This window comes from Squalius cephalus (assembly GCF_949319135.1).
Source record: "Squalius cephalus genome assembly, chromosome: 5".
NCBI classification, from domain to species: Eukaryota; Metazoa; Chordata; class Actinopteri; order Cypriniformes; family Leuciscidae; genus Squalius; species Squalius cephalus.
In genome coordinates this window covers 9,049,302-9,257,412 of record NC_137126.1, presented here as the reverse complement: position 1 = coordinate 9,257,412, position 208,111 = coordinate 9,049,302, and the positions used below count along the sequence as shown (strand labels likewise).

The 208,111-nt window shown below is 37.0% G+C and overlaps 7 protein-coding genes across 17 annotated transcripts; 4 read left to right on the top strand and 3 right to left on the bottom strand.

Annotated features, from left to right (window-relative positions):
- The first annotated feature begins 3,304 nt into the window (after positions 1-3,304).
- pou2f3 (POU class 2 homeobox 3) lies at positions 3,305-19,721 on the top strand. 3 transcript variants are annotated; one of them, XM_079871732.1, is made up of 15 exons: positions 3,305-3,384; positions 4,422-4,482; positions 4,870-4,926; positions 6,875-6,909; positions 7,418-7,519; positions 9,482-9,496; positions 9,734-9,839; positions 9,947-10,035; positions 12,204-12,377; positions 13,856-13,997; positions 14,125-14,258; positions 15,658-15,822; positions 17,028-17,070; positions 17,183-17,297; positions 18,744-19,719. In XM_079871732.1, exons 3-15 carry the CDS (start codon positions 4,878-4,880, stop codon positions 18,781-18,783), a joined length of 1,209 nt encoding a protein of 402 aa, XP_079727858.1. In that variant the 5' UTR covers positions 3,305-3,384; positions 4,422-4,482; positions 4,870-4,877; the 3' UTR covers positions 18,784-19,719. The 3 variants fall into 3 exon arrangements, with proteins under 3 accessions (XP_079727858.1, XP_079727859.1, XP_079727857.1); XM_079871731.1 differs by lacking the exon at positions 3,305-3,384 and having other exon boundaries at positions 4,361-4,482; XM_079871733.1 differs by lacking the exons at positions 3,305-3,384; positions 9,482-9,496 and having other exon boundaries at positions 4,179-4,482; positions 18,744-19,721.
- A 2,525-nt stretch (positions 19,722-22,246) lies between these two features.
- Positions 22,247-27,187, top strand: upk2 (uroplakin 2). The gene is made up of 5 exons (XM_079872538.1): positions 22,247-22,352; positions 22,486-22,635; positions 22,715-22,799; positions 26,603-26,661; positions 26,838-27,187. Exons 1-5 carry the CDS (start codon positions 22,301-22,303, stop codon positions 26,969-26,971), a joined length of 480 nt encoding a protein of 159 aa, XP_079728664.1. The 5' UTR covers positions 22,247-22,300; the 3' UTR covers positions 26,972-27,187.
- Positions 27,188-27,632: 445 nt separating this feature from the next.
- foxr1 (forkhead box R1) lies at positions 27,633-31,516 on the top strand. The gene is made up of 6 exons (XM_079873077.1): positions 27,633-27,884; positions 27,970-28,089; positions 29,215-29,444; positions 29,528-29,796; positions 31,061-31,293; positions 31,364-31,516. Exons 1-6 carry the CDS (start codon positions 27,764-27,766, stop codon positions 31,390-31,392), a joined length of 1,002 nt encoding a protein of 333 aa, XP_079729203.1. The 5' UTR covers positions 27,633-27,763; the 3' UTR covers positions 31,393-31,516.
- Positions 31,517-37,205: 5,689 nt separating this feature from the next.
- cenatac (centrosomal AT-AC splicing factor) lies at positions 37,206-44,617 on the top strand. Of its 3 annotated transcripts, none has more exons than XM_079872792.1 (11): positions 37,206-37,401; positions 38,538-38,701; positions 38,778-38,876; positions 39,009-39,075; positions 39,162-39,224; positions 39,440-39,501; positions 41,819-41,924; positions 42,020-42,050; positions 42,629-42,712; positions 43,711-43,843; positions 43,925-44,617. In XM_079872792.1, exons 1-11 carry the CDS (start codon positions 37,285-37,287, stop codon positions 44,028-44,030), a joined length of 1,032 nt encoding a protein of 343 aa, XP_079728918.1. In that variant the 5' UTR covers positions 37,206-37,284; the 3' UTR covers positions 44,031-44,617. The 3 variants fall into 3 exon arrangements, with proteins under 3 accessions (XP_079728918.1, XP_079728917.1, XP_079728916.1); XM_079872791.1 differs by having other exon boundaries at positions 41,810-41,924; XM_079872790.1 differs by having other exon boundaries at positions 41,807-41,924.
- arhgef12b (Rho guanine nucleotide exchange factor (GEF) 12b) lies at positions 44,207-122,056 on the bottom strand. 5 transcript variants are annotated; one of them, XM_079872788.1, is made up of 39 exons: positions 120,592-122,056; positions 88,982-89,002; positions 86,275-86,369; positions 78,634-78,732; positions 78,223-78,272; positions 76,836-76,893; positions 76,513-76,706; positions 74,766-74,885; positions 72,855-72,983; positions 72,642-72,767; positions 72,473-72,565; positions 69,684-69,794; positions 69,405-69,497; positions 69,276-69,318; positions 68,088-68,220; positions 67,837-67,974; positions 66,328-66,360; positions 65,149-65,266; positions 64,951-65,056; positions 63,850-64,056; positions 62,469-62,613; positions 61,291-61,326; positions 60,379-60,533; positions 58,092-58,238; positions 57,912-57,997; positions 57,395-57,520; positions 57,146-57,260; positions 55,864-55,964; positions 55,708-55,785; positions 55,514-55,589; positions 53,242-53,409; positions 53,001-53,088; positions 51,799-51,876; positions 51,627-51,721; positions 50,041-50,328; positions 48,684-48,926; positions 47,207-47,433; positions 45,851-45,926; positions 44,207-45,736 (listed from the first exon to the last, which is right to left on the bottom strand). In XM_079872788.1, the coding sequence occupies exons 1-39, from the start codon at positions 120,621-120,623 to the stop codon at positions 45,726-45,728; spliced, it is 4,338 nt and encodes a 1,445-aa protein (XP_079728914.1). In that variant the 5' UTR covers positions 120,624-122,056; the 3' UTR covers positions 44,207-45,725. The 5 variants fall into 5 exon arrangements, with proteins under 5 accessions (XP_079728914.1, XP_079728911.1, XP_079728915.1 ...); XM_079872785.1 differs by having other exon boundaries at positions 44,207-45,693; XM_079872789.1 differs by having other exon boundaries at positions 60,379-60,530.
- Positions 122,057-122,509: 453 nt separating this feature from the next.
- tlcd5b (TLC domain containing 5b) lies at positions 122,510-133,186 on the bottom strand. Of its 2 annotated transcripts, none has more exons than XM_079872214.1 (3): positions 133,032-133,186; positions 128,715-128,917; positions 122,510-126,414 (listed from the first exon to the last, which is right to left on the bottom strand). In XM_079872214.1, exons 1-3 carry the CDS (start codon positions 133,046-133,048, stop codon positions 125,882-125,884), a joined length of 753 nt encoding a protein of 250 aa, XP_079728340.1. In that variant the 5' UTR covers positions 133,049-133,186; the 3' UTR covers positions 122,510-125,881. The 2 variants fall into 2 exon arrangements, with proteins under 2 accessions (XP_079728340.1, XP_079728341.1); XM_079872215.1 differs by lacking the exon at positions 133,032-133,186 and adding an exon at positions 129,948-130,169.
- A 5,493-nt stretch (positions 133,187-138,679) lies between these two features.
- On the bottom strand, positions 138,680-195,183 carry mcama (melanoma cell adhesion molecule a). Of its 2 annotated transcripts, none has more exons than XM_079871095.1 (16): positions 195,055-195,183; positions 154,559-154,683; positions 152,785-153,010; positions 152,605-152,675; positions 152,421-152,508; positions 149,894-150,073; positions 148,251-148,378; positions 146,843-146,990; positions 145,686-145,801; positions 145,432-145,573; positions 142,678-142,808; positions 142,448-142,589; positions 141,720-141,758; positions 140,688-140,817; positions 138,934-139,063; positions 138,680-138,826 (listed from the first exon to the last, which is right to left on the bottom strand). In XM_079871095.1, exons 1-16 carry the CDS (start codon positions 195,134-195,136, stop codon positions 138,806-138,808), a joined length of 1,899 nt encoding a protein of 632 aa, XP_079727221.1. In that variant the 5' UTR covers positions 195,137-195,183; the 3' UTR covers positions 138,680-138,805. The 2 variants fall into 2 exon arrangements, with proteins under 2 accessions (XP_079727221.1, XP_079727222.1); XM_079871096.1 differs by having other exon boundaries at positions 138,934-139,048.
- Between the last annotated feature and the right edge of the window lie 12,928 nt (positions 195,184-208,111).

Genomic DNA, 208,111 nt, shown 5'->3' with positions numbered 1-208,111 from the left:
ATCATTAAATATTCTAGCGCAATATATTTTAAACAAGTATTATCATTATGGTACTACATGTAAATAATCACAGAAGAAAGAATACTAAAGACAATCATTTAACAAAATCTGACATTTATTGATGAAATATAATCCCTAGTAAGGATTTGGCAGTATTGGGAAAAGCAATTAAAAAGGCCTGCTCACTGTTTCTGACAACTCACAACATCTTCTGAAGATTATGATGATGCAATTTTTCACACATAATGAAGTCCAGTTGGTTCATGTGGTAATTTGGTGTCAGTGATTCTCATTATCCTGAAATGTTCATGAACTAAACATTAAACTTTGTTAGTCAGTTTCCAACTATTAGTAATGCAACAGTTACTTATTTTAAGCAGTTGTATCAACAGAGAAATTACTGTCAAAATGTTATGAGATTAAAATGCTCTCTCTAAGTATCGTGTCAAAAACCTACTGAAACATAGAAAGTAAATGTGTTTCTTAGCTTGTGAAATTGACAAATTAAACTAAAATGACTGATGCACAAAGTTTGTCACTGTAAAAAATCCTTCAGTGTGGTCTTTTTTGTTGTTAGACACTCTATTTATCATAGAGTGATAAAACATAGAACAAGTTAAGATTACAAAAAAGTCAACTTTTAAGTGATTTGATATGCACAACATATTTTTAAACTGTGAGAACTAATGTCAAGTTTTGTGCGGGTAGAACTGATTCTCAGTTCTGCAAAACCGTTTGAAGCAGAACAGTTCCACCTTTTTTAAACTACCTCTATGACTGTTGCAGCTTGATTTGACTTGATTTGATGATTCATATTTATAAATAATATAATATTCTATTATTTAATATGGAATGTATTTATGAAATGTAAATATTATAATACAGTAATTACCTGTAGGGTAACAGTTTGTATTTGCATTTTATAAAGATATAAAGGATAAGCACTTTGAACCTCACATTGTTGAATCTATTACTGAGCATGAGTAGCATCGTGGCTCGGGGCAATACTTGCACTTGAATTGTTTAATTTTGTGTGTTTTGGTCAAAACATGGGGAATTATGAAGATGTGTACATTGGTTGTCCTTTACAATTAAAGGATAAACATCTTTTTAGTGTTTTGAGTTTGTTTTATTTTAAAATGTCACCATTAGTGTGAATAGGTCTTTTTGGTTTTCTGCACCAGACCCACCGCCAGTTCAGTTCCTCATTCTTCGATCATTTCCTACCGAGCAATCCAAGGTGTTAGACATTGCAGTTGCTGGTCGCGAAGCGGCGCATGTGTGCTGTCTGAATTGCATCAATGTAACCGATCAGTTACGGATGAATCTATTGAGTTTTGCACACTGCAAGTGGAACAAGGAGTCACAGTGGGATAATGTTCCTGCATGGGTTGGCTGACCATATTCAAAAAGAGATATTTGCCTTGGATTTACCCACAGACTTGGATGCTTTGATTGACTTGGCGATCAGACTAGATGCTTAATTGCAACGTTGTGATTAACGTGCTCTGCAGAGCTTTGTACCTGAGAGGGAGGCTCGCTCTTCGCTATCTCCAATGCTACGGTCAGCCCCGCTTTCGATCCGGAAAGGACATTGGGATTATGTCTACTGTGGAGCTGCGGGCCACATCGCAGCGCAGTGTCCAGCAAAAGCCAGCCCGTAAGTAGTTTCGAGGTTACTGAGGGGTGGCATTACTTTTGAGAAATCCTCCTTATCCGTACTCTCCTCCCAGTCAGACTTCAATGGGTTGCTTCTCATCACAACTATCAAGCGCTTCCATCCGTCGCTCATTCCACCGGGCCGGTGAGTCTCATCACTTCAGGCAACCACATAAAAGAGATCTATTTCATGTTAATTAACTCTCCCTTGCTCCATCAGTCCTTGGACATCCCTGGCTTACCCTTCTTAACCCACACATCAACTGGCGTCAGAGCAATGTCTTGTCTTGGAGCGATCATTGTCATGCCTCTTGTTTGGTGTCTGTGTGATCTTCTGTCTTGTTCTGTGTTACAGGATGAATCTGCGGACCTGTCTAATATGCCGGAGGAGTACCTTGACCTGAAGGAAGTGTTCAGAAAGTCTCAAGCTGCTTCTCTCCCTCCTCATCGTCCCTATGACTGTGCTATAGACTTGTTACCAGGTTCGTCTCCGCCTAAAGGCAGGTTATATTCACTTTCTGCTCCAGAAAGGGAGGCGATGGAGAAATATATTTCTGATTCTCTGGCAGCCAAACTCATCCGTCCTTCCTCTTCTCCTCTTCATGGAGAAGAAAGATGGTTCCCTGCACCCTTGTATTTACTATCAAGGTTTGAACAGCATCACGGTTAAGAATACCTATCCTTTGCCGTTGATGTCTTCGGCCTTCGAGTTTCGTCAGTGGAGATAATTCACAACACGGCTTGTTTATGCATGACTATAGTGTGAACTGATCTCCCATGAGCTCATCTCACGTTCTCTTTGGGGAGTGAATACGATAACACTGCCACCACGCCAGTGTGTAGAGGAGGCAATGAATCGCTGACACAAGATAATAGTTTAGTCAACCCTTTAATGGTGACCACATACCCAACAACAAGCTGTAGCACACACTCATACTCCGCCCTTGTCAGCGGCTCCACGTTCAATGTCAAGAACCATTTCATGTCACACTCCACATACTGGAGGAAAGTAGAACTGAATTTTTTTTTATTGTTTTAGTTATGATTATATTATTATGATTATATTATTATGAGGATTTTGCTGTGTACTCATAAAATGTAACCTGCATTATGTGTTTTTCTTTATTATATAATTTATTAAAATTGTCTTGATCTTATTTAACTATAAACACACACTAAGAAACGTGATATTTAACACATGAGTTTTGTTGTGGTCTTGGATCATACCAGCACCCAAAAGACAACATATGCTGGCCCACCAGCACACCCGCTTCCCATGCTGAGAACCAGAATACCCGTAACCAGCATCCCATGCTGGTCCCAGTGTGCAAAACATACCTTAATATGCTGGAGACCAGCAATGCTGGATTTTTCAGCAGGGTTTGTTATTATTTTTACCTCTTTTGTTATAATGATCTAGAATTCTCAACCATGCACCACTGTCAAATCAACCATACGTAAAAATCATGCAATTATGTCTCCTCAATTGACAGACTTAATGCTGCCCTCTTGTGTAAGTTTTCTGTGTTTATCAGTCTGGATGTGTGACAGTAAAACTCATCTTTACATGGTAAAGTTACAACTTATTAACGCAACGGGGTCAGTCAATGTAATGTAGAGGTGGGTCTTACTTTACCAGTCAAAGTGTAAATATGCACAAACACAAGCTACGGCATCCGTGATCAACAAAACGCAGTTGTGCATTATAACCGATGTTACTCCCTGGTGAGTTTATTTTTTCAGTCTTTATCTACTACATTAATGTTTATCGGGGTGACGCAAACGATTTGAACCGGTTCGAAAGAACTGGTTCGCGCTGTAAATAAATCGAGATTAATCAGAGTAGGCAGTAGTAAACCCCATGCACACCATGAATTAATGAGAAACTTAGTGGGTGACATGATGTCAGAATTTTGGCTGTGGAAAACACCCAAAGAGATTTCCACAGAACTCTGGCTAAAGAAACAATTTCTTCATCTCTGTTGTGGAATGAACTGTAGCCAAACACCCGGCCAGTGTTAAGTTTATAAAATGTGATTTGGAATCATATTGTTTGAAAAGATTTCTATTTTGAATAAATGCTGTTCTTTTAAACTTTTTATTAACCAATGAATCCTGAAAAAAAGTATCACAGGTTCCAAAAAAAACAAAAACAATTAAGCAGTACAAGTATCAAATCAGCATATTGGAATGATTTCTGAAGGATCATGTGAAACTGAAGACTGGAGTAATGATGCTGAAAATTCAGCTTTACATCACAGAAATAAATAATATTTTAAAGTATATAATAAAGTATGTAAAAAAAAAAAAAAAAGATGAGCATAAGATACTTCTTTCAAAAACATAAAAAATAGTAATTTTTCCAAACTTTTGACCTGTATACTGTATATATATATCCTATATAACTCATTCAGTCAAACCCATTCTCTTATAAAGCCTAGTAAAAGAAGCATCATAATTCCAGCCTTTATGCATAGTGTTACATCTGAATAAATAGAGCTATGCCATGTTCAATCAAAGACGAGGCACACTTTAAGTTTGCCAGTGTACATAGACACAGGCAGAGTTGCACGCACGCTCTTATTCTCAAGCTTTTCGAAGTTTGCTGTCTGCCTATTGTTGTTTTATGCAAAAAGTCAGAGTCTGGATAGGACACACCAGGGCCTTATGCAAATGACGTGTCTATCGGCTGGTGTGGGATACTGGAGAGGTGAATGCTCTTCTACTAACCCACTTTGCTAAATGTGTTTCTCTGAGAAAAGCACCACAGAAGCAGGGATTTAATCTACAGAGCCTGGGTCCGTAGATCTTTGCTTTTATAAGGTAAGTGTAGATGTACTTCTCAAAGTTTTTATAGAAATGCTTTATTTCCCAGATTCCTGCTTACTTCTCAAGCGGAGACCGTTTTGTGGAATCATATTGTTTTGCATTGTACCTGTACACAGCTCTAGATATTGACACATTTAAATGTTTTTGACTAGAAGAGATTAGGGTGGAGAGACAGAGTGATTGTGGTGAATGGTGAATGGGGATACCCTTGCTCTTATGAATATTACAACAAGCCCTTTACATAAAGGAGACCATTTGAAAGCTGGACACATTAGAATAAACCTCAAGATCATTTTACTGGCTGGGCCCGGGGATGAATTGCCTCAGTGTCTGCATAAAGTTGTGATCCTGTAGGAAAATCAGCTGTATTTATCATTACAGATATTAAGATGAGCACAGAGGCTGTTGAACAGACAGAATCTCAGCATGAACCAGCTGGTAAGGAGCCTTCTCTCACTCTCTGGAATACTGTCAATTGCCTTGAAATGGAACAATTACCTCTTAACTAATGTATGGTGACATTTGAATGGAAATAACATGGAAATATAAGTCAATAAATTATACGGCAATTATATTTTTTTTTTAAAGTTGTAAAATAACAATTTGTGGCACGAAAATATTATAAGTGAGGTTTACGATATTTAAAAACTATAAAATATGACATAAATGTACATTTGAAAAATATTCTGTGCTACATGATTACCAAACATATTTGATTATTTTCTTAAATATTTCAAATAATTTCACTGCTTTTATGTCCAAATGTGATTTTGTTTTGGGTATTTTCTTACAAATTGTCTATTTCCAGTTATTAAGCCTGTATTATCTGTGGTTAAATGTGTTAAATGTTAAATGGTTAAACACAGTGTTTGTGATTCACCTTTACGTTCTCTTGAAATGAGGATCATAATTTCACGAACTGCCATCGGGCTTCTTTACAATAACCGTTTGTGGTTATGACCAAAAGTTTAACTCTTTGTGTTGATGGGACACTGGTCACGCTCTCAGGCAAGTTTGTACAAATGGCTTTGTGCCAACCTTAGAAGTCATTTTTGTTCAGTGCATTTATTTCTATGCATTTACTTATTTACTTTTTATTTGTCACCCCATAAATTGGGATTGTACTTAAAAAAGGCATTCTTATGTATTGTTGAATACCGAGTACAGAGTGCATAAGGCGTCTAGGTGTGTGATGCATGCAGGCTGATGGATGTGAAGTCTACCAGGATGTATGTGGCGGTTTGTTTGCAGTGAAGCGCTCATAGCCTCAGGCACTACTGAATCTTGGTCTGGTTACAATGACTTCTGTACGGAACCATCTCTCCCAAATGAGGAACCTGAGAGAAATGAGAATTCAGAGAGAGCAGTGTGTTGTCCCTCATTGTTAAATATAAATTTCATTTATGTTCCATCACCTCTGTGGTGTGAAATGTTTGGATATGGATTAGGGTTCAGGTTAGACCTATCAGATGTCCCATCAGGTCATGTGATACCTACAAATATTTGGATTGTACAAAAGAAATGTTGTTCATGTTTACAAACACCTTTATATGAGCCTACATGAAAACTAGTGAAAGTATATCTAAATCAATTTTTTTCCACTGTTTTGTAGTAAGGACGTTTTATTGTTTTGGACTTGTATGAATTGCTATTAAGTATCATCACAGTTTATGTGCAAACACGTATGACTGGATGACTTTAACCATTCTGACTTTAAAATCAGGGATTTTAACGAAGTATAATGCAATCAAAATGGAGGAAATGGGCCATGGCAGGTTTTATAATCATAATTGTGTGTGTGTGTGTTTGTGTGTGTGTGTGTGTGTGTGTGTGTGTGTGTGTGTGTGTGTGTGTGTGTGTGTGTGTGTGTGTGTGTGTGTGTGTGTGTGTGTGTGTGTGTGTGTGTGAACGAGGGGGGGAGGGGGGTGGATAAGAGATGCACCTGGAGGTCTGTAAGTATTCAAATGTGAAGGCCTCTAAAAGTTGCCATGGAAACTCATTTGCATGATCTGATGATTTCCATACTGGAAGTTTGGCTCAGGAGAAGGCTATATTTCCATATTGTGGAGTGAGTTAGTGCCGTTCTAACCACGGCCTCATAGAGATAGATTTGAATTTCAAATGAAGAGAGATTACCTGGTATTGACAACCTTTGAACTGCTGACTAACCCTCCTCACTCAGTTTAATGGAACATTTGGGAGTTTGTTTTTATGGTCCATTATAAGTCTTAATATGAAAACCCCTTGAAATAAATAATGATACAAGTTTAAATGAAAACTCAAATGTTTTGTAACATTATCTGGATCCCTCAGCTGGGAGACAGTCTGAATGTTTATGCATAACTTTACTTTAATGCTAAGTGTGATTATCTTTTTTGTTTTCCAGACATTGAACAAAATGGCATTGACTTCAGCAGACAAGTAAGTACAAACTTTGCTTTACTTAATATTCATCATGTGAAAACGTACTGTTTTGGTATTCGGAGCAGCGCATTGCTCCTCTCATGAGGTGAAACTCTTTGGGAGTTCAAGTGGAAACGGATTGAAAGATTACAAAAGTTTTCTAGTGTTACACTACGTGAGACATATGAGTCATTATGAATAAGCTTCATTAGTCTTTTAGATAAGCCTGTCATATGATCTAGTGGTGAGGACAGAGAAAACTTTCGTGCACAGGAACTAGCTTCAGGCTTCTATGGGCATTTGCATACTGCGCCTGCGGGAAGGGAAGGAATGTTTGTTAAAGGCCCTCTGCAGAACGAGTCCTGCAGCCTTACTGGTCTCTGAGTACACACAAAGAGTGCATGTATACACACACAAACACACATGCCTGAGGCCAAAGCACAACAGTACATATCTTGAATTTGTTCATTAACAACAAATTCTAACAAATTTGGGTTATCTAACAAATTACTTGTTTCACTTACAGATAAAGACTGAGAACCTGAACGATTCGCCTCATTCTGGTTCGTCACACAAGACATGCCACTTAACTCAGGGATCACCGGTGCCTGGTGGCCAGCTTACTGGGGTACGTCTTTATCAACACAGTCAATGAGAACTCATGCACACACACACACACACACACTTATGTTTTGTATTAAGAAAATTAAGCCTATTTAGATCATTAGGTATTTTGGCATTGTTACTTTTTTAATAACAAAATAAAAATTCTGTCATCATTTACTCACCCTCAAGTTGTTCCAAAAATGCTGAACACAAAAGAAGATATTTTGAAGACTATGGGTAACCAAATAGTTGATGGGCCCCATTGACTTCCACAGTATAGAAAAGAAATACTATGGAAGTCAATGGGGTACATCAACTGTTTGGTTACTGACATTCTTCAAAATATCTTCTTTTGTGTTCAGCAGTTTTGGAACAACTTGAGGGTGAGTAAATGATGACAGAATTTTCATTTTGCGGTGAACCATCTTTTTAAGCACCAATTAAGCATTGATTTCAGTCCCAATTCTCATAACTGCAAAAAAATGTCATTACTGTAAGGTGAGAAAATTGTATATATTAAATATTTATTTTATTATTCAAGTATTTATGGGGAAAAAACTAGCACATTAAATAGATATTATTTATTTTATTATTTAAAGGCACAATATGTAACTTTTTTGCTTTAAAAACAGCAAAAATCACTATATCTATGTTATATTTTTTTTTTAGTTGTGTACTTACATTATCCCGACTGTTTCCAACAACTTTCAAACCAGGAGAAATTTGTAATTTAATTCGAAGACACGTCCCGTTTCTTTATTTCCGTTTTGTCGCCGTCAATGGCGTCATATCCGCGTTGTCCCTGGTTTCCGCTCGTACTGCCATAGCAACCAGAGCCCTCCGATAGTAACCAAAGCGACTGACGTGGACAACTGTGTAGTTCGCAATGTCTGTTTGCACACTGTTGTTGTTTCGTTCAAACATTATGGACCATGGCAAGCAGACTTTGGATAAAAAAGGAGACCTAAAACGAGAATCAATATCAGCGCGGTGTTTCCTAGATGCCTAGAGCTCCCATAGACAGTATATAAACGAGAGCTCCACGTCCGAGACTTCGACCGCTCCTACATGTACTTTATTAAACAAGTGAGCACATTTACATAAAACTAATAAATTGTATATAGTTCAACAATGATAAAATGCTAGAATATGATCTGTATGTTATTCTAATGTTGATCTAGCTTACTGCTAGTCTCATACAGACAAACTAACACATAAATTTCAACACATTCAAATGCAGTTTAGTGTGATAGTGTAATGTTAGACCAAGTGAAACAGCGCTGCGTTACCTCACAAGTTTAATTTGTCTAATAAACTGACCTGTGAGTTGTAATTCTGCACTTGCGTGTAGTTCGGTAGAATGAAATGTCCATATTCCTTTTATATCCGCGGGACTCGCGTCGCGTGTGGAGCTGATAGCTGTCTCTTAGCAATCCCGAACTGCTTCATATCACAGTCATGATAAAAGCATCGATGTATTCAGTCATCCATAAACATTATTAGATCGGTCGGCTTGACGTTGACGACAAGATCCATAATTCTTAGCAAATGTTGCGTCATCAAACTACGCCTTTGTTATTGTAAAGAGGTTAGCGACCCCTAGCGGCGAAAAATTCCATACTGTACGTTTAAGTATTTATAAATCACGGAAGCATTTGTTAAATGCCTTTAATTTATAATGACTTATTATAACAAGTTTTTATGTAATACAGTAAAAGATAATGTAACTAGAATCGCCACTGAAAATAATGTAAATAAAAAAAGGGAAAAGCATTATGGTAATGACATTTTTGAGAAAACTCTGCTTAACGGGATAGTTCACCCAAACATAAATTCTGTCATCATTTACTCACCCCTCAAGTTGTTCCAAACCTGTATGAGTTTCTTTTTTCTGTTGAACATAAAAGAAGATATTTTGAAGAATGTGTGTAACCAAACAATTGATGGTAGAAGTTTTTTTTTTTTTTTTTATAACCTCATACAGGTTTGGAACAACTGGGTGAGTAAATGATTTTCATTTTCAGGTGAACTATCCCTTTAACTGTCTTAAAAATGATTTCTTAATTCAAAATATCTTAATAGACTTTAAGCAAAATATTTTTCTTATTTTTTTCATTCTTGGATGCAATGTGACCTGAAAATGTTTTGTGTGATTTAATGCTGGAAAGTTCACACAAAGTGTAATTGTGGTGAAAGATAAGGCATGCATGTAATGGCTGGTGATTGGTGTTTTCAGGAGCTGCCCTCCCTGCACTCTCTGCCCCAGCTCGTCCTGATGCCTGGATCTCATCTGTCCTCTCCCTCATCATTTCTCCTCTCACAGGCCCAATCAGGACACCAAGGTCAGTGAATGTACTGGATCATATTAGGGATGATGTCGCTCACTGAGAAAGATATTTTTGTTTGACTTAACTACAGTACATACATGTTTAAATGCTGTTTCCTCCAGCACTGCTGCAGCCCAATCTGCTTTCCTTGCCATCCCAGTCCCAGACAGGACTCTTACCACACCAGCCAGGTCTCGCACTCACTCCTCAGGTACATCAGAGCCTAATGTTGGATTATTTCTTGAAATAAATAAATAATTAATTTAAAAATGTTAAAAACAAACAAACACCAGAGACACTTTACAATAAGGTTTCATTTGTTAACAGTAGTTAACATGAACAAACAAAGAACAATACTTTTACAGCATTTATTAATCTGAACAAACAAAGAACAATACTTTTACAGCATTTATTAATCTTAGTTAATGTTATTCTCAATATTTTTTTAAGATCAAAAGTTGTATCTGTTAACATTAGTTAATGAACTGTGACCTCACATGAACTTGAACATTTTTATTAACATTAAGAAAGGTTTATAAATTCAGTAAAAACATATTGCTCAATGTTAAATTATGCTAGTTAAAGCGCTAGTTCACCCAGAAATGAAAATTCTCTCATTAATTACTCTTCCTCATGTCGTTCCAAACCAGTAAGTCTTTTGTTCAACTGCAGAACACAAATGAAGATCTTTTTGATGAAATCTGAGATCTTTCTGTCACTCCATTGACTGTCTATGTAACTACCACTTTCAAGCCCCAGAAAGGTAGTAAAGACAGTAGTAATTAATCACCGACGTGCATTCAGGCAACAGCGTCTGCTCTCGCGTCAACATAACGCGTGCATCGTGGTCCTCTCAGGAACTCTCTTTGGAGATTAATATTTTGTAAATAAAATTGTAAATTATGTTTGTTTTTGTTTATTTGCGCAAACAAAGCACTCTCGCTGCTTCATACAATTGAGGTTAAACCACTGGAGTCACATGGATTACTTTAAAGATGTCTTTACTACCTTTCTGGGGCTTGAAAGTGGTAGTTACATAGACAGTCAATGGAGTGACAGAAAGCTCTCAGCTTTCATCAAAAAGATCTTCATTTGTGTTCCGAGGATGAATGAAAGTCTTATGGGTTTGGAACAACACGAGGGTGAGTAATTAATGACAGAATTATAATTTTTGGGTGAACCCTGTAATGCATTATCTAACATTAACAGATGAGAACTTGAAAATTGTTGAAATTGTGTAACCAAAACACTTGTTTATTCTTCACTGTTACTATTTTACCTTTATTAAATAAGTCATCAACACTATGAAAGAACACAAATGAAAGTATGGGAATTATATAGTGACCAAGAAATGGTCAAAACTATTTTTCACCCTATCTTTCCATTTTTTTTCACCCTTTGTCTTGTTTATAGCTTTGCTCCCTTTTTCCATTTTTATTTTCAGAAGAAACATACATTTGGGCAAATGCCTCTAAACCTTTGATTATATATATTCATCGGTTCATATATTAGTTATTATATTCATCTACCATGATATTTAAACCTATTAACTTTTACTCCCCTCATCATAGACGTAAAAATGCACATCCAAACTTAAATAGTTGTAATTCATGAATACTTTGGAATACAGAGCTAAGGTCTCTTCTCAAGGTCTCTTTTTTAAAGAAGACAGGCAGCAGATTATTTATATATTTTACAAAACAATTTGGACTCTAAAATTGCTAGAAAACCAAAGCCATGTGTCTAACCAAGTTTTTGTTTCCCAATTTGAAGTTGATGTGATAAAATTGAGGTTCCTGGAACCATTTTAAATACATTTCTATCACAATGTCACTTCTATCACAAAACAATGGCCAAATATGGAACCTTGATTCTCGGACCTTTCCAACGATATGTTTTTTATCAAGTTTAGAAAAAGATTTGATAATGCAGTAAATTTTTAAACCACTAGGGGGAGGATCCTGCTAAAAGGTTTTAAAGTTTCCATGCTAACGCAATGTCCAATTTCAAAACAGTTTTCACAGGATGATTTTTTTTAAGCTTTCAAATGATAATTTATGATGATTTCTAAAAAATGTGATAAAAAAAAAAAAAGAAAGAAAAAAAAGCATGGCAAGTGTTCCACAACCAGGACACTGACATTTAACAGTGGCACTGTAAGGTCTTTCAATGAATTTCCATCATAGTAGTGAGAAAAACATGGTATTGCCATATTGACATAGACTATTACTGTAATGCATAATACCAAGGTACTTTTTTAAGGGCATGAGAAAAGGAAAACACTAAAACACATCAAAACAATAATACAAATAGCATGTAAGCAAACAAAGGTGATAACAACTGATTACCTAGACTCTAATAGCTTTATTTTCTCCTAAGGCAATGGGCAGGACAGGGCTGGCTGGCTCCTCTATGGATGGACACCTGGACATGTCTCACTTACAGGTCCCTAAACATGTGGGACCACCACAAGATGAGCCTAATGACCTGGAGGAGCTGGAGCAGTTTGCTAAAGCCTTCAAACAAAGACGAATCAAACTAGGCTTTACTCAGGTAAGACTTTGTGCCTGGTTTTATAACTGTTTTAGATGTATATTTTATGGTATTGAACAGACTATATGTAACCGGTCCTACTCGACCCCCTCCGAGGGGTCTCCGGCGTGGGAGGCGGGTGCTCTAAAAAGGCTAAAGACAGCAGCCTCTAGCATCAGTCGCTAGTGTGCCTCTTGAGATCAGGGGAGTTAGGTTTACAAGCACAGCTCTTACTGGCCTACAACAGTTACACTTACTCTCCTAAACCTCACTAACATCCGAGTCACCGCACCAATTGTAACCGATCCTACTCGACCTGCTCCGAGCGGGATTCGAACAGGGGTCTCTGGCGTGAGAGGTCGCCACGCTAATAAGGATGCTAAAGACAGAAGCCGCTAGTGTCAGTCGCTAGTGCGCCTCTTAAGGCCAGGGGAGTGAGGTTTACACGCACAGCTCTTACTGGCCTACGACAGTTACTCTCACTCTCCTAAACCTCACTAACATCCGGGTCACGGCACCAATTTGAACCAGTCCTACTCAACCTGCTCCGAGCGGGATTCGAACAGGGGTCTCCGGCGTGGGAGATGGCCGCGCTAACAGTCTCTAATATACCTTATAAATATCATCAGCTTCCGTTGAGTTCTGAAAATTCTTTACACAGTAGCCTATCAGAATATCTCTTCTCCTGTCTCTGAAAATGTCTTGGAGACACTCATTTTAAGTGGTGTTTAGTCAACTGGGTGACTAGGGCACATAACCGGCAATAAATGAATCATACTATTTCAAAGCAGAAGTGCTTCATGAAGCTCAGTGCAAGTAGTCCATCCCAGAAAGCGAGAGACACAGATTGTGTTTGAAGCCGCTAAATTCTCATCAGATTGCATAATTAATAAAAAAAGAATAGAAACAACAATTCTATCTGAAGACATATTAAGTAAACGTGTAAATATATCAATATTTCTCCCTAATGGACATTGTTTAGTGGTCACAAATAAATGGGAGTGAACATGATTGAATACGTACAGATATTCTATTCAAAATATCAATAACTACCAATTGATATTGTATAATTTTGCAATCCTGACAGAAATGAGGATATTGCCGTCATTGTAACCAGGTTTTATCATAAACAGTGGTCAAATATTGAAGATATTCTGATTCAGTTTCTCAAGCACAAATAAGAATGCTTTGTGTTTTACATGCCAGTGAATAAACAAGCATACTTAGTCAATATTTATGTATTTTTGACTAATGAAATGCACATATATTGTGACAAGTGTCGTTTTTTTTATTATTAGTAGTAGTAGTAGTATTTTATTATTGCAATTTTGTTTATTTCTTTCCCTGTCATTTCAATTGTCTTTTCAATTTAACTTCATGTGGGTATATCCACTGAAATTTAAATGGAAAAGGAGCCCATTTTAAATAGGCTACTCAATGTTGCCCGACCCTTTGTGGATGTCATCCAGTTCTCAAACTCTCCTGTGATGTGTTTGCAGGGTGACGTGGGTCTAGCCATGGGAAAGCTGTATGGAAATGACTTCAGTCAGACAACCATCTCACGCTTCGAGGCTCTCAATCTTAGCTTCAAAAACATGTGCAAGCTCAAGCCCTTGCTAGAGAAGTGGCTGAGTGATGCAGGTATGTGCTGCTACTGCCCTCTAGTGGACAGAACTTAAAAATGTTTCTGTAAGCATCATTTGACATTTGTTTTGCGGACTGTACTCAAATACCTGCAATATTAAACCTTCCCTTCACATCACCTCAGAGAACTCGCCATCCGACACCATGACCAACCCCACCACCCTACCACCCCTTTTGGAGGGTTACGGAAGGAAGAGGAAAAAGAGAACAAGCATTGAAACTAACATCAAGCTCACACTTGAGAAACGCTTTTTAGATGTGAGTTTGCCGTTTTTACTCCTTTTTTTGATGCTTCAGGCCCTCATATGAACATAATTTGAAAGAATTTCTCATTGTAGGGAGCATGACAGAAGAATGATAAAAATGTTTGGTCCATACAGAGTTTGCCATACAGAGTACAACAGTTTACGATAAGGTCTAACCCTAACTAACAATGAGCAACACATTTGTTATAGAGATTGTTCATATTTTTAAACATTAGTTTATAAAAATACAACTGTTTATTGTTAGTTCATGTTTTCTCATGTCCATTAAATATTATTAACAGATATTAAGAATAATAGTTTTAGAAGTCTTATGCTCACAAAGGCTGCATTTATTTGAAAAATACAGTAAAAACGGTAATATTGTGAAATATTATTCCAATTTTAAGCAACTATTTTCTATTTTAATATATTTTAAAATGTAATTTTTTCCTGTGATGGCAAAGCTGAACATTACTCCAGTATTTAGTGTCACATGATCCTTCAGAAATCATTCTTAAATGCTGATTTGCTGTTATTATTGGTGCTCAGTTATTAATAATGGTTCTTATAATTGTCAATGTTGCTGGTGATATTTAAGTGGAAACCATGACACATTTTTTTAAGGATTCTTTAATAAATAAGAAGCTCAAAAGAACAGCATTTTTTTTAAATAGAAAGCTTTTGTATCAGTATAAATGTCTTTACTGCCACTTTTGATCAAATGAATGTGTCCTTGCTGAATAAAAGTTTTTTTTCTTCAAACTTTTGAATGATAGTGCGTCACGGTTCCGACACTATAATATGAAGCACAACAGTTTTCAACATTGATGATAACAAAAATGTTTCTTGAGCAACAAATCAGCATATGAGAATGATTTCTGAAGGATCATGTGACACTAAAGTAATGATGCTGAAAATTCAGATTTGTCATCACAGGAATAAATTACATAAATATATTCAAATAAACAACAGCTCTTTAATTGTAATGATATTTTACTGTATTTGTGATCAAATAAATGCAGCCTCAGTGAGCATAAGAGACAAAAACATCTTAATTATTCCAAACATTTAGTGTAAATGTTGAAATTAACTTTTACTAAGATTAATAAATATATTCTTAGTTCACGTTTACTAATATAGTCAACTAATGTTAACAAATTGAACCTTATTTCAAAGTGTTTCAATTCATTTATCATTTAAAGTAATACAGTATCATTTTGTTGCATTTGTAATCTGCCACAAGTTAATTTAGTCAACTGTGTGCTGCATTAGCATGTGGAGGTTTAATCCTAAACTGCTCCTTTCTAACGTAGGGTAACAGGTCCTTTTCAGCTATGACAAAATGCATCAGTTTTCTTTCAGTGCCGCCTGCAGGCTGTGATATATAAACACACTTTATTCCCTATATCTAGAACCCAAAACCCAACTCTGAAGAGATTACGCTCATCTCAGAGCAGCTAGCCATGGAGAAGGAAGTAGTGCGGGTTTGGTTCTGCAACCGGCGGCAGAAAGAGAAGAGGATATACTGCCCCATTTCCAATTCACCCATGAAGTCTCACAACTACAACCCTCGTCTGGTGAGTCTGAGAAATCATTATTGATTGAGATGGGGGGTCTTTCTTTTTCCTCTAGTAATGATTAATCTAGACCTGAGGAAATTATTAACAGTCCAGTTAAGCTCCCTCTGAAATTTTGCAAAATGGTAGTGAACATGATTCATAATGCTCGTGGCATGCTTTTTTAGACACACCCAGTCATAAAAGTACAACCTGAATGGTGACCATCAAGTTTTATTACTAATAATCTCTGGTTCGACATGGATTGAGCCACATAGGGCAGATGTTGTTTTGAATAGAAGAAAAAGAAGTTTCTTCTGTTCTATTCTATTCTATTCTATTCTATTACTGTCATGGATATGTTAGTTTCTTTGTGTTTTGGTTTGGTTCTGTCCCTGTTTGCTTGTGTTCCCGATCCTTGTTCGTTTCTATGGTTACTGTTTATGTTACGCACCTGTCTCTACTTCTGTTGATTAGCCTCCTTGTGTATTTAAGCCCTGAGTTTTCTTTAGTCCCTTGTCTTAGTGTTATGTCATAGTGTGTAGTGCTTGTAACAAATAACAATTTTATAATATTCAATACAATTATATAATATATAATATGTTATATTATATTATACCTGTCCATGGTTTGGGGTCAGTACGATTGTTTAAAAGAAATGAATACTTTTATTCAGTAAGGATGCATCAAATTGATTTCTTAAAATGTAACATTATATGTCTAATCATTCTAATTCTCTAATTCTTTTTAACTTTCTATTCATCAAAGAATCCTGAAAGATATGTATCATGGTTTTCACAAAATATTAAGCAGCAAAACCATTTTTAACTGTGAAAATAATAAGAAAGAATAATAGTTGAATGTTACATGATTTCTGAAGGATCATGTGACACTGAAGTAAAGGCTGCTGAAAATTCACCTTTGTCACCTTAAATGCAGAAAATCATCGAAAATATTAAACAACCGTAAGGTTGACCCCAGACTTTTGAACGGTCGTGTATTTTTTAAATTTCTACATAAAGAACAAATGGGACAAATGGATAGACACATTATGCTATAATAAACTTCAAATTAATAATTCATTATGTTGGCATGTTTATAACTTTATCATCCTCCCCAAACTGTGTGTGTTTTAGAGGGTTTGTGATTAAAGGGATATATGTGTTTCCTTAAAAGAAATGTTCTCCACGTTGTTTCCCACTAATTTGATTCATTTCCTGTTTCAGCCTTCAACTTCACGCTCATTCAGTCCCCTCGCCTCTGGAGGTGGTAAGTAAAGAGCTGGTGGGATGACAAACCCCACTATTGCCATTGTAGGAAAATGTATTTATAATTTATAACCTTATGTGTTTTCTGATGTTACAACACATTTTTCTTGCAGTGTCATCAAGCTCCTCCCCCAACAGCCCCAGTCGAGGCTCTTCCCCCAACGCTCTGTCCACCACATCCAGTCCACTGACGGCACAGGGGGTCAACCAGACGTTCAACACCACAGGGTATAACCGCATCAAATACCTTCCCTTAAGTTACTTCACACATGCAGCCATCTTATGTGTAAAGAGACCATATGATGCTATTTTAAAAGGTCATTGTTTTGTTTATTGGGAATAGTAGAAAAAGTTAACATGCTTTAATGTAAAAAAAAAAAATGTATTGCCGAACCTCTATTCCCCGTCTATCGGAAAGGCTCTAATTGAATTCGTTTCTTCAAAGCCCCTCCTTCTGAAAAGCCCAGAGTGCTCTGATTGGCCAGCTGACCCAGTGCATTGTGTTTGGCCAAACACCTGAAGCGTGTGTCTGAAATGTAACGCCCCTTACCATAATAGCAAGCTTCAGCTTCTAATGCACACATTGTACGATTTTGGGCTGTCCCAGATGAAACATGACCAAGCGTGGCGATTTCTGTGGTAGTGGCTCCTAAACGGTGGTCCTACGTCGAACAGTGAAAGAGGTTCAAAGACGGCTGTTGTCACGCTCTTGTGACCAAAGATAGCTTGCGATAATTTTCTGACAGTGTCAGAAATTTTGCATGATCATCTCACACAACAGTGTGTTTGCTGCTACGACCAACGTCTACTGACTAGCTAATAAAAACGCAACATGAAATGGTGCATTGATCAACGTGATATGACGCTAAAACATAAAACTACTAACCTCCATTTGCAAAATAGCCATGCCAAATGGCCTCTTTTCCCTAGCTATGACACGTCCATATTCTCCTCTTTCGCTTCCTTTTTTTCAGTGCTCATAAAAGTGCTCATTCAGTGCTCTATTTGTTTACCACTAGCATATGCTGATGACTTTTTATTCTTCTGCGCTAACTTGCGTTGTAGCCTACAATTCAATAGGTGTCATCACCGCAATCAGCACCAGGCAATCAAACCAAGTGTGAAATCGCCCTAAAAATGTGGATGATCAAACAGATTGATCAGAACCAACTTTGTAAGCATGACTTGTGTGTAACCAATGTTGTACTCTCCCAAGTTCAGGAAGCTGCCGTACATTAAATGCACATTACACAAGCTTAATTTTGGGTTGTACTACTCAGGAACGGTTACCACTGATTCCTAATTTCATACATTTTTGGAAGGCCTAATGAAAGGGGTTTGCTTTCATATAGAAACACACAGCATCTCGACAACACTACAATTTACTGAAGCCTTTCTTTCTTTACATTTGCATTATGCTAATATTTCAAATTTATGTCATGCGTTTACGTAAATAATATCTGGACTTTGATCGAGGCATTTTAGGCAAGTCTGGATCAATGTTCTCTTTTAGAATAAATCCCTTTTGTAGGAGAATATGAGCTTTTTGCAGATCTTATACATGCACAAACAGATACATTACACACTAAAGGAAAAGGAAAACATTAAAAAGCATCATATGGCCTCTTTAATTATTAAAGAACCAGTCAAACTGACATATGATGAATTTTACAGATCCTGGTATCGCTGGAACACCACGTCATACCACCACTGAGCACCTCTCAAGAGCTCCAGTACATCCGGAGGCAACAGCTTCACTTCATAACTTACCAGATGAGAGAGATCTCTGTGAAAGAAAGGAAATATTCATTCTGTAATGTTTACAACCTGCACTAAACGTGGAGGCAGAACACAGAGAACCACTACTCTGCTTCTCATGGTCTAATGTTCAAAATGCTTGTGAATAGAGCTTCACTGCTAATTACTGAAGGGAAAAAAGCACTAATATTCAATGGCACATTGTTTAGATATGCAAACTTGCTGCAAAGAGCATGACAAACATGTTCGCCATTTTCAGGAGAGCTTTTAATGTGCGTGAAACCTTATTTCACTTTCTGTGCAAAATCTCTGTGCCAATTTTGTTGGAGATGAAGGTTCAAATCTGGCTATATGTGTATTGATAACGATGAATAAACTGCACAAAACAAAACACAACTTTTAAAAAAACACTGATATTTGTATACCTTGTTTACATATTGCTTTATCAGAAATTTGTGTCACTGTTGTGTAATTAAATGCTGAACACTGACAATTTCATTGACAATTTTAGACGTTAGGTCAAGACTGGAACTGCTGGCTCTGATATGTGCAGTTATTTTGAGACAACATTTAGTTGATTGGTCAGCACATTTTACAGTTCTTAATATATTTCGGCATGCACCTAGTTTTGTGTTTCTGAATTTTTCTAAGGATTTCTGGCAGGGAAAACATTTTATATGCCTGGTGTGGAATATAAGCATTTCACACTATTTCTTTTTTATGCAGCATTGTCCAAAGCATTTGAAGTGCCTCGAGTTTCACATTTTAGATTCACTGTATGATTAATAATATTATCTAGATATTGTTTGGTTGTTCTTTGCTTTTTTAAAATTTGTATAACACTGTTGTATATTTCAATTTCACTGTTTGACTGTTATTAAAATTTGCTCGTACATATGGCTCTTTTTTATATACTATTCAACACATGCATTTGGGGCATATAATTATGTCATAATTAGAAGTCAAAATGATGAGATAACCTACTAAGTATAATTATGAGATAAACAGCAATCAAACCAACAATAGGGCAACAACATGCAAGTGCTGTGACTAGTCTCAGTTTATCTAGCACAGTTAGCAAGGTTTATATATATAGAGAGAGAGAGAGAGAGAGAGAATGGTAAGTATTAATGGGTCAAGTGTTGGGTCAAACTCAGCAGCTTGGGTTGAATTAAGGCAGGTCATTCCACCAGCAGGGAACAGTCAAAGTAAAATTCCTTCGCCGTTCACGTACAGAACGATGCAAAAGGCAACCAGTGCAATTTTGTCTCATCAAAGACCACTCAGCATTCTGGATCAGTTGCAGAGGTTTGACAGTCCATGCTGGAAGGGTTGCCAAGAGAGAATCACAATAGTCCAGTCTGGATAGAACAAGAGCTTGGACAATGAGTTGTGTAACATGCTCCGATAGGAAGAGCCTGATCCTCCTAATGTTGTATAAAGCAAATCTGCAGGACCGGGTTGTTAGCAATGTGGTCTGTGAAGTTTAACTGATCATGAATCACAACTCCAAGGTTCTTGGTTGTCCTGGATGGAGTTATGGTTGATGAACCTAGCTGAATGGAGAAGTTGTAATGAAGTGTTGGGTTGGCCTGGACCTCAAGCAGTTCTGTCTTCGCAAGGTTGAGCTGAAGGTGGTGGTCCTTCATCTTGCAAGAAATGTCTGTCAGGCAGGCCAAGATCCGAACAGCTACCGTCGGATCATCTGGCTGGCATGAGAGGTAGAGTTCAGCGTATGATCAGCGTAGCAGTGATAGGACAAACATGTTTGTCAATGACAGATCCTAGTGATGACAAGTAGATGGAGAAGAGAAGTGGTCCAAGCACTGAGCCCTGAGGCACCCTAGTAGCTATAGATGTTGCGACTTAGACACCTCACCCTTCCATGACACCCTGAAAGACCTACCTGAGAACATTGGAGTGTGGTTCCTGGGATGCCCTTCGTCATGAGGATTGACAGGAGGATCTGGTGGTTAACTGTGTCAAAAGTTGCAGACAGATCCAGCAAGATGAGTATTGAGGGTTTGGAAGCTGCTCTTGCCAGTCTCAGAGCTTCAATAACTGAGAGCAGGGCTGTCTCAGTTGAGTGGCCGCTTTTGAGTCCAGACTGGTTGTTGTCCAGGAGATTGTTTTGTGGAATGTAGAGACTTGGTAGAACACAATTCATTCAAGTGTTTTAGCAATGAATGGAAGAAGGGATACCAGTCTGTAATTTTCTAAAAGAGCTGGGTTTAGAGTGGGTTTCTTAAGCAGTGGGGTTATCCGAGCCTGCTTAAATGCTGTGGGAAAGGTACCAGAGTGGGGAGAGGTGTTGATGATGTGAGTAAGTGCGGGTACAACTGAGGAAGAAATGGCTTGAAGGAGATGAGTTGGGATAGGATCAAGCAGACAGTAGGGTGATTGGAAAGGAAGAGTTTGGAGACTTCTGCCTCTAAGAGAGAAGGTGGGGAGAATGTGTTTGCTTTTAAGATGTTTTTGAAATTATGTTGATGAAATTATAACATAAAAAGTCTAAATTATGAGATAAAAAGTTATTAAATCTTTTTTTATCATAATTGAATGATTTTTGCCATAATTTTTTAACAAAACAAAAGTCAATGACTTCACCTGGGTTTCCCAAAGAACGGAGTGCTACTAAACAATGATCCTCCTTAGGTCCCTGAACCGCCGGCTCCGCCATGGTCCCCTGAACTATCCGCGCCGCTTCCAGAGGACGCCCACCCTTCCACCCCATAGAAGTGTTACGGCGCGAGGACAAGATACGGGTATCTTTTTTTTTTTTTTTTATTAAAATAATTCATAACAATGGAAAAATCATTTATAATAAATACTGCAATATTCCATAAAAAATAAGAATTATCCATTTTGATTTCATGGTGACTTTAAATGACAGAACGACAGATGATAAAGTATAACTTTAGACTTATAAGCATAACGGCAATAGAGAGATTAAAATGTTCTTAAGAATCAATATTGATTTCACAAGAAGCCATGCTTGCAATAGTAATAAAGAAATATTTTGGTCTGTTTGTTCCACAAAGCTATCGTATGACTTCAGAAGGTGATATGGAATATAGTGCATTGGTTGTATGGACCACTTTTATGGTACTTTTGAAGCTTGAAGATTCATCATTTTGTGTTCCACATAACAAACAAAGTCATACGGGTTTGGAAAAACATGACAATGAATATTAGTCATTGTCCCTAAACTAGTCAATATAATAAAGGATTTATGGTGTCAGTTAGAACATGCCTTCCAGATTGAAGGCCTCCCTAAGGTGTATCGAAGGGAAGGGCTGTTATTTTATACACACCTGGACAGACCTGTTCTCTGTGGTTACTGATTGGCTCAATCATACTGTTCAGTCCTGCTTGTCTGGTTTTCAGCCATACTGTTATCCTTTTATTTCCCATCCCACAGTTTTATCCAGAGCATTGTGAGTCGTGCACACACCTGAACTCTACAGGACAATATGCTGGCTGTGGTCTTCATCCTGGGGGCGTTGTGTCCTCTAAACTTTGCAGGTAAAAATAATAACTTTTTATAGCTTCACATTACCACTACAAACTATTGTTCCTCAATATTTGTTGCCAGTAAGTGTTTAAATACATTTAGTAAGTGTTTATTCAAAGGCTTTGATTATTATTTGCTTTTTAGAAATCCCTATTAAAGTGCTGAATCCTGAAACAGACGGGGTGCTGGCGGGCATATTCCCAAATTCTTTTCTACTGAAACTGCCTGACTGCTCTACTTATGGAAACAAGTCCGCTGAACTGCTGTACATAGAACTGCCCAGCACTGAAAACAGTATGCATCACTTTCATTCAGAATTTGGTTTACATGACATTGCCTGAAGAGTAAGCATTATGACTTGTGTGTCTTGCAGAAACAGAGTCTTTCAAGGTGCCAGCTTGTCCTGTCAGTCTGCCAGGGTACCTTCTGAAAGGCCTAAAAAGTGGAACAACTTACAAGTATGTGTGTGTGTGTGTGTGTACAGGCTTGGCTGATATATATAAGCTTTTGCTTTAAATCTAATAATGTCAGCAGGCTTGTGTGCTTCAACAAATCATTTTTACAGTAAATAGTAAAATGTTATAAAACCCCAAACTATAAAAATTATTTGATGGTTTAACTTAAAGAAACCTGGTTGCTTCATTAATACTAAAATTCAAGTTAATACAAAGAGATTTGTTTACAGTTTTTTACAATCGCTATGACAGATTTTTCAATACATTTAACAAATTTCCTAAACTCTTAACGCACCAACACACCTAAAACACACAACTGGCAAAACGGTTAATTTCATGCTCAAAATCACACATTATAAACTAAACTGCAAAACTAATTTTCAAAATACAATAATACACTAACACAATACACCATGTCTACCAAAACATTAACACATGTTCTCTTCCAACAGGAACATTTAGTCAATCATAGCACAATGTCATAAAAAACACTAACATCAGATGGAATTACAGAAACTGCATTATTTTATATGTGTCAGGTCTGCCCTTATACAACAGACATATTATTCTATAGATATATTATACTATATCTATTATATCTATAGATATTGTATTGATCATAGATTGTGTTTTGCACTGCAGTTTCTTTTGAAGTCTCTCTACATTTTTGTTTTGTTTGTAATGTAAATGCATTTTGTTGTTGTTTTTTTGCAGCAGAAATTCAATACAACAAAATAAATGACCCTTCTTAGAGTAGCTTTATGGAATGTATGGTTTATGAAAAAAAGATGACAGAGACAGAATTACTGCTGTAACGGCTTTATTTGCAACAGGACATTTATAGCTGCCATTTACAGTATTACTGTATGTGAAAATACAAAATATACAAACAGAAAAGGCCATCTTCTAATCTGCCCGGTCTTCTGCATTTGTCCACATGTTCTCATCCACATCACACCTGATATCTTCCCTGGCAAGGCATCTTGGGAAGAATCTTTTACAGTAACATGCCTTATCCACCCCTGGCAGTGTTCAGCTGTGATGTCTTGTATGCAGCATCTTTTGCATACAGGAGGGACATTTGGTCCTGTGGACTATGGTCAAAAACCTTTCATCTCCAGGCTGAGAAAACTCCTCAATGGGGTTGAGGAAAGGGGAGTAGGAAAATGGACATCATCCTCTGATGGGCGTCAAACCAGGCTGTGACTATAGACGGGAATGGTGGAATGCCACATTGTCCCATATTTGCATAACTTCAATCAGCTGTTGCTCACTAGCAATGGAATAATGTGAAAATACAAAATATACGAACAGAAAAAGCACCAGAAGAATAAAAAAAAAAAAAAAAAAAAAAGATCTTCTAATTATTTGCATAATTCAATCAGTTGTTTCTCAGTAAGAATAGAATAAAATACAGGGGATATATTTGTGTTTCAGTTCACAATATAAGCAGCTGTTTACCTTGACTTTAGCCTGTACGGTTAGGTTTAGAACATGGTGTTATCTGTTCTGACATACAGTGTTAAAGCATTGGTAAATTTGGCAGTAAAAATCCATTGTTTTGTTCTTGTTTGAGCTTGTGTGTAAAAGAAGTTCAAGCATTTTAAATTTGTGTTAATTGTATGCATTTTGTGTTAAAGCAACAAGAAATGTGTTAATAGTATAGCTTACACAGCCGGATGTAGTGCTAACTGTGTTAAGAGTTTTGGAAAATTGTTAAATGTATTGAAAAATCTGTCATAGCAATCGTAAAAAACTGTAATAAACAGAAACTCAAAATATTATGTTACCTGAAAAAACAGAGATTCTAATGATTTGACCAAAAACCTCCACACGTAATAACCTAGAATACTGTCTAACACTTGATGGCTGCTCTGTCAAGTCTTCGTCGTCGGTTAGGAACCTGGGTGTGCTCTTTGATACCAATCTTTCATTTGAAAGCCACGTTTCTAGCATCTGTAAAACTGCATTCTTCCATCTTAAAAATATATCTAAATTACGACATATGCTCTCAATGACAAATGCGGAACAATTAGTTCATGCGTTCATGACCTCAAGGCTAGATTATTGTAATGCTCTTATGGGTGACTGCCCTGCACGCTTAATAAACAAACTACAGCTGGTCCGAAACACAGCAGCTCGAGTTCTTACTAGAAGCAGGAAGTATGACCATATTTGCCCAGTCCTGTCAACACCGCATTGGCTCCTTATTAAACATCAATTTTAAAATATTGCTTACAAAGCACTAAATGGCTCCCCAGTACTTGAGCGAGCTCTTAACGCATTATAGTCCTATATATATATTTATAGACGTCTATTGTGATCTCAAAATTCTGACCAGTTAATAATACCTAGAATATCAAAATCGACTGCTGGCGGTAGATCCTTTTCCTATTTAGCACCAAAACTTTGGAACAGTCTTCCTAACATTGTCTGGGAAGCAGACACACTCTGTCAGTTTAAATCGAGAGTAAAAACACATCTCTTTAACCTAGCATATAAATAACACATTATCAACTTCTATAATTCAATGTTAGGCTGCATAAACTAGGTCAGCCGGAAACCGGGAACACTTCCCATAAATCCTGATGTACTCATTACATTTTAAGAAGAATGGCGTCTGTTTATTCTGAGGTTTACCGTAGTCCGCCAAATCCAGGCCGTATCCAGATCTGATGAAGGACCTGCGTCTGGACACGATGACAACGCAGCCCTGAATTGTCAACTAATCTCTCCCCTGTAAATGCCTCCTTCCTTCCCTTTACCTCTGTACAGATAAAACATTGTCAAAATTATTCCAGTTCGCATGGATACGCAGAAGCGACTAATTCTGTATTATGCAGGCCAGACAAGTAATTTGGTGAGGTCACTTTTTTAAAAAAGACTACTCGCCTACCCACATATATATTCAAACGCACATACCTATAGACTAAACACATAATATGCATGCACGCACAGATTCAAGTTTTTGAAGTTTTTGAACACGGAGATAAAGTTTTTCTAAATTTTTCAAAACTGGCACCTTGGAACCTATTTCAAAGTTTGCGTTCTTGAACCACCAAACACTGTTGTCGTGCTGTTCCAAATGAACGGCCAGAACACATTAAAAGTTTTCTGTTTTCAGTTAAAACAGTGTCGTGTTAGCGGTCCCTAAGTTAATAACTAATGATCTTTGCGACGGAAGTGAATCAATCAAAAACTAACTTTAGCTGGACAATAACTTTATTCTAGAGCTGCTGTAAAGCCAAAACAATCTCTGTTACTTTAATTTTCTATTATCACTGTAAAGCCGCTTTAAAACAATCTATATTAACAATATAAATGAATGTGACTTTTTGATTTGACAAAAGAAAAAAAATGGGAAACCATGATTTTTTTTACAGTTGAATGAAATCCATTAGAGATCCTCACTAGTGTCTAAGGTCTCTCTCTCTCTCTCTCTCTCTCTCTCTCTCTGTATGTGTGTGTGGTTCAGGTACACTTTTGTGGACAATATGTCCTCACAAATATGGCAATATCTGGAATTCTTGTCCTTGTGGGGAAATTTTCTGGTCCCCATGAGGAAAGCAGCTTAGAAATCATACTAAGTGAAGTTTTTTGAAAATGTAAAAATGCAGAAAGTTTTCTGTGATTGGTAGGTTTATGAGTAGGGTTAGCGTAAAGGGATAGAAAGAATATACAGTTTGTACACTATACAAATCATTATGCTTTGGAATTTCCCCATAAAACATGAAAACCCAACGTGTATCTGTGTATGACCATCACACAGCAAATCAAATCTCATTATAAATGTCTTCATCTTTCAGCATGACGTACAAAATTGATAATGAGACCAGCACAGTCTTGACTGAAACAACTACCACCGGTAATAGACTTTCTGTGATTTTAAATAAGCTGCTTGTAATAAATTATACATGTACCAATTTTATCATGATATACAGTATCTTTTATCATATCAAAAAATGTAAAGAATAAATCCCCAGCTTGTATTGTGAGATGACTATGTAATCAGGTCTGTTTGTTTTCTTGTCTTTTTTCCAGTCATTGATTATCAAGAGATAAACAGTGGTCTCCCCGCGCGCAGTGGAGCCATGGTGGTCATCACCGTCATTCTGTCTTTGGCTATGGTGGCCCTCGTGGCCGGACTCATTATTAGTGTGTTCTTTTCAGGCTGAGCTCAATGTGATTCACTTCAGTAACACTTCATGAAATCTATTTAACTTCAAAAATAATTCAAACGCATTTTCGATACCTTTAGAAAATGTCAGTCTATATTAAGTAACAGTATACCTATTGTGTTGGATGTAAAAAGGGAATTACACAAAAGTACTATATTTATCAATCATTTCAAACTGAATGGTTTATTGCTTTTCAAATAAATGTTGATCCTTAAATACATGGTTTTATGTCTGTATCTTTTTTTAGGACCTTCTCAAGAGAGGTGTATTTTTCAGAAATATTAGGTTAGCACAAGTTGACACGTTTTATAGGCATGTTTCTGGTTTTAAATAGGCCTAGCTCATTATCACTTATGTTGTGGAATTTTATAGGCCTAATAGTATTTCAAATAATGGCATTCCACTCAAACCAGTGTCAATAAATACAGCGGGGAATGTTGTCACAAAACGTGAACATGTGTTAAGCTGAATGAACTGTGGGTAGGCTAATCTCTTCCTGGTCAACAAACCCAGTGCGGAAATGTTTAACACCGTTTTTGTAGTCAAAATGTATAAAAGACGAAGTGACGAACTGATTTTAGAATGACAATTGGCCCCAGTGATCAATGAAACTCTTTGTTGAACACTCTTGAGTCCTAATAAGCTTAATGATTCCCACCTGTTATAATGAACGATATCGCCACAGTTGAAGTCTTAATTGATACAACGACACATTTATTTGAATAAAAAAGATACTAGGCTTTATTTACACACGTTTTGCTGCATGGCTGTTCTAAAATAATCGACAAAATGTATTTACAGCTTCAATCCAAAAGCAGAATTCTCGACCTTCATTTAACCAGCGGATTACATGACTGGGACATGAACGAAGAAATAAAGTTGACGACGACGACTGATCAGTTTTACCACGGTAATATAATTTCTGTAAGTAATTCACTCGAGTCTGCGAAACAGGGCCGTTTGTTGAGTATCACTGAAGTGTCGTGGTTTGGCAGATGACAAGCGGACTGACCAGTATCTGGCGCAGTGGCACTACGCCAGAATCTCCAGAAGATCATTACCAGTAACACCAGTAGCAGCTCACAGGAGTTTCCAGCTCCCGCTCAGCGCCAGAGGTGTGTGTTCATCCGTCACATCCCCTATAATATAATCTCCTACCACACCATTTATAGGAACAAAAAACAGATCTCCCAGTCTATTAGAGGTTTTTCACAGAGGTTTATTTTATTTATTTAGAATGACATTTCAAGTTTATGTAGGCTATTTATTTAAAATGTATTTTCAAGTTTATTTTATTAAATGTCTTTTCAAGTTTATTTTATTAAATGTCATTTCAAGTTTATTTTTATAATATTTAATTTCATTTTGTGTTTTTTTTTTTATTTCATTTCAAGTTTATTAATTTATTTTAAAATATATTTTATCTATTTATTTCATATTTTAAGTTTATGTATTTATTTAAAATGTCATTTCAAGTTTATTTTATTAAATTTATTTTCATGTTTATTTTTATAATATTTATCCAAATATTATCTGGAAATTAGCCTTCTTGCTTTGACAGTTGGCAGTTTTTCCACCGCCCAATGCAATGGCAATATATTATTTCATTTAAACAAGTAGGATTACTGCTAAATAGTACACCGTTAAGACTCTAAAGCCTGGGCCGGTTGCATAAACCACTTGGACTAATCTTACAAGGAAGTTAGTCATCAATTTTTTCTTTAAAACTGCCTTTAAGTCATAAGTTACATTAAAATGTACATGGGCCTAATTTGATACCGAAAAGTATACTAACCATCCCTTGACTAAGTACTAGTGGGTCATACTAGATCTTAAGACACTGTCTTAACATAATGGCTAAGTTTATGCAACTGGCCCCAGGTTTCACATACAGGGTTTAAGCTAAACCAGTGGCATTTAAGTAGCTTTTATAAATGTACCTTAGAAAACACATTGGTGTGCATCTTGAGACAAAACAATGGCACTGACATATTTTAAGAAATGTCAGTGCGGATTGCTTTAAATTACAGGGGTACAAATTCCAGATTATCCTGTAGAATAGTGTTTGATTCTCTGAAAATACTTAATTGAGGCTCTTTGGATTGGTTCCAAATTATGAAAGACATTCTGATAAGAATCTTGTGTACATTCCTTTGAAGGTTTTTTTTTTTAAATCTTCAACTTTCTTCAAAAGTCTTGTCACTGTGCCCTTCAAACATAATTGTTTCCGTCTTTTAAAGAGCCCGAAATACAACCTAATCTGTGGTTGATGGTGAATCCCAGTTTAGCCTGCCCCATAAAATACCCTAGTAATTACCCAAAAGCCCCAACACCCCCAAAACTAACAGCGCTGTCAACGACGCCAAGAACCACCACACCTCAGGAGAAAAGTGTGCGTCGAGTGATCCTGCCTGATGAGACCTGCCTGAATGAGTCAATACACGACACCTCCCTCTCCAGCGAGTATCAGGTATGAGTAAAACAGCATTACACGCTTTGTTTGCTACATTAATATACTGTCATGCAAACCTGACCGTTTCCACCTTGTCCCAGTTGACCGATGAAGATGACGCTTCCTCTGTAGACGTGCCTGTTTGTCGTAAGGTGAAGGGTGCTCGGAAGGGGAGGACTCCTAAAGCGCCCCCTCGCAAACTGGGTCTGACTCAGAACAGAAGGCTTCAGAGAGCACTGCAGGACAGCCTGAACCTGAAGAGTGGCGGATGGCCTCGGCCTCCTGTGAACTACTGCATCCTCATCGCCATGGCTCTCAGCAGCAGCCGACACGGCAGTCTCAACGTACAGCAGATCTATAACTTCACCAGGTCCCAATGCTCTTTTATACAAGGATAGGGTTAAGGATTTGAACCAACTCCAAAAGTATATAGATGATGCATAACATCTATATCGGTGTTGGTTATATCGGCCACCCAATCAGTATCGGTTGATATTTTTCCATTTTTAAAATTATCTTTATCGCCCCGATAGGAAAATTAGGCTGACATCTTAAAGTCGCTACACTGTAAAAAATTTGCTGTAGTTTTGCAGCTGTTTGCCAGTAACTTACTGTAGATTTAAATGTATGTTATTTACTGGCAACAGTTTGTTCAAAGTTAAATGAACATTAAACATTAACAAGTCTTTGTCTTTAAAGAATAAAATTATAAAATAACAATCTAATGCAAAGCATTCTGGGAACCAGAAATCTTCATCAACCTTTTTCTGTTTTTTTCCTTCAGATTTTGGTTCCCAGAATGCTTTGCATGAAGATGTTATTTTAGTTTTATTCTGTAAAGATAAAGACTTGTTAATGTTTAATGTTCATTTAATTTTGAACAAATTGTTGCCAGTAAACAACATCAATTTAAATCTACAGTAAGTTACTGGCAAGTAGCTGCCAGTAATACTGTAATTTCTACAGATTTTTCTAACAGTGTAGGTAATGGATTATTTCCTTCAGCCGAGACGTGCTGTTCGCCATTATGGTTTTGATGCACTTGGAAAAATGATTGTGCAGTGCAAGTCTGTCTACAAAAAAAAATGTAATGGGATATTGTAGTTGTGTGCTTGGGTCATGGCTTTTAAAGGTTGTATCAGTGATTTCAGGCCCCCCAAAAAATCATCACATTTAAATTGCATCTATTTAATAAAAGCTTTAATAGATTTAATAAAAGCTGTTCACTGAACTTTCTATTCGTCAAAGAATGCTGGAAAAAGTATCACCATTTCCACAAATGTTGTCGACGTAATAAGAAATGTTTTTCAAATCAGCATATGATTTCCGAAGGATCATATGACAAAGTAAATTACATTTTAAAATGTATTCAAATAGAAAACAGTTGTTAGAATTTATAATATTTCAAGAATTCTTTCAAAAACAAAAGAAATTGTTTCCAAACTTTTGACAGATACTAGTGGGTGTGTGTGTATATTTATTTATAGATATAGATATAGATATAGATATAGATATAGAGATAGATATATAGATAGATATATAGATATAGATATATATAATTTGTTCACCCCTTCATTTGTTTTATTTACTTTTTCCTGTGATTCTCATCCCGTTTTCTTTTACTGTCTTTCTAGAGAGCACTTCCCCTTTTTCATCACGGCTCCGGACGGGTGGAAAAACACAATCCGACATAATCTGTGTTTCAGCAACAGTTTTAAAAAGACCCCGCAGCAGGTGTCTGGAGATGGCAAGAGGAAGTCGTGTCTGTGGCATCTCACGCTGGACGGCCGGCAGAGACTGAGAGACGAGATCCACACACTCACAGGAGATTCCTTCAGAATGCTGAAGAGGAGCATGAACTATCCAGGTGAGGGTCGAGCGCTGAAACAAGCAGCATTCTGTTGATCTGATCTCACTCTTAATGTTGTCTATCACAGATATGATTCAAGCGTTGTTAGAGCTGTAATTCTACTTTGACTCCTGAAAAATGACATCATCAGGGTGGACAGCAAGACCTGCTATGATTTATTCTTCTTTATGAACTTGCGAATGTCATCAGCTTTTCTTTCTTTAATTTAGTTATTTATGTAATTGTTTTGTTTTTGTGTGCCTTTTTCCTCAAATTACTCATTGTGGCTTATTAAATAAACAAATGCATGTTATGTTTCTTTATTTCCTTAGCTGAAAAAAGGAATTACTTAACACGAAAAGAACTACTAATTGTAGCTTAAAAGAACAGTTCTTTCTCAAACTGTTTAAACTTTGATAATAAATGTTTCTTGTGCACAAAATCAGCATATTGTGATTTCTGAAGGATCATGTGCAACTTTACAATCACAGTAATGACAAGTTAAACTTTTCAAAAAGAAATGTTTGTTGTTAATTCTATTTCAGAATACTATTATATTTCTGATCAGAATGTAGCATTGAGCATATCTACTTCGATGTTTGCTGCTTGTATTTATTATGTTTATCAGTGATTATGTCTGTTTGTTTGTTTTAAGAGGTTTAATAAGGGTTAAAAAAAAAGTTTATTTTTACACCGCAACCACAAGAGGGCGATGCTGCATATTTGACAACACAAAACGTCACTGTGTTTGTGAAAACATCATGCAATCCTTATGTATTGGATCGAAAAGTGCCATCTGGATGCATTGGACACAGATTTTACAGTGTATGAACTGAAGCAGGTGTTACAAGGGGTGAAACATTCATCTCCAGAAAAAGACGAAATATGTTATGAAATGATAAAACATCTTCAAGATGTATGTCTGAACTTTATTTTTAGAGTTTTTTTTTTTAATAAGATTTGGGAGTTGGGAAAACTCCCTACTGCTTGGAAACAAGGTGTGATAATTCCATTTGCAAAGCCTGGAAAGGACCACTCAATAGCATCAAATTATAGACCAATAGCTTTAACATCTAATTTATGCAGTGATTGAAAGAATGATAATAACCAGATTAAACTATGTAATAGAAAGGAAAATCCTATTATGCTCATATCAGAGTGGCTTTAGAAAAGGCCGTAATACAATGGATTCAATAATTAGAAAGGCAATAGTGAATAAAGAGGTGTTAGTAGGGGGTTTTCTTTGATGTGGAAAAGGCCTGTGATATGCTTTGGAAAGGGACTTTTAATCAAATTAAATAAGATGGAAATTAAAGGAAAAATGTATAATTGGATAATGGACTTTTTGATTAATAGAACTATACAAGTAAAGGTTGGAACAAGTTACTCTAGGACTTATTCAATAGATAACGGGACCCCACAAGGAAATGTGTGTAGCCCAGTATTATTTAATGTAATGACAAATTACATAATTTACATTGATCGGACAAGGAATAGGTAAATCTTTATATGCGGATGATGGTGCCTTATGGAAAAGGGGAAGAAATGTAGTGTATGTGGAAAGTATATGCAGAAAGCAGTTAATGAAGTGGAAAAATGGGTAAATAAGTGGAGTGTTAGACTGTGAGTAGAAAAAGGTAAAGTGACATGCTTCTCAAAAAAGAAGAAATCTCCAAATATCAAAATAGGCCTACAGCTTTATGGTCAAATGTTAGAACAGGTTTCAGAAATTAGGTTCCTTCGAGTATGGATGGATTCAAAACTAACTTTTGCATCACATAAAGAAAGCAACAGATAGATTTAAAAAGGGAATCAATATTTTAAGATGTTTGGCAGGGGTGGATTGAGGTGCAAACAGACAGGTGTAAGACTGAAAATACTGGTTGAGGCCCTGGTCTGAGACAAAGGGCTAATTACCATTTGACCTCCCCCATACGACCTCACTTCCGCAAACTACTAAGAACTCACACAAGAATATGGTTTAATGTGAATGTTTATCATTGACTGTTATGTTTTTGGTGTCATTTGAAATGTCTCAAAGTGAGTGGTACAGATATCTCATATCCAGATAGATAAAATAAAAGGTAATAAGGTTTTAAGAGTTTATGGATAACTGACTTACAAAGGAAGGTGGTCTCTCAAGCAAATGGTCACCCACCCCCATGAAGGTGCGACCACTGCATGCAAATTTCTTTTGTTAGCACATGTTTCCATGTGAAAGAGGTCTGACTATTTAATGAGATGCAGCAGAGAGTTCGGGGCCTTTTTCTGTACTTCAGATCGGTCCGTTAGGCTGAGAGATATAGATCTCTCAGCCTCACGTATTTCTTAATGTTGGGTTTGCATCTTCTCTCTATTCCAGAGCATTTGATGTTTTGTATCGATTATCTTTGAATTGATTATGGAATTGGCATGATACATTTACCTGACATAATAAATTGTTCCATTCGATTATTCTAACTGACTTTGATATTATTTTCATTGAAGAGTTAAACGGAATAGTCAAACATTCACCCATGATTACTGATCCACAGATATCATTAAAACCCTTTCATTTATGGAGTCAGATGAATTAACGAGAGAATACATAACTAAATGTATTGTAAATTTAACCAACCAATACTCTGCATGAGTGAGGACAGAGCACGTGATAACCTTCCCCGTGTATTGGCGGACCGGCAGATTGGACCAATATATCGAAAAGAGTATACTGTGCAACGATAAAACCAATGATAGATTACGGCAGCATAGTATATAGTTCGGCGTCAGTATCTCTGTTAAAGAAAATGAGTGGTATTCAGTCTCTAAGCACTAAGAATAGGAAGTGGGGCTTTTAGAATATCGCCAGTCTCAGCGATGCAGGTGGAAATGGCGGAGTTGAGTTAAAGATGGCATACTGGTGTTCTATAAGGGGGCATGTTGAAACCATAGACTGTAAAAAATAAAACCCATCCAGTCAAAGAAGTATTAAAAAAATGTTGGGACCATGAATATGTAAATTAAAGTAGTTTTGGATGGAATGCTGAGACAGATTCCAAGAAGTTAGGAGAGTCATTCCACGAAACCGGTACGATTTGGACTTACACATTTTTGGATTTTTTACTTACAGTATATGTATTACTTTTCTGAACACCCCACAACATTAATTACATATTTAACTTCCATAAAAACATATTTTCCCACCTCAGGCATCAAATCCCTATTATTATTGGTAATTATTTTAAGATATGGGCACTATTAGTCTTCAACCCCGTTATGGACACTATGGGAGCTCTCTGAATATGATTATAAAATATATTTGTAATGAAATCAACATTTTCCTATTAATCATATGTCCCTCACACTAATTCAGTCATTGTAAATGTAAAATTTACATATAATTTTACACTTATGCATATACTAAAGCCTGAAATTGGCACTTTTTGTGACAGCAACCTCATCATTTTTGATCAAAGATGTGGCTTAACTTCAGAATTTGAACTAAAATCAGTATTCTTATGATTGCTCTGAACATTTCTGACTAAGTTCAACAAAAAATAAATGACTTATTCATAAACTTAAAAAAATAATTATTAAAAATGTAGGTGTGACAGGGTTGAAGATGGTAACGGGGTTGAAGAGACAAATACAGCTTAACATATACATAGTTGTTTTTTACTCAAATTCACTGTAAGATTTTCTATGAGCACTGTATTTCATTATGTAACCAAGAAAAACAACAGATATAAATTGCAATTGCAACTCAGTTTTATTAACCCGACTGCAGGAAAAACAACTAACTTAGTATACATTAGAACATTATAAACTGACTAAATAGGTCATCAAAATAAAACATATTACTTGTGTGTGCTTTTTTGATGTGTTTGTGTGTGTGTGCGAGCGAACGTGTTTTTGTGTGTTTTTTTGCATGTGCGCGCGCTTCGTGGCAAAAAAGTAACGGGGTTGAGTGTGACGGGGTTGTGATTTTTTGCTTGAAAATGGCCACTGCTCTACATGTAGTGAATAACAGGAGAGCACATGGCATTCATGGTATTAAGAAATCATGTATATTGTTGAAATAACAAAGATCATTTTCACACAAGTAATAGAATTCTATCTTTATTTGATGTAACAGGGTTGAGTCATTGAGCTTGACAATCACAATTCTAAATAAGTTATAGTTATAAAAGAAGGTGGTGACTTGCCTGTGTCTACACACAATGTTGTTCAGAAGACTTCTATGATGTTAATTCCTGTTATTGATGTCACATAAAGATCTGTTCATTAGTTTTATGGGGGAGAATGGTTTGTGTAACAGGGTTGAGGGATTACTGAGGGACGGAACTAAATAATGTGATTTTAATGAATAATCATGAATTTACTTTAAATTAAAAAAACATTACCAGCAAAAAAGGACAGATAGGTATTCATGGGAATGGCAAAGTGTATGGACTTTTTTCTAATTATATTATTCATATTCCAAGTACACTTTCATAGAAGGCCGTGAGGGACATGACAAAATAGGTGGTGTCAACTGAAAAAACAAGATCATTTCTAATATAAAGATAATATGTATGTCATTATTTTTAAACTTTATTAAAGGAGACATTTCAATTGATACAAAAAGCTTTTAAGAATAGATTTTGGTGACCCAATAGGTAAAATACACTTAAAAAGGTCAGAGGGACTCAAATCATACCGGTTTCGTGGAATGACTCAGGAATTGATGACATAAAAATAAGCTCAACAGTAGTAATACCTATAATACCCCCTTGGCCAGGGTTCCTCAAACTCGCTGTCCTGCAGAGTTTAGCTCCAACACTGATCAAACACACCTGAGCAAGCTAATCAATGTCTTCAGGATCACTAGAAACTCACAGCTAGGTGTGTTTGATCAGGGTTGGAGCTAAACTGTGCAGGACAGTGGCCCTCCAGACCGAGTTTGAGGAACCCTGCCCTTGGCTGTTCCAAATGCCAATATAGATCTTAAGTTGCACATTAAAATAAATGAAAAGGAAAGATGTATGCCAAAAGAAAATAATAGTGGATAAATATTTGAAACAAAATTATGTTAATAGTATTCAAATCTATATTGATGCGTCAAAAAATCCAGATTCTGGTTTTACAGCAGCAGCTATATTTATTATTATTTTTTAAATATAGCATTGTTAAGAGATTATCAAATCACGTATCTGTATTCCCAACAGAAATGATGGCTATGCAGTGCGGAAAAAATCCATCCATTAAATGTAGTAGTATATTCAGACTCATATTCAGCATTAAACAGTTTAAATAGTGGGAAATCAGATTCAAGACAGGATATTTTATGTGAAATGTTACAGAATTTATATAGAATTAATCAAACAGGAGTAAGAGTAGAATTTTTGGACAAGTCAGCATTGGGAAGAGAGGAGGTTGTTATAGAAATCCCATTAAGTAAAGCAGAAGTAAAATGTATTATTAAAACAGTAATTGGAAATATGTAGCAAGAAGAATGGAATAAAGAGTCAAAAGGGAGACACCTATTCAGCATTCAACCTAAAGTGGGGATTGATAGAAGGGTATATGGAAACAGAAGAGAAGATAGGCCCACTATTATGACCAGGCTCCATGTAGGACACACTAACCTTCATTATTCACTGCATATTATAGGAAAGTGTGAGACAGACTGCTGCATTCATTGTGGAAAATCAGAAACAGTTGAACATGTTATTTTACACTGTGAGGCATATACAAGAGAAAGAAATCAGCATGTTGAAAAATTAAGAGATTTGGAAATCAATGTCATTACAGTTCAGAATATATTTCAGAATGCACAGAAACAGTTAAGTGTAGGCTACGATAATCTTCTAAAATATTTAAGAGATACAGATTTGATTAGAAGGATATGCGAGGCTTCACTCTCCATCCCAGTAGGTGGCGGAAATGCACCTCAAGATGGTTTGCCAACCGCCAAAACACAAAACAAGAAGAAAACATCATGCTAGCGAATGCTTGCAGTGGCTAAAGAAACAAACCTAAAGCAGTCAAATGGGTGCATTTTATTGCTCGATCTGCGGAAAAACTGATTTTTCTGGAAAAGGACACATTCATGGGAAAAGCCACCAGAGTAAACTTAAAGTGATTCTTGTCAAATTCATGGATAAGGTAAGTGTGCTAACTAAACAACTAAGTTAGCTGACGATACTGCTTCAGTGGCTCCAAATACGATTTAGGCACGCAAGTCACAATCAGATAATGTTTGAATTTGATTGTATTAAATAACAAAACATCCAAAAAGAGTGAGCCATTTTTGAATTTCATTTTAATCAAGCCAAAGCGATTTTAGTGGCTGTATGAAAGTCAGTTCAGTTCATCAGCATCAATGAATGGGTCTGCAGACAACCACAAAATGTCTTCTTAAAAAATAATATACTACTTTTTTCCTTTTGCAGTGTATGGTAGCTGCTAGCTTGTTTCCGCCAAGGAAATAATAATTTATTATTATTTTAATAATTAAAATAAAGGTAACTTAATTGCGAATTTTTAATATCACAATTCTGAAACTAAAGTCATGTATAAACTCGCAAATGCGTGAAAAGTCATAATTAGTTATAACTCGTAGTTAATTGCAAAAACTAAAGTCAGCTATTCTGACTGAATTGTGAGATACAAACTCGGAATTACGAATAATAATAAAAAAACTCAATTGTTAGAAAGTGACAGTTACCTTTTTATTGTTCATTTATATCTGACAGTTCTCTGTTTCTGAGAAAAAAGTCATGATTGTGAGAGAAAAAGTGAAAATTGAATTACCTTTAAGTTTTAATTCCGTGGAGGAAACAAGAGCAGCGCCACGACAGCGAGGCTGTGAGAGATAGACATACCGTGTTTTCAATGGCATCCTCTGTAAAAAGCTGTGTAAAGCTACTAGATCAGTTTTAACTTTCCACAGCTCATGTTTGGAGTTTTTTTGTCTACTGAAATTTCTTGCAAATATAGTTTTATAATAATACAATATATTCCAAATAATACAGTGTTTCGCAAGCAGAACAATCCAAAAACACATTAAATAACATTACAACCCACTGAAGAGATACTGTACGTGTACGTCTATCCCTCACAGCCTCGCTTTCATTCCCTTTGAAAATCAAAGATGGCGCTGCTGTGAATAAGGTCTATACAGCAATGACAACAAGTAGTCTATGCCTTAAGTGTCGAAGTACTATTTGGAGTCACTACCTGAAATAAACGAGCTCATCTCTGCGTCTGCACATATGTAACACTCCCATATGTTATTACAGGTCAAAGAAGCACGGAGGACCATCAAAAATCCTCAGGTGGAGAAATACAGTCCCCTTCATGACGTTAAGTTCTGGTGTTACTGCTGCGCGCTGGAGGTGCAGAAACACGTGACTGACAGTAACATCACTGTGCTGTATGGAGGACTGCTGGAGCACATGAGCACGTAAGATCACGCACGAAAACATTTGAGATACGCATGGAGAGCTTGCAGTGAATTCACAGAGCGCTTTTCATTTCAGCCCAGAGCACAGGAAAAACACACACAAGTTCTGGTGGGACAATAAAGCAGATCTCAAACTACGAGACAAGTTTATCATAACAGAAGAGGAAACTGAGAGGTAGCTTTCTTGCTTGTTTGTGTTTTGGAAATGGCTGTGATCATGTTAGCATTTAGAACATAAGTATACTGATACCGTAAAAGTTTTTCAGATGTTCTGCTGAGAAATAAACGAAGAATGCCTTTATTGTAGATTCAAGTCTGAGGTTTCCAAGGCTCTTGAACAGTTTGAGGAAAAAGAGGATGTGTTTATTAAACAGGTAAAGACATTTTATACAGGTTCTTTGTGTTGTTAATGGTTAGTTGAACCACATCTAAGTTTTTTCTTCTCTTCTTTCGTCCTCAGCAAGCTGCAGTGATCCGATCTCAGGAGCAGCACAGACTGGAGGTCCTTCGGTCATTATCAGAGGTTTGTTTTCCTGGGATGCTCCAAGCGTATCCATATCTCAGTACTCGTCTGTTCTGTTTGTGTAATGAAAATATTAACTTTGACTTTTTCAAACCCCAGTGTTAATAATCATTTTTAAAAACAGCATGCATTTGTCAAAGTAATTCCTTTGTTGGGAAAATGATGTTAAAGAGACAATGGACCATTACTATTGACTTTTCCTGAATCAAACTTAGCCGGATCCAGAACTGCTACAACGTGCTGAACTGGACCATTACAGCAATAAACCAACAGCCAGGTAAAATATTATGACCAGTGTTATTCTGAAACATGAGGGATGCACCAATACTCATTTACCAAAATGCTCCAATACCTCCAATATCCATTCCAATACACTTGAGTTCAAAAGTTAAAGGAGAACTCCGGTCAATTTTAACATTGAACTCATTTTTTTTGTACATTTGGAGTGCTGTCAATACAGAGAACAACGACAAAAATCGGTGTTGCCTACACCGAGTTATTCTATTTTTAAAATTTGCACCCTGTTGACTTCAATGGGGCAAGTACTAAACCTGCTTTTAGCCTCTTAACATCCTTGATGTGTCATTACAAGTGCACAGAAAATGTGAGTGATTCCTTCAGAGTGAACACGAGTGAGTCTGACTGCAGTAGATGTGAAAGAAATGTATAAAAATGATGTTATTTAAGCCAGCGCAAATACCTTTGTTTACATCCTGTTTTTCGGTTGAAGTCCAAAGTAGTCGATTGCAGAGTTCACACGCATAGGTTTAATACCTATGATCACGCGCGTGAACTCGGCAATCGACTACTTTGGACTTCAACCGAAAAACAGGATGTAAACAAAGGTATTTGCGCTGGCTTAAATAACATCATTTTTATACATTTCTTTCACATCTACTGCAGTCAGATTCACTCGTGTTCACTCTGAAGGAATCACTCACATGACCTGTGCACTTGTAATGACACATCAAGGATGTTAAGAGGCTAAAAGCAGGTTTAGTACTTGCCCCATTGAAGTCAACAGGGTGCAAATTTTAAAAATGGAATAACTCTGTGTAGGCAACACCGATTTTTGTCGTTGTTCTCTGTATTGACAGCACTCCAAATGTACAAAAAAATGAGCTCAATGTTAAAATTGACCGGAGTTCTCCTTTAAAGGGCAATTTTTTTTTTTTTTTTTATAAATGAATACTTTTATTCAGCATGGATGCATTGAAGTCATTTATAATGTTACAAAAGATGTCTGTTGCGAGTAAATACTTTCTATTAATCAAATGTTGAAAAAGTTTCTAACATATTAATACAATTTAAACAATTGTACTGTTTAATATTTTTATAATTAAAAAGAAATGTTTCTTGAGCAGCAAATCAGCAAATTAGAATGATTTCTGAAGGATCATGTAACACTGAAGACTGTATTGAAGAGTAATAATGCTTAAGAGGATTAAATTACATTTTAAAAATATATTTGAATAGAACAGTTATTTTAAATTCTAATAATACTTCATGATATTACTGATTTTACTGTATTTTCGATTAGAAAAAAGCAGTCTTGGTCTATTGAAGCTTGTTTCTGCCACTAAAAAATAAAAAAGATATTTGGTATTTATATATAAAGGTATTTGTGAAAATTATTATTTATTTTTTTCTCTCAGAATTGCATGATATAAACTTGCAATTGCGTGTTATAAAGTCAAAATTGTGACATATAAACTCGCAATTGTAAGAAAATGTCAGAATTATGATTCCCTCAGAATTGGACTTATAACTTGCAATTGCGAGTTTATATCTCACAATACAGAGAAAGGAAATCTTTAAAAAAAAATGTTTTATTCTGCTGTAGAAACAAGCCTCCTTCCATTGGTGACCATAAGAGACTTTCAGAAACATTCAAAAAAATCATATGACCCCAAACTCTTGATAGGTATTGTATACAGTATGTTAGGTGTGATGCAGTTTATGCAGAGATTGTGAAACAGGAATTGTGAAACGGATAACTCAAGGGAAGGGGAGTATAACGGATTACATTGGTTGTACGTAAGATTATATTCAACTTTATTGTCATTGTACTGAGTAGAGTACAAAGCAAATGGTTTAAAATGTACTTATGATGCTTCTGTCTTTAGGGGTAGTTGTCTGTATGTGTGTTACTAGATGTAGCGTTACTAGAAATACTGCTGCAGATTGATTGGTGCATCTATAATCTTTATACATTATATTCAATAGTAGTCAAAAGTTTGGACGTGTAAAATTGGTTTTGTAGACAAAATATACATTAACCTATATATATTTAGTTTTTCTTTTTCATGGATTTAATTTTCTTTAAATTTAAATATGGGAATTATGTAGTGTTGAAAAATGTTATTTAATAGTTTTGATGACTGTACTATTATAATAAAATGTGGAAAATGATGATGATAATAATAAATAATAAGTGTCCAAACTTTTGACTAACACCAGTTAAAAGTTAGTGTAATATGCATTTTTCAGCATTGACAAATAGAAATTGCTGGCTTAGTGTCATGTGATGATCAGAATGGGAGTTTGTAATGCCTAAAGCATGAGTTTTGATGTTTGACAAGAAGTTCCCACAGTCGATCTTATGAAATGGAGGCACAGCCCGGGCCGAGCCACGAGGATCTCGCCTCACACTGTCATCGGAGTGAGCCAGAATTTGGCTTAACTTTCATTGGTTACCAGGTATTTTTGTCTTACACTATATACATGCAACAATTATTGATTAGATTAATAAACGATGTCAGACATCACCTTTGGTTTGCTGTCTGTATTTGCAGAACTCGTCCAGCAGTGGAAATGTTCATACTGGTGAGTAAAGCGGCAACCTGTCACTCACATGATATCACAGCAGTAGCAAACCACGACCATCCAATCAATTCTCCCTATGGACAAAATCAAGTCCCGCCCTACATTTTTTCTAGTTTGAGAAGCTGTTTCACTCTGTCAAGTCACATTTATTTACAATACACATTGTTTCAAAGCAGCTTTACAGAGATAACAGGAAAATAATGCAAAAAAGTTTGTTTCCAGAAGAAAGGGCAGTTCTCCTCTGGCCAATGAACGAACAGTGTATGATTGTGATTCAGGCAGCATTATAGAGGTCATAAGTCAGATTGGTTTGGAACAATCACAATAGGGAAGAAAAGACTATTGCAACATCTTTTTTATGCCGACTTTAAATGATTGGATTCAAATCAATCGTTTTAACCTTTATTATAGTAATGTACCAACAGACAGGGTTCCCTGTATTGTTTGCAGAATTAGTTCAGAATAATTTGTGAAAAATTGACGTACTGTACCTTATATACATATCCAAATGAATCAATATCAAAGCCATTCAAGATCAGAATTGAATCGAATCACAATTGTGCTGTTTTGACTTGTAGGTGCTGTTCCGCCGTGGCTATTGGAGGAGCCAGATGAAGGGCCGCAGGAAATGGGCCCCTCAATTCAGGAGTTTCTCAAACACAGTATGTACTTCACTTTCATGGTGTTGCTTGTTGTTTTTGGTGGGGTTTATATTAAAGAGAAGATCTCTGTGCAAAACACTTCTTTCTTTCGCCAATGTAATACTTAAAGGGATAGTTTACTCAAACATGAAAATTAGCCCATGATTTACTCACCCTCAAGTCATCCTAGGTGTATATGACATTCTTCTATCAGACCAATAGCTCTTCCAAGCTTTTTAATGGCTTATATAACTGCTTTTATCATTTTTCTTACACAAATACATCGGTTCGCATCAGAAGGCCTTTATTAACCCCCCGGTGATGTGTTCATTTCTTTGAATGTGTTTTTTTTGTGTGTGCTATGAACATGTATTATAATTAAAACTAGGGCTGTCAAGCGATTCTTTTTTTTTTATCTAAGTACATGTACATGAATCTAATTAATTGAATCAAATTTGGCTGAGAAATTACCACCAAAAGATAGTCATTGTGTTAAATGAGAAAAGCATTACAAAAAAAGCAGCTTAAGAAAGAAATATGTTATTTGATTCAACATAGAATACATAAACTTTTAGGCTACAAGGGCCATGATTATTTTCAGAAGCTGCATCTGAATTAGTATTTAGATATATTTACAGACCAATACAGGGGCATTTTTGCCTCAATATCTTGCATTTTAGGGGCATTCTAACGGTGTTCTAGAAGTTATCACACAGTTGTTAGCCTGCTTCATGTCCATCACCAATCAACTGTATGAAATGTAATTTTAATTGCGTCATTTTTCATAACTAATTAATGCGTTATATCGACAGCCCTATTTAAACATTCTTCCACAGTCATCGTCTTCCTTCTATGGTTATCCTTATTTATTGCACTTTTTTTTCATTGTTTATCTTACTCTTTATATAGTTAGCACAGTCTAAGTAGTTAACCAGGTTTCTGTTCAAATGCAAGTTGTATTCTGTATATACTGTTACTGTGTATGTTATGAATAAGGAATCTTAAATGTTGAATCACAGAGGAGCAAGAGAAGCTCAAGAAGCTTCCGCCCAACCGTGTGGGGGCAAACTTTGACCACAGCTCACACACTGACGCCAACTGGCTGCCATCTTTTGGACGCGTGTGGAACAGTGGCAGGCGCTGGCAGTCTAGGTGAGCGCTAACTTCAGCACAGATAACAGGCTCATTTCATTCTTCTCGTCGTTCTTACTGACACTTCCCCCCTCCCCTCAGGAATCAGTTCAGGGAAGAAGAGGCAAACACTAGGGGGAAGAGGAAGTGGAAAGATGATGGGAAAGCAACAAAGAAGCAAAAAGGCCCCAGTAATGGAGAGTTATGAAATGGATACACCAATTACACTGGCTCCGGGAGGACAGTATGTGAAAAATGGCGTATATATTGCTTCTCTCATATTGAGAATAACTGCAAAGGCAGTAACATGCTTCAATTGGACACCAATTATGGTTTGTTTCAGGTTGTCGTTATGAAGAATTTGTACGAGAAATGAACAGCACCATTTGTGTTTCCAGTTTATTGAATATATTTCTGCTACAGATGTTGTGTAATTTCCTTTTTTGGTCATAAATCCAAAACAAAATATCCTTCCCACTCTCCTCAAAAGGTAAATGTGATAAAATGAAGACACAATGTGCAATATCTTCTTTCCATTTGGAACAATACATCAGTTCAGTCAAATTTAATAGAATCTCATCTATTAGAGCTATTTCATGTTCTCAACGGAAAGCCAAGACCATATTAATGTTCAATAATATAATAAAATACCTCAAACGTCTAGACAGAATAATAAAAATACAGATTACATTAATATTAAAGGATACCTTGCAGTCTTTTATTTTTCTTCTTTTTTTAGTAGTTTCTGTTAAAATAATACATGACTGAACGCTTTAGAATGCAAAAGAAGAAGAGGGGGAAAAAAAAAACGAGTCTCTGTAAGAGATGCAGTGTTGGTCATAATTGTACAATACATTACATTTAAAATGGACCATTAAGGGTCTTCATCAAGTTCCTGCGTTGAAGCTTCTTTCTATTTAACTTCATTCTCAAAACCAAGAAAATCCGAAAGATGGGTCGGGCCAAGCTGCCGGAAATGTGTCGCGTCAGCCCGACCCGACGACATTACGAAAGGTCCGGTTTTCCCGTGGCCGCGAGCCAGAGAAAACGCTTTCAGTAGCTTCATTAAATAGCATGTGGTTTATTAAGAGAGGAGGAATGAGAGACACCACCACAATCGTCAGCCCATCCTCAGACTCATTTCCATACTAGTATCATTTGCCTTCATCGTCAGTCAGCAAACATTGCCCGTTCCCCTTTGAGACGTCTCATTTTAGGCTCACGTGACGGCTAGTGTTACAGGACTTCAATCAGAAGTTTTCAACGCCACTCACTGCTGATGGTTTCTACGTCACATATACCACATGCCAGATGGAAACAGAAGTCAGGCATTCGGTTTATGTGAATATCTGTCTGAACTAATCACACTGTCATCGTTATTAAGCACATATGCTAGTGAGGAGCTACCCAAGTAAAAGATCATGTGACCATTCAAGTTGTACTTTGATTGAATGAGTCAATATTACCCAATGAAACTTCATGAAAAAATGTCATGCAACCTAGGGGCATTTTGTAGATCCACGCTTACATTTACACTCAAATCTTGTGGTTTTCTTTTCCATCCAATGTTGTTCATCAGGACAGCATGGTTTTGACGATGATGGAGGGTTGCTAAAGGAACGAATTGTCTTCTGTCCTCAAAGATGGTCGAATGAGAGGTGATGAAACTTCCTTGCATGGCAATCGTTCTCAAAGTACCATGACGTGCGCTTGTCTCTGCTGGTGTGCAGCGATTTGGAGCGAGTGATTGGGGTCGTCCTGTTGCGTGAGTGTGAACAGAATCTCCAGATCTCCTGATCATTCTGTCTCGTGCATGAGCATTGTTTCAAGAGGAGCAGGGCTGGAGCAGCCCAGTGTCTCTGTATCTCCTCCTGTCTCAATAAACAGAAAGAGCTCCACTTCACTAACTTTTATCTGAAAGAAGGATAAAAAAGAAACAAGAGAACTATGAAATGAAAGCTCTTTTAGGGCATTTATAATGACAGCACAACACCGAACCACCGGCAGGAAGGACAGAAGCTGCACTACCTTTGTTTTCCTCTGTGTCAGTAGCTGTTTCCTCTGATAGCCTTTGGCATAGCTGGTTATACTTGATTTCTGTATCCTGAAAAAAACAAAAACAGAATTGAATATTTCTTCAAATTTGTGACCTGAGCCAAACAGGCATGTACCTGTTTTATTATTATGGTTTACTTTTTAATTACTAAAAATCATTTGCCAACATGCAGTGGCCCCATAAAATATTTGGACACTTCAGTCAGACTTTAAAATGTATGAATCTCCTAGCATTAAAGCAGGGGTTTTCAAACTGTCCCCAATACAATGAACCCCTCAGTCATAAAATATAAAGACAGCCATTTATTCTTAGGAATACCGACCAAATTATATATTGCAAGCAAAATGGTATAAGAAAAGTTTCTATCAAAAATTAAACTTTTGGCTTTTTTTGAATAATAGTTTTCTTTGCCAATTTTTTAGGGGATATTATAAAAAAAAATTCAATTAAATTGAAATGTATTTGTTTAGTACGGAGCCCCTGAGGGGACCTTTGCAAAAAAAAATAAAAAAAAATAATACGGACTATCGCGTGCGCACAAGAAACTTTCGTGTGCGCACGAGAAACTTTCGCGTGCACACGCGTTACAATTTCCGGTTTGGTTATAGTGTCATTACTACAAATGTGGGAAAAAGGATGAGATGAGAGTGTGCTTGGAGCATGCCTCCAGAGATTTGTCTTATTATAGGGAGTTTGCATTTGAGATTGTTTGTGGACTGTGCTTTACTGTAAGAAAAAAAAGCATGGATTTCACTTAAATGAATATCAGGTCCCACATCATGGATTACATAATCAGAGAGTAGCCTATTTCTTTTCGTTTTGATTGTTTCGTTTAAAGACATTTCAAACTTTCTTCAGATGTATTTCTCATGTATGTGAGGCACACTGAGTTTCGGTAAATTTATGATGAGATGCGCTCCAGTTCACGTGCAATGCAAGTGACCGCGGCGCGCCTCCATGATTATATTGTCTGCTATATATTTGCTTCTCATTTATTAAATACTGGCAATTGGTTGATGAAAAATTGATTAAAATTAAGATACAATTTATACAAAACGAAATTCACTTTAAACAAAGGCTTTCTCTAGCGGTTTTTTTCTTAACCGCTAGAGGGCCACAAGTTACAAAGTGTACCTTTAAAATACAGTATAATTGTCCCTGAAAAGTAAACTTACTTTTGAGAAAATATCTAGCAGATGCCACTTGGTTCTGGCATGTTATATAATACAAATTGATACATTTTAAGTGAGACGCATGTCTCAAAATACTTCTTGGTCATTGTGTATGTGTATATTCATGACCGGTTTTCTTGGTGGGCAGCATGTCACCTTCAGGTGCTGCAGGTTGGCCTGTAGTAGACGTATGTGGGTCATGATCTGTCTGTTGAGGTTAGGTCCTCCGCTGCTCTGAGAGGAGGAAGAGAGGAGCTTCTTCAAGTCAATGCCCGAGTCTCCCCCGGCCGCTGGCTCCCCGCTGTTGCCCTGCACGTCATCATCTGTGCTGCTCTCACCTGAGCCTCCATACACCTCCAGCACCATGTAACTGCCTGCAGAGACTGGCAGAGAATGAAACCAGTGGTTACAGGTTATGTCAACGGAAAATGTAAATGTAGTGCAAAAAGTAGGCTGCTTCCAAACATGCATACTTGCCTACTTGCAGAGTTAGTGTAAACAGTACAGTACTTTCCAAAGAATAAACAAGCATGCAAAACATATGCAAAGTGCATACATTTGGATTTGTGCCAAATGACGGTGGTACATGAGGCCAAGATTACATTTACATTTATGCATTTGGCAGACGCTTTTATCCAAAGCGACTTACATTGCATTTCAAGGTACACACACATTATGTGTGTAGCTGCACATTTCCCACAAGCTGTTAGTGTCTGCTGGTAGTTTCACTTTAAATAAATGTGTTTATAATAAATAAACTAAAATACAGTTTAGTATACACTAAAATACTTAATTATAATATTTGTAAACATTTTTTTTATTTCTAAATGTAATAATACAATTTGACACACATACAGTAGATGCAACTTATGTGTTTTTTTTCCCCTCAATATATAATGTAAATGTCATTTTGACCTGGTGCAACTTACTTTCTGTAATATATGGTTTGGGTGAAGAGAGAAGCATGTCTGATTTCACAGTATTCATAAAATTGTAGGCAAAAAAGTACCCAGACAACCTACTACTACTGCAGAGGTTCTGAAGTGTGCATACAACATACTTTTCAATCCCATGAGGCCACAGGAGAGGATTTGTGAATGGCAGGGAAACTGCTGACGCAGGTAGGTCACATGACAATGACAATTTCGTCCACCCGGGTTACATTCAAACTAAACACATTCTAACTATATATAAATTTTACATGGTTGCAAAGTAATTACTTACTTGAAAGAAGTACTATTTTGAGCACTTGTTTCACTGATCAATTTAACAGTAGTCTTGGTCTTTATACTGACACCTATTGGTGTGGATGAAACATCACATAAACTAACTCCACTATTTATGACCAGTTAATAATTGTTAATTCTATAACTAAGCATGTTTGGTCTTAATTCTTGTGGAAAATCATTTTTCTATAATGACTGTTGAACTTTATAATTGATGGTTGTCCCACACAATCAATGTTCTACATATCTGTGCTAGTTTCATGTCTCTTGATTTACTCTGTAGTCTTGTCCATTTACTTTTCAATGTGTTACGTAGCCATGTAATAAGCAGGATAATGTGCGGTCAGCTGTGCATTATCATAAAATAATAAAGGCCCCTCCTCATGAAAAACTGGACAAATACACACCACAATCCTCAGACGTCTCAAAGAAGCCCGTGTCTCCGGAGGGCAGTTCCTGTGCGTTCTCCCCTCTGTTCTCACCCCTCTCTGAGCCGTTCTCAACAGTGGACCCGATCGCAGCGCTGTTCTCCGGCCCCCGCTGCGAACCCGTCCTCGCCACGTGTTCCCGTTGCTCTCCTCTCTCGGGGTCTCTGTCTGTGTCCTCCTGACTGGACATGTGGTTGATCAGGAGCTGCCTCAGTGTCGCCACTAAAGAACACAGAAATGAGATGAGAAATCGACAGATAAATAGGGCTGCAACTACCAATTAGTTTGAAAATCGATTCACCAATAGTTTGTTTTTTACAATTAATCTATTGATTATTTTCTAAATAGTCACTTAATCCTTTAGTTAACTCTTTCCCTGGCATTGACAGAATTTTCCATCATTTATGAGAAGCTTCCCTGCCACTGATGGAATTTTCCGGCTTTCCGTATTTTCACTGTTATATGGTAGGGGGCGCTATTACACATCTTCTGAAAGAGTACAGAATCTCCGGATCAAAACGCAGGCAAAGAAGCAGCAGAAACAACCGATAGCATATGTAAGCAGATGCATATGTAAAATAACGTGATCATCAGCATTAAACAGCATATAAATCAAAACTGCTTAACATTACCAAATGAAATGTCGACCCAGGATGAGCTATAGGACTGAGCGTTGATGGACTCAATCTATGTTTTGATCATCGTTCTGAATCCGATCCGGACGTAATCTTTGAGAAAAATTTTGCTTTTTTTAAAAGAAATTTACCCACATTCAAGTGCTGACAAAAAAGAATGCATGAAGCTAGAATAAAGTTGTTGTTTTCTTTTAAAGCAGAGGCTCTGTTCTCTCTTTTGCATGTTGAGATATTCATACAACAAAATATTCTGGGGGCCATGAAAGTTTTGTGAAAATGATCAAAAATGCTGGCGGTGGCTGGAAACTTTTTTTAAAACCACTGCCAGGGAAAGAGTTAAACAACCACCAACGACGACTTTAAATGCCTCGCATCTCGCACCCAACTCCGGAGGTTCTTTGGATGAACGCAATTCAAACTAAACCCATAATTATACAGTTTAGTGTGGCTCTCACAATGTAAGACTTGGCAGGCAACTAGTTGTCCAGTGAGGTTCCTTTCATTCAGCACGGGTGTGTCAAATCAATCTGTTTTCCTAATCGACGTCAACGATTACACTGACGTGTTGTAACAGCTCTACACACTTACAGGGTTACACTTAATCCCAGAAGTTGATTTGCTGGATTTAAGTTGTCCCTATCCAAATGAAGTTTTCAGTTACGTGAGAGGGATGGCTCGTGGCAGTCGAGTCTTCTACTCACGTGTTCTGAGAGCTTCATCAGCTCTGAGTGGCTGGAGCTCAAAGGCCTCGGCCTCGTCCTCATCTATGGCGATGCCCTGTCTCGAGCGCTGCTTCAGTAATGTCAGTCGATCGGTCATATCAGCCACCACAAACTCTTCATCATCTTCAGCCTGACCCGGTACTGAATTTTCTTCCTCTTCATCCTCCTCATCAGATTTGGTCTCAAACGGGTTGGTACTAGATGGCGGGGTTGACATGACCTCAGTGGACATGACTTCAGTAGACATGACCTCAGTGTCATCTTTTTCTAAGGAAAATATACAACAAAATTGAAGAAAACAATTCTGAAACATATTTACAAGGCTCCTAGACACTCATATTCATGAGTATTAGGGGGCTTTCAAACTGGCAGTTTAGTTCGAAAAGTAGCATGGTTCGCGTGAAAAATTGGTAACCTGAAAGCTATAATGTGGACCCGGGAGTGCACCACGGTACCAAACCGAGTACCACGGAGTGAGTGTGCAGTGTAAATCGCGCATATTGAGTGAATCAGAGCGGCAAATGAATGGCTCACAATCGGCTGTCTCCTCAAAAGAGTCCATCTGCAAGCCTTCATGTAGACTACAGCTGCACGATTAATCGTTAAAAGATCGCAATCGCAATTCAAACACCTGCAACACAATCATATTCCTAAATGACAACGATTCGGCCATGTCTATTAAACCTTTGACAAAATCATACCGGAACATTAACGTTTGGATATAAACACTAATGCCTAAGGAAGCAATCAAAATAGAGCAAATCACTTTTTGAAAGTAACTTGGCGCTTCAAATAGCGATTACATCATTACGCAACTAGGTGGCAAGTCAACAAGTGACTGTTAAAAACTGTATTTGTCATTGAATCATTCATTCAAAAGATTTGTTCAGAAATGCTGATTCATCCAGTAATGAAACAAATGAAGTACTTATGAGTGAATCATTCATTCAAACCAATATTTTTTTTAAATAGACTGCAGCAATTAATATTTAGTCAGAACCTTTAGTAAATTACATGTTATTTTGTTAAGTTGTCTGTTTAGAATCCTGGGAGAATCGCGATCTCTGTTTGAAACAAAAAGTTTCGTTCACTCTGCTGCACATAATGGCACCAAATTAATAAAATTAAAAAAACTATATTGACCTGCGTTCTGCTTTCCATCATTTGGTTCAAAAGAATCAAGTGAGTGTGAAACCAGTCCAACACCCCCTACCAATGGGAACAATTGCACTCAGATTCAGACTGCAGCAAATGTACCCAGTGTGAAAGACAAATGGATACTGGATGTGCTGCCAATTGCCATATTTGAACTACCACTTTATTGCTCATCTTCTACTGTAGTATCCATTTCATATTTACTTGCATTACACATATTAAAAATCTGTCACTAGTTGCAGTACAACAGTGAGAGGGTCTCTTCCTGTTTAAGTGAGCAATGCAGACCAGACTTTATGCTCATACTTTAATGAATTACTGAAGCAAATGAATGCCAGACAGTTAAATGCACTGCACAACATCCTGAGTTGAATTAAATGAAATAACAAACAAACGAAAAAAATGTTTACCTGGAGACTGAATGCTCCCTAAAGAAATGGGCTCAGCGTCTTTGTTTAGTTTCTGAACACCAGAGTTGATCAACTCGACCTCTTCACGCTCCACGCTGCAAAACATGTCATGTTATCACATTAACTTACTGCCTATAAAATTATATAAATGATGTAGAAACCTTAAACTTACTCAGTCTGAAGTAATGGAATGATGTTGTGTAGTTTGGTCTTCATGCAGTCTGCTCTTTGTGTGATCAAACACTGCCACCTAGTGTTTGGAAGATCAAACAATCGAAACAGGTAGGGGTCATGAGCTGCATTTTTAAAATGTTATGTTCTCTGAGGTCCACTTATATTGTTATCAAGATTTTTACATCCTAACTGATAAGCAATAAACTGTTTTCTATCCTGGTTTTGACCCTCTCTTTGAAACAGCTCACTGCTATGATTGGGTAATATTTTTGCATATTGAAATAAGTACGTACTTGGAGTTACTATAGTTATAATTGACAATGGATGACTTACGGTGTTTCGTGTAAACAGAACTATGAACGAATGTACCATTTTTTGTCGCACTGTGGTCCTTAGCTATTCACCCTTTTCGATAAAATGAAAACTGTTTTTCCACAAATTGGCACTTCAAAATGTTTCGTGATCCTCAGAGGTATCTCTATCGTTTTGCTGCTGGAGTAATCCTGTGTTTGCGTGGGTCTCGTGTTTACTACTACATGACATGTGTAAAATGGTGGGCGGGGCTAAATAGACAATCATGTAGAAGTAGGCATTGATTTTCTTCTGCAAAGGTGGTCTTTCGTCACACTATGAGGAGTTACAATGAGACAAAATCCGAAACAAGTCGTTATCTGAGCTTGGTTTCAATAAAAGCTATTTTTTGACTAACAAGGAAGTTTTGAGTTCTGAAACTTACAGGATATTTTTATAGTACATTTTTACATTTTACCTCTTGTAATTTCTGACCCATTTAATGTAAACTAAAATGTTTAAAAATCATTTTTGGTAACTCAAATAAGGCAGAAAAAAATATTAGTTGGAAAAACTTAAATTACAGATGTTGTCTTGGCAACTAACTGAAATAAATTAATTTACAAAAATTAAAGCTATATAGAAATATTTAAAAAACTAGAAAAAACAAAAGCACACAACAAAATTCCCTAAACTAAAATGAAAACTGAATATATAAAAATAAAAGCTAAATATTAATAAATACTATATGTAATTGTGAATTGTAAATAACACAAACATTCGTCCACTGTTATAGAGGCTAAACATACTGAGGTGAATTTTGTTCACTTAAACTGAATAACAAACACTTAACGGTCACTCTAAAAGGGCAGACAAAAAGGAATTATAGGTAAAAAGATCAGTACTCACGTCTTCTGCTCAGATACAGTCTGGGCCATCAGCTCATAGATCTGGGCTCCATTATCAGACATCGACAGTACAAAGAATGACCTGTTGTCTGTAATACATTCAGACATGTAATTTCAACCTACCCTTGAATCTGCTTTTATTTTAATCTAGAAGCCATTAAACACCTTGATTATGGAAGACATGATTTTTGAGGTATTGTTCAAAAGTATGATCTGATACATGTCCATTAACAATGTCTTACCGGTGGCGACCGAGCGCACCATCACAGTGCTGAGTTTGATGATGGGGCTGAAGATGTGTTTGGTCTCAGCGGTGCCCGCCAGATTCTTACTGTGGCATTTTAAGATCAGCTTCTCATCTTGCCTCTGAAGTAGCACCAATATATCTTCCAGCAGCAATGTGTACAGCTCTGCACACACACATACCATATGTAATCATTTCACAATAATATTACATTAAAGTGGCCCCATTATGATTTTTCGGACACTACTTTCATGTAGTGTGTTAGATAGCTGTTTGTGTATGTAACAGGGTTAGTACAGATTCTGTAAAATGAAATTCCAGGACTTTCAAGGACTACAATCAGCACTTATCAAACAATATCGTTATTATTTTTATTTGAGTTTTTTTTTACTCAAATTACATGTTATCTGATGTTTCACTTCATAGAGATCAATCCACTGACCAGCGCTGTCAGGCATGGGAAATCCCCCTCCTGATAGGATACTATCATGCTCACAGCCATGCAAAACAGCTTTGTATCTCAGATGGGCTGCTGTGTTAATTTTGCATAAAAGATAATTATTTTTTCATAAAAATTCAAGCACTTTTCCAGTACCTCTTCAAAAATATGGCTGTTTTCAAGGATTTTCCAGGACTTAATTTCAAAAAGTCAAAGTACTTCAAGCACTTTAATCGCCTTGTACGAACCCACATTTTCAAAGATCAAAGTGCACAATAAAATAGTTATTGTTTCGCAAAAGAAAGATTCTGAACTGCCTGAAACGCATTATCAGTAATTCCAGTCTGCACAAACCTACATAGGTTTGTAACAAATTTGCATAATTCCAGCCTATGGTTTTCATTGACTGTCTGCGAACAACGTCTACTTTGACCTTCAACTTACGCTTACGCTACTGGTAGTTCCTATTGTGCTGTGTTAGACCCTACTCTGAGGTAGGAGCTAACTTAGTTCCCCCAAAAAGTGTTCCTATACGTTCCTGCGGTGCAAACATACAAAGAAAGCGGGCACTTCCACTCAGGGCCGTTTCTAGCCTTTTTGGTACCCTAGGCAAGATTCCTATTGAGCCCCCCCATTGTAATTTGGCATTAACAGTTTTACTCACTTAAAAGGACTTTGTTGCACTATGCTGGAGTAAAGTTAATAAATGATCGTTCTCTCCCATAGGATTTTGTGAAACTATGTTGGGTGGACCTCTGTCCCTCTTGGGGGTTTCGGGGGCATGAAAATTTTGTACATTTTAAGGTTAATGCATTAATCTGGTGCACTTTGAGAGCTAAAAATTAAGAGGTTCAACCCATGAACTGTGCACATTGAACAAAGAAAAACCATTGACTTGTACCTGGACACTAAAGAGGGCTCAAACATCTTATTAGTTATGATATAGAGTCTCAGTCTACATTACATTATCACTGGTGTTTATGATTTATATAAGAATTCCTATGACGTAAAATCCATATAGCCAATAATATGTACTGTATAAATTAAAATGAATATTTCAAAAGTATATTTTACATTACACTATAGTATAGGAAAATTACAATACTTTTGTCCTAATTTCTTCACTTGCAAGAAATAAACCCTTGAGCTTTTATTTTGGAGAAAACACCAGATCACCATGCTGATCGCATGAGCAAAGTGCGCACTTCTCTTTAAATCACGCAGCACAAACAGAATGCCTATATAGGCTACTTAATTAAAGTCTTGTGCTGTTTTATAAAGGCACAAAGCCATATCACGATTTCGATTTTAGTTCGTTGACAAAATATAACGCTAGAGACCTTTATGTTAGGCTATAAATTTTACATCTCACGTGTTGGGAAAAGGGAGAAGAGCGAGTTCGGCTAAAGGCGGATTCGAACTCGGGTCGAACGCATCAAAAGCTACTTTCAAGCACCTCACGCCTTACGACCTATGCCACTGTAGATATTTAGTGGTGGGCGTCTTTTTGCCAAAAAGACAGGCACTTAGTGCAAATATACGCTCCATTATCGGAAATGTAAAAAAAGAAGGATTTATCTTACACTCGCTTGGGCGAGAAAAAAATCTCTTGGTGTGGTGGGGGCTCTCACTGGCTCTCATAATTTAGGTTTTCAAGACCATTTTTCTCTACAGAATTAAAGGCTATTTACGCTACTGCACCTTTAAGAGATCTTTATGTAAATGACCATCTGATAATGGTATAAAACCATATTTTCCATGATATCACTCGTAGAAAACATTTCTAATTTGAGTTTGGTCAAGGGTGAATTCTGTGACAAGCCACACCTACCAATAGTTTTATCTTTGTTGACCTTCCAGGATAGTGGTCCCTCATGCACCATCTTCCTCTTAGTCAAGTCCAAGTTCTAGATAGAGAGTAAAATCGTCATTTTGTTGATAGCGAGTGATAATTTGTTATACAGCTCCTGTTTTTTTGTTGTGTTGATAAAAATGGATTTCAATTGGATAAATATGAGGTCTCACCTTGAACTCCGCTATCATGGGGTTCTCGCTCTGTTTCAGTGAGGACAGGTCCAGTCGTCTCTGGTAGTCCTCCAACCTCTGGGGACAGCAGATGATCAGGGATCAGTTCAAAATGGTCTGATCTGAGGTCAGGCACCCACTGTGTTATTTACTCACCTGTTTGTTCTCGGCTTCTTTCACCTCCTGATTGACGTGAGTGAGAATCTTTCGACAGCATTCGCCAGCCCGTTTCACTTTACTTTTCTCCTCAGGGTCCTCTGTAATATGTGAGAATGTCTTGCAATGTGATTTGCTTTACACCATCCAAAATTTACATTTCATGACAACTTAGTTTGTATTAATTACTGGCGAACTGGCTGTTATTTTGAGCTGTAGCAGAAATGCAGTTAATGTGATAGCACTACATCATTCTGCTGCTGATGTTACACAGATGCAGGATGTGTGAAACAGGGCTCATATGTGAACGCTCTAAACAAAAACAGACCTCGCCACATCTGAGTCTCAGACACAAACACAGTGGCAATATAGCAACATTTATTTTTGCTAATGAAATGGACATAAAATGGTAAAGCATTTTTAGATTTTTGTCAGATTAGAAGATATTTTACTATTTAAAATATTATCATTATATGTATTTTTGCTGATGAAAAGTACATAACACACTAGATAATATTTGTCAGATTTGCAGACATCTTAGTACTTAAAATATTATTATTAATTAAAAGATGTATTTTTCCTAATGAAAAGGACATAACATGGTAAAGAATACTTGTCAGATTTGCAGATACCTTCATATTTATGATAGTAATATTAATTATAACATTATGTATTTAGTAAACACTTTACAATAAGGTCAAATTTGTTATCATTAGTTAATACATTAACAATGAGCAATACATTTTACAGTATTAGATATTAATATCGGTTAATGTTAGTTAATAAAATACAGTCATTCATTGTTTGTTATTTCACAATGCAAGAAATACAACTTTCTATTTCAATAATGTATTAGTAAATGAAAACTAAGATGAATAAATATAAAATATTAGTAAACTAAGATTAATAAATGCTGTAGAAGTTCAATCTTAGTCCATAAGTAGTTAACTAATGTTAAACTAATGAAACCTTATTGTAAAGAGTTACCATGTATTTTCGATAATAAGAACATAACATGTTAAAGAATATGTGTCCGATTTGCAGATATATCTTACTGTTTAAGATATTAATATTAATTTAATTTGTATTTTTTTCTAATGAAAGAACATAACATGGTAAAGATTATTTGTCAGATTTGCAGATATCTTAATATTTAAGATAGTAGTAAGTTTAATATTATGTAGTTTTGCTAATGAAAAGGACATAACATGGTAAATAATATTTGTTGGATTTGCAGATATTTTAATATTTAACATATTATTATTAAAAGAGGCTGCTGTACCTGTGTATTTGGCAATGTTCTCTAGCAGAAGGGGATACTTTGTGAGTCTCTGAGTCTCCACAGGAATAATGTCCTTTAACTGCAGCCTGCGACAATTACGGTTACTCTCCGCCTCCTGCAATACAAACACTTCAACATGAAAATGACATTTACCATCTGGCAACAGCCAGATATGAAACACACAGAACCAAAAGCAAGTACAGTTACCAACAATTATGAAAGCAACCACTGGACTAGTAAGCCATTGACCTGAATGAAGGAGTTGAAGCGTTGGTCTTTCTTCTGTTTGCTCTTGATGAGTTCCAGGGCGAAAGGCTGATTACTGCAGTACGTGCCCGCAGCTCTCTTGATCTTCGCCTCTTCTTCCCCACTGAACTGTGGGTGAAGGCACAAGCTAATGTGAAATTTCCTCCTTGGAAAATCTAATGGTAACTGGTTTAAGATGGTTCCTAGCTGGCCAAAGCTACTCATTCATGGTCGAATTGGTCGTTAACTTGATCAAGTTGGTTTAGTTGGTTAGATCAGCCACTTTGAAACAGCAACAAACCAGCAACCATTTTCAAAAAACCAGCTTTGCTGCCTTTGACTAGTACAACCTGGTTTTGCACTGCACACTCACTCTCATCGCCCATATTCAAGGTAAATCATCACCACAGTTCCAGTGCAACCGAACTACAGGTAGCCGGGTCCGCATGACACTTCACTTTTCATGCAACTGTGCCCCGTTTCAAACTGATACCTGCCACTGTATCTCTTCCTTTCTTACCCAGGAAAGCAGATCGTCTCCTAATAAGTCAATGAGCGCCGTCTCATTCTTCTTCCGAACAGCGGCCATTTGTTCCGTTAGAGACACTGAAGTGAGAAAACAAGCAAGACAGTGTTTAGAAGGCATGCTTTTTCAAGGGTTTTGAAGGATTTAACAGGTCTATGAAGTTATGAGATTTACTGTGCAGCTGAACGATCTCCTCAAGGTTGCTGAAGATGCTTTTGATGTCTGCAGAAGGCAGGATGGAGTCTCTGATCAGCGGCTGGTAAAACAAATTCTCCAGAACCTTCATCATTCGAACGTGTGCTCTCTCAGTGTAGAACAACTCTGTGAAAGCAATGACGTAGAGGAGAAAAGCGGTCACACATGGTTTGCACTGGTAAATTGCCCCTGAGCAAGTAAAAAAGCTTCTCATACTGAATGTATGCTTATACACTGTTGGGAGTAATCAGAATACTTTTTCCTGGGATTATGTAAGGAAATACATTTTCAGTGTCTATTTACACCAGTGCAAACAGCCCGCCTTGTTGGCAGAGGCTATTTACACTGACTCCGCCCACCTTATCTGATTGAGCCAGACAAAATTACAAAAGAAAACAGGAGCAGTGGCGTGGAGAGTAAAGGCCCGTTCACACCAAGGACGATAACTATAAAGATAACGATAAAGATATAATTCTAAAAATCGTTCTCCATTTTAAAGAATAACAGAGTTCACACCACAACTTTAACGATAAAGATATGAGGAACGATATCGTTGGGATCACTTTCAGAACGATTTTTTTCCAGCTGTCGAACGATAAAACACTGACAGCCAATCAGAATCCACTAATTTAAAATGCATTTAAAATGGATCTGGATCATCCGGGCGCGCGCGTGCTTAGAATAAAAAGACCGTTATCGGTCGTTGGTGTGGACGCATATATAGTTATCTTTATCGTTATCTTTATAGTTATCGTGCTTGGTGTGAACGGGCCTTAAGGCATTACTTTCCCATTGTTTTGTTTTGTTTTGTTTTATAAAAAATAATAAAATATTCGAAAAGTGGAAATAAAGTGCCTAACAGGGAATAAAAACAGTGGGAATATAGTGTTTAATGGGTATGGGAGGGCTTTAGGGATATAAGGACATATCAGCATACATTTATGATTTTAATAAATATAATCATATATACAGAATAAGTTGTTATTATTGCATACTGTTTTATAACATTCTACAATACAATATGAATCTATGCCACTATTTGCCCTACCACCATTATTTTTTTACTAGAACTAAAAGAAAGAAAATAGTAATGTAACAATACAATGAAATAAAAATAAACTATGTAAAAATATATTCATAATCTTACTTGTGTTACATATACAGTTTTAATTAATAATGGTAGAATCATTAACATCCAATAACGAACAGTGTTTCAATCAAAAATAAAAAGTAATAATAGGATGAAACTAAATGGAAAGAGATCCACATTACATAACAGAAGGTGACTTATGTCTTGAACTGTATAACTGTAATTTATCTGATATTTAATAAAAACAAAGTGTTCATCATTCGTCCTTATCATATAGCTTCATTTAAATGTATGAAAAGTAATTAAAAATCAGTGATTACTTTAGGAAGCAACTTCCCCAACACTGCTCATACAGTACACCACTAGCCTGGGAAAACCCAGACAACTTCCGGCAAATTTAGATTTGCTCTACAAGTAGTCTGGCAAAGACCTCATTCAAGCCCATTTCTAATCCGTCGAAATCGCGGCACCAATCAGAAACATTGGGGCGGGCTTTACACAATGACGATCGCTCTGATTGGTTTTAGGTCCGTTGGTGAAGCGCACATTATTATATTCAAATTGCAAACACGTGAGGACAGTCTCCATGAAAAGACCCACTGGCAGATGAACGTGCTACTACATTTCTCTCCAAAACGGTAGGAAATTAAATTAGATTTAATAGAGGATTTTAAGTGTGACAAGATGATTGACAGGGAAGTTTAAGTGACAGGATGCACGTGACAGATCCGTCCGATAAAGATGACGAAGTAGTATGTCCCAAAGCTTGCCTACTTTTTTGCTACACATTCAAAAATAAAAACATTTTCTTCACAAAAAAAGTACTTTTATGGCGTAGTGTAACTTAGGCGAATTGGGACACAGAATAGCTTTACACGATGACAATCGCTCTGGGGTGCGTTTCCCGAAAGCATCGTTGGCCAACTATGGTCGCAAGTTCCGTCGTTACCAATAGAGTTCAATGGATATTGCGATGAACTTGCGACCATAGTTGGCTAACGATGCTTTCGGGAAACGCACCCCTGATTGGTTTTAGGTCTGAGGCATTTGAGCGACGTCCGTTGGTGACGCCCCTTTGGAAATGAGTTATTAATGAAGCTTTGCCAGACCATAACTCAGTTACTACTGAGAATGGTCTGGTTTTAACCAGGCTAGTACACCACACTTGTCGCTCACCGTTGATGACTTCTTGTCTCTTGATTTCCTGAGAGTTAAGTGTGGACAGGACGTCTCTGCTCACCAGCGTCTGCCAGTTAGAAGGCTCCAGCTCCACCTCAACACACTGATCATCCTCACTCTGCACTTCTCCAGAGCCCAGCGGATCCATCCTGCTGTACAAACACAATGACAAAACATGTTCATCAAATGCATGTCTAATCAATTCAATGAATACAACTTTAACAAATGAATCATTTATTAAAATGTTAACAATAATAGGCTTTCCCCCCAAAATCTATTTAATTTTTTCCTACATCCTGTTTATCTGATGTAATTCTACTGGATTCTGTGTTTTATGATTCATTGCCAATTCATCATTCAAAGAAATGTATACATTTTTAAAAATTTAATTAATCCTTTTAAATATAATCAAATGAAAATATAACAAACAATTCCTTTACAACAAACATTGCATTTTTTTGTCAAATAAAGTGCTCTTTTTTACTAAATGAAAACATTTTTGAAGCAGGGCTGGGGCCGAGAGCTTTGGACACTTTACATTGATGTTTATTATGCTTATATGCCGCAGTCGGCCACTGCCACTCCTTTCGTTTCTTTATTTTATGATTAAAGTTACGTTTAATGTTCGCCTCCTTCTTCCCTGAACTTGAACTTTGTTACAATTACTTAAATTCACATTATTTTATTTCATTCTAATGAAATAGCAGCAAGTGCTGAATTACAACTCAGAAAAAAAAAAAACACTAGTGGTCTCACAATTTTGTGTGTTTTATTTACATATTATACATGTGAATAGTCAGTTTGTTGGCCATATTGTTCATGTTATTGTTATTAATGGCCAAGAGATGATATCAGCATCGACCACTGAAAAACCCACACTGGTCGACCACAAAAGCAAAGAGCACTTACCTCCGGTCAGGCCTGGGGGTGCCGGTGTCCTGCGTCCTGTAAGGAAAATCACATTCCAATTACCCTACAATAGTAACAATCCCAACATACCAAAACCGCATGTCGTCAGCATTCCCTTTCTCTCCTCAGGAGCCCCAGTCATGAGGCACAAGCTTAATTCTCTGTGTCTGTCCCAATAAGATCATTTACAGAGGAGAGCACCACAGAGCAATGCTTTGTTCAAACGTTACATGTGCATCGTCACAACGGAGACATAAGGAACAAAAATAGCTGTGAGGCCTGTAAACAGCTTGATTATAAGACCACGACTGCTCGGCTTTTAACGAAAATCCAAATTCAATGCAAATAAATGTTTTGGAGTGATAATTCTGCAAAGCACAGGGATGTATATTTAAGGGTTATATACACTATTATTCAAAAATTTGGGGTTGGTAAGATGTTTTTGAAAAAAAGTCTCTACGTTCACTAAGGCTACATATATTTTATCAAAAATCAAAACAGTAATTTCATGAAATAATATTAAAATTTTTAATTATTTCTGTTTTAATACATTTTAAAAGGTAATTTATTCCTGTGATGTCAAATCTGGATTTTCAGCATCATTACTCCAGTCTTCAGTGTCATTCTAATACGCTGATATGGTGCTTAAGAAACATTTCTTGTTATTATCAGTGTTGAAAACAGTTGTGCTGACCAATATTTTTGTGGAAACTGTGGAAACTTTTTTGAGGATTCTTTGATGAATAGAGAGTTCAAAATAACAGCAAGTCTTTTGTAACATTATTAATGTCTTTACAGACACTTTTGATCAATTTAATGTGTCCTTACTAAATAAAAGTAATAATTTATTTAAAAAAATTAAATAAATAAATAAAACTGACGGTAGTGTTTTGAACGGTAGTGTTGTTCAGAACCAAAGCTGTTTCAGTTTTTGTAGTCTAAAAAATATTTAAATGTGGAAATTCAGTCAGTATGAAATACCAGATGTTTCCTCTTTTGCAAATTATATTCAGCTTCACACGCTTCACGTTGAGGAGGACACACTTTAACTGAGGAGGACATACAAGATACTGACTGAGCAAATGGAACACGGATGAAATTTGATCAATTTGAATTGTGTTTAGTTTAAAAAAACATATTTTATTAAAATGAGCCTGCATGGTGATCGTTTGACTCACTTGTCGGTCTCAGCATCCTCTTCCTGTAGATGTTCCAGTGTGCAGGGGCTGAAGTCAAAGTGAGTGTTTGAAGAGGAGGAGTCCTGCGAATCTCCTGGGGTGGAACCCTCTCCCATTCTGACCAGTGCAGAAGAGGGAAGTCCACCTAATCCACAGTCAGAGAGACGCACAATGTGTCAGAAAAAGAAATCCTCATGAAATCAGTGCTAAATTGAAGATGATCCACTTCAGAGATTCTACTAACAATTAGTAAGTTTGCAACTCCATGTTAACTAGCAGTCATTAGAGTATTAGTAGACTGTCTGTGTGATATCTGCTGACACTTTATTGTGATGCTCCCACAAAAGACATTCTACTGACTATAAGTATCTTTGCAACTAGATGTCAACGTATTCTACTAACCCAAACTCTAACACCTAACCCTAACTGTCTGCTACAGTTGACATGTAGTTGCAAAGTTACTTATAGATAGCAGAATGTCTAAAGTGGACCACTGAAAGGAGCTTCTTAAAGACAGACGTCTTATAATTTTGTCAAATTACGCAGACAATGAAAGGCACACACAGGAAAAATTCTTCTTTATAAATGTGGGCACAATTTGACAATTTAAGAAGAACAGGCCAATTATTTTCTGAAAAGGGTTAGTCAGCAGATCTGAGCCGTGACCCTGATAACCCAGGAGAGCTCAGACAAAGAAAACAAAGGAAAACATCTAAATACAAACCTGGGGCTGTATTACATAAACATCCTAACTAAGAATCCTATCCTATCTGTTAAGTAATCATAGGAACTTCACTTAGTAACTTTTTCAAATCTTAAATTAGGAATTAAGATAGGATGTTTCTGTAATACAGCTTCTGGAGAAAAAGTGGAAATACTGAAGAAAGGACAGGAAGAGAAACCATTCAGGGCAGATAATGAAAGGGACGAGAACAGTAGAGAGAGAAAATAGAAGAGACAAAAATTGACATCAAGGTCCTATTAGTTAATGCACAGAATTTATTAATCTTTGGTAACAAAGATGGCTCACATAAATAAAACGTTCAACCGTTCATTGTTAGCTGCCAGGGGTCCATTAAATAACATTAACAGGTGCAACTTTTGATTTGAATGATGTATTAGTACAGCATGCTTTAAAAGTATTTTTGTTACTGTAGCTCAAGTTAACTAATGTTAATAAATGGAACCTTATTGTAAAGTGTTACCAAGAAAATAAATATGGTTGATTTTCAGTGGGCAGCTTTTCTCAGCCGATACTTACATTTGCATGATCAGCTTGGTTATTAGTTTAGCATATCATGTAATTGATTTGACTTTCTTTGATTTAAATCTGATAGTGGACCAAAGACACTTGACAGCAATGATTCGAGAAGCGCCTCACCAGTTTCAGACTCTCGGATGATGCCGTCTGTGCCCTGTGCTGCTGGAGCGCTGTAAGGAGGTGACGTGACCAGGGCAGTGCTGCCATCTGAGCCCTCACTGGACTGACTGCCCCGTATGGGAAGAGACGACCCGTCTGTCTGCTCTCCAGTGCCCAGCGGCAGCTGAGGCTTTGTCAGACGCTGCCTCGGCTCCAGAGCCTTGCTGACTGCAGCGCGAGAGACAGAGAGAGAACAAAATCAGTGTCAGTGCTCGACGATAAGGACAGCTGACAGAATTGTCATAAGTGGATGTAGAGTTGAGACAAAATATATATAATAAGGAGAAATATATTTAATTCAGTGAAGAATATGCAGTCTTTTTTACTTTTAATCACCCTATTTAATTTCTGTAGTATTTCTTACCTGAATACTACTGTTAGTCCTACCTGAAAAACTTATTTATTCTATTTGTTCTATTGTATTTCTTTTTACTTGCTTGTGATTTGTTCATTACTGACTGTTTATTCGTCTTGTGTTTAAACTTTATAATAGTTGTGCTAGGAATTTTTGCTACAGTATCGAAAATGGAACTGAGAATTGTGAAATTTCACAGGTATCAAAAATGTTTGTGTTGTACCAACAACAAACAAAAACTATACAGCAGTAGTAAAATAATCCAATCCTAAATGGTAAGTGCCTCTTCAAGTCTCTTCAAATAGGTAGTTGCCTTTAAAATCGGGAAGTTATGTAAACCCACAATAACTTCACAAGGAACTGAATTATACCACACACAAATTTCACCATAACAAAAACTGAAACAAATATTTTTTTTTCTGGGAAATGATGATAGAATCTATTTATTTATGTAGCCCTTTTAAGTTCACTTATAATATTCAAGTTCAAGATGTACACTAATATTGCATTTCTGGAGTAACAAAATGAATGGTTAATTTAAAATATATCAACACTGTGTCAAAAGTCTGTGTCAATTAGAGCAGAAATAACAGAGGAAATATCTTAGTCAAAATGGGAGGCTTGCAAATATTTGTGTTGGACAATGGTGGGTCAAAAAGTTTGAGAACCACTGGTGTGACCATTCATTAAATTAACCATCAACTTACGTGATGAAGCATCAATCTTGCTCGGCCGTCTCTGAGGAAAAACGTTAGGAAACCTTGTTTTCTTTGATTTCTCCTCACTTCCATCTTTCTCAGGCTTTATACTTTTCTGATTAAGGAGCAAAGAGACGCTGGTTTAGTTTATTTGGTTTCATGGAGTCATTTGGAGATCAAGTGATGATTTTTGCTGAGAGATTGTACCTTTATCTTAGGGAAAAGATTCATTAGCTTGGGCTTGTGCTCCAGCCCTCGAGTAGACTCCTTCCCTTTTACACCGAGCTGCTTCATATATGACAGTATGACAAACTGCATGGTGCTACTGCGAGAGAGAATAACAGAATGAGAGAAATTTAAAGGGATAGTTCACCCACAAAAATGAAATTTCTCTCATGTCGTTCCAAATCTGTAAGACTTTTGTTCTTCTACAGAACGCAAATGAAGACATTTTTAAATCTAAGAGAGTCCACGCAACTAAAGCCTAAATTCAATATCTGTTCATCATATCAAGTGAATGTGTCTCTTCAGAAAACTGCTCAAATCATTTGGATTCGTTTTACAATCTCTTTATTAACTTTTTTAAGCTATGGAACTACATGGGGTGAGTAAATGAGGACAGATTTTTCATTTTTGGGTGAACTAAATTCATGTTACGTTATTATACCTGTATAAATACCCAGGTGTCAGATCATTCAGCCAAAACTCACTAGCTAATGTTGTTGATCTAATCAATCCTTTGACTTAAACATTGTAGTTTAAAACTGACTGTGTCATTTCCAGCAGGGGGAGCAAGTGCTTGGTTCAGTCCATGTTGAAATACTTTACAGTGCGCAGAAAATTATTCTGACAGCTAGGACCCCAGCCGAAGAACTTACAAAGCTGTTCTCACAAACACTTACAAGCCAAACAGATGACTTGTACAATGCGTAACTGCAGTCAGTGCCAGAGCAGAAATAGCCCTCACAAGCTCCTGTCAGAGGCTTCATGAGGCTCCAGTCTCTTGTGAGCCATCTGGGCGGACACACAACGCCTCAGTCCCTGCTGCTGCCACCCATATGTGCTCCTGACCGATCATATGCTGCAACTACACACCACTCAAAAGATTGCAGCTAAAACTGGTGGGAAGGAAACTACAGAGCTAGTGTGTTTTGTAGCTAGTTTTGCCTTTAAAAGCTTATTAATACCTTTTAATACTTGAAGTTTTCAGTATACTGCTTTATGAAATAATGTAAAACTGTACTGTTTTTTTACTAAGTACTGATACTTTTAGTGTGAGGTTGGATTTAGATTCAGCCTATGAGTCTGGACAGTCATTCGGGGGTTAATTCAGGGTGATGTAATATGTCGTTCATGGAAGAGAGAGGACATGAGAATTCCCCTTACCACTTATCTTCCTCTGTGGCCTGCGACGTCAGTCTGAAACAAAACATAAGTTGCATTTATTGAAGTGTGAAAGAGACAACTCTCAGTTTTACATCTCATTTGAATAGTATCTTGTGTAAAAATTATTCACCCATTTTGGTTTAAATCTAAAGATATTATAACAATTACTTTAATGTCAATGCTATCATTTTAGTCTAGGTTTAATCTTAGCCAATCTTTGGGTCAAATGGGATCCTGTTGTGTCCAATATAAGAGTAAATAATGACCAACAACGACTATGCCATATGTGAAGCCTTCTTAAAATAATCTACCATTCCAAAAATTTGGTCAAAATGACATCACTATTCATTTAGGAAGTGAACTCAGATAAGATAAATAAATGCTTATTTTTTTAACTTTATCTTTATTTTTGTTATATTTATCAATCAGGAACAGGCTTAAAATGTCAACCCAGTTGCGATGATTTTGTAAACCATGCCAAAAAACCAGCATAATACCAGAATGAATTTCTCTTGTTCTAATAAGTTCCTTGAAGTGTCAAGAACTATCTGACTAATGACATATACAGTTCTGCTAAGTTTACATATTGAACTGCTACAAAAGCAAATAAATAAATAAATAAAATTTGAAAATAAAATAGGTCAAGCCCGTTTTTCCAACATTGTCGGCAGAATATTGGAAGTTAGATTCAGAGTGGTTCAGCAGAGTTGTGTGGATTCATTGATGAATCACAATGTAACACGAGTTGCATGGTGATGCTCCAGAGCAATGTCTTTGAATATCTGGCGAGAAATTTAATCATAAATGCTTCCCACAAACAACTGAAAAGTTGATATGTAAAGAAGAATGATCAGATGTTATTTTTCAACAAGACAATGCTACAGCCCAAATTGTTTAGCCACCAAGAAGTGGCCTGAGAACAAGTCCATTAGGCTCATGTTTTGGCCTGGTCAAAAAGTCCAGATTTAAACCCTATAGTGAATATTTGGTCTCACATTAAACTCAAACAAATCGGGAGATTTTTTTAACTAATCATGAACTGCTTGAAGCCATTAACAATAAGAGGAACAACCTTGGCTCTTTTTCCTGTAAAAAGCCGTCTACAAATTTACCCACATGGCTTTCACATTTAAAGAAAACAAAGGGGAAGTCTATTCTGTGCTAAGTTACTTTATAAATGTATAAAATGAAGAGGAAGAGCTGTGGCAGAATAAGCAAATAAGTTGTAGGTCATCAGCATAACAATGGTAGCTGAGACTATGACAGCAGAATATATGACCATGGGGTAACAAGTAAATATTGAAAAGAAGAGGACCAATAATAGAGCCCTGTGGGACATCCTGAGTGAGAGTAGTGAGAGTCTCATATATTTATATATATGAGAAAAGGGGTATGTAAATGATGGTGATCTGTAGTGTGTGTGACCACCAACCTCCAGACACAGAGACAATAAATAAAAAAGGACAAGTATATTCACATACATATGTCAGCAATGATATGTGCACTTACAGTACATCCTCTATCTTGGAGATGATGTGCTCTGCACAGGATCGTTCTTTTTCTGGAGCCACGCGGTCTCTCATCCTCTCCGTATCCAGGCGGGCTAGTTCCGCTTCAGCCAGCGTCAGACCCATACTGCGCTTTTGCCTGAAACATACAATTAATACATGAGAGAACATAATGGAGGAGAAGGTTTCCACTGACACTTGTGCTGATACAATGGAGTCGTAGAGTGTGTGGATTAGATGAGTGCATTTTACCTGAAGTCTTCTAGGTTCTTCTGAATGTCAGGTAGAAGTGTGTCCTGCAACTGCTGCACGTACTGTCGGTGGACATCCTCTGAGATGGGCTCTGGCCTCTTCCGTTCTGCATTAATTGAGTGTGCAGTCCGCTCTATATTCACGCAAATGCATAAATAATTCAAATGAGATGGGTGACTTTAAAAAAAATAAAAGATACACAATATATCAGCATCATATTGGTAATGCGACACATTTTTTTTAATCTGACGATTTTTTTCATTTATCAATAAACCATCCAATACCAGTCAATAAATATCCAATATCGGCCGACAATGATGAAAAATACAATCAAACAAACAAAAAATCAATGGATATCAGCTGATAAATAATATGGTTTAGATACATATTGAACATACTGGATTTAATGCCTATTTTAAGATTTTAATTACTTTCAATATCTAGCACTAACCTATGCAGAAAGATTCACTTGCAGCTTTATTTTTTTTTTTTTTTTTTAAAAGATATGCAATCTAATGGTAACACTTTACAATAAGGTCTCACTTGTTAACATTAATGTATTAACTAACATGAACTAACAATGAACAATACATTTGTTACAGTATTTATTAATCTTTTTAAAAAATCCAGCTGTTCATTGTTTGTTCATATTAGTTCACAGTGCATCAACTAATGTTAACAAATACAACTTTTGATTTTATTATTAGTAAATGTTGAACTAAGATGAACTAAGATTAATAGATACTATAGAAGTTTATGTTAACTAATGAAACCTTATTGTAATGTGTTACCGTTATAATATTGGTCATTTATAGGTGATCAGTCATAACAGGAAAATAATCATTGACTTATCAGTATCAAGCAGAACATCAGTTCATCCCTATGATAGAGGAATGTATTGGTAACATCCTAGATTAATTACAGATATCAACATAACATCTGAATTAGCAATGCCCCACTTAGTCAGACAAACCCCATGTTTAATATGATTTATCCAAGTAGGAACTATTACTGGATCAACTTTCTTGTTGGTTCTAAAACATTTCAATGAAACAATGAGATTTTAAGTTGAAGGTCGGGGTTTGCACAACATTTTTATCAGCCTATCATTTCATAACTATCATTTCCACGAATGCTAAAACAAAGTGATTAAACAATGTGTTTAGATTTTTAGAGGTTTGAACTAACCCAGATCAGTGATGATGGATTCAGGTACTGTTACTTTCAAGCTCTGTTTAAAAACAAAATACAGCTTAGTCAGAGATCACATCATCTATGACAAGCTAAAGAATCAGAGCCTGTTGTAAGGTCCCTCACAGCTGTTTTGTCTATGAAGAAGGTATCCATGAGGATTCGTCGTGTCTCTTTGGAGCTGGTCTGTTTGTAAAGTTCAGCATAGAGGTAGCACAGCTGTGAAGTTAGAAGGGAGATGAGAGGCGCTTTAGTGATGTGACTCATCTGATCTGAGACCAAACTATAAGCATGCAAGAGAGATTCATGGAACATGGAAAGTCCTTTATAAACATTTTGTTAGATGCCTGGAAATTCCAGGTTTGTGTGAGAGGGTTTGTGGGTAAGAGGGGTGATCGATCTCACCAGAGGCGCAGGGTCAAACTGAGAGACCACATGATGGATAAAAGCTGCCAGGTGAGCAGGCCGAGATTTCAGGAGGTCTATGCTCTGAAAACAGCTACACTGGCCATTTATCTAGAGACAGAGAGAGAGTTATTTACAGTACAAGGCAAGCACAAATTCTTATATCATTAAACTTTATGATTTAATGGCAAACTTAAATGTGGTATTGTGAATGTAACTGTGTAAAGGTTTTTGCTATTTACCATGAATAAATGCTATTCCAAAGTCTAGTGAGCTTCCTCATTATAAAGTGTCTACATAGTCTGTTATCTTCTAAGGCAACATCTATCCTGAAAGGAAGCCTCATTAACAGCGTTGCCTGAAAAGTGGGGACAACTGGACCTTTTTTTTGGGGGGGGGGGGGGGGGGGGATTGGGGGTCCGGTGGAGCGACACAACAGTTGAGAAAATGTACTCAGTGACATGATAAGTTATTTGATGTATCAACACATAATGGGAGTGAAGTAGAAGTCAAGTCAAGTCATCTTCATTTATTTAGCGCTTTTAACAATGTAGATTGATAATAGGAAATTAAAGTAACAGAGATTGTTTTGGCTTTATAGCAGCTCTAGAATAAAGTTATTGTCCAGCTAAAGTTAGTTTTGATAGATTGACTTCTGTCGCAACGATCATTAGTTGCTAACACGACACCGTTTAAATAACTCTTAAGTTCTTTCTGCGCAAACTTCAAAAACGCGAACCCGTGAGGACGCTGATGGCGTGCACATGCGTATTACAAGTTCAGTCTATAGGTATGCGCGTTTGTATATATACTGTACGTGCAGGTAGTCCTTCCCTACAAACCAACCCTCAACAAACTACTTGTCTGGCCTTAAAATTTATAATACAGAATTTTTATTGCTTCCACGTAGACCGGAATTATCCCGACAACGCTTTATCTGTAGAGGGATAAAGGGAGAAGTGTGAGATCAAAAGACTATAGCCTATATATCCCAAAACAGTTGACTCATATTACTATGAATGGGAGAAACTGCAATGCGCAATATGGTGGAATAAGTTCCAAACATCATGTCACAGCTTCGGTTCTCATAGAAACTGGTAGTGTCCCGAGACTAGCGCTTAGCACTGCACATGTGCATTGGGTAGACCAACTTGAAATATGACATTTTTTTCTAAAGCTACCTGTATTTGCGCATAAAGTAAAATTTTCCAAACAAAATAGAAATGCAGGTGATTGGGAATTTTGCGTGAGGTCAAAAGATTTCCCAGTGCAGATTTCGCAACAGGTTCAAGTTGGTAACACTGATTCGAAGCGTTGACCAACAGAAAGCAAAGGCTATGCTCACACTATCAGTCCAAACCCAATTATTTGTTTATTTGATTTGTGTGTGGCAATCGTTTGTTTTTTCCGGAATATCTGCTGCACTGGGTTTTTATGACAATGTTGCGTTGGTATGTCTATGGCAAAAAAAAAAAAACAGCGACATGGAGGGATTTACAATACAGTTGTTGTCTTAAAACGTGAAAACGTGTAGCCGTAGCGCTTGACTACTGTGTGTGGGTTTGTTCCATGCTGCCTTCTCCATCTGTCTCAAAATTCAAAAAGGTGTGTAGACCAGGATTTCAAACCACATTATGAACTTAGCTTCAAATGGATTTGTAAAAATGTTATTGTCATTTGATGTGACTTTCTAAATATGATCGAATTCCAATCAGATAAGCACAAAAATCGGATTTGGACAGAAGGATTAAGTGACTTCATGCATTAGTACACTATTGCCAATAGACAATGGAATAAACATACCAAGTACTGCTTAGTACAGCCTTCATATCAGAAGCTCACCTATGATGCCTAAAAATGCTATGTAGGGGCCCTGATATACTTCAAGCGAAATTGAACGAACTGATGTGACATATTATAGAACAAAATCAAGCCATCATTTTGGAGTTTGTTTCGAAAGTTCGAAACAGCTTGCCAAAGCAAACTACGGAAAAGTTCACTGCAGCTGGTAAAAACATTCGTACTACAATTGGTCCATAGATAATAAGTAGATGTGCTCTGTGGCTCTTCCTTTTTCATTTCATTCCTTCTATTCAGTCCATCGAGGTCAGGTGTGAGTAAAAGCATGAACATATTGGAGAGTTTCTTTATAGTAGAAATTGAAGTTGAAAATCTAATTGAAAGTCTTTTCATGTTTAACTCTTTCCCCGCCATTGACGGAATTTTCTGGCAATCAATGTTTTCACTTATACGATAGGGGGGCGCTATTACTCATCTTCTGAAAGAGTACAGAATCTCCAGATGCAAAAATAAGCGAACCAGAAACAAGCGAAAAAAGCTTTGCTTATACATACGTAAGATGGCGCAATCATCAAATATTCAACACCATATAAATCAAAACTGCATAACGTTACTGAATGAAATGTCGACCCAGCAAGAGGTATAGGACTGTGAAGCTTTGGGGGTGTTGATGAACTCAGTCTACTCGTTCTATGTTTTAATCATCCTTCTTCTCTGAGAAAATCAATAATACCAGAAAGGCGAGGACAGTGCTCAGCATATATTTACATATTCACCAAAACACCACTCCCAACAGACTGTTCGCTAACATTTTACAGCTGAAAAGGAGTAAAACTTCTTTTTACTCCTAAACGAAGAAGAAACAAGAACTACGGCATGAGTATATCGGGGCCTTAGTCACTAGTGTTTGGTGGAGAGCCCACAAGTACAAAATTACAAATTGACAGAAATAAACATACAGAGTACAACCAAGCCACAGTCACTCCTACCTGTTCCTGCTCTGTGTCAAAGTCTTCGTCCTCAGCACCAATAATGTGTGCAACCGGACGAGAGGAGGGGCTCCCCATATTCGACTGAGAATCCTAAATGAGAAACGCACAATTTTTGCACAGCTCTGAGAAACTACATATAACTCCAAGAGGTCAAGAGGTCACTCACAAGATCAGGTGTGTCTTCGGCGTCCGGTGAAGGACAGGAGTTGAGGCTGTCTCGGGGTGTGGTCTTTGGGCTGTGGCAGGGGGTCTCTCTTTGGCATGGGCTCTCCGGGAAAGGACTAGGAGTGACCTGCAAGGAGCAATTGAGAGCAAATGTCAATTACATAGAGGAACCACAGATCTTCATTCAAGTAATGTGTTCGGGAGGTGTACTGACAGGGGTCGTGATATTGTTGGTCCACAATGGCTCTGTTCCAGCATCACCCTGCCAGGAAGGGGGTCGATCCAAATCTCCCCCTCCATCCTCCAGCTCTCCTTCACCTGGCCTTGGAGATATTGAGCCATCCTACAATATACACAAACTCTCATTATGATTGTAACATCATGACGTTTTGTTAGAACGTGAAGTGTAAGTTCCACACCACTAATGGTACTGAATAGCATCGAACAAAATAATGACTGTAACTGAAGGCATTATTTTATTTTGCCAAGTTTTCATGTAAAAAGTTCATGTAAAAGTTTGTGTAACTTTTCTCAGAATAGTTTTACATCCAGATTACAAGAAAAATAAGTAAAACAGAAATACTGAGCAAGAAAATCACTGTATGTTTGTAAACACTGGCATTTCATTTGGTCTCACCAACCTTGCAGAAATCATACGCACATATAACGCGTCATCATAACCAGACAGTGCGCCAAAACGCGATAAAAAGTGGCTTTTTCATGTTATTCAGTTTTTGTCCTAACCAGTCGTGACAGCAATGCATCAGCTTAACAGTCAGCGATAAACAGGAAAATAATGATTCTATTTTTTAATGGTTTCTATGGCGTTTCGTTACTGATAATTTGCTTTGAGATAATATTGAAAAGGTTACATTTTTCAGTAATTTTATGATGTACTTATCAATCAGCAGTGTGCTTGCAGAGAGAGACTCTTGCTCATGCTCTTCTGATTGGCTGAGATTTGTAATTGAGTTTGCAGCATCTTGTAGCTGTGTCGTATCTGGCATGGACAGACAAATTGATTTTCATTGTAATCTTATCGCATCTGGTTAATGCATGGTGTAAGACTACATCAGTGTTATTTTAGTATCATTGATGCTATGATTATATTGATATACTAGTTTGTGTTAATAGTTGGAATTACATTTCATTTTAGTTAAAGTTTTAGTAATTTTGTTGGATGTTTTAATCATTATTTTTAAAATATGATTGTCTATATAGTTTTTTATTGTTTTAGTTTAGTTATTTCAGTACTTCACTTAAAGTCACCATGAAACCAAATTTGGCCATTTTATTTTCTTTTTTTTTTTAAATATTGCAGTTCTAAATTATTTTTCTGTGCACATCATTATTTATTTATTTTTAAATTCATGTGCCCTCATAATCTTTCAAAATAACTTCCCCTCCCTCTTGCAACGACATTTTTTTCTCTTTTCTGTTGAAATGTTTTTCGGTGCGAGGTCAGGACAATCTGTCTCTCACATTACATCACAGCAATAGCAAACCACAACGATCAAATTATCCAATCAATTCCCTGTGGACAAAATATTTTTTTCCTTTTTAAGAAGCCGTTTCACTTGAATATGAAACGCAATAGGGAAACAATAGGGAGCACTTCTGTTTCATGCCGGCTTAAAACTAAACAAAAATGAGAAATGTTGCCTTGGCAACTAGCTGAAATAAAATAAGAACATTTATTTTTATTTTCAGTTAATGTTTATTTTATTAAAAAACATTTTTTTATGAATTTGGTTTTAGTTAATGATACATAATCTGGACAACATTAAATGTTCAATTGAAGCTGAACCAGAGATTTTCCATTGTGACTTTTTGTCACACATTCCACGTGTTTTACTGATGAATAAAATTTCAGGTTACTTATTTTTACATTTAGGGGAAAAAAGTGATTGTGTTAATCTCATGAAGAAAAGTCTCGGCCATATTTCACCTCACACGAAAAAAAAATATGATTCATCATACATGTAATGTCCAGACACAATCATTTTTAATATTAAATTAACATCTACATATCTTTTTAAAATCAAGAATTTCTCTGAATCAGAGGAAGGGAGCATGTGTGTGTGTGTGTGTGTGGGTGTGTGTGTGCATGTATATGAGTCTGTACCTGTCCAGTCCCAGTGGGCTTGCTGAGCTGCTCCTGGTGCTGTGGAATGTGCTTCTTGGCGTCCTGGTTTTCCTTCAGTAGTTTAGGTGTAGGGTTCCTGCTGTACTCCTCCGTCATGGCCTGTAATTTATCAAACATCACAGCAGCTCTGATCATTCACACATCTCTTGTTAGAGAGGATGTGAGAATGAAGACAGACTCTGTCACAACATCACATGGTTGATAAACGTACACTTATGTGTATGAGCTCAATGACAGTCCTAACCACACATGAGTCAGTCTATAATAATAGCTTCAGTTCTGCAAATTAAGACATTACTTTCCCATGGTTCAAATGTGTGCTACATAGGTCTACAAATATTAACAGGTTGCAGAACGGACACTGCGTGTGTTAAAGGAGAACTCCGGTCAATTTTAACATTGAGCTCATTTTTTTGTAAATTTGGAGTGCTGTCAATACAGAGAACAACGACAAAAATCGGTGTTGCCTACACCGTGTTATCCTCTTTTTAAAATTTGCACCCTGTTGACTTCAATGGGGCAATATTTAAACCTGCTTTTAGCCTCTTAACATCCTTGATGTGTCATTACAAGTGCACAGGTCATGTGAGTGATTCCTTCAGAGTGAACACGAGTGAATCTGACTGCAGTAGATGTGAAAGAAATGGATAAAAATGATGTTATTTAAGCCAGCGCAAATACCTGTATTTACATCCTGTTTTCGGATGAAGTCCAAAGTAGTCGATTGTCGAGTTCACGCGCGTGATCATAGGTAACTAAACCTATGCTTAAATAACATCATTTTTCTAATTATATTCTACATTCTACTAACTATAAGTAACTTTGCAACTACATGTCAACGAACTCTCATTAGAGTATTAGTAGGCTTTGTGCTTAATATCTGCTAAGACTTTAATTTGATGATCCACCAACAGACATTCAACTGACTTTGCAACTACTTCAACTTATTCTACTAACCCTAACCTAACAGTCGACTAACAGTCTACTAATACACACTAATGAGAGTTATATGCCATGTAGATGCAAAGATTCTTAAGTTAGTATAATGTCTAAAGTGGACCACCAAAAGTAACCAGATGTAAAACACTTTAAAATGTATCATCTTATGCTCACCAAGATTGCATTTATTTGAGCAAAAACACTGTTAAATATTATTACAATATTATTTTTATTAGTGTAATTTTAAAGTGTAATTTATTTCTGTGATGGCAAAGCTGAATTTAAGTGTCCCATAACAGAAATCATTCTAATAAATTAAAAATAAAATCTAATAAAAAGATGTGCCATTTATATTTTTTGTGCAAACAGTGATAAAAAAAAAATTCAGTATTTGATGAATATAAAGTTTAAGTAGAAATATTTTGTAACATTACAAGTGTCAAGTGTTTTCTGATGCTTTTGATCAATTTAAAGTGTTCTTGCTGAAAAAAAGTAAATCTGATATCAAACTTTCTAAATGTAGTGTATCCTTTAAACGGTTATGAGGAAATACTCAATCTAGCAACCCAGAAATTATTTTTGTGTAGAGCCACAGCTCTGTTATCTGTCCGAAACACTCTCTGTATGAAAGCATGTGACTGCTGTTGTATTTTTGCTGCTGTGATGCCTCAAACACACAATGAGTTACTGTAGTAAAAGGCTTACAGTTCTATGATAGAAAAAGAACGAGGGCTGATGGAGATCAAGGCTGTTTTTCGGTGATCTGAGGACAAGACTGAGTTCTTACCCATACAGGCAGAGGGGTGGGCTTGCGCTCCGAGGGGCTGGGGGAAGAAGAGGAGCGGTCTGGACCGATGGGCCCCGGGGAGTGAGGGGAAGTGAGCGAGAAGAGAGACCCCTCCTCCACCTCGCCGTCTGAGAGGGGGATCTGAGGCAGGCCTGGCGGTCTCCCCAGCACGGTTAGGGCCACATAGGAGCCCGCTGTAAACAAACACACACACACACAAAAAGGTTATCTGTACAGAGAAACCAAAAACTGCACAGAATTGTTTACTTTAAATGTGAATAACTTCAGTAAAATGATTAAAGTGAAAGTCACAGGCTACTTACATTTTATTAGCTTTACAACTTCTACATGATTTGAATGTGTAACTAATGTCCCATTGACCTGCATGAAAAAAGCCACACACACAAAACTGATTAAATTCATAATGATACTCAACATTAAGAGCAATATTGCCAGTAACTTTGTCTATTTCTGCACCAGCAACAAAAATAGTGCCAAAAATGCTTTTTATTTAGCTTGTTTATGAGTTTTGCACGACCAAACTACATTTCCCATTATTCTCTGTGACAGCATGATAATTATATATATACACACAGATAAAGCATAAATTACAAACCAAACATAACATCCTTTAGATACACCAATGCTCCACTAAAGCTTCCTGTCTTTGTTGGGTAGTGGAAATGAGAAGAAATATAAAAAGGCCCAATGTGTCTATTTTATTCTGACAGAACTGATGTGAAGGTACACAACTTTTCAAAAGTAAGACTTTTTTAAACAAATAATATATTTAATCAACAGGGACGCATTAAATTGATCAAAAGTGACAGTAAAGTCATTTATAATGTAACGAAAGATTAAAAAAATCCTGAAAAATGTTGTTTTCATCATGGATAATAATAAGAGTTTCTTGAGCACCGAATCAGCATATTAGAATGATTTCTGAGGGGTAATAATGCTGAAAACTCATCTTTGTCATCACATGAATAAATTACATTTTAAAATATGTTCAAACAGGTATATTAATTTGTAATAGTATTTTACAATAATACTGTTTTTACTATATTTTTGATCAAATAAATGCAGCCTTGGTGAGCACGAGAGACTACTTCACTGAGCCCAAACTTTTGAAAGGTAGCTCATGTCACATCATATTTATGACATGTTAAGATTTCCGAACTCTTAAGTATGACCAGAGAAATATATACATCTATTCTTCTTTATTCCGCCAGCAGGAGGCAGAACACGGCACCCGAGGCATCCTGCCGACATCAGGTGAGCCCGTCTGGAGAGCTTTTTTGTATCGTAACCTCAGGGCTTAAAGATTTGTACTCGATTCATTCCTTTTATAACTGCTTTGATTTTGTGCTTATTTTCTATGCAAAGCACTTTGAATTGCCATAGTGTGAAATATTAATTCTCCTCTATGTAAAGCATTTTGAATAACGGTTTTCATTTTCCTTGCTTTTATTTTGTGATTATTTTTATTCCTTTCTATGTAAAGCACTTTGAATTGCCACAGACAGTGTATGAAATGTGCTATATAAATAAACTTGCCTTGCCTTGCCTGAAGACACAAGCCCAAATAACAGTTTCTGGGGTTGGTCATACAGACTACGCTCATTTTTAACTGAATCTCAAGAAGTTATATTCAAATCTACTAATAAATCTGAACTTCATCACAGTGGAGTCCCCGATGGTCATCATCACCTTTATGATCCGGTCGCCTGTCTGAACACCAGCTCGCATAGCAGCTCCATCTACATGCAAAAGAAGAGAAAGAGAGATCATGCAGTCAGCTGGAATGAAAAATATAAGTTCCTTGATCTGAAACCGTTATTGTGCCATAATATCGCCACAGTACAGTGTAAGAACGATCACAAGTAGCTTGAATACACATTTCCACTGCCTCGCTATAGTTACTGGTAAAAGCAACTATGTATTTAGCACTGTCAGTGTCATAATTATACCGTACTGTGTAACACAACTGGATAATTATCTAAGGCTGGGTAGTTAAAAGAGACAAGTGTGTGTTTAAGTCACTCATGAAACTGCTCTGCATGTGCATGCTATGGAGGGCAAAACAAGGACAATGAACAACACGGTTTGTGTCTTTCTTACCCTCTTTTACAAGCTGTACAAACACAGGGTTATCGCCGCTCACTGTCAGCCCAAAGCCATTCTCATCTTTCTGGATGATGACACAACGTTGCACAAGCCCTAAGAGACAAACAGACAGAAAGATAGGGGGATAAAGGAATGGAAAGATATGGAGGGTGCAGGAGAAAGGATGAGGACTTGGTAAGTAGCACTCAAGGAGCTGTATAAAGAAGAGTGTGTTATTCCTGGTCACATACAGTATAGTGGTTGTGTATGTAAAACCAGACCAAACAGTTGAGAGACTGTAGGTGAACGCACCGAAAATGATTTCTTAAAAGGCCTTGAGCATGCCAGATGCACTCAGTCATAAAAGAGCTTTAGAAACGACAAACAACAAAAACCTGTTTCTTTTCCGGCATGCCAGGGACTTCATAGGAAGTCTATGTGAGAAAATGACTTGTAAACGCAAACATACACTTACTGTTCAAAAGTTTGGAATCGCTATTTTTTTATTATTATTATTATTAAATTAATTATTTAATTCAGCAATTATGCATTCATTTGATCAAAAGTGACAAGACATTTATATTACAAAAAAAAAAACCTGTTTAAATAAATGCTGTTCTTCTGTTCTTTCTATTCATCAAAGAATACCCCAAAAGTATAATGGTTTCAAAAAGAAACAGAATAACTGTTTTCAATGTTTCTTGAGCACCAAATCAGCATATTACAATTGCATTTTAAAATCTATTAAAATAGAGTACAGCTTTTTTAAACTGTAATACTATTTCACAATATTACTGTTTCACAAATAAATGCAGCCTTTGTGAGCACAAGAGACTTCTGTTAAAAACATTGTACTGACCCCAAACTTTTGAACAGTATGTGTGAATGTGTGGAAAATATGCTCAAGGAGAAATAGGAAAGATTTTAGATATCAAAGTCAAAATGAAACAAGAGTCTGCAACCCATTTTACTTTTGTATTTCCAAGAGAAGCAAAATATTCAACAAGAAAAAAAGTCATTATTTTCAATTAATATTAATAGAATATACCAGAGGGTTATTGCATTACGATGAAAGATTACAAAAAAAAAGTCTTAAGTATAATGTGCACTGATAAATCAATTTTCATTAAGATCAGGAAGGTGTATTAATAAAGTAAATGGGGTCAATTTTGATTTCAAACTGGCATAACCTTACAATACTATGAAAATTATATACTGTATTATATACTTTTTGTACAGATCATAAATTAAGACCCACTGAAGTGCAAAAAATGCAAGTTTATAATAATGAGATAAAAACTATAAGCACTTACAGATACATAATTATGAAATAAATCATAATACAGCAAGAAAGAGTTGTGAACATACAAATCACTTGTGCACCAACTACACAAATTAAGATTTATTCAGCCCAGATACTTATTTATTTTTTGTTTAAATTTGAATATTTCAGTGTTTAAGCATATTGTTATTCCGGATCTGCCAATGCAAATGTATAGTAGCCTACAGAAACTACAGAATGATTTATGCCTTAGAGGACTGGTGTCTTTTAAAAGTTTTTACATGGCCACTGCTTTTGTGAAGAGTGGAAGTGTAAAAAAAACACGTCAGATAACAAGTATCTCACCAGACTGGATCAGCCTGCAATGTGTTTACATGAAGCGTTTGGTGTAGCTCATAAGCCATTCATGTGTGATGGCTACAAAGCGGATTTATGCTAACACAAAAACACACATGCACTCGCAAACACTCGGGCTGAGTGTAGCCATTGTATTGGACTTGATAAACCTATGCACTCCAAATTTGTGACAACCACACTCAATAAAACAGGACTAGATGACCCGCCTTTGGAATTGTATTGCTTTATGGATGTGACATCTGTCCTAGATGCGTCTTTCAATCCACTTGGAAGTTGTTAGAAAGATTACTCCTTGTTCTCATGCATTATTATGCATGTCTTTTGTTTTATTGGTTGTATTATATGTGCAATTTGTATTCATGTATACATTTTGTATAATTATTATTACATTAAATTTAAATATAAATTTTGTCTTAACACAAAAATTTCTAACATTTTTGTGTACATGTAATCTGAGTTGGTTATACAATTGTTATCCTAAATTTTGAGGAAAAGTAAACTGACGCATGAAAACATTCGCACAGGTTTTATGTGCAAAAATAAGCATGTATGCGTGGTTAGTAGACAAGACCCCCATGTGAGAAAACTAGTAAGTTGATTGTCAAAATACTGTATGGAAATGATGTGCTTCTTTTAAATTAAATTCTTAATGAACAACTTGAGCTGGGTGCACTTGGTCAACTAACCACAAAGAATTGGCTAAATAAAAATTTTCAAGCATCTGTTCATTCATTCTGTTCACTTAGATCAAGCAGATGGCTATGAAGTAAGATTAAAAGAAAATTAAAGGCATGAACTCACTATATAATAGATAAATAAAACAGCCAACGTGTAACAGAGAGAGACCGTTGCAAAAAGGCTAAGGTGTTTGAGGAAAAGGCACAGCACGTTACCTCAATAATGCAAAAGGACCAAGATTGTTGACGATTAAACAGGTCTTTGAGTAAATCCAAATCCACCAATTTATAGCCCGACACCAAGACATGCTAAAGGATTGTTGCAGGTTGAGTCTGATAGGCCGGCGGGCACAAAAGGGAAAGAATGAGGCGCTCTCACACACACACACACACCACAGCAAAACTTCAGAGCAGCGGCAGTGACCCAGTGACTCTTACCGCAAGACTCTGGCCTTCCGTCGGCTACTACACTCTGAACAGGCAGTTCTGACAGCAGAAAACATGCGGCACACACACACACAAACAGCAGAAAACAGCAAGAGAAACAATACGATTATGCAACAAAAATCTCATTAAAATAAGAAAAAGTAACTGAAATCTGTGGAGTTCAGCCAAATTTATCACATTTGAGTTTTTAAACTGCAAATAAGGGGGGAAAGGGTAAAAAAACGAAGTAATAAAAAAGCAAAATTTTTAAATGAAATTTGTATAATAAATAATAATTAAATAATAATACAAGAATACATCTACATTTTTCTTATTCCAAGTATCACTTCAGTTTTTTAAAATAAGTCACACTTTTACCAGATTTGAGACAGTTTATCCAAAAAAGTATATTTCAGATAAATGCTGTTCATTTGAAATTCATTCATCAAATATTCCTGAGAAAAAAAAAAAAAAGAAGAAGGTCACAACTGCTTTCAACATTGTTAACAATATATATTCCTTATTTAGCATATTAGAATGGCTTCTGAAGAAGCCCCAAACTTCTGAAGGGTAGTGTATAAATTGTATTGACTTATACATTTTGTATTAATTTGTATTAACACAATCCATATTTCCATCAGGACATTTTGAGTCGGTTGTAAATTTATGGATACACTTTATTTTAAGGTGTCTTTGATACAGTGTACCTTCACCGATTTTTAACACGCTTTGTATGGTTACAATGTCGTAGTTTGTTTACTCGTTCTCCATGTTACGTGGACTGAGAAATTCACATTTATTTTGACAGCTCCAGGGCTTTTGTGAAAACTACAGATTATACTTCCACATTTTTGTATCCCTGTCCACGGACAGTAGTCGGATCGACAGAGGGTTATTAGCAGAAAATATTATGGTAAGGGGTAGGTTTATCACTGAAAACAGCATCGTACTGTGTTTACTCTTTAAACAGAATTATGGTAAAAACGGAACACCATGGCAACAGCTTTCTTACTGATTCAGGACAATGTTTTGCTTCGGGTGGTTGTCCGGAACTGACAGTTTTCCCTTCTGTTTGGCCTAAAACTGTGTTTGTGGTAATCCAGTTTGAAATGCTGACTGAGTTTGAAATTTTCATTTTGAAAATCTCTAAATATTTATGATTCTTTGCAGCCTTTAGCAACCGAATACAATGTGCTAGATCCTTCACTGGAAACCGAAAGTAACTCACTCCCTCTAAACGTTTACTCTTCAGATTCTTGCACCCCGGAAGGATACAAGTTAGCACCATTACGACTAATTGTTTGCTAAGAAGTATTTCCTACTAAAGCAAGGCAGTATTTGAGGCAGTAAGCGTATCCATAGCAGACTGGTGAGAATGGCCTTGGACAACAACAAGCCCAGTGCATTATGGGTGTTGAAGTTTTCCTACCTATTTGGCAAATGGGAAGACAACAGCTTTTTCTCTCGGTTTTATCTATCAGGTATCAGCCTTTCTACGGTATAGGCAGCCGAGTTTTATTGAAAGCTCATTTCGCCAGTGGTGAAGTAGCCCTTTAAATACTGAGTAATATTAAATAATAACACTAATTAACTGTAGGGTTAAGAATAGGGTTTGGTTTAGGGTTAGTTAATTATGCATAATTTACTATTATTACTACAGTTAGAACATGTATAACAAGAACACTAAGTGTTACATGCATTTTAACCTAAATTTTGAAGAAAAAAAAAACAATGTAAACTTATTGAAGGTTTAATGCACAAAAATAAAGGTGTAGGTTAAATAATGGTTGTCAAACAGTCAGTTTATCCATGACCAACAGACAATGCTTCCATTTCCTCCCGAATCATTTATAAAACGATGACTCAAACCCATCTCAGACACACCCTGCATATCCTCCTTGATGACTCAGCTAGATCCCTTACTAAAATAAACTGTCATCATGAAATGAGATTTCCCTCTCCGATGGCCGCACAGCTGTGCGTCTCTGCAGCAGGAAGAGCGAGAGGGATTACAGGCCTGTGACAACATCCGGAACTTGTGATGAGATGGGCCTCCTACATAATGGCATAACCAGGCTGCTAAAACGATATCAAGTCCAAAGCTCTGGGAATGAAAGAGTTAAACTTCCATGCTGCATGGCAACATGGGCTCTGATGTGCTTGATTTGATCACTTCAGTCATGTCTAGTTAATCCCAAGAAAGATTATAAATGAGTCAGGACTTCAAATCCAGGTTTGAAACACAGATGTGTGAGGAGCAGAGAAAAGTATACAAAGAGCAAATTTTCAATGGTACGTGATGTTAATAAAGAAATTATACATTCCCACTGATCTCTTCCAATCGAGTGTGAACATGCGCATTTTGCATTTGTCCAATAAGGCATTTTTTTTATTGCTCACTTTTGGTTCATGTGTCTGGAACCAGCATTTGATAACACTGTATGCTGAGTAAAAGTAACATTTAACTCCATGAGGGTAAACTGAGTGAAAAGAAGTAGTGAAATGACAACCAACTGTTGACAAAATGAGAATGTTTAAAATGGTTTAGTCAAAAATGAAAAGTGTGTCTCATTTGCACTTAAACATTTAATTTCACATATTTCTGATTTCATACCTACAATAGATTTGAAAGGTTTGTGGATCTGTGGTGAAGGAGAAGATTTTTTGTGAATTTATTTTTAGGCTTGACATACTCAGTTCTCATTCATTTTCAATGTATGGAAAAGTGCTGTGTAAACATTTGGCCGTTTGTGACCACCTCAGTCAAAATAAAACGTCGCTGCAACCGCACCACACACACAATTTGAGAAAAGTGTCAATTATATAATGATTTTTCAAGAAGGGTATTTGTTAAAAATGTCATGTTGGCCAAAACTGACACAACTGGGTCGAGTTCCATACGCATTTAAAACGTTAGAAAATTGTAGCAAATATTTAACGTTACCTTTACGTTATGTTTCCAGTGTAATTTTTTCATTGTTATATTTTCATTTATACACCAGAGTTGAAAAGTTTGGGGTTGGTAAGGATTTTTAATGTTTTTGAAAGTCCCTCATGATGGCTGTATTCATTTGATACAGTAAAAACAGTAATATTGTAAAACTTTTTTTTTTCAATTTAAAATAGCTGTTTTCTATTTTAATACATTTTCATATGTTATTTTCCTGTGATGGAAAACGCTGAATTTTCGGCAGCCAATAGGGGCCATTCACACGAGTTTGCGTGGTTAAAAAACAAAAACAGGCCAGAGAAGCGGAAAAAAACGTAACATATACAGTAGAGATGCATTTTTTCAAAGTTGAACTTGAGCACCACGTTTTTAGAAAGCTGTCATGCACAAGACCTGCAGAAGTTGCGAGACGTGAGCGCAACAGTCAAACAGGTCTGTCTAGCGCTTTTACATCGAAAAACAATGGAAAAGTAGTGCAGTGGAATAGAAAAACCCCTTACTCCAGTTTTCAGTGTCACATGATCCTTCAGAAATCTTTCTAATATCAAGGCTCCAGGTTGACATTTGAGAGCAGTGGCACCAGTGACAGAAAGGTGGGATATTCATATAGAATGCAGACAAGTATTTAATGTAGTAAAGAAGTAGTAGAACATAATTACAGTATTTTATAGTTTTTGTGCATTTGTATTTGCAAATTGCATTTTGGCTACCTTTTTTCATAACAAATACCACAGAACAATAAAATACTGTAATTATGTTCTACTACTTCTTTACTACATTAAATACTTGTCTGCATTCTATATGAATATCCCACCTTTCTGCCACAACACCACAGTTATAGTGAGTGTACAATAAATCCATGGTAAATGTTGGAGATTTGTGGATCGAAAAGCCTTCTAACTGGATCACTGTTTTTTAGCAGCAGTTTTGTTGAGAAAGTCAGCGCTGTTTTATCAAACTATTTTAAAATCACAAGACATTTGTGCTTTGTATCGAAAAACTTCGAACGTTCTCACCGAATCTTCTCGCTGTCTTTTGGGCCGAGCTGATCAATGGTCCGCGTGGCGCAGTTCAAACGAGTAGTGCTGTTCGTTCCGCTTTTGGTGCATTTGTCATCGAATGTTATGAGAAACAGAATACCAACGCTTACCAGTTAGGCAAATTGGTAGTGGCATCAGTGTGACCTCTAACAAAATTCAGTCGCAGCAACAGTAAAAAAGTTCGCAAAATACGGGCATTTAGACGCAGTCTAGAGCCCTGAATATGCTGATTTGGTGCTCAATAAACATTTCTTATTACTATCAATGTTAAAAACAGTTGCTGTTTAATGGTTTTTAACTGATACATTTTTCAGAATAGAAACAGCATTTATATAAGAAAATCTTACAGACCCCAAACTTTTGAACGGTAGTGCATGTTGCAGATAAAACCAATAATATAATGTTTAAATGACAGGTTTTATTGTTTATGGGTAAGTGTTGCACTGAGTCACATTACTCAGCGGTGGCCAAAAGTCAAAGTCAGTGTTAAACCTTTAAACAAGGTGCTACTCCAGCATTTAAATGATGATTGAGGTCCCTGTGGTCCCTCTGATGTCACAGCTTGACATGTTCCTGCTGTAATTATCTTTATACAGACTGAGGCAGTCCAGCAGCACAAGTTGGGTCTGCATTCAATCTCTCAAACAATAAATCTACAGACATGCAAGTTCAATGCTCTTTAGAGCAATGTGCACTATATCTGCACAATATCCAAGCTGTCACAACCCAGATATATGCATTTCATTACAAATAACCTGATTAACTTGGTCAGTTACTGTTAGCTTTCAAACTAAATAACTTGAAAACACTGAAACCTCTTGTTTTGCACCACAAAATATTCTTGAAATGAAGAAAACGAGAGAGCGAGACAGTTATGCATTATTTAGATGTCTTTCAAGAGGACACAAACAGGCGGGTTCTTACCTGTGGGGTCAAACTCATGCGAGGGGGGGACTGATGCCTTGTCGCTTTTGGGCTTTTTGTCTGGGGGATGGTCCTTGCTGAGAATACTTCCTGTCCTGTGCGCACACACACACAAAAACGGGAAAAAGGGTCACCATCACCGCCACATCATGCTATTCTTATCCAGCAGCACACAAAAACTAGACAGGAAATTTGGATCCACTTACAAAAGGTCACACTCATGCCCCATGTCCAAAAACAGGCCCAGAGAGAGCAGACAAAACATTTCTGACCAACACAATGCAAACCACTGTTCACTGTGAATTCACCAATTACAAAAGAGCTATCATGTTGATGGGTTGCGTAGTCATCCATTAAGTGAATTCTGAGTTTAGCTTTAATATGGTACTTTAAAGGGGATACATTTATAGATGGCACTTCCCAGAATGGTTTTTAGCATATTGTCCGGGTAAATTGAGAAAATAAATTTGTACTTTGCATTTATTTTATTTCAAAATATTTTTTTGTCTCTATGACTGCAATTATTTAGCTGTTTTGCACACTTGTAACAAACAGCAAAGCTAATCGTATTCCATGTAAGTCTCCATCTTCCCACCGGTCACAAAAAATGAAAGACACATTGTGATTTTTTTCCTATTATTTTTGTTTTGATGTTACTTTAATTTACGAAGCCCCTAAAGCAGGAGTGCCAAATCCTGTTCCTAGACATTTACCTACCAGCAGAGTTCAGATCCAACCCTGATCCAACACACCTGTCTGTAATTATCACGTGCTCCTGAAGATCTTAATTAGTTGGTTTAGTTGTGTTTGATCAGGGCTTGAGCTGAACTTTGCAGGAAGGTAAATCTTCAAAAAATGACGTAAATTTGTTAGCGTTCTCTCGCACATGTTTTGCGCTCCACGAGAAACTTTGCATTCACTCACAAAATGTTTGCGTTCCCCCCAGAAACTTTTTGAGTTCTTTGCGAGTGAACGCAAAGTTTCTCATGGGAACGCAAACGTTTTGCGAGAAAACGCACATAAAAATATTTTTTTTCCTCCCCCACAAAGTCCCTTGAGGGGCTCCATATTAATTAAACCGTTTTTTTTTTTTTAAAGAAATTAATACTTTTATTCTTCAACAAGAACACATTCATCTAAAGTTTTTAATGTTACAGAAGACTTGCATTTCAAATATGCTGCTCTTTTGAACTTTCTATACATCAAAGAATGCTAAAAAAAATATGTAAGAATAGAAAAGTTATTTTAAATAGTAATTCAAAATATTACTGTTTTACTCTATTGTTGAACAAATAAATGCAGCCCTGGTGAGCATAAGAGACTTTTTATAAAAACATTTTAAAAATCGTACCGTCCCCAAACTTAGTGTAAAAAAAATGATTAGATACAAATTATGATACATTTTCCTCAAAAAAAAAAAAAAAAAAAAAGTGGTTGAAGACGATCAGGGGCCAGTTGCATAAACGTAGCCACTATAGTGATTGAAAATAAAAATAAATGTTCTTTGGTTCTTTATTAGCATTGGTGGTTCCATGAAAAAACTTTATAATTCATAGAACCTTTCCATTGCACAAAAATCTTTATAGTGGAAAAAGGTTCTTCAGATAATTAAAATGCTCTTTACATGAAGAATTTTTATTTTATTTTATGAACTGTTGACTGAAAGATTGTTTGGGGAACCAGTAAAAAAGTTCTTCTATATCATTGCTTCAACAACTCTCTTTTGGAACCTTTTTTAAAAGTGTAGTTAAGACTTTCTTAAAGGGATAGTTAAGTCAAAAATGAAAATTATGTCATCATTTACTCTCATGTTGTTCCAAACCTGTATAAGTTTCTTTCTTCTGTTGAACACAAAAGAAGATATTTTGAAAAATGTCGATAACCAGACAGTTGACGTGAGCCGTTGACTTTCACAGTATTTTGTCAACTGTCTGGTTACCAACATCCTTAAAAATATCTTCTTTTGTGTTCAACAGAAGAAACTCATACAGGTTTGGAACAACATGAGGGTGAGTAAGTAATGACAAAATTTTCATTTTTGACTTAACTATCCCTTTAAGAATTAGTTTGGCCAACTAGCAGTTAACTAAGAGGTAATCAGTCGTACTTTTCTAATTCAAATTGGACCGATCTACCTTTTTATGTAACTGACTTTAAAAAGTTAGGACCAGCCTTAAAGTAAAAAAATTTAGAATACTAATTTTTAAGACTAGTCTAAGCAGTTTATGCAACCGGCCACAGATTATGATTCTTATGATTCTTGATTTTATATATGTTGTAATTCCTACAAGTTAGTGAGTTTTGCAATTTTTTAATTTGCATTTGATGAGTGTACGCTTTGGATCCTGCTCACAAGCAAATAAGTAAGCTAAAATGAACAGCTGGGTTTGTATTAACTAACATTAGCAGAGATGAATAAATACTGTAACAAATGTATTGTTCATTGTTAGTTCATGTTGCATTAACTAATGTTAACAAATGAGACCGCCTGAAAGTGTTACCGCCTGAGTTAATGCTGTGAATCTGAGCGTTTTATTTCCATACTGTGTCACTGTGTTCATATCAGCGGCAGCATCAGTGTTGTGTCTACCCTCAACCTGCCCATATCGCTGTCTGCAGAAAACCGGCATTAGCTGTCTGTCTTCTCTCTGGGACTATGAGGGCGTTTCTCTAGGAAAGAGCAACAGGAAGGAGGAACGGCACTCACCTGGTCGCTTTTTTGGGAAACCTGGAAGACAAAGAACGTATATTTAAAAACAAAAAAGGCTAATAGAAGTTTAACAATGGCAATTTGTTTTTCAAAAGTGGTACAACTACCATTCCAAAGGTCGGTGAGATTTATTTAACGTCAGTAAGACCGGTTAGACTTTTTTTAATGAAACAAAAGTCTCCAAGGCTGCATTTATTTAATCAAAAATACAGTAAAAACAGTAGCATTGTTTAAAATAACGGTTTTCCATTTTAATATATTTTTAAATCCAATTTATTCCTGTGATGGTAAAGCTGAATTTTCAGTATCATTACTCCAGTCTTCAGTGACGTGATCCTTCAGAAATCATTCTAATATGCTGATTTAGCAAAACATTTCTTATTATTATCAATGTTGAAAACAGTTGTGCTGTAAAAATAAATAAATCAGGATTTCTTTAGATGAATAGAAAATAGAAATTTGAAATAGAAATCTTTTGTAACAATGTAAATGTATTCGGCACTTTTGATCAATTGAATGCATCATTGCTGAACACAAGAAAAAGAAAAATCTTAATGACCCCAAACTTTTAAAAGGTAGTGTACATGTGTGGTATAAACATTCAAATTATTTTAGAATAACATTAAACATAAAATTACTAATTTCAAACTAGCCCATGTTGAAAGAGCCCACCACCCAAATCTCTACAATATTTATACACGTTAATATAAAAGTTGATTTTAAATCATTCATTTAGTAAAGAATAAGCTAAATTATATTATGCAATCACCTAGACGGCACATACCTCCCTTCTTTGACACACCCTCTCACGATGCCACAATATATGTATATCTAGGTCATTTTATTAATATATTATAAATGATCAAGTAAAAGTAAGAGGTGAGCAAAATAACCATGCTATCTACATCATGGTATGGAAAGTGTATATAACAAATAGCTATTCCAGCAGGAAATTCAACCCAGAGATATTTTATATAGGCCTACTACATTACCAATTACTATTTACTGATATTCTAGTGAGTTATAATCTAGTAGCACAGATAAACAGTATAGTGGAATCTCTACAGGTTGACATACTGCCTCAGCAAACACCACTAATGACCGTTTCCAGACATATCCAAACAAGCCCACAGAGGCCATGCATTATTATTTTTCTGTGTTGTTTGCTTGGGATCATTACATCATTATTTTTGCAGTTCTGTCTCAATTTTCTCTCCTTTATGTCACCATTATGTTGTAACTGCCTATATACTGTGTGCACTGCTATTGGTGGTGTTGCATAATGAATTTATGTTTGACTTTCCATCACCCTAAACTTTCCCCTGCCGGTTGTGCAGCCCATAATCTGTTTGTGTGTCTTGCAAATGGATTCATGTGCTCTACAAGGATAAGATTCAGCTGTAAGTATTCCCTTCGGTTCCCGACCTTGTAAAGGTGAAAATGTGTCTGTTGTTAAGTAAATGGTCTTAAGTAAATGCCCCCTAAAGTATCCAAACAAATAGAAAGTCTCATTCAACAACAATTCATTGACTAGTTGATTTCAAAAGTATGTAGTTTTGTACTACACTTCAAGCAGTCTGAACATGTTAAGCTGGTGTGACCTGGTTTTTCCAGCAGGGATTTCTGCCCTTGACCACAGAGCGGAAAAGACATTGGTTGTGTACAGTAAGGCTTTCATCTAACACAAGTTTGCATGTTTCCACAGACATCAGATCCTCCATTCTCATGAGTCACATGTATTTTTGAATTTGTGCGTCATCCTTTAACATGGCAGAGTACTGAGATAGATCACAGAGATAAACTCTGCAGCCGAACACGCAAGAGCCGCCGTATCTCATCAGCGAGCGGACCTCACTTTGGGAAGGAGCCTCTTTACAGAAATAGCTCAGACATCTTGTCCTCCCTCCCTCTCAGCTCCTTCCGCGGGTGTTTTTTGTTTTTGCTGCTGTTCCTTCCCCTCCACAATGGAGCTCCGCACGGGAACAATAGCCTTCACGTCAGAGCCGGCCCACTACACAGCAGCCCTGTGGGCCTGATTCCCGGAAACAGAAAGGGCTTCTGGCAGGGTCCCCTGTTTCCTGAATGTGTGAATGAGGGAGGGAGGGGGAAGGGGGCGTTTGGGGTGGCTAAGAGTGAAGGCAGGGGGCAGGACTGGGCCAAAATAAAAATTCGCAGGGCTTTGCTCCCTCACGCTTCCTACTTCTCTCTCTTTTCCAAGGCGCAGCGCTCTCCTTCTCTGGAAAACTGTCTTTAAGCTTTCAGTGGTCAAAAAACAAAATCGCAGCTTAAAAATTCTCAAGCGCTGCCGATCCAGGCCACAACAATCAAAGCGGAGATAAACTGAGAACATCAATCCTCAAGGAAATCAAGGATAGTTTTTTTCCCCTTAATGCTAAGTGAAATTGAAAAAAAAAAAAAAATGGACTCGAGAGAAAAGAGTTCGGAAATCTGATTCACTCTGGCCTCTTTTTTCGAAAAAAAGAGGGGAAAAACTGTAATTATCTTGTGAGCTTTTGTGGAAACAGGAAAAGCCTCATAATCCAGTTCACAAGAGATTAGAGAGAGGAAAAGAGAATTAATGTCATGGTACTTTGGTTACTTTTCTTACTGAGCTGTCTGAGTGAATCAAACCAACTATTTTGTTAACCTGATTCACCATTTCATTATAAAAAGAACCGATCCAAAAAGTGTTTGGGCATAGCTGGTTATAAGAAAAATAAGACTTGATTGATGAAAAATGGTTTACTTGGTAATCTCTTTCAGTATTATTTTTTTACTTGCACTCCAGCAAAAAAAAAAAAACTCTGCCTTAGACCATATGACAAAATACTATTAAAGGGGGGGGTGAAATGCTCATTTTCACTCAATCTCCTGTTAATCTTGAGTACCTATAGAGTAATATTGCATCCTTCATATCTCCAAAAAGTCTTTTGTTTTATTATATTAATCAAAGAAAGATAGGGTGTACCGAGTCTTTCCGGAAAAAACCGAGCGGCTGGGGGCGGGCCGTGTGGGCGAAGCTTAGCTGTGCTAACGCACCGAGCAAGTGACAACACACAGAGACATTATTTGTTCAACAGTTACTCACCGTCCGGTTCCAACGCACGACCGCGAACCTTTATCATTGCGACTGCTCGATCCTTAAGCATTAGACGATCTGGGCTTTGTTTATAAAACAATCATCGTCGAAATGCAGGGAACAAACAGCTACACAACTCCGTTTATGCTCAGGAAAACAAACTCCATCCACGGGTTCCTTAACGCTGGGTTCTTTGGGAATCTGTGCAGGGTTGTCTTGCCCTGGCAACCAAAAACACACTTCTTTGGTGACATTGACTTCCCAAAAGCCGGGCAGGGCGCTTTGATGGCGAACTGCTTTCACTCTCTTGCTCTGGTCTACGAGTGCGCGCGCGGCCGCGATCTTACCGGAGAAGTGCCCTTAGGACCCATATAAGGAAATTCCGCCCTATCTTACGTAAGACAGAGCCATACTCGAAAAAAACTTTCCGAAACTTGTGACAAACCGGAAGGAGTATTTTTGGAACAAAAATACTCCTTCAAACGTACAACTTAGTTTTTGAAACTTTGTCCATGTTTAGCATGGGAATCCAACTCTTTACCAGTGTAAAAAACTCAGTATGCATGAAATAGCATTTCACCCCCCCTTTAAAAATGATGTTTGTTGGTATCGACAAACAACAGACTCAACAGCAGGGCTGAGTCCACTGAAGAGATTTCTACAGAGCCATGAATGTCGCAGGTCTGTGTGCACAGTCTGTGTGCAGAAGCTGACATCACAGAGACAAATGTCATAATAGACACCAATTGTCATTGACATAATAATTCAATGACAATTATCAGTGAATAACAACTTAAATTTGGTCTTTTCCTCACACAAAGTTATCAAATCACTTAAAGACACAAAGTAACGACAAATTATTTCTTATGTATGTTAACATACAGTACAATTCACCAGTTGTTGATTGGATGGAGGCTGATCTAAATGAGAGTTTGAAGACAATTGTAAGAAAGGTTTGTGATAAGAATTGGAGAAGTCCGGCATACGTTGCCAGGGAGAAGTCTGTCATTTCGCCGGAAAAATAAAAGAGGAAACATTACTATCAGTTCATGCATTCGAACCCATGAACTTGGTGTGGATAGTGCCATTGTTTGAACAACTGGAATGCTGAACACATGAAAGGATGAATTGTTCGCAATAAAATCATAAATATGCATTTAGGAAATAGGGTCAGTTTCCAACTTTAAGTTCTGGAATATACAGGCCAACTATTTTAATGGTGCTTTTTTCTGTTTTTGGAAGGCAGTCAACTTTCAGTGTATGGAAAAGAGCAGCTTGGTCAAGACACAAGAGTCAATAAATTATGACAAAGTTCATTTTTGTGTTAACTATACCCGTCACACAGTTCAGTGCAAGTTACCCCTGTCATAAAACCATTTCAGATTGACTAAAACTACATGGATTTTATCAAAACATCAATCAATTAAACTATTACTGATGTCATTTCAGTCAAACAAGAGATGGTTCCCAGGCCACGTCTCTCAAAGACAACATTAGCATGCTGATTTACAAGCAGCAGTGTTAATGACTCTACAATAGCAGCAGATCTGTAATATGATGCCATTGTAACAGAGGGAATAATGATTATGCTAAGCTGCTCAGAGAACATTTAGCACCTCATTTCCTGCATTTGATGGCCAACAGCAGCCTGGATTAAAGAGCCATTTGTGGGGTTTTGGTAGTATTTGAAATGATTTGAGCGTCTTTGCCTCACTGAGCTGTTAAGCTTATTAGTGCGAGAATGGACTTTAACCAAACACGATGTATGCATTTGTCCATTTGTTTATTGTCTCCGTTGTTTCCATCCATTTTGTGTGTAACACTTATCTTGAATCCTATTGGCTGGCAAGTCTTAAAATATGTATGATCACAGCAGAACATGCCTCAAGCCTGACAGTAACAGCGGCCACACCTTCTGTCCTATTGCCCCCTTTCACTCTCTCTTCAAGTGCTTGAAGGATGGGGTCTCATCTCCAGCGCAACCTCTCCTTCTGCCCCAATAAACCCGATGAGAGCGACAGAACGAGTGTGCTCGGGGACGCACATTTCTTCACGCTAGACTGTCTCTTCACGTTTTATTATGATTAGGATGGGCTGGTGGGGGCAGGAGAGAGGGTGAGAGGAACATACATTCGTTGAAACTTGAGGGAATCCTGTTCTCTCAATTCCCCAGAAGATCCAAACACAGTGCAGTACAGTACAAACGTGAACCTACATTATACACACAGGGGAAAAAAACAATCCCAGCAACACAAACAGAGCTGCCATGATCAGGAAATGTGGTGCTGATGATGAATTGTCAGACTTCTACTATTAATAATAAATTGTTAATATTTTTATGAGTATAATTTAATCGATCATCATTATGATGAACACATATCGTTTCCTAAATCCCAAGAATTGATCATTTGTCTATGCTGTCTTCAGCTGATGATTAGTTGTAGCACGCCTCCCATCCAATAATCGCAGGCTTTATGCTTTGTTAATTTAAAAACCATTAAAAAAAAAATCTCATGTAGAAGTTTTTTTTTTTTCAGAACAGTCTTAATAATAATAATAATAATAATAATAATAATAATAATAATAATAATATAAATATGAAAAAAATTAAGCATTTTTTAACTGAAGTTTTGGGACAAATTTTGTACGGTCAATTATTGGCTACATACATCATTAATCAAACAAATTTATTTATTGCTTATTAATTTGCAAGATTGTCTATATCAGGGGTTTTTCAAACATTTTAAATGCCAAGGCACCCTAAAAAAATCCCCTTTTTGAGGCCCCTTTATTAGGCTTTAATATATAATATAATATAATATAATATAATATAATATAATATAATATATGAAAAAAATGAAGCATTTAGCTAAATATGTTCAAGAAACATAAATATGCAAATTCTTTTTTTTTCCTAAACATCCCTAAACCTACACACAAACCTATTTAAACTGACATTTTTAACTGAGGTATTTTGAGTTTGCACACTACACCTGTGGTGGGTGTGTAACTGTAAATTAGCTTTGTTACCGTGCTGTGCACATACATCATCTGTTATTTCCACCACTTAAACAAGCCACTCTTCATTAAAACATGTTGATGTTTTATTTCACGATTATGCATTTGCGTTGCCTCTCGCATTGATTTGGTCCACAACCATTACAATAATCCTGATTTGCCTCACATCATTCTCTTTAGGAAACCTGTAAACCGTCGTCACCGGTTCTAACACTATAGCGACACTAACTCTATAGCGGTTGACCAGAACACTGCAATTATTTCTCATTTACTAGGTTACAATCAAATGACTTTCACCACACATTTCGTGTCTGTCCTCTGCGCGCCATTTTATTATTTCTGTGCGGTTACAAGCTCCATTATGACTGGCTGACTTCTCCACAATTGAAAATGTAGGATCTGGAAGCAAAAACCAACTGTGATTGTTGTTTAATATGTCCGCTTCCTGTCTTTAGAGGGTGGAGCTTGACCAAAATCCTGCAGAGTGGATGAGACTCTATGAAAATAATTAAAAGTCTATGCAGAACTATTCAATCATTAAATGAAAGTGATTCCAAAATAGTTTGTTTAGCTTAAACACGAAAAACTCTCGTTCTCTTTTGATTCTGCTCTGAAGAAGCTCAGATGATATAGAATTTCATAAACGTACAATGGGCAAGAGAACGTCTAATAGGAATGATACTGACTGTTTGTGAATGCAGATATGCGTTCACGACAGATGTTTGAGAACTGAACTGTGATTAAAGGGAGACTCCAGTGCTTTTTTCTGTCTAGTTCCTTTGTTGCCATTGTCAACAACACATGCAAATGCTACGGTCTGTGACTAAAACACGTCCAAAGAAACAGACTTTAAACAATAGCAAAGATATTTTAAATAAACACAATGGACAGCCCATAGAGGGTGAAGCTGAGATAATACATTTCAAGAAACCTTAAAGGAATCTCTAACTGCAGAAAACTAATGTTCATCCATTATGACAGTGTGAAGGCAGACACGAGTGTGAAGCTGAATATGGAGCAGCACTTCAACATTCTCAAGGTTTAAACAAGCAGAATGAGAATAAATCAAACACTACAAACTTAATCACAGAGCATAATAATTCAATTAAAGTTTCAAAAAGTCTAGTTCTTAGCAACTTAGCAACCATCAAAGTTCCCAAAATAACTTCCACAGATTCAATCTGCTGTATAGCTAATTAGCTATCAAATCAAATATCTGAGGAAATACTTATATTTCGTACAAATAAGTACATTTCGGTTATTTTCATTTCATATTTTCAAAAGACGCAAAATAACTCACTTTGGCACTTGTGCAGCGTTTTCTGTGCCGCGCACACATCCAAGGCATGTGAACAAAAATAAGCCGCTCATATAGTGCGCCAATACTGAATTGAGTTATCTTTCGCGTCTTATTGTTCTTGAATGGACAATTTCACACAAAATGATGTCAAAATATCCTCATAAGAGTCAGTTTTGTCTTAAGTGAACGTAAACAAGTGGGAAAGAAAACGCATACAGCATATTGGATCTGTGCATTCGGTCTTAATGACAGCAGCCTAATGAACCTGTTGCCGTCTGTCTTTTATGTTAATCAATGAATCAACTTTAATAAGGATTAATCTACATTGTATGTATAAAAAGAAAACTATGCAGTGTTATTTTACATTTGATTAAATTTCTGTTCCTGAACTTTGTTCAGTTGTATTTATTTGTGCTACTGCTAATTTGTTTATTTGTTCTTATTTTATTACTGACTGTTTACTTTTCTTTAATGATGCAATGTATGAAATACGGATGCAATGAAATCAAAATTCTGGATGAACTTGGCTGAAAACTGAAACTTTCTTAATTATTAATTTCGGATATTAATATTTCACTTTTTAATGAAATTAAATAATTTTATGGAATATTAACTTAAAAAATACAAGCCAATAAAATAAAATAACACTTTTATTTAAAGTAACCGAAAAGGACAGAAAAGAGAGAATGTATTAAAATAATATAAAATATCAATAAATTATTCTTAATTCAGTTATATGCAACAATACAGATTATACAGATAATTTTTTTGACCAATTATCAAAATTTGATTGTTTATACATAAGTGATCACCCAGATTTAGACCTAACTATATTGTATTTATTTATATAAAGCGTTAGGTAGCAAATTTGCTTTATGTATTTCCCCGGCGTCGTAATCAGGCACATTTAAATGTCAGGAAACACGATTCCTGGCTGCATGTCAATACTTGATTTTGTAATTTAAACTAATAATGGTTCGTTTTATTCGCATTTTCTCAGTTTCCCCCATTAAATCCAGTCACGCAGCAGCTCTTTTGCCACTGAGTCCGGATGAGAGGGCTCTGTCTGGCGGGAAAATGATGTTAATGCATACCCTCTATAGACATCGTTGACGCTTTTCACTGAGTGCTTACACAGATAGAAAAGGGAGCATTTGAAAGCAAGCATCTATCAACGGATCCCTAATATATCCGCTGTAAGACGCTTGCTTTCAAATGCTCTCGTGTGTATCTGTGTCTATTTACAACATGTTTTTGAAGCGTTGATCATTGTAACCAATCACAGACAAATATTTTGAGCACGTGAACCAATCAGAGACGTATGTTGAGTGCGTGAACACAATGGCCAATCAGAGGTGTTTAAGAATCAGGTCAACAGTGCTCAAAATACTAGAGGGAAATGCTGGTATCATCACATTTTTTAAATGTCAGTACCGAAGTCGGTACTTTTGGCAACACTAATTCAAAGTTGTGCATTTTCGAAATCAACCTGCGAATGGCTTCACATTGAATGGCCTGCGATTGACTCCGCATATACTAAACTGCGAACAGCGTTTTAAAGGGACACTATGCAAGTCTGAGTGTTTTTTCTCTACGAGCTCCCCCTAGTGTCTGGTAGTATAATGCTTTCAAACACTCTGTCGTAAAAACGAACTGTTGTCCCTCCCCCCTCGCCACGAGCAACCCAGCTGATCAGCTGTCAACCTAGCTGAGCAGAGGAACCGGCTATTTCAAAACCAGTTATGTTTATTTATTGTGTTGTCATGCATACTAGTATTTTTACCGGGAACGAACGATATGAACGAGGCGAACTACTGCTTTCGTGTTTGTTTGTTTGTTTGTTTTTGGGAGAGTGGGCATGAGCATAAAAAAATATATATATATATCGGAGGCTAATATTTGTCTAAAGTTATATTAGCAAGGTCTATAAGTTCATCTGGTAGAATGATGGTTTACCTTTGCTTGTCTAAGAAAACATCAGAACGTTTTTTCTAGCTCGATCATGATATGTGCAACATTTTGCGCGTCTGATATTGCCTACTATCAGACGCGTTGACTTAGTGACATAAAATAAAAGTGTAAGTTACACAAATAAAACCGACAGAGGAACGGCCAAACAACTACAGAAATCAAACGTGTTTGCTATGACAATGCTAACATCAAAGTTATAGTATCTAGCGTACTAGTAAGCCCCTAACAGACAGCGATCATAATAAAAACCTTTACAGACAATAGCAAACATCCTGAGGTCGCAATTACTTGAAATTTAAATATTAAACACAGTTTATTCCAAAGATACTTAACTTACAAGTGCAACAGCAGGATCAGCATCCGTTTTGCAGGCTTCTGTTTCTCTCAGTTCTCACCATTCTGAAAAAGCCGGTCCGATATATTTACTCGAGTCTGACTTCTTGCTCGGTCAGTCTCCCGTTTCCTCTTTCGTTGGTCCTCCGACAAAGATTTCCTAGCTTTCTGCTTCTTTTTTACAGGCTCAGCCTCAGCCATAACTCAATCTATCGTTGCCCTTTGCTTATAGCTAGCCCGCCGGTGCTTGAATAGGGGCGTGTACGTGTGCAGTGCCGTCAAGCAATTCGTTACATCGCGAGACCTGATATCACGCGATACTTCCTGACACCGACCCGCGTCCCAAAGTTGCAAGTGAGTTTTTTCCGCTCTCGGGCACCAGGGGGGTGCGAAACCACCACCATTCAACCCGAAATAAGTAATATAACCATTCCACTGACTCCGAAGCTGTTCAGTTAAGGTTAAAAAGTTACCTAGAGCACCTTTAATGCATTTTAACATTTAAAAAAATGCACAAGTCTAATGGCAGGTCAGGGGTCAAAGGTCAAATAATCTGCTGGAACACAAGCCGAGGCAACAGCTGATTCCCCAGCAGCTGAACTGAGCTGCCCATCGGCTGCATAGCAGTGCAGTCCCAGACATGAGATTCTGCCTCCAGACAACAGCATTTCTACTCAGATCACGAACCCACTTCACTCACGATTCCTCACTTTAATCATTTAAAAAACGAGTGCAAAAATGGCTCCAGGGCTCTAAAACAAACATGATTTACACTTCAGAAGCTACAGTCTGGTCACAGCGGTGTGAGAGAGATTGATGAGGTTGTGTGAGTGTAGAAAGCTCAGTGTTCATGACAGATGCGGCAGTTTCCTCAGGTCAATCCCTTCGAGCCTCGATCAATTCTACAATTGACAGTGTAAATGCACGAAACACGCTTGACATGAGTCAAGACTTGCTCTGTGTGCCACTCTGCATGTCAGCCCCAGGCTACTGTTAGTCATTGAAAACTAATGGCATTAACGTATACCAAGACGATATCATCATGTCATTTAAATCATTACTGGCAGGTATATAATTGAGGCCAGACGTAATAATAGTCAAAGAAATGTGTCTAGAAGCTGGTTGTTCAGCTTTTTACAACTGAAAAGCATCAGTGTTCATTGGAGCATTTTTTAAATATGCAGAAACGATCACGCAACTACCTGTAGCAGAGTAAAAAAATATATATATTTTGGGCTTAACTAATCTATTTATCTATTGTTAAACAATGCTTTTGATGTTATTTGATATAAATTAATATTAGAGGTGTAACGGTTTTAAATTTCTCACGGTTTGGTTTTTATCACAGTTTTAGGGTCACGATTTCTTTACGGTTCGACATATGCTATGTCCAGGGAAAAAAGTAAAATAAAAATGAAGAAAATAAGAAATAAATCAAACTACAAGCAACAGCACAAATAAATGCAACAGAGCAAAGATATAAACTCCTTTTCAGGTGATTTTGGCATCTAACAGTAATTTTCAGGTACGGAAATTTAATCAAATCAAATGTAAAATAGAATTACATATAATCCTCACTGTATAAATTAAACAAAGACTAATCATTATGAAAGGTGCAAAAGGTGATTCTCTACAGAATTTTGTTTTTGTTATGCTGGTTGAAAGTCTATCCTGATAGCAATCACTATGTTAAGCGGTCTTAATGTATTTTTCATATCGTGTGTGGATGCATAGGACCATAAAATGTTTGTTCAATCATTGCATTCAGTCCAAATAAAATGATACCACTGTTCCCTGTCAGTCAAAATGTGTTTGCATTCCGTGAGATTCGACTGTGTTGCCGATATGTCCTGAAATACAGTGCATTCTTTCCTTTATGTCAACAGGTCAATACTTACATATGTAAACAATCGCTTCTTACAGGGAGGGCGGGATCGTATGCTTTCAATGCTAGCAGGCTAAAGTTAGCATTTCCCAGAACACCTATTGCACCTTTAAAGCTACAAAACCTATCCAGTCAAGAGCAGTGAGTGATTTCCTTGTCTTGTGTCGTTTAATAGACAGCGGGAATATTAGGCTGCTGTCACTAAGACAATGCACGGATCCAAAATACTGATTCTGGTACAGATGCGTTGTCTTTCTCGATTGTTTACGTTCACTTAAGACGTAACCTACTATGTTTTCTAGCATACTCGCCAAGATGGGCATGTTGACAATTTTTGTGTGAATTTGTCCGTTCAAGCACAAGACTTGGAAGAGAACTCAATATCAGAAGCGGCTTCCGTTTGCATGCTTCAGATGAGAGGACACACAAATCAGCGTGTGCGCGAGAGTTCTCTTTCTTGTCTTCTTGCGCTTGAAGGTTTAAATTGGCAAGGCTTAAATGAGTTTAATTTAAACACAGATAGCAACGTTGTGTTTGTTTTTGTGTTTTTTTTTTTTTTTTTTAAACATCGTTGTTGTAACGTATTGGAAAGCCAGAATGCATATTTACACACCTAATAAATATGCACTTGCTCTAAAATGGATTTAAAAGGAACCTTGTTGCTAAGTTTTGAATCTAAGCGGAAAAAAAGAAAATGTTTCAGTAAACAAAAAAAGAAAAAAAAAAGCTTACTTCTGTGTTTTATTAAATGTCCCAAAAAAAAAAAAAAAAAAAGATTTGTTTATATGCACGCTAAAACTTCTGTGAACATTTTCTAAAGACAGACAAATTGTTGATTCAGTGTTTTAAACCATGCCATTAAAACAGTACAAAATAATACTTTGAATTAGATTATATATATTTTTTATTTTTCATTTTAATTTTAGTTTCAAACATACCATTTATTTTCTATTGGCATTTCTAATTTTCTTGTTTAAAGTTTTCCTCTAACACTGATGTGCAAAATAGAAAAACTATTCATTCTTTTTAATGGTTTTAGTTAAAAATAACACCGTTGTCAGTTTTCAATATAATAGCTGAGCCCCAATCCTTCTTGTTCACAACTGTTTATGATGTAAATGATATTTCAATTACACTAAGCTGATACAATGATGAAATAAGGGAGAAAGAGAAAGACGAGAAAGAGACAGTGCTCCCATCTTTACTGGCTTCATCACAACGGTGTTGCTGTCAGTGTCTGTTGTTTGGCAGCAGTGTGTGAGATTCCCCACATCATCTCACAGATCAATATTTCAAGCATGCTCCAATTACACCAGCTCAATTATATCTGCCTCAAACCTACTGAACCAGACGGTTCATTTAACCAAATGGACAAGCCAACAATTGAGCGTCCAGCAGGGAAATAATTTGATACCAGTAACCAAAAGGACAAATAGCTCAATATAACGTTTAGAGCCAATCCAAAGAACAGTATATAGCCAGAACTCCAAATCAACTCTACAATACACACATTAATTCCTGAAAAATTAATACCTCAGAAGAGACAACTCTATTCAAATGTTACTGTTAATGGCCATTCCCACAAAACATGCCCAGAACATATCCAGGCCAACATAATCAAAAGAGAGAAATGAGAAATGATGCTTTGCTTAAAGAAAAATCAAGCAAATTGTAATGTGCAGTAAGCAATTTTTGAGAAACGCTGAAAGTGGATCGGACCGAGTGACACAACACACTTGTAGCCAATCAGCAGCAGGGGGTGTTTACACTCATGATTGGGGAGGAGAGAGAGTGAGCAAGAAGGAGATTTAAAGAAAGACTGTAGAAAGAGAGATTATGAGAGATGCTCACAGCTAGCACAACTCAACAGAGACTTCACTGGAGAGCACTCAGATTCATGGTAAATACTAAAAAGAATATAATCCTTTACTAGCTACATCAGATGGCTGTTTTTTTTTTTTTTTTGTCTCTTTTAGTGTAGAGATGAGCATGACATGTTTCCCTGGCAATGTCAGCATAAGAACTGTGTTTTGTGAGTTGTAGGATAAAACAGATTTTGGTAGTAGTCATAGAAGTATGCATGTTTTATTACTGTGTGTACCTGCGTCTTGCTGCGATATGACCAGTCGAACAAAGAATGAACAAGGGCTCCAGTTTCCCACAGTGGTAAATTTAATCTTTACAGTTGTTATTTTGGTTAGTGGCGGGGCGATTTAAATGCAAAAGCTGTGAGGTTTGGACTTGTCATTCAATGAATAGAAAAAAAAGATGACCTTTGTAACCATTTAAAGCAGCCATACCAGTTTTGATGTCAGAATTTTCAACTGTTTCAACTTACACACTGAGAAGCCAGTAGTTAAATACTCCAAAAGTCTCTGGGAGTGTCCAGGACACCGCTCTATTTATAGCAGCTTGATTACGAAAAAGAAAATAAAGGCACAACAACAATACTCTCACGTCTTGAATGCCAAAAATACCAGACAATTCCTGAGGGGTGATTCAAGCGCTGGCCTTTCACAGCCTGGTGCTTGAGTCATATGGTTTTATCTACTCAAGTCTAACACTGATAAATCACCCTTTTACCATTAGTTAGAGAAAATTAGTATGGCACATCTCCTAATAAATAAACTAATCCTAAAACACATCCTTGACTTCTCAAAACAGCTCCCACTAGCTCTGCTCCAAATCCTAGTGAGCTGTAGGTAGACAGCAAATAAAGCACCACAAGTTGTTCCAAACAGTAGGCAGCAAACATATGCTGACTTAAGTAACTTTATTTTGTCCAAGACTAAGTTCTAAAGCAGAATCACTTATCTTTCACAGAGAAGGCCATCCAAGAATGCATTGCAAAAAGTAGTGAAAACAAGAAATATTCCAAGAGAGCAAGCCAAGAGAAATGTAGACTTTAATTTCATGCAATACTAAGAATCAATATTCCCTTATTTTGTGTCTGCTGTCTTTATGCTTGGAGGCAGCAAAAAGCAAAGCAGCTGACTAAGTTTTAGGATCTCAGGGAATGTAAGACCTTAAAAAATGTAGTCATCCCCGTCTCATAAATCACTACAGCTTCCTCCAAAACAAAAATGCCTTTGAAAACTTTCAGCAACCAATAAAACAACTCGATTTGAGTGGAAGAAAATTTAAGTATGGATGGATAAAAGAGGGAACGATTTGAGCACAGGAGGAAAGAATGCTTTCAAGACAAGATAAGCACTGCAGCAGGAATGAGACTGTGAACAACGAGAGCTATGCTGAATACCAAAATCTCCCAGTTCACGTCTCGGCTATGAAGTAGTTTCCAGGCAACTCCCGGGTCTGTCAGTAGCCTCTGCCTAGTTGATGGATTTCAGTAGCGCAGGCATGTCCCCAGTGTTGTAACACCGGGGGAGGTTGGCTTGTGCACTTTGTTGGGAGAACAAAAACAAAAGGCTGGGCTCAGCAGTTGCTTTTGTCACCGGTTACTTAGTACACTGAAATTTTAACAGGCCCTACAGCTGGGGCCTATTCAGGTATAACAACGTACCACTCACTCTCTCTGCTATCTGCCATGTATGATGACAAGGATCACATGTCCCCTTGATTATATGACATTTTGTGAACATAAAGGGAAGTAATTTTACCCACAGCCACAAGTCTGATCACTACTTGGATTACATATTGCTTAGAAATAGCTTTGACATGATTTTAATATAACTAGTAATGCAAATAAAATAAAAAATACTGTATGTTCCTGGATGAAGATCTTTGCCAAACAACAACCCTAATCACAAAACCTCCTGGAGGACCATTATCCTGCAGAGATTTGGTCCAATACTTATTTAACACACCTAAACCAGCTATTCAAAGTCTTTAGGATTACTATAAATCCAGGAAAGTGATTTTAGGCAGGTTGGAGGTGAACTGTTCAGGACACCTTTCAAGACACAGTTGCCTGGCTGCTTCAGTAGCAGGATTGGACACACCTGCCCTGATATCATAGAATATTTTGTGCAGTTTATACGAATGTTGTTTAAATACCTAACCCTAGCCCTAAGCCTAAGAACAAAGAATCTGTTTGATTTTAAATTCCCCAACTGCCCCCAATAAATAGAGTTCAATCACTCAGCATTTGATCCCATTTTGCAATTTTCATCCCGTTTGCTAGAGCTGAACATCTACAGTGAACATAGTTCAGAGTGTAGTTCCTAAATAAAAGTCTCACAGGTCCTAAATCTATCATTCAAGGATCTTTATCACATTCCAAAAGTAATTCAACGCTATATTGAATTTCAGAAGGAGAAAACTCATAATGTTGCTTTTTGTACTCTGCCATGAAACAGTGAATTTATGCTTTTAAATGCACTTTTAAACTCACATCCCATGAACATGAAACCGCGAAAGCTGCTCAGACCGAGAGCAGAGATTCATAATGCATTATGATGTACAGGCAGATGTTGAATGCCTGTCTGAATCCCTGAGTCATGGGAGAGAGTCCTACAGATACGGAAAAGGCAGACATGCCATGGTTCTGTGGCTGGGTTTGGTAATGGTCTGTTGGAGCAGGAAGCAGACGGGCACGGACACTGTGTGGAACGTGGCAGGGTGGAGTTGCCAAGCCCTTCTTATCTCCCTTTCAGAAGCAGATGTTGCCAGCTGTGTGGAGCAGAGATACTGATCGGGGTGCGCCTCATGTTAAGATTCGCTCCACTGGACTGGAGACTGGAGAGGTGGGGGAAGAAAGCGGGATGCAGGAATACAGATTTACAGGCCAAACCACAGGTACTGACAGCAGAGATAGCCTACTTCAAAGATTTTTCCCTCTTTGACAATTCATTCACCCAAACTAAAGCATGTCCAAATTGTGTTTCTTAGGGGCTGTTTACATGAGACAGACTTTTAACTAAAAAATACAGCACTTTTAGTCGTTTTTGTGAATCTGTGTGAATGGGGATTGTTTTGACAAAGCTGTCACCTGTAAACGAAAAACGCAAAGCAATGTAATGTCATGTAAACATACCCTTAAAAAGTTCAACATGAACCTGGTGTTGATTCAGGACCAATCAAATTAAAATGGGCATGCTTGAATATGATATAAATCATATTTAAGACAATTCTCATCTAAGTGAGATTTTTGAGTGGCACTTTAGGTCACTCTTTGAGATTTTTTGGAAAGATGTGTTCTCAACTCTGTATTTGACAACTGAACCACTAGTCTTGTGTAGCCAGAATCGATGAATTATTCATTCAAGAACGGAGCCGCGAATTTCATATACTTTTGAAGATCCAGCGCTTAGTTGATCCTGGTAAGCGCTCATTGTCACAGTTGTAAACACGTCACAACTGCATTCTTCTTCCATGAGGGAGTTTGGTGTCACGGCATTTGTTTCCAGACGGACTGTGGAATGCAACACAACAATCTCACGGACATTCTGTAGAATTCAGATCGTGACTTCAAAACTCCTGAAGTGTTTCCAGATAAGTGTGTCATATGCATCAGATGTTCAGCCAACGGTCCGTGGAACATTGTCTGAGGCTGAGACTACTGAACCACCAACACTAAGGTACACAAAAATGCAACACATTAAACCGACTCTTAAGTCCATGACGTGTTTTCATTCACGTCAAATGAAATATGAAATCTACCTCTGAACTAAGTCCATTAAAATGCTTCACATTTCTAAGGTAATTACCTGCATGATGTACAACACACAATGGTTTTAGAATGCAACACCTGCTGTCAACACGATCAGGTGCACCTAAAATTATATGTATGTCACAAAAGCACAACATTTTTCTGTCTGTGAAACCATGAACCGTCTATCATGTAATGTCTGTATGTAGCAGCAATGTGAACTTATTACAGTGACAACCTGTCTGGAGAAACCTGAAGGGGATTGAACCAGCAACCTTCTGGTAACCTGCCTGATTGATTGATGGCATGGTGGACAGTGTTACTAACAGTAACATTAACATCTGTGTTGACAACACCTTGTCCACCGGTGAAGTATGCAGCTTCCCCAACAACATGCCCTGGTCATACAAATGACCCTTAAAGCTACACTGTGTGATAATTTCCCCCATCTAGCGGTGAAATTGTATATGACTACCCAGTGAATATTAGTTTCTGTTCCTTTCAATTTCGAGGGTGTTTTAACTCCTACGGTGGCCGTATTATTCCAAGATTAACATGGCTTCCAGTTCGACTTCGTCCAATTGCGCCTTTAAAACTACTCATCACCTGTGATCCGTCGCAGCACAGATTTATGTTACAAGGTAAACAATACTTTTTCACCATTGACGTGAGGAAAAGTAACGCAAGTTATACTAGAGGTCGTTCTGGCGTTATGCACAACCATGCTATGGTTAGACAAGCAACTATAAAACTTCGAATTTACACAAATAGGCTGGATTACCTGTCGAGAAGAAAGCAGGCAACTTCGGCGTCCGTTTTAAATCTTTGCTCCTCATGAGCTCTTTCCATCTGGGAAAAGTTACTCCAATATTGACTTTGGTCTTGCTGATTTGCCTGTCGCGTTGACGTTTTAATTCTCTTTTTCGCTTCCTTGGCGACTCTGCTACATGTCCTCGAAAATAGGCGTGATCCTCCATCAGCTATCTTTCAAATCTGCCGGCAGTCGTGAGCAATCTCCCCCTCGCATTCGTCTCTGTGTCACTGAGTGTAAAGCGCGAAAGGCGAAGCTTGAATTTACAGGTATGTCCCTCTTTGGCTAATGTAGTTTCAAGATGGAGGGGCAACATGGCGACCGGCATTCGAACCCCTCACCCGTATGTACTTTCAATGGCAGATTATAAACTTACGAGAATACTTTATTACTTGAAAGAAGTAAATATACATTAATGAGCACATATATTTTTGAAAGAACTATGTTTTTTGCTAAGAATCAACTAAAAAAATTACACAGTGTAGCTTTAAAGAAGGGGGATAGGGAGGGGATGAATGCATATACAGAAAATTTAAACCGAAGTTGAGAAAGAGCAGGGACTCCTAAAGGAGAAAGGTGGAGTGCAGTTGCAGGACAATAAGGTGGAGGACAGTTTTGGTGGGAGTAACAGAGGAGAATATGGAGATGGCCAACAAGCAGAACCAGTTCTTTAATAGGATGGATTCAATGTCCTCTGTGGTTCACCATCCAACCACCCATGGCCACTAGCTCCCCGAGACCTCACAGCTCTAAATACCTTTTGCCTCCATTCCCTCTGAGCCTTCAGCTAGTAAGAAACAGCCAGTCTCACTCACAAACCTGCACCTGTCACACTTTCACACCTCAACAGGCACCGGCAATCCTGACAACTCAGTTCAAGCTGAACGTCACAGCAGACCAGGTTCAGAGGGAACTGAGAGGCACCTGTTAACATTAGTCCCTTCCTGGATAGAGTCCTTGTACTCAACATAAAAACAACATATTGGGTCCAGACACCAAAGCACCCCACTGTTAACAACAGCTAACGTCACTGAACTCTAACATTATGACAGTAGAGAAGTACAGTCAGGCATATCTGGTCGACCCCTGTTTGGCTTGACGATTCTATCTACAGCTTCTTTAATAACTCTGCGATTGTGGGGTATGCGTAGTAAGGGAGTGAGGCAGGAGTGAGAGTATAGATTACTAGTTAACAGCTTGCAAAAACCAAGGAGCTGGTTCACTTCAAGTGGAAAACGGACCAACTGCCCCTCTATTGTCTGATGTAACAGGCCGCTTAAAACTCATTTTACCTCAAAATCAAAAGTAAAAAAAATAAGAAACTAGGCTATATTTTGCTTCGAGAAAGGACCATTTTAGGACCATGTGTTCACCAGAGATCTTCAACTCTTAGGTAACAAGAAAACTGAGGTTTTGGCCTCAACTATTAAATTACAGCTAAAACGGCATAATGCAGTCAGTCAGTGTAATGACTCATTTTGGCTTCATAGTGGCATTTTGAGGCTCTAAAGTCTCTTGGCTTTGGTTTGCACTTTGGTCTGATACAACATGTATGACCTTTGCCAATCCGTAAATCCTCTGGCTCAGAGGCTGATGCTTCTAACGAAAAAAAGTGGCAATTTAAATCTCATTTCTCGTAAGCTCAATTTTCTGTCATTTTTTTTACACACACTGTTGTCTATGCTTTGACAAGACTGATGTAACTAAACTTTCACACGTTTGGCATGCTGAGGGAAAACCACAAATGAGACAAAGTTGAAGCATGACAGGCAAAGATGATGCAACGAAATATCATCGAAAATAAATATGCAAAGAGAACAAATAAAGATAATGCTTGAGTGTATGTATAAAAAAAAAATATATATAAGTTTTTGCAGTGATGTTTTTCCTTCCCAACCCTCACTATAAAGCACAAAGACCAAGTGTAGCTGATCACAGATCAGCAGTAAACTTCAACAATCACCTCATCCCGAGGACTGTAGTATGTCAGCAGGTTGTCGAGCTGTATAGATGGCAGTCAGCATGGCAAAAGGTTGGATCTGAGGAGGTCAATTTCTTTCCTAACAGCTCGTCTGGCAAAGGAGAATGGGAAAGCTGCAGCAACATTACTTGCAGTTTCCAAGGTGACGCAGCTGGGAGAGTCAAAGGGCCTGTCACGTGTGTGTAGCACGAGGACTCTGTGTGCTGTTCTGGCCCCAATATCTCCAGCCTCCAAAAGCAGACTGGCTCCCACAGCCACTTCCTACTTTTTCAACACGGGTCTATAACCCCGTCCCTGTCTCTCTCGTTCACTCTCTCTCCCCAGCCACACTTCCTGTGGGAACTGTAGGCAGCGAAGCCATTTAAGAGCTCAACATCCTACAGTCCTTTCTATTTAAACAGGCCTACTACTTTAGTTATGAAACTCATGTTAATTACACTGAGATTAGGGATGCAAGATATATCAGTCACCATATCGATATCGGACGATAAATGGTACTTTTTAATTAGTGGTCGACCGATATTGTTTTTTTGATGGCCGATGCGGATATCTTAGAGAGCAGGGTGGCCGAATGGCCTATATATATATATAAATACATATTAGAGGCAAAAGCCTCTAAGTGCCATCTGAAATTTTCTTCTAGAATGATCATTTTTATCAAGCTCGTATATTTAAGTTCAATAATTCCAAATTACCTATTAATTGTCATTTAAGTGAAATTACTGAACTTGAATATACAAGCTTTATAAAAATGATCATTCTAGAAGAAAATTTCAGATGGCACTTAGAGGCTTTTGCATCTGAACTCTTCATATATATATATATATATATATATATATATATATATATACATACATACATACATACATACATACACACACACCCTTTATATTTATTTTAATCAATATTTAATCAATTATAAAATTAGAAAACAAATCCTTAGAATAAACATGCTTATACTTTAGATGGCAACTTCTTGAGTATTCAAGCTCCGCCCCTCCTCTTCTACTTCTGTACCATGATTCAGAGTAAGAGTGAGAGATTGAGAGTGAGATTTCTCTAATTCTCCCAGTTCTTTCTAACAGCCCATGTTTACTCAATCGTACTTTGTACTTTCAAAAGCTTTTTATTCTTAATTAAAAAATGAAAAATAAAAAGCATTTGTGAGTGAACTCTTGTCTTGCAGTGTCTGGCTCACTGGGGTGTCGGCCACGATTAGTACAGGTTTCTATCTACTCAGCAAGCTGAGACATGTCAGACACACTAAGAAGGGGTATTTAATTAAATGGGCCAAAATTACCATGTGGAACTGCTCATACATTACTCATCCTTTCTCATGTCATTTGTATTTACTGAAGGTGAAATATTCAAGAATGTAGGTCTACATTTATGTGGTCATACACAGTCCCAGCTGGGGTACTCATTACTTACAGGTAGTGCTATCTCCTCCAATACACTGATGTAACAGCTATATTCAGAATACCATACTATAAATATTTCTGCAGTATATTGTGCACAGCGGTGCCGTACAGAATTCTGTATTTTCAGCAATACAATTTAGTATCCCACAATTCAATGCACTCAGATTAACCTATCATAAACTGACTCATTATTTGATAAACATTTCAAAACAAAAAAATTATTAAAAAGACAAATAACACTTTTTGTTTCCAAGATGAAAACTGGTAGCATACTACTGTTCATTGCATAACGCATACTGTTTCATATATGATTTGCATTTCCTTTTAATTACTTTATTCAATTTCTGTTATAGAAATAGTTACTTAGCTGAAAAGCACTGTTAGTACATCTTCCTGAAAACCTAAAGCACTGTTTATTTAGTTTGTATTTTTGTTCTGTTGTATTTTTTGTCAGTTTTGTTTGTAATTTAGTTTCTTTGTTCTTAATTGTATTGCTGACTCTTTACTTGTCTTCTGTAACTGTTTTGAGGACTTTTACTTTCATTAATTAACCTAGTATTAGTTTTTGCTAGTGAAAATGAAAATTACTGTGTGAGAAAAAAAAAGTTTACAGAGTGTAGTGTCAGTACTACAGTACATTAAACTACTAATATATATATATATATATATATATAAAATGTTGAATATATTAAATGTATAATAATGCAATGGGGGGATATTTGTGGGTCCTGATAATGTTAAATGTCTTATGTCAACAGTAAAAAGTGGTCTACATTATTTTAAATACATCTAGTCAGAGACAGAGTGCAAGCATATTCGTCTTAAAAAAAAATCTGTATTTTCAGCTTCAGAATCATGAATATTTTTAGTCTGGTGTCATCGTTGACCTGTGCATTGGGTTATCAGCCCCAAGTCACTATGTAAACATTTTCCCATATGTCTTGGAGTATCGCAATAATATCGTATCGTGAGTTCAATATCGTGATATCGAATCATGACATGAGGCTATCGTTACACCTCTAGTTTTTGCTGAAGTAATGATAATTGTGAAATTTCACTGACATTTAAAATTACTCGTATCATATCAACAGAATAAGACTTTGATCATATCACCCACCAATAATCATGTTAAATAATTGTGATTTCAATATTGAGCAAAATAATCATGATTATGATTTTTGCCATAATTGAGCAGCCCTAATGTCAATCACAGTGCTATTTGCCTACCACGTGTTTGAGTTGACCAATGAAATTGGCAGAGTTTGCACTTAACTGGTAAGCACTAAGCAGTGAGCAGTGTATACTAGTTTTCCATACTGAATAACACAGCCAAAGTTGGGTCCCATTTATAAAAATGACATTAAGGTTTCTGATTGGCTATTGCATAAATGGCTGTAACCTTAGATCATTGCAAATAAAAGCTTGAATAAATGTGGAAGAATAGATAAGATCAAAAACAGCAAGCAAGAGCTCTATAACTCATGTCTGTGGTGCCTGAACAAGAAAAATGAAAAAGATGATCTCATGGTATTTAAAAATTACGGCAATTTTCAGCACATCTGTTTTTTCAAGAATTTCTCAATCTCTCACAGACAAACACAAACACGCTCGCACACATTTTTTTGCACAGCCAATGAGAGCGGCACATAAAATGCTGACAAGGGCTGCTGACCATCAGCTGACCAAACAGAGCAAAGCCTGCCTTCCACCAACAAAACCAGCATAGCTGGGAAAATCTGAGCAGTTCGCCCTGCTCCACACATCTTCTCCATTCACTGCAATTTTTAATCCATAAAACTAGAAAATAATTGAGCCCTCCTTAGGATGAACCAGTTTCAGATCACAATACACTCCCTGTAATCTGTCAAACCAATCTGTTTGGTTGGAAGATGTCACATGAACAGGTCTAAAACTTGAAACTGATTTGTCAGACACTAAGTACCAGCAGACTTGCAAGATTAGTTTCAATGTGACTTTATATGGAGCAAGCACCTGTCATCATAGCAGGATGTTCCTGATGGTATCTTTCCCACAATCCTATGTCATGTGCTGAGGGTCTGATCTTTCACAATCATAGCTAAACATGGCTCCCCTCCAATTTATTTTTCCAAAATGTTGTATTGGTCACAACTTAGACTTATCATCTGATAAAGATCAGAACAGACAGTCAAAAGCTAAAATACTGGGTCAAATTCAGGTTTGTGAGGATCATAATCATGTAGGTCTTGTACAAGAATGTCATGTGACAATATTATTTTAATTATATATATATATATATATATATATATATATATATATATATATATAGGCTATATATATATATACACACACACTCACCTAAAGGATTATTAGGAACACCTGTTCAATTTCTCATCAATGCAATTATCTAATCAACCAATCACATGGCAGTTGCTTCAATGCATTTAGGGGTGTGGTCCTGGTCAAGACAATCTCCTGAACTCCAAACTGAATGTCAGAATGGGAAAGAAAGGTGATTTAAGCAATTTTGAGCGTGGCATGGTTGTTGGTGCCAGACGGGCCGGTCTGAGTATTTCACAATCTGCTCAGTTACTGGGATTTTCACGCACAACCATTTCTAGGGTTTACAAAGAATGGTGTGAAAAGGGAAAAACATCCAGTATGCGGCAGTCCTGTGGGCGAAAATGCCTTGTTGATGCTAGAGGTCAGAGGAGAATGGGCCGACTGATTCAAGCTGATAGAAGAGCAACTTTGACTGAAATAACCACTCGTTACAACCGAGGTATGCAGCAAAGCATTTGTGAAGCCACAACACGCACAACCTTGAGGCGGATGGGCTACAACAGCAGAAGACCCCACCGGGTACCACTCATCTCCACTACAAATAGGAAAAAGAGGCTACAATTTGCACGAGCTCACCAAAATTGGACAGTTGAAGACTGGAAAAATGTTGCCTGGTCTGATGAGTCTCGATTTCTGTTGAGACATTCAGATGGTAGAGTCAGAATTTGGCGTAAACAGAATGAGAACATGGATCCATCATGCCTTGTTACCACTGTGCAGGCTGGTGGTGGTGGTGTAATGGTGTGGTGGATGTTTTCTTGGCACACTTTAGGCCCCTTAGTGCCAATTGGGCATCGTTTAAATGCCACGGCCTACCTGAGCATTGTTTCTGACCATGTCCATCCCTTTATGACCACCATGTACCCATCCTCTGATGGCTACTTCCAGCAGGATAATGCACCATGTCACAAAGCTCGAATCATTTCAAATTGGTTTCTTGAACATGACAATGAGTTCACTGTACTAAAATGGCCCCCACAGTCACCAGATCTCAACCCAATAGAGCATCTTTGGGATGTGGTGGAACGGGAGCTTCGTGCCCTGGATGTGCATCCCACAAATCTCCATCAACTGCAAGATGCTATCCTATCAATATGGGCCAACATTTCTAAAGAATGCTTTCAGCACCTTGTTGAATCAATGCCACGTAGAATTAAGGCAGTTCTGAAGGCGAAAGGGGGTCAAACACAGTATTAGTATGGTGTTCCTAATAATCATTTAGGTGAGTGTATAATATATATATATATATAACTACTATTAAATCTATTCTCAAATTAATTTCTAAAAAATTAAATTAAATTTGAATAAAAACATCTGATTTTTTAGTGTGCAAATGTATGCAAACAATTAAAGTTAATTTAAATGCAAATAATGTTGTTTATTTGTGGGAAAAAAAGGGGTTATCAAGCAAAAGTATTGTTAATTGGGTTTAGCTAAAACCTCTTTTCCGGATTAAACAACAGCCCACTGTATAAAGGGTTAGTTCACCCAAAAATTACTCCCATCTCATGTCGTTCCAACCCCATAAGACTTTCGTTCATCCTCAAAACACAAATGAAGATCTTTTCGATTAAATCGCTAAACAACAATTATTTGTGCTATTCTCTGTATAACTAAAGATGTCATTTAATGGCTGTGTGGAGGTGGCCTATGATTTACTGTTGTTTTTTAATAATGAAATGCAGTGGGCTGCGGATGTTTACAGTGCTTGCAGGTTGACACTTCTAACTTGATTAATGTAGCAGTTTTATTGGCCTGTTCAGACCAGAAGTTAATCATAAATGAATGAATCCAATATTTATATTGCCACAAGGAGCATATTAAACAGCCTCAACATTCTAAGGCAATTAAAAGCTAAATCTCCCTCTTGGCCTTATTTATGGTAAAAGTAATGCCAATATTCTGAACAAAAAAAATAGTAATAATGGGTCTCATTCACTAAGCATGAGTATGCCGTAAGAACGATTTTAAGAACAAATCACGATTCACCAAAAATGTTATTCTAATTCTAAATTTACGAAAAAAATATAGGAACAACTGAAACCACGCGTACGCAAAAAGCACTTACTCTGTACGGCCTTATAATCGTGTTAAGTTATATTTCATCCTAAAATTACTATAATTACATTGAAGTATGTTGCATTAATTGTATTATATCATCCATATATAACCTTATCTAATAAAATTATTAAATATTACAATTTAATTTCATCTTAAATACATTCCATCATACCAAGTTAAAGTGGCGTTAAACCTTCATCTGCGAGGTTTCTCTGAACAACACAGGTATACGGGTATGTACAGCTGGCTAATGAGAGGTCTGTAATCTGGGTCTGTATAAAAAGGGGTTTATTGTGAGAACTGGTGAGAACGGCACACTTGCTCAAGGATTGGGCGAGAGCGCGTCTGCAAACAGCGGCAAGTTTGACGAGAGTGACGAAAGGCTGTGCAGAAAGCCCTTATATGGAGATGGTTTGTGGGTGTTTTATGCAAATGACTAACCTTGTGCACGTGACCGCTCATTTAGAATACTCCAAATTCACCAAAGTCAGAACGACGTTAAGAACAAAATCGTGTGCGTACGAACGTGTTGTGAATTAGGCGGAGATTTTTCGTGAGAAGTTCTCCTGTGCGTACAAATACAAAATAATCTACGCAATTATTAGTAATGAGACTCATTGTCTCTTTATTAAAAGACAAAATTGTTTATAGATATAGATTATATAACTAAATTACTTTACATATACAGCTTTACCTTTATTAGCATTTTCTTTAAACAATTTATACACATACTGTACATAAAAACAACACTCCGCCAGCCTATATGCCATTTAAAACTGCCAATGCCTATATGGTTCTCTTATCTGAATCCATGTTCATGTGACAAATAAAGTAACAAAGCAACTCAATTTCTTCCCATGATGCACTGCTGGTGGCTGGCAGCTCTGTCAGGAAGAGCTTGTGGCCTGGCCCAGTTGACAGACATTGTTTATTAGTGATGTCACCACTTCCCGAGAGGGCCTCGGGGGTTAAAAAAAAAAAAAAAAAAAGACCACAGATCAGCGAAATGCTGTGACAAAGAGCAAGCTGCACGATACAGCCTTCAGCAAACATTCAATGCAATGATTCTTGCCACATGAAGTCAGATAAGAACACAACATTTTTTTGGTGTCTATTTAGTTGATCTTAGTTAGATATATCATTTCAACTATAACTATCTGGGAGCCTGAGGTTATGAGGACTCAAGCTCATCATGTTTGCTTTGCAATGTTTCATATATTATTTAGTTGATGTTACAACTAATTTTATAATTTTACAAGTTCTAATGTCCCCATCAAACAAGCATACTGTACGAAGCGTCGTTATGCTAGCCTAATGTCACACATAATTGGCTGTCCAAAACCTGAAAAATTCTGTCTTCATAGCCAGTAAACATATGTAAGACCATACCAAGGCACAAGGAAAATGCTTTTTTTCTAATAATAATAAAAAAATAATTGTTTAAAAAGGAAAATTGAAAAGTTTTCTCTTTTTTTCACGATTTCTAGTGAGAAATAAGTATTGTAGTCTTGGATATGACTAACTTCTTTACATTAATTTGTTCTAGATCATTAGACATGCAGTTACGGTTCCTGAACCTAGTTTCCTTATTAGGTGTTTTCGCACAAAAACACCACCTGTGAAGTCATCAAGGCGGTGGCCTTATGTTTCGGACACAGCTGTTGTGTTACTATGAAACCCAACAGATACATAACTGGAGTTGCTTTCTCACATCTGCACTATTTTTAAAAACACAAAAAGCTTTTGTGAAGCCTTGAGATTAAAGTGGTGTGTGGTGACGTACAAAAGCTTTCCAGAAGAAGAAGGCTTCTGACTCACTCGCTACTGCCAGACAGTTATTCAGACAAATGATGAGAGGTGAGCGGAGCTTTGCTTTGGTGAGACGTCTTCAAAGAGCCTGGAGAAACTAGAATACAGCCGGACGAATAATTCTCCACTAAAAATGCCAACATGCCCTCTGAACTCACTGCCAAATCTCCAGCCGCCCAGCGAAGAAAAACAGTCTACAAATGCAGCAAATAAAAGCCATTGAGACAACATCCAACTGTCTGTCCATTATGTATAGGTTTGGTCATCGTGTTATACAACGTAATATATACACATTCATGTGTATTTACAATACAGTTAAAACAGTAATAGTATGAAATATCTTAAAATGGTTTTCTATTAGTATATTTTACATTTATTTATATTCCTGTGATGCAAAGCTGAATTTTCAGCATCCATTTATCCAGTCCTTAGTGTCACATGATCCTTCAGAAATCATAGTAATATGCTGATTTTGTGCTTAAGTAACATTTCTTATGTTGAAAACAGATCATCACAAACAAAAACAACATAATGGAGTTTTGTAGAAAAACATTTAGCATCCTAGATTAGGGCTGGGTATCACGTGAATTTTTAATGATTCCGATTCCGCTAATCGATTCCAATTCTTATTGAATCCTATTCTTATCGATTCCTAATTTCGATTCCAATAAGGTGCTATGCTAAGCATAAAGCTTTTATAATAAAACAGATCAACATCAATTTATGTAATACTACTTAAATTATTTTATTAATATATATATATATTTATATATATATATATTTTTTTTTAGGACTCCACTATAAGGAAATAACAAAAAACATTGATCATTGAATAATTCGATAATGCAATTGAAACCACACCCCCATTGTAAAAGACTCAATTTGTGAATCTGAACTTGTGTAACCAGTTCAATTTACAATACTACAGAAAATATAATACAAAGTTTCAGTGGCAACAAATGTTGCGTAAAGGTTCACCCAAAAATGTTTAATTCTGTCATTAATTACTCACCCTCATGTCGTTTCAAACCCGCAAGACTTTTGTTCATCTTCGGAACACAAATGAAGATCTTTTTATGTCCCTCTATTGACAGCTACGCAACTACCACAAATCTAATATGTAAAACTAATCCATATGAATTGGAGTGGTTTAGTCCATGTTTCTCTGAAGAGATACGATGGCTTTATATGATGAAAATATTGAATTTCACATATTAACATGTTAATTAAATGTTCATTGATTAATGTTTATATTAGGCCTGTCAAACGATTAATCGCGATTAATCGCATCCAAAATAAAAGTTTGTGTTTACATAATATATGTGTGTGTATGGAGTATAATTATTTTTTTATATATAAATACACACACATGCATATATATTTAAGAAAAATGTGTTATTTATATGTAAAATATGTATATATAATATAAATGATATATAATATAAATATATATGCACAGTATATACATGCAAATATTTCTTAAATATATACATGCATGTGTGTGTATTTATATATAGAAAATAATTATACACCGTACACACACATATTATGTAAAAACAAACTTTTATTTTGGATGCGATTAATCGTTTGACAGCCCTAGATTATATGTGAATATAAAAGTCTGAATTCAATCTGTTCGTAATATTAAGCGATCATGTCTCTTCAGAAAATTTGGACTAAACCGCTCAATTCATATGATTAGTTTTACAATCTATTTATGAACTTTTTGAAGCGTCAAAGTGGTAGTTGTGCAGTCTGTCAATAGAGGAACAGAAAGCGGAAGATTTCATCAAAAAAATCTTCATTTGTGTTACGAAGATGAATGAAACCTAACTAACAGTAAACTGACCCTTTAAAGGAAGCTTTTTTTTTTCTTAACACATGCAACACAGACGCTTATCTGACCTCTCCTTTTCAAAATAAATACGTCTCAAATATGCAATAATGCAAATGTCGATCTGTGAAATCCTGATAGTAGATGGTAATGTTTACTGAAAGCAGGTGCCCTGTTCTTGCCTTTGAGGAAACTACCTGTTTTTCCTGATGACTATCATAGAACATCACCTTACAAAAGCAGCTAGACCGTGCTGTGCACTACATCTGTACTCATGCAATTTGCAAGATGGATATAATTTATAAAAAAGCATAGGTGTCAAAACACAGATATCACACAACATGCACCAAGGCACAACTCCGCACACAGATAAGATGACAACACATTAGCACTTAGCATCTTCTGAGTTTTGTTCTCTGAAATGTGTTCGACTGGTCGAGCACGAGCAAGCACAGGTAACAACTCAAAAGGTGTAAAACCACAACAAGAGACACATCGAGTCTTAAGAGCAGCATTAGCAGAACACAGTGAGATGACAGCACATCTAAAGTGCTTCCTGTCACAAGCCGTGGGCTCGCAGGTATAGTGATGGGTCGATCATGAACAATTCTTTCATTTTCATTCCTCTCACATGGCAAGGAACGACTCGAACCAGAGTCAAAAGGTGAATTAGGCCAAATCAATTCTGTTTCTTGTACTAGCATGCATCTGTCATGTGACAAAAGAACGAGTGACTCGGACCAGAAGACCCCGAATTAATCATTTCTGTATATCATAATTTCTCATTTTTCGGGATATGATCAAAGTTTGCAGAAAAGAATCTGGCTATTGAAAATGTAACATTTAATTTAGTTCTGCTCAAATGAACGAAATTACTTGAATACAGATGTGTTCATCTTACTGATCGAGATTCAAAGATCCAATTCAGATCTTTCCATCACTCACAGTTCTCTGGGTCATTCTGAGTGACTAGTGCACTACCAAAACAATACACAAACACACAAACCACACACTGTCACAATAAATTAGTGGTTCCAAAGTGGTTTTGCTTAGAAAGTTTATCTGGAAAAAAAAATCAAGTAAATTTGAGCTGCAAGGTCATAAGGTCACCAGTTTTCTTATCAACTTGACAATTTTGAGAGAAACAGGTTTGACTGCACGTCTCACACATCCGGGAGAACAACTTCAACCAAAAACTGGATCATCACACTTGTGACAATGTTACCCATCATGCTCTTTAAGATCGGTTTTAGATCTTAAAGAGATCTTAAACACTGAACATTGACTTAGGTTTGGGTTTTGTATGGGGATACTTATTCAGATTTTATACTAACTCGCCTTACATAAAAAGTACCATGGCAGTACCAGGGTGGGGTACGTTGAGGTGTATTGATATTAAATGATTAGCATATTCATGTGATGGTATTTATAGTACTCAAAGGTATTTAGAAGAATACCATGGTAGTACCATGGTACCAAAAATAGTACATTTCTGTGTATACTTGAGCTCTTTAAAGAGATAGTTCCCCCCAAAATAAAAAACAATTAATCATTTACAAACCAACATATTGTTCCAAACCTGAATGAGTTTCTTCTGTTGAACACAAAAGAAGATATTTTGAACAATGTTGGTAACCAGACAGTTGAAGGCACCCATTAGCTTCATAGTATTTTTTTTTTTTTCTACTATGGAAGTCAATGGATGCCGTCAACTGTCTGGTTCCAGCATTCTTCAAAATATTGTTTTGTGTTCAACAGAAGGAGGAAACTCATGCAGGTTTGGAGAAACTTGAGGGTGAGTAAGTAATGACAAAATGTTCATTTTTGGGTTAACTATCCCTTTAAAACAACACCCAAGGTACAGTTACACCATGGTAATTTGCTAATAAACCATGGTAGCTAATGACAATTATATGAATACCAAAGTTTGTACATAGTATCCCGAGAGTATATATAAGAATACCATGGTATTACTAAGGTAAACATCCAAACACTTGTAATTTATTCTGTAGCCTATTCCCACAAGTAGCTACATTTTGTTGAAGGCTGCCAGATTCATCTCAACATCAACAATACAGTGTTTTGGATATGTATAAACAGTGTCATAAACCTATGACAGGTCACTATCATTATCATAAACACAATCATGTAAATATTATGTCATCATTTACCTCTCAGCAAGCGTGGACTGTGTGCCGCTCATTGGGCTTTCCTTTCTTGATTTTCTTCAGCTCTTATCCAATTAGCATTTTACCATGGTAAAACACCTTTGTATTCGAAAGAAAAATAATAAACAAAAACATCAACAACAGCCGAGTGGCACTTTTGAATTCTGACAGTTCCGTCTTGATGTTTTCGGGAATGTCTCCTCTTGAATGGAAGAGAGATACAAGCTTATGTTTTATATTTCCACGGTTTGACTGTGTTGGTTTTACTATGCTGTGTCATCTGACTGTAGCTCTACGGATATCAAAGAGTTAGTGAAGGAAATCGATGCTAAAAGCAAACACAGATGATCAATGGAGGAAAACTCTTTCTGTCTGTCTGAGACGCTTCATCATTTTCCCAGCCAAAATGCCACCACACAGCCCGACAGGCTTCCCCCTCGCCTCTGTCTGGATACAGTCGCCTTTGTCAATCCCAAACCACGACTGGAAGTAAACTCAGATAAACAATCTTTTGTTAAAATGTTGCCTTACGAATGAAAGAGACTGTCCGGTCGCATTTCACGTCAGTCCAAAAGCTCTTGGCTCGTTTTACAGTCCCAATTGTTACTTCGTACGTCTCGGCGGTTTTCTATCATTTCCAACACGACATACTTCCAAATCGGCATTCCTAAACAGAACCGAATCCCATAAGCGAATTTTCTCTACTGTAAAAAGACGCAAGTTTGTAGTAGGCTATTGCCACTGTAAAGTTAGTCTGTAAACTAAATATACATCCTTTTTAGGCCCCTTACACGCTGAATGGACTTTTTCTCCATAAGAATGTATGTATCCTTCCTGTCCACTCCAACGTGTGGAAATCTGGGGAAATTCACTCAAACGATGGGTTAAAACAGCCACACGGTTCAGCCTTTCATCGTAATTCCTCTCCTGCCTAGTCCAACTTCCAGAATTCCCACATTTTCCACTACAAAATCGGGAGAAAACTTTACAAATCGTTTGATGTTTGTGCTAGGAGCAGCGGTATAGTTCCCAGTTCAGGAATTCTGCTCAAAGAAGCTTCGTTTCAAAGCGGCAATAAAATACAATCCACACTTGACGGATGTGCTACACATATTTTCCTCTCGCGAACGGATTCCCTCTTTTCCCGGAATAATTTGTTTGGAAACTTTGGTTTAGTCGGGTCCTTCCCTTCTTGTCTCCATGTTTTCCAAAATTCAGTAGTTTTTAGCCGTTCTTTTTCCACCAGAATCTGTGCACCAAGAATTCAGTCTCTATACAAACGCAAATGAAGAAAACACACGCATATGTTGTCACATGTGTCAGTTTCGCGCTGTACGAAGATTAAAAACGATTAAGAAAAAAATCACAAAAATCCAGATAATTCCTGACTTTCAGTAAAATCACATCCCGGATTCCTACGCCTGCTGCGAGCCTGCGACGCTTCACCTCCTTTTGCGTATCCTTCCGCAAACAGCAACATCGCCTCCCAAGTGTTGTAGACTAGCCTACTAGTTGTTGTCAGTGGCAAATTAAGAACATTACTCACTCACTTAAACCAATAAATCAAGTTAGATGGTTTACAGATTAGCCAGAAACGGCAAAGAATAAACAAAGTCACTATGTTAATGAAACATTCGAAAGAAGCATATCCATGGTTAAATTAATGCAGAAATCAATTAAGCATGTGTAACTTATACATTCATATTCATCATATAATTGTATTGTAATATTCAACAACAACAACAACAACAACAACAACAACAACAACAACAACAAAAAAGAACCTGGCTTTTATTCATTGTCATGTTGTGTTAAATAAATAGGCCTAGAGCTGATGTGTAAGTTATAATCTATAAAATACCAAATAAGGAGAAAATAAAACAGAAATAATTCATGTGGAATGAAAGACACTGATACAATAGAGCTGTGATTTATTGGTCAATAGTGATAAGGAGCATATTTCAATCTTTTGCGCCACCTAGCGGTTCATACGTTTTAAACAATGAATGGATATCTGTGAACATTTATCAATGAATTCCAGTGTTTCTGATCCCACAGTAACATTTAGCAATAATCTGTAAATAATTTAGCTCATGTGTGAACAGGGATACTGATATTGGCAGGGTTTTCTCATCTGTCACAAAAAAATCTAAATAAAACTATAATAAATAAAACAACTGGGGGGAAATGCAGTTGTGAAATCTTTATTGTGAAAGTTGTAGGTTGTAGTTGAGAGGCTTTATTTATGTGGACTCATACGTACTAAAAATCTAGGCCTACATGTTACGTTCAAAACAGGCCTCTTGCATTATCAATATAGTTTGCCATTTTTAACATTTCAAGATTCTTCTGTGGTTTGGATACAGTGGCCTATCTTATTGTCTCTTGTTTAGTGTCTATATAAAAGAGAGAAATACCAGTCCAAACAGATCACAGAACAGATTCAATGACCATAACTCATTACTTTAGCTTTAAGAATATATGAATCCTAAACAAAGTTGGTTGTTTTGCAGTGTGACAAGAAACCATTTGAAAATCCACAAGACCAAGAGGTTAGTGGTGAATTTGAGTTGTGTCATTAAACCTGTAAAACCGATTACTATCTGGGAAGAGAATGTGGAGCGGGTTTACTTCCACAAGCTTCACAGAAGAGCAGACATGTTTGAGAAGAAGGTGGGGGCAAAACTGTGTGAGCGCGTCCGAAAATCACACATTTGGAGCAGTATTGGCTCTTTCTGTCTATTGAGGAAATACAGTATCAGTTTTTTGCAGTAACAGGCAATGATGTTGCACAAGAAAACCTTCTCTCATTCACAGGCTCAATAGCAATAGCAGATGTGAAACATGAGTGCACTCCCATTGTCATTGTACTTTTCTGTTTGATTGCACATTCATGTTAATGTGTAGTTGTGTTTTTGAGCACTTTGGTTTAGAGTTCGTAACACAGTTCATTAAAATTCACATTTTAACTTTATTTTTAAAGTTGTTTTCTAGACCTTGGAATGTCATTAATATGCATAAAATATGAATATGTCATGGAAAAGTAATCAAAATAAAATAAAAAATAAGAAATGAATAAAATAGCCTATATGAATACGTTACGGAAAATGGAAATGAATAAAATCGTAATATGTCACAGAAAAGTCATGAAATTCTGAAGTCTGATATGTCGTGCAAAAGTTGTGAAAATGAATTAAAATCTTAAAGGTTGTATCAGCGATTTCAGGCCCAAACATAAATGATCACATTCATCTAATCTTTCCTAACGATCCGCTAGCTGCCCGCCCCATAAGCATGCCGTCAAAAAAACGCGTCTCTAGGCAACCTAGGCTCTGAGATCTGCACACAAAAACAATTGGTTTCACCAACCACTCAAAACCAAAACAAATAGTGTTTCAACCAATCACCGACAGGGGTGGGTGTTGTGAGGTTTTGCGCTCGTGTTCTCCGACTTCGCGTGCAGCCGTGCACGAGCGCAAAACCTCACAACACCCACCCCTGTCGGTGATTGGTACACTATTTATTTTGGTTTTGAGTGGTTGGTGAAACCAATTGTTTTTGTGTTTAGATTAGATGAATGTGATAATTTATGTTTGGGCCTGAAATCGCTGATACAACCTTTAATATGTCAAGGAAAATAGTAATATGTAGCTAATATGCAATGGAAATTAATAAAATCTTAATATGTCATGAAAAAGTTATTAAAATTAAATGTCTTGCAAAAGTTGAGGAAATAAATAAAGTCTTAATATGTCAAGGAAATTTATAATGTATTAATATTTTATGGAAAAGTCATGAAAATTTACATTTTAATATGTCATGCAAAAGTTTTGGAAATTAATTAATATCTTAATATGTCAGAAAATTCATGAAAATTTATACAATCTTAATTAACAAGAAAAAGTCATGAAAAATATTATCTTAAAGGGGGGGTGAAATGCTCATTTTCACTCAATCTCCTGTTAATCTTGAGTACCTATAGAGTAATATTGCATCCTTCATATCTCCAAAAAGTCTTTTGTTTTATTAAATTTTTAACAGAAAGATAGGCTGTACCGAGTCTTTCCGGAAAAAAACGAGCGGCTGGGGGCGGGCCCTGTGGGCGAAGCTTAGCTGTGCTAACGCGCCAAGCTAGTGACAACACACAGAGACATTTGTTCAACAAACAGTTTTACTCACCGTCCGGTTCCAACGCACGACCGCGAACCTTTATCATTGTGACTGCTCGATCCTTAAGCATTAGACGATCTGCAAATCCGTAGATCTGGGCTTTGTTTATAAAACAATCATCGTCGAAATGCAGGGAACAACAGTCTTACACAACTCCGTTTATGCTCAGAAAAACAAACTCCATCCACTGGTGCCTTAACGCCGGGTTCTTTGGGAATCTGTGCAGGGTTGTCTTGCCCTGGCAACCAAAAACACACTTCTTTGGTGACATTGACTTCCCAAAAGCCGGGCAGGGCGCTTTGATGGCGAACTGCTTTCACTCTCTTGCTCTGGTCTACGAGTGCGCGCGCGGCCGCGATCTTACCGGAGAAGTGCCCTTAGGACCCATATAAGGAAATTCCGCCCTATCTTACGTAAGACAGAGCCATACTCGAAAAAAACTTTCCGAAACTTGTGACAACCCGGAAGGAGTATTTTTGGAACAAAAATACTCCTTCAAACGTACAACTTAGTTTTTGAAACTTTGTCCATGTTTAGCATGGGAATCCAACTCTTTACCAGTGTAAAAAACTCAGTATGCATGAAATAGCATTTCACCCCCCCCCCCCCCCTTTAATATATCATGGAAAAGTTGTGGAAATGAATATAATCCTAATGTCATGAAAAAAACAAAAAAAAAACAATTTGGGAAAGTCAGGAATTGGAAATAGCCTTAATTAATATACATTTTGATATGTTTTAAATATTTCAACTTTTATGTAAATGTATCCAGTAAATTATAGAAATTAATTAGTGAAAAGGTGTAGAAACCATGTTAAGTTAAAGCGATAGATTACCCCAAAATTGTAATTCTGTCATCATTTACTCACCCTCAAGTTGTTCCAAACCTGTATGAATTTCTTCACAAAAGAAGATTTCCATAGTATTTATTTTTTTTATTTTTTTCATACAATGGAAGTCAATGGGGTCCATCAACTATTTGGTTACCCATATTCTTAAAAATATCTTCCTTTGTGTTTAGTAGAAGAAAGATATTCATACAGGTTTGGAGGGTAAACAATGTAAATGATGACAGAATCCTTCTACATATATCAGCAGATATGCCATTTGTTCACAGAATGGCCTATTTCACTTTAACAGCGTGTCCATTAGAATCATCCAGCTTGTACCGTTCCTTCCATCGCCTGTATTTGGTGCGAGTTTTCCTGCAGGCAAAACGTGCAATGTCCACCATGAAGATCCAGGAGAGAGTGTAAATAGCCACCCCACAAACTTTCACTATAAACAGTGGCTTTGGAGAGGTTAATTCACAGTACAGCATTCTGCTCCCAACCCCGATCCTCACAGAGGCAAACAGAAGAATGAAGAGCAGATCCACCACATCTCCAGCTAAACTGTCGTAGCGGCCCATGCGCTTGAGGAACCAGCGGGCCTGCAGGAGCGGGTTGGTGATCTCACTGCCGAAGAGGACAGCGCAGGTCTCGATGCCCGACACGCCGAGTCCCAGCGCCAGCAGGATTCCAAAGATGCTCATGGTGTGGTGGGCCAACATCACCGGACCCTCGGTGCGGAAATGCACACACCAAGCCATGTCGAAGAAGAAGTATCCCAAGCTGAGAACAAGAGCCAGGATCTGGAGAGATGTGTTTTCAGTGCCTGGAAACAAGAGGAGAGTCAGAAGTCACATCTAATTCATTCTTAAAGGCTTGACAGACAGTTATAATTGACACAATGTGGAATAATGATCTGACTGTGTGGATCAGCAATGGTGCTGGGTGCTGCATTCATAGGATTGAGTATATATATATATATATATATATATATATATATATATATATATATATATATATATATATATATATATATATTATTCATTGTCTAAAGCACAGGTGTCAAACTCAGTTCCTGGAGGGCCACAGCCCTACATATGCTGCGTTCCAGTCCACTTTTAGACACGCACTTGCGAACTTCCCTAAGCACTTCCCCTCGGGGGAATCCCTGCCGCCATTTTGAAGTGCGTTCCACTTCGTGAAGTGGACGAGGGAAGTTTATATGGACAGACCCTCGTTCCCTCGATTTTGACCGAGGGAGCGAGTCCGCTTCAAATGTACACTTAAGGCACCTATATGTCCCACAATGCAATACGATTGTGACGTCACCGCATATCTCGTCTAATCACCACCACACAGACAAATCTATGATATATTAATTATAATTTTTTTAAATTTAAAACAACCCAAACACACCTATAAACATTTGGATACTGCATTAAACAAATTCTTAAAGGGAAAAAAATTTAAATAATAAATCAACTCCACAGCTGATTCCAAGTGATGAAGGGCTTAGGACGTTCCAGTTCAGCCCATTGCAGTTTCCGCCAGTAGTGGGCACTCGCAATGACGTACATCCGAGTGAACGAGACGAAGGGAAGTTAGCGAGTGAAGGGCATGACAATTTTGGACTGGAACGCAGCAATAGTTTAGTTCCAACCCTGCTTCAACACACACACACCTGCAGTTTTCAAATAAGCCTGAAGGACTTGATTAGCTGATCAGGTGTGTTTAATTAGGGTTGAAGCTAAACTCTGCAGTGCTGTGGCCCTCCAGGAACTGAGTTTGACACCCCTGGTCTAAAGGTTCAATAAACTGTTCCAAAAGATTCAATACATTGTTCCAAAAGTTGTGGAAATTTTAATTAAATTTTAATTTTAATTTGTTATGAAAAAGTTGTGGAAATTAATAAAAATGTAATATATCATTGGAAAATTTGTGGAAATTAAGTAAAATGTTCCGATTTAAAAAACAATTTTTTCATTATTTCATAAGTCATGCTTTACAGGGTCATTTAAAGGGGTGGTATAATGCCCTTTTCACAAGATGTAAAATAAATCTCTGATGTCCCCAGCTCAAAATACCCCACAGATATTTTATATAGCATGTTAAAATTGACAATTTTTAAGGGTGAGCAAAAAACGCACTGTTTTGTGTCTGTTCCTTTAAATGCAAATGAGCTGCTGCTCCCGGGACAGAGGGCGGAGCTACAACAGCTTGCACTCACACAGACATGCACTGAAAATTTCAAAAACGTTTAGCCTTTTATGTTCAAACTGGATTCAGACAATGATGGAGAGACTCAAGAAGAAGTGACAACATGTAGAAGCAAGCATCAGGACATTTTTGAATGGTTAGTTGATGAATTTATGTAGCTTATGTGTAGTTCATGATAATCTATAAATCGTGTTCCCGGGGGTGGGGTTTATGTAAATTCTAGGGTTGGTGATGTCACTAACCCGGGAGGAATGTGTAGTCTCTACCAGCTGTGTGTTGTAGTCCTTAAAAAGCAATTTCTTTAAAAGAAAATCTCTCCCTTTGCTTTTAACTTTGAGCATTGTAACTTTGCAGATGTTGTTTATGCTCAAACAGCAACATTACACACTAACTAAAGTTAAAAAAGTGAAATCATAATCAACCACCCCTTTAAATAATATAATATAATATAATATATTATAATATAATATAATATAATATAATATAATATAATATAATATAATATAATATAATATAACGTGACCTAACCCTTAACCCTAAACATAACCACTGGTAACACTCTTGAAACTTTTAACCCAATACTATATGAGTCATGCTTTAGGGTTCAAATCTGCAAGAAATAAAAACTAAACCTATTTATTTTGTTACCACATGTCTTGTGGTGAACAAATAATCTGTGCAAGTTAAAGAAAAAGAAAATGTCTTTGTAATCTTTAGTTAAGATCTGAACATTTGCTTCCCCTCAGGAAGGACGTTCCTTTTCTGATGATGTCAGTTTGACTTATCCTCCTATCATCAGTCTGCTGCAATCAAGCCCTCTATTTTTTCTCATTCAATATTTCATTTCATTTGGAAATACGTCACAATACTGAAGCAAAAAAGGTTTCAAAACAAGACAGGACAATTTACCTGGGTGTGTGAAAGGCCACGGCCCAGCAATGAAGCCAATGTAGGCAGTCACACAGATGCTCAGGATGCCATGGATCAAAGTTACCAGCCTGCAGTTCCACTCATAATCTCCAACACTGTTCAAGTGACACAGCAACACGTACAGAAAGAACCAGCCAATCAGGCTGCAGCTAGTCTCAATAATCAACCAGGCCATCTCTGCACTGGAGAGACAAAATAGATACAAAGATTGATAAGATATTCAGCAAATATTAGAAATTCCTGTCTGCATAGGGTTTATTATAGTGAACTAAAACTTTGTTACTTGAAATAAAATAAACCTCAACTGAAAAAAATTAACTAACAACGAGTTGTCAAGACAGCTTTATTTGATGTAGGCTACTATAACTATAGCTATAGCTAAAACTGAAATAGAAATTAATAAATAGAAGTATATATTTTTAATGTATATTATAATATATATTAGGCCTATATACATTAATATATATATACTTTATAAAAGAAAAAATAAAATGACAAAACCTATCAAAAACAACAACAACAAAAAAAACTCAAATTAAACTGAAAACTGCAAATATGAAAATAAAAACTAATTAAAAATATTAATAAGAATTATAATAGTATCTCATCTGGCATCCAATCAAGACACTTCCTTTCAGAAAATGTTTTCTCTATTTTTGAATTTGACAGTGTTTTACACCTTAAATATGACAAAATAGATAGAAATATTACAAAATGTTTAGCGAATATATTTGAAATGCCTGTCTGCATTACGGTTTATAGTTATAGTTATAACCATAAAAATACATTTCTGTGAAATAATATAAAAAATTAACTGAAATAAAATATATAAAAAAATATATATTTTATTCAATAGTTGCCAAGGCAGCATTCCTCATTTCCATTTAGTTTAACTTGATATACTAAAATAACTAAAACAATTTATTGAAATAAAAATGAATAAACAATTTATACATATTAAAAATGATAAAAACACACAACAAAATTAATAAAACTTTAATTCACATTTAAATAAGAACAAAATATTAAAAGAATTATTATAATAGAATTTCAGTGGTACTTAAAAACTGGTCTGCACACAACCAAGACACTTTCTTTAAGAATTAGTTTTCTCTATTTTTTAATTTAATTAAAAAGTTATTTAAAAAAAAAAAGACTAATGAATAACTAAATTGAGTGACAACTGCTCAAATGCATTTTGCATGTACAAACCTCAGATACAACTCAAGCGCATGAACCTAAACATCCTGGTAAATCCATGAGAGCAGCTCCAGGACTCTCCTCAACCCGCTGCATTCTCAATGCATTGGGACGTCCAACCTCAAGTGACATGTCCGACAGAAAAATCCCTCCTCTCCCGAGAGTGGTGTGACACGGCAGACACAATCAGAGTGTAAAACTACAACGCTTCTGTTCGCTCTCTTCCTCTTCTCCATGCGGCCTCAAGCGGCTGAGCCTCTTATGAGATTAGACTCTTTACTCCCAATATACACAGGGATAAATTCCAAACTACATGGAGCCATTCATCTGCCCATACAATGACCTAACAGTGGGGTGATGATTTGTGCCCTCGTAAACTTCCAACTTTAATTTCATTCAACCTGTACTGTAGTTACAAGCGATTTGGGCCAATGAGGGAAGTATTGTGCAACGTTTTAATGCCAGGTGTTTGGATGATGTCAATTAAAAGACACAGGATTAGTTTGAGAGTCACAGTATGAACCAATGAGACTGCTAGTCTTTTCTTTCCTTATTGTGACGCCTTTATATGAGTGAAACAGCTTCTCGAACAAGAAAAAATAGGGCAGAACTTGATTTTGTCCATCTGGAATTGATTGGATTGTTGTGATTTGCTATTGTTGTGATGTCATGTGAGTGACAGGTTGTCCCGCCCTCATGCCAGTAAACACATCATCAGAGAAGAGAAGAGATGTTGCTGCAAAAGTTATTTTGATTAAAAATTATGCGGGCACATGAATTAAAAAATAATGATGTGGCTGCACTGATAAATCATTTATAATAAATACTGCAATATTCCATTAAAGGTGCTCTAAGATATGTCACTCGTTTTTTAGGCCGAAACATTTTTTGTCACATACAGCAAACATCTCCTCACTATCCGCTAGCTGCCTGTCCCCTGAACACACTGTAAAAAAAACACGGTCTCTGTAGACACCCCAGGCTCCACTAACGGCAACAAAAACAAACTGGCCCAGCCTGGACCACGAAACATAAAACAGTGTTCCAGCCAATAACCGACAAGAATGATTTGGGGGTGGGGGTGGGCGGGTTAGTGTGCATGCACATGAAGGGGGGTGTGGGGAGTGGAGGAGAGAGAAGCATGAAGAGGGAAGTTAGCTAGAGGAGAGATGTCCTAGACAACGACTAACGTTAGATATGAATTTTGATATGGCCGACACACGACCAAAGAGACAATGTTCCGATGAACAAATAGCAAAGAAGAGGGAAAAAGAAGGAGGAACGCGCAAAGTCCCGAATTTACATCATTAAAAGCATGGAAGGGAGGGGGAGGGGACGGGATGAGGAGGAGGGAGGGTCGAGCTAGCCCCCGTTTTGTTTGACAATACTTTGAATGTCAACAAGAAGTGATGTCACTCAACATCGCTTAGAGCACCTTTAAGAAACAAGAAATGTCGATTTTGATTTCATGGTAACTTTAACACACTTTGACAGACTTCTATCCATAATCAGAACACACGTTTCCATCATCCTCCTCCCTCTACCCTTGAAGAATGTCCTGAGGATGCGGACGGGTATCTGAGTCCCAGCATTAACTCACATCCAGCTTAGCTATAATCTGAGACAGAGCAAGGTTATTACCTCCCAACAGAGACCTGGAGGAAATAACCTACAATTCTGAAACGCACATACGTTTCGGTTGTATAATGTAAATACAAACATCAGAATGCTGTCACTTTTCAAGTTCATCCAAGAAGTTTTATAACGATTTATAAAAAAAGAAATACGTGTGCACTGACTATGTTATGTTAGCAGTGTTCTGTTCTCATACATGGACACTAATTAAGTATCTGCAGTGTTCAGAGAGACATAAATGCTATAATGATAATAAAAATATTAAACTCACAATTGTAAACATATGGATAAAGATTGTTCTCTGCTGCTCTCATGCACATATACCACATTTATTTAAAGGGATAGTTCACTTTGAAATTAAATTTTGGTATGTTTTAGCTTACCTCAAGGGCATCCAAGATGTAGGTGTCTTTTTTTCCGCAGTAGTTTCAATTTTGATATTTTTAGGTCAAACCGTTCTTGTCTGTCAGTCATTTCATGCAGGTCTATGGTCACTCTCTCAAAGAGCATGCACAAAGTCCAAATTAAAACAATTCCCCATCGTCCAAATTAAACAATTCCCCATCGTAAGTACACATTGATGGCCTAAGACACGAAACGAGCGGTTTGTCCAAATTAAAACAATTCCCCATCGTCCAAATTAAACAATTCCCCATCGTAAGTACACATTGATGGCCTAAGACACGAAACGAGCGGTTTGTGTGAGAAAACGAACAGTATTTATATCGTTTTTACCTCTTATAACACAACCACGTCCAAGTGATCTGAGGGCGCGGGCGGGTATAGATATATACACTAGATGTCGCTTGGCTACGGTTTCGTTCCAATGAACTGCAGTAGCCAAGGCGACGTCTAGTGTATATATCTATACCCGCCCGCGCCCTCAGATCATTTGGACGCGGCTGTGTTCAAGAGGTAACAACGATATAAATACTGTTCGTTTTCTCACACAAACCGCTCGTTTCGTGTCTTAGGCCATCAATGTGTACTTACGATGGGGAATTGTTTAATTTGGACGATGGGGAATTGTTTAATTTGGACGATGGGGAATTGTTTTAATTTGGACTGTGTGCATGCTCTTTGAGACAGTGACCATAGACCTGCATGAAATGACTGACAGACAAGAACGGTTTGACCTAAAAATATCAAAATTGAAACTACTTCGGAAAAAAAGACACCTACATCTTGGATGCCCTTGAGGTAAGCTAAAACATACCAAAATTTTATTTCAAAGTGAACTATCCCTTTAAGCAAATGTGATAAAACGTGATAAAATATTATAGAATTCAGAAACCCTTTTTATTAGCGACACCAGTGGCCGTTATGTGAACTGCAGCCAGCAACGTGCTGCTCGCATTCAAGAACAAGAGGTTGAACGTGATTCAAGGTCCCGATATTCTCACATGGAAGTTCTTTTTTTCGTTCTCCGCTTAGTTAGAAGTTAAAAGAAGTTGGAAATACCTTTGCAACTGTATCATATTCCTCACGCCATCCACGCTGGCAGACGTCTGCACTGCTCGCGCGCTTTCCTCTCAATAACAAAGTAATCACGCAACAAAAATGACAGCTGTGAGAAAGCATAGCAATGTGGATATGTTTGCACCAGCACTGCAATTAACCGGCATCAAGTCGACGGACGAGGTAATTAAAATTACACTGCAGATAATTTGATTGTAGGCTAAAGTAGGCTTATTGGCCTATTTGAGAATATAGGCCTACTGTATGTGAGACTGAGTTTGTATTCAGTAATTAATCCCTTTTATTTGCTTGACAAATTGACTACAGAATTTACAGGAAAGAATGGATCTTTCGCCTGAATAATCATTTATTTGATGTGTCATTGAACTGGAGAGAGGCTCTCGGGAGCGCGCGTTTGATTTTCCCGGCAAAAACGACCCGAGTTTTTCACATAAAAGTCAGTCTGGCTTTCATAGGCAACCTAGGACGTCGGGAAAGGTCTCATTCTCTAAGTTTCGTTACAAGCAGTTCACACATTGGCAACTGAAAAGTGATACATTACAGTTTTTATATAGCCCCGTTAAACTCTTGAACATTTTAAAGATGTAATTTGGCATGCTCTCGGATATTTTGACTTCTGACTTGGTGGTTGGTTGGTTGGTCATCAATTTTATTTTGTTGTTGGTTTTTCTATTGCCAGTTTCACTTTCCTTCATGTAAGTCTTTTGAACGCTTTTTTATTTATTTATCTTTTTAATGCGCGAAACAATATTCAGACAGGTAGGCTAGACAAATAACAATGAGAAACAAAATTAAACAGAAGAGGAAAATGTAGTAAATAGAAGTATGTAGAAATGCAATAGTAAATTGAAAATATAAACAAGTTTTGAGAATTAAAACAGGAAGAGTTTTAAAAATATTTCAAACAACTCTAATGCCTGCAGACAATTAGACAATTTGATGAATGGTAACTGCCCTTTTACTAAAACCAGCCCCTTAATCATCATGGAAGTTACATAGTTTGTGATGTTTTGTTCAGTAGCCCAAGCAAGCAAAAACACTGGATTTTATTAATTCTGTGATGTTTTGTAGTGTTGAACCCCTTTAAATAGTAAATAATTCTTTAAATTACAACAAAGGTATATATATATATATATATATATTAATTTAGAGTTTAAAAGGACAGCATAACAGAAATGACCCAAATGCACAAAGGTCTCCATAATGTTCGACAAATGAATCCTGATTCAGGACAGCTTGAGCCCTGTGTGTGATTTAAGTAAACTGTAGAGGGCAGCCTTCCTCTATATTTCGTTCATACTTTCCCAATTGAAACCTGTATAAGTCTGGAAGATAAATTAGGTTGAATTACACTTCTTTGTTTTGGTGATGTCTTTCAGACAATTCTGATTACTGTTATAAGCAAGTTTTTTTTTTTTTTATCATTTCATTATAACAATTATGTGTCTGGAGGTTTTCAGTCTTATTCAGCACTACAGAATTAAACTCGAAATAACACAGTAAGTGAGGCTGAATGACATATGCAAACGTGCCCTTAGTAATCTCAATAACAGATATCATGGAAACTGTGATTTAAATAAAACCTGCCTGATATTTTCGAATGCTTCACTTTAGCAGACAGAGACTCTTCTTCGGTTGTATTCAGATCTGCTAGAGCAAAGACCTGCATCTAAAATGATGTATCAAAATTGAAGGTTTCCAAGAAGCTGGAGACAAACATTGAATGTAACATATCTTTATTTGTATTTTTTGGGGCCAAAATTTATTTAAAAAAAAATGCAAGCATCAAACCACAAGTACTTAATTTACATCCATAAGTGAAATCAAAACATAAAACATTGCGGAACTGTTTGCGAACAATCTACAACGAGAATGATAGTTTGCGCTATTACAACATAATTTGCTCACAAGGACAGGCAGGAAAAAGGTGCCAGTGTAGTATGCAGAGGTTCGACAGTGTTCTGACAGTCTCAAATGACTCACACTTATATTTAGAGAGTGTAAATATTATTAAAATGCAACATTTGCACAAATATATAAAAAAAGATGCCTGTGTTTCTGTTACATCAATAAATGCAAAGCTTTTTTAAATGAGCAAAATAACAAAAATGGACAACATCAGCCTACTTTTTTGATGGTATTTAACTATAACATTGAGGCCAAAAGAATGCATGAGCACAGCTATAATCAAATATGAATTGTCCAAGTGTGGTTTAGAATGGCAACAACAGTCCTGAAGATATTAGGTTCAGCTTCCTCGAACACTGATGTAGATAACATGTGTGTCATGTCCTTTTTAAACAAATGTAAAAGCCAAAGCCATCATGTCAGCCACATTCAACAATATGAAACAAGAAAAAGTCTGTACATTAGAACAAATCACGTTGACGACTGAAGGATAGTAACAAAAGTCTAAAACAAAATTATTTAAGGATCCAAAAGTTTTCAGGCTAAACCATACAGCGTCTTTTTATAAAACGTATAATTATTCATGGCATTTACGAAAACAACAAAATTTCCCCCCTCACCGAATACAGAGACATGCGCAAAACGAACAAGACAACACAAAGGTTTCAGTGTAACTAACATTGATGTGAAATGAAGACACATTTCCGCAGGCACTGCAGTTGAGGCAAAAACAGAGGGAGCTGCAATTCCCCTCAGCAGTCGAAACACAAAGAGCTACAATTTCCTTCCCTACGACTATTTACAAACAGTAAATGAGTTCTGCAGTAGTTTGAGCTGGACCGTACACACACTATTAAGTGTCAGCTCTGTTTTATTGGCTGAATCCTGGTCATGTTTATCCATTTCCTCGGTTTACTGCCAAGTTGAACGGGGTTTCTTAATATTGTGAAGGGCTGTGTGTACACATCTGTTATCCTCAATGACTTTACGTGGGTTTTTAAGTAACAGCCTTTGAAATGGAATTTGCATTATTTATTTGGTCCATTGGGATTTACTGGAATATCAGAAGACATGACAAAATTGTCTGTACTGTACATAGAAAACAAAATCAACTTTCACCATATGAAAATCAACTGTTTTTTTGTTTTTTGTTTTCAAAGTATGCTTTCTGCGGCATCGCGCAAGGATTGCAAAACTAAATCTTTTCTGAACAGAGCTTAGAAAAGCACAAGTGGAACGAATTGGGTCACAAATAGGATCAATAAAACATATTTATAATATATACATTTTTGTGGTCTAAAAACAAGATGTCCACACTGCAGTCTGTATCGCGCTGATGAACTGAATTAAATTCAATGGGTAGTGGACGCAAACCAGGTTAAAGGGATAGTTCACCCAAAAATGAAAATTCTGTCATCATTTACTCTCCCTCAAGTTGTTTCAAACCTGTATGAATTTCTTTTTTCTGCTGAACACAAAAGATATTTTGAAAAATGTCTGTAATCAAACAGTTGATGGACCCCATTGACTTCCATAGTATTTTTTTTTTCCTACTATGGAAGTCAATGGGGTCCATCAACTGTATGGTTACCGACATTTTTCAAAATATCTTCTTTTGTGTTTAGCAGAAAAAAGAAATTCATACAGGTTTGAAACAACTTGAGGGAGAGTAAATGATGACAGAATTTTCATTTTTGGGTGAACTATCCCTTTAAGGTTAGGGTGTAGGGCAGGTTTAGTGGTTAGTACACTCTAAAAAATGATGGGTTGTTTCAACCCATGTTTGGGTCAAATATGGACCAACCAACCATTGGTTCAAAGTCCCCCTGTAGTCAATCATTGTATCCCTTAAAACTCATATTCACCAAAATGACATATTTAAGCGTTTTAATGACATATTTAAGAGGTCCACTGGTTGATGATCACATGTTGACGTGATTGGTTACAAGGTAGTTTGTGACGTCAGAAACGAAGCGATTTCAAACCACGTTTTTGAGACTGTCTTTGGTTCACTGCAGTTTTAAAGAGAAAATGAATTTGCACCTGGTTTGTCTTAAAAACACCACATAGATATATAAACAATATTAAAACCTTGATTTTCACCACAGGGGGACTTTTAAACCCATCTGTTGAGTTGAAACAACCCATCATTTTTTTAGAGTGTATTTGTTGTAGTGTTGTGTAAGCAATCAGCACTGTGATTGACATCAGCAATTAAATCTTGACATCACTGTGACTGACATCACTAATGGGATCTATAATCGGCTGCATGGTGGAGTTTTGTGCTGAACTGGTTTGGGAGAAAAAAATCAGGCGTCCACTACATAATGGATTTAATCCAGTACGTCATCGCGCTACAGGCTCCAGCGATGGCAGTCTCTCTAAAAAAGACATTGTGTCTCATTCGTTAAACAAGCAGAATGAATTTAGTCTGTAAAAGCATTTTTACATTCAAATCAATGTCACAATTTGCATGGTTTTGTCACATGGTCTGTCTACATTCAACTTGTCTACATACTGTCAAATCCACTTGTCCTGTGGTTGAAACTATCGCAAGGAGTACGTCAGCACTAGAACGGGCCAACCGTTTACTGACGGCGACTCTAAAGCCTCGTTCAGACCATCAGTCCAAATCTGTTTTTTGTGCAAATCCGATTGAAATACGACCAGATTTAGCAAGTGTGAACGGCAAAAAATCACATGAAATGCGATCTTTGCAAATCCGTTTCGAGCCACTTTCAAATGTGGTTTGAGATCCTATTCAAATCGCATTTCTGGAAATCCGTTTCAGTCCGACCGCTCCGGGGTGCGTTTTCCGTACAATTATATAACTCGCTACTTAACTACCGTAGTACGATGCATCGTTGAAGAAGTCAACTAGCTAGTCACGACTGTTTCCCAAAACTGTATTGTCGCAAATTGGTCGTTCAACCACGTTGATTTATGTTGTCACGCACGTGGTGGAATAATAACTACTTTTAATGAATCTGTTTGAGATCGAATTAATGGCAGATGTTTTGCTATAAATTACGGACATGGCATTTGAGGACTATTTCTAATTTTTCTCAGTTATTTTGCTTTATTTCCAGATTCAATCATAGGCTTGTTCTTACGTAATAGAGCAATTACATTTTGTAAATAAGACAACATCTGTATTGCAAACCCTTGCAGTTGTAGTAGTTTTTGGCGTATGCCTACCAACGCAACATCATTGCCATAAAAACAATGCAGATATTCCGGAAAACAAAAGAGCGGCATGGAACACACTAATCGGATCAGGGGTGCGTTTCCCAAAACAAACTATGGTCGCTAGTTCCGTCATTACCAATAGAGTTCAATGGTAATTGCGATCATAGTTGGCCAACGATGCTTTTGGGAAACTCACCCCTGAACAGTTGCGATTCAAAATGTGGACAGTCAATAATTTTAGATCAGATTCCAATCGGATACACGAATAATCAGATTTGGACTGACAGTGTGAACGTAGACAAAGCGTTACATCCTGTGTAGACAGCATCAATGTAGACAGTTTTTTTCAATCAGTTTGCTCTGTAATTCATTTTGCTTGTTTTTCATGGAAAAGGTCCACTGTCTTGAATTGGTCGTTGGTTGAAGAAAAACATTGAAGAACAGTAGAAAACAGAGAACAATCTTCCTTTATGGATCAGCTCGCTTACGTCCCATTTATCCAAGCATGAATACTGCTGCTCACACACGAGATAGAAAAGTACAGTCCACTTTATCCACAAAAGGTGGCTGCTCCACAAGACGGCCTCCAGCTCTTAAGACTTGATGTTGGGTCAGCAGGGAGTAACAGATTCCATCTTTAGTCTACGACAATCCTCCGTTTATGAGCTAAGGATGTTGTTCTTTATTTCAGGAAAAAGCACCATATAATATAGTTAAAGGGATGTTCCTGATGGCCATCTCATCTTGATAATTGTACTTTGAATAAGAGTTAAGTATACATGGTTACCTGGTCATTGAGAGGTTTCTTTTCCCCATTGACGCCCTTCAGTAGGACAGACTCCTCCGTCTTTTTTGCCTTCATCTCTACGACGATGTCATCTTTGCTCGTCTTCTCCTTGGTGCTGTAGGCATTAATGCTGTAGAGATTACACACCAATAACACACCGATACACAAGACTGCACCATTTGGCTGCACAGATGTTTTACTGTACTCAAATGAAATCATAATCACTTCATCAAAAGACTTCATCAAATTACCCCAACAAAAAGTTATGTGGTCCCATAGTGAAGTCATGTTATTAAAATCTAATGGTTCCTGCTTTAATTTTTGAAAGGTTTTGTATGAATTTCATTCCTAAAATAGTAACATTTGATATGGTTCTATACACTAAGTTAGTAAATGCATTAGTAATAATAATACTTCTCCATCTTGGTTCATGTTAATTTCTATGTACACTAGCATTCAAAAGTTTGTCAGTAAGATTTGTTTTGGGGTTTTGAAAGAAATTAATACTTTTATTCAGGAAGGACGCATTGAATTGATAAAAAGTGACAGTTATACATGTTTAATGTTACAAAAGATTTCTGTTTCACATAAATGCTGTTCTTTCCATCAAAAAATCCTGAAAATATGTGCAATGTTTTCAACATTAATAATACTATGAATTGTTTATTGAGCAGCAAATCAGCTTATTAGAATGATTTCTGAAGGGTCATATGACCCTGAAGACTGAAGTACTGACAGTTTTGTCATCAGTGGAATTAATTAGGCCTATATTTTAAAAGATATAAAATAGAAGACAGTTATTTTAAATTGTATTATTATTATTTCAGACTATGTTTTGTACAGTATTTTTGATCAAATAAAAGCGGCCTTGGTGAATATAAGAGACTTTTTTCATAAAATTAAAAAAATTGCCGCAACAAACTTTTAAAAGGTAGTTTATACTAACACATATTGAATAGTTGAAGTTGGATAAATTAACATTAATGTAATATGAACGAACATGAATTAACAATGAACACATATATTTATAAATTACCATTAACCTAGATTAATAAATGCTGTAAAAACATTTAGTTCATGACACCTAAAACCTAATTAAACTATATTATTCAGTGTTTTCAGGAAACAGTAATAGAGATGCCCAAACTTTTAACTGGTAGTTCATGTGTCATATACCATAAAGTTCACATGGTGGTACTGCAGGATACTTGTAAAAAAATACCATGGCATCTTTAGATGCAAAAAACTTGATAATACCATATCAACTTGTAGCCTAATAATGCAAGGTTTTTTAGACCCCCAAATATGACCATCCTAATGCAGGACCACTATTGTTAATATGGAGCTATGTATTGTCATGTGTAAAGACCCAATTTTTACAGTAAAAATGTTATTATTATAAATATGAGTAAAATATTATTTTGAAAATATTTGTATTTATTACATTACATTATTATGTTTTTGTTTACATACTATAGTACCGTACTGTTCGATTTATTCATTATTTATTTATTTGGATTAATATTCTTTTTTTATTATTATTTATTTTAAAATGCTTTAATTATTTGAATCAAAGTATTAATTTATTTGATTTAATGATAATTTGTATTATTATTTATTTATTTTAAAATACAGTTTTTCTCTAAACTTATCTACAGACCCTCTCGCACTCGAATGCAGCCAGTTTGAAAACCCTTGTACAAATGTATATGAATAAGCTGGATAGAATGGAAAAATAAATAAATATTACATACATTTCTTGTTTGCCTGAGCGTCCACAGGGTAACTTGCCCTTTTTATACAGGAAGTAGAAGACGCTGCCCAGGATGGCCAACAACAGGATGCTCACAATAATCACCACAATAATCACTCCACTATTATCAACTGCAAAGAGAACAAGAGACGTCAACATTAGCATGACTGGCTGACATATAATAACCAATGAATTATTACCCTTTCAACAAGACTAATTAAGACTAGATTAATTCATGCTGAAATGCAATAAATGTGCTTTTGGGCAAAATACAAAAGTGAAATCCCATACCAGATCATGAAAAGAACACTGAAGGGCACGTTACACTGCACTTTTTAACAATGGCTGGAACATTTGGATTCAAAACGTGTGCCACATGACAAGGACGCATGTCCTTGTAAATGAGACGAGTTTGGTATATGAAACATATAATTAAAGTGTTTTAGTAAAATGGAATAAGAGACTCATATTCCTCAGAGTCAAATAAAGAAAATTAAGGAGCGCCATTTAGAGGAAGCGTCATCAAATGCTATAAATAAACACTGAGAGACGACAAACAATTGTCTGGGAATGGATTTTATGAGTTAAATCTACTCAATAAAACAGCAGGCTGCCACCACTATGTTCACCATAATAATTTAACAGTCTCAGTTGCAGCCCAGCACTTCAAAACATTTGTTAATATATTCACATAGAACTAATTATACATTCATCTTGGAAAACATTCAGCTCTAGATCTGCCCCTGCTATCTGAAGTAATGTCTGCTTCAATTTTTGCTGGCTTTTATTTTTTTTTTTGCACTATGACTTTTCTTCACACAGAATTTTAAATATGCCCACAGGCCGACACGAAGAGCCAAGCTAACCGAGCTGCTGTGGAGGCTTCACCATATAAAATCTATGAATTATTCAAGTACATAAGATGATCTTTCATTGTTTGGTTGGGATGGATTTTGTAGGGATTAAATGGACTGAGTGTTGATTTAAAACTTATGATCTGTTATGAACAGAAGATGAAAAAAATAAATGTTACCTGAAGTTTTTCTAGCCGTTGGAGTCTGGGAGAATGGAACTGGGCGAAAACAAGGAACAACATTAACATTTTTGATTCCAAACTGCCAGTATTGCCAGTCAAATCAAACAAGCGACAGTAAAGACATTTATTATGTTACATATGTTTTTCTCAGCATATTAGGATTTCTGAAGGGTGATGTGACACTGAAGACTGGAGTAATGATGCTGAAAATTATATATATATATTAAAATAGAAAACAGTTATTTTAAATTGTAATAATATTTCACAATAATACTGTTTTTACTGTATTTTTTATCAAATAAATGCAGCCTTGAAGAACAGAAGAGTTCTCACTGACCCCAAATTTTTGAACGGTAGTGTATGTACAATTTGATCCCCAATAAATTATATTAATCTAAATAGATACCCAAATATTAAATTAAATAATTTTATTAATTTTATACATTTAATTTCTAATAATAAATCATATTTAAAAAAACAAAACAATAAAATTAATAATGTATGTATAAAATTGTACACAGTAATCGTATGTATAGATATTACATCTACCTATGTTAAAATAAATATTACATGTATAACTATACAATACATGTAGTCAATTATATTTAAATACATTGAATGTATATTCAAAAATACTATATTTAACAAAATTGATCATTTTCTTCATCATATATAGTGATTATGTTTCCTGATTTTCAGTGTAAACAAGGAAAATGGACTCTTACTGCTCCTGATGTTGTAGGTCTTGGTCTCTATTCCAAAGTCATTTGTTGAATTGCAGATAGCAACAATGTCAGTGGTAACTTTAAGCATCACAACACTGAGGACTTGCTCCTCCATCTCTCTTTTAACAACCTCACGCCAGCTCTGAGAATACACACACACATACAAGACAAAAGCGTCAACCCAAGCGCTGTGTAACACGAGCAGAGGACTGAGAGGAAATCTGTGTTACCTGGCTGCCAGTGATGCTCCAGGTGATGACGGGTCGAGGGTAACCTCTCACCTCACAGCTCAAATTTAACCACCCCCCGACCTTTTCTGTCAGCTCAATCTCCCTCTCCGCATCCTTCATCTGAGGTGCACCTAGAGGAACAGATCCAGTAACAACTTTAGAAATATACTGCTACTAAATGTACAGCTCTTTTCAGCAGTTTATTATGTTCAATTATATATTTTACATTGTAAAATGCAGTCCTGTTAAAGGGATAGTTCACTTTGAAATTAAATTTTGGTATGTTTTAGCTTACCTGAAGGGCATCCAAGATGTACAGTAGGTGTCTTTTTTTCCGCAGTAGTTTCAATTTTGATATTTTTAGGTCAAACCGTTCTTGTCTGTCAGTCATGTAATGCAGGTCTGTGGTCACTGTCTCAAAGAGCATGCACAGAGTCCAAATTAAAACAATTCCCCATCGTCCAAATTAAACAATTCCCCATCGTAAGTACACATTGATGGCTTAAGGCACGAAACGAGCGGTTTGTGTGAGAAAACGAACAGTATTTATATCGTTTTTACCTCTTACAACACAACCACGTCCAAGTGATCTGAGGGCGCGAGCGCATCCTGCTGTGTGTCGTGTGCGCAGACTGGTGCATAGATATATATATACACTAGAGGTCGCCTTGGCTACGGCAGTTCATTGGAACGAATGTCTTTAATGCGACATCTAGTGTGTATATATATCTATGCACCAGTCTGCGTACATGTCACACAGCAGGAAGCGCGCGCCCTCAGATCACTTGGACGTGGTTGTGTTATAAGAGGTAAAAACGATATAAATACTGTTCGTTTTCTCACACAAACCGCTCGTTTCGTGTCTTAAGCCATCAATGTGTACTTACGATGGGGAATTGTTTAATTTGGACGATGGGGAATTGTTTTAATTTGGACTCTGTGCATGCTCTTTGAGACAGTGACCATAGACCTGCATGATATGACTGTCAGACAAGAACGGTTTGACCTAAAAATATCAAAATTGAAACTACTGCGGAAAAAAAGACACCTACATCTTGGATGCCCTTCTGGTAAGCTAAAACATACCAAAATTTAATTTCAAAGTGAACTATCCCTTTAAGTTCCTGTCTCTATGAAGCCCCTCCAACTGAAAAGTGCAATGTGCTCTCATTGGTCAGCTAGACCAGTGTGTTGTGATTGGTCAACCGCTTCCAGCGTGTTTCGGAAATGTCACGCCCTTACCATAACTGTGAGTTTCAAGTATTTTTTTTCAGTCTATGGTTTCAACACACTACTAATGCAACTCAACCAGGCCTCGCCAGTTTTTTGCGGATGCCTTGGGCTATCAGGGTTGGGTTAAGGGATGAGGCGAGGACTCAAGGTGCAGAAATAATGGGCCTTTTATTTAATTGTAAAATTCAAGAGAAACTACCCCGTAGGGGGTAAATTTGACTGACAGCAGGGCTGGGCTGGAAACAGCAAGACAAGGCTTTGCAGGGCTAGACACGATCACAAGCCATGTGCGCAAACAAAACAAGGCACGAACACGCAGCCAATGAGAGCACTCCCCGACTGTGTATCTGCACAAAACAGGACAACATGAAAGCACACGGCCGATGAAACACATGAGCCACGTGCTACACAGAACAAAACACACACATGGACAGAAGAGTGTACGGCCAGACGCTGGAGAGTGAGCAAATGCTTATTCCGTGCGCTTACCCACTTACAACAGAAGACAAATACATGGAGCATGAACGTCCGGACCCTGACGCAGAACCGAAACCTAACTAGACCGAAGTGCCAGGATCCGAACACCACGCTCCGCGTACAAAAACTCACGTGGACAGAAGAGCGCACGGCCCGAGCGAACTCGAAACCGCACACTCACCATGACAAGACAAGACAATAAGAGTGTCTGAGTTCTGTTACCAAACCAAGAATAAACAGACCGACGTGAAAAACCCTCAAATGGGCGGGAATTATTTAAATGAAGAATATTATGCAGTGTACGATCCTGTAAGAAAACTCAAAACTACAATGGAGGCGTTTCAGGGAGTTCAGAAACAATTTGAAATCAACCCAAACAAACACACGCCTCTCTTCATTGCTCCGCCTCCAAAGCTCACCCTCCAATCCTAACTGTCCTGCTCCAAGTCGGTCTCGAACCCTGATCGCTGGCAAGCGAGGCGAGTGCACTAACAAACAGTAAACGCCGCATTCTCTAGCAGTCATCAGTCTGCACAACTCTCACTAGATGGCCTCTGTTACACACGCAATGCAAGAGTGGATGTCTTTATCGTAGCAGAAGTGCAACAAAATAAGGCTTCATGAAAATGGATCGTGATGATGAACGAACGACAAGAAAGCACAAAAAAGTTACATACATACACAAGAGAAAATACAAACAAGAGTTCATGTTAGATGTCAAAAGCACAGCAGCTCGAGACAAACCTTTTTTTCTAATATTAACACGGGTCCTAAAGCTCGTTCCTGATCATATCCCTTCAGTTTCCAGTGATATTCTTATGAGCTTTTCTCTTTTGTAATGTCTCTCAGCCATCTCTCTTTCTACAGTCTTCCTTCAAATCTCCCTCTTGCTCGTTCTCTCTCCTCCACTGTAATATGCCCCCTAATGCTGATTGGCTACACGTTTGTTGTTGTGTCTGGTTGTGTTGGTCCAACCAACTTTCAAACAGCATTTTTCAAATATCACCTACTCCACCTTTAAATACTTGATGAGCTCTTCCTTACCCTGTACGATGATATGGATAGAACCGCTGGTCAGCAGGCCTGGAAGAGACGGTACAGTCACTTCACAGTCATACTGTCCAGCTGTGTCAAATGTGGCGTCCTGCAGCTGCATTATGTGTCCTCTTCCGACCTCAATCCCTTCCTACACACAAACAAATGCACGCAAACAAATTTAGCGAGGAACAGGTGGGGTGAAAAGAAGCTCTAAACAGAATGTGGAAGACTAAATGAATGTGTCCACACTGCAGTGTTACCTTAAACCACACAGTAGTGGTCTCTAAAGACGACAGGGCATTGCAGGTCGCTGTCAGACTCTCTCCTTTCAGCATGACCTCGGAGTCTTTGGGCATCACCACAGCTGGATCCAGATCTGCACACACACACACACACACACACACACAGAGGCAAACACATAAACCTAGGCATTTGTGACTGTACCCGTGGCAGCAAATGAAGCGTTTGTTGAGTACCATCTGTAAACGGTCAATAATTGACTGAAAGGAATTATATCAGCTTCATTTAATGAGGGTTAGTAAGTGTTGACAGAATACATTTTTATTCATATTGCACCAGAAAAACATAATTGCTTTATTATTATTTATTTATTTATTTTTGAATATTATATATGCATTTTACAATATAGAAATTTTATTAAAAATTTCAATAAAGAGAGTAACTTTTCCTTTTTCAACAAAAGTTCACCGCTAATGCATTTGGCTCCTTTACATTAAATAATAAAAAAAATCCTAATTTGTTATTCACTTTAGACTAAAGCATCTGCAAAATTAATAAATGTATGGTAATATTTTTTTTTTATTATTGAAAGAATTCTCTTATTCTCACAAGGGCTGCATATTTGATCAAAAATACAGTAAAATAGTAATGTTGTGGAATATTATTACAATTTAAAATAACTGTTTTCTATTTGAATATATTTTGAAAAGTAATTTATTCCTGTGAAGGGAAATATGAATTTTTATGACCAATCACTCCAGTCTTTAGTGTAATTTCTGTTTATTGTTGATTTGATGCTCAAGAAACATTTATTATTATTATTATTATTATTGAAAAGCGTCAATTATTATTGCTTGATATTTTTGTGGAAACTATTATTATTATTTTTTTTAGGATTCTTTGATAAATAGCAAGTTCAAAAGAACAATATTTATTTGAAATATATAGTTTTTGTAACAATGTACAAATCTGCCATGTTTGATAAATGTAATGCATCCTTGCTGAATAAAAGTATTAATTTCTTTAAAAAAAAAAAAACTTTTGAACAGAATAGTAAATTTTATTCAACATTATTAAGATACTAGTTCTAATGGATGATCATATTGTGGTGGTGGTGGTGGGCAATTTATTTCTAGTTTCAAAATCAGGGTGTGTAAATTTGAGAAGCAGAACTCACAGTGCACAGTGAGCTGTAGGGTATCCACCACCTCATCATGGTTCACTGCATCCAGGTCCAGAGAGTGACATTCATACACATCACTGTCTGCTCGAGACACCTCCTTCAGAACCAGCAGCCCATGATAGGAATCCAGCTCCACGTCTGACTGTTATGAGCAGGACACAGAGAACAGTGGGAATGTCAACATGGTGTTTTAATCCGTTTCTTTTGTCCACTTTCAACCACTTCTGTCCTGATTTCTTCAAAGGGAGGGTCTATGGGCGGGTAATTTTTTTTTCTGTTTTAGATCTTTCGATCTAGACAAAATAAGCTTGTGCAATTTGCATGAATGCGCAAGGAGACGATAGAAAAACATACTGAGAGCAGCTTTTGTTTCTGCTCTGACAGCCCCAAGACCACACCGAACTGTCAGAAAAAGTGTTAGAAATCAGGAATGGTGAGAGAACATTGTGCTTGGTAAATTTTTCGTCTTTAAACCAAACTTGGGTCTCCAGCCGACAAAGTTTGAATCCCGTCTGGCTAGCACGCATCCTATAATGTTTACGCATTAGGTCAGTAGGCGGTCTTTTGTGGCTGTTGAACCGCATTCGACCACATGAGTGTTTACACTACGAAAGCAATCCGGTCAAATGCGTTTTCGACTAACGTTACCTCTGGAAGTGGTCAAAAGTGGACAAGCTCAAAACGTTTTAGACCCCGTTCACACATAGCTTCGTCCACTTGTGAAGCGATTGACCAAAACACATCTTCATACCAGGTGTAAACAGGGCCTAAGATTGAGGGGCTGTTTACACAACACCGTTTTCAACTAAAAACGTAAAACTTTTTATGCGTTTTGGCCATCGTTTTCATGGAAACAGCGTTTTGGCTGCCTGAAAACGCAAACTTTTGAAAATGGGTTTCAAAGTGCAATTTTTTGAAAACGGTCTCTGTGTAAACAACAAAAACGCGAATCTCTGAAGACGATGACGTAATGCACATGCGTATTACGTGTTCAATCTATAGTGTTTCATCGCCATCTAATGGCCTGGCAGCAGAATACAGGGGTTTTTATTCGTTTTCGCAGATCCGTGTGAATGGGGGATCGTTTTGACAATGGTACCGTCTGAACGCGGAAAACTCAAAGGAAAAACTTCTCAGTTTTAAGCATGTCATTGTCGTGTAAACGTACCCTAAATCTGTGCGTATGCGCGTTTTATAAATGAGGCCCAATGTCATTAAAGCAAATGCATAGGTAACACTTACAAAAAGCTGCAAGTCAGTAATGGCACTGTTCTGTCTGTGCATATCAACCACATTGTCTGAGCTAGACGTCTGCTACGTCCGCTTCTTCTCAATGCTTTACAGCCTCCCATTCAGGAAAAACGGGTCCAAATAAAAAGAGAAAAAAAGAGGCTATTCTCACTTGTTCTCGGTTGAAAATGATGGGTGCTGGGGGGTTCCCATCCCCTTGGCAACGGATCTCCACTGTGTCCCCCTCTTTGACCAAGCCCTCAGGCGATTCTTTCCATATCTCCACGCTGCTTGTTGGGTCTATATGACATACGAACATACACAAAGACCAAGGGGCCATGAATCTTAATTCATTCATAAGCATCTTGAAATAATTCTCACAATCAATTATTTAGTAAAAGCTGACAAAGCAGACCTTCATAGCTGTGTCATGACGAACACAACTCAAAGTTTATCATTACCTGTGATGTACTGACGCTATCTGAAATATTGGGTCCTTTCATATAAAACCATGTTAGACATGTCAAATCTGATGTGATCTTTAAGCCTTGTGTTCGCACAAAGATTGTCATCAGATTCATATATAGGTTTTGTCCACAATGAAACTGAAAATACTGCATGTAATGATAAAATCATGTCAGTAAAGTCAAATATGATGTCTAAAATGCATGGATGTAAAGTGAGATTTTGGACCAATGAGATTTCACAGTGGGCGGAGCTATCCAGCACGATGCAACAGACCAACAAAATGTTGTGTAGCTTGTTTTATATACAACCTTAAAGTCCAACTGAAATCAAAATTGACCCTATTTACTTTGTTAGCGCATATAGTCTTGTGGTGAAAAATTAATCCGTGCAAGTTAATACACAGAAAAAAATTGTTTGCTGTCGTAATCTTTAATCAAAGTCTGAAAAGTTACTTCCGGTCTGGAATGGCATTCTTTCTCTGATGATGTAGGTTTGACGGCTTGGGTTGGGAAACGCTTAACCACTCCCCTCAAACTGTTAGTCTGCTATGATTGAGAGGAGGAGCGCTAGAGTAAAACCCTGCCCTCTGTTCAATATTCCATTTCACTGGGAAATACGTCACAACACTGGAGAAAAGTCGTTTGCAACTTCCGGTTCACGCGGACTTTAAAGGATTCTGTCAGGCGTTTCATATATAGAAACTTTTAGGGGTTCCCATCATGTGATCATTTTATGGATTTAGTTTTCATTTATTTTTCATTTTAATAAAATTGTATTAATTAAACGGCTCATAAACATACTTTATCACTAGTAAAATTTAAATAACTCGTTAAACATGAATGTATTTGTTACATGTATGATCTGTGTTTCCCCCCTTCAATGTGTTTTTGGTTCAGTCCTGTGTCCTAGTGTTCCATGATTGTTCTAATTAGTCATGCCTCCTATCACCTGTGCATTGTCAATCACCTCATTAGTTATCTTGTTAGTCCCTGTGTATTTATACCTTGTGTTCTACTTCAGTCTTTGTCCGTTATCGTCAATGTAAGTGTGAGTGTTTGGTATTTTCCCTGAGAGTTTGGTTATTAAATGTTATTCCTACGTATTCCTAGTTTCCATGAGCTTTGTCCTACATGTAACGTGACAGTATTATTCAATCATTTAAGAAATGTTTCCTTATATAGAAACTTTTTGGCATAAAGCGTTCTTTAAAACTGGGTCAGGAATAAAGAAACCTATTGAATATAGAACCCATTGAACCTTTCTTTCTAAGAGTGTGGTTTAGAACAAAAATTGGATGTATCGCATTCCATTTCATCAAAAGAAACTCTCAATTATAAAATGACTTACAGTGAACTGTAATATTGATGCCTTTGGACTCGGATGTCCTGACAGCTGCTGGGACAAAGTAGCTGACTTCACAGGAAAAGTGGGCATCTTTGTCTTCCTTGGTCACCTTATAATGCAGATCACTCTGCACTGTATATAGGCCACTGGATTCTCTTGTCACTAGCGTTACCACATTCACCACTGAGAAAAAACACACACACACACAACCAGACATACAGACACATTAGTGGCAACTATTTTTCATACCGTACATTACAATGTTGTGATGCCTAAATTCATTTGTAGCATGTAAAGCGATTGATTTCAGCTTTTAGGTTTTTATTTTTAATTCGGACAAGAAAAGAAATTTGGCACAATTTTCCAATTATTTATCTGCTATTTCATAGTTAGCCACAACATAAAAAATAATTTGGGCTTATTAGTATTGGCTAGAATTTTAAGATCTGTACATAGTGTTATAGGTTTGGAGCAAGTTATTGTAAAATTACTTAATGTAAAATTTAGTCATCTGTTTGTTTAGTTTCATTTTCATGGACTTTTAGTTTGCTTGTCATTATTTTTCTGTTTTCTTTGTTCACATTCCCCGCCACTTGTTTGTTACCATGAATTCATTTAATCATCACGGTTGTCCGTATTTAAGTTTATCATTGTATACTAAGCGGCTTTTTACATGACACCGGTTTCAACTAAAAATTAAAAAAATATTTATGCGTTTTGACCGTTCATTTACATGACAACGTTTCTGCTGCCTGAAAACGCAAACTTTTGAAAACGGGTTTCAAAGTGCAAGTTTCTGAAAACGGTCTCCGTGTAAACAACAAAAATGCAAATCTCTGAAGACGATGACGTAATGCACATGCGTGTTCAGTCTATAGTGTTTCATCGCCATCTAATGGCCTGACAGCAGAATACAGGGGTTTTAGTCATTTTTGCAGATCCGTGTGATTGAGGATCGTTTTGACAATGGTGTCATCTGTACATGGAAAACCCAAAGGAAAAACTTCTCAGTTTTAAGCATATCGTTGTCGTGTAAACGCACCCTTAAAGGAGAACTCCGGTCAATTTTAACATTGAGCTCATTTTTTTTGTACATTTGGAGTGCTGTCAATACAGAGAACAACGACAAAAATCGGTGTTGCCTACACCGTGTTATCCTCTTTTTAAAATTTGCACCCTGTTGACTTCAATGGGGCAAGTACTAAACCTGCTTTTAGCCTCTTAACATCCTTGATGTGTCATTACAAGTGCACAGAAAACGTGAGTGATTCCTTCTGAGTGAACACGAGTGAGTCTGACTGCAGTAGATGTGAAAGAAATGTATAAAAATGATGTTATTTAAGCCAGCGCAAATACCTTTGTTTACATACTGTTTTTCGGTTGAAGTCCAAAGTAGTCGATTGCAGAGTTCACACGCATAGGTTTAATACCTATGATCACGCGCGTGAACTCGGCAATCGACTACTTTGGACTTCAACCGAAAAACAGGATGTAAACAAAGGTATTTGCGCTGGCTTAAATAACATCATTTTTATTCATATCTTTCACATCTACTGCAGTCAGATTCACCCGTGTTCACTCTGAAGGAATCACTCACATGGCTGGGCACTTGTAATGACACATCAAGGATGTTAAGAGGCTAAAAGCAGGTTTAGTACTTGCCCCATTGAAGTCAACAGGGTGCAAATTTTAAAAAGAGGATAACACGGTGTAGGCAACACCGATTTTTGTCGTTGTTCTCTGTATTGACAGCACTCCAAATGTACAAAAAAATGAGCTCAATGTTAAAATTGACCGGAGTTCTCCTTTAAGTTCCTGTGTTTCCTCAGTTCATTGTCTGTTATTGTTTGTGTGTAGACACGCTGTTACCTTGTGGATTATCTGAGTTTATTTCTTTATTAAATACATTCGTATTGGAACCTTTTGACTCATCTTCATCTTTTGGACTTTCAAACTTGTGACAGTGATCGTGCTCAATAAGAACAGGAATGTGTTTTAAGAAAATAAATAAGGTCCATTATTTTAAGCTTGTATTTTTCTAGATTTTCCATATTTATATACATACCATTCAAAAGTGGCAAGGACACATTAAATTGGTCAAAAGTGACAGTAAAGACTTTTACATTGTTTCAAAAGATTTAGATTTCAAATAAATTATGTTCTTTCTGTTTTTATTGTATTTTTATTTAATAAATACAGCCTTGGTGAGCATAAGAGAATTTTTAGGAGAATAAGAAAAACATACAGAATCCAAACTTTTGAACGGTAGTATAAAAATGTATATTAAAATTATATTAATATTAAAACTTAAAATTACTGAATTAGAACTGAATGGTTGCACTTTATTTTACAGCATGTGTACTTACAGTGTACTTAAGAAAGTACAAGTTAATATAAAGTTTAGGGGTAAATTTAGGGGTACACTAGGTTCAGGGTTAGTACCTAGTTATTTCCCAGTTATTGTAATAACTTTAATAAATACACAGTACAGGTATGTACATGGGGAACAGGATATATTAATCTTACTCACATCCATTAGTAGGGTGGATGGGGATGTGATCACGGTACCATGTGATGTTTGGCTTGGGAAAGCCGTCTCTGGTCTCACAAGATGCAATCTAACCAAATAAGAGATGCGTCAGCTTAAACCCAGCATATTTAATGGCTACAAACATTACATATACATACAGGGTGAATTTGAGTGCATGATGTACCTTAGCTGGGGAGTCACTGGACACCGAAACTCCAGAGAGGACACCTTCAACGACAGGAGGCTCTGGAGGATCTGACAACAGCAAGTTTACGTTTATATATATATATATATATATATATAATAAGCAAACATATTAAACCATTTAGTGACGATATTCAACTGACATGAGGAAAAGACTTACCGAAAACCTTCAGGAGAGTCCTTCCCTCTCCATTGCCGGCTGCCAACCCACTGACCTGACAGAAAAACTCTCTCTCATCAGACAGCTTAACGTCCTGAATGGTCAGAGTTTCTCCATCACTGTTTGGTTGTACACTGATACGGTCACTGTAGCTCGTGTCCTCATCCACCTTCTGCATGGTCAGATCGCTGTAGGAGATCCTCACCCGATTCCCTTCACGCTCCCGCTGAGGATGATGGAAAATAAAACTTAGCACATGGTCTCTAGTCCCTCGTTCAATGTAAGTCTAAGGGAATTTTTACTCAATCTATTGTCAGCCACGTGAAAGTCTGAGCACTTAAAAATTAACAGCACACTTCCAGCACAATTAAAGGGATAAACTCGCAGAAAAAAAAAAAAAAAAATCATCATTTACTCACCCTCATGTCATTCTAAACCCATAAGATCATTGATCTTTAGAACACAAATTTTGTCCATCCATTGAAAATCTGCTCAACCAAAACTTCCACACATTAAAAAGTTCAAAAAGACATTGTAAGAGTAATTCTTATGAATCGAGCGGTCCAAGTCTTCTAAAGAGACACGACTGCTTTATATGAGGAACAAATTTAATGCAGGCTTTATTCACATATAAACATTGATATGCGTATAGAGCGCATCAAATATGGTGAATAGAATCTCACACGCATGACATGATGTCACACAAATGCTTTTGAGCTTCCGCAGGAACCAATGAAGCTTGTACGCAAGCGTCAAACAAGTAGGGCGGAGCTTTGGTTTGCCATATTTGATGTGCTCTAGGGCCCTGTCCCAAATGGAACCCTAAGCACTCGAGGTCTTCCTCTGAGTCTGCACTTTCGTGACGTAATGCCGCTTTGACTGTCGGGAAGAAGTCTGCTGCAGAGCCCGCATCAGCGTGGGCTCAGCAAAAGTGCGCATCAAGGGTGCAAATCGACCACATGGGGGTGCTCGCGAGCACCCTTCTGAGATCTAAAAATGAGAAATGGGACACACTGTGGTCTCACAGACTTAACGGACACGCGCGTGCACGCGGCAGCCATTGTAAGTCCACAAGACCGAAAGTGCACATGAAGTGTGCCATTTGGAACAGGGCCTAGGTGTGTTGATCAGTGTTCATGTGTGAATAATAGTCTAAATTAAAAGGATAGTTCACCCAAAAATGTTAATTCTGTCATCATTTACTCATCCTCATGTTGTTCCAAACCTGTCTGAATTTCTTACTTCAGTTGTACACAAAAGAAGATATTTGAAAGAATGTTGGGAACCAGACAGTTGACGGCACCCATTAACTTCCATAGTATTTTTTTTTTCTACTATGGAAGTCAATGGATGCCGTCAACTGATTACAAACATTCTTTCAAATATCTTTTTTGTTCAATAGAAGAAAGAAATTCATTACGATTTGGAACAACTTGAGGGTGAGTAAGTAATGACAAAATTTTCATTTTTGGGTGAACTATCCCTTTAAATCTGTTCATCGATCAGCTATATTCAGCGATTGTGTCTCTTCAGAAAACTTGGGTTAAACGCTTGATTCAAAGCGATATATTGTGAGCTTTTTGAATTGTCAAAGTTTTGGTTTCGTGGACTTTTAAAGGATGGACAGAAATCTTTTTGCATGTATGTTTCGAAGATGAGCAAGTCTTATGGATTTGGTACAACATAAAGGTGAGTAACTGCTGAAAAAATTTTCATTCGTAAATCAACTTTTTAAACTAAAAAATGTCAAAGAGCGTTAGAGCTTCAGACTCACCACAAACCACTGCACCATCACCAACTCAGGTTTCTCGGTGAAGGTGTACAGGCAAGGGATCTCTGCAGACTCGTCCATGTAAACCTCCACAGTGTCCTCCATCCTCAGATCCACTGCCGCCCAAGCTGCCAAAGAAAACTCATTGAGACTCATTGTGTGCTTGAGGCCATGTGAGAACAAAGGCTGCTTTATCAACACATGAAAAAACACATTAACAAGCATTTAATGCATTTTAAATTGTCTAGTAATGTTTAGGCCACAGCCTTAGAGAAAACTCAATTACACTCCTATTAATGAGATCAACAACATAAAATACTCTCTTTATTGAATCTCTTCAGGGTCATTCGAAGACTGTAAATGATGGCAAGATCCTGCCGGATCTGTGGACCGTTTTTGCTTGTTCTGTGTGGATTGTTGTGAGGCGGAATTATTTAGGATGGATATAAAAAGAGTACAAAGAATACATCTATTCAGAACTGAAAATGAAATCAAGTCAAAGCAGATAAACAAACATGATGGGGTAACGGATGTGTACAAGCTTGTCAATTATGTGATTTATCTGTATTGCAAGTGATTCAGTTTTTTCAGGTTGTTATGCTGAATATGATGTTATCATGTTTTATATTTTTGTCTTCCCAACAGCATAGTGATTTAAAGTTGTTCCGTAGTTAGTTGTATACAAATAATAAGTCTATGTGACTTCTGCGGAATTCCATGCCTGTAGAATGCATGCGGGCAAACTGAGGACATGAGACATGAGTCATCGGTCTTTGATGCTATCCTGTTGAGATTGAAGATATACAGACAACGCACACATCTATTTTGCACATTTTCGGCACTGTTTGTGTAGTGTAATTCCAATGCAAATTTATCAGAATGGATTTAAAATGTTACAATGAGAGTACTATACTCAAATTAGCCAATAATATATTTAGTAAACTAATGCATAATAGGTGGGAGAGGCACATAACTTGACTGAAGAATGTTTCAATTCTGCAGGCAGATTCGGCGCAACCCTTCTGATGGCCCATATTTGTAGATTCATTGATCTTGCAGACTTTGAAAGTTAAACCATACATGGCACAGCTTCACTTGGCTGGCAATATTAGATTGAAGAATGCTCTAGGCCACCTTACCACATCAGCACTGACTGAATCATGGGAATATAGGCAAAATCATTAACTCCATACAAGTTATTCTCCATGCAAGCTATTACATGTTATGGCTCTCAAAAGCATTGTCATGGAAATCAAGAAATAAAACATAGCCCATTAACTTGCTTCATAACACATAAAGAGAACTGCCTGCTGGAATATGAAAAAATATTATGCATTTAAGCTGTTTCACAAAAACATGTCCAGTGCTGCGTTTCTCAAAATCATTGTGAGCTAAGCTGGTCATGGCAATGGTTCTACAATGCTTTTGGGAAACGCAGCCCAGGTCAATTTTACCCATTAATCAAAAGAATGAAAAACTGAATAATACCATGCATAATTCAGAATTAACTACTTTTTAGGACATATTGTCTTAAGCTAATTTTCCTCCATATTCTTATTACTGTAATGCATCCAATACAGTAAAAAAATCTGATAACTGTTTGTTTTTTTTACTCTATTACATTGGTGGGTTTTTTTTTTTATTTAAATCACAACATACTATATATTACTATAATGTATGACGAAAGGTATTGAATAGTTGTGTGGCTTTCACCTTTAAATGTATAGTTCACCCCTAAAAATTCAGAAAAATCCTGTTCAAAAATAAAAATATGTTAAAATATGTTCAAGTAATAAAAATCATTTATTATTTAACATATTTGGGATCAGTAATATTTTATTTATTCATTAATTTTTTAAAGAAAATAATACTTGCATCAACTCAATTAGAAGTGCAAGTAAAGACAAAAATAAATAAAAAATCATATTAAACGCTGTTCTTTTCAACGTATAGTTCCCACAAAAATATCAAGCTGTTTTCAACATCGATAATAATAAGAGAGGTTTCTTATTATCACCGTATTAGAATGATTTCCGAAGGATCATGTGACACTGAATACTGGAATAATAATGCTGAACATTTAGCTTGACATTTAGTATTATAACTGTAAAAATTGTTTACAAAATTACTGTTTTTATTGTACTTTAATCAAATAAATGCAGCCTTGGTGAACAAAACCTTTTTTTTTTTTTTTGGAAATGTATAAATAAATGTAATATATTCCAATTCTTCTGAACTCAGACAATAACTTAGTGTGAGGAACAGACCAAAATACGAGGGTGAGTAGATGAATTTTTAGGTGAACCATATATTTAAAATCCTCCCTCTCTTTAGTTTCTGGCTGTCTCTATTGTGGCAACATTGAGGTTTCGAGTGGCAAACACAGACCTGCCGGCGGCTGCCACCACACCAACTGAAAAAATACAGACCATGTGTCTTTTGTGTGTGATGATTATATTTGGCAGCACACCCCTAAGCAAAGCAGAGAGAAAGAACAGCATTTTTAAAAAACAAGGCCCAGATTTTGTGACCACAGGCTTGGTTTTAATCTGACAATCTTTGTCTGACTCAGACATGAGCGATACCCATTCATCTCATCATCTTCCATTCCTCAGATATCTGCGTTCAAAACAAGCGTCCAGCCACTGTGACTTTTCAAATGTCACTCTCTGCCCTCAACGGCCTTTTTGTATTAGAAGAAAGTCATTTTTCTTCCCTTCAGCCCTTCTATCTCTCTGCAACCTGCTCTCTTGCTCTTTCTCTCAGCGTGCAGAAAATAGGCTCGGACTGAAAGGCCTCCTTTTTAATTGGAAACATCTGGGAGGCAGGGAGCTGGACTGGTGGGGTGCCGTGGAGACGGGCTATTATGGGATTTCCACGTCCTTGGCGAGTGACTGGTGGAGGAGAGAGACGTTGGCGAGGGTTCAGGGGTGAAGCGGCTACACAACAACCCTCCCCTCAGCAGTGTGAGGTCAGTGGCACAGCTCCTGCTGTGAAGGAAGGGGTCTAGCTGTGTCAACAACATCCGAGATGGGTTGAGTGTGTGTGTGTTTGTGATTGAGTGATAGATGAGACTTATGGTTTGTTTCAGCTCAACACTGCAAAAATCCTACGATTAATCAGTATCTTTGTCCAATAAAAATGAATTACTAAATTTAAAGATGCAAATGTTCGGCCAAAGTACGTACTAATGTGCAATCTTGCATTAGTAACAAACCTCAAGGAGGCGACAGATTTCCATTCAAATGCTTGCGTCTTTATGTGTTTCTTTTTATTCAAATAGCTAGCTAAACATCTTCACAGTTTGAGTAACTTTTTCAGGGGTTGCCTTCCCAAAAAGCATCCATAGCCAACTTTGATCGCAAGTTTCGTCGTTACTAACATAGTTGACCGATTCTGCATTTTACGAAACCATAGTTTTTAAACACCATTTGCAAACACCATTGCAATCTTTTGTGGTTGGAACTACATCTTTCGACCTGTAGTTAGAAGCATATAGTTTCATGTTAATATGACATATGGACTTGCATAGATCGCAATAAGCAAGCCAACATGCAGTACATTCTATATCTTTCATCCCATTTAATACATTTCGATCTATTTGTTTTAGTGTGTCAACAATAAATGACAGTTTTTGAAGCATTTGAAGCTGACATTAAAAGTGATCTAGAAATAATTCATTAGCAGAAGTTATTACTCCACCACCAGTGCTTGATGTTATAAATGACTTTCCTATATTATTGAACTAATGTGGTTCAAAAGATGGAGATGCAACCCTGTTACTGTGCTTGGTTTTGGGAAACAAAACTAGCTAGTTAATTTCTGCAGTGATGCATTGTACTAGTTAAGAAGCGAGTTATGAGGTTGTACAGGAAATGTAACCCAGAAATATTCTTTTCAATTAAATACAAATATTGACTATAATGAAATATTTGTGATTTATGTCGCTTGCAAAAAAAAATTTAGATGAAAAGTTCAGATGCAAAAGCCTCTAAATTCCATCTAAAATTTTCTTCTAGAATGATTTATCAAGCTCGTATATTTAATTTCAGTAATTTCACTTAAATGGCAATGAAAATGACCTATTAATTGTCATTTAAGTGAAATGACTTAACTTAAATATACAAGTATATTAAATATGGCACTTAGAGGCTTTTGCATCTGAACTCTTCATATATAGAGGGGTATTTCACACGAGATCTGACTGAAATATAGCCACAGTTGTCACTAACAGGACAAATCAAAACTATGAAAACATAAACCTCAGTTTACATAAAACATAAAATGTGAGAAACTGTGTCTGCAATAATATGGATGATTCTAGTAAAAATAACTACACATACATTTATCTAAATGTAGACATACCATAACCATAGATTTTAGTCTATATAACGCTGATCGTAGTCACTACAGACTAACCCAATCCCACATCCTGCCCCTAAAAAAACAGAATGTTTAATTTTTTTAAATAAAATAAATAGTGTTTCCTTTATTTGTAAAGCATTTTAACATTTGTGGATGTTTTCAAAGAGGGCTTTGTCAGGTTTTGCCAACTTCTGTCGACAATTTGTTCCCTAAGGTACAGCTAAGTGAACCTCCACACACACAAAGCCTTATTAAACTCACAGTCACATCCCGCTGGTCCCATTCTGCATTCACACCCCATTTTCAGGGCTGCTGCCTTTCTCTCTCACCCCCCCCCCCCCCCCACCACCACCACCACCACCCCACCCCAGCTCAACCGAGACTAGCCGCCCCACTCATTGTGACCAAGACGCTGGCCCTATTTGCTTAGACCTCTCTGTCCTTTAGCACAGCTTCACTGAGCCCCCCGACTGCGTCCATCCAGCCATGGCCTTCAGATGCAAGCCATTGTTCCCACACCTGGGGCGCAAATCTCTTCTTCTCTCTTATCTAAGCTTTGAACATCCTGAAGTATCTCACATTTGTTCTTGTTTAAGTCTTCAGGTAAACATAAAGGTGAACAGAAGTTCATTGTGTGCCTCAAGATGTGCTTTCCTTATCTTCTCCAACAAACATTTTGATATTGCCTGGCACAAACAGGTTAACAATGATTTTCCCTTAAACATCACGGCCAGATAATCGGATTAGCAAAGGTGGAGAATATCTTGTCAGAGGAGATTTGAGGCAAAGACCTACATGATATTTAATCTGAGAGAGAGAAAGAGTGTCCACAATAAAGAAAAAGAAAAAAGCTTTTAAAATCTTCTTCTAAGTTCTGAGGAATGTACTCTTTGTATTCATATTGGATTTATCTGGTTTTTACAAATATCATAAATGATTTATTCATAAATATGATTACAATTTATGCATTCAGTATTACAACCTGAACTAACCTTGCCTTGTCATACTTTTTTTTTTTTATGATACAAACAGGGTGGGAAAATTATATAAAAAAACAAAACTATTATAAAAATATTATAAAATATAAGTAATAAGTTTAGTACATGAAAGTATAGTAAAAATATACAAAGAAAATTTTATAGAATATTGCAGTATAAATGATTTATGCTTGCACATAATTATTTTTTGAAAATTAATGTACCTCATAATCTTTTATCAAAATAACTTCCCCACACTCATGCAACAACATCTCTTCTTTTCTCTGATGACGTGTTTCGTCAAAACAAGCAAAAAATAAAGGATTATGCTGAACTAGGCTACTTTTTGAGGTCAGTTTACAAAATCATAGAAGAGAATGTTCAAGTTATTGTATATAGGAAATCTGAATGTATTTTTGAATCAATTAACAGATCTGGATCAAAAAATATGTTTCATGTCATATAATGAAACACTGAGACAGAGAAAAGACAGATACCTAAAGCCCACGTATGTCAAACCGCTGCGCTGTGTTATTAACTATCCCGCGCAAACCCACGTCTGGAAACCACCGGTGAATATTTGGACGTGCTGACAGAGTTTCAAATAACAAGAGTAAGGATGCCTGAAACCACATTGTTTTCACAGGATGATGACTAGCTAGTGTGTGTCTGTGTATACGAACACAGGGTTGAAGGAATTGTGGGTCACAAGCTCAAACTGAGTTCCTCTAAAAACCAAGATATTATCCTAACAATGGGCTCACCACCATACGATAATACTGCCACATATACATTGTGTCCCTGTTACCCACACAAAAGTGGACAGTGGTCACAAAATCAGTCTGTCTGCTCAGCAACAAAGAGGATCAGCTACTGTTTCAGCCTCAGCTGAGATGAATTACATCTCCAGCTGTTTTTTATTATTGCAGTGTGACTCCCTAAACTTAAAGACAAATGCAAAACCCAGCAAGCAAACACAAACTCACAAACCCTCCCTCTTGAGTCTTGAGTCAGTCAGACTTCAGTGATCTGAGATAAGTAAATGGGCTTTACTTATCTTTTGAATAGAAAGGGCTTTGTATTGCCAATGTGATAAACATTTCAAAACAATAGTATAGCTAAATTAAAGTTGATGTCAATACTTAGTGACCATTACAAATACATTTTTATTTTTGTAATTTTTGTCAAAAGGACAAATGGATGGATGGATGGATGGATGGATGGACAAATAGCAGTTACATGAACAAAGCTAGACAAGAAACAATGGAAACATGAGGGCTATTTAAACAACAAGACTAATGAATTAACAAGACACACCTGAAAGCAATGAAACAATGAACCAATCAAAATGTGACATAAGACAAGGGCTGCGTTCAGCCCCGACAAAACGTTGCGCAACGTTTTTTGGAACAGAAACGGTGATGCGTTGAACACACTGTTCTGATGACGAGACAAGAGTTGCAACTATGGCAGCTGAGAAGGCCATTCTTTGTGTTCCTTGTGAAGAATTTTCTGAGCCTGATGAAGTCGGTATAAATATGTGTTTAATACTACAAAATATGCCCGATGTTACAGTTACTGCACTTGCCGCCCAGAACAAAAGAGAACATCCCAATCGAGTGAAGGGATTGCTGAAACTGAAATGGAAGCACACATCTTACCTAATTCAGACTAAAACACATCTATTTAGCCTCACATACTGACTTTATTTGTAGTTCATACTGTTTTAATACCCTGTATTTTCTTTCTCATTTTTAGGAAAAGCACTTAATTACCATTGTTTATTTCTATACCAAATGTCATACACTTGCAATGAAGCTAAAAATATAAACAACTACATCATTATGTTGATATCCTATATTTTTACAATAAAACTTACGACAAACATGTCTTCTAATATCCTCAGTTGTTGCGTATACCGAGCTGCATTGAACACATTTGTAAATTACTTTCCTTCAACCCATTGTGCGAGTTCACTTTAATACCGCGTGCTTTATATACATGTTGCTGCTGATTGGACTGCAGTTCTGACACACCCACCAAACAAGAGAAAACGTATCTCAAACCCCGTTGCACACCGGTGCACGCCGTTTCCAGGAAACATGACGTTCAACCCCGAAACCGTAGCAAAACGTTGCGCACCGTTTTGAACTTGAACGTGCCCAAGGAATCAATAAGAACATAGGACACATGACAAAAAAAACACCAATCAGAACATGACACATACAGGGGAAGCACAAGACATGATCACATGATGGCAACAGGGAATCACATGACAAACAGGAAGCAGGAAACATGAAACAAGGCAAAATTACAAATTAAAAGACTTTAAAACATAAACGAACCAAAACACAAAACCAACCAGTCGTATCTCAATAAAAAGGCAAAAATGACAAAAATAAATATTTTTTAGATAAAATCCAAGTTCGAGTCCTGGCTCATGGATCTTTCCTGATCCTGTCCCCCCCTGTCTCCCACTTTGCTTCCTGTCAATTCTCTATACTGTAGAATCACAATAAAAAAGGCAAAAATAAAATATAGGCTAAAAAAAAAGAAACATTTTATAAAGAAAAACACACTGTAAAAAATGTGTTGATTCAACTTAAAAAGTATTTGTGCTGCCTTAAAATGTTAAGTTTAGTCACTTTGGTGTACTAAGTGACAACTTGGATATTTGAGTTGACTAAACTTACAATTTTAAGGCAGCACAGTTTTTTAAGTTGAATCAACACATTTTACAGTGTACATGGTGCTTCAAGACATTTTATGCCAGGTTTGACTTCTTCTGAACTTCTTGTGATGTTTAAAATGAACGCATGCACTAATAAGATGTAAGAGCTATGGCATATGGCTTCAGAAGACTTGGAATATGAGTGTGAATCACCACCCATTTCACTATATGGGAAAGAACAGTAAAACTCTTGTGTTCCACAGAAAAAAGAAAGTCATACATGTTTGGAATGACATCCCAGCTAACGGGGAAAGTTCTCAGAACTTTAGATAATGTTGTGGCAAGGTTCTCACAAAGTTATGAACGAACGCTCTTCCAGTAACGAAGAACATCATTCAAAGTTAATGTTCTCAAAATGTTGGCACAAAAACATAATTTATACATTGTTCCTGGAGATTTTTTTCTGAAACGTTTAAACGTTTTTTAAATGTTAATATTTATTTCAGAAAGTTCAGAGAACATTCAAAAGTAACGTTCCCTTCAAATTCTCATAACCAAGACATTTTTTTTTTTAAACATTTAATAAAATGGACATTTTGAATATTTCAGAAAACATTCAGAAATAACGTTTGGAATGTTAGAAAACGTTCTTAGAACATATTTTCGTTAGCTGGGATAAAAGTGAATTTTAATTTTTGGCTGAACTATCCATTTAACTATACCTCTGGGTTGTGTTCTGTTAGCCAAGCTGTGAACAGGCTGGTTTTCAACATGGTGCCCACCCTCCCCCTCTGGCACTAATGTGTCACAATAGACCTCCCATATAGATCACATTAGAATGACTGGGCACCAAATGAACCTCTGTATTCAACTGTTTTCTCAAAGATAACCTGCCTATTGAAGGATTCACTAATCTTGGACTATCTCTGTGTCAATAGCTGGCGTTTGATCTTAAAATCTGAGCAAAGTTTGCTAATCTATACCTTCAGACTTTCTAAATCAAGGATCTTTCATCTGCCTCTTTAAAGTGTGTTGGGTTGGGAATCCGTAAGCTTTGCGAGAGAAAGGTTGAAGAGTGCTGGAGAAAGGCAAGCGTGACCAGCTCTGTGGCAGGGAGGGAATCACCTATCACACCCCACATGCACCTGGGATCAAAGAGAACACACACACTGGCTGAGTCCAAAACCGAAGGTTAACTGCCTTAAGGCCCCGATATACTCAAGGCGACGTTTTTTTCCGTTCTTCGCTTTAGGGTAAAAAGAAGTTTGAAATACGTGAGCAGCAACAGTCAGCGATGAATATGTAAATATGTGCTGCGTGCTTTCCTCTCAATAACAAAATAAACACACAACAAAAATCAGAAAACAACCAGCATTTTTTTTTTAAAGAAAGTTTCAGAAAAGCATCTGATCAAAGCAACGTGGATATGTTTGCACGAGCTCTGCAATTCGGCACTCTCGTAAAGTCACGTCACGTTTATTTATATAGCACTTTATACAATAGAATGCTTAAAAGCATGCAGCTTTACAGTATTAAACATGAAAAATAGTGTCAGTGTCTCATTTCATCAGAAGTACAACTTTTCTACTATAAAGTGGCTCTCCAGTGTATTCGTGTTTTTACGTGTGACCTTGACGGACTGAACAGAAGAAATGAACCAGAGAAGAGTTCCACGTGAAAGAAGGGGCACGTTATTATTACGTAATCGCCACGGGCCAATGGTAGTTTGAAGGTGTTTACCAGCCTAAGCGAACTTTTCCACTTTGAACTCCTGAAACAAAAACAAAACTAACTTCGTTTTGGCCTGATTTTGTTCGAAATGACGTCATATCATTTTTCGACTCGCGTGAAGTATATCAGGGCATTTACTGCCTCACTGCACACTGAGTCAAGGACTTAACAGGGGAAATGCAAACAAAATCACAAACTGTCAATGTACTGCATTTGATGAAGAACTAACATCCTGACGGTAATAAACTATGTTTTATAAGTATGCATGCATGTAGTATGTATTCAATCCAGACATACTATACCATCATGTTGGTATTGTAATGTGACCAATGACCTCCGCTCTGATACTGCCATTTACAAATACATTTCAACTTTATTCACCCAAAATTTAACCTGAATGAATTTCTTTCTTTTGTGGAACACAAAATTGTGGAAGTTAATGCATTCCAATCTTCTTTTATGTTCCGCAGAAGAGAGTAAGTCATACAGGTTTGGAACGGCATGAGGGTGAGTAAACAATGACAGAATTGTCATTTTTGGGTGAACTATCATTTTAAAGTAAACTAATTATTTAAAACACTGTTATATGTACTCTGATTTTGACTGATTTTACTTTTTAATCTTTTATTTTTTGTGTATTTAGACAAACTTACAGAATTTTAATATCAGCCATTCATCTGGTATTGTTCATAACAAGAAAATAGTTGGGTAACACTTTATCTTAAAGGGACGTAACACGTTACTACATGTACTTACTATAGTAATAACAATAAATTATGCATAATTACAAGTAACTAACCCTAAACCAAACCCTAACCCTAACTCTATAGTGAGTGCATGTAGTTAATTAATATTACTCAATACTTATTTGAGTAAGTACAAAGTAACTACATCACCTTAAAATAAAGTGTAACCAATAATTATTATATACCACCAGCGCACATCTACTATAACACAATGAACGATGTATATCTTGAAGATGTATCTTATACTAACACGCACATTCAAATCTAACATTAGTACATATAACAAATTTCCCACAATGCAATGCACACCCATGCACGTATGCACACACATTGAGCTGTGAGGCCTCCTAAACTGATCTCTTTTTGTGAAGCGGGAACTGGCACAAATCCTTCACGATGGAGCTTCCAGAGTGAGACGGCCATTCAGTGTTTGCTGCCTCTCTCCTCGGTCAAACACACAAATCCGTCTGAGCGGCCCACTGTCAGGCCAGATCCTCTAAACCCTGCAGAACAGTGCATCACTTCACAGCTCACGTTTACGTGCACAAGCAAAAATCAAAGATTTGAAAAGTGCACAGTCACACAAACACTTTGCTTTAAAGGGGTGGTGTAATGCCCTTTTCACAAGATGTAAAATACTGTAAGTCTCTGATGTCCCCAGAGTGTGTATGTGAAGTTTTAGCTCAAAATACCACACAGATATTTTTACCCCACTGTTAAAATTGTTACTTTTTGAAGGTGAGCAAAAATGCAGTTTTTGTGTGTGTCCCTTTAAAAATACAAATGAGCTGCTGCTTCCGGCACAGAGGGCGGAGCTTCAAGAGCTCATGTGTGTTTGTGTGTTAGCAGCAGCAGCTCCGATTACCTCACACAGACAAGCACTGAAAATGTAAAAAACGTTTAGCCTTTTATGTTCAAACCGAAGTCGGATAATGATGGAGAGACTCAAGAAGAAGTGACAACATGTAGACAACATTTCTGAATGGTTAGTTGATGAATTCATGTAGCTTATGTGTAGTTATCTTCTAGTCATTGATTAGCATATTCTTTCATGATAATCTATAAATCGCGTTCCCGGGGGCGGGGTTTATGTACATTTTAGGAGGAAGCTCATGTAGTCCCTACCAACCGTTTGTTTCTTTAAAAGAAAATCTCTCCCTTTGCTTTGAACTTTGAGCTTCGTAACTTTGCAGATGTTGTTTATGCTCAAACAGCAACATTACACACTAACTAAAGTTAGAAAAGTGAAATCAACCACCCCTTTAAACCTGTCTTCTTTTAATGTTGGTCACCAAACAGTTTTGGCGACCATTGACATTTATCAAAATCTAGTATTGAAAATGAAAGAATTAAAAAATTTTGGGTGAACTGTCCCTTTAATCATACAAAGATCAATGAAACATTTACAGTAGCAACAGGGCAGTTTGCCTCATCATCATTAGCATTTTGAATTCCTGTCATAACAAGCCTGACTTAATGCATCGCTAATTTGCTGTTTGTCACGACAAGTTTTGCACAAACATTGCTGAGAGTGCTGTTTTTTAAAAGCGCGAAATTACTCCCTCTGGTGCAGCACGCCTCCTCATGAATATTTCAGCAGCATGTATGCAAGCTGAGGCCCCTTCAAGAGGTAAATTAATGTTTTATTTACAGACTACACACTGTAAATATGCTGCTGGATCAATATTCTCTCCACTGAGTGTCCGTTGAGACACATAGCAGATTTATGATGGTGGTACATTCAGTAAAAATTGTGCATTCAAGCCAAAATCATTACAGTGAAAACACTTGAAACACGATAAAATCAAGTTGGCTTCAGAATGCTTTGTGATCTCTACACACTATTATTCAGTGCAATGTCAGGTACTGGGGCGATGCTCTGTGCCGTTATAGGCTGATCCAGTGGAACACCACATCTGATCCCAAGAGGCCAATCAAAACCTAATTAACATAACAAAGAGGGCCAATCAGGAATAACCCCCCAGGCACATTAAATAATAACTGCTCTATTACAAGCCCCTGATGAGGGTGAAGCTATTTGCCCAATGGGGTAGAACCACAAGTGAGAATTCCATGTTAAAATGCATTTCCACTTTTCTGTCCCATGACGCGAGTGTGGCCAATTTAGACTCGATGTTTCTTCATTCAATGTGAAAGAAGAAAGCAATGTGATGCAAAACTATATTTTTATATTTTCTGAAGAACACATGGATGGTTTTTAAACACACAAATATATGCTGCCATATATTCAATATGTTCAATAATTATTCAAAAATTAGCATATAATATATATATATATAGAATAACTATAGCTATTGAAAGAAATGAATACTTTTATTCAGCAAGAAGACATTCAATTAATCAAAAGTGACAGTACAAACATTTATAATGTTACAAAAGATTTCAATTTCAAATGAATTATGTTATTTTGAACTTTCTATTCATCAAAGAATCCTAAATCCACAAAAATATTAAGCAGCACGTTAGAAGCATGTTAGAATGATTTCAGAAGGATCATGTGACACTGAAGACACTGAAAATTCAGCTTTGCCATCACAAGAACAAATATTATAATTAAAAATATATAATTGTAGTAATATTTTACAATATTACTGTTTTTACAGTCTCTTTGATCCAATAAATGCATCCTTGATGAACATAAAAGACTTCTTTCAAAAACATAAAAAAATCTTACTGACCCCAAACATTTGAAAAGTAATGTAAATAATTTAAATAGAGCTTTATATAGCTGTAGTTTAGTTTCTATAATTTCTTTAGGCAAAATATTATTTTACTTATATATACTTTTCTTTTCTTTTTTTGGGGGGTGTGAAAAATGTGACAGTGTAGTTTCTATATAAGAACAGTTCTTTGAACATTTACATAGAAATCAGGGCTAGTTATTTGAATATAATACAGTAAAAATACTAAAAGCAGTCATCAAAATAGTCTGTGAAGACATTCAAAAAAATAAACTTGGCATTTCAGAGGAAAGGTGGGGGTGTTTTTCATGTTATCTTGTCGTAAAAATCACACCATGGAGGATAAGCTTTGCTGACATTAAACAGAGAAGGTCAGGTAAAATGAGACTTAAGACAAAAACCTATATCTGCAGCTCTGACCCTCTGTTATTACAGCTCTATAAATAGCGGCCCTGTATCACGTCAACTCTCGTGATGAGCTGGACTTTAACAAAGGGCCGCCTTGTCTGAAAGAGTGTGCTTAAAAGGGTGATGGATTGGCAAGCAGTAAGAAAGGAAAAGGGTGTGAGGAACCCTGCACTGGCAGAGACATTCGGTCCAAAAATAACAGAATACCACGCTCACAGCGTGAAAAAAAAAAAAAAATCAATGCTTCTGCTCTACTGTATATTTCATAACAACCCTAGTGCGACTTTTATGAGTTGCAGCTTTCATGTGGAACAGCATTATGAAGTTGAAAGTGACTAGAAGATAAAAAAAAAGTCTGAAATTTGGAATTGGAGCCAACTAGGGTCCATGTACACATCAGCCCAGTCAATCATTAGGCTCTCTGTCGCTCGAGGTATCAAGGCGATCGCGTGTGCGTTAACCCCCAATCCTCCTCAATATTCTGACAAATATTAACAAGCCCACAACAAAGACAGATCCGTATTCCATCATGCCTTTCATCACACCCTTCAGAGAGCTCCGGCCGGGATGGGGGTTTAACTGTACCGAAGCGGGCGAGCGCTGTGCCGGGCTGCTGCCACCCCCTGCAGAGCCAGTCTAATGCCCTCAAAGAGAATTACTGAGTGATCACAGGTTCACTCCGTCTCTAATGAGCTCACGGCTGCCTGCTCCACCCTCCGTGCCGTACCCCACCCACGGCCCTGCCAGACCCTCTCATTCAGAGTCTCCTTCACTACTTCTGACTCTAGTCTTTCATTCCATGTTACTGTATATTAATAGGTTTGAGCTGCATGGCTTCAGTTTGTTCAGCCCAATTTATTCAGAACAATTGAGAGAATGAGTTCGACAGCATCAGTGGTTTGTGTTCCTGATGGACTGTTATTATTACTCATACTTAGGAATTGTCCAAAATTTTCGTATGCGTTTTATTGTATTCGTCATTCGGCTCTGAATTGTCAAAACACCTCTGAAAATGCTTGCTATGGATGCGGAAAACGCAGAAAATCGAACCCGATCCGAATTTTTTTATGACGGACGAAAATTTCAGAGGCAGTGTGTAAACTTGATTGAAACAACGTGAGGTCGTATTTATTTTTTAACGTGTGAGAATTTCGGATTCAGTGTGCAAGGACCTTTAACCTCAAGTATTAACTCTTTTACCACCTTTTATGAGACAACGCTTCCCCGCCATTGACGGAATTTTACAGCTTTCTGTATTTTCACTGTTATACAGAAGGGGGCGCTATTGCGTATTTTCTGGAGCAGAAGAAGCAGAAACAAGCGATAGCATATGTAAGCAGATTCATAAGTAAAATAACGTGATATATATACCACTTATACCACTAACGAATGAAATGTCGACCCAGGATGAGCTATAGGACTGTGAGTGTTGATGGACTCGATCTGCTCCATCTATTTTTTGATCATCGTTCTGAATCCAGACATAGTCATTTACAAAAACGCAATTTTCTCAGCTTTTTGCTCAAAATTATGCGTTTTTATGAAACTTACCCACATTCAATTGTTTGTTTGTTTTTTAAACCAATGCATGAAGCTAGCTGCTTTTAAAGCAGAGGGTCTCTTCTTTCTTTTGATATATTGCATGTTCAGATATTCATACAAGGGCCATGACATTTTTGTGAAAATGATCAAAAATGCTGGCGCTGGCTGGCAACTTTTTTTCAAAAACGCCGGCGGGGAAGGAGTTAAAAGTCGGCACATAACTCATTGCACAATGTTTGTACATGCAAGGACCATTTACATTTCTTGCTTCTTGAAACTGTCCTCACTAGAATTAATTTGATAAGTGACAAGCTAAAAACACCATAGGAGCTGCAGCAACGACCTGACAAGCACCTTATCATCATGGCTGCGAGTTTTGCACAAGCAAACACCAATTACAACGTCTTTAGAAAAATAAAATATCTAGTTCTATGTGATTTTAATTGGTTTGAGATGGCTTCATTATTCTGTCCATGAGAACAATTACAAAAAAAATGATTTTAACATGATTTTGTGTTATTTTCTAGTGCAAGTTCAGACAAACCATAGCTTCTGGGAAGAGTCAGGATTGGGAGTAATTGTGATTAAGGTAATCTTTGAGGGTTCTCAATGCAGTGGTCACATTCATACAAAAACAAACCAGTCGAAACAGGATAGTCTACACTATGGCTTGTTCCGGCTTCTGCTCTCGGTGCCCAGCAGGTTTGTCTTGGACGAACAGAGATTTCAGGGTGATCTCTATACATTAACTCAGTGCCCCAAGGTGAGAGCAACAAGATAAATGATTGTTTTTTTCTTAATGCTGCTCTTCCCGGAGCTAAGTTCATTTCATTAAACGCCCCCACACTGTGAACTCTTGTCCCCTCCAGCTCAGAGCGCAACAGACTTCAGAAACACACTGATAAAACAAGAGCAGAGCCCCATCTGTACTCACAACAAACTCACACTGTTTTTCTTTACAACACAGACATACACAGAATCAGAAATCTCTATTCTCAATGTTCAAAAACACAGACATATTCACATAACATGCATTTCAGGGCTTAAAAACAGCGCTTCAAACTGATAAATTGAGCACAACAGAATAAAATTAAACAGGGGTCTCAAATTTTTATAATACAGTAATATATATATATCCCATAATATAGGTCTATATAGTGAAATAAAAAGAAATATCATAACTAACATCAACAGTGCTTGTCTTGTCACACTGAGGCATCAATAGCCTTGAGAAAAGCTTCTGTTTGGGTTTTACTGTGTTTACTACGTTTCAGACTCACTGTGAAAGAGGTTTATTGGATAAACGCTGCATTTAAGCTCTGAGTACCAGAGGAAGGGTGACCCTGACATGACACACAGTGGCAAACAATGGCCTCATCCTTCTGATTCCCATGTAAAGGACAGTCACAGCTGGGCAAAAGGAGTTTCCCTTGTGACACCTGTTGCTTGTCCATTTGTCAAGTGATTTGTGGGATTGGTGAGAAAGCCAGTGGACAGGCAGGGGGTGGGACCACACACCATGAGTAACAAGCACAGTTCCCTATTTTCCGCTTTTATCTTTATTTCTCTTACAAAGCTGTAGCCGAAGGAAGACTCATGTGTCTTCTGGGCAGTGGAGGCTTGAAAACCTCCAGCTCATTTATGGTCTCTCTCACGGCACCGCTGTCCTGGAATCCGGAACTGCCCGGTGTCCCCACTGGGCTCATGGCAGCAGGTGTTTTAGCACTAGAAACAAAGATTTAACAATTTGGCTGCTCTCCAGCTCATGTTTCCATCCTGCTTAACTGGATGTGGCACCATCGTGGAAAAACAGGAGAGTTGATACTGGTAAATGCTGTTTGTACATTCTACCTGTATTACACTGATTACATCTTATTTTCAATCACTTCCTTTTCCAAACATTCAGAAAACTTAAGCTTGATCCTTATCGTTTCACCTGGCAAAGCATAAAACATCCAAACATCAACTTACATTGCAGGAGGAACCCCAAGCATATCTTGAGATCAAAACATCATAAGAGACTTGAGGGTGGGCTCTTCTGTCTTGGGGTATGTAGTAATCACCTAGCAACCACAAAAACATTGCACCCACCCATAACTCAATAGTAAAACCTTTAGCAATGCCTTATCAACTCAGAACACCCTAGCAACAACATTGAAACCACCCTTAACCCTATAGCAACAGCTTAGCAATGCCCTAGCAACCACATCCTAGCAACAACCTTGCTACAACTCTTAACCCAATAGCAAAGCTTCTGCAAGGACCTATCAACAACCCAGAACACCCTAGCAACAACACTGCAACCACTCCTAACTCTATAGCGACACCTGAGCAACGTCCTGGCAACCACCCAGCACATCCTAGCAACAACCCTGCAACCCCGTTAACACTTTTATAAATATTTTTTTTTTTTTATTAAGCAGGTTCGTATTTGAAAATTTATGCAGAGCATACATGACAAACCTGCTGTCTGATTTTTAACTCCCATGAAGATAGATTAATCAAATTATGCAAATAACCAGAAAACCAACCATAATTCTATAACAACTCCTTAGCAACCACCCAGCACATCCTAGCAACAACCCTTAACTCTATAGCAACATCTTAGCAATGCCCTAGCAACCACCCAGCACATCCTAGCAACACCTTGCAACCACCCTTAACTCTGTAGCAACATCTTAGCAATGCCCAAACAACTACCCAGCATATTCAAGCAACAACCTTGCAACCATCATAAACTCTATAGCAACACCTTGGCAACACCCTAGAAACCACCCTATAGCAATAACCTAGCAATGTCCTAGCAACCAGCCAGAAAACTTGACATGCACCTGCATCAATGTTCTGGGTGATTGCTAGGGTGTTGCAAGGTTGTTTGTTGCCATGGCAACAACATTGCAACCACCCTTAACTTCGTAACAACACACTAGCAACCACTCAGAACATCCTAGCAACAACCTAGCAACTACCTTTAACTCCATAGCAACAAACAACCTTCAATTTCGATTTTGTCTTTAAACGATTATGAAAGTGATTAATGTGCCAGCGACATGTAGCGACAAAATGACATGATCCTATTAATTTTCAATGGAGAGCTGTCGACTTCCAGCGACAGTGACCGTTGGCAACAGAATGTAGGCGTGTCAAGTGACGGGAGTCATGTGACAAAAGTTCTGAAATTTCTGAAATTTTCATTTGAGTTTAATTTGTTGCTTGATCGATCGTTAATCTTGTTAATGATTTAATGCACTGAGCACAGCTGTAGTTTATATCACAACACTCTCCAACCGCAGAATGCTACTTTTAATTATTTTAAGTCTAAATCCTGCGTCAAATTATAATTATATCTTAGTTTTATATATCACTTGTGATTGCATTTCATAAAAATATGGGCAGACGTGCTGTCTACCAATAACATAAGCGTCTTCACAGTACAGAGACTTGCGACATTCAGCGACAAGGTCGCTGGTCGGTGTGAATGGGGCTTTAATGTCCAATCAGTCAAATCGTAACGTGGCTGAAGTAAAGAGCAGTCAGTTATTGAGCTGTAAAAGAGAACTCGCGCTGTTCCCCAGGAGTCTTTCTGTGTGCGCGCTCTGAGATGGAGCACAACATGGATGAGCAAGTTATACACTTTGGGACCCATCAACTGTTTGTTTATTCAAAATATTAATTCTTCAGAATATCTTCTTTTGTGTTCAGCAGAAGAAAGAAACTTTCATTTTTGGATGAACTATCACTTTAAGTGAACATAAACAGTTAGGAAAGAAATCATATTTGTGTCAGTACTGTATATTACAGCCGTGCATCCGGTCTTAAAGTGACAGCAGCATAATAATCCTGCTGCTGTCTGTCCCATTAATATTAATCAAACAACAAAAGAACAGGAGAAAATCGCTCACTGGTCTTCACTGAATAACTTTAGTAGCTTTAATAAGAATGAATGCATACTTATTTCATACAGTGTTGCAGAATGCAGTGTTTAATTTTTACATTTGATTTCTTTATTAAATTTAGCTGAATACTATACTGTTAGACAAGATTAGATACATTAGATACATGAAAAACAATTTTTTCTATTGTATTTGTCCTATTGTTTGACATTTTTCTGATTTGTATTGTATTACTGACTGTTCACTTTTCTTCAATAATTGTTTAAAGAATGATTTTAATTAGTTAGCCTAGTATTAGTTTCTGCCGTTGTATCAAAATTTTTGAAATTTCACTGATATCTAAATTTTAATATCATAGCAACCTTATTTCCAGCAAAATATACTTTATATCGCTATTGTGATTTTTTTAAAACTCGTTTAAGACTGTTCATCTCGCCAACACTAATCGTGTTAAATAATCGTGATTACAATACTGACCAAAATAATCGTGCTTATGATTTTTTGCCATAATCAAGCAGCACTAGTGGCACGTTTTGCAAAGGAAATAACTATTCAGATTTCCTTAGTTTATGTTATTTTGTTAAGGTAACACATTTTGTAGACTATGTACATGTTTAGAAACAGAAAACGAAACATTTCTATTCTATATTATATCATACATCACAATACAGTCATTTGCATATAATTGTTTGAGCATTTGCAATCTGAACAATTTCACGTTACTTCGCTCAATAGCTGATCTTTTAACACCAGCTAATACTGAGAGAACGGAGAGGCATGTGATATTTAGTTATCTCTCTCAAACGTCAAGTTCAAAGATAACACCAATCACCTTGATCTGTGGGCCAAAGCGACCCGCTCTCCACGTCATATCGTTCCTTTGTGTGGGGTGAAAGCTGAATAATGTCCTTCAAAATTCAAATTCAGATGTCTTTCTAAAGAGCAGAGCCATTCTGATCGTAAGGTAGAAGCTGTTGAGAAACTAAAAAAATTTGCATGGAATTCTGGTGGTATCTGGGCCATGGCTCTTCTACAGTCCTGCAATATATATCCTCAGCTATGTGGTTTGGTGCCATTCAAAACCATTATAAAATATGGCTGGCATTTGTCTTGGAGGTCTTCCTGTGAAGTCTCGCCAGTTCATTTAGACTCTGTCAATCCCAGTGTCAAATTCATTTGCCACCCTGCTGAAATTGAGTGGATCCAAAGAGCTGTTTGGGATTTGGCTGAAAGAAATCTTTTTCTTCTTCAGTGTTTCATTCTTCAAGACCTGTGGACTTTGGAATTTTAATTACTGTATATTTATATTCATTTGATTGATTGTTCACAAACCATACATCTGAAATCTGATTTGTTTTAATGGCAAATGCTTATCAAAAAGAGTCAAATACTCACTCCAAACAGGTCATTGAAATTCAGACATAAAGAAGATGTTGCTTTTGCTTTAGTGATTCAACGGGGAGTTATGTGTTAGAAGAAACCATCAGGGAAAATAAGTTTGTAATGTAGTGCAATGGGGCCTGCACAGTCCTCTAAGTGCAAAAATTAACATTTTAACCTGCTGGATCTCTGTTTACACCTGGTTACCTCATACGTTTTTTGTTTGTTTTTTATCGGATAGCTATCTGATTTGTTAAAACTGCTCTACTATATGGAAATTTAATGGATGTCACACAACAAAAGGAACAGATATGAGCTGCATTTTATTTATCATTAGCTAATTTCAAGATCAAAGACCGCAATAGGAGAAAGGGCGGCATCAGCACTGGTGAGAGAATATAGCGCTCACTACTTTTAATGCATTTGATTGTGTGTTGAGTTTCCGGATGCGACGTGGAACTTTCAGTTTCATTTGCGACAGTGTGTGTGTCGGTTTCCTGAAGAGATGCTGATCTGTGGCGGGTCATATCTGAGACGATGGATGTTGCTGTCATATGTGACTGGTAGCTGGTATAACACGCTCTTACATGTTACATTACTCTACACCTCCTGAAGTGGTTTGAGTGAATAGATTTAAATCCGCCGTGAAAGCGTTTCGGTGGGCATTTACACCTGGTCTTTTTTAACAATCGGATGGCTATCCAATCAGAGAAAATGCATGAAGTGACCAGGTGTAAACAGGCCCAATGACTTTAAATGAGGGAAGGGATTTGCATTTTAAAGCAAAGCTTCAAGCCACAATTACTACAGAAAACCATCACTCAGTTTGTTAGAAAAAAAAAGTGATGCATAGCGGAAGCACATTAATTCTTTAGTAATTATGTTTATTATATGAGCTTTAACTTTACCTACATTGTCATTTTGAAGTGGGACTACTTTTGTAGGCGGATGAACTTTTAGTTATGCATTACCAACATAATTTATGTGGGTAGAGTTCATTGTTAATCTTATCAATTAAATGCACTTTTTACACGCACTGCCATTCAAAAGTGTGCTGTCAGTTGTCAAGACTTTTGAATTATTATTATTCATTTTACTCCACAAGGATGCACTGTTACAAAAAAAACTATATTAAATGCTGTTCTTTTTAATGTTATCTCTATATTAAAAAAATCTTGTATTAGGGTTTCCACAATGATATTACAGTTTTTATCGATTGCTTAAACACTATAACCAGGCTTTTGAACTAAAATTTCTAAACCATAATGCCATTTATCAAAAAGCACACCCATTTCACTAAACTATAAACACTATTCCCTGTTTTGACACATGAGTCAGATTTGTTGAACTTTCACTGCAAAACTCTACACACAAATCCCTTCATTTCTCATTGCTTAGACCATGTTGTCATTTAGAAAGCACTAGCATTCAAAATTGTTCACTCAAGTCAGCACAGCTTCAGTTCAGTTAGCACACAATTACCCAAGTGGAAACACTAAGAGTCAAAATTGAACACACATCAACCAGATCCTTCAATAGATATATAAAAGGTATATATCAATAGATATATACCAAATCAGTTTATTGAGTTTTGGAACAATGTATCCAGAAAGACATGAAGGAAGAGATCGAGGAGGGATAAGGAGGAGGAGGAGGAGGAAGGGCAAGAAGACAAGCAGTCTCAGATGAAATTCAAGCCACTCTAGTTGCCCATGTCTTTATCAATGGTATGACTATGAGGGAGGCTGGGCTACGAGTAAGGCCAAATTTGAGTCGCTTTACCGTCGCCTCGAGAACCTTCAGGGAGGTGTGGTGGCAAACAAAATTCTATCACTGAATAAAAGACAAACATTTCCAATAGTCTTTGATGAGGTTTATTTTCTTGCAAGAAAAGGCCAGCAGTCGTACAGTCACACAGAGTGGCTGCAGAGAGTGACAGTGAAGGGAGGGCATCCTTCATCCTTATGGCACAAGCAACATAACTTACCAGTTTTGGAAATGTTGTTTTGAATTTATTGCACCAGTGTGTTAGACTATGTTGTAGTGTGTGTGATTTTGAGGGCTTGTGTGTCCTGTCTGAGGGCAAAGTTTGGTTTTTCAGCAAGAGTGAATGGTTTTGAGTGTAGAGCTTCATTTTGACCTGAAAATAGGATGTTTGGGGAATTGGGTGAGACGTTATGGATTTGTGTTTACAGTTTTGAGAATACGAGGCATAGTTTCAAGAAATGTGTTTAAGCAATCGAGAAAAACTGTAAGCAGCAAAACAACATTGATAATAATAAGAAATGTTTCTTGAGCTGCAAATCAGCATAATAGAATGATTTCCAAAGGATCATGTGACACTGAAGACTGGAGTAAAGGCTGAGCTTTGCCATCACAGGAATAAATCATTTTGTCCATATATTAAGACCGAATCAGTTTTGAATTGTAATAATATTTCACAGCATCACTTTTTACTGTATTCTTAAACAAATAAATGCAGCCTTGGTGCACATAAGAGACTAATAATAGACAGCAGGGAGCAGGCTATAGATGATAGAGCTGTTTCTAACCCTGAACATCCAGCGAAGTTTCCACATAGCTTAAGAGTTGTTGGTCCTTCAAATGGGTTCCACTCCAGTTTCCCACAGGAGAGTGAGAGTCCTGTACCTGTTTCGCTCATCTCAATAATGAAATGCTTGATCACGTTGTGTGTTTGTTTTGGTTATGTTGGTGTTGGAGTTCCTGGCGTCAGCTGTGAGAGCAGATGCCAGTCGGTTGGAGGCGGAGCCGGCTTGCTGTGCTGTGAGTACTCTCACACTGACTCATCCTGAACTACTTGTTGGCCTTTACAGAAATCCATACGCCAGGGCCCAGGCTATAACAAAATGGCTTTTTGTCTTTATGATCATGCATCAGAATTAGCTCAGGACTTCATTTCCACTTCCGTAGACACTCTAACAGAGAAAAAAATGGATATGATTTTTTTTTTTTATTAAACACTAAGCTGTGTCCGAACAACCACTGGATAAAATTCTTCATGTGACAGGGATCAGCAGCTACTAGCTGTGCCTCCAGAAAAAATTAATAATTAATCAGGTGTTAATCATGTATGTCATATGGAGGGTGCTCTCTTATGTCAATACGGTAACACTTGACAGTCTTAACAAGGTTCTTCAGAGCCTGCATGAGACTCTGAATGATTTATTCATAAAGAAAGCAATACACTTAGCTAAGTGATGCTGAGTGTTACTGATGTTAAGGCCCACAATAAATCTGAACACTTCTTCACATTTATGCACTAATTGTGGGAGAAAAAATGTGTGGATATTTTAAACAAAACTAAAAGTAATGTAGCTGAAAGCATGATCAAAATTTGTTAAAAACCTAAACATTTTACATTTATTTAAAACAGTGTAATTAATGATAATTACTGTGTAATTACTGTGTAATAATTCAAAATTATTATTTTAGAATATTTTGTATTAAATGAAACCAATTTTAATATTCAGAGACTACTATAAATAAGCAATTCAGGTTGATTTCAATGAAAATTGTAAACATTGTTTGGCAGGAGTCTGGGGTGGGACAATCATTTGTCTGATTAATGGAAGATTGGTGGAGTTTGGAGTGCTTGTATGCACTGGAAAATGTTAACATCTACAAACAACTGGTTTTATTCAATTCTTAAATTATTATTACACAGTAAAACACAATGTCTGGTGGACATGCTCTGTGAAAATATGTGGAACTTTGTCGCTGATTCCATGTAGGCCTACAGGGCTAAATATAATTCAGTCTTCATGCAATTCATATTTAGCATAGTCTTGCTGGAAAGAGTGTATGTGACAACAATCTCCTCTCTTTACACTTAAATCTACAACACTGAGTGGGATTTCATGCATATCATAAGTTGAGTCAAGAAAGATGCAGCTGCTATAACATTATCATTGTAATCAATCTTTGAATCCAAGCCGTTTGTGTTGACTTTTATAATGAATTAATGGTTATGGAACGGTCTTTGTAATAATTTAATATTGCCTTCAATTGGGTCAGGGGCAGCAGTTTGTTAGGAACATTGAAGATTTCAACAATATACATGCTTAAATGCCACAATTTCTCTTTTTATCCGTACATAATGCTAATACGACAACAAATAATAATAAAAAAGTATTTCATTTGTTCTTTCATTTACACATCAGAAATTTGCAACCATTTGATAATGGGATTTCAAAGCCCTTTAAAGTCTTTGTTTCAGTGTCTAAGCGCATATAAATTACATTTATGAGCAACCTTAATTAAATGAAATAGGATGCAGACCACAAAGGTTACAGCCTGTTTAGCATTTGCACAAAAAAAGAAGGTAAAACCTCAAAAAAAAGCCAGATGAGAAGGTTTTAATAGACTTTGCTCTTTCATGCTGATTTGTGATCAGTTAAGTTTTCACAATAACCCTCTGGGTCTGTACATGTGGCAGTGCTCCAACCAAACCAAGAGGAAAAGTGTTCAGTCCAGCACTACTGCTATATTGGGAATGGGATAGCTGGTCTATAGAGGGCAGATATCACAACCACCCCATCCATGATGACACACATGGGACCCTGTCATTTACTAAAGAAATATGCCAAAATGAAAGATCTATTGCCTTTGTGAGAGCAGAACCATACAGCTCTGTCCAGCATATCATATTTCACATCAGATAGCCGTACCTGATAGTAAAGGTGTGAGGTCATATTCCAGCCAAGACACACAATATGCACATACTTTCAAGTTGTAATAGAGTGTCAGGTGATATGAGGGTCACGTGATGTCACATGCTCCTTTTTTTTTTGTCCGGATCTATTCATTTATCAAAAAATACCCAGGTCAATATATTTGCTTTACCAAGGTATAAAGCAAATATATAACTACTTTTTGACTTGATTGTTACACTATGTAACCTTTTCAAGTCATTAAACACTTTTCTAAGAAATTGTAAGTTTATAATCTTTCTTAGAAAATTGTAATCTAAGAAATGGTATTTTTTTAACTACATTTAAACCAGATTTTTTTTATTTATTCTTTATAATACAGTCTTACATGCTATTGACCTTTTTATTGAAAGCTGGTATTTTTTTGAAAAGTTTTTAAGAAAAATGAAATCACACTGCACTCAATCCAGTAGAACTTGAACCTTTGCAAACATAAAGTGTTTTTGTGATAAGGAAGAGTCCAGACTCTTGAGGCAAATTTTGAGGCAGATCATAAATCTGGCCCCTAAGGGACAAAAAGAGGCCCATGAGAGCGACTCAGTAAGCAGACACTTATAGGGTGATAGGTTAAAGACAAAAGACATCAGACATAAATACAGGCCCCAAGACCAACCAAGAAGGCTTCCCACTTTAGGAAGTCCTGCGCCATGGTGTCTGTATAATTTGTGAGGGAAAGGATATACTCTCAATGACTGCACATATTCACTATCAACAAGGATTTATATAACTCTCTATTCCAAACATATTCCCAGCCCATATAACCTATTCACAGCTCTACTGAGTTACTCTTCTAAAATGAATTCTGTCAACATGGGTGAGCTCAACTCCCGGCTTTTATCCAGTCATGTATTTGATGAAGCCTGACATGAAGACTTTAAATGCATCCACGAGTGTTTCGACACCACCTGGTTGAGGTAGCGTAAAGATGAACAGTATATTAGTGTCCTAAAAACAAGGGTCTCCTTCAAGGTTTAGGAGGGAAACACGTGGCAGCTGAGAGACAGCTGCATCTGTTGATTTTTGTCATTCATCTCCTCTGCTAATACTCAATTTCACTTCTGTCAATGACCTTTCTTAATCTAACTTTTGTTTGATGTTCATGAAGTTCATTTAAAAGGAACCGTCTGATTATGCTCTTTTAAGCCTTGTGGACAAAGTTTCGACATATAGTGCATAAGCCCTTCAGTTGCTGAAGTTCGTGTCCCACTATAGTCTTTTCCTGATTCTGTTCCCCTCCCTTTTCTTTTATTGCTTTCTGCCTCTCCATGAACTACCCTATCAAAGGCAAAAATGAAAAAATATAACTTTTAAGTTCCTGGATATAATGCTCTTCTTCTTCATTTGATCACCATTTGATGAATAAACGCTGCTGTAAACAAACAAACTGTATTTTAAATAACATAAGCCTCATTTCCATAAAAAGGAGGCATGTTTGAAAGGAATGATACATTGACTTAATGCTGCTCTTTAGCTCCTAGTTAAAATGGATTGTGGGTGGTTAATGAATATGCAGGTTTTTGCACTGATATACTGAGCAGTTCATAAGGGAATTCATAACTGAAACTTTTCAATTGTATTTTTGCTCAAATAAATGCAGCCTCATGGACGTTCACACAGAACGTGTTAAAAACACGAGCTGCAGGTCAGTGAAACAAAAAAAGTTAAAATAGAAATGCGTATTTTATTTTAACTTGAGTGCCGTGTTTTTAGAATGCTGTGTCATGCGCGTGAAGCTGCAAAACAAGAGACGTGAGAGCAATGGTTAAAGATGTCCATCTAACGTGTGTTTACATTGAAAAACAATGGAAAAGTAGCGTAGTGGAATGGAAAAACACGTTCTGAGTGAACGCAAAATATTTCTTTCAAGAAACATTTTTAAAATCTGACCAAGCCCAAACTTTTGACCATGCATACTGCAAATCATACTGTGAGGACTTTTTATTGCTCAGAGGTTGCTCTTTCATACTTCAGGAGATGTAATGGTTGTTCTCAATTAAGTTTTAAGGATCAACATCAGATGTTTTTTTCCCCGAACTCCTTATGAGAAATATAGAGCTATAAAATAAATGTGGATAGCAAAACTCAGATCATTCGTTCTTTGAAGAATTTGATGACACATTTTTGTGTTCATATTGAAAACTCACATTTTTCTTCTGAAGATTCATGTGATCTAAATCTGCTCTTCATGTAGTCTCATTTGAGACAAAGAGATCTCATTTGTGATTTTTCTTTCTTAGAAGCAAAGCTAAAATGTCTGAGCTGTCAGTTTTGATCAGCATAAGTTGCATTGAATAATCTGAACAGTCTGATCTGTACATGGAAACTCAATTCTTTGCAATGGCTTTGACATAATTCTGCATGCCATGTCTGGTCTGATATGCTCACAGTGAATAAAAGGTTTGAGTAAGACGTCTCCTTTGGCTGAATCCAGCTGTTCTGACTGGTAACCATTTCCATGTGAGTAATACTGCCTGGTGCCTAGCTTATGAAATGTTAACATTGTCTGTCTTTCTCTGTTATAAATGGCACTTTAGTTCATATTAACAATCCAAAAGGCCAGGAATTTTAAGGTACACAGCGTTTAAATAAATTACAGTGAATCCATCCAGCAGAATAGTACAAATGCTCACACTAATTGCCAAATTTGTTGCGTAACGTTTGTGTATCTCCTATAGTTTAAAAAATTACCTCACCACAAAGACCATCCCTGGCCTCAGTGTAAAATATTTGGTGTATAATGTTACCTTTCAGTGCCAGATAAAATGATCATGTCAACAAAGGATCGAATAGCAAAAGTTGCATCCAGAATCCAGGGGGAACCTTGGAAGTAAAACGGCCACTGTCAAGTATTGATATATAGGCTTGCTGCAACCATCCAGTTTTTGGCGGTTTGAGGTTGCTGCTGTAAAATATGGCATTCTGTCATTAATGATCCTTTTGGTCTTTGTCTGATTTCTGCTAGCATACTTTTTAAATGTACTCAGACAGCTGATGGTCACAGTACATTCACTACATTTATCCACCATGCAGAATTAACCACCATTTGTACTAGTACAGTTTTGCCACTAGCCACTAGTTTCCAAGCAAATATGTTGTATCCGGCTTGAGGTGTCCTTTCTGCTACTGTCCAGTGTATATGGACTACACTGTAAAAAATATTATTCTTCAGAGTTTTAAATAAAACAAAGATTAAGAAGTAGGTTTTACAAGAAAGTATCATTTCAATGTTTCCACTTCAAAATTTCACATTTAATTGAATGTATTAAATGCCATTTCTTTGTAATTATTTGTAAAATTCACTAGCAATTTCTGAAAAATCAACTTAGGTCACATTCTGGGGTGCGTTTCCCAAAAACATCATTAGTCAACTATAGTCGCAAATTCCGTTGTTTCCAACTTAGTTGAATGATTTGGCATTTCCCAAAACAATAGTAGCATCGCAAACTTACGTGGTTGGAACTACAGCTCTCGAGCTGTGGATAGAAGCACAGTTTCTTGTTAAAATGACGTGGACTCAAATAGATAGTGCTCTTGGGCACAATAAGCAAGCTAACATTCAGTACATTCTTTATCTTTCAATTAGCTATATATACACTTTAATATTTTTAGATTTTAGCATGTCAACAATCAGCATAATTTTTGAGGTTTGCACATTGTGCATAAATGCATACGGGAACCCCGGAGTACGACATATGAGGGAACCTGCGATGAATCAAACAACAATTAAAGCAAACCGTCAGGGAATAAAAAGTTAAACAGTGAAGTGGTTCTCAATTCCTTACAGCAGCATGTGAGAAAAATTATGTTGCGTGGAGAAAACTGACTGAATTAAATGAACCGCATTTATACGGGAGTAAAGACTATGCCAAATACCATGTTAACAAGATTAAAAATTCTGTTGCACTTAGAGTTATCACTGTCACCGTCCCACAGGTGGGACGTTTGCCCATATATATTTAAAACAATAATATCTTAGTAAAAACCTAAAGTAATATTGACAAACTATATATCATTTGAAAGCTTACAATCTCTAGTTTTCATATTTGGTGGCTGTTTTTTAAAATAAATTACAGAGGAGCAGTAATTTATCAATTTGCAACAAGAATATTTCATATTCATTAGGCGTGTTTAGGCCTTTATTTTGAAATAGAAATAAACATGAAAAATCATGAAAGATTGGTAGAAACCTCAGTTTGTTTTGATGCCAAGAGTTCAAAAGATAACACCAATTAAATGTTATGAGAAAAAAAGGTCTGAAAATGTTTATAATATAAAGAAAAATATTATGGATTCTCGATTTGTGATGCGGCACGCAGCGGCAGCGAGCTATAACGCACATATGTGCTCTTTTTATGTTTATTAGAGGTTGAAATCAAATCAAATACTGCCAAAACACCCATACTATTTCTGAATAGGATGTATACTTCATAAATTGTATGAAATTATGTAAATACATGGTTCAGATCACTCAAAACATATATGAAAATGGAGGCGCCCTTATATGGTCAGTAAGGAAGCTGGCTGTCCATCTAGTGAAAAAGTTTGGTACTGCGCCCAAATAAAATCTTACTGAAAGCTCATTTTTTGAGATATCAACCTAAAATTTGGAACACAACTTGTTTAGATTTTTGGCTTTAATTTTCTAGCAGTTTTAGAGTAAAATATATTTTGTAATATATATATTTTATATAAAATATAAATAATTATATTTTTACATTCTATATTTTCATAAACTCAAACTTATATAACTTTTTTTCTTTTTCACTTTAATCATTTATTTCACTTCTACAATAATCTGGCAAATGTCTTCTTAAAAACAAGACCAACCATATGTCTATATTCCAAAGCATTCTTGAATTACAACCATTTAAGTTTGTATAGTGATTTTTTTGTCTATGCGAAAAAAGGGGGGGTGACAGTTAAAGGGTTAATGGGTTTTAATGCTATTATGGGTTTTATATTGGTTCATCCATTGACCAATATCTATCACTGGATGAAATAATATATAACACAATAACACAATTTAATGACAGCAAATAAAATTTACACTAAAACATCAATTTTACACAATATGTAGACAGAATTTATTGTGAAAACCCAAGAGCAATTCTGTTTAGCCACGTTTCCACTGCAGGAACTTTCCCCAGGAACTAGGAACTATGGGGTGGTACTCGGTGTGTTTCGACCGCAGGAACCAGGGTCTAAATTAAGTTCCGGGTTAAAAAAATTCCCCCGCAGAAAGTCCCTGCTGGTGAGGTAGTACTTTTTCGAAGTTCAGGAACTATCAGGGGTGGGACTTGGGTGCTGAACATGCTGATTGGTTGAGTTCACACAGCATTTTGATTGGTTGACTCCACGCAGCATTATATTTCAACCACCATTTTTAAAAGTCTGTTGCAGTCAGAGTTGTTTGCTATTCGAATCAGCAATGGAGTTTAAAAAATATGACCGATGGACCGACGACAAGGTTCAGGCTTTATTAAGATTAAATTCAGAGGATGAAATCCAGCGGGAACTGGAAAGTACCACGCTGTCCTACGTCACCGGACTAATTTGCCTAATCTTCATGGTACTTTAGACTGCGATGGAAACCTGACAGCAACAGGTATGGGGGGGGGGAAAAGTTCCTGGGACAAACTGTTCTGAGTAACTTCTGGAAACACGGCTTTTGAGTCCACATGTCATTTTAACAAGAAACTGTGCTTCTATCCTCAGCTCGAGAGCTGTAGTTACAACCATGTAAGTTTGCGAAGCTATTTGCGAATGTTTGTTCGAATTATGGTTTCTAGAAAACGGCAAATCTTTCAACTATGTTGGTAACGATGGAACTTGTGACCACTACCATAGTTAGCTAAATCTTCTAAAAAATTAAAATTTCTAAAGACGAGCTATACATCTAAAAGTAAGCTACTCATAGGGTGACTCCTGAAATGTGAAAAAAGTGGCTCTGTGATGCTATGAAAAATACCTTACATACGTTTACATTTACAAACGGATCAGTGGAGGAGACTGAATATTTACAAAATATTTGCGAAAAAAGCTCTTTTGACATAATATGTCAGCTTTCTTTTTATATATGGCATCAAGGCAAAAATGGAAATTATTCACGGTAGCTCTGGTGACATTTTGAGATTCAGAATGCGGCGACTGGGAACTGCACTGAAGTTTTGTTTGGAATGCATGTAATGCATATGTAAACAAATATGTAAATAAGATTGCAAAGTTTAGGATTCATATAAAAAGAACTTGGATCAGATTGGATTCATTCAGATTGACGAATGAAACTACTAGTTTGAAATAAATTAACCAAATGCTGAAATAAATGACACGCTTCAGCTTTAAATTTGACAACAGAATCTGAAAAAAAGTGTTACAGATTTGTTAGTATATATTTACTGTCCAAATGCATACAATGGCTAAGGCAAAGGCTTATTGACTTTGTTCCTAAAGAATGTCTATAAATTACAGTCCAATGGCACCAAATTACATACAGGCCTTTATTACCAGTCATATTCCCAGCTGAGAGCAACTACAAAGACCTGCTTTAGCACAACAGCAGGGTTTGAGTAGGGCTATGAATTGTGGGAGTACATTATTGAATATGCATGTGCATATGCACACACATATCTAGGTACTGGATCTGTCAGTATCAACCCACTATGCTTGATTATCAGATCTACGGGGAGTAGACGAAAGAATGAAAAGAGGACTGCTGATGCCAGAACGTTGGCACAGTGCCACCACTGTGGGTGTTGGGAGATATTACCCCTTCAACAGATCTCTGATCAGCTACACAGTTTCTTCTACAGAATGCCGTTTAGAGTTTGAATACGAGAAACTGAGCATAAAATAGTCTCAAAGAGCAGCATATTTGAACTGCTGTGGAGCATCTGGGCTTTCAATATGACAGTGTTCTGGTCAGAAAAGAGCAGTTTATCCCAGACAGGGAACATCTGTATTAATATATATTTGATGGAAGAAACGAAAGCCTACATTTGTGCCCTCGCACACCCCCCAAAATCCAACTCCAACAAGATGCATCTCTTGGAGAGAAAGGGCAAACTGTTCGTGTGGTTCTGGATGACATTTCAAAGATGAAGAACATTCTGTTTACTTCTGTTTCAATGATTTGACTGAAATAAGTGAGAGCTAACCTTTACCACTATGATATTTATCAGACTGTGTACTCATCACTCTTCAGCCAAAAGATAATTTGCCCACACAATCTGGTGTCTCCAACAACATATGGTGCTGAATATATACAAGATGTTTAAAAGCAAAGACAAGTTAAAAGATGACACATTATATTAGTGATGCACTAAAATAAATATTCTTGGTAAATACTGTACAACAAAAGAAGGAAATTCTGGACGAACTGGGCCAAAAAACAAGACTGCATTTTTTTTTTGGGGGGGGGGGGGGGGGGGGGGGTTCTTTTATTAGAAGATCTGTTCAGATGTCCCAGATTTTGTGGACTATTTTTATTCCTTCAATTTTGTTATTTTACATTTTTTCCAGTAAAGTTTGGCTAAAAATTCTGCACATTCCTGCATATTTCTTAGGAATAATTAGAAGACTTGTTTTATAAATGAGAAGGAAAGAAAGAAGAAAGTATGGAAAAGATGGTAACAGAGTATAACATGCTGGAGGACAAAGAGATGTAAAGGGTGTGGTGGTTCTTGAGGAATTTTTGCCTTCAGTAATCAGCAGAAAAGCACAATGAATGTCTCGACAGCTTTTTTGTCATGAAAGATACTCGTATAGAGACACAGGATGACATATGGCTTGATCAAATTTCAAAAAGCACTGAAATACATCTCGAGCCATTCTACCACATAATAGGACGTGTGCAGGATCACATGCCACTAACACCTGAAGAGCTTATGATGATATATCCAGTATATTTAAAGGTGTTTAATTTCTGCCACGATAACAGCACCAAACAGAACTGCAAAATGTTTGTTTCAGAAGAAATTAAGGGTGTCCACAATAAAGAAAATTAAAAATATTTAATATTAAGTCCAGTTTAAAACACATGTACCTTCTTACTATTTCAACTTCATTTGATTTTTTTTTTATAAAATCCTCTACTTTTATCTGCATGATGGTCGCACCACATGACTGATTTGCTGTACAAAGTTTACCAAAGTAGGTTTTCTTTAAGAATTTCAAATCTGACATTTTTCTTCATTATAATATCAAGACAGTTATATCCCCATGACAATTTTCACATTTTGAACCAAACAATACCTACATGAATTTTGATGCTCAAATTTAAAACAATGCTCATCATAGAAGATGTGTTTTCAGGGCATTTTATGCATGAATAGCATTTTTTATGTATTTTTGAATTAATCAATAGATCCAGACAAACAAACAAAATGTCCAGTCATGAAAAAAAAAAATTAATTGGCTTCTGTAGACTTATGACTGGAAACAGTCATAAGGGGTTCTTCTTAAAGGGATAGTCCACCCAAAAATGACATCTAAATAGTTTTGGTTTCACATTGACTACAATTATATGGACAAAAAAGTGAGTAAATGATGACAGAATTTTCATTTTGGGGTTTGACTGTCCCTTTAAGGCAAGCAACCAGCCACCAACGTACTAAAAAAACACTTAGGACATCTTAGTAACTGCTTAACAATGGCCTGGCAAAACCCCACTAATAGTTTCTTCCAAAAATACCAAAAATACAAAAATCAAGTTAACTAATAACATCAAAGAAAAACAGTCTTCATAGGTTATTTGGCAGGACCACTGAGAATTACCTTGAAGCCACCTGAAACACAAACAGCAACTGCAGGTATGCCTGCAAAAATCAATAAAGATTTTGGAGAAAGTAAAACACACGAAGGGCCTGAAGCCCCTAGCTCCCTTTGAATGGGCCGGTAGCCAAGCCTGAGTGAAGGGCATGCGAGCATGAGGGAGATGTGGGAGGAGGCGTCTAAGATCGTGGGGGATGGGGGCAGACAGCAAGACTCGAGGTGCTACTATTGTGGTGTATGATTTCTGTAACATGAGCAACCTACTAACTCACACGCATGCACACACATCCAGAAAAAAAAAATCCACATCTGCCTCCTCAAGAATGAGTTAGCCACCAGGTGTTTGCAGCTGTCTGTGGATTTTACGGTAAACAGAGAGAGAAAGAGAGATGGAAAGTGATAAAGGCAGAGGGGTGGATGAGAGGCAGTGATTTAGAGGGAGGTTTTGGAGAAAACATTATACGAGGACTTCCGAAATCCCATTTGCATTGTGAGGATTTCTGCCAGATCCCGAATCGGTTCCTGGCCAGTGACGTGTCCCACAGATGGGGCTCTCCAAAAGTGACGGGCTGCGTTCAACCAATTAAATAGTGCATTTTGGAAGGGTGCGCTAAGCTGGTTATAAGTCTGGAGAATAATAATGAGATAAAGCCAAAGAATCACAAGGGACATAGTGTGCAAAATTAAGCCTTTTATCAGTACATACTGTTTTTCCCATTTATTTTAATGCCATTAAAAAACTGTCTACAGCTGTGTCCTTAACACTGTTGCATGAAGCATATAATTGCTATTGATCCAAAAGGAGATTATTTATGAATGTTATTGGTGGGGAAAATGTCCTCTTTCCATTTCAAATAAAGGAATAGAGAAAGTAATAGTCAGCAGTCTAATAATTACATATTTCAATGTTAAAAATGTCATTTCAATGTCATTTCAAACTGGTATGACTTTCCTTTCTTCTGTGAAACACAAAGTAGATATTTAAAAAAATGTCCAAACTGCTCTTTTCCATAAAACAAAAGCATGTACACCATCAAAGGTTGTAATGTCTCATGGTCTTCTTCGTGTCACAAGATCCTTCCGAAATAATTCTAAAATTTGGTGCTCAAGAAACATTTCTTATTATTATCAATGTTGAAAACAGTTGTGCTGCTAAATATTTATGTGGAAACCATGACTTAGAAAGTTAAATTTTGGGGTTTTAAATTTTAACTTTTGATCAATTTAATGCATGGCTGAATAAATGTAAAGATCCTACCAAGGTTATTTTCGTAAACGAAAACTCAAACTAAGCTTCGCTTCGCGTCGGGGTCTCGTTCAGCCTGTCGGGCTTGTTATTCGCTATAACGACCGCCTCTCTATACATTATCCCTTACATATATATATATATATATATATATATATATATATATATATATATATATATATATATAGGAACCATAAGCATCCATACCACTTGTTCAGTTTATTCATCACAAATGTGATTTTTGTAATAATTTAGACAAATAATTTTCAGTGGTGATTTTCATGCCAGAGTGTCCATAATTTTTGGTTTCGGACAAGAAATTGAATGATATTACATGAATAATATTCTAAAAGATTTGTGTGAGGAGCTGACCACTACATATACTGTATATAGACAAGTCATATGGCCCACTTTATGGTGTTTTCTTGCTTCTGGAGCTTGACGTCATCCGTCCTCATTCACTACCATTTTATGCAAAGCAGCAGCCTGGACATTCAGCAAAATATCTCATTTTGTGTTCCAACAAAATAAAGTAAGTCAAATAGATTAGTGTGTAAATGTTGACAGAAGTTTCATTTTAACTATGCCTTTAAGAGAAATTGCTCTTTTTATTATTGAACAGCCTGTAAGAAAAAAAAAAAAAAAAAAAAAAAAAACCGGGGACAATTTGAGTGTGACCAATCTAATTTTGGATTCATTTTACAGCTTTCTAAAATAAAAAATAAAAACACATTCTGTGAGAAAGTGAGGGAGAGGGGCAAAAAGAGCTGGCATCCATCCACTGTAAATTCTTCACCCCCTTCGTTGCACTTGGATGATTGCTATTCATTCTCACGCTTCATTAATGTGGTCAGTCTCCACATCTGACTCTGATAAACATGCCATCACTATAAGTCCAGGGTTTTTACACATCTACTCTTTAGTTGGATCAAAATGTTGCTACGATGGCAGATTGTGCCACTCAAAATGTCCCTGAAAATGCAAGAATCTCCACAGATCATTGAATAAAGTAACATGAGACGCGCTGGCAGCTCCGACGGCCTCGTGGCCACAGCAAGTTTGACACATTTCCCAGACCACACTAATATTGTAAAAAGTAAGCCAACAAAAAATGAGGAGCAGCCAGACTGGATTCCTTCACAAAATGACTAGACATAGTTTTCTTCATTCTTGAAACAGTCATTGCTTTAAAGGTAGCCTATCTCCTTGTTCAAATACAGCTCAGATGAAGACTAGATGACAAACACAGAGGCTTTTCCTTTCAATGACTCAATTGGCAAGGCAAAGGGCTTTGATAAGAGCAACCTCTATCAGATAGTGATCTAACCCTGTAAACTCACCTGTGGATGTCACGCACACCTCCAACTACCATCCCCCCATTCTGCTTCCTACTGATACATACAGGCATTTAACGGAGGAATCTCATGCCATTGTTTTGGCGGAACTCGCAGCGGGTGACTTCAAGAATTTGGCCTGCGGTGCTGTCGTCTAGCCTGTCTCAGCTCATCACTACAGGGAAATCTTAGAAGAAGGATCAAAACCTTGACTTCAGGGATATGATCAAAAGAGATTTTGATAAATACTGAATTATGTTTGAAAGTAAAGGGCTGTTCTGTGGTTGAGCACTGAAGGGTCTAGTGGATTTGATGGGATGATTCTTTTGTTAACAGGTGTCAAATATTTAATGGTCACCATAGTTACTGCCTGACCTTTCAGTGATTCGTTATACAGTGAATTTTTGTGGTTTACCAGGGTGAACATTAATGAATGACTCATTAGTGCTGGTTTGGATGCATCCAAGTACTTTATATGGTAACACTTTACAATAAGGTCTCATTTGTTAATGCATTAATGATTTACCTGGTAAGAATTATTTTACAGTACAGACAAATATTGAGATGGGCTTCTCATCAGGTCTTGTGTAATTTTAACATGGCATGTCACATTATAAATAGCTCTATTTTTAAAAAAATTTATTTTGTTCCATTCTGATGCACTCGATCTAGTTGTGTTTAAATGCAATAACACATCTTATGCAAACGCCCACAAACAAAGTCGTCTAAACAGCCTATTTATGCAGGCCTTCCTTAAGATGAGGGCTTTCAGTTACTCTGCTACTGTGTGTCAGCCAACCAATGGCAGACAGGGTGACGGTTCAGGAAACCTGCATGAAAACAGTCATTATTTTTGCGATTCCATTTGGTGGCACAGAAAATACAAATTTGATTTATGCTGCTTACATATGTTTCATTATTATAAAAATGTTTTGACCTTTTAATTTTTAATCGAAATATCATAACTGGATCTAACAGTGAAACAACAGACTTCCCTGTGGCGATGTATGCTGGACTTCTTAAACCCGACCCCTTTCTTACATTCGACTGCAAGCCTGCTTTCAGATCTCCCTCAACCAATCAACAAGTCCCTGGCCTAAAATGTTTCTTTTCGATAAACTGTTTCACTTAGATCATGTCACAATAAGGAACAAATTATCTGACTGAGGTAAAGGAAACTAGATGTAAATCCAAGTACACACTAATGTCTTTTTGATTAATTGTATAAATGTGTTACTGACATTATATACTGTAGAATCTACATACTATGAATTAGCACTGCATACCTCAAACTGAACTTCGAAAGGTAAATATGTGCAGTAATAGTGCAGTAAATGTGAGTTATGGTGTAAGAAACAAGTGCACAATTCAAAGCATGCAATCAAACAGACGTTCTACAAAGACAATGCATATTTGTTGCATGCATACATGTTTAATCAGTAACACAAGTGTTTAGTTTTGTTCAGGTAATTGCCTTATTGCTGCCCCCTGCTGGTAAGAGTCATTAAAGGCTCAGTGTGATTGGATTAGATAAGAGATTAACTCTTAAACTTGAGATGAACCTTCCCATCAGTCAGATTCAATATGCATCAGTGATGTTTCATATTGCAAACCCATAACACACAATTGTGCATAAACAATATGCTCAGCACCACATAGTTGCAAATACTGACAGTTTGAACTCAAATATGTAAGGGTCTCAATCTTCATCTAATCCACATGTTGTTGCTCACTGAAGCTGAACTGCAAAACAACAATGCAGATTATCCCTATAGAGGTCTTCACTGATTTCCACCTTCTGCCAGGCCAAAACAATAAGCCCACAGGCTTTTACATGACATTCACTGTCAAGAGTGACAGACAGGGGCTCAACCCAAGATTTTGGGCATAGAAACCCCTTCAAACCAGAAACAGCCACTCAATTGTATCGCCTCCACTGTGGGTCATGGGCTGCTATGGGAAGCAGGAAGTCTAAGGCAAGGCATCTTTGTCACTGGCACACAATGCAGCTCACACGAACTTAAGGGAATGAGTACGGACATCTGGATAAAAATGCATATTTTGGCGGATGTCCTATATTAGGATTTTCACTAGAGCTCCGGTTTTCACTTTTGATTGACGGGGCCTTGATATGAAGATATTTCTCTTGGACTTTTGCTGTGGCCGTGAAAGCAGACCAATATGTCGGTTTCATGAATAATATAACATTAAAAATGTAATAAAATGAATATTAATAATATGATATTACTAGTTGATACTGTTATGCTTATAGTTAATTAAAATAAACAGGTTATCAGTTTACATAAAAGGGGAAAAATACTATTAAACAATTAAATGACTAATAAATGAATAATTATTTTCATAATTTAATAATTTGGACCTAATAATATTTAATATTATTAACACTATAACTACTATTAATGTATATATATATATATATATATGTGTGTGTGTGTGTGCATGCGTGTGTGTGTGCTAATATATAATTTTATACACTATAATTTGATACTGTTTTAATATTGTTTTTTTTTATGCTTAACCAAAATAAATGGTTATTTGTGTGACAATTTACACAAAAAAGGTTGTTGTTGTTTTTTAACACGAATCAACGCCTTTCTTCAGTACATATTCTATCATCCACATCAGTCACTATAAATTGTAAGGATGACACTTTCAATGTCAAGTTCTTAGATGAAAAATCGCCCCCTCACACTGAGGGAGCAAGGTGACCCCTCTTAATCATAGGGGCAGTTATCTGACGAGGTGTTCAGTAATCCCAGGACAGACAGCTTTGGTTCATCTGCTGGGGAACTGGAGGGACCTTATTAACACAAGGGTGAACAGAAGGTAGGAAAGGGGCTTGTTAAGAATCTTTGGAAGAACCAGCATTATAGGAGAGTCCCACAGAACAAAATATGTTGGGAGAGAAAGAGAAAAAGCGACGAAGGCGGAAAACAGTGTAAAAGGATGGACAAAAAAGTAGTCGGATAACACAACGGGATAGATATAGATGGACAAGGAGAGGATTATGCAGTGGGGGTCCATCATCTGTTCCCTAATGAGAAGGGCTGGTTCGGTAGTCGTCTAGGTCATGTACAAGAGACCTACAGGGCAATTTGCACAGATATAAGCTTTATGTTTTGAGGATCTAGGTCTACAAACGTATGATTATACAACTGAGTAGCATATTGTGAACAGCTTACTTATCACTGTGAGAATCTCTCATATCATCAGATTTTTGAGCCCTCTATACGAGTTCCACAGACTGTATCTGAGAGCAGACACACAAAGCCTGTATTTGTGACCAATCCCATGATCTGAACCACTTCATAACACCAGAGGAAACTGCAAATTGGCTAGTTATTAACATGAAACCTCTTAAATATTTGCTTTGTTAAATACATATTTGCTTTGCATTACTAGATAAAATAGGGTAATGAGATTAAATATTTTAAGAAATGCCAATTGTAGGATGTTTTAGGGAAAAAAAATCACTTAGTCCACCTGCTGTTTTTGTATCAATGCCAGATTTAACAGTTTACGTACAGTTTTCTGCAAATTCAGCATATGAAAATGAAAGGAAAATGAGAAAAATGAACTTTGCTCATTTAAAAGCAATATTGTATTACTGTACAAACAAGTAGGCTACTATGTGTTTTAGTATAAAGTCTCTATGTTTGAACAAGCTTAACGTATTTATTAACTCACGTGCGGTGTGTTTTGATGAGAAACTTCATACGTTTCTTACGCGAATACCAAAGCCAAGGTAAAAACGCTTTACGAATGTGGTCTAAGTAACTTTAAACAGACGATATTCCTGTAGGCTATTACAAACAGAATGTTTTAAACACCGCACAATGTGGTACAGTATAACTGCAGCATCCTAAAACAATCGCATGCATCCCATTCAAACGCGCGCGGTCGTAACGCTCCAAAAGTTTCTCATGAAATTAAACCACAACAAAAAACAGCGCCGCAAGGAAAGATGAGGTGAAATTGACTTACCTTGCCACGCAATAGCGCACAGTTGAAGAAGAAACAGTAAAAGTGAAGTGTTTGGCAGAGCCATGTTTCTGAAGTTATCCATCTGAATGAAGCGCACTAGAGGGGCTCAGCAGTTTTGGCCAGGAGGAGCGCGAGAGAGGGAGGGAGGGAGATGGAGTCGAGTTGCAAATGCTCCCTTTCTCTTCACTATTGTAGGCTACTGTCCCACTGCGAGTGGGAGGAAATTTGGGACATTCAATTAATGCTCCCCACCCTACAAAATAAATCTGGTTAAAATCATATTTTTTTGGTTTCATTATAGGTTAGGCCTATGTTTGCCCGCGCGTGAAATAGGATAGTGTACGCCTTAATGTTTATATGTGATATATCCTAGCAAAAAGTGCCTTCCTTGAATGTTTTGGACATGGTGCCGTGTTAATAGCATGTGTATTGACATGTAGGCTACCTTCATAATACCATCGTTTTTTTTTTTTTTTTTTTGTTTTTTTTCATAATTTCTAGTTCAAAGTAAATACCATTGTATTTTGGTCAGTACCACGGTATTAATAATTACCATCTGATACCATGGTACAAACACAGTTGTTTGTTAGGGTCTTAATATAATTGATTATGTGCTATTTGTGTTTGTTCTAGTAGCTACATGAATAATAGCCTACAGTATTTGAATTTAATACTGCTCTGATATCAGATTGTAGCATCATTTGACTGATTAAACAATGACTTAAAGCCATAGTGTAACTACTTCTAATACACAAAATAATTGTATAATTTAAATGATAATTTTCTGGCAAGTCTCTGGTCAGGAATTTTTCCTGGAGCCAGAATTATTATTATTATTTAATGAAAAAGACTTCTCTCCATGAGAGAGAAAAATGTTTCACATTGTTCTGGAAAGGAGGTGTTGCTGATGGTTGTGTGTTGATTTAGGAGAGGGACTTCTTCTAACCCAATGTGTCAGCATGCAGGTTGTTAACAACCTCTACTGCTATCACCACTCCTCTATCACCTTAGCTAACAGCTGCTGGAGGGAGGGGTGTGTGTGTGTGTGTGTGTGTGTGTGTGTGTGTGTGTGTGTGTGTGTGTGTGTGTGTGTGTGTGTGTGTGTGTGTGTGTGTGTAGAGAGAGAGAGGGAGCGGGCCAGAGGAGGGCTGTCCCTCCAGCTGTCTACCCAGCCTCCTGCCATCATTCTATGCGCCTTTTACTCAAAAGTGGGCCATAAAACACAACATTCATTCATGAGCTCAAGTGCTCATTTAGTTCTTGAGGGGAAATAAGGTAAACAGATTTGTCTTTGTTCGACAATATATATGAGCTCGAAGATGAGATTGCAGCATAAAAGGAGCAGCAATAAAGCCCATTTTTATTAAGATCTTCAATAACCTTTAAAGAGATAGATGGGTTAAAAAATGAAATGAAAATTCTGTCATTGTTTACTTACCCTGATGTTCAGTACTTGTATTACCTCCGTTCTTCAATAAAACACAGAGACATTTTGCATGTTCACGCTGCTTTTTTCAAATAATGAAATCATATTGTGACCAGCGCATGTTAAAAAAAAAATCCAAATCATTTGAAGTCATGCATAACTTTGTGTAAGAAACACCGTAATTAAAAGGGATTTACTCACTTTCATGTAATTCCAAACCTGACTTTCTTTCTTCTGTATAAGACAAAAGATGTTATTTGAAGAATGATTTAACTGTTTTTGTCCATATTATGGCAATGGAAATTTTCAAGCTCCAAAAAGGACATAAAGGTAACATGAAACAAACTCAATTGTTCTGAAGCGAAACAATCACTCTGTATTATGAACATAAAAAAGAAATATAAGCGTTTCATATCAAACCAATTTATCAACATCAGCACACACAGAATACATAATCAAATAATGCAAGATGAACATCAAAATCATGACATTTGGTCAAAAAACCAATATGGTTTCAGTCAGGTTTACGTTTGAGGTTCGTGTTTTCCAGTTTATGTCCTTTTCGGAGAAAGATTATGAATGATTCAGCTTGAATTTTGTTCTATTCCTCAAACAAAGCTACTAAGACTTGTAATATCATATGGACTACTTCTATGGTGGTTTGATGGTTCTTGACACCTCAACATGAGGGTTGAGTAAATGATGACAAAAAATGTCAGTGTTGGATGAATTATCCCTTTAATAAAATCTGAAAACTTGGAGCATAATCTCATTTTGAGTGAAGTTTAACATTCATGTAATTGAAAATTGAAAAGTCTCACTATTTTTAACTAACAGAGTGCACTTGAGCTGTAATTAGAACAAAAGCTGGCAATGAACCAAATCCAGGTCAGTATTATTGAGGGGCTCCACACACGGAGCCCTCAGACTTATAAGTGCGCTTTGAGGCCGCTGAAGGAAATCATATATGACCAAGGAGGGAAAAAAAGAGAATCGTTCAGCTTTGATGTTGACTCAGTCAGAATTCAGATCTCTCTCTCTCTCTCTCTCTCTCTTTCTCTCTCTGATCCCTCCCTTCCCTCTTCTACGTTTCATCATCTTGTCCACAATCATTCTCTTTCACTCTAAAGGAAGAAATACAATTTCACTGTCACATTTAAATATACATTATTCATCCTTAAAACAATCCCTGTATTATTTCACTGGATGTCTCTGTTCCCTCTCTCCTGAATTGTTGCATATTTCCTTTTAAATCTTGTCCAAGTTACTTCATCTTACCAGCATCTGTGTGTCTCATAGCAGTGTAACAGGTTCCAGCAGACAGAAGATGTGGGTTGATTCACAGAGAAAATATTATTGACAAACATATCTTAAAGAGATAGTTAACATATCTTAAAGTCCCCCTGTAGTCAATAAGATCTTTGATCACCAAAATTACATATTTAAACATTTTTTTCCTGTGAAAATTATTTAAAAAAATAAAAATAAAAAAATTCTTCATGCCTTAAAGCAACACTTAAGAACTTTTTTTTACCTTAAAATAATGTTTCCAAAATCGTTTCAGTGGTTCATAAAGTCGTAACAGGGTGAAAGGCACTTCTGCATTCGCTTTGTGGCCTTATATCTGCTATAACTGCACTATGCAAGTTTGCCAGATCGGGTAGCGTTTCTGTAGTTCGAATGAGACATAAGAAACTACAAATTTGACTTGCTTTACTGCAAGCGTTACAATAGTCATTATTTAGTTTTTCTTCATTTCTGATGTCGCAATACATCATACTTTCATAAAAACATGCAACATGCTCTACCTTGTCTGTGGACATCGTTCATTCCAAAGCCGGTGCTGGATAAACAGCGAGCGAGCGTGCGACAGTGGGCTGCGGTAGGCTAAATTATTTATGACAGCGGTAATGGACAATTCCGCTTCCAACCTGTAGGACGACCGAAGAGGAAAAGTTCTTTAGTGTTGCTTTAAAATAGCTTGAATGTAACTCTACACCCTTACTTCATTTAGTATACAGGGATTCATGAATCTGCAAATTAGCCCCGCCTCCACTCACTCACACCAGCTCGGACTACCTTATCCACTCACTTAACTTTACTGTAGTAAATGTTGCACAGTTGCAAGTGGAAATACTGGTTTTATTCAGCATATATGTTTGAACCAGAAACTGATTCAGAAGAAGAAGTGGAAGAGTGAATTATACAAGCTTGTCTATAAGTCAATGTATCAGAATGGTAGTGCGTTTTATGTATCGCTCTCACACATTACGGTAATTAATATGATCAGCCTTTTCCTTGACTACGTTATCAAGCAGCTAATAATGTGTTGTCATTGTTACACAAACCATGTTTCCGTTCACCATCTCAGTCTTCTAAAAATCAGTATCCTTAGAAAAGCTTTGAACAACTTAGAACGCCAGTGGAGAAAGGCATATATAACATCATAAGATACATCATATTGACCCGCTATTTTGCTAAATGTATCAACAGAAAAATACACAGGGATAACCTGTATGGCTTCTCTTAAGTCACCCCTGCTTCGCAGCATAGTAATGATGATATGCTAAAGCCCGCATGTTGGTGGGATTGGTTACTACATATTTGTGACGTATAGAGAACAAGGGCGTTTTCAAACCGCTTTTTTGAGACTGTTTTTGGTTCACTGCAGTTTTAAGGAGAAAATACTCAGCAATGGTGTCGATTCATGAATTTATGAAGCATATTAAAAACACCACATAGACATATAAACAACATTAAAAGCTTGATTTTAAGAAATAGATATGATAAAATATTAAAGAGATAATAATCATCTTCACACTTCTTTCTTCTTTGGAACACAAAAGCAGATTCAAAATTTGGAATCCACTGACTTTCACTGTATGAAGAAAAAAACAGATTTTTTTTTTTGGGGGGGGGGGGGGGGGTGCACTATCCCTTTAAGACTCCATGAATAGACAAGCGCCACTACTTCCAATCTTCTAAATGTAAATGTCACAAACTAACATTGCAAAAATGTAGCTTTTAAGGATTTTAGCTTGAACAAGCAACTGTTGTATGATGACATAGAGTCAGAGGTCTTGCATAAAGTGATGAAAACTTGGATGAAATTCTGTGCTCTGAAAAGTTGTTTGTCTGTATCAAAACATTTTGTGTTGGCCAGCATGCTGTTTTTTCATGTTTTTGCATGACTGAAGATTCAATCGAAACTGCCATGCTGGCATTGTGCACTATCTGGATTTATTTACATAGAATGCAATGGATTTTTAGTTGTGTATTTGGACACTTAAGCCACACATAATGAACTATTTGTCATGGTTCTGCCTTCATGTCTTAGATCTTTCTTGTTTTGAGGCAGGATCATGACAGACCCATGTTTTGTGTGTAAGCACATGGCCATTTGTTTGGCTGTGTGCTTGCGTTGTCTCGTCATGTAACCCCGCCCCCCTGTTATCTCATCTCGTTATCATTAGTTTATTGCTTTACCTGTGTCACCTGTTCCTGATTAGTTTGCTCCCTATTTAATCCCCTTGTGTTTGCTGTCCTGTGCCGGTTCATTGCCAATCTTTATGTCGATTCATTTGTGAGTAACCTGTTGAGAAGTCTTGTGAAGTGTTTGATCCTGTCTTAGCTGTTAGTTTATTGTTCTGTTTTCTGTCAGTCTTAGTCTAGTCTAGTTAGTCATTCCTGTCTTGTTTTGCCCCCTCGTGGGTTTTGTTTTCCCTGTTTTGTCTTAATAAATCTGTGTGTATTGCATACCGTCTGCGATTGGGTTCATCTCTCTGCAATCCCATGACACTAATGTAATTGCATTATATAACAAAATATCATATATTAAAAAGATGATGGTTTCAATTAAGTTCTGTTCATTAAACAGAATTTGTGACATACTAGTAACAGGCTAACAGTTAACAGGTTAAAGTTATTTTTTATTTGAAAGAAATATTACAAGTACATTTTAAGCAGAACAATTCACCAAAAGAAGTTTTTCGGTTTTAAATGATAAAAAATAGATATTCTCTACAAAATTAAATAAAAAAAATATTGTTTAGCCCACAAAAACACATTCAGACCAGTTCATTAAAAGTCACTGAGAAATTTAAAGAAAAGTATAGTTCTGCGGACAGCTCTAGCAGCATTTGTTTGCAGACGCCATTTGGTTTGATATTCTGTATCTTATGCATTGAGATTAAGATATAAGCGTGTCTTCTTTGTCCAAACACTTTTTGAGGCCACTATATGTATTTTACATATGTAATTATACAGTGTAAGCAGTTACTGGGGGTTATTTGGATCTCTGCTGTCACTGCTGGACTGATATCTGGGGTTAAGAGAGGTTTCCCTGATCCACAGGTGTGCACATTCTATCTATTCAACATCAGTTTACTTTGCCAAGGACAGTAAGTTACACATTCTTGCTAGTAGTTATTCTCATGTCACGACTGAGCTTGCACTTTGCATCAAGTGCATAAGTTGCATGGACCCTATTTAAGGTCGTGCTTTTTTTCTACTTTTTGGTGCTTGACAGCAAATCACTGCCTACTTTCACTATGGAAAAGAACAGCTTGCAAAACATTTCCACGAAATTCATGTGGGTTTGAAAAACCATGAGGGTGAGTAAATTATGACAGAATTTGCATTTTGGGAGGAACTGGCCCTTTAAATGTCTTCACAGTTCCCAACAAAGAAAAATAAGACAGCTGTGGAAGATCTTTTTTTTTTTTTTTTTAATCATCCAGGTTCATCACGTATGCAGTCAGAACCAAGCAAGGCTTCTATTATTATCTCTAAAGATTTATGTGGTTGAATGAGACCTCCCACTGCATTGGTTCAGTTATGGTAATGATGCAGCGTGTGTGTGTGTGTGTGTGTGTGTGTGTGTGTGTGTGTGTGTGTGTGTGTGTGTGTGTGTGTGTGTGTGTGTGTGTGTGTGTGTGTGTGTGTGTGTGTGTGTGTGTGTGTGTGGAATCTAGTTTGACCTCACAAAGAATAGATTCCATGCCCACCGGCCACCTGCAGTCCCAACCTGGGTATACAGTCACCTAACACCACCCCTTTGTGCAAATATCACATCTACTGGTATCATCTCTCAATGACACCAAGTCAAAAATATTCCGTTTTCTTTTCATTCTGCCTTCCAAGCCTGTAGCTGCCTTATAGGTCAGAACACCAATCTGATTGTTAAAGAGCGTTCTTTCTTCTTATTCACAGAAGCATTTGGCCACTGCCATGGCAATAGGGCAGGTTATGGGTGTAACACCATTACTCCAGAAAATATCCAGCCATATTACTTCACGACACCAAGCGTATCCGATAAAAGCCAGTGATTGTGGGTAATGTGATTAGACTGGCTATTCTCCATCTCATGACTGTCATGCCCACCAGCTCCAGTTTCACAGACTGAAGAGCAGTACGTGTCACAACAGGGGTGTCAGACTCACCCCAGCCAAATGTTAAGAGGAAATATGAGAGTTTGACCAAGAGTGAACAATTCTGCCCCAAACCCCTCCTCCATGACCTCTAGGTATAAAAGGTTATTTTTGTATTCATGTCTGGATTTTTGTGGAGCAGTAAGGATTGTATTTACTATTTTGTGGCTTGCTGAGATGTGAAGGAAAATCCACGGTGTTATGTGGCTAATGGTGGTGGATTAGATCATTAGACTTATGGTGGTGAGTTCTTTAGGAAATTGATCTATTTACAGCCTCCAATTCATAAGCTATAGAAGTGCCAACCACATCTTACGAGAAAACATAGCCATTTTACAAAATGGCCATTTCGTGTTATTTTTTTTCTCATATGCTAGTGTTACTGGTATGGTAATGGAAATATGCCATTCCAAATAATGTTAACAGAACACTAGTGCCTATTTACTATAGTTACTATTTCTGCAGTATGCAGTATTTTCACTGTGCGAAGTATGCAAATTTAAGGAATGACCTACAACATTTGCCTAAGTGTGTCGCTTAAGTGCACTGTGGGGAATACTGTATCCCACAATGCAATGAACTTGATTGACCTTCAATTTCCAATGTGACGAATGAACCAGAAATAAGTTCAACCGCCATTTTAAACGTATTCTTTTTGAATAAATATCTAAATTGGCTAAATACAAATATACTACTAATAGTAATATTTTAAAACAAAATTTTATTACAAATGCAAAATAACCATTTTTATTGATAACCATGCCTCTTGCCTACTGAGGTCATCATGTGACAACAATGCATACTACAGTTTGAAAGGTGTATCATTGCATAAAGTATAGGCTAATCTTTTACATTCTATTTTTTTAAAATAATATTAGTACGCCGTAAGCAATATGCTGGCAATCTATTCAGCATTGATTCTATCATTTTGTTTGTAATCAACTATATTGATTTAAAATTTCCTCTCTGACATTTTGCTTCTCAACAAATGATGTTTTATTAACAAAGTTCGGGAGGAGCACGTTCAAATAATCAAGCAATCAATCAATCAATCAACTCATCAAACAATTACCATGTCTACCCTATCAGCATGAGAGGAAGCATATATATATATATATTCACTCTGTCAACTCACCTAACTTCCTTGACAGTTTTCAGCATCCCTCCACCACCCCGACTCCTCACTCTTGGCTTGTTCTTTCACAGCCAGGAATACGGGGGGAGTACTCTGGGTTCGGGCCAAATACCGAGCCCGGAGCCCTCTCCTCGGACAGCACGCCAAATACGCATTTATTCTATCTGACTTATTTGTAAGTGTGAACTCGTGAAACCTCTATTGACAGTGTCACAGTCCATGTTTCTTGTGACCACATAAGTGCATCTCAGTAGATATAAGTGTGACTGATAAAGGGTTGAAAGTCAGTCTCTGGAGGTTTTTCTGTGTGTGTGTGTGTGTGTGTGTGTGTGTGTGTGTGTGTGTGTGTGTGTGTGTGTGTGTGTGTGTGTGTGTGTGTGTGTGTGTGTGTGTGTGTGTGTGTTAGGAGGGAGAGGATGGTGTTGGTTGACCTCTTGTAGCAGCCGTTGCCATAGCATCCCCCGAAGTGGCAATATTTGGCTAATGAATCACTGTGGAGGACCACCACTGACATGCTACTTTCTGATTGGTTGAATGTGGGAGAAGGCAGAAAACCACAAAGGGAAGTGGGCGGGGCATTGGTAATGGTAGACCCTAGAGTCCTGGTGGTTTCTTGAGACTGACGGCGGGACATTGTATAGGGACCCAGGTGGCTACTTAGAGGGCAATATGAAGTATTAAACAGGAGTATTGGCACCTTTTAATCTTCATTGGGTTGATGGACAGTTTAAATTCACCTCACTACTGTAGTCTCCCATAACCTTGAACTCACACTTGATTTCTCACAATGGTGATTTGTAAGAAGAGGAAATGGTTCTCTATGATCGTTGAGACTCATACAAATCACTTATCCGTGCTACGCTGGGGTTCAAAAGAAAGGACATGCTTCATTACTCAAAATTTGTTATAGTGATGTAGCTGTCAGTTCTCCTTCCTTCACTTGTGTTATCACAACACTGACATCAAGAAAAGCCTCAACAATCGCCACAACTATAGATAACTAGATTTTTCAGAAAAAAATTTGACTGCTGCTTGCTTAAATGGATAGTTCACCTAAAAAATACCTCATTTTCCATATGGTACATAAAAGAAGGTACTTTGAAAAAGAAGAAAATGTCAATGTGTAGTTGACCTTAATTGATAGAATTCTTTGAGTTTGGGTTGGGTTTTATTATTATTATTATTATTATTATTATTATTATTATTATTTTGATAATTTTTCTTCTCCTTTGTGTACAGGGTCCTATTGGGCATGGGTGGGAAAGAGTGTTTGATATGTATATGTTGTATATAATTATATGTGTAGTTTTAGAGGGGGCGATGATTTTTTTTGTTTGTGTCTGTGGTGTATTTATATGGTTTCAAAATTGTAATGAATAAAAATTTCATAAATAAGAAAAAGAAAAAAAGAGGGTACTTTGAGAAATGTCTCAGCGTTGTTTTGTCCATATAATGGAAGTCAATGGTCACAAAAACGATTTGGTTACCAACATTCTTCAAAACGTCTTCTTTTATGTTACGCAAAAGAAAGAGTCATAAGGTTTGTCGGTTTGGAACGACATGAGGGTGAGTTAAAGGGTACATAACATGCACAGTTTTACCTAATCTCATGTTAATCTTGAGTACCTATAGAGTAGTAGTGCATCCTTAATATATCCAAAAAGTGTTTAGTTTTATTATATTTATAATAGAAAAATACAGCTTTCCGATTCTCTCCGGAAAAAGCCGAAGTCCTGGAGGCGGAGCTATAGAGTCAAGCGGTAGTGCTTGATTTCCAGCAAAAGACAGAAATCTGATCCAGTTGTACTTACATGAATGGGGTCTTTTATCACTGGGACCGCTCCACGTTTTAATAGCAAACGATTTGCAAATCCAGCGTCGACCTGGGCCTTGTTAATAAAACATTCGTCACTGAAATGACCAGAACACACAACCGCACTTGGTACACTCCGTTGCTGCCCCGGATAAACAAACTGCATCCACTGTTCCTGTAACACTGGGTTCTTTAGAAAACTGAACACGGTAAGCTTTCCCTCACATCCAAAAACACACTTTTTTGGAGACATTCTTGAACAAATCCTATGCATCCTATCCGATGATTTCCTGTTGAAGCGCGTTGATGTGCGCGGTCTCGCTCTCCTCTAGACGACGTGTGCGCGGGCGAGCTTTTCCGGGAGAAATGCTCATATAAGGAGTTGCACTCTGGTCTACGTCATTAGATCCACGGTCGAAAAAAAACCAGAAAAAAAATTCTCCGTTATTCGTCCAAAAATTTTTTTTTAAACTTTGCCCATGTTTAGCATGAGAATCCATCTCTTTAACACTGTAAACAACTCTGAATACATGAAACACCATTGTACCCCCCCTTTAATGTATGAGCTTGCGAATGTAATCTAATTGAAATGTAACATTGTTGTTAATAATAATAATAAAAATAACAATTACTAATAATACAAATAATATTGTTATTACTGATGAATAAATAAATATACAAACAGCTGAAGCATTTAATTATAAAACACAGTGTGAAGTACAGTACATGCTGACTGGTACACAGACCTGCACAGCTCTTTACAGGAGAAAAGGAAAAAGCTGCAGGCACAGGTCAACCCGTGGGCTCCTCTGAGATGCTTGAGACAAGGTCCCCAATTTCCCCAATTGACAAGGGTAACAAAATCAGCAGAACCCTGCCTTCGGCGTGGGCCATGAGCATCAAGCGAGAAAAGCAATTAGAGCTCAGCTGTTCGGGGGACATGGTCTGCCACAAAGCCCAGGAGATGACAAATTCAGCAAACAAATATGGCTAATATTACAGTGTGTGGAGCAGTCAGATTGCTGTAAGTGCTGCAGAGGGGCCTGCAGGCACTGGCGGTCATTAGCGCGTTGTGCTTTGGGCTTTGTGAACTTGCACCTCTACACACTCAATCTCATTCAGACTACTGACTGAGCTCAGATCAATTAGACTGGCTCAATGAAACTACAAATGCAGAATTTGGCGCTGGCTGCATATCAAACAGCCGAAGCCACAGTTAGCAGGTTCTTCATATATCGCTGCTCACGGCTAACATATACCATGAGCTTATATCATGTAGTAAAATTCTTGAACTTTTTTCCCATTTTCTCTTTGAGAGAATAAAAAATGTAAAGAATAAAGTTCAACTCTACATGACAGAATTCAATACAACCATTAGCTCTATTCTATTTATTTGTTAATACCTGCTGTATGCTAGCCCTGCTAACTGTACAATGCTAATCCTAAATTGCTGTATACAGTAATTTTGCACAGTTGCAGAAACTTGCACTGTGTTTAGTGTTAGTGTCTAAGAAAACTGTTGAAAATATTAATAATTGATGCAAACAGGGTGGATTATTGATCATTATTATGATCTAGGCTACTTGTCCAAATCATGTTTGTTTTTTTGTTTTTTTACATTTTAAATATGCAATTAGGAATGTTGTTTTATATAAAATCTTGAAACTTGACCAGGGTTATTTGACTAACCCAGTATGAACAGTGTGAAGCTTGGAACAAGATAACACAGATTTAAGATTACAGGCCTGTTCACACCAAGACAAATGTTCAGTGGGACAACTCAGTGTGATAAACATTAATTTGAATGAATGAAATGCATCTGTTAATTCAGACCAATACGAACATTCGCATTCCATCGTGACAATGTTATTTATTTATTTTTTTGTGAATAAAGCTGGCCAACCAATACGATTAGCGCTTTTGGTCACATGACCAGAGCCTCTGCTGTTATATAAAACTATGATAATGTAAATACTGTTGGACTTCTCAGTAACGAGTATGTGTCGGAAACGGAAGATGTTGTGAAGCTTTGTGTACTAAAGTATTTCTGCTTTTCTATAAGCGCCACCTACTGTCAGAGAGTGATTTTTGTGATGAACATTCGTGTTGGTGTGAATAAACCTTCAACCATCTGCATGAGCAATCAATATTTTGATTTGTTTTGCCAGAAAAAAGACTGTAAAATTTAAAAGAATCTCTGCTTAAAGTGACATTTGTCAGGTTTTGGGATTACAATAGCATATAAATGACCTCAAAGCTAACAGACATTTTCATGATGTTGATTTCATGATGTCTGTAAAGCATCCAGTTTTATGCTTTATATTCTATAAGGGACTGTCTGTGTCAAGATTAAGGCTATATCTTGTTAAGTGCAGAGAAGTCATTCAGAAATATGCAACGAATGGTGGAGTGATTTCATGGATAGTTTATGCCAGTTTCACATGGTAGCCCATAAGAAGGGAGCAGCTGCTATGGGTGGAGACAACAGAAAGAGCGGGGGAGTGAAGGAGAGGCTGAGGCAGACAACAGCTGTCAGAAGAGATGAGACTTTAAAAAAAAGAAAAGAAGGATTTCCAAAAATGCATCATGTCATTCTTTTTTGGGAACTATGCAAATATGTATGCAATATATGGGGGTTCTGGGTGGTTACTTATTGGCAGAATTGAACAGAACTCACCCTCAAATTTATCATATTTTGGTTTCTAGATATGACTAAAGGCGCTGTCACATTAGTGGAATTTTGGCGAAATTTTGTGGGCAAAAATTTTCATTGTAAAGTGTAGCAATGCATGGCACTGGGCATTTTCAAACCCAGCAGCTTTCTGTTGGTTAACGTGACAAATTCATGAGACCAAAAATGTGCAAAATCTGTTTGTGGAAATCTTTCGCCCTTACAAGAAATTCAAGATCACTTGGATTCCTATTGAAATAAATCTGACTGCACCTTAAAGGGATAGTTCACTTTGAAATTAAATGTTGGTATGTTTTAGCTTACCTCAAGGGCATCCAAGATGTAGGTGTCTTTGTTTCCGCAGTAGTTTCAATTTTGATATTTTTAGGTCAAACCGTTCTTGTCTGTCAGTCATATAATGCAGGTCTATGGTCAGTATCTCAAAGAGCATGCACAGACCACAGAGTCCAAATTAAAGTAAGTACACATTGATGGCCTAAGACATTAAACGAGCGGTTTGTGTGAGAAAACGAACAGTATTTATATCGTTTTTACCTTTTGTACACTTTCCGCTGCTTGTGCA

What these genes read in the sequence shown, in the direction of transcription:
- pou2f3 (XM_079871732.1), top strand. Translation starts at nt 4,878, where the DNA reads ATGAGCACAGAGGCTGTTGAACAGACAGAATCTCAGCATGAACCAGCT. An exon ending in TCAAACTAGGCTTTACTCAG is followed by an intron (nt 12,378 to 13,855) that starts GTAAGACTTTGT and finishes ATGTGTTTGCAG; the next exon opens with GGTGACGTGGGTCTAGCCAT. An exon ending in CAGACGTTCAACACCACAGG is followed by an intron (nt 17,298 to 18,743) that starts GTATAACCGCAT and finishes TGAATTTTACAG; the next exon opens with ATCCTGGTATCGCTGGAACA.
- upk2 (XM_079872538.1), top strand. Translation starts at nt 22,301, where the DNA reads ATGCTGGCTGTGGTCTTCATCCTGGGGGCGTTGTGTCCTCTAAACTTT. An exon ending in ACTGCCCAGCACTGAAAACA is followed by an intron (nt 22,636 to 22,714) that starts GTATGCATCACT and finishes TGTGTCTTGCAG; the next exon opens with AAACAGAGTCTTTCAAGGTG. An exon ending in GACTGAAACAACTACCACCG is followed by an intron (nt 26,662 to 26,837) that starts GTAATAGACTTT and finishes TCTTTTTTCCAG; the next exon opens with TCATTGATTATCAAGAGATA.
- foxr1 (XM_079873077.1), top strand. Translation starts at nt 27,764, where the DNA reads ATGTATTTACAGCTTCAATCCAAAAGCAGAATTCTCGACCTTCATTTA. An exon ending in GCTCCCGCTCAGCGCCAGAG is followed by an intron (nt 28,090 to 29,214) that starts GTGTGTGTTCAT and finishes CGTCTTTTAAAG; the next exon opens with AGCCCGAAATACAACCTAAT. An exon ending in CCCTCTCCAGCGAGTATCAG is followed by an intron (nt 29,445 to 29,527) that starts GTATGAGTAAAA and finishes ACCTTGTCCCAG; the next exon opens with TTGACCGATGAAGATGACGC.
- cenatac (XM_079872790.1), top strand. Translation starts at nt 37,285, where the DNA reads ATGGGTGCATTTTATTGCTCGATCTGCGGAAAAACTGATTTTTCTGGA. An exon ending in CTGCTGGAGCACATGAGCAC is followed by an intron (nt 38,702 to 38,777) that starts GTAAGATCACGC and finishes TTTTCATTTCAG; the next exon opens with CCCAGAGCACAGGAAAAACA. An exon ending in AGGATGTGTTTATTAAACAG is followed by an intron (nt 39,076 to 39,161) that starts GTAAAGACATTT and finishes TTTCGTCCTCAG; the next exon opens with CAAGCTGCAGTGATCCGATC.
- arhgef12b (XM_079872785.1), bottom strand. Translation starts at nt 120,623, where the DNA reads ATGAGCGGCACACAGTCCACGCTTGCTGAGAG. An exon ending in GCATGAGTTTGACCCCACAG is followed by an intron (nt 78,733 to 86,274) that starts GTAAGAACCCGC and finishes TTTGTCTCTTAG; the next exon opens with GGCTTGTGCAACGTTGTGTC. An exon ending in CAGGCGACCGGATCATAAAG is followed by an intron (nt 76,894 to 78,222) that starts GTGATGATGACC and finishes TTTTTCATGCAG; the next exon opens with GTCAATGGGACATTAGTTAC.
- tlcd5b (XM_079872214.1), bottom strand. An exon ending in GTGGCCTTTCACACACCCAG is followed by an intron (nt 126,415 to 128,714) that starts GTAAATTGTCCT and finishes TCTTGTTTCCAG; the next exon opens with GCACTGAAAACACATCTCTC.
- mcama (XM_079871095.1), bottom strand. Translation starts at nt 195,136, where the DNA reads ATGGATAACTTCAGAAACATGGCTCTGCCAAACACTTCACTTTTACTG. An exon ending in GTGCGCTATTGCGTGGCAAG is followed by an intron (nt 154,684 to 195,054) that starts GTAAGTCAATTT and finishes TTTCTTTGGCAG; the next exon opens with CTTGGGCGGCAGTGGATCTG. An exon ending in TATCCATATCATCGTACAGG is followed by an intron (nt 142,809 to 145,431) that starts GTAAGGAAGAGC and finishes CTGTTCCTCTAG; the next exon opens with GTGCACCTCAGATGAAGGAT.